The 254,273-nt window shown below is 33.6% G+C and overlaps 25 protein-coding genes, 1 long non-coding RNA gene, 4 other non-coding genes and 1 pseudogene across 48 annotated transcripts; 16 read left to right on the forward strand and 15 right to left on the reverse strand.

The window, feature by feature from the left end:
* The first annotated feature begins 4,222 nt into the window (after positions 1 to 4,222).
* On the forward strand, positions 4,223 to 13,027 carry LOC110814232 (protein LURP-one-related 4-like). Of its 6 annotated transcripts, none has more exons than XM_088209822.1 (6): positions 4,223 to 4,517; positions 4,643 to 4,837; positions 5,050 to 5,074; positions 10,201 to 10,340; positions 12,292 to 12,379; positions 12,473 to 13,027. In XM_088209822.1, the coding sequence occupies exons 1-5, from the start codon at positions 4,341 to 4,343 to the stop codon at positions 12,349 to 12,351; spliced, it is 597 nt and encodes a 198-aa protein (XP_088065948.1). In that variant the 5' UTR covers positions 4,223 to 4,340; the 3' UTR covers positions 12,352 to 12,379; positions 12,473 to 13,027. The 6 variants fall into 6 exon arrangements, 3 of the variants coding, with proteins under 3 accessions (XP_088065948.1, XP_088065947.1, XP_021897323.1); XR_015814081.1 differs by having other exon boundaries at positions 4,234 to 4,568; positions 10,201 to 12,177; XM_088209821.1 differs by having other exon boundaries at positions 4,234 to 4,568.
* Positions 13,028 to 33,438: 20,411 nt separating this feature from the next.
* On the forward strand, positions 33,439 to 37,530 carry LOC110814287 (O-fucosyltransferase 19-like). The gene is made up of 8 exons (XM_022041708.2): positions 33,439 to 34,426; positions 35,113 to 35,185; positions 35,268 to 35,338; positions 35,441 to 35,529; positions 35,634 to 35,766; positions 35,856 to 36,088; positions 36,171 to 36,647; positions 36,735 to 37,530. The coding sequence occupies exons 1-8, from the start codon at positions 33,779 to 33,781 to the stop codon at positions 36,976 to 36,978; spliced, it is 1,968 nt and encodes a 655-aa protein (XP_021897400.1). The 5' UTR covers positions 33,439 to 33,778; the 3' UTR covers positions 36,979 to 37,530.
* Positions 37,531 to 38,250: 720 nt separating this feature from the next.
* On the reverse strand, positions 38,251 to 40,585 carry FLN1 (fructokinase-like 1). Its single transcript, XM_022041657.2, has 2 exons — positions 39,671 to 40,585; positions 38,251 to 39,239 (listed from the first exon to the last, which is right to left on the reverse strand). The coding sequence occupies exons 1-2, from the start codon at positions 40,505 to 40,507 to the stop codon at positions 38,547 to 38,549; spliced, it is 1,530 nt and encodes a 509-aa protein (XP_021897349.1). The 5' UTR covers positions 40,508 to 40,585; the 3' UTR covers positions 38,251 to 38,546.
* Positions 40,586 to 42,102: 1,517 nt separating this feature from the next.
* SOUL-1 (SOUL heme-binding family protein) lies at positions 42,103 to 43,427 on the reverse strand. The gene has a single exon (XM_022041658.2). It carries the CDS (start codon positions 43,344 to 43,346, stop codon positions 42,675 to 42,677), a length of 672 nt encoding a protein of 223 aa, XP_021897350.1. The 5' UTR covers positions 43,347 to 43,427; the 3' UTR covers positions 42,103 to 42,674.
* On the forward strand, positions 42,189 to 42,563 carry LOC110814252 (uncharacterized). The gene has a single exon (XM_022041659.2). It carries the CDS (start codon positions 42,189 to 42,191, stop codon positions 42,420 to 42,422), a length of 234 nt encoding a protein of 77 aa, XP_021897351.1. The 3' UTR covers positions 42,423 to 42,563.
* Positions 43,428 to 43,959: 532 nt separating the features above from the next.
* LOC110814240 (tubulin beta-1 chain) lies at positions 43,960 to 47,783 on the forward strand. Its single transcript, XM_022041641.2, has 3 exons — positions 43,960 to 46,343; positions 46,466 to 46,735; positions 46,840 to 47,783. The coding sequence occupies exons 1-3, from the start codon at positions 45,950 to 45,952 to the stop codon at positions 47,505 to 47,507; spliced, it is 1,332 nt and encodes a 443-aa protein (XP_021897333.1). The 5' UTR covers positions 43,960 to 45,949; the 3' UTR covers positions 47,508 to 47,783.
* Positions 44,150 to 44,238, forward strand: LOC148240410 (small nucleolar RNA snoR26). The gene has a single exon (XR_015815655.1). It is a non-coding gene; the product is annotated as a small nucleolar RNA snoR26 (small nucleolar RNA).
* LOC148240411 (small nucleolar RNA snoR27) lies at positions 44,371 to 44,461 on the forward strand. Its single transcript, XR_015815653.1, has one exon. It is a non-coding gene; the product is annotated as a small nucleolar RNA snoR27 (small nucleolar RNA).
* LOC148240412 (small nucleolar RNA snoR27) lies at positions 44,623 to 44,712 on the forward strand. Its single transcript, XR_015815654.1, has one exon. It is a non-coding gene; the product is annotated as a small nucleolar RNA snoR27 (small nucleolar RNA).
* Positions 47,784 to 48,901: 1,118 nt separating the features above from the next.
* Positions 48,902 to 50,314, reverse strand: LOC110814206 (mannose/glucose-specific lectin-like). The gene has a single exon (XM_022041598.2). It carries the CDS (start codon positions 50,057 to 50,059, stop codon positions 49,046 to 49,048), a length of 1,014 nt encoding a protein of 337 aa, XP_021897290.1. The 5' UTR covers positions 50,060 to 50,314; the 3' UTR covers positions 48,902 to 49,045.
* A 5,128-nt stretch (positions 50,315 to 55,442) lies between these two features.
* Positions 55,443 to 66,382, reverse strand: LOC110814213 (RNA cyclase family protein). Of its 5 annotated transcripts, XM_088208814.1 has the most exons (3): positions 65,141 to 66,382; positions 60,310 to 61,108; positions 56,658 to 57,095 (listed from the first exon to the last, which is right to left on the reverse strand). In XM_088208814.1, the coding sequence occupies exon 1, from the start codon at positions 66,379 to 66,381 to the stop codon at positions 65,248 to 65,250; it is 1,134 nt and encodes a 377-aa protein (XP_088064940.1). In that variant the 5' UTR covers position 66,382; the 3' UTR covers positions 56,658 to 57,095; positions 60,310 to 61,108; positions 65,141 to 65,247. The 5 variants fall into 5 exon arrangements, with proteins under 5 accessions (XP_088064941.1, XP_088064940.1, XP_088064942.1 ...); XM_088208815.1 differs by lacking the exons at positions 56,658 to 57,095; positions 60,310 to 61,108 and adding an exon at positions 55,443 to 55,633; XM_088208816.1 differs by lacking the exon at positions 60,310 to 61,108.
* A 165-nt stretch (positions 66,383 to 66,547) lies between these two features.
* PTAC13 (plastid transcriptionally active 13) lies at positions 66,548 to 72,937 on the reverse strand. 4 transcript variants are annotated; one of them, XM_022041607.2, is made up of 5 exons: positions 72,414 to 72,937; positions 70,480 to 70,658; positions 67,841 to 68,204; positions 67,546 to 67,665; positions 66,548 to 66,673 (listed from the first exon to the last, which is right to left on the reverse strand). In XM_022041607.2, the coding sequence occupies exons 1-4, from the start codon at positions 72,840 to 72,842 to the stop codon at positions 67,582 to 67,584; spliced, it is 1,056 nt and encodes a 351-aa protein (XP_021897299.1). In that variant the 5' UTR covers positions 72,843 to 72,937; the 3' UTR covers positions 66,548 to 66,673; positions 67,546 to 67,581. The 4 variants fall into 4 exon arrangements, with proteins under 4 accessions (XP_021897299.1, XP_021897302.1, XP_021897301.1 ...); XM_022041610.2 differs by lacking the exon at positions 66,548 to 66,673 and adding an exon at positions 67,224 to 67,482 and having other exon boundaries at positions 67,581 to 67,665; XM_022041609.2 differs by lacking the exon at positions 66,548 to 66,673 and adding an exon at positions 67,224 to 67,482 and having other exon boundaries at positions 67,575 to 67,665.
* A 3,857-nt stretch (positions 72,938 to 76,794) lies between these two features.
* On the forward strand, positions 76,795 to 80,326 carry LOC110814279 (uncharacterized). Its single transcript, XM_022041693.2, has 7 exons — positions 76,795 to 77,230; positions 77,335 to 77,587; positions 78,680 to 78,871; positions 78,975 to 79,644; positions 79,751 to 79,857; positions 79,940 to 79,999; positions 80,097 to 80,326. Exons 1-7 carry the CDS (start codon positions 77,057 to 77,059, stop codon positions 80,138 to 80,140), a joined length of 1,500 nt encoding a protein of 499 aa, XP_021897385.1. The 5' UTR covers positions 76,795 to 77,056; the 3' UTR covers positions 80,141 to 80,326.
* Positions 80,327 to 84,925: 4,599 nt separating this feature from the next.
* HCEF1 (high cyclic electron flow 1) lies at positions 84,926 to 87,115 on the reverse strand. Its single transcript, XM_022041670.2, has 4 exons — positions 86,633 to 87,115; positions 85,943 to 86,167; positions 85,347 to 85,853; positions 84,926 to 85,260 (listed from the first exon to the last, which is right to left on the reverse strand). The coding sequence occupies exons 1-4, from the start codon at positions 87,065 to 87,067 to the stop codon at positions 85,189 to 85,191; spliced, it is 1,239 nt and encodes a 412-aa protein (XP_021897362.1). The 5' UTR covers positions 87,068 to 87,115; the 3' UTR covers positions 84,926 to 85,188.
* A 9,861-nt stretch (positions 87,116 to 96,976) lies between these two features.
* Positions 96,977 to 98,479, forward strand: LOC110814278 (PAR1 protein). Its single transcript, XM_022041692.2, has 3 exons — positions 96,977 to 97,135; positions 97,215 to 97,541; positions 98,084 to 98,479. The coding sequence occupies exons 1-3, from the start codon at positions 97,069 to 97,071 to the stop codon at positions 98,224 to 98,226; spliced, it is 537 nt and encodes a 178-aa protein (XP_021897384.1). The 5' UTR covers positions 96,977 to 97,068; the 3' UTR covers positions 98,227 to 98,479.
* Positions 98,480 to 99,995: 1,516 nt separating this feature from the next.
* On the reverse strand, positions 99,996 to 102,614 carry LAC7 (laccase 7). Its single transcript, XM_022041695.2, has 5 exons — positions 102,461 to 102,614; positions 101,957 to 102,108; positions 101,492 to 101,865; positions 100,447 to 101,397; positions 99,996 to 100,308 (listed from the first exon to the last, which is right to left on the reverse strand). The coding sequence occupies exons 1-5, from the start codon at positions 102,551 to 102,553 to the stop codon at positions 100,178 to 100,180; spliced, it is 1,701 nt and encodes a 566-aa protein (XP_021897387.1). The 5' UTR covers positions 102,554 to 102,614; the 3' UTR covers positions 99,996 to 100,177.
* A 6,069-nt stretch (positions 102,615 to 108,683) lies between these two features.
* Positions 108,684 to 114,813, forward strand: LOC148240413 (uncharacterized). 2 transcript variants are annotated; one of them, XR_015814009.1, is made up of 2 exons: positions 108,684 to 111,127; positions 111,392 to 114,813. It is a non-coding gene; the product is annotated as an uncharacterized LOC148240413 (long non-coding RNA). The 2 variants fall into 2 exon arrangements; XR_015814008.1 differs by having other exon boundaries at positions 111,457 to 114,813.
* Positions 114,814 to 116,927: 2,114 nt separating this feature from the next.
* Positions 116,928 to 120,336, forward strand: MYB1 (myb domain protein 1). Its single transcript, XM_022041711.2, has 2 exons — positions 116,928 to 117,383; positions 119,075 to 120,336. The coding sequence occupies exons 1-2, from the start codon at positions 117,032 to 117,034 to the stop codon at positions 119,944 to 119,946; spliced, it is 1,224 nt and encodes a 407-aa protein (XP_021897403.1). The 5' UTR covers positions 116,928 to 117,031; the 3' UTR covers positions 119,947 to 120,336.
* Positions 120,337 to 124,620: 4,284 nt separating this feature from the next.
* On the forward strand, positions 124,621 to 129,118 carry LOC110814292 (uncharacterized). The gene is made up of 2 exons (XM_022041713.2): positions 124,621 to 125,415; positions 128,693 to 129,118. Exons 1-2 carry the CDS (start codon positions 124,979 to 124,981, stop codon positions 128,937 to 128,939), a joined length of 684 nt encoding a protein of 227 aa, XP_021897405.1. The 5' UTR covers positions 124,621 to 124,978; the 3' UTR covers positions 128,940 to 129,118.
* Positions 129,119 to 130,298: 1,180 nt separating this feature from the next.
* Positions 130,299 to 136,024, reverse strand: BSK6 (kinase with tetratricopeptide repeat domain-containing protein). The gene is made up of 10 exons (XM_022041680.2): positions 135,734 to 136,024; positions 135,431 to 135,651; positions 135,185 to 135,320; positions 134,205 to 134,338; positions 134,021 to 134,126; positions 133,783 to 133,868; positions 132,919 to 133,107; positions 131,700 to 131,864; positions 131,252 to 131,365; positions 130,299 to 130,730 (listed from the first exon to the last, which is right to left on the reverse strand). The coding sequence occupies exons 1-10, from the start codon at positions 135,813 to 135,815 to the stop codon at positions 130,488 to 130,490; spliced, it is 1,476 nt and encodes a 491-aa protein (XP_021897372.1). The 5' UTR covers positions 135,816 to 136,024; the 3' UTR covers positions 130,299 to 130,487.
* A 5,834-nt stretch (positions 136,025 to 141,858) lies between these two features.
* ATIPCS1 (Inositol phosphorylceramide synthase 1) lies at positions 141,859 to 147,341 on the reverse strand. Of its 2 annotated transcripts, none has more exons than XM_022041685.2 (12): positions 146,863 to 147,341; positions 146,632 to 146,721; positions 145,699 to 145,785; positions 145,520 to 145,588; positions 144,418 to 144,498; positions 143,554 to 143,625; positions 143,312 to 143,372; positions 143,126 to 143,228; positions 142,668 to 142,763; positions 142,530 to 142,576; positions 142,311 to 142,438; positions 141,859 to 142,228 (listed from the first exon to the last, which is right to left on the reverse strand). In XM_022041685.2, exons 1-12 carry the CDS (start codon positions 146,893 to 146,895, stop codon positions 142,148 to 142,150), a joined length of 948 nt encoding a protein of 315 aa, XP_021897377.1. In that variant the 5' UTR covers positions 146,896 to 147,341; the 3' UTR covers positions 141,859 to 142,147. The 2 variants fall into 2 exon arrangements, with proteins under 2 accessions (XP_021897377.1, XP_088065642.1); XM_088209516.1 differs by having other exon boundaries at positions 145,699 to 145,805; positions 146,863 to 147,068.
* Positions 147,342 to 150,605: 3,264 nt separating this feature from the next.
* Positions 150,606 to 150,687, reverse strand: TRNAS-UGA (transfer RNA serine (anticodon UGA)). The gene has a single exon. It is a non-coding gene; the product is annotated as a tRNA-Ser (tRNA).
* A 1,037-nt stretch (positions 150,688 to 151,724) lies between these two features.
* Positions 151,725 to 153,299, forward strand: LOC110814211 (Nuclear transport factor 2 (NTF2) family protein). 3 transcript variants are annotated; one of them, XM_022041602.2, is made up of 3 exons: positions 151,725 to 151,882; positions 152,091 to 152,283; positions 152,692 to 153,299. In XM_022041602.2, exons 1-3 carry the CDS (start codon positions 151,850 to 151,852, stop codon positions 153,267 to 153,269), a joined length of 804 nt encoding a protein of 267 aa, XP_021897294.1. In that variant the 5' UTR covers positions 151,725 to 151,849; the 3' UTR covers positions 153,270 to 153,299. The 3 variants fall into 3 exon arrangements, with proteins under 3 accessions (XP_021897294.1, XP_021897295.1, XP_088066079.1); XM_022041603.2 differs by having other exon boundaries at positions 151,749 to 151,882; positions 152,222 to 152,283; positions 152,687 to 153,299; XM_088209953.1 differs by lacking the exons at positions 151,725 to 151,882; positions 152,091 to 152,283 and adding an exon at positions 152,298 to 152,581.
* Positions 153,300 to 157,466: 4,167 nt separating this feature from the next.
* On the forward strand, positions 157,467 to 157,925 carry LOC110814230 (17.7 kDa class I heat shock protein-like). The gene has a single exon (XM_022041630.2). The coding sequence runs from the start codon at positions 157,467 to 157,469 to the stop codon at positions 157,923 to 157,925; it is 459 nt and encodes a 152-aa protein (XP_021897322.2).
* Positions 157,926 to 170,320: 12,395 nt separating this feature from the next.
* Positions 170,321 to 171,093, forward strand: COPT4 (copper transporter 4). The gene has a single exon (XM_022041706.2). It carries the CDS (start codon positions 170,498 to 170,500, stop codon positions 170,957 to 170,959), a length of 462 nt encoding a protein of 153 aa, XP_021897398.1. The 5' UTR covers positions 170,321 to 170,497; the 3' UTR covers positions 170,960 to 171,093.
* An 11,156-nt stretch (positions 171,094 to 182,249) lies between these two features.
* On the reverse strand, positions 182,250 to 192,343 carry PAS1 (FKBP-type peptidyl-prolyl cis-trans isomerase family protein). 3 transcript variants are annotated; one of them, XM_088209128.1, is made up of 21 exons: positions 192,187 to 192,342; positions 191,964 to 192,069; positions 191,738 to 191,822; positions 191,571 to 191,640; positions 191,319 to 191,416; positions 190,857 to 190,979; positions 190,509 to 190,541; positions 189,988 to 190,046; positions 189,809 to 189,890; positions 189,332 to 189,490; positions 186,525 to 186,582; positions 186,033 to 186,181; positions 185,793 to 185,890; positions 185,642 to 185,711; positions 185,406 to 185,465; positions 185,110 to 185,166; positions 183,513 to 183,581; positions 183,262 to 183,339; positions 183,027 to 183,128; positions 182,863 to 182,934; positions 182,250 to 182,769 (listed from the first exon to the last, which is right to left on the reverse strand). In XM_088209128.1, the coding sequence occupies exons 2-21, from the start codon at positions 192,035 to 192,037 to the stop codon at positions 182,446 to 182,448; spliced, it is 1,920 nt and encodes a 639-aa protein (XP_088065254.1). In that variant the 5' UTR covers positions 192,038 to 192,069; positions 192,187 to 192,342; the 3' UTR covers positions 182,250 to 182,445. The 3 variants fall into 3 exon arrangements, 2 of the variants coding, with proteins under 2 accessions (XP_088065254.1, XP_088065255.1); XM_088209129.1 differs by having other exon boundaries at positions 192,163 to 192,317; XR_015813858.1 differs by having other exon boundaries at positions 182,657 to 182,769; positions 182,863 to 182,957; positions 192,187 to 192,343.
* Positions 192,344 to 194,206: 1,863 nt separating this feature from the next.
* Positions 194,207 to 197,135, reverse strand: LOC110814282 (TIP41-like protein). The gene is made up of 5 exons (XM_022041697.2): positions 196,390 to 197,135; positions 195,937 to 196,263; positions 195,499 to 195,808; positions 195,084 to 195,215; positions 194,207 to 194,961 (listed from the first exon to the last, which is right to left on the reverse strand). The coding sequence occupies exons 1-5, from the start codon at positions 196,741 to 196,743 to the stop codon at positions 194,849 to 194,851; spliced, it is 1,236 nt and encodes a 411-aa protein (XP_021897389.1). The 5' UTR covers positions 196,744 to 197,135; the 3' UTR covers positions 194,207 to 194,848.
* A 24,789-nt stretch (positions 197,136 to 221,924) lies between these two features.
* Positions 221,925 to 223,067, forward strand: LOC110814270 (Adenine nucleotide alpha hydrolases-like superfamily protein). The gene is made up of 4 exons (XM_022041684.2): positions 221,925 to 222,208; positions 222,346 to 222,455; positions 222,569 to 222,687; positions 222,776 to 223,067. Exons 1-4 carry the CDS (start codon positions 222,034 to 222,036, stop codon positions 222,861 to 222,863), a joined length of 492 nt encoding a protein of 163 aa, XP_021897376.1. The 5' UTR covers positions 221,925 to 222,033; the 3' UTR covers positions 222,864 to 223,067.
* Positions 223,068 to 223,887: 820 nt separating this feature from the next.
* Positions 223,888 to 225,314, reverse strand: LOC110814269 (putative glutathione S-transferase). The gene is made up of 2 exons (XM_022041682.1): positions 224,791 to 225,314; positions 223,888 to 224,625 (listed from the first exon to the last, which is right to left on the reverse strand). Exons 1-2 carry the CDS (start codon positions 225,100 to 225,102, stop codon positions 224,263 to 224,265), a joined length of 675 nt encoding a protein of 224 aa, XP_021897374.1. The 5' UTR covers positions 225,103 to 225,314; the 3' UTR covers positions 223,888 to 224,262.
* Positions 225,315 to 232,988: 7,674 nt separating this feature from the next.
* Positions 232,989 to 234,259, reverse strand: LOC148240414 (putative glutathione S-transferase pseudogene; annotated as a pseudogene).
* A 5,217-nt stretch (positions 234,260 to 239,476) lies between these two features.
* Positions 239,477 to 240,639, reverse strand: LOC110814205 (putative glutathione S-transferase). The gene is made up of 2 exons (XM_022041597.2): positions 240,286 to 240,639; positions 239,477 to 240,124 (listed from the first exon to the last, which is right to left on the reverse strand). Exons 1-2 carry the CDS (start codon positions 240,595 to 240,597, stop codon positions 239,744 to 239,746), a joined length of 693 nt encoding a protein of 230 aa, XP_021897289.1. The 5' UTR covers positions 240,598 to 240,639; the 3' UTR covers positions 239,477 to 239,743.
* Between the last annotated feature and the right edge of the window lie 13,634 nt (positions 240,640 to 254,273).

A 254,273-nucleotide genomic window follows, 5' to 3' on the forward strand; every position in this document is an offset into this window, starting at 1 on the left:
AAAACATTATACGTATATATTCTCAATTTCACTTCCATTTTACAACAGCTGGTAGTTGCTCTTGCAAATTTAAGATTTTTTTTGGGGTCAAAATATTCAAAATATATGATGTCTACAATAGTTGTGCATTAGATATATAAACTATTATAGAACAGAATATTATTACTTCATTTAAATTTGTATTCACCAAATACTTAATGTTTTTTTTTTGGGTTCAGTTCTATCTATTAATATTCTTTAATTTTTATTAATATTTTACACTTTAATGTATTTTAAATTTATGGGTTTCATATGTCAATCAGATTGCTGTCTCTAAGTTCTAGAATTGGTCTACAATTAAATTTATTGTTTTAGAAAATCACAACCTACTCTTTTACAGCTATCTCTTTTCTTACAAGATTTTTGACTTCTTTCAAGACGTACTGGTTTATGAAATTTTATAAGCTAATTAATATATTCTCGTATACAAATAATATATTATATTCTTTAACTTCCTACTTTGAAAAATTAATTAGTTTTAATTTATAGACATTTCCTATAATTTATTAGTTCATTTACAGTAATTTTTTTCCTTGAACATTTTAGATTTTAATTTTTAATAGGAAAAAAAAAATCCTAATTAGCTTTTAATTTGAAAATTGCAGATTGTATGATATGAAATAACACTATTCAAGTAACCTTAAATCAAAGAAACACTGAATATTAGTCTATTTTATGAGACGTATTTTTTATTTTTGTTTAAAGTTTTGAAAATTATGAGAATAATAAAATTAAAAAAATAAAACAACACAATACGATAAGTATGAGAAAAATAGAGGAAAGTGATCTTTAGTCTGGGTCCATTTAATATTAAGTTAATTTTAATTTTAGTTTTTAGAAGAAAGCATACTTAATTTCATTGTATTGTTTCTTTTAAAAAAATTAGTTTCAGTAGTATCTTAAAACCTAATATATTGACTAAACTATATGGCATTTTCGATTTAGGCATCATTCTTTCTCAAGAATGCAATCACTTCGTCAAATTGATCATTCCATCACTCATTGTTCATCTTTTGTATATGACATATGTCACTTTACTAAACAAAAAAGAATTTGTTTCCTAATTAGTAGCTCAACAAGTGAATAAATTTTTGATTTATTACACCCTGATGTCTGGGGTCTAATTTCTAGTGCTTCCCTGTGTAGCCATTATTATTTTCTAACTATTGTTGATGATAAAAATAAATATATATAGTAATTTCTTATAAAAGAGTAGAGCAAAGGTACATAGGCTCATTATGAACTTCTTTCCATATGTAGAAGCACAATTCAATAAGAAGATAAATTGTGTTCGTTCAGATAATTCTAGAGAATTCAACATGCCAGAATTCTTTGCTGGAAAAATAAACCATGTATCAAAATTTTTGCTCAAATACCCCACAACAAAATAATTTAATTGAAAGAAAGCATCAACACATCATGAATGTGGCTAGATCTTTAAAGTCTTAAGCTCATTTACCCATGAAGTTTGGACATATTGTGTATTGAATGATACGTACATAATCAATTACATACCTTCTCCTATCATCAACAATAAGCCACATTTAGAAGTCCTATTCAACCTTCTTCCAAAAATTAATCATTAAAAATCTTTGGTTGCCTATGTTATATCTCTGCAATTGACGTTCATAGGTCCAAATTTGATTCATGAGCCACCAAATATCTTTTCTTGGGGTACTCTTCTTATGTTAAAGGTTATAGAATATATTATTTCACAACTCAGAAAATTTTTATCTCTCGAGATATAGTTTTCATTGAAAATATTGTCTTTTGCTCATTCAAACAAATAAAAACTAGATGATTTGGTCTTACCTCATATTAATGAATTTTTTTACAACTTCTAATAATGATACATTCAGGTCCATAGATTCACTGGATGATGTAGGTCATGGGAACTCAATTTATCTAATCACTTCTGGTAATTCCCCTAACTCTTCTTTTATCTTCTTATAATAATCTCATATCCAAATATAAACATATTGATCTTGAAAATCATGTCTTTGTACCACTCACTTTGGTACCTAAAAGATTTAATAGGTCTATAAATTACAAGATTATTATTTATATGGTCTGAAGTTCCATATTAATTCAAAATCATCAACACCTTATTCTATTTCTAATGTCGTTTCTTACCAAAGTATAAATGATACCAACAAAATCCTTTATTTTGTTATATCCCAAGGTAAGGAACATACATCATATAATGAAGTCATTGAAAACTCTTGTTGGAAAAAGGTCATGCTTGTTGAAATCAAAGCATTGGAAGATAATAAAATATGGGAATTAACTACCATACCTTCTAAAAAAGAACCAATTAGGTGCAAATGTGTTTACAAAATTAAAAAAAAAAAGTAGATAGTTTTATTAAAAGATATAAAATAAGAGTAGTAATAAAAGGATATACTCAAGATTGTTAAACTGACTACCATTTGTGCACTACTTATTATTACTGCATCTAAAGGTTGGTTCCTTCATCAATTGAACAATAACAATGCTTTCTTGCATAGTGATCTTTCTGAGAAGTTTATATGACTTTTCCATCTAAATTTGAAGCCCCTCAAGACACCAGTAATGTAGGTCCAAAAAAAATTTATATGGTATAAAATAAGAAAATAGATAATGATACTTTAAACTTATAAATGTCTTAATAGATCAAGGTCTTACTTAGGCTTATTATGATTTCTCTTTATTTCTTAAATATGATGATTTATTTTTCATTGCTCTTATTATATATATTGATGATGTGATTCTTACAAGCAACAGTATGAATCAGATTCAACTTATGAAAGATTACCTACATAATATTTTTTAGATAAAAATTCTTGGTGAGTTAAAATTATTTCTGAGTTTGGAGGTAACTCATTCTTCCACTAGAATAAATATTTGTCAAAGAAAATATACTTTAGATCTATTACGTGACACCCATGGCTTCTTCCACAAATTATGTTGTAAAGATGGTTCATCATTAGTTGATTCTACTTAACAAGATCTTATATTTGTTATGTAGTTCAACAGCTTTCATAATTTTTGAATTCACTGATATAAAAATATTTATAAGTGGTTCATAAAATCTTATAATATTTTTTTAAGCACTCTTAGACAAAGATCTACCATTCGAAAAATTTATTACATTTAAAAATTTTTAATGATTCTGATTTAAATTATTATATTGATTCTCGTAAATCACTAATTGATTTTTATGTATTTCTAGATGAAATGCTCATTTTTTAGGAAATAAAGAAACAATTTTTCAATCATATTCATAAGTTGATTATCGTGTTTTTACTGTTATCACTTGTGAATTACAAGACCTTCATTATTTATTAGAAGACTTACATATCTATCATCATACTATGGCTCTCTATTATAATAATCTATCCACTATAAAGTTGTAAAAAATTTTGTATATTAAGAATGCACTAAACATATTGAAATTGATTGTTATTTTATACGACAAAAGATTGTTGATGAATTTATTTATTTTTTGTCAATAACTTCTTCATATCAATTAGCTAATTGCTTCACTAAACTCCTTGCTTTTGCCTTTTAATTTGGCAAAGTCAAGTTGGGTATACAAAATTTGTATCTTCCACCTTAAGGGGATCTAATAGAGTAGATAATCTAAATGCAACTAGATTAATTAATGTAACTAGATTAGCTAAAACAATTAAAGGTTTGTTTTAGTTAATCATGTAATTAGTGCTAGTCAATTGCAATTAGGGTAATTAATTATTTCTCTCTCTCTCTCTCTCTCTCTCTAGCATTCTTGATTCGAGTTGATTGTTTTTGATTTCTTGATTCAAGAAATTGATTAGATCATTGATGATCTTGAATTTTAACAGTCATAAACGACGTGAAAGTAGTCGATGAATTGATCTAAAAAACCGATTTTGTTTCCACATATATATATTATAGTTTACTAAAATTATTTTTATTGTAGCTCATTTTTCTTGTAATGGTACTTAATGGCATCAGTGTAGTTTTCAAAGTGCTGAAGCCATGAAATACAAATTAGAAGTCAACATAAGCTGTTGGTTTTATGAATGGAATTTAAGAAAAGTCAAATTAGAAACAGTAAGGCTCCTCTCCCAGCAGACTTCCACTGTTTGGAAACTATTTTGATTTCACCTGACGTCATATTCCATAATTTATAATTGACACGAAACCAAAACAAGAGAATTTATGTTGACAAACAAAAGAATCAAAATTATAACATGCATGAATGTGGATTCCAAATAAGATAATAAAACAAATTTATAAAATGGAATTGGAGTTCAAAGGAAGCATAGTTATCTCCTGAGATGGTGCCCAAAGTTTTTCCTCTTGATTCTTGCTCTTCTTGTCTGAGCGGAAAGAGAGAGACGTTCACTGTGTGGATGAAATCACTGTTGATGCAAGGAAATGGATGCACAGTTTTCAACTCAAATGGTGATATTGTGTATCGTATTGATAATTATGATGACAAGTGTAGCAGTGAGGTATGTCTTATGGATCTCCATGGAAGAGTTCTTGTCACTATTGTACAGAGGGTATGTATATAAGTTGATACTATAGATATATGTATACACAATGCTAATGGGTTTTTGTGGTGTTGCTGATACAGAAAGTGTGGCCGTTCAAGAGCTGGGAGATTTACAAACAAGTGAATAGAGAGAAGCCATGGCTTCGAGTCAAAACATATTCCAAAGCAAAATTTAGATTGGAAACTAATGATGAAGCAAATTGGTATCAAGTAGAAACGTCGGCTTGTAAATCACAAGTCAAAATTCTTGATGGAAATGGAAATATAGTTGCAGAGGTGAGAATCAATCTAGACAAGAGTTGTACATGAAAAATTTTCTTAGTTTTCATTTTTCTAATATATATATATTTTATTTATCCAATTATATGGTCTGTGTAAGACGGAAGATTTATTTCTTCTTTTATATATATGTTTTAAGCTTTTCAAATGATTTATGATGAATAATCAAGGGTATAGTGTATAATGACGGGGTATTTTGTGTTGTGCAGGCAGAAAGAAAGCGATCGTCTTCAGGTGTGGTATTAGGCAATGATGTGTTGGCATTAACAGTGGAGGCTGATGTAGATCATTCCTTCATCATCACTATTTTAACTGTTTATGGATTGATTAATAAAATACTGTGATTCATTTTATATCCTCACCATTTAAAACATTCTGATCAGTTACTTCTTTTATTCTTCAACTCATATGTCTCTTTATATATATATATATATGTATATACATGAATCAAAGTAAAATATTATTTAAAGATAAACTAGGTCTTGACAGAAATCATACCAATGGACTTACTAAATTGCTTAGGCAAAGAGCTACCGTTTTTCCTTTCTGCACATGCAAGAGATAACTCGGCCAATCTTAGATCTTAATAAGATTAAATTCAATCTAAATGAGATTGGAATCAAAAGGTTTAGATTAGCAGATATTGAAAGAATATACGAGGGAAGGATCTCTCCCCATTGCTGCAGAATTTATACAAAAAGAATACACATTATCACTAGGGATATATATATATATATATATCATGATCTGCAAAAATTTTTTATGTTTTTACAGAATAAATCCCTAGAGATCAGTACGTCATGAGAATGAATGACAAGCAGGTACATCATTAGCACTTAGCTTTCTATTCTATATTTTATTGAGCAGGTACCTTTCACAGTGTAGTTTCCTTCGGCGTTACGGATCCTAATGTATTTCTTTGTGTTTTTTAATGACTTATGACTTGATGCTACATATGTCATTGATTAGATCTAGATTGAAAATGGATTGAAGAATTGAATTATTCATTCATTAAGGCTTGTTGTAATTGGCTAGCTGACATATATAAATTCAAGATACACTCGGCATTGAGGATTAAATCCAGGATAGTTAGGGATTCAAGGATTATACCAAGTGTCAATAGTATACTGTCATCCCTAATTAACTTGCAAATGCTTTTAAGAGGGAAATTTTTAGTTTTAAGAAGGTCTTCAAGGAGTCTAATTGTTTTGGGGATGGCTCGAAGAAATTGAATACCTTATAAATATTTAGCTTTCACTAAGTTACCCTACAAACTTGAGAAGTTGGTAAACAGGACCCAATATGGTGAAATTATGCATGATTTCATGTATTGGAAGCATGCATAATTCTAAATCCTAAACTACCAACACTTTTGGGGCTTACATAAATTATCCTAGTTAATGAGGTATAACTTAGATTTTGTCCTTAAAAATATCCTGCACAAATTTCTTTGCCAAAAAATCTATTTTATGAAATCTTCTTAGACAATACATAATAAGATAGTATTAAGAAGATGATATACATATGCTTACCTTGTCAAGCCATTGCTGAAAACCCAAGATAAGGAAAATCTCTCTTTGTAAATTCCATATCTGTCAGTATCTTGATACTCTCTTTCACTTTGCCTTCATATTTGCACTGAAGTGGGTTGTTGATTTCTGAAGATTTAAAGATCCTTGAAATCAAATGCAACAAATGTTAAAGCGATTGAGGACCTCCGAAATTTCTTTCTCATTTGTTTTATAGAATATAAAAATATCGTTTATGAAAAGACAGTGCGAAATAACTTGAGAATGTAAATGTGAGAATATAAATTTTTAGGTGATTCTAGAGATTAAAATAATCTGAGCGTTGATAAGTTCGATGATTCATAAGCTAATAAAAAATTAGATATTAAAAAATAAAGATAAAGTACTTCATATGAAAAATTTGATGAAGTGATTAAATAAAGAGATCAAAATATAATTCAAATTTAGATATACATTGTATTGGAAAATACACATGATAGACAAAAAAGATTCTTTATCAGTGAGATATGTGCAAATATGCGGTCTAGTATTGATGAGAAATGATTATAAACTCTATATCATGAACTGTCTATTACTTCGTAACTATAACTGTAATTATAATTATGACTACAATTGTGCCAGTAGCTATGATAGTAATTGTGATTACGATTTTGACAGTAACTATGATTGTGATTATGATTGCAATTATGACAGTAATTATTATATGATTATGACTGCAATTGTGATAGTATTATGACTGTGTATGCGCCAATAATTATGATATTTGTGTAACTATGATATTTGTATAACTATGACTTTGTTTATATTGATAGTGAGATTATCATTTCCTTTTATGAATTTGACATGATTGATATCATGTGAAAATCAATAATAAATTCATGTGCAATGTGTATTCGTTGTATTTGGTTAATGGTAGGAGTTTTACTCTTATGTGAATATGTGTACAAGAAAAAGTACTATATATGTGAATATGTGTAATTAGTTGGTTATATATTTGTAATATAGAAAGTGAGAATAGATTCGGATTATATGTGAGAATTTAGACTATGTTGATATGAATTAATTGAGAATGAACCGGAGATATATATAAAGGAAGTACAATAATTTAGTAGATCGATATGACAACCGCATGAATATTGGAGTCTTATTTGTATGTTATACTCATTGCATTAAAGTAAGGTAAAAGAGCCGAATTAGTATATTATTTTCAGTTTTCATATTGGAGTTTTATATTATTCTTACTGAGTAAATAGTAGTTCACTCTTTTCTTATAATTTTCAGAGCAGGAAAGTCAAGAGCAGTTTTAAGATTAAAAGAGAAGGAGAAGAATCAATTTACGATTTTGAGAAATTGTTTGTAAAATAGATAAAAAATTTATTTTAGTATGTTATTAAAGATTTTATGAGTCTCAAGAATTATAACTCTGTACAACGAGTGTAAGATTAAATTCTAAATTTTAATGTATTATTGCATCATATATTAGATTTAATACGTGTGGTAGCATTCATTTCTTATCAGAGAAGGTGGGTCGTTACATTTATAATTTTTTCTTTATAGTAATTTGAATAATTAAAATAATTAATTTATAATTTAATTAATAAAATAAATATAATATATAAATTATTAGTAGTAGGTGTGAGATTAGTCTTGTCTTAGTGGCAATCTATACAAATAGATTAGTCATTTTTATATATCCCTATTGGCTAGTATACTAATATAGCTTTGAATATGAACCACATGTCGGTATAGAGAAACTTTTACTAAAAGAAAATTTTGTTAGGCCTAAACCTTTACAAACAAAATTTTCTATTTGTATAAACCCAAAGACATATTCCCCACGACTTGTGTCCATTAAAAAGTAAATAGAGGAACAGAAAAGGTTTCCATTAGAATAAGAATATATATATATATTGTAAAGAAACTTAGCCGGGTAGGGTAGGGAGCATTTAATGCTCCTTAATTTTTCTGTTGTGTATTTATTGAGTAGAATCTTGGAAACATATATATATACAGGGAAATGAAAAGAGGGGATGAATGCAGTTTTTGAAAACGTCAGAGACCACCAGCTGTCTCTAACTTTTAAACAGAAAAGAAAATCTGGACCCTTCATTTTGGGGTTTTGATCTAGGCAGTCCATCTGTCTATTTTGTCAGCCTTCTCATTTTCTCTTGATTCTTTTCACCTGCTCCTCAAGATGAAGTCAGTTTGCTTTCGGTTCTTCGAGTTCCTCCCATCTCTTCTTTGACTTTTTGAACTCTCTTGTTGCAGATGCTTCATCTTGAACAGAAGTCGATGGTGTGCCAAAGTCCCTAAGGGTTTTGTGAGCAAATCGGCGAGCTGTTCCCTCGAGGTGACATGCTTTGTTTCCATAAAGCCCTTTTGAACCTGGTTGTGTACTATGTGGCAGTCAATGTCAAGGTATTTCGTTCGTTCGTGAAAAATCGGATTTACTGTGATATGTTCGGCTGTTTTGTTGTCACAATTCAATGTTACGGGTAAATGGGGTGTTATTTGAAAATCATCAAATAGATAGGTTATCCACTAAACCTCACATACCTTGGATGACATACTTCTATATTCAGCCTCTACGGAAGACTTACTCACCGTAGCTTGTTTCTTTGTTTTTTAGGAGATCAGTGCAAGCCCAAGGAAGATGTAGAAGCCTGTGAATGATTTGCGGGTTATCAGACACAATGCCCAGTCCAAATCACAAAAAGCTTGAACTCTAAAGTCATTTTTTTCTCGAAAAGAAGATGTCTTGCTCCAAATATTGCTTAGGTACCTAACAACGTGTAGTGCGGCGTCGAGGTGCGGTCGTCTGGGTTGTTGCATGAACTAATTGAGGTATTGAATGGAGTACGTTATGTCGGGCCTGGTGAAGTTGAGATAAAGTAAACGACCGATTAGACGTCTATATCTCTCTGGATTAGGTAAGATCTCTCCCTACTATGTATTTAGTTTTAGTCTGGAAGGCAGGGGAAAGTGGCTTTCTTTTGCATCTTCCATCTTTTTATCTTGTAGAATATCTCTGGTGTATTTTTTTTGCTAATGTAGATTCCTTCTTTTGTGCTAACTATTTCGAATATGAGGAAATATCTTACTTGGCCGAGGTCTTTGACTGTGAAGACTTCATTTATAGCGCTTTTGACTCCGTAAATCTCTTCTTCATTAGGACCGGTTACAAGTAAGTCATCCACATATACCACAACTGTAACATAGTTTCCTTTTGTTCCTTTTGTAAATAGACAGTGGTCGGCTTCTGACTTGGTAAAACCGATAGATTGGAGCTTTGAGATAAGCTCCTTGTTCCACTGGCGACCCGCTTGCTTTGGGCTGTATAGGCTCTTGGTTAGTGGTAGACTTGCCATTTACTAGCCTTAAAGTATCCCTCTAGAGGTTTTAAGTATAACTTCTCTTCCACAAAATCATGTAGGCATACGTTGTTGATGTCTAACTGGTATACTGGTAAGTCACTTACGGCTGCCACAGCTAAAAATAGTCGAACCGTGACCATTTTGGCCACTGGTGAGAAGCCATCATGATAGTCTATGTCGAACTCCTGGTTGTAGCCTTTAGCTACAAGTCTTGCTTTGTATTTATCAATTGATCTATCGACATTGTATTTTATTTTATACACTCATTTTGAGTCGATTGCTTTCTTCCTTATTGGTAGTGCAGTTAGTTCCCATGTTCTATTTTCTTCTAGTGCGAACAGTTCGGCTTATATGGCCTCAACCCACTTGCTGTCCCCTTTAGTATTCCTGTATGACATTGATTCTTTGGTAATAGACACTTGTACAATAAAATTAACATAGTCGTGGTTGTATGTAGGTGAGGTGGACATGAAGAAAGGAAGTGGTGTGTTTACTGTGGGTTGTTTAGTGGTATGGGCGACAAAATCTTCCATCCAGGCAGGCCTGTTTCTCACCCTGATGTTCCTCCTCACTTCAGACTCATGGGGAATGCTGTTGGTAAGGGAATCTCTTCTCTTCTTTGTGGCTGGTTTTTAGGTGTGTTTACTGTGTCGTCACTTGGTATTAGCAGTGGTGTGTCATGGTAATCTAGTTTAGGGTGTTCTGTTTCATACGGAAACATATGTTCATGAAATATGACATCCCTTAACAAAACCATTTTTCTGTTTGTTGTATCATATAATTTGTATGCTTTTGCATCGGGTGCATACCCTAAGAAAACACATTTCAAAGTTCTAGGTTCAAACTTGTCTTTTTGAGGGGTGACATTTGTAGCAAAACATAAACAACCGAAGGTTTTTAGGTTTGAATAATCCGGTTGTTTTTTGTATAGAATTTCATAAGGAGTTTTCCATTTTAAAATAGAGCTTGATAAAACGTTTATTATGTGTGTGGCTGTGAGTATGGCTTTATCCCAAAAACTTTTGGGTAGTTTTGATTCAAACATCAATGCCCTAACAGTTTGTAATAAGTGATTCTATTTCCTCTCCACCACCCCATTCTGCTGTGGTGTGTATGTATAGGTTTTTTGATGCATGATACCCTTTTCTTGAAAAAACATTTTGCATGAAGTGTTTATGAAATTAGTGTCGTTGTCTGTCCTAACTGTTTTGATTGTTTTCTGAAATTGATTTTGTATTAGATTGTAAAAATATTTCAAGGTATTTGGTACACTCGTTTTTTCTTTTAATAAATAAGTCCAAGTAGCTCTTGAGAAATTATCAACTATGGTTAAAAAATAAAGTGCACCAGAGGTACAATTAACCGGGTATGGTCCCCAAAGGTCAACATGTATTAAACTAAAAATGTCACTGGTATTGATGAAACTTTTAAAAAAAGATAAGCGTTGTTATTTTGTCAATGGGCATATTTCACAATTATGTAGAGCTGCACTGCTTGATAACTTTAGACTGGGAATGTGGATCAATCTTTTTGTGGATGTGTGACTGAGTCTTTTGTGCCATAGTTGTAGGTTGTTTTCTTGGGTGCGGCTGATGTATGCTTTGTTAGGGTCAATGTCTTCACTCAGGGTGTATAGGCCCTTCATTATTGTTCTATTCCTCATTATTTTTTTACTTATCAAATCCTGCACAAAACAATGGTTAAGATAAAAAAAAATGTAGGTATTTGTAGCTTGGGTTAGTTTTTTGAAGAAATAAGGTTACAATTGAATTTCTAAAGAACATCCTGTAGAATTAAGTTGTCACACATCTTCATGGTTCCTTTGTGGGTTGAATGACTCGCCGTTCCATCTGGTAACGAGACAAGCACTACAGGTTCTAGTTTTATGGGTTTTGAAAGCATTTTAAAATCATGACATATGTGTGATGTGGCACCTGTGTCATTATCCAAGTTCCTATGTCATTAAAGGTATGTAAAAAACAACATTTAAGTTGCTTACCAAGGGAGCCAGAGTAGCCCACGCACCCTGCCGATTCTATCGTGTTTACTCCTTGGTTCTTCAAGTACTTGTTAATCTCTTGTTGTATGAGTTTGGTCATTTCTGTGCCCCAGTTTATATTGGATACTTCTGCTTTGGTGTTATCAGGGGCATTGTTTGCCACTGGATTAGCCTTTTCTTTGTTCCTTTTCCCTTTGAGTTCTGTAAACCATTCTGATTAGCCATAGAGCTTGAAGCATGTGTCCTTTGTGTGCCGTGTGTTTTTGTAGTAAGTGTATACCCTGCTGTCGTTTTCTTTTTTTCGGTTTGGGAATTTTGGATTGTCTTTCAGGTTGGTATAAAATGCAGCAGGCATCCCCTCAAATGAGTTATTATTGTGTACTTTCTTCTGTTTTTCAACACTAATCACCATAGAATAAGCTCTATTCACTTCGGGTAAGGGTTTCATTATCAATATTTGGTTTCTAACATAGTCGTATGAGTTATTAAAACCCATTAAAAATTGGATTAAGTTGTCGATATTATCTATTTCACTGTATTATGTTGCAGCATGGCAGGTGCAAGCAGGTGAGGGCCTTAGGTGTGTTAACTCATCCCACAGCCTTTTGAGTTTTGTGTAATAGGCTGTGACAGAAAGGTTAGGTTGCATGATGGAACTTATTTCGCATTTTAGCTTATACAACAGGGGTCTGTTACTTTCACCATACCTTTCTTTTATTTCATCCTACAGGTTTTTTGCTAATGTGGTGAACAAGAAGGCGCTGGCGAGCTCTTTGCTCATTGAGTTCAGAATCCAAGACACCATCATGCTGTCTGTTTTATGTCATTATTCATATTCTGCAGCATCGGATTCGGGTTTTTTGCATCTTCCGTCGACGAATGCGAGCTTATCCTTGGCTCTCAATGCGATCACCATGGCTCGGCTCCAAGACAAGTAGTTGGATCCATCAAGTGTGGTTGTGACGAGTTGCATTCCAGGCTAGTCTAAGCTTAAGAGTATCAACACATCTGTATTATGGTTTGCCATTGAGCAGTAGGGTAATATTATAATGTAGAAATAAAGAGAATCAGTGCTTATCACAAACACTACTCTGATACCATATAAAGAAACTTAGCCGGGTAAGGTAGGGAGCATTTAATGCTCATTAATTTTTTTGTTGTGTATTTATTGAGTAAAACCTTGGAAATATATATACATACAGAGAAATGAAAAGAAGGGATGAGAGCGGTCTCTGAAAACATCAGAGACCACCAGTTGTCTCCAACTTTTAAACAGAAAATAAAATCTAGACCCTTCATTTTAAGGTTTTGATCTGAGCAGTCTATCTGTCGATTTTATCAGTCTTCTCATTTTCTCTTGATTCTTTTCATATATATATATATCTGTTGCTACATCTCTTTTTCCTTGTAATAGTGCATACACACAGCTTTAACATTTATTTGCATTAAAAGTTTTATCATTGTCATCATAATCATTTTCTTTTTAGATATAGGATAGAAAACCAAACCAAATCAATCCTTTTACACCCCTATTTTCTAGACTTGGTCCTTAAGAGTAAAACAAATGGTGGTAGAGATTCATGGGATTAAAAATATTCAACATAAAGCTTCTTGTACTTATCCTCTCTATAATCCACATTTATGGCACAATTCCCATAATTCCCAACAACAGAATTTCCTAATTATTCCCCATTATTCATACTTCCCATGCTAATTTTCTTATGCTTTTCATCTGCAAGATTTATTTTACTTACTTAAATTCTCTTTAGCCCATTTGACTACCTTCATCATTCCCCAGCCCATTTCTTTTCCATTTCCCAGGTGGGTTGGGGTTCTATTATGAATCCTTTGGGCTATAAGCCCATTGCATTTTCTTAATTTATTCTATTGGGTGCAGATTTAACGCTCTTCGTCTGGACAACAAGCCCAATAAGGTTCAGCCCAAACTCCACCTTCCTAGCCCATTCTGGCAAGGACTCAGCCCATCAGAACTTAGATTTCAATTCTTACTTCATACTATGGACTCAGCCAACTATAGTTTTTTTTTATGCCCTTTTGAAACCCACTTCTCCTAAATCTGAAACCCACTGGTTTCAAGACCATTCATTCAGGTACTGTTTCCCACCTCTTTCTATTCTCATTTTATATTTATATAAGTAAGATACTATTGAGTCCATTATAATCCTTGTTGGCACATGCACAGCATTTTAATATTAAAACAAATTTATAACTAAAGATAAAATTAAAATTGAGGGTATCTTTTGTTACTAATTAAGTTTATTGGCAAAAGAAATAGTTCTAATAGACTACGTTAATTCACACACACACATATATATATATATATTGGAGAAGTGCATTGACAACTGTCATGGCAGTTGTAGTAGCTTATGGAAGCAGCAGACACCACGTGAGAGATCCCTGTGTTATGGCATGTTACAGGATTATAATTAACAAATAATCATGCATTATAATTTTATACACGCTTATTATGCTTTTAAGCCACCTGCTAGTGATTTTACTAATTCTCATTATTTCAAAAATATTCCTTTTATGAATATTTATATTGAATATATTTTATTAATGATAAATATTTTAAATATATATATATATTTTTGTTTTCGCATGTGAATGTAATAGAGCATCCTAATTTTGGAATCCATTTATTTTAATTCATTAACTCATTTTTTTTTATATTTCAAAATACAGATTTAATAAAATTCCATAGAAATTTTGGATTTACTTGTTCTATATATATGTGTATAGTATATACGCAGCTAAGAACACCCTAAGAATTAGCTTAAAGCAAGCAATCTTAAGATTAAGACGATTCTTAATAATTTGAAATAATATTTATTCCGATAATCTTAGTCTAATCGTTTTGAAAATTGTAAAAGATAATATACAGATAAAAAATAGTCGATTGGAAATTGTAATTTTTTTGGGTAGGGCAAAATTGGGAAACCTACGTCTAATACTATTATAAATAATTTATTTTTGATATTTTCAATAATCATAATTTTAATAATAAAATATTTGAAGACTTTGTAATATTTTATTAATAATAGCGAATATTTATACAAGAGTATCAAAGTAAAAATAGAAAAATATAGATTTACTATTTTACTAAAAGATAGAAATTATCATAATAGAATTTACATAAAATACTACAATTATCATAATAGTATTTTCTTATAATTATTATAATGAAATATTATTTCTTATCACTCCCTCGCAAGTTGAGCAGGGTTATCCAACACCCTCAACTTATCAAGCAACCAACGAAAATGGTCTTTAGCTAAGGGCTTGGTAAAAGCATCAGCTAGCTGATCATGAGAACTGATGTGTTTAACTTACAACAACTTATTCTTCACTTAATCACGAACAAAGTAAAAATCAATCTCCACATGCTTGGTGCGATGATGAAACACAGGATTAGCAGTCAGATACGTGGCACTCAGATTATCACACCATAGAGTAGGAGCAATGCGAAGTGGTAGGCCAATCTCACGCAATAACAAATGAAGCCATGTGATCTCAAATGTTTCCATTCTAAGAGCTCTATATTCAACTTCAGTAGAGGACCGAGATACAAAGCGTTGCTTGCAAGAGACCCAATATATTAAATTAGAACTCAAATAAATTGCAAAACCAATAGCAGACTTTTGATCATCAACTAAACTTCTCCAATCTGCATCACTATATCCATGTAATAGATAATTTGACTACGTACTCAAGAAAAGTCCATAATCTGCAGTGTGGTAAAGATATCGTAAAATTCTTTTAATCGCACTCCAATGAACATCAGATGGACAATGCATGCATAAATTGAGAGACTTTGTTAACAGTAAAAGCACTATCAAAATGAGTGAAAGTCAAATACTGTAGACCACCTACATTACTCTGAAATAGTGTTGCATCATGAAAAGTATTTCCATCTTGAGCATTAAGTTTATCTGAAATAGCCATTGGAGTACTAATAGGACTACAGGTAGACATCTTTGTCCGTGCAAGCAAATCTTCAATGTATTTATGTTAAGTAAGCATTAAGCCATTTGGCTTCTAATTTGCCTAAATACAAAAAAAATAGGAGAGTTAGCCAAGATTCCGTAGTGCAAATTGTTTATAAAGATAGACAATCAGCTGTTGAATAAAGAATATCATTCCAATCAATAACAAGAATGTCATCAACATATACCAAACAAAAAATAACATCAACTCCACGAGAGTAATAAAAAATAGATAGATTAGTCTTAGACCCAGAGAAGCCAAATTGACATAAAGTATCTGTAAGCCTTTTGTTCCACATCCTGGGTTCTTGTTTAAACCATAAAGAGACCATTTGAGCAAACAGACATGATTTTTTTATTGTTGATCTACAAAACCTAAAGTTTGATACATATAGACTTCTTCTTCTAAGAACCCATGCAAAAAAGCAATAGAAATATCAATCTGAGTAACTTTCCATCCTCGAGATACAGCAATGGAAAGAAAAAGCTGAATTGTAGCAGGTTTGACAACCAGACTGAAGGTGTCTGAACAATCAATACCAGGACATTGAGTGTACCCTTTAGCAACTAAACGAACTTTATATCGCTCAACAAAACCATCAAGTTTTTGTTTGGTTTTAAAAACTCATTTGCACCCAACAATATTCAGTTTTAGATCATGAGGAACTAACTGCCACATACCATTTTTCATGAGTGCATTATACTCATTTTGCATTGCTTCACGCCAATAAGGATACTTTATCCCATGAGTAAGAAGTAGGATCGGTTATAGAAATAGTTGTTGCATGAAAAGAATACGAAATTTTTGGCTTTAAATTCCTAGTTTGAGATCGAGTAACACATAATGGTGATGACTAGTATTATTATCAGAGATGGTCAATCGAATATGAGGTAGAAAACTAGGTTGCTCAACATTAATATCATTAAATATTTATAGAGAATCAGTGCGAGTAGAAGTGGCAATAGTATCACAACGTTGAAGAGTCTGCATAATATTAGTTGTGCCCACATCTTACTATACAGAGTTACACTCACCCACAACTTTGGGTGCAGAGATAATTGTGCCCACAGCTTGCACATGTGGGGAATGTTCAGTACTCAGGCTTTCATCTATGTGAACTAAACTCAACTAAGGCAAGGCAAAAACAGGAGGTAGATTAGTCATGGAGGATGTAGTGGTATCCACACCATTATGCTTGACAAAAGGAAAAACTTGTTCATCAAACAAAACATGATGTGAGACATAAAATTTGTTAGACTGGGGATCAAAATATTTATAACCTTTGTGGGTTCTACTATAACCTAGAAAAACACAAGGATGAAAGTGAGGGGATAATTTATTGGTGGAATAAAGGCGCAGCCATGGATAACATAAGCAACTAAAAATTCGAAGAGAATTATAATCTGGTTTGTGATTGAATAATTTGCGAAAAAGAGACATATGACTCAAAACTGGAGTTGGCAAACGATTAATAACATAAACGGCTGTATCAAATGCTTTTGTCCAAAATTTATATGGTACGTAAGCATGATAGAGGAGAGCCCTGCCAGTTTCTACAATATGTCTATGTTTGCGTTCAGTACACCCATTTTGTTTAGGGGTATATGGGCAAGAGACACGTTGAGATATTCTATTTTCACGGAGACATTAGGTTAAAGCTTAGAATTTACCACCACAATCAGCTTGAAAAACTTTAATTGATCTCCCAAAAAATTTCTCGACTAAAGTTCAAAATTGTATGAAAACATAGAAAACTTTAGATTTGTAATGCAAAAAATAAATATAATTATATTTAGAATAATGATTATAAAAAATAACATAATACTAAAATCCATCATTTGAAATGACCAGGGAAGGTCCCCAGAAATCTGAATAAATTAAATCCAAAGGCCCAACAACCGAATAAGACGACAAAGTAAAAAAAAGCTTATGATTTTTTGACTTTTAACAAGATTGACATAAAGAAGGAAAACTATAAGAACCCAAAATTGATTGATAATCAATTGCTCTTTACATAATTGGTGCATTAGCATGTCCTAATTGCACATGCCAGGTAGAAAGAGTGGTTGAATAGGCTTGAGTAGTATAACCCTCGGGTAAAGTAGAGAAAGAATACAGGCCACCATCATTCTTACCTTGGTGCAAGGTTTCCTTTGTGTCCAAATCCTTAATCAAAAAATGGTCAGTAAAAAATTCCACATAAACTGGATTAGAATGCGTAAAGGCATTGACAGACAATAAATTTTATTTAGCATTTGAAACTCATACAATATCATGAAGAGAAAACTTACGGTTGTTAAGAGTGACACAAGAATTTCCAACATGAGATATAAGTAATTTAGAACCATTACCTAGAGTAACCTCATCAAGTCTGGTGTATTTAGAATAAATTGCCAAGTTGTCAAAATCAATAGTTAGATGATGTGTGGTACCACTATCCATCAACCATTATTGGGTAGGTTGAGATGATGTGTTTGTCATATTCGCAGGTGGTTTCGTGGTCAGAGCACGAGTAATTGAATTATTCACCTTTAGAGAAGGGCATACCCGAAAAATATGACCATTGTTGATGTGGAACCCCAAGACCCTTACTTGAACCTTAGAATTCTTCAATCAGTCTAGAACAGAATTTAGATCACAAGTAAAAAGGAATCAGATTTATTTAATCACCCAAATGGTTGAAGTTAAATAGAACCCAAGAAAGATAAATGATATCCCTTGAACCCAATCCAAACAAGCACTAATAACAATTGAAATAGGAAATCAAAATTGAATACAAGTGATAATAATTATATTCTAAATCAAGACCTTGTGTATAAAGTGAAAAGAAAGCCAAAACGCTCTCAATTCTGAAATATTTGATTACAACTCTTGATGTCCACAAAGACGAGTTCCTTTGGTATTTATAGCCAAAGAAATCAATGATAAATTACAACATAATAACTACAATTATAGCTCCTACAATAACTAGACTAATTATGTGATAATTATAATTATAACTCAAACAATAACTTGGCTAATTATAGGCATGTAATTGTTATGTAACTCCAATCTTTTTAACTAACACCACTAATTGTTTGTGGCATCATATAGTTATTGGCTCATTTTTGTAATAACACTAAGACAAGACTTAAACTTAAATGAGTTACACTTGACTATATGGGCTTAATTAACTCAAATTAAAATGAAACAATCCAAAGTACTTAAAACAACTCAACTAATCCATTCCATACACAAAGCTTATTCACCCATTACCAATAAGACTCAAACAAGCCCAAATTATCCCAAATTATTTAAACTCAATTAAAGTTACGAATTTGAGCTGTTCAAAAAGTTTATATTTGAAATTTTCACAATTGGCCAGCCCACCATCCACATATTTTTGAGTGAAAACTTGGAGCAACTCTTTAAGCTTCTTTGCCTTTGATCTTGTTAATGGTCCGCTGAAACTTTTCAAGTTTGGAACTCTATTTGTGTTCACGTCATTTAAAATTTGTTCCAAGTCACCTTTTGATGCTCTTTTAGTATCTTAAGTGTTTTTAGCCTTGTTTGCATCATTCCCCCTCCCCTCAAAAGGATTCATCCTCAAATCAATTCCTGCATCAATTTCAAAAGGGGATAAATCAGATATGTTAAATGAAGCTGAAATACTATACTTAGCTAGTAGGTCCACTTTGTAGGCATTTTCATTTATTTTGGCTATGATTTAAAATGGATTATCCCCATGAGCATCCAACTTAGATTTTCGTTTTGATGGAAATCGTTCCTTGCGCAAATGAACCCGCACCCAATCTACGGGTTCAAATGAAATCTTGCATCTTCTTTTATTGACATGGGATACTACTTGTTCATTTTTCTTTTTAATGTTCTGCCTTGCTTTTTAATGAATTGCTTTAATAATTTTGGCTTTCTTATGTCCATCCAAATTAGAAATGTCACTTATAGGAATAACAACAAATCAAGTGGAGTTAAAAGATTAAAACCATACACAATTTTAAAAGGAGAAAACCCAGTAGAAGAATGTATACGCCGATTATAAGCAAATTCAACAAATGGTAACATATCTTCCCAAGTTTTAACATTCCTTCCAATTAAAGCACGTAATAATGTATCAAGTGTTCTATTTACTACTTCAGTTTGACCATCCGTTTGTGGATGTGAAGTAGTCGAAAATAAAAGTTTGGTCTCAAGTTTGGACTACAAAACTCGCCAAAAGTGGCTTAAAAACTTAACATCCCTATTGGACGCAATGGTTTTAAGAATGTCATGCATTCTAACAACTTTGCAGAAAAATAAATCTGTTATGTGTGTGGCATCATCTGTTTTGTGACATGGTATAAAGTGTGTCATTTTGGAAAAACGATCAACAACAACAAATATTGAGTCTCAGCCTTTTCTAGTACTAGGAAAACCTAACAAAAAGTCCATGTAAATATCAATCCAAGGATGTGTAGGAATGGGTAATAACATATATAATCCATGTGGTTGAACTCTAGGCTTAGCTTGCCTACACGAGATGCACTGCACATAAATTTTCTCAACATGTTTGCGCATATTAGACCAAAAGAAATGTTCGTATAAAATGCTCAAAGTTTTGTCAATCCCAAAATGTCCCATTAAACCACCACTATGTGCTTCACGAATAAGAAACTCCCTAATAGAACTATTAGGTACACATAATTTTTTCTTTTTAAATAGAAAACCATCATGCCTATAAAAGTCTTGAAATACCACATGTTCACAAGCCACATTAATATTTAAAAAATCATTATCATGCACATACAATTCTTTGAAATGCTCAAATCCCAACAACTTCGTAGAAAGAGTAAAGATAAGACTGTACATTCTTGAAAGCGCATCAGCTATCACATTTTCTTTTCCTTGCTTATATTGAATCACATATGGGAATGACTCTATGAATTCCACCCATTTTGCATGTCATTTATTAGTCTGGCCTTTCCCTTTTAAATGGCTCAAAGATTCATGATCGGTGTGAATCATAAATTCTTTTGGTAACAAATAATATTGTCGTATCTCTAATGCTCTTACCAAAGCATAAATTTTTTTGCCATAGGTGAAATAATACAATTGTGCACCGTTAAGCTTCTCACTGAAGTAAGTAATGGGTCTTTTATTCTGCATAAGAACAGCACATATCCCAATTCCAAAGGCATCACGTTCAATTTCAAAAATTGAATCAAAATTAGGCAATCTTAATAAAAGCGCATTACACAACTCTTCTTTCAATAAGAAAGTGCATGTTCTTGTTCTTTTTCCCAAACAAACCCCTTATCGTTTTTCATGATTTCAGTTAAAGGGGCAGCAACGATGCTAAAATCTTTTACAAATCTCCTATAGAAACTTGTCAAATCATGAAAACTACGTACCTCACTTACACTTTTAGGTGTCGGCCACTCTTGAATAGCCTTTACCTTTTCACTATCTACCTCGATTCCTTTTGCACTCACGACATATTCTAAGAAAATGATGCGATTAATGCAAAAGGTACATTTTTTCATGTTAGTATATAGTTGAAATTTGTGCAATGTGTCAAACACTTGCCTTAAGTGCGCGACATGCTCATCAATAGATTTGTTATACACAAGAATGTCATCGAAGTAGACAACTATAAATTTTCTAATAAATTCACGTAAAACATGGTTCATTAAGCGCATGAAAGTACTTGGCGCATTAGTTAAGTCAAATGGCATAACCAACCACTCATATAACCCTTGTTTTGTTTTAAAAGCAGTTTTTCATTCATCTCCTACTTTCATTCTTATTTGGTGATAATCGCTTTTAAGATCAATTTTAGAAAATATACAAGCATCATGCAACTCATCTAATATATCATCAAGTCGAGGTATTGAGTATCGATATTTTACCGTTATTTTATTGAAAGCTCTACAATCAACACACATACGCCAACTACCATCTTTTTTGGGTACTACTAAGACGAGCACTGCACATGGGCTTAAACTTTCTCGAATGTGCCCCTTTTGTAAGAGCTCTTCCACTTGCCTTTGAAGCTCTTTGGTCTCATCGAGATTGTTCCTATAGGTTGGTCTATTTGGTATGGCAGCCCTGGGAATGAAGTCAATTTGATGTCCAATCCCTCTCAAATGTGGTAAACCTTGAGGTAAATCATCGGGAAATACATCACTAAATTCCTGTAAAACTTCTACCACAACACTTGGCAAAGAAGGGTTAAGTTTGTTAGTTGAGAAACAAGATTCCTTGTACATGAGTACAATCTTTGGCTTATTATAAAATAAATCTTTTCTCACATATCTCATTTTAGCATAAAAGTTCATTTTCTTTCCCTCATCCTTTTCTATGGTCGAATGCACTTTTCTTTCTTTTTCCTTTTGATCTTCGTTCTTCCACTCTAATTTTCTCACACTCTATTTTCTTTTCTCTTTTTCTTTTTCTTTTCTTTTTATCTCGGCCTCTCTTTGTACGAATTCATCATGGGATTTTTCAAGTTGCATTTGGTCTTTAAAAACATGTCTAAGGGTTAAAGGAAGAAGAGTATACTTTTTACCCTCTTTTTCTACCATGTACCTATTGAGATACCCATCATGCATCACTCTCCTATCCCATTGCCATGGTTTACCCAATAAAATATGACTAGCTTGCATAGGAACTACATCACATGTCACCTCATCACTATATTTCCCATTATTAAAAGGCACCATCACTTGCTTATTAACTCTCACCTCCCCACTATTGTTAAGTCATTATAGTTTATAAGGTTTAGGATGTTTTGTAGTTTCCAACCCAGTTTGTCAACAAACAAGGTACTAGCCACATTTACACAACTACCTCCATCAATAATCATGCTAAACAATTTTCCATTCATTAGACATCTAGAATGAAAAATGTTCTCTCTTTGCAACTTAACCCCTTCATCATCATTCTTTATTTGCATATTCAAAGCACGCCTAGAAACTAACAATCTACCTTCCATAAGCATTTCTCCATCACTACAATCCTCCAAATGATGCATTTCATCCTCCATATCACTCTCGTCATCCATTTCAACACCAACACCATCACTACACATCACCATTACCCTTTTATTTGGCATTGAGATACAATATGACCAAAACTCAAGCATCTAAAACACTTGATACCTCTATTCTTAGGAGTTTGGGAGTTAGAAATACCTTTATTTTTATTATCATTAGCATCTTTTGGCTTGGTTTTGTCATCTCTTTTGAATTGGACAGCCTTGTTATCTCCCCTCCAATTTGGCCTCTAATTGGAATTTTGGGTTGAATAAGTGTTGGCTTGCCTTGTGCTCCCCTTTTGCTTTAATTATCTTTCAATCTTTATAGCTATGTGCACCATATCATCAATCTCCACATAATGTTGAAGTTCTACAATGTTAGTTATGTCTTTGTTAAGGCCATTTAAGAACCTTGCATGGTAGCTTCCCTATCGTCTTCAATATTAGCCGTTATCATGGCTATCTTCATCTCTTTATAGTAGTCTTCTACACTCTTATTCCCTTGTATAAAGCTTTACAATTTTTGATGTAAGTCCTTATAGTAGTTAGTAGAAACAAAGCGCCTTCTCATGATAGCCTTCATTTCGGCCCAAGTGGAAATATGTCTCTCTCCATTTCTCCTTTTACTTGTGATGAGTTGATCCCATCGCACAATGGCATACTCTCCAAACTCCACGGCCACAAGCTTTATCTTTTTCTCCTTCAAATAATTGTGGCCCTGAAAAATAAGCTCCACCTTGCGCTCCCATTTAAGATAAGCATTCGGATCATTCTTGCCAATAAATGATGGGATTTTTATTTTGATGCTCCCAATGTTTTTATCAAGATCATTTTGACCCTTACCATAATTTCGACCTTCATTAACCAAAGTAGCTTGGTCATCAAATTCTTCCTCCACTTCCTCATCAAAGGTGGTGTTGGAAGTCTTCTTGCCCTTGGATTGGTTTCGAAAGCTTCCCCTCTCATGGAATTTAACTCACTTTGTTGTTTCTTTAGTTTTTTATTCATGTTGTCAATAGCTAGTTGAATCTTCTCAAATTGTTGTTGCATTACTTTGAGGATGAATTCTTGATCTTTTATTGTTCTTTCACTCCCTTGTGGCTCCATCTTCAAATCTAAAATTTTAATGACAAACAAAATAGATTGCAACCTCACAAATCACTCCCTCACGTGTTTACTCTCGTAGTATGGGCACTCGTGTTTCACTCAATTTTGGCTTTTACCCTCCTTTGAGCTCACACTCTCTTGCTTTTTACCACTCAAGCAATCTTTTATAACTTTATACAAAAGAGTCAATTCAAACAACAATTGATTATCAATATGTACTCAATTTTAATTAGATATAATAAAGAATTCCTAAAGAAACAAGATATACGAATTCAACTCTATAAGCAAACTAGAATAATTTAAACAATGAAGAGCACACACTTGATATAGAAATAAGTGTATGATGATTTTTATGTTAGTTAGGCAACAACGAATCAATATTATTACCTCAAGATGTAATAAGAAGCAAATGGGCGGAAATATTAAATGAAAACTAAAGATGAAAGAAAAAAAATGGTGAATCTGAAATTTAATGCACGAAACTTGTAATTCTCTAATAGAACCATAAATTATCACCCAAAACACTCAAATTAAGTGAAACAAACAGTTTTGGATGAAAACAAACTCAATTAAGGTGAGTTGTTTCCAAACAGCCCCAAAAAAATTACACAAACAATTTTAACCAAACAAACAGCCTGGAAACGAGTTTTTCTTTTAAATTTTAAATGTATTTGAATGTGATATGAGATAAATAAAAGGAAAATAACAGCAGGTGTTTCAATTTTATAAGGTAAAATTGGTTGAAGTATGTTTTGCACAATTAAGCAAATTAGGTTAATCTGATTTTTTTTTTTTTTGCTGAATGCAAATTTATCTCTCTTTTTTTAGCAAGAAATAATGAAAATAAAAATAACAAAATAAGAATAGAATAATTTACTTGGTGAACTTGGCTCTGATATCAAATGATGCGGAACCCTAAGACCTTGCTTGATCCTTAGAACCCTTCAATCGGTCTAGAACAGAATTTAGATCGCAAGTAAAAAAGAATCAAATTTGGTCAATCACCTAAATAGTTGGAGTTAAATAGAACATAAGAAAGATAAATAATATCCCTTGAACCCAATCCAAACAAGCACCAAGAACAATTGAAATAGAAATTCAAAATTGGATACAAGTGATAACAATTGTATTCCAAATCAACACCTTATGCACAAAGTGAAAAGAAAGCCAAAACGCTCTCAATTCTGAAAAATTTGATTACAACTCTTGATGTCCACAAAGACGAGTTCCTTTGATATTTATAGCCAAAGAAATCAACGATAAGTTACAACATAATAACTACAATTATAACTCCTACAATAACTAGGCTAATTATGTGATAATTACGATTGTAACTCCAACAATAATTGCACTAATTATAGGCATGTAATTGTTATGTAACTCCTTTTAACTCTAATCTTTTTAACCAACACCACTAATTGTTTGTGGCACCATATAGTTATGGGCTCATTCTTATAATAACATTAAGATAAGACTTAATCCCAAATGAGTTACACTTAACTATATGGGTTTAATTAACTCAAACTAAAATAAAATAATCAAAAATACTTAAAATAACTCAACTAATCCAGCCTATAAACAATGCTTATTCACCCATTACCAATAAGACTCAAACAAACCCAAATTATCCCAAATCATTTAAATCCAATTAAAGTTACAAATTTGGGCTGTTCAGAAAGCTCACATTTGAACTTTTCACAATTGGCCAACCCATCATCCACATGTTTTTGAGTGAAAACTTGGAACAACTCTTTAAGCTTCTTTACATTTGATCTTGTTACTAGTCCGCTGAAATTTTTCAAGTTTAGAACTCTATTTGTATTCACGTCATTTAAAATTTGCTCCAAGTCACATTCTGATGCTATTTGAGTATCTTGAGTATTTTTAGCCTTATTTGCATCAATTGTTGTTACAATTGTGACATACAATTGTGGAAGCATCCAAAGGCACATGTTAAGAGTGAGCATCATTAAATTACTGATACTCACGATTTTGAGAATAAGAGATGAAGGATTGATAATTGTTTTGACCATAACTACGTCCTCTTCTCCCTCTGTCGCGCCTACTACTTGACTGATTGAGAGAAAATTGAGAGAATTGAGCAAAATGTGGGATTATGATTGTCTCTTCCTCACGTTGTATACATCTTTCTTCTGTCAAAAGCATGTCATAGAGATCATCAAAATCATAGTCATTAATACAAAATTCAAACATTCTAGAGAATAGTTTATAGGTTGGTTCAAGGCCAGCAACAATAAATTCAATCAGTTTTCCATCCAAAACAGGATGTTGAAGTGCTGTCAGTTTATCTACAATCCCTTTAACATCACTAAATAGGTCTCTATAGAAAAATTTTTCTCACTTCAAGTTGTGCAATTGTACACGTAACTGCTGAATTTAAGCCTCTGATTCGAAGGCATAGATGGACACAAGTTTATTCCATGCTGCTCAGCTGGTTGTTCTGCTAACCAATCGAGGCAGGACCCCTTCAAAAACTAAAGTGACGATCTAGCTAAGGACAATCTGATCCTGTCATTTTTGGAGTTGAAACATAGGATTTGGTGTACCATCTTCAAGCATTAGTGATAGAATCGTCTTACTTTGATCAAGATGACGTTCTAAACTGCAACCAGTTACCATGGGCAAAAACTACATTTTCCATGTTAAAAAATTTGTAGTGGTAAGTATAATATCCAGACCTGAAATCTAGTCTGGAATCAATTTTAGCATTTAAAAATAAATAAAAAATTATTTATAAATTAATTTAATTTAATTTTTTTTGAATTTATTGAAAAAAATTGGTTATAGATGTAATTGAAATTAATTTTAGAAAAAATAGGTGAAAATTTGAGTTTCTAATGTATTTTTTAAAGAAAAATTAGAAATATTGGGTCAAAGTACAAATAGAAAAAATGGTGCCATGTAGGACCACCCAATCAGTAGCCCCAACGAATCGGAGAACGCCGCGTGGCAAGGCACACTGACATCAGTGCCACGCGGGATGTCATGCAGACGATCCGCATGCCACGTGATCGGATGGCCCATGATCGATCCTGCGTACGTTGACGGCCCGAATTTGTTTACCCCTTAAGTGCGATCGGATAGTCGAGATCAAATCGCGATGGATAATCCATATCCATTTTTCCTTATACGCGATCAGACAGACGAGATCAATCACGATAGATAGCCCAGATCAATGCGGGATAAATATAAATATCTCGCATAACGTGAGAACCCAAACCCTAGCCGTCAACCTCTACTAGAGAAGAAAAGCCAGACGCTGAAGAAGTAGGCCGAACGCCGACCGCCACCACACTGGAGCCACCGTCGATCACTGAAAAAGGTAAAAATTCTCCTTATCCGCTCGAAATTCAATTCTGAGCACCCATGTGGCTAAATCAAAGCAAAAAAGACAGCGGGTGTGCAAAAAACTGCGGGCAAAGCCACCACGACCAAAACTACAAAACCCCTCCGATGAGCCCCTTCCTGATTCCCGTTTCATATGATTTTTTGATCATTGTATTCATTATCCTTTTCTATGCATGTTAACTGAAGAAAGAACCTCAGCCGCGAAGGAAGACCAGCAGAGCCGTCGCACCTAGGGGTCCCCCATGCCGGTAGGTTTGATTTTTTGTGATTTTTCGGACAACTGAAGCCTCTAATATATTTTTTTGCAGGGATACGACCAAAGTGGGCCAAAATCAGCCAGGCCGAGGTGAACCGCAGCTGTGGACGGTGGAGACAGCGCCGAAGCACGGCGACGATGCCATGCTGAACACCAAAATTGGTTAAAATGAGTTTTAGACACTGATTTTAAATTTTTGGGGTATTTTTAGGTATGTGACGAGTGTTTTGGATTCCGTAAAAAAAATTCAGAAAACTCGGTAATTGTTAGGAGACATAGTAGGCAGTGCAACATCTCGAAACACCGATTCAGGTAAGGATCCCTCATCCCATTCTCTCTTACAATAAATCGACGCTTAACGGTGTATAATTTTGTATTTTTATGAAAAATAAAAAAAAATCCTAAAAAAATAATTACATGTTACTAGTGGAGCCGGAACCGGTTAGTGCACATTTGTCATGATTCCTAGTTTATTTTCATGTACTGCCTAAATTGCTCACTATTGCATTGTGCATGCTTACATTGATAGTTTTTATAACTTTTTCGATTATCTGGATTAATTGGTTCCTTCCTGCATGATTTATCTAGTTATCTGATTATCAGTTATTAGTTATGATAAGTTTAATCGCTTGCTTAAATATCGTTTTATTGATTTGTGAATATAAAATGAGATATTAATATTACATGGTTGATTGTTATGTTGATGGAAATCATTATATAAAAGACTTACTGGATACTCGGAAAAGGATGGACGGGTCCGATATATAGAGAACCCTACCGTGAACGTTACCTCAGTCAGACGAAGTTGGGAAGTCCCTTACCAATAAGGTTTGGGAGATATGGTTCACCCTCATATCGAACGGGATATTGAGGTGGTGGAATATTTGGCGCCTATTACAGGACGGGATATGAGGACGGCCGATTAATTATTTAATTGGATATTGGGTTCACGAGTAGGGGGCATCCCTATGGACTCCCAAGGATACTGGTAAGTGGGTAAAAATAAAAAGTGATCATCTCTTGTTATCTTATATGTGAAGATAAAAAGTGTATGAATATAGGCCTTCATAGGTTATTTTTGAAAAAACTTGTTACATAAATACGGAATAAATAGTTTTCTTTATGTTAAATAAATGTATATTAAATTAAGGGCTCAATTAGTTATTTTTCTAATTTTTACCAATTTTTAATTTTTCATATCTATTATTAGTATGATATTCTTATTGGCTAGTGTAGCTCACCCCTTCATTAACTGTTTTAGATCAAGATGACCAGGATCCAGATCCCGATCAACAAGAGGGTTGTGAGTAGTTCACTACCCGAACTCCCTTCAAATGCTAGTAAATGTCATCTTAGGATATTTATTTATTTGCTTTTCTTTAATTACCATTTGTTTTTTAGAATGGACATTCTCGTATTCCTATTTGGCATTCTAAATTGTTGTGTAAGCAATGTAAACTCTGACTCTATTAATCGCTTCCGTATTTAATTTACGAGTTTATTTTCATTTAAGTTCCGAACCTTTACAATACGTTTAACTGTTAGCCGATGTGAAATATTAGGTGAAATTGAAAAAGGAGCAGAAAAGCTAGCGATGATACAACTGCAACAGCCATGGAGGCATCACTATTAACGGTGTGGCTTTGAGTGGAAGACATGGTGCAACTAAGGTTTTGGCTCTGATGCCATAGAAGATTTGAAGACTTAATAATATTCTATTAACAATAGTGAATATTTATACAAGAGTATTCTAGTAGAACTATGAAAATATAGATATATTGTTTTCCTAAAATACAAAAATTATTATAATAGAGTTTACCTAAAATAATGCAATTATTATAATAGTATTTTTCTAAAATACTGCAATTATTATAATAATATTTTCTTAAAATACTGCAATTATTATAACGGAATTATATTCCTTATCAAATAATAGTTAATAATTACGTTTGAACATATAAATAATTTGAATTCTACAAAATTTAACATGTAAATTATCTAAATTAGATTGCTTAAAGTTTTTTTTTTAAAAAGTATTATTTGTTTTAGTATATGCAACTTTCACAAAATTTCTTCTGTCTATAATTTTGTTATTTTATTTTAAAAAATTAAGCTTTATTTTAAAAAATTTTTATTTAAAATTTTTATTTTTATTATAAGATTTTAAACTGAGTTATTCACGTATTAAATATTTTAAAAGTATGACTATATACGCGTTTAAAATAATAAAATCAAGAGGACTAAAATTAAATTATACATATTGAATCTAAAAGATCACATAATGCAATATATATAAAACTATAATTTATCTTTATTCTCATTTTTCTTAAAAATTTAATTTGCTTTATTACGTTCTTATTTCATTATTAGTAAATACTATTATTTGTCTAACATATGTTAGTTGTTAGATTCAAAAGAGATTAAAGGTAAATTTATTTTACGTAATCTTCACAATTAAACTTGGTCTATCAATTATGCCGGACAAAATTAATTTATCAACTAGATATAAAAGACATATACATAGTTCATGATACGAACATTACGTATAATTTAATTTGTCCGTTACTTATCCGCTTTTTTCAATTTTTTAAATCATTAAAGTATTCTTTGAATAATTTTAAAAACAAACTCTCAACAAATTTTGTATTTATTTGTGGAATATGACATAGTCATTTAAGTCTAAATTTCGAAACATATATACATATATATATATATATGTAACTAGTTGCATGAAGGAAAGAAGAAAAAAATAAAGAGAGAGATATATATATATGAAAAAAGTTGGGGATTCTTGACTTGGGTTTAATGAACACGGGAAACAACTTAAAAAAGTTTAAAGCTTCTCTTTGCTCACGTTTCCTGGTATGCACATGGGAAAGCATTCCAAGAAATAAAAGAAAATAAAAGCTTTTGAATTTCACTTTTGTACTAAAGAATTTATTATCAACTCAATCTTTGTCAACCTGTTAAATTTATTTCTTTTATTATTATTATTATTATCTTTATAATTACTCTTTATATTTTGCTATCATAACAAATATAATCTTTGTTGAATTAATTTCTTTAGTTTTACATAAACTAAATACATATATATATATAATTTATGTTTTATTACTATATAATTTTTTCATCGTAGAATTAACAATTAAAGTTAAAATTTTACTATTGTCTCGTCTTAAAGAAAAAAAACAAACTAAAATTATTAATATTTTTTAATCACTTACAAAAAAAAAAACTAATGATAATATTTTATTTTTTTATTATTAATATTTAATAATAAGACGGTGAATATTATTTTTTATTTTTAATAATAATTTTATTATATTCTACTACATTGGATAACAATATTATATGAGTTATCATGTAAAATCATCTTTGATTTTTTTCTATTGTTCCCTATTTGTATATGTAATAGAATGGAATATTAGAGGTTTTTTTGGGAGTACATATACAATGAATTCTATTTCTTTTTTTGTACGACACAAAATAATTTTAACATATTTTTAATTAAAAAAAGAGAATATTAATAAAATAAAAATAAAAAATAACATTAAATAAGTCTCACCTCTCTTAGAGAGGGAAATGAATAAATTGTTGACGTTGAAAAATTAGTAAACTCTAAATAAAACAGTAAATTCGATAGAAAATTAGATTTTTTTTTATACTTTCTTTTTTTATTTTTCAAAAAAATTAGGTTATTAAAAAAATTAGAATTCAACATTTTATTTTACTTTTTTTATTATTTTGTTTCTATTATTTATAAACTATTTTTAATGAAAGTAAATAAATAATCAGATAATATTTCACAGATAATTTTACAAAGAATGATAAATAAGGCAAAGAATTTTTTTCACATTCTTTTACATATTTTTGTAAGAGTTTAATAATAATATTGTGATCTCAATCATAAAATTAAAAAATTTATATAATTTATAAAGATATATTCCCTTATCATATCATATCATATTTTCTCAATGTAATGTAACATATTTTTATATCATGAATTCCTCTGCTCTGAATATAAATTCTATATAATATATATGTGTATGCATCTGCCATTAGTTGTAAAGTGCCAAATGCATGAACAATTATCATAATTATAATCTACTCCATACTGCCAGAAAAAAAAAAAGAATAATAAAAATACAATGTAGTATACGAATACAGAGGTTGATTAATTATACAACGTAATAATATTATTATATACTATGAATCTCTCTTATTCTTAAACATAAAAATCATAATATAATATATTAATACAAAATATTTTATTGGAAAAAAAAAATAATAATAATAATAATAGTTATGGTCAAAAGGGAAGAATTATTAACCAAACAGGATCTAAAAGGTGGACGCCGACGCGCACAACTATACATCCGCGTTGAATTCTTGTCTGGTCTCTTCCAAATTGCCACCGCATTTTAAGCTTCAATCCCGTGCATAGCAGACTATGACATTATCATGCGACCGTATAGATAAATCATTCTCGTCCGTTCCATAACGACGATGAATATCCAAGGGTTGGGATATTTTCTGATATTATAATATACGGCGGTTTGTGACGCGAAAGTCCGTCAAAGGTGACATGTGTCACTTTGCTGGTTTTAGAGAAGCAGAATATCTTTGGCGGTGCCACGTGTCGAACCGGGAAAGGTCGAAGTTAAAACAAATATTTGAGAAGATCGAGGAACGTTCGCTTGTAATCATTTTTTTTTGGGATCAATAAATATTTTTAACTTCATTATATTTATTTTTATTTAATTAAAATTTAAAATTAAATCATAAAACCATCTTAGTTTATAATTTTCAAAACTTTATAAATTAAAATTTTTAAAAGACTTTTTTGGTATAATTGTTTTTTTTTTTTCCAAAAAATAAAAAAAAGGAAGCGTAAGTGGAATTTGTTAGTTGACATAGTAAGTATCAACTTCATTAATCACTTTCCTTAATGACAATAAGTTTGACGCCAAATGGTGGTTAATGGGAGATTATGGAAATACTAATCAATAATTAAAATTTAAAACATTTAAAATATGCTTTAATCAAAAGCTCCTAAGACTATCGCACTAAGAAATCAATTTGGCTTAAAATATAACTTGACTTTTCTTTATGCGTTATTTGAAGTTAATATTTTAAGAAGAAAAAAAAGTTTATTAAAAAAATTACATAAACACTAATAATAAAATAAATTTATAACAATTACAAATTTATAATCTTATAGAAAAAAGATGAAAAACACTCACAATTGGGAGATTAACTAAACAATTATTTTAATCTAGTATTTATGTAATATATATATATTGTAGTTACAATTCTTTTTATATATTTGTGACATACATAATGTAGTTCGGGGCATGCAACATGAATCATGTCATCTATATCCTGCCCGAGTTTACCATTGCAACAATATTGTTATTTAATTTTTAAGTGATTGATGGATATACACACAATATATTATATTATATATATATATATATGTAAAGCACATTACTTGGTCGGCCATTTTGATTAGCTTATTAAATTACTCAAACAACTTTAACAGACTTCTAATTTGGAATTCTTTCAAACACAACAAAACAAGAAGAAGAAAAAAAAGAACACATATAATATTCTGATTAACTTGTTACAATATTTAATTAAACCCACAAGATTCAACTTAGGGTTAATTGCGTTGGTATTTTGGATAAAATAAATAAGAAAAAGAATATTTTATTAATTATTTCCTTCGAATTTATGGGTAATTATATATACACATATATATCTAAAATACCAGAACTCAATTGACTTAAAATAAATTGTGAAGGGTAGTTTGGGAATTTCGGAAACACCTTTTTCTCAACTTACAGTGATTAAAACCAATTAAAAGTGTAATGCCAATTGGAAGTTGGAACTCCACCCAGTTTACGAAAAGAGAGAATTTTAGTTATTTTTCACAATAAGAAAATAAATCGGAAACAATAATTTGTTTCTACTGAGAGAAAGCCGTACACTATATATATATATATATAAATATAAAAGCAGTACCAAAAAATCAGTGGGGGAATTCACGTTCACACCTCTGCTCAGCCTAATATTACGGGACGGAGCAATCAGACATAGAGAGAGCGGGGGAGCGAATCACACCATTACAGAAAACAAAAGGAACCAACCAAACCATCCGACTCTCTCTCTTTCCCATTATTTTCTTTCAATATTTTCCGGGAAAATCTTTTGTATCTCACTTTTTCTTTTTCTTCTTTTTTTTAGTAAAATTTTGATAAATTTTGTGTTCGCCTCCCGGCCTTATGTCGTCGGGTGGTTCGAATAACCCCACCGGCGGGAGTCCCCTAGCGGCGGCGGGTCCTACCACCACAAGGCGACGAGTGGCGGATTCCCAGGACGTCTCCGAGAGACCTTCAAATTCCTCCGACTACCACAGTGTTAACACCGCCACCAACACCGTCGGTAATATTAACGGTAGCACCACGGCCAGTAACAGAAACAGCAACGTCAGCCTTTCCTTTGACTTGGACGAAGAGGACAACCCCAACGGCTCTTACTATTCTGCCCTAGGTGGTTCCCAACTCCACCATTACCAACACCATCCTGTAATCAGGTATCTGCAGTTTCGCCGGAAGACCTTGCTTTGCGTGCCTGAGGCTTGGCTTTTCAAGATCGAAGACTGCTGTCATTGGACGGCTGCCATGGCGCAGAGGTTGGGATCGGGGAGGAACGCTGGCCGGAGGATCCTTGCGTTACTCATGGTCCTTTTGGTTTTCTCTGTGTTTTTGAGGGTTTCGCTACTCACTAGCGGCGTCGAGGTCGAGAGGAAGAGGAAAGAGGTTATCAATATGTTCATATTGCAGGTTCAGCAGGATGGCTCATCCGTTCAACACGCTCTCGCCGAGAATCATGCCTCCTCTATGCCCAAACGTGTTTTGGAGAGATTGTCTGTAAGTGCACTTTAAATGGCATATAGCAATACAATCTCCATAAAAGAAAAACAATGAAACTTTTGTTACTCTTTTTTTTTTTTTTTTTTTTTGAACCTTTACGTTTTATCTGGTTGCCGAGAAAACTGAAAATAATAAAATTTTTGAATTCATCGTTGATCAACTTTTTTGCCTTCGTTAATTTTGCTGTTTATTTTTCTTTTGACCCTTTACATTGCTGACATCATTCTTTACAATGATTTGCTATATTCTTTTAATTTTCTAAACAAAAATTAAATAAAATAGCTTGTTTTTATACAATCACCATCTTCTTCTTCTTCTTCTTTTTCATCATCATCTTCTTCCATCTAGATTTCTATTGTTCTAAGGAATTTGAACGGTCAAGAACTGTTAGTGATATTTCTTTTGACTGAAATTAGTCGCTTTGGAAGTTTTTTCGCTGTGTCTTTGACCAACACAATTATCGTATATGGTGCCTCTTTTTTTGTGGGTATACTTTTCTAATAATTACTCGGCTGTTGCGTGTCCTTGCATGCCATTTGTCTGTAGATTCAAACATGAACAGTCATTGCACAGCGTAATTCCTTGACTTTCATCACTTGTAGGATTCTTTTATGAAATAGCTATTTTGAGGGTACAAATTATTCTACTTACACTAGTTTATGAATTTTGCGCACTGATTACAGACTCCAGAAATATGGATGAAACCCAACAGCGACAGTTATCATCAATGTATAGCTCGACCCAGAAAGCCACAAAGTATGTTCTGTTCGCTTCTATCTGCCTCCATCTTAAAAAATTACTTCTATGCTCTGATCTTCACAAAATATGAATGTTTTAGGAATGCGTTCCAAAACTAATGGGTATCTTGTTGTTCATGCAAACGGGGGATTGAATCAAATGAGAACTGGGGTAAGTTTTAATTCTTGATTACGGTTTGCCTACCCATAGGCTGTATGAGCTTTAGTTATTCTCAGGCTGATACATGAACGGTATTCTCAATTGGACATTCAGATATGTGATATGGTTGCTGTTGCCAAGATAATGAATGCTACCCTGGTTCTTCCGTTGCTCGATCATGAGTCATTTTGGACAGATCCGAGGTACAGTTCTCCCTGATTTTTGTTACCAAACCAATTCTATAATCCTGGTCCTGGATGCTATTTGATATTTTCTTATGGTAAGAAAGTTAACATTACTAATGCAGCAACTTCAAAGACATTTTTGACTGGAGACACTTTATGGAAGCATTAAAAGACGACATTGATATTATAGAATATTTACCTACCAAATATGCTGCGCTGAAACCTCTGGTGAAGGCCCCTGTTTCATGGTCAAAGGTCTGGGACTGATTTCTATTTGTACATAACTGTAGTTTTCTTTATTTGGCTGGTGAAATTGTATCTTAGAATCAGTTGTTTGTGTGCAGGCTAGTTACTACAGAAGTGAGATGCTCCCATTGTTAAAGCGGCATAAGGTGATAAAGTTTACACACACTGATTCACGTCTAGCTAACAATGGTCTGGCATCATCCATCCAAAGGCTGCGATGCCGTGCCAACTTCCAGGCTCTTCGGTACACTAAGGAGATTGAAGACCTTGGAAGGGTTTTGGTTGACAGACTAAGGAAAAATAGCGAGCCATATATTGCGCTGCACCTAAGGTACTGTTTCGTTGGCATTTACTACTATTAGCTTCTGTTGGTTGCAAAATTACCCTACTCAAGTCGAATAGTTCTGTTGCAGGTACGAGAAAGATATGCTTGCATTTACTGGCTGCAGCCACAACCTTACTGCAGAAGAGGCTGAAGATCTTAGAATCATGAGGTATAATGTTAAACATTGGAAGGAGAAAGAGATAGACAGCAAAGAACGGCGACTTCAAGGGGGATGCCCAATGTCCCCTAGAGAGGCAGCCTTGTTCCTTAAGGCTTTGGGTTACCCCTCGACTACAACTATCTACATAGTGGCAGGGGAGATATATGGCAGCAATAGCATGGCTGCCTTTCGTTCAGAGTTTCCGAATGTCTTCTCACATTCCACTCTTGCAACTGAGGAAGAATTAGAGCCCTTCAAGCCATATCAAAATCGTCTTGCTGCCTTGGATTACATTGTGGCAGTAGAAAGTGATGTATTTGTTTATACATATGATGGAAACATGGCCAAGGCAGTACAGGGGCACAGGAGGTTTGAAGGATTTCGCAAGACCATAAATCCTGACAGGTTTTTCTCCATATAATTTTGTTTTTGTTCCTACTTAAAACGTGGAATTTCAAGTTCGTGTAGTTACATGAAATTTTTATGTTTCAGACAAAATTTTGTTACACTGATTGATCAATTGGACGAGGGTGTGATGTCTTGGGAAGGATTCTCTTCAGCAGTTACGAGTCTACATTCAGACAGGCTAGGATCACCATATCTTAGACAGCCAGGCGAGTCACCCAGGCTGGAGGAGAACTTCTATGCAAATCCTTTTCCTGGTTGTATTTGCAACAGGTCTCAAGAGCAAACAAAGCTTCCAAGACCCACTCTGCTGGTTGGAACACAGAGATAGGCTAACGGTTGGTGAGAATATATGGTCTGGAAAAATCAGTGCCCATTAAAAAAGTTCTCAAAGTGAGTTTTTCACCTCTTCTGCTTTTTGCTCAGCCTGGTGATACTGTTACAGCAGCCAACAGTTCCAAGACATTTCAAGTTTTTCTCTGTTGATATAAAAATATACACGTTTCAGTTTTGGTGTACCATAGAGAAGGACGGACCAATTCAACAATTAGGGAAGTAGTGAAGTTGATGTACAATTCAGAGGCGTTAGTTATACTCAGGGCAGAGAAGTAGTTCATTTGTCCACTTCGAAGTTTAGTATTCATCTATTCTTTATTCTTTATTTGACTTATGTCATTGTCAAGTAAAATTCCCAATTAGACACCATTAACAAATTGGATGTACTTATTTTAGTTAATAGAAGATATTGCTACCACATGTTCTCATAATAAGATGTATTTTGTGGTCATATAAAAATTTAGTCTGCATCTTTTGTAGGGAGTTCTCTCCATGCGCGATCGATAACCTGAAAACAGGTTAATATAATATTATATATTTTTATTCATTTTCCTACTGGAATTAAAGTCGATTGCCCTTAGGGGCAGCATGATTGATTTGCTTAAATGTAAGGATGAAGAACATTAAGGTCAATCCATTTAAAGAAGAACCCAATTAAGAGAAATCTTGATTATGCAATTATGAAAGAGGGATGTGCTTGAACAGAGTGAGAATGCAAAACAAGCAGCTGAGCAAGTGGATGGGTTGAATGGGCAACTGCCCTTTGGACTATCTTTCTGCTTTGATAAGATTGAAGATTATAGGATAAATGCAGCAGATACGGGCAAAAGCATGCCAAAGACATTTTAATAAGGACCATCTACAGTACGTTAGTCACCCTAAGTGGTAAGACATTTTCAGAGTTGATGCCAGCGCTTGTTCCCCACACTGATGTAGCACAAGTGTTTTTAACTGGGTTCGGGCTAGATATTACAAATGCAAGTTTTCTTGTAGTCACTTCCACACTAGATACTATGCATGCCCGAGGGGTAATGGAGAAAGAAACGTGATAAAAATTTAGAGTAAATTTGGCGAAGCAGAGTGATAATTATCCTCGCATGTTTTGTTGGACTGAATATATCAAGTCTCTCATTCTGACAGTTAAACCTAAAATTCCACATCCAACTTGATTCTGTCCTGCAAGTCTCTCATTGGACAGGTAAACCTAAAATTCTACATGGAATTTGGTCTTGTCCTACAAGTCTCTAATCCACAACTAAACAAAAAATTTCATATGGAACTTGGTCTTGAATTTTAATATCCTTAATTAGAAACACTTTGATTACAAAGGCCAAATTCCACAATTAAAAAACATGTCATAACCAAATTTATCTTACCAAAGACTTTCCTCAAGATGGAATGAACAAATCTTGAGGCAACTAAAGTAGAGCGCACGTGACACATCGTTTTCTCAATATAAATTCTCACTACTATTCGCCAAAAGCAAAAGAATTTTGAACCTCAGGAGAAAATAATGCTGATAACAAAAATAAATTTGCACCTCGTTGTCTGCATGGCTTTTAATTACCACATTGATGGTACATAAACTTGTTCTTTCAGATTCTGTGTTGCACTTTCAGTAGGAAACCCTCTTACTGCGCCAATTGTCCACTGCGATATAATTCCTGCAGCAATGGCAAAGCGAAGCTGCCTCTCCAAAATATCTTGATCTTCAAACATTTCAGGGCAAGTGGCTAGTTTTCTAATTATGCCAGCAACCACAGCGTCACCAGAACCAGTCCGATCACAAGTAAAAGGGGTTATCAAAACATCTTCTGTTCCAACAACCACACCATCGAAAGAAGGAGCATAGTAATGAATCCGCAGTGTCCCATCCGTCACAAACAAGAACTTGAGTCCATCATGCCACAATGGTGATATTTCATCTCGGGTATAATGATAATAGTCTCGCCTGTTTTTAGTTTGCTCAAAAGTTTCAGCATAATATTGCGGCTGATAGTTTCTCTTTCTCTCATAGTACTCTTCATCAAGAAGAAATTCTAGTTCTTGCCTTGAAACTTCAATGATGTTTGCTTCATTCCAAGCTTTCTTGGTCAACTCCCTCGTCTCATTGCGTGATCTCCACAAAGGCAAAGGCAGATTCAGATCGAAAAATATGAGACCCCCAAATTTTTTAGACCATCTAATGGCCTTATAAAGAGTTGATTGCATGCAACGAGATGTCAAAACTTCTGAAGTGAAGTGAAAAATTTTAGCCTGAATCAAAGACATTCAGCCAATAAACAGATACCAGCAGTAAGAGTTAAATCATTGCAGTTGCTCAAGAATAAATTTATCTAACAAGAGAATAAATTTACTTCCAACATGTTCACTTGATTCTCAACCATGTGGACTCCATAAACAATCATGAAGTTACACCAAAGCAGAAGCCTATTTTGGTTCAAATCATGTTTCAATCCTAGTTAATTGCCACTATCAATTTTCATTAGTTTTGATATGTAAGATTAAAACTGACGTTTGAAACTATTTTATGTTTCAATACTATATTCCAAGTAAAAATTGAAAACTCCTTCAGAAGAACTTAAAGTTGGTTTTGAAAGTAAGACAAATATTTGTAATTCAGAGAAAAGCGAGTTCAATTCATAACTATGAATACATTAAATTAGGGTTTAGGGAACTTGAATTACCTCTTTGAGCACGGCGAGGTTCAATTCAGAACTAAGAAGCGAATCCTCTGCTGATTCCTTCACGGTCTCTGTTTTCATTTTCCCATCTTCGAATTTGATCTTCATGTAAGTGCATGAAGTCTTCACATTCTCATCGAATTTAACACCTCTGGTTTGCACCTTCTCTTTGTTCATCATCAACACTAACTCATTTCCCAAATCATCGTCCCCAACTTTCCCCATGAACGCTGCCCTTCCGCCAAGCCGCACGTGCGATATTGCCACATTCGAGGGTGGCCCACCTGGGGCCCTGCCAAACTCCGGCGGGTCCCATTGCAGCATCTTCCACTGCGAGTAGATGTCTGGGTGCATCTGATTGTCATGCACCCTCACCGTAGGAACAAACTCCTTCTGTACAGCACCAAAGCAGCAAATTAACGGAGGATATTCATACGGAAAATCCATGCCATCGTCGTAATCCCAGAGCTCCTCTTGTCCTTCTCGTCTTCCATCTTGGACGCTTGTTTCTTCTTTCGTGGCGTTTGCTTCAATCGAGCCATTGTTAACTTCGGTGTGTTTTGACCGCTTTGCTTTCTTCGCTTTAGTAGTAGTAGTTGAAGAAGAGGAGGAAGAGGTTTGCTTCTTTTTCCGGCCTCTCCGACTACGCTTTGGAGATTCAGTTGCTGCTCCATTCGTGTTTTCATCATTAATGGACGCTTTAGGTGGGTTTAATTTATAATGTGGAGTAAATCTCCGAGTCAATGTTTGTTGTATTTGCGGTTTTAGAGATTGGGTTTTTGTATTGATAAACAAAGAAGAGAAGTTGCTAAGCTGAGGAAGTTGAAGAAGTGACGCCATTGATTTGATGCAGAGTTAGGGTTTATCCATGTCGGTCATGGGTTTTTCGTCTGCTACATGAAGATTGCTAATCGGGTCGTCCAGGCCCATGTCATTTTTGGGTTGTTAAATTTTAATGTCCGTTGATATATCTTGATATTTTCTCAAGAGTAATATTAACCGTTAGATTGATGGAACTAAGAAGATGCTGACGTGGCCCAATAGTAAGAAAGCTAAGGAGGCAGAGATCCGCTACTTCCTGTTCCACTCACAAACCTTTCCCTCCTGCTCCAATGTGGAGGTTTTTCGTTTTTGTCAATTCGCTTTCTTTATCCTCCTTGTTCGTTTCTTTCAATTAGCAATCGACGAAAAAGTGTTTGATTTTAATCTCCTCTGGTATCGCGAAAGAAGCTATTTGAAGAAACAATCTCGTTGTTGTTTGCCCTTTCTTTCCAGGTAACAACTTCGGTCGTTTGTTCATCAATTAGCTTCCGTCTATTTGGGTTGAAGAATCACTTTGAATTGGTTAGGTTTCCTGTCTACTTTGACTGAAATACATGAAATTACTTCAATTGGATCACTTTATTTGTTGTAGAAATTGGTTTGCCCATTTGATATTTGCATTTATTCTGGTATTCTCTTTCTAGCTTGCATCAGATTCTGTTTCCATTCTATTTGAGGTTTGTTTCTTTATATGGTTTTTTTTTACAGTTTGGCAATTCTGGGTACTTTTTATTGTTCTTCTAATAAATTGCATTTTCGCTGTAACCGAGGTACTGGATTAAAGCATCTGATCTAGATATATTAGCCTCATCTGTTTGCTACATTAGTTATCTCACTGCAAACTGAGCAGCTTTATGTATTTTCTCCTGTGATGATCCTGAGTTGAAGTAGTGTGGTGGAAATCAGGAGTTTCAATCCTGCAACGGTGTGAGATTTGAGGCTGAGGAGTTAATAAAATTTCTTTTAGTGTTTGTCAACTCTTTCATCTCTATTAATGGACATAAATGCATGATTCAATTGGTAGTTAGGCCTTTTGTTTTAAAAATAAGTATTGAGTTTGAAATCCTCTTTGGGTTACCTTGTGATTAATCCATGTAGTTCTGATAATCTAGTATTATAATTTATACAGATATTGACATCTTAAGTTTTTGTTCTTGGATAAATATTCAACATTTGAATGTTTTAGTATTTAGCATCCCCGATCATTGGTGTGATGCAACAAGTACACAACGGACTGAAGTCATGAATGTCTAGTTTTTTAGAAATGGCTAACTGAAGCATATGAATTATATTTCCCCAATCCCTATTATTACCAGAGCCAACATATCTGCAATATGTACTGAGTTCTGGCCTTTGGTTCATTTCATGGACAAACTGAGGTGGAGCAATTATCAGCTAGAGTTCTGACTTGGACAGAACATAGGGGAGTTACCTTCTCATTATGTGGAGGTGGGATTTAGTAGATTAAATTGCATCCGGCGAAGTCATCGACCCCAACTGACAATCTATCACATTCTTATAGTGATGCAGAATCTCTGGATGCAAGTTTTAACAACTTTTCATGGTTCAGAAAAAGATTTTGCAACTGAGTCAGGAGAGCCAAGAATGATTCATCCAAAATAATAATGTAGAAGTTCTCGTATTTGAAGTACGATCAGTGTAATTCCTGTTTATCGCTTAATGTTGTGCTTTGCAGATTATGGGCTTCTGGACCCTGTTAGAAGGCTTTCTGCTTTTCGCAAATGCACTTGCCATATTGAATGAAGATCGGTTTCTTGCTCCAAGAGGTTGGACCTTGGCAGAAGTTTCAGGAGGTAGGAAGAATTCTCTCAAGGGACAGGTGATCGGACTGATACATGCATGTCAATACATGAGGTTGCCACTTATACTTTTGAATATTGTGACAATTGTAGTTAAACTATTTTCTGGCTGATAATGAACAGGTTAAGGGATGTCCATGGCTTTTGAGAACATTGATAACTTCTCATTTTGATCTAGAAGAGAACTTCTTTATAGTCCGGGGTTGTAAGTATCTACTATTGGGTTTTAAGGCAGGAAAAAAAAAGTTTGGAGATTCATGCTTGTTATGACTTTAAAACATTTATTTCCAGTAGATAATTTCTCTAATTTTACTTAGCTATATATATATATATATATATATATATATATATGCTTTTACACGGCGTCATTCAACTGGAATCATAACCTCATTAGTTCTCAATGTTGGCAAAGTCCAAGGGGGATTATATCTGGCCAATAAGAATTCCCCAATCACCTTATACCCATCTTTCTCCAGGCTCTTCCTCAGCTTGTTAACTTTCTCATTCACCACATCCTCTGTTGCCACTCCTGCAAACCTCACCACTCCATACTTCCTCTCCCCTTCCTCCCTTATCACCACTCGTTCATCCAGTGGCTTTGGCGCCTCCTCTGCTTTCTGGTACTTGGCAGGCAGTAAAAATTGCATTGTCACTGCCTTGTTCTCCCCCCCTCCACCGCCTTTTGTCACCACAGGCGCAGTCATGGCAATCTTCTCGCTGGTGGAAGATTGTGTTATGACAGGTGCTGTCATGGCAATCTTCTCGGGCTTGGCGTTCTGTGGATTCCCCAAGGCGCCTATATAGTTTGCCAACACCGAGAACCCACCATCTTTGTTGCCATTGAAATTTGATGGATGGTATGTGATCTCTGCTACGACGGAAGGTGAGTATTTGCGGATTTCATAATCGGGTGTGGATTGTATAAGTTCGTAGTGGGGTGTTTCAACGCTGATTTTCCCAAAAATCATGCCCATGTTGAAGAATCTGTGATTGGGTGGTTTAAGGTTGCTTAGCCTCGTAATGGTGGTGCAGTGCATATGCAGAGCACGTTCAAGGAAGGGGGGGATTTATGGAGGAATTGCATCTAGAAGTTTCTAGTGATAATGGAGTTTTCTTGCCGTTTTGCTTGGGCAGGAGGTTTTATGGTCGGAAGATGAAGACTGATTTATGGATGTTATTTATCCACGAGCTCTGTTTAAAGGTAGAGTTTTCTTCATGGTTCTTATTTATTCATATTTTATTTCTAAGAGAATTTAAAACTTAGAATAAAAAAAACTTTATTTAATAAACTTAATAAAATAATTAATTTATTTTTAATTTTCAACAATTTTTAGTTCTGAATATAATATTTTGTTTTTACTTTTTTTTAATATTCTCTAAGTAAGATACAAAAAGTTTTTTCATTTCTATAAAGAATTTATTTAATAATTATATTTTATAAATTTAAATATTAAATTATAAAAAAATAATAATTTGACTAATTGCAATATTAAAATAAATTATTATTATTATTTTTTTTTTTCGAACGATGATGACAAAGACGGGATTGTTACTTGTCCGGGGTAGGGTTATTAGTATTTTTAAATACCAAACAGTGGCTAGGGTTTTCTATAATCGGCTATATAAACTGTGCCGAGAAGCCGAATCAAAAAGGCCGCTAAAACATTTCTGAAGCGTCTAATGTCTGGAAAAGCCTCCCTCGATATGCAGGTTCAAGCATCTAAAATACGGTATTTTTAAATTTAAAACGTATTCTCTCCGCAGATTCACTCACTCATTCGCCCTCTCTCTTTTTCATTTGTGTGTGTGTGTGTGTGCGTTTACTTGACTTCTTATGACATGAGCATCTATGATGAGTTGTTAAAATTGTTATCCTTGCACTTTGATTTTGAATGAAGAAACTCATGGGGAAATATCTCTGAGATGCTTTTTTTGCTTCTTCTCGTTTTGATGGAAAAGCTTTAACAATTCATTTTTGAACCTTAAATTTATGAAAATTTCGGTTATGCCCGGCGACAAGCAGCCCCCCTTTTTTTGGTGTTTTCATGGCAGTGCATTATGTGGGGATCAATGATGTTACTTGTATTCTGCGTTATCTATCTGCAACTTCCAATAAGGAATTGAAGATAATCATGAAATGCTGAGATCCTTGACACCTGTATTTGTCCTATATTAACTTAATCTGGGAAATGGTTTTTGCTTGAATCCAATTAAGATCATAAAACGAGTTTCTTTTTTATGGATTTCGTTGAAACAAGTTGAAGCTTAGTTTTGACTTGCGATTGCAATTTAGGTTAACAAAATTGCTTGTGTTGGGATCAATGATGCTAGTTAGAAACTGCGTTATCTATCTGTAAACTTGGTGATAAGTTTGAAGATAATAGTACAATGCTGAGATCCATTGGCTTCCAAATAGTTTTATTTTCTCGATCCTCCTTATGTTCCTTACAGTGCCGACGACTGATAAATGATAACTGGTAGCAGTGTTTTCTTGATAATAGTATTTTCACATTCATTCTGTCAATATTAAGAGTATCGCAAAATATACATATATAAGAGATCAAATACTGCCACACGGACTTAGTTGAAAAAAATAAAATAAGCCCTCAAAGTGGAGCGTGGGGTGCTGGTGTTTGCTAGTTGCAGGTGTAGTAGTATGGTGTGGTGGCCGAACGACTGAGCCAAGGAGGAAGAAGAAGAGAAAATGTTGAATTGAAAAATTGGTTCAACCAAACTGATTCGCTCCGGTTCTGCTCCTCCTTATGTGCAAGACCCTCTAGATTTGGCTCCCAAAAAAAGAAAAAGGAAAAACTGATGAGCGGGTGAACAGAAGAATGATTGATTTTTTTTACTTTTATCAATCAGATGAAGGCCATTTCTATAATGAATGGGAATTTGTATGTTACCCAATTGATTTTTTCAAGTGATAAAATTTGAATTCAAGTAAAATAAGATAAAAAGAAAAGAAAGTAGAGAGAAGTGGTTGCATTAGAAGACATGTTGGTAGATGAAGGATAACCGTGTGAGTAGTAATGTTAGATACATTGTTAAATAATTCGAAATTACTCAGAAAAATATGAACTGAATCATATAGTTTTTTTATGTAGTAACCAATTCAAAGAGAGGAAGGGATTAAAATAAATTTGTAGGATTAAAAATAGAAGAACCCTTTTTATTGATTTCCACTTTCAAATTGTTGTTCAGAAAGTTTGTTTTCCCTAAATCTAATATTTTTTATTATTAACTTAGAAATTTGAAAAATCAAATAAAATAATAGTAAAAACCCAAAAAGGCTACATTTTTTTTTTAATTTTTAATAAAAGGCCAGATTTCAAATTATTAGCATGACAGCTACAACCTTATCTGTCACTTTCATTATTCACCAATAAATTTTTAAATTTCAAATTCAAAATTTATTTTGTAATTTAAAAAAAAAAACAAAAAATAAAAAATTTACAACTCATTCCTCCTCCTTTGCTTCTTAGCCATTCCCAATCCAACCGTTGCTCCGTAAACCTTTCTATAAAGTTCCTTTCGTCCCCACATCCCCTCTTACCCCAATTCTCTCTTCCTTCTTTTCCATCTTCTTTCTCTTCTCTTTCATAAAATCTCTCTCTTTTCTCGATTTCTTTCATCAAAAATGCGTGAGATTCTTCACATCCAAGGAGGCCAATGCGGCAACCAGATTGGTGCCAAGTTCTGGGAGGTCGTCTGTGCCGAGCACGGTATTGACTCCACCGGCAAGTATCAGGGTGATTCTGATATTCAGCTTGAGAGGATTAATGTCTATTACAATGAGGCTAGTGCCAGCAGGTATGTGCCCAGGGCTGTTCTCATGGATCTCGAGCCTGGTACCATGGACAGTGTCAGGTCTGGTCCTTATGGCCAGATCTTCCGGCCGGATAACTTCGTTTTCGGTCAGTCCGGTGCCGGAAACAACTGGGCTAAAGGTCATTACACCGAGGGTGCTGAGCTTATTGATTCTGTCCTCGATGTTGTTCGTAAAGAAGCTGAGAATTGTGATTGCTTGCAGGGTATGTTTCTGTTTCAGTCTCCCCAATTAATTGCTCCTCCCATCTACTTTTTTTCCTTTGCTGTTTCTTTGGGGTTCTTTAGGTTTTTTTATGTGGGTTTTGTTATTGTTTCTGGGTTGCAGGATTTCAGGTTTGTCATTCGCTTGGAGGAGGAACTGGGTCTGGTATGGGTACTCTCCTGATTTCAAAAATCAGAGAGGAATACCCAGATAGAATGATGCTTACTTTCTCTGTTTTTCCCTCGCCTAAGGTCTCAGATACTGTTGTAGAACCTTATAACGCTACTCTATCTGTTCACCAGCTTGTTGAAAATGCAGATGAGTGTATGGTTCTTGATAATGAGGCACTGTATGACATTTGTTTCCGTACCTTGAAGCTCACCACTCCAAGTTGTAAGACCTCCATTCATATTATGCTTTGTTGTATTGTTTTATCTATTCATTCCTTGATATAGATCTTTCGTCATCGTTGATTTACGAATCATCTGGTTATGCAGTTGGGGATTTGAATCATTTGATATCTGCTACGATGTCTGGAGTTACCTGCTGTTTGAGGTTCCCTGGTCAGCTTAACTCTGACCTTCGCAAGCTTGCTGTTAATCTCATTCCCTTCCCTCGTCTCCACTTCTTCATGGTGGGTTTTGCTCCTCTCACCTCCCGTGGCTCGCAGCAATACAGAGCCCTGACAGTGCCTGAGCTCACCCAGCAAATGTGGGATGCCAAGAACATGATGTGCGCAGCTGACCCACGTCACGGTCGTTACCTGACAGCATCCGCCATGTTCAGGGGCAAAATGAGCACCAAGGAAGTTGATGAGCAAATGATCAATGTCCAGAACAAGAACTCTTCCTACTTCGTTGAATGGATTCCCAACAATGTGAAGTCAACAGTCTGCGATATCCCTCCAACAGGGTTGAAAATGGCATCCACCTTCATTGGGAATTCAACATCAATTCAAGAGATGTTCAGGCGAGTAAGCGAGCAGTTCACAGCCATGTTCAGGAGAAAGGCTTTCTTGCATTGGTATACAGGAGAAGGCATGGATGAGATGGAATTTACAGAGGCAGAGAGCAACATGAATGACTTGGTTTCAGAATATCAGCAATACCAGGATGCGACAGCGGATGAAGATTATGAGGAAGAAGAAGAATACGAGCAAGAGTGATGGGCGTTAAGGGATTGAACTGTGGGGCAAATGAATTGATAAAATTTTTCTAGGAAAGCGGCAATTTCCGGCTGCCAATCTCTGCATAGAGAATAGTCAATCTGGGTATCTGCAGCCAATATGAAACTCAATAGCTATTTTTTTATAGTAATTAGGCGCCTTTCATTTCTGAAATTTCTTTTACCTACATATCATCAACCCATGTATGAGGGAACGAAGATCGTTAAAACAATGAGTTTATATGGATGGAATTATATAGTAAATTCTTTGCTCCAATTGCATTCAGCTTTCCCCTTTCTGATTTAACTATCAGTAACTTAATCAGTCATCTTAGAGTTTTTAAACAAAAACCAAAATTAAAACTAATTATATACGTAACAAGTTGCAATCTTTATTTCTGAAACACGGAAAAGAACTAATAACTCATTTGTGCTCCACCCACGATCAAATTTTCAAGCTTTAAGCCAAAAAGAGCTAATGAAAACATACACAAAGCACCAGAAGTTGGTTTCTACAAAATCCAATAACAGTGCAAAGAAGCCAAATTACTTCAGAAAGTCAATCATGCTTCTTGATGTATCTGGAATTGCCATGGGAATCATGAAGTATCAAACAGTTTTCTTCATCAGCCTCAAGTAGTAAGCAAAAAGCAAAAAAAGGAGTTCGGTCTTACATAATTTGGCGTATGAAATAGTATAACATCTCGTGAGGTGAGTGAAAAAGGCTTGTGAATATATCTAACGGGACTTTTTAGGTAAAATGTGAGTATCATATACCTGTTTATCACCTAATAAAATTCTGCATCAACATTGACTCATCTGTTGCAGCTTCTAAAATGAATAATATAACCCATGTATCTTTTTATAAAGCCAACCTGGCTATGAACTGTAAGCAAGATATTGCTTAAAGCATCAAACAACAAAACAAAGAGTCTCAATAAGCAAACTTAAAACATTAAGAAAGAAAAGGTGAGACTTGAGAGCCATTTGCAATTTCTCAATGCTGGTGACCTTTTCAAACTGTCTGTAACTCACTATAGACTCGGGGAACAAAGAGAAGATATGTATGCACGAGATATGTATGAACAAGATATCTAGCAACAAGAATGAAAAGGATTAAATAGAGGAACTCCTGAACATTTGACGGTCTCAATGTGTTGATAATAATGGTAACTCATTATTTTAATGAATCATTTACTCATTGATTATGTAAACATTTACTCAAATCTCAAAGAAAAAGTGATGAATCTAGACAGATAAGCTCATAAATATATATTTGACATTGATTGACGTGGGTATATAAGTCATGTTATTCTGTTCAACAGCATGCTCTCAATTATCTATTTCTAGAGAATTTGTGTGCTTGGAAGTCCCTGATGATTAAATAAACCAAGATTATGTAAGAAAAAAACAAGTAGAAATTTTTTTCACAATTGATAATCAGTTACAATCACACAACAAAACCAGCAACTACAAGTACAAAATGACCATGAATTTACAAAACACAGCAACCAAAAAAACCCCATCTTGCTTCTAAACCTACTTCTTTCCATCTTCAACACATTTCTTATTATTATCTACAACTACTTTCACTTCATTGTAGTTAAATTCCTCAGGCATCACCGGCCGCCTACTACCGAAGATGGTCCAGAGATACAGGACAACTAGTGCCCCCATTGCTCCGCAAGCTGCACCTAGAATTAGTGCTGCAAGCATTTTCAAAAGGCAATCACTCCTTTTCTGAACTTTCACAGGCTTTGTATTATTAGCAAAAGTTTTGGGATCCAATGGCTGTGAATGCATCCAATGAGGAAAATGCCTCAGCTTAAAGCTCCACGAGTACACATAACATGTTCCATTTGAACAGCTTAGACCCACAAAAGCTTCTTTATCATTCCACATCTGGGACAACTCAATTGGATAGGAGAGCAATGAATCAACAGGCTTTTTATCACCTTTACTCAATCTAACCTCTAATCTCTTTGAACTCGCTTCATAATCGATCCAGGAATGCAATTTCTCCCCACTATTCAACAAGTTTCGAACTTTAGCTGAGACAAGACTTCGAACATTGATTCCCACATGATTCTCGTTCAAATCACCATAATTAGTATCCTTGACTGCACCAAATTCAACAGCAAGAACACTAGCTTTCTTGTTTTTGGACCCAAATGAGCTGTTGCCAAACAGGCTAACGTTAAAACCACTGGGAAGCATGACGAACGCCAAACCATCATCATTATCACCCGAGAGAGAGAAGGAGAAGTACGTGGAGAAAGAAGCCAAATTCCTAGTTTTACCTTCAAGAAGCCTGATGGGTTTCTTGTACATGACTCGCCCTGCACTTGAACTCACCGAATTAGTCAGCTGAACCGAAGACCCGCCATCAAGGACTTTTGCATCCCCGTATAAAGCAATGTTAGCCTCGAAGCTTGGATCTCTACCAAAACTTTTGAAGGAAAAAGAAGAATCTGGCTCAGCAGCTAAGATTTTAAAGTTGAAAATGAGGACAGTTAAGAGCGTAAAGCAGCAGGAAGTGGAGAACGCAGCCATGGCTGAAGTGAGTAGAGAGGCAGGAAAGGAAGCTGGGTTTGGTCAAGGGAGGTCTAGTGGTATTGTAGGGTTCGTGGGGGTGAATCCATGTTGAAGAGGGTGAGTAGAATTTAGGGTTTGGTGGTTGATAAGCTGTAGAAATCAGAGAAGGAAAGTAAAGAATTAGAAGGTGGGTATGGAGTGTGTAGCTTGGAAGTTGTGAAAATTAAATACGTTTACTCGTTTCTGCAACTCTTTGGTTCACTTTCCCTCAGTGGTTGCTGACCGAGGGAATATTATAAAAGTATTTTTTTGCAGTCATGTACTTGAATTTTTCCTTAATTACTTTCTTTCCCTTCTCGTTTCTATATTCCCATTTCCGAATACTACTTTCCCAAGTTTCATGAATATATGTATCATAAAAATACAAAGATATAATCTTTTTATTTATTTATTTATTTACATCTATTGCAACTATAACAACATTCAATATTAATTGAAAACAACACCTATTAATAACTAAAAAATAATTATGTAGGAAAAAGAAAAAGAGGGAACACTAATACGACGACGTTTTTAATTTTTTGTTTCCTAAGATAATTTATGATAATTGTGGGGGGCCAAAAATAAATACTGGATTCCCTCGAAGGGACCATCTCTAACTTGCCTTCACTTGGGCATTGATAAAGCCACCCAAGGTTGCACAAACACAAAAGGTGAAAAATTAATCGTGCCCACTTTAGCCAACTTTTCATGCAAAAACTAATGTGCGCATGCTTTTGTTTTCTTGGTAAAAGGAGGGATTGGTGTGAGATTTTATTTGAAAAAGATAATAATTAGGATAAATTAAGATTGTCATAAATTGAAAAAACCATGTGGTCCGGTCGAAGGAACCTTCGACTGGCCAAAATTAAATGGGTTGATTTGTAATTTTCTGGTTGGGAGAGAAGCATTGGGTGTTGTTAGTGTGTACGTGTTGTTCCTTGTGAATCAAGTGATGAGGGGTTGAGGTAGGCCCCACAAAGGGAAAGATCATTCATCAATGCATTTAATTTATTTGAGTGTCACCTGCTTCCCGTGCCTTTTCATAAATCGAAATAAAGAGCATTAAATATCAATTTACAGTTTAATTAAATTAATTAAACTTTACTTTTTCGGGGAATGAATTACAAAAGGGTGTTAATTAAAAATTAAAAAGAAAAAGGAAGTGGATGCTTACCATTTGGTGGCTGACAGAGTTTAGTGCCGACCGGTCCAATAATAGTGTGCTCAATTAAATTCAGACATGGACCACCCAATTTCCTTTTTTTTTTTTTGGTTTTTGAAAAAGGGTCTGTTATTATCTTTTGTAACTTAAATTGATCCTCCATTTTTTTTTTTTTCAAATTTTGCAATTAGATCATGGGTTTTAAAAATAATAACATTTTAAATATTTGAATAAATTATAAACCATTTGAAAAAACTCTCTTAAGAACCTCCATTGTCTCCCTCCCTCCCTTCTTTGTCCCTTGTGAAAACCCATTCCTCCATTGTTTCAATTGTCCTTTTCTTGTTTTAGATTCATTGGCACTATAACTCTCAAAATTAGTTTTAATTTTGTTTTTATAAAATTGTTTCTCTCGTCTTTTGATCTAATTAAAATGTACAATAGAAATACGGAAATATCCTTAAAAAGACTTAAAACAACAGACACATAAATGAAACTAAAATTTTACAAAGTTAACCTCCGCTGATAACTTTGATGGGGTCTGCGAGGTAACTTTACTCGCAACTCTTCTATTGTTCAAGATCTGAATTTTGATCTTCTTAATCTGAAACGGTTAAATAGAGGAATAAATTACACTAAATTAGTAAGAATATCACACTAATCACTTATACAAAAAAATTAAAAGTTGATAAAAATTATAAAACAACTAATGGAGAATTAATTTTGGTAAATTTATTTAATATAAAACTATTTATTTCACACTTACCGTTACGAGTTTCCAAAATCAACATATAAAAATAATAACTCAAATAACATTATAATTTCATATACAAGTGAACAAAAATAACAACTTTCCTTTTTACTTATTTACTGTTACCTCTGGGAGTCCATAGGGATATTCCTTACGTGTGAACCTAATATCCAAATTTGTCAATTAACTAGTCGTCCCCATACCCCGTCCAGTAATGGGCGCTAAACACTATTGTCTCAATACTTCATCCGGTATGAAGGTGAATCATATCTTCCAAACTCTTCTTGTATAGGACTTCTCAGCCTGTCCGACTGAGGTAATATCTACCTTAGAGTTTTTTATGTACCGGGTCCGTCCATATTTTTTTAAGGTACCTAGTAAACCTTTCATACATAGATTCACACCATTAACCAATTACCAGTTACATATTAATATTTCATATTTATAGATCAACCGTAAGTCATGCAAATAGGCGATACGTATATTAACAAACATGATTGAAACATTTATTACAAAATAATTCAACAAATGAGGGGTATCCAACTAGGTAAACTAAATAATCGAGAAAGTAATTTAAACTGGCAATTTAATGCACACACTATAATAGTAAGCATTTTAAGCAGTACAAGAAAAAAAAATAGTAAACTATGACAAATGTGCACTGACAGTTTCAGCTCTACTAGTAACCTGTAATTATTTTTATAATTTTCTAATTTTCACAAAACACAGTATTATCAATTATTATCCTTTAATTTACCGTGACAGAGAAATGATGAGGGATTCTTACCTCGAATCAGTGTCCGAAATATTGTATTTTTTATTGCGCCTCTTGGCGATCCACGGGTTTCCTAAATTTTTCATGCAAAAATTAAAACATCCATCACATATTCAAAAAAATCCAAAAGTCTAAAATAGGCATTGAAGAAGCTCTTTGGCTAATTTTAGGATTTGGGCACAGCAGCACCGTAGTACTCTGACACTGGCTCCACCGCCCACAGCGATATTCACCTCAGTCTGGTCGGTTTTGCCCAGTTTTACATGTAAACCTGCAAAAAAAATCATGTTATGAAGCCTCAATTGGCCAAAAAATAAAATAAAAAACTAAAATTCTACTGGCGGAAGGTCTTAGGGTACAACAGCTCCATTGGTCCTCCTTCGCAGCTGAAGTTCTCCTTCGGCTAACTTGCACCAGAAAAGGACGGTGAACACGATGTTTAAAAAATTATACAAAACAGAAAACGAGAAGGGGGTCATTGGAGAATGTTTTAAGTTTTGGCCGCAGCGGCTTGGTCGAGCTTTACCTGCGATTTTCGACTCACCAAGTTGGAAGAAGAAAATTTTATCTTTTTTGCCAGTTGGCGGAAGCTCCTTGCAGCGGCGGTGGCGTCCATCCGATAGCTGGTTTTCCTTCCAGCCTCCTTCCTCTTCTTCTTCTCTGGTTGGGTGTTGGCTAGGGTTTCGGGGCCAATTGAAGAGAGGTTTAAATACCTCTCTTCTCTTTGATCCTAGTCGTTCATTCGAGTCGACGTAGAGCGAGGAGAGACATTTGATTGTTACCTATTTAGGCCAATTACGTAGACGAATCTAAATCGTCTATCGCAATCAATCTCGTTCGTCCGATCGCATCTAAAGAGGGAATGTATCTGGGTCGTTCGTGCGCGCGAAATGTGATCTAGACTGTCAGATCGCTCAGACACGCGAACCACCTACGTGATGCCAATGTCAGCGTGTCTGCCACGCAGTGTGCTCTGATTTGCCGTGGCTGGTGATCCCACGTGGCCAAACTTTCTATTTTTGCGATTTTACTCCCTATTTTTAGTTTTTTTTTTCAAAAACATCATTTTTATTCACGCTTTTATCTATTTTTTTCAAAATTATTTTTAATTTTGTCTCTAATTTATTTTTCTAAAAATTTAACGAAATTAAATAAAAATAATATATATTTTTAAATTAAAAAAATTATTATGGGCTAAATTTCTGGACCTAGTTATTAGAATCATTCAACAAATATTAATGGTTATAGAGTATTATTAAACAACAATAAGAATAAAAATAACAACTTTTACTCTCGTTAAAAAGTTTCTAAATCCTTCCCGCCAAGTTGTGATCCTTTGTGCTCGAAACTTCTTCTCAATTTAGAGAAATAATGTGTTTCAAAAGTGTTTTAAAAGTCTTGATTCATCTTTGATGTACCTAATTTTGTCCCCATTATTTTCTATACCATGTTATTTTTGGAGACTATCGATAAAAAGAGAGAATTATGGTACAATATGATAGAATAAATAAGAAGATGCACTAAGGAGACAATTTTTCTTATTTGTTGAGTAATAAAAAATTTCGATAAACAATTTTGAAAGAGCAAAATCTCTATTTTTTCCGTTATTTATTTATATATTTTTGAAATAAATAAATATGTGATATATACAGAATAAAAATAAAAGGAATAGTAAAATAGTAAATGCCGAATATTATTTATTTTAAAACATTATTAAATTCTTTTAAGAAATAGAAAATTATTTATTACAAATAAATTTTAAAAAATAGAATTATTACATATAAGTAGCCACGTTGTCATCACCATATCAATGCCACATATAATCATGTGACTGCCGTATTATGCAATAAGGAAGGATGAGTTTGTGTGTCACACCCAGAACTAATTACATAATTTTTCAAAAGTCAAAACTTTAATTGCATATAAAATTATTCTAGTAAAAAATTCATATATCTATTATTTAAGTAATACCCATATATCAGTAAAAATAGTATGATAATAATAAAAAAATAATTTTAAAATATGGCAAATATAAAAGTAAAAGTGGACCCAAAAAAAAAAAAAAACACTTATAACATCTTACAAAAGAATGAAAGTGTTTAGTATTTAATGGTTACTTCATAATTGTGTATAAAATTTCTTAATTGTTGTCTGCAAAACTTTATCCAATACAACAATAAAGAAGTAAAATAATAAAAATTCCGTCACTGATAAATAATTTTAAATTGTAAATTGTAAATAAATAGAATTCTGTTTGAAAAATTCAATTGAAAACTCAATAAGTATCATTTAGATTGGAAATCGCTGATCAAACTTATTCTCAAAGTAATTGTAACAATTTAATTAGATTAGAATTTTACATGGTATGGTTTAACTAATTATAATCTAATTCTTTTAAGTATCTTATGATAGTGTAATGTAATTATAATCCGATATTTACATTTTTTTTTGGATAATTTTAAAATTTTATCCAATTTTGAATTTTCGTTATCATACACAAACATTAATAAAAATCAATTAAAGACTCAAAGTACCCAAACCTGTTGAAGAGCCTTGCGAGACAGACTGCATAACAAAATACATTAATAGCATTTACCAAGTTAAGACGTTAAAATGAACATGATAAAAGAAATACAGTACTGATGGGGTGTCTAAAGAGAGGGTTGACGTGTCTAACGAATTTGATGGAGAAAGAACAAGAGGAAAAGAAAGCTACTTATCAGTAACAGAGAGGAAGCCTCACCTGAATCACAGCCGTAGTGAATAGACAAGAGAGGGTTTTTTTGTCAAATTTCTGCTGTCTGCTTCGGCTGCAGCCTTTTTATTCAATGAGCTGGCAAGTATTGATATTAAAATTTTCACCTATACAGCAACGAAGGAGCAAGGACCACCATCAGCCCCATTTTATTTTAAACAAAACAATTCATACTTCAGCCTCAACCAAACCCACAAACATTTCACTTTTTCTCCCCCCTCATCAGCTTTCTGAATAATTTCTCCCAGATCCAGAGTATATTAACAGTGGGGTATATCTATGCTCAAGTACATTCTAGTTGTACAAGAAATAGACTATACAAGATACAAGAGCATTAACATAGAAATGAGAATTAGAATAGCAGTTGTTTATCTTATTCTACTATGTGACTGCAAGCTGTACGCAGTCCCACGATTAGATTAGTTGGAAGATAAAGCAATCTGCATACCAAAAAGTCCTCCGGTTAAGATGTCTGCTAACTGGTCTCATCTTGGAAGGTATTGAGTAAGGAATCCCGACCAAATTCCTCTTTAGAGTTAGCATGCTGGACATGGTCTAATGCCTTACTAGTGGAATTAATGTTATCATAAGAGTATTGAGGGGGGGTAATTTTGTTAATAAATTACCAAGCTTAAAAAAACTTCTGCCTTGGACCTTGAGGCCTGTTTTCTTAGCACTCCATGAAATTAAATGTCTAAGAAAATGCAATACCACGAAGTAGATCGTCGTGTATCTTGACGACCAGCCCAATCATTGGAAGGACAATCTACAGGGTGCATAGAAGAGTCACTACAGAGTTGGATGACATATGAAATTGTGCCTAATAGATATCTGAGAACTCGCCTAATAGATATCCGAGAATTCGTTTAACAGTTTGAAAGTGATTATCGCGTGGAGCATTCATGCGTCAGGAAACAGAGATATCACAGGACCCTTACGGTGCTTCGATAAAGAATTATGTACTTAAATAATGACTCGCAGTGACACTTGGATGTCCACTTTGTAGAGATTGGTTTGCGTTGCTCCTACCACTAAGTAAATCACGGGCATACTTACTTTCATCAAGAAAGAGACCTCGCTTCGTTGCATGTGACAGAAATACCCAAGAAAGAATTTAAAGCACCAAGTAAATCATGGAAAAATCATTTCAAAGTTAGCGGAATATCAATCACTAGATGAAACATCAGTTTTTTTAAAAAAAATAAAAAGTGTGAAATATAAATATTAACAAAGTAACAATGAGGTACCGTCCATCTACAACAAATTTACAATTGTTTAGTGTTAATGTATCAATGACATTCTCAAAATCTTCATCCCCAATAATGTCATGATCCAAAATAATAAAACTATTTATCTCTAATTCTACAACCCGAAAGCCTACTATTTCTTTCCCTTCATAAAACTCAAAATATAGTTAAAGAAATCAAGTTTACAAATTCTCTTTTATTACAAACCTCATCCCATGCCCAAATCTCTTCCTTGACAGCACCAGATGAAACACCATCAGTATACAATAAGATCCCTGCCCCTTGTTTGGTTCAGTCTTAACACGAGCACACAACTGGAAGCCTTGCTTGAGGTAGAACCATGCAAGAGAAGAAAAGTGAATCATCGAAACCAGATCCTAGGCATATCTTCAAACCATAAATAGCCTTATATAGTTGATACAAATGATTCAGTCTGGTAGTGTCCTCAGACCCCAGGATGCTTCACATACACATATTTTTCAAGTAGCCATTTAAGAAGGTATTTTTAACATCTAGTTTGCATACAGCTCGGTGATTAGACACAGCTAGAGAGAAGATTGTTTGGAAATCACTAGTTTGACCACTGGCTTAGGTTCTATCTTAGTCACTTGGTTGGTGTTTAAACCTTGGGCGATTAACCTGGCCTTACATCTGCTGTATGTTTCACTTTTACTTCAGATGCCCATCTTAAACCAACAACATTAACCCCTGCTTGTGGTGGAATGAGTACAAGTATTGTTTACAACTAAAGCATCATATTCACCAGCGATTGCATCCCTTCAGAACTGATGCTTAATGGCCTCTTCATGAGTTTTGGGTTTTGGGCTCCACAGGTAATTCTAGTTTGAAGGACGGATTTGATGAGGAATTAAAAGGAGAAGAGCCAAAATCTGCAGAAAGCTTTCCTTGATTTCACGTCCCATTCCAAGATTACTTCTAAGTTAGAGGGACATGTTGGGTGGACAGGGCAGGTCTCTGTAAATAAGTATCTATCTTGCACCAAAACATTAGGATCATATTTTCCAGTCAGTAAGTCTTCATAGACAATGCCAAACCTTTGCAAGATAAATTTTTTTTTTTGAAATAAAAGTATGAATTTGTAATTTAAGTAAAAGTGTCAAAGGGGCACCACCTATTTACAAAAAATTTACAAATCGATTAAACAATCGACTATAGAGTCAAGATCATCAAAGCATTCGATATTATGTCCTAAAATAATGAATCCGAAATAATAGAACCAGTTGTCAGTGATGATTCTTAAATCGATCTATCATGCACCCAAAATATAGTGAGAGGCAAATCTAAAAGTTTTCTTGTGACAGCTCAATCCTTCCCATGCAAGTAGCTCATCCAAAATTGATTTATGCTTGACCCAAGATAATCCCATGAGGCCAAGAATAGTAAACCAGAGGCTATGAGAGACCAGACATCCCAGAAGAAGGTGATTACACGTTTTATTGCTGTTTTTACAGAGAAAGCATCTATTGACAATTGTAAAGCCTCTTTTCATTAAATTATCTAGTGTAAGGATGCGGCTATTTGCTGCTTCCCATGCAAAAAAGGAAATTCTTAGAGTGGCACCCAATTTCTAAATAATATTAGGTGAAAATCTTGTCTATTCTTGTGGAATATTGCCGACCAAATTCTTATACAGGGACTTAATTTAGAAATTACCAAATTTGATGTGTTGCCAGATGAGTTTGTCATTGTTGTCAGTTATGTGGGTGTGAGATAGAGTTTGGAGCAAATGTTCATATTTCTCAATTTCTCAATCTTGCAAGCTTCTATACAACATCACTTGTCATTGATTGAGTTCGACAACATCTTTTACTAAAATGTTTTTGTATCTAGCAATTGCATAAATCATTAAAAATCTTGATTGGAACGCTTCTCTGTCAAACCAAATATCTTTCCAGAAATGAATTTTGGTGTCATTGCCGATGCTCCACCTATAATTATGAAGAACAAGGTTGCTTAGGTTCCAAATACCTCTCCATAAGATAGAACCATAACTACTGTTTTTTATTTTAGAGTTATCATTGCGGTCACCATTGAACCGTTCATTTACTCATAATGATTAATTTTCAAAGGCTGTTGTTGTCATTCCAGAATCTCCATATCCATTTTCCAAGTAGAGCTTTATTCAATTTGTCAATTGATCTCAAACCCAGTCCACCTTCTTTGAATGATTTCTTGATTTCTTTCCAATTCACAAGATGAAGTTTTTTATTGTTGTTATCACTATCACCCCAAAGAAAATTGCATTATATGGCATCTAGTTTGTTGGCAACATTGGTCGAAATATTAAGTACAGATAATAGATAGATGGGAAAATTTGAAGGTGTGCTTTTGATGAGTGTAATTCTGCCTCCCTTGAATAAGAACCTCATCTTCCAGTTTGCAAGATAATTATGAAACATGTCAATTATCGGATCCCAACAGCTTTTATATTTGAATTTAGCACCAAGAGGAGCACCAATATGAGTAATGGGGAGATGAGATAATTTACAACCTAAAAAACAGACAAATATGTCACCCGAGAAGATGCCCAAACCACTAACTCATTTGTGTAGGTTTACTTTCAGTCATGATACTGCCTAGAAGCAGAGTAAGACACATCATAGAAAAATTAAGGAGCAAATATCAGGTTAACAGAAAATGAATGTATCATCAATAAAAAATAGATGGGTAGTCTCTATTTGATTCTCTTGTTGGCCAACAGTGATAACTTTTAATACTTGCAATTCTTTAGCCTTTCCAATAATTTATTTAAAGCTTCCATAACGATGATGATAAGGAGAGGAGAAAGGGGATCACCTTGTCTCAAACCTTTGGAAGCAATGAAAAAATTTGATAGACCGCCATTAACCATGACCGCAAAACTAGATGTAGAAATGCATGTTTTAGTCTAACCTCTCCATTTGTACCAAAACCAAGTCTCTCCAACATGAAATCAATAAAGTCCCAACTGATGTGATCAAAAACTTTCTCCATATCCAGTCCTTTTTTTGGTTATTCCTGATGGTTTCATCCATCCACTATTTCATTTGCAATAAGAATAACATCTGTAATCTGTCTACCAAAAACAAAAGCATTTTCTGATTTCCCAATAACTTCATGTAAAACAGTAGCAAGTCTTTTAGCTAACACTTTTGAGAGAAACTTTTATATGCAGCCAATGAGACTTATAGGCCGGAAGTCTTTGATGTTCTTCGGGTTGGGTAATTTAGGTATCATGACAAGAAAAGTAGAGTTAAGAGCTCTTACAAACGAGCCATGATTATGAAAATCATTGAAGAAATCAATAATGTCTCTTTTGACAACCTTCCAAAAAGTCTATATGAATCTGAGATAAAACCATCCGGCTTTGGGCCTTTGTTCCCATTACAATCCCTCAGGCAATCAAAGATTTGAGCTTCAGAAAAACCTTTTTCCAATGATAAGCAATCATCCATATCAGTTTTGTTAAAATATTAAATCATCATGTCTAGGGCAAGAGCCAATGCTTTTAGTGTAGAGTTTTTGGAAATACTTACAAGCACCATTTCTTGGATCATTGTTGTTTTTAAGCAATTGACCTTCAATAGTGAATTCGTCAATAAAATTGACCATTCTGCAGTGGTTTGCAAGCATATGGAAGTATTTAGAGTTTCTGTCCCCATCCTTATGCCAGTTCTCTCTACATTTTTGCTTCCAAGAACTAGCTTCCGTTTGGAGTTTGTGAGCCATATCAACTTTCAATTTGTTCCTTCTATCAATATCATCATAAGTGAGATTGCTTAGTTCTTCTAATCTGTCAATACTGTCAATTTCATCAATTATATCTGAAATGCCTTCTTCCTCTTGTCTGCCAGTAGTTTTAGTCCGATTCTTAATATCTGTTTTGAGTTTTTGAGCAATTCTATAACTAGTAGTGCCATTGACTTGAGTGTTTTTCCAAGTGTCATTCACAAGTGCTTTGAGACTATCCAATGTGATCCACTTGTTGTCCAGGCAGAAAGGAATGGGGCCCCATTGGATTCCATCCGAGACCAACATGATGGAAAAATGTTCTGAAGTGAGCCTGGGCATGAGTTTTTTGTAAATGTTTGGAAGTGAAATCATTAGGTCGGCGGTGATAAGGAACCTATCAATCCTTGAGAAAGAAGGTTGATCGCGCATATTACTCCACATCCATTTTCTGCCATTAATTGGGAGATCAGTCAAGTCAAGATTATTAATGAGGGAATGAAAGTCCTCAATGCTAGAATCACCGTAGCTTCCGCTCGATCACCAATGATAACTTGATCATCTCGAGTTCAGTCGCCAATAATGTTGTTGCCTCTGCAATAAACACTAGAGAAGTACCAAGTCTCGCTGTTAGATAAATTTGAGAATAGACAAGATAAATAACTTATTTTAATAGATCTCAATACTTTGATAGCCATGGAGGTGATTATTATTGTCATGACTTAACACATCTCACGCTCCATTCTCTACTCACTTCTTATGTTTGATTATAAACAAGTATTTTTGCAAGAAAGTCACCTTCCTTATGATGGCTTCTTTGTCGAATGTTGTCTACCTCTGTTCTATATCATTAAGCTTTTCAATAAAGTAACCAATTGATATCCTTTCTACTTAAGTACAACACTGATACCTATTTAAGATGTATTAGAACCAACTTCAAACACCTTGGAGAAGTCTAGAAGATGCAGAACTAGTGCTTTTTATCAATTTCTTCTTGATGTTTTCAAAAGCTCTAAGTGTTGCTTCAATCTAGGGAAAACTTTTCATTGTTCATGCAATTAGTAATGAGTGTCATTACAGTGCTAAAGCCTACAATAAACCTCTCATCTAAAGATGTCAAGACGTTGAAGCTTCTCACCTCATTTAGAGTTTTTGGAATTTAACCACTCTTGGATAACTTTAACCTTTTCTGGACCAACTATTATTCTTCATTTGACTTACTAAAGATAAGAATATCATCCAAGTAGACAACAAGAAATCAAATTAAACGCTTGGAACACTTGATTTATGATGCACATCAAAGTACTTTAGGAATTAGATAATCCAAATGAAATGACTAACCATTCATATAGGTCATCCTGTGTTTTGAATGTTGTCTTCCGCTCATCTCCTAGCCTCATACGGTTTTGGTAATAATCGCTCTTCAAAATCTATCTAGGAAAAGTATGGGGAGCCTATCGTAAGGTCTACCATCTCGTCAAGACAAGGTATGGAAAACCTATACTTGATAGCAATCTTGTTGATTTGTGTCACTATCTAGACACGTTCTTCAAGTCCCATCTTTCTTGGATGCAAGTAATGCAGAGACAAGACATAGGCTTAAATTTCCTCGCAAAGATCCCCTAGAAAATAGCTCATCAATTTATCAATTAAACTAAATGTATTCACTTAGATCTACATAGAAGGTTACTACGCTTGGTAATCGAGATTCATGAACTAGGTCAATTGTATATTGAATAATGTACAACAGAGGGACTTCGTTTGGCAAATCTATAAGAGCAACATCAAAAAACCCAGAGAGTAACCTAGTCACTTCTACGTGTTGTATCTTTTTGAATATGCTAGTGGTGCCTTGACCTACCTACTTAGTACAACAAGAACAACCTTTGATTCCTTACTTTGTTCTATCACCTTTCTTGACAAAAGATGCAATTGTTTCTTTTCAACTTGTCACTAGTTGCAAGCTTCACAGTCTTCCTGACCTCAAAAGACGCAGTTGTACTCATGGGTTGCAAGAGAATGTCTCTTGTTCCCGTAAAAAAGGAATGCATTTTCTCGCTCAGTATGATGTACATCTCGATCTATTGCCAAGGTCGATCAAGAAGAATACAAGTCACTTGCATGGGAAAGACATAACACAAGATGGTGTCTCTACACTTACCACAATGGAAAGAGACAAGACACTTTTAGTTACTTGGATTGATGTCTCATTATCCATGCTACCATGTATGGTTGCCGATGTGGTTCTATGGGAAGTTTGTGATGCTCTACGGTTGAAGAGAACACTATATTCATGTAACTTCCACCATCAATTACAAGCTTTTTGGCTTTAGGTCCACAAATTACAAGAGTTTGAAATATTGTAGTACGACACCAATCATCTTCCTCAACCTTAGTTGTTGCAAAAATAGCCTTGACTAAGGACATAAGGAAGTGTTCACATGGCCTTCATCATCAACTAAGTTATAATCATCAAAGGAAGCATCACTATCCCTATTTGTTGTGTTCCATTATTCTCCTTCGTCTATCCCACTATGAAGTTATTTTTCTTAGGGCATTCATAACCCATATCGCTTGGTTTCCCATGCCTGAAGCAGACTATTCCTTATTTTTAGTGTCAGGTCTGTTGGAAGTTGAGTTTGCAAAAATAGCTCTAGTTTAAGCTTGTTGTGCAGAACCTACTCATATCTCATCATTTGCTCTGGAGTTTCTCCTAGAGGTTGGTTCTCCATGGGAAGATTCAAATTTTCTTGAAGATGGGCACTTAAAATATGCTTCCATGTCTAAGGTAACTAGGTAAGTTTATGTTGTAGTTGCAAGAGGATGTTGAATTAACTCTCTTTTAATCTAAATTTACTTTGAATTTAATTCTTCAAACTTTTGTATACTTAGTTATCTACATGTTGCCTTGATTTAAAATGTAAACTTGGTTATGAAGTTTGTCAAAGCAGTTGGGAGGTAAATACTTTTCACAAAGAATGACTTCCATCTCATCCTATGCTTCAACTGTCAATTGTCTCCTTCTCGTCATATTCTCATCAATACTATACCACCATATTTCAGCAAATCCAAGCAACTTTGTCGTGGCAAATCAAACTCTTTGTGCACCATGACATGTCATACAAGTTAAAGTATTCTTCTATTGAGTTAGGTTAATCGATTAAAAAAACTGAAATCTCTTCTTCCTTCAAAATTAGGAGCTTCCACTTTTACCTTCTTGGTAACATCTCGAACATTGTCTTCAACATGTCTTCGATCATGAGCAATGACCAATGCAGCCTACAGAGTATTTGAACCCGCGGGGCTATCTACTTCGCTACTCAACACCTTTAGGTGAGGACTATTAGGAGCCAAGTGACTGCTGATACGGAATTGCCGTATTGTGAAATTGAGGTTATTTTAATTTTTCAAGTTAAGCAGCTAACTACATAAGCTGTGAGAATATTGTCATTTCTGTTAAACAGAAAAATGAACAAACTCTATATCCCCTTCTCCGCAACTTATGCAAATTCCTCCTCCTACAAATTTCTCATTTCCTAATTTCAAAAAAATAAATCATTTCCTCTATTTATTCCTTATTTAGGATCTTCATATCCAAGATCTCTCTCTTTTTTCTTCCGGGGGATGATCCTAAAACACAGTAAGAGGCTGGTTTTGACATAAGGACCTAAAGGTTATGGACCCTCACCTTCCAATCAAAGATTCAAAATGAAAAACCATGATCATAAAACAAGATTTAATCTAGTTAGCTGTTCAATCATATATGTATACCTATGCTCTAGTCAGAACCCTCCACCAAAACGATGGTGTTCGCGGGATTGCCAGTTAAAGGAAAAATGTAGATGGACATTAATTGGAAGTATATAGCATGGAACATAAATACAGACTCGAGTAATGCAGTAAGCAAATAAAAGAAAAAATAAATAAAATGAATTGAAGCAAAAATAGAGGAACCAACAGATTAAGATCTCTCTTAGGGCAATAAAAAACAGTATATTGTCAGATAGGTTGCTGGGAGTTTAGAGACTATAACTTTGGAGCTGAGATGGCACTAAAGCTTGGAAGAGTTGCTTCATCTTCTTTCCAGCATAGAGCCTTTACTACCAGCTTTTTGTATTTTGTTTCTCTTATTAAAGGGAAGATTTGGGAGACCTAAATATATTTTTATTAACGTTTTCTTGTGAATCATCATTATATATATAGGTGACACCATATTGGTGCTTGGAAGAGTTGCGCTAAAGCTTGGAAGAGTTGCAAATGAATCATCCTCTTCATCTCCTTTCCACAGCATAGAGGCTTTTACCACCAACTTTTTGTATTTTGTTTCTCTTATCAAAGGGAAGATTTGGGAGACCTAATATATTTTAGTACTGTTTTCTTGTGAATAATTATGATATATATAGGTGACACCATACTGATGCCTTGCAAACCGAACTAAAAGAAGTAATATAACGGTGTACAAAGGATAAAACTGAAGAAGTTTTAATCAAACAAAACTCTAATGCTTTCTGCTGCATCGATTTAAAATGCTAGATTTATTAACCAAATAGTAATTGTATTAAGCCTAATGTCGAAACCTAAACAACATAAAGCTTTCAATTTGACAGGGAAAAATGAGATTTGCTAACTACTTCTCACCACTGGCTCATCTCTGGCTGAGATATCCTCATCAAGGCCCCTTGACAAGGCTACACGCCTCTGCAAAACTGGAGCCATCAATGCGTACAGTTACATAGCCCTAGTAATCACGAGACCTTTCTGGATAGGTTCTTCAACCCGCATCCAACACATTTAAGAATAACTGTCTCAGTTGAAGGATCTGGCTTTATTACAAATTTAACACCCAAGAAATCTCCAATGTTTCTGAGTGTTTCTATTCCGTAAGGTGAGAGCTTCCCAACACGAACCTTCGAGATATCCTGCGGGCATAATGCACAAAGAAGAAACAACAAACCCTGGTGCGTCGAATCTACCACTCCACCCTGGGCAATCTCTTCCAGAAGAAAAGAAGCAATTTGCACGCCAGTATCCTCCGGAGGGATCACCTCCTTCCTTTCCACATCTTCCATTTCACCAGTTTCTTCTCCCTGGTCATAACAGACTGCAGTATCAGCAGAGATGAAGCAACCAGAAGTAGTTTCCGCGACAACTGAAATTCCATAACCAGGTGAGTTTCCAGCTTGTGGACCAGCTTTATGATCACTAAAGAGATGAACATCAGGAAGCAAGTTATTAAAGATTCCACGAGCAGCATATCTCATAGAATGTTCAAAGTCAGAAGACACTTTTGCAGAAAAAGTAACCCCTCTAATCCTCTTAACCATTCCCTCATCTATCCAAGTAACTGCCGTTAAACATTGAACAACAGGAACCGAGAAGAAAACTTCCCCACCACCTCGAGGTGGAGCTCCACGACTCACTATCTTCAACTCTAATCCTTCTGAAGGAACCCCGAAACGCTTCAAGAGTGGTAGGGTAGTAGAACGAAATGTATCAACACATGGATCCTTTGAATCGTTTGTAATGCCTTTAAGCCTGATGGAAAGAGGTTTTTTGCCAAACAACCCAAGCACAAGCAGAGGCTCCAAGAAATAACCAATGGATCGACTAACACCACAGTCGTGCACCAGATTCTTCCCTCCCATCAAGATCCCAGGCTCATACTTCAATTTCGTCCCCGTTTCGTTTATTTCGATGGTGCAATCATCGGAGACTTTCTCGAGCAGGCGGAGAAGGGAGATTTCGTGAGGCTGAAGTCCGGGGAAAGTGTCGTCGGCGCGGATGTCTTCAATGAGAATGGAAGTTGAGGAAAGCGTAGCCAATAAGAGCCTCTGCCTCATGTTCCGGCTTCCTTTGAGTCTCTTGTAAGTCTTCGCCATTCTCCTTCTTTGCCTCTCTAATCGTCCTTAGGAGACCCGCCCTTGCTTTACCTTATAATTGGTAAACCCACCTTAAGACCGTTGTTCTTTCTCCGGTCCTTCCTCACTTTCTAGCTTTCTTCCCCTTTAGCACTCTGTCTCTCGGGCTATCTTCAATGAGAAACAAGAAAGCTCACAAATTTCTTTCAATTCCCTCTGCTCTGTTTGCTGCTCCTTTGACCTCTTCTTTCCCCGAGCGAAACCCTAAGGACAACCTCCTCTGCCTCTTCTTCTTTTTTATTACGCAAAAACCCTAAATATCATTAATTGAACAACTTAAAAATTTATATTCTTAATGAATTGTTGAAGGTAATAATTTTAAACCGGTTATAATTTGAAAAAAGAAGTTAAAAAAAAAAAAAAAAAAAAATTTGTCACCCATGTATGTATATACACATGCGTGCTTTTGTATACAAATATATATATATATATTTATACTTGCTCTTTTTTAGGAGATATTAATTTATAAGAGCACAATGATCTAAAAAATTTCATTCTTTTTTTAAGTTATAATTATTGCAAATATCAAAATTTACAATTTTCAAAATTATTATTTGATTAATTAATAAGGCAAATTTAATTGATTAGTAAATAATAAAATAAAATTATTGTTTAATTAACTCGTGCCTCAAATTTGCTTAGACTACTCAATTATTTTAATAAATCTAGTTTTTTCAACGGATCATTTTCACCCATAACCAATCATGTTATTGAAATGTATGAATTTTTCTTTTAAAAAAATAAAACATAATTATCGTTCCTGTCTCATCCCTTCAACCTTCATGCCCAAGCTAGTTAGTGGGTCCTGTTAAAATGTGCATCTTTTCTCTCATTAGAACTTTATTCAACTAGTCTTTAAGAAAAAAGTTATTCAACTATTACAACCACAGGCACAGGCACAGGCCTAGCTATCTTGTTCCACAATCTCTCTCTCTCTCTCTCTCTCTCCCTCTTTAAATTCACCCTTTTTCTTTGACCTGCCTAGCAATTTTGCAATACCAGATAAAAACTCTTGTTTGGCAAATATTTTAACTGCATGACATGGCTTTTAAAGGCAGGATTCTACAAAAAAAAGGGAAGACCATTATAAAGAATGATATGCAAATAATCAAACTGATAACTTACCAATAAATAATGATTAGAAGGAAAGATACATTTACATCAATTTGTCTCTAAAAGAGAAAGTTCATTGACTTCCAGATCTACTAAGCTCTCCTTCCCAAACAATGTGAATCCTACTGTTGCCTGCAAGAATATATGTTTTTCCTCAATAATTAACTCTACCTTATGGGTGAACAAATTTTTAAAGTGTCTATATCACTGTCTAAGAAAAGATAAAAAGGTCAATAAGTCGTCTAGCAAAACTTGCAGGGTCATATTAGTTTTGATATATCAAATTATGTTGATAGAAATAACATACCTTTCCTGTTCTGCGGTTTAGCTTTTTTAGGCTGCCAACAAATTCTGCAAACGTCCCAGATACGACCCGAACAGTTGAACCTGGAGAAAGGCGTTTCTTATCCTTTGTAGACGATGACTCATTCACAAGTGAGTCAGAGGTTTTTCTTGCTCGCCTTTTCGGTTTAGAATCTGAAAGAGAATTTATAACTTCATTGGAAACTACATTAGAGTCTACACTGAGCTTCTCAGAATTTAAGGTTCCTTCTCCCCGCTGCTCTTCTTTGAAAGCTTGATCAGTTTTCTCTTGCTCCTCTTTTGCCTGTCGGAATATTGCTTCCATGTCATCTGCAGCTACTGGCCTGGGTTTGTTTATTTGTCTTTTTCTACAAATGTTGAAAGAAGAGTATCAAATTTGACAACTAGGAAGTAGGAAGTAAACTTGACTGAAATCCTTCACACATAAACCAGGTGTCAATTCAACGGAGTAACTATTTTCCAGGTTGAACCTTTTAACCGGAGACTAAATTAGCTTTAGTTAAGAAATGACAATGATATTTTCAAGTATTAAAGGTTAAGGAGTGTAAATGCTATAAAAACCAAGATGAAAAACAGGATTGAGAGGACCATCAACAAACATCACTTGACGAGAACCGTGATAAGAGGAAAAAGATAGAAAATTGCCGGCTGAACATACTGGTGTTGTTTTGGAAGGAACATGGATTATTTTATTTCCAAAAAAAAAAAAAGAAAAAGGAACGTGGAACCTAGACCACACCTATGATCTTGGCAAGTGTTGTTGACCATGAATGGAGTGAGATCCATATTCGTAATTGTAGAATTCTAGAATAAAAAAATAATAATGTTGTGTGCTTTGTTTAAATGTACTATTGATGTAATTTGATTATGGGGATATCTTATCCATATCTTAGGGAATATTTTATATTTATCTTAAGAGATAATTTATATCTATCATGTGAGATATTTTAAGTATATTCTGAAGAATTTTTTGAGAGAAAACCTCTCATAATTTTTCTATATAAACAACATACAACCTATTGGTAATGTACTCTCAAATTATCGTAGTGGAAAATTTTTTTCTAAATCTTACCCGTGAATGTAGACATACTTACCAAACTGCGTTAAATTTTATATTTTTTTCTTATTTATGCTCTAATTTGTTGTGATTGTATGCGTTGCGAGAATTAATTTTTCCAGCATATAGATTGCGTTGTCTCCTTAAATAAAGGAGAGACAGTTATTCATTAATCAGATCCTCCAATATCTCATCCTAAAATCTATCATTATCTTTCCGAATTAAGGACAGAAAACTAAGGTTTCTTGGTATAATTCTACCTCTATACATTGATGTATCTTCTTCATCATACTAATAAGAACAATTTTGAGAAAACCTTTCAGAAAGTTACAAGGCATCAAATAATGGCACCTCTGCAAATTGCCTTATCTGAAATCCGAACCCAATTTCATGACCAAGTATGGCATGGACATCTCATCATCCAAGGTAACCTCCAATACTGAAGGAGATACGATTGCGAATACTCATTGAGGACCAGAAGGACCATCTATCCTCGTCACAAGTCATAAACTTAACAGCTATAACTACCTTCAATGATCTCAATCAGTGATGATAACTAATTTGCCATCTTTTTAGCATGTATATAGTGCTACAACATCCAATAGAATACACATCAAACCATTTTCAACACTCTCGTCTTAGATCAACAATGATGGACGAGGTTTGTGAGAGTTTAAACTAATTACAATGTTCTCGTAATCAGAAGGTAAGCCTTCAAGAATTTGCAGCACAGAATCCTCCTCAGGAGATCATGTTCAATGGAGGCCAAGAAATCACAAAGGATTTTTAATTTCTGCAAGTAGGCATTAACCCTGGAGATTTTTTTTTAGGGTGTTACAGAACTTAGATTTTAGGTGAAGAAGGCAGAAATTAGCTTGGGCATGGAAGAGATTTTCAACTTCTTTCCCAGTTTGGCAAGTAGTGAGGTTTTTGTTTGGTTTGAGAAGATTACAGAGGCTGTCAAATGAGAAAGTGGCTCATACCAGGAAGGAACTAGGAAATTAACTTGCTGTCTCTCTCTTGGTTTGGTTGACTAAATCATCTGTGATTGCGTGAGGAGGAAAAATGCTAGAGCCATCTATATGATCTGCAATTCCATAGCCAACAAAAATGGGAAGAAGTACGGCTTTCCAGATAAGGAATTTGGTGATAAAGTCTCATTAACTTAGTTCTTTATGTTGGAGACACCAAAGGAAGGATTGTACTTTTGGAGGCCACGGACAAGAGAGAAAGACTGGAAATAAGAGAGGAAGTGACTGGAAAAAAAATATATCATTAGGAGCGGCCTGGTACCATACTTATCTGCCAATGGTATATATAAAGAAGAGTCTTTGGGAGGTTGACAAGAAAGGAAATAAAATAAATACAATAAATACACTCCAAATCTATATTTGAACAAGAGAAGATACATTCAGGATATGTAGATTCTAGGCCTAGTGAGTGCTTCATATTGTGCAACAATGGTATCCAACTGTACATGTTAATTTGAAGCAAAGAGTGCATGCTAATTTAACCTAAAATCACAAGCAAGTTGAATTTAGAAAACACAAAAAATAAATACTCACGTGTTTCCGACCTTCGAACCAATGAAACCTCCAACTCCATCGCATTCTCTTACGAAGTCATGAATCTCTTTGTTTAATACACACCTTAGAAAAATGCATCCTGGAAATAGGGGCTTCGGTTTAACTGAGTAGGAACCATTTTTTAATTTCTTTTTCACCTGGATAGCGGGAGCATAAACCTGACAACAAGCAACGCATGTTGAATTATTTTCCCATAATCAGTCATTATCTCTTTCTCACGTCAAACTTCCAATTGAAAGCAATAGCACCTGCTTAAATGAAAAAGTTAACAAATTCTGAGTGACTTGTAATCAGACAACGGTAAATATACCACACTCAACGCAGTACTAATATAGTCAACAGATTTATAGAATTAAACAATAAGATGATCACCATTATATGATAACTTACAGCATCCATTGTAAGATATCAAATGAAAGAATAAGACTGAAACCTTATATATCTATTGCCTCCCTACTCTCAAGCACCTCCACGCAGCCCCTACCCAGCTGTCACATAAAGAGGGTACAATAATGCTGTACTAGACACTGGAGAGCATGCAAGATTTTGGAATTGAGACAAAATGATTGAACCTGAGGGACAGAGACATGATAAGCAATATGTGGGATGTGGAATGCTTTTTGCCGAAGGATGCACAGCGCTTATCATGAGAATGTGAAGAGTGGCAGAATCAGCAGCAAATGACCATGGTGTTGGCTTTTCCCTAGTCCAATTTGCATGATATTTTGGCAATTGAATAACCACTTACTGCTTCTAGCTTCAATAATTTTTTTCTTTTTGATAAAATGATTAATATATTCTAATTCCAGGTAAAACCAAATATATGAGTTTGAAAGATAATCAAATAAAGCAGTGACTAAAGAAGGTGAAGGAGGAGGAAGAAAAACGTTCCTAGTCAAGTAAGTGTCAATGCAGTTATCGTCCAAGACTTCACTGCAACTTATGGTACCGGTGTTTACCTTATTGGCACAATTCTATAAGTCTGCTGACCGTGCACATTCAGAACCTTTCTAGTAAAGTGACTAAATTGAAATTGCCATAATCTTCACCCAAGTATACATGTACTAACCCTATTAGTTATGTATTTAACTTTTTACATGTGATCTTGCCTTCTGAATATGAATCAACTGATTTCTAACAGAAATGACGTAAAATTTTCAATAATAAATGCTTGGTTTAACAAGCATCTGAAAGTGCAAAAACAGAGCTCCATGTTTTGCACAATAACAAGAAAAACACCTTTCCTGAGTAGTTGTAACAAGGCATGTAAATTATTAAAAAGTACAATCCACCAATTCCTTTACAACTCCTGCAAGTAGAAACATATTCAAGACTTTTGAATGCCAACAATTTGTGGGTTTTCAAGCCTAGTAGAGCATAACAATTTACTTAACAAAAACTAAACGCAACATAATACCTTAGACTGCTTACTTACAAACTCCGATTCTCTTCTAGCATTTATTCACTCTATGTTCACTTATTGCAATTTTTTTTGAGTGAATATACTGTAACAAGGATACTAAAAAACGCACAACTCAGACTGAAACCCACGTAGTGTTACAGAGGAAGGAAAGTATCAAGCATCTAGCGAACGGTTAATACTCAGTGCAAATTTCAGAACAAAATGCTATATCAACCATTATATGCATCTAATTACGGAAGGAGTTTGATAGGAAATAATAACTTGCAGCACATTATCATAATTTACTTCCACATCGTTATTGTCAGTTATTTTGACGTATAAGCAAAGTGATGACGGCATCACTTTGCCATAGATTTCTGTATAGGTGATCATATACAGCAAACCATTAGCCTAAATGCATAAACGTAGCATCTTTAAAACCAAAAAACAAAAATTTAAGGCAAACTCGAAAGCCACAAATAAAAAATAGAAAATTAGAAAGCTAAAGTACCTTGAACTCGATATCAGGAAAGTTCCTAGCCAAGGTGCGAGCGAGTACTTCTGCTGTCTCCTGACCCCTGACCCGGGAAACCCGAACCACCCACCACTGAGGACCCAATAGAGCCAAATTGTCGAGGTTAAGCTCTTCGGTCCAGGAAGCATATCTCTTTTTGGGTTTCTTCAAGAGCCTTTCTTCCACTTCTTCTCTCCAATTGTAAGCTGCTTTGTTCTCTCTCCTCTCTTTCCTCAGCTGCCTCCTCTCTCTCGCTGTGAACTGCTGCGGCTGCTGCTGCCGTTGCTGTTGGGTATTGGTGGAATCGATACTTGAAGAGACTGCTAATGGAATGTGTTTGGTTATACTTATAGAGAAGGTAGGAGAGGGGATGAAGAGTGTAGAGAGGGTGTTGCAGGGCCTCCATTGAAGAAGCCCATGCTTCATCTTCGTTTTGGTGCGATAAAAAGGGGAGGTCTGTGTTTTTCGCGATTTCCTTTTTTCCTGAATTTATGAGCAGTGGACTTTTTAAATTTTGGTTATGCGATTATGGAGTCTTACTTTGAAATAAAAATTTAAGTTATCAAAAATTAAGATATGTTACGATATATTTAAAAAAACATATATTAAAAAGTAATTTTAAATTTTAAAACTATTTAATTTTTAAAAAGAATTTAAATGTATTTTTTGTTTTTATATTAATTGTTTTTATTCGATTTAATCTCTATATTAACTTTGAGGTGGATATATAAAAATTTTTGTTATCATTTTCATAGTTGGAGAGGAAAAAAGAAAAGTAAACAAAGACGAGAGAAAATATTGGGAGAAAGGAAATATAAATATTATGTAAAATATTTATCATATCAAGTGTTATAATAAAAGACATGTGAATATATAGCATGAAAATTTAATTAATATCGCATATTTAAACTTGTGACATGTAATATGATTATTAACATTTAATATTTATTGATGGAGATTGATTAATTCAATTTTTTTCTAAAATTAAAAACTAATTTAATGTAAAATGAGGCATGAACTAAATCAAACAAAAAGAAATAATATAGGAACAAAAGTATACTTCAATTTTTTAAAATTAAAAATTTATGATAATTACATTAAGTTTTAATAAAAGATCAAATAAAGAAGAAAATCTCATAATATTTAATGGTTATAGTCACACAATATCTCTATAACAAGGCTTATATCCATATTTAACTTATAAATTTATGTGATATATATTTTATCGTATCAGAGTTCAAAATTATATTTAACTTATGTAGAGCAGGTGATACATATATTTTTATATAATACTATAGAAGAAACATGTTTTTTAATATTACATGCCAATATTTGTATTGGATTTATATTTTGTCTTATGCTCAAGTTTCTATATTATGGGACTTGATTTAAGTGTCATCCATAGTATATTTCTACCTTATAAAAAAACTACATAATTTGATATGGTATTTTTGTTATATTTATCTATTTACATTGATTAACGAGGAAAATACTAAAGAGTATACGCATTCTATTTAATAAATGAGATAATAATGATCACCACCCTTATATTTTTATAATAAATCACCTTATTGTGATAGAACAAACTGTGTAACCGAAACTACTAATTATTATTTCTTACTTCAATGTCATTTATAACTTTTTTTAATTACTATAGTAGTTATGAAATAATAGATATAGTTGTTGTGCAATGTTAATTGATACAATATTAATATAATAAATATATTATTAGTAACTGAATAAATGAATGACTGTTATATGCAGTGTAATAATTTGTTATTATTTATTTATGTTAATATTTCATTATTTTCTATTTAAACTTAAAATCACACTAGTCTTGAAATAGTTAATATATAACGTAATATATGGTTATCATTTTATTTGTTTATACATAATCCATAACTACCAAATTAGTTCATGACTTCTTCTTTTGTTACTTAGTATGCCTACATCTTAAGTATGAGTTCATTAGTTTTATAAATCATAAGGAATTTTTAAAAAGAATGTGACTTAGGTTTTTAAGCTACACATGAAAAATGATAATCATTTTTAAAATTAAAAATTTAAGTTGTTAAATTAATCATGTCATAACTAATTTTGAGATCTATGGTTGATCATTTATGAAATTTATAACAACCACAACATATATCAAAAAAAAAAATTGAATACTTATGATCCTCTAAGGCTATCTGTTACTCTGAGTATGTTACTTTTGACGTTGATATATAAGATTCATCATCAAAAGAAGTGTATATTTAGTAATTTATTATATATAAAACTAAAGAATATTTATTCAATTAAGAAAAAATTGTGGCTTATTTTTTTAATAAATAAAATTATATATTAAATTGGTCTATCATGAATATTGAATGTCTCCAACATAGTTAATATATAAACTTCAATAGAATATCTATGAGTTATATCTTATTCATGAACTTTAGGGCAGCCATAGTGATTATGATAGCCAATACTACTGTCATGCTTACATCTTGGGTTCCACCACTAAATAATATCTTCAAACTAAATTGTGATACCTCTTTAAGTGATTATAGATGGATGGGGCCCCAGTATGATATGCCAAAACATGTTGGGTGCTATGATATTTACAAAAATGTGACGACCACCTTATTGAGATTGATTAATGTGGCATAAGCTTTAACATTATGCTACAGTATGCAATTGACTTTTAAAATGGGTATTTTCAATATTATGGTGTATGATGATTATCAAAGAGTTATCTCTTTACTTAATTAATCTATTATATTATGTTTGGAGATTAGATTACTTGTTGATGACTTTTTAGCTTTAGCTTAGTTATGTAATGTTGTTACTAGTTCTTATATTTATAAAAAATTATAATTTGGTTGTTCATATTCCTACAAACGAAGTAATTTACAGTCAGGATGAGCATTATTTTATTCAGGAATCACCTGATTTCGTAGCTTCTTTATTGCAAGAGAATATGATATATCTGCTTAGTTGAATGATGATTTTAATTTTTCTCGAAAAAAAAAGTTTCGACACCGTAAGGTTTATTTGGTTATAAAACTAAGGCTCGTAATTACAATGCATGCACTTATTGTTTCTTCAAATGGTATTATGGCATGCACGTGTTGTTTCTCTAAATGGCATTATGGGATGTAACAGGCTAATTTTTTGTCTCATTAAATATAATTTAACGTATATTAGATAATATTGTATAATATAAATTATACTATCTAGGCAACTATTATTTGTAACAAGTTGTGTGCAATTCATTATATTAATTATCAAGATAAATATTATTTCATTTGGCTTAGATTGTAATGAACAAACATATGTTTAGTCATGTAAATTAAAATTTATTTTTAGTTTGTATATGATTAATTATTAAATAAATAATTATGCAATCGTATATTATGGATAACCAGTGACATACTACAATTATTCAGATGATAACAAATTATAATGTAAAGAGATATAATATATTATAATATTAAGAATCAACTAAAACACTTGCATTAACTATAATCTTAAATAAGTTGAGAGAAAACTATTACAAAAGTTTATTGTGAATTATCTTGTATCTAAGTTGGTTAAAAATTTTTGCTCGTGATAATGATATGCGTTGTTAATACGATAACAACACTTTTTTTTTATGAAGAATTCATAAACTTGTTATCATTAAATTATTATATTTATACGCCGTAAATATTTTATTTGGCTTACGATTATTTTTGTGAGTAAACTTCTTAATATATTTTTACTTAAATAAAAGTATTTTAATTAGCTCTTCATAATGCAATATTAATAAAAATGTATAACACTATTAAAATCTTAAATAAAAGATGTTATAGATTAAATGTTTAGTTACTATTTCATATTTGAAATATGAATTATATATTATTTGATGATTTATAATTAATGATTTAGACATGTGATTTTTTATAAATTAATATAGATCGTGATACGTAGATATGTATAACACATTTATATTTTATCGTAACATAGTAATATTATATGGTAATTAACTAATATTGGAATAGATTATTAATTTTTGTATTATTTATAATTTATTAGTTACATTTTATTCTAAATTTGAACAAAACAAAATATGAATACTATACCAACATTTTACTTTTAAGTTAGTTATATATTAAATTTAGGCTACAATTATTTAATTTACAAATGAAAATACAAATTAATTATGTGGAAGATATGAATTAAATTATTTTGGGTACGTATTAAATATATAACTTAGCATAGGATAAAATGAAATCAAATCTAAATTGGTAAAAGAATTAATTTTACCCACCTTATTTTAGACATGGATGACAACCATGCGCGGGATATATATGTACACCTTTATAATTAAAGAATTGACTGTAAGTTTTCATTTCCTCCTTACCTCCAAATATTTTAAAACTTCCCGCGCCATTGCCAAACGCCCTCCATTTTTCTTACTCCCGCCTTCTTTCTCTTCTTCTTCTTCTTCTTCTTCTTCTTCTTCTTCTATCTCCCTCTCAAAATCTCTCCTTCATAATCCAATTCTCTCTCGCGCTAGCTCATTTGATTTTTCTCTTCGTCTCTTTTACCCCTCTTGATTTTTATCTGGTCTTCTACTCCTTCAACCCTCTCTCTCGTTTTGGTCTCAAGAGAAAATGGGGAAGCAGACCAAACCTAAAAGATCGCCCAATATCGGGAAAGGGAAGGTGACTCCAGTGCAGATTGCATTCATAGTGGATCGGTATCTTTCGGATAACAAGTTTTCCGAAACACGATCTGCCTTCCGATCTGAAGCGTCTTCCTTCATCTCCAAATCTTCAGTTCGCGAGGTACCCATCACCGATCATTTTGTTTTTCTTTTATTTATTTATTTATGTTCTTCGGGTTTTTCTTTTTTCGTTTACGAAACCTTGTGCTAATATTCCACGGGCAGGCACCGAAGGGTTTACTGAGTTTGGAGGCAATCCTGAACGAGTATATAGGCTTGAAGGAGCTTAAGGTGATTCTCGAGCAGGAAAGGGCTTGTTTAGATCAAGAGAAATTCAGGGTCCAGAGCCTTTTGCAAGGCATGCAAGATGCGATGAACTCCTACAATGCAAGTGCAAATGTACCTGCTCCTGTGATTCATGCACCTGCTTCTGCTGCAACTCAATCAATGGCCGTGGTTCCTCAATCCAACCCTTCTGGTGGGTATCCTCTTGGTACATAAAATCCCATTGTCTTTTGCATGTTGAAGTTATCTTGATAACTTAGATTGTTTTAGCTTTAGGTAAATGGATCCATCAAGGTTATGATAAAGCATGTTATCCTCCATTCTCTTGCCTACTGATCATTTAAGATTTCAGCTTTGGATCTCTTTTACTTCTAAAGATATTGTTCCTTAAAAGCCTAAGAACATAGGGAGATTAAACCCAAGTATTTGCTGTGCCATTTAGTAGGGGATTACATACTAGATTAGATATGAGAGCGAAGGAAAAATAAATAATTGGATTTTTCTTTCGTCCATAAAATATAATGGCGAAAGACAAACATCATTGACAAACAGATTAAAGTCATTTTTGGATTGTTGTAATATTTGTAATGATTAATAAAAGAAGATTATGCCAGCAAATTATAAAATTTATTTAGTAGATTGATTCATTTATAATAAAATAGGCTTTTGAAAAATGTAAAGTTATTTTTATACATCATGAAAGCAGTGATAATATCTATACACACACACAGCATGTGTGCTCTGCAATAGTATTAATAATTGATGAAAATACAAAATCATAAGTTTTCCTAAATTCACCGAACTGGGTTTAATCACAAGTATCGTTTGTTTGGTATTTAGAGGCATATAACTTGTTTTGATAGTTGAAGTTCATTATTAACTTTTCTTTGTTTTTTTTTTCCTTTGGATTTGGAGATACAAAAGCCAGAAAATATGAAGCGTAGTATGTTTCATTGGACTTTTTTATTCTGTTATTGGAATATAAAACCTGAGCTATTATTTTAATGATTGCAGTAATTCTGTTATCAACTTGAGTTTTTTCTAAAGATAAATTTCGTTCAAGAATTTAAAAATGCAGTGAAATTTGTCAACACCTAAATGAAGGTTGAATTCTACAATTGAATCAAAATGAAGTGTTAAAGATGGTTCTTATTAAATTTCTAAATGGAAAGAAGGGGGATTTTGGCCTGTCTTTTGTTTTTCTCTCATTTTTTCATGTTGATAGTCTTGAATAAAAATTAATAGATGACAATCAGAATAATCTTGTGTGGCTCTTTTTTGTCAGGCCCTCCTGTTTACAACGCCCGAGCTGTGATGCCTGTTTCTGTTCCCTCTAATATCAGAATGGAGTCTGCCAATCTATCCTCAGTAGGACAGTCAGTACCAAGAAAAAGAAAGAGTTCTGAGGCTTGTCCTCCAGTTCCTCCAGCTACTAGACAGACTCGAAGCAAGGTGCCAACCAAATCTGCAAGCATAGGTAGTTCGTTTTTCCTTTTCTTCAAAGCATTTCATCACCCTAATTTATGTACTCATTTTTATTAAATTCAATAGATACTCACCTGCATTTTCTTTTCTGGTAGCTGATAAAGCCTCAAACTCTTGCAATGCATTCAACGCAGCTCAGCCCTCCGTTGTCATTCAATCATTGACTAACAATTATGCAACTGATGGATCACAAGTTGAAGTATTCAGTGTCACTAAGCCCAATCAGCCTTCACTCTCTCCTGCAGCCAATGCATCTTATCCTCAGACTCCACCACAGGCAGTTTCCTCCCAGAATGACAAATCCATCTCTCCCCTGGGCGTCTCTTTGACTGCTAACTGCAGTAACAACAATACTCCTCAGGAGATCACTCCTACAAATTGTACAGTGATTTCAACAGAGAGAATTAGAGTTAGTCCTTTGAAAGGAATGGGATGCTACACCATGGAGAGGACCCATTGTATATCCTCATCACCAGCCAAGGCAAATTCAAAAAGACTGAGTAAAAGAGATCATGTGAAAGGAAGGCTAGATTTTGATGGTTCTGGTGCTATAGTGAGCTCGGACAGACCAATCACTAATGAGATTCTGAAATCAGAATCTGAGAAGGAAATGGATAATATATTTGACATGGATTTACTAAACTTAGATGCATTTGGGGAGAATTTCTCTTTCTCGGACCTGTTAACTGATTTGGATCTTGGCTGTGAAGGAATGGGCTGCCCATGCCAGCCAATTCCAGATGCTTCAGTTAACAATGTTTCAGGGTAATGTTCCTTATCTTGCATATTTAATGGCTAATGATTCTTCCACTGCCTCACAAACATTACTGCTATCCTCAATCTTATGCTTTGTTATATGTATCATTGACAGGTCATCTCCTGAGCCAAGGGATGAAAATCTAGCATCTGATCAGTTTGTGTCAGAATATTCATCAATTGTGACGAAATTGATTTCAGGCAAAGACATGAATATTGAAGGTGATATAATGAGATTTAGTCAATGATGTGGTTTGATCCAGTCCATTTACATGTACTGACCTTGTAAATTCTATTAATGCAGGCTCTGATTCTGTGACTGCAATGAAGTCCGTAACTAAATGCATTAGAATTTTAAGCCCTGGTAAATTCACCATTCTTTTCACCCTTATCCTTTTTGTGGAATTTGGTTAAGATATAATTTTTAATTATTTTTTCTCATTTGTGTTCTTAAACTGCAGCAAAAGGTCGCAAGCAGGAGAAAGTTAGACATGCAGTTGATTAATTGAAGTTTAAGATGGCAAGTAGATTGACATGGTAGTACCTTGGAGGAGATTGCTCGAGACTTTGAGCCTTAAATTTCTGAAGAAAACTGAATTGTGATAGACATTGATTTATAGCAGAGTTAAACAATGGTCTAACTATTGAAAAATAAGTATTTATTCTTCAATACAGAATTTTTTTTCATTTAGCTCCATTCTTGTTTTGTCTCATTTGTATATTCCAACGAATGTTACTGGTGGAAATTGAATAACAGAATGAACTCCAGCATATTATTCATTCAAACTCCGAAGTTTGCTTACAGCTTGGACCAGAATCACATGATGCCCCTTTATGAACCTATATCTGTTCATTCGAGATGTCAATTCGGATTAAGTAGAGTGTGCATCTTGGATTTGAATCTTGAATCAATGCAGGAACTGTAATAGCTTTTCAACTTCATCTGAGCTGCCAATAAAATTTGGTGTGCTTGGTGCATCTGGAAAAGAAGACATAAATTTAAGTGCCAGTATTCATTTTTGGTGGCTGAAAAATGCAATATTTCTACTATTTTCTGCTGTTAAATCAGAGCTCTTGAATCTTTATCATTGTTCAGGGCACAATAGTCATTTTTTCAAGGTTGGATAAATCAATGTCCATCAGAATTCAGTTTTTCAGACATGTTTACCAAATGCCTTGAACAATTTATCAATGTCCATAAAAAACATTGAACAATTTGTTCAAGGCATTTGAATCTTTATCAAAGATAAATTGTTCAAAGGCACAATAGTCAACTCTGCATCGATGTTACTCGCTTAGTCTTGCTTAAACAACCATGTTGTCGAATTCTCAATTTCTAATTGCTTCAACATAAAATGTGGATCCAATTCATTGTTTAATTTTAACCTTTGCATAGTCATTCTACACATTATCTTTGTACCATTAATCAAATGAAAATTTCAAGAACACTTGAAAAAGAATATTTTAAAGTATATTTCCAAAGTTTCTTTTGCTCCATATTAATTTCTGCATTCAAAACTTTCTTGATAAAATGTAATCTATAAATAGATTATAATAAAACTGTAACTTGAGAAAATGATGTCAACTTGGCTGTGTAATTTATTTGTAAATTTACACTTACTTAGTTAGAATAAAAAAAAATCAGTATATATGAAATTGCATGTAGGATTAGAGCAATGCGTTCTAAACTACATTTTATAAAATTTAGAATTTACTGTTTTATTTCCGTATTAGATTAATATACATAATTTTAATCATCTTAAATATTTTTAAAATCATTTTTTGTTTATAACATATCTACATTTGTAAATGAATTTTAGATACATTTTGCATTTGGTTCGTAATATTAATTATTTCGATGATATTCTTTGTTGTACGTATATTTCGAGAGCGAAAAATAATTTCTTCTTAAAATATTAAGAGTAAAGGTCCTAAATAATAATTTTATTATTTAAATTAATAAGATCAGTAAAACGTAATAAAATAAGTCAAACGTACATAAGATAATGAATATGTTGATGATTGCTTATTTTTAGCTAGGTGACAAAGATGGTTAAGTTGTTTGTCATAACTTCACACACTGCCTTTTTTACTTCCCAATAGCTATTAAGAATTAGGTCATAAGAACATTGTGATGGGTGGTTGGTTGAGTAGGCTTGTTCCAAACTTATGTTATAAATGTCAGTTATGATAAAGAGCAACTTCCTTAAATATTGTTATTTGCTTATTTTTAGAATTGATTTTCTTTGTAAGATCTAAATAGTGTTTGACGACCATTTTGAGATCAAAGTCGCATTGGGCCGAAAATTGTAGTACTAAAAATATAGGCAAATGTCACTTGCAGAGACCTTGTCCAGTGAATAATGGACTATTGTAATACTCGAAATTAATTTTAATATACTTAAAATTAATGTATAAATATAATTTTTAAATTTTTATTTAATGTAAAAATGAAGAAAAATAGGTGGATGATGAAATTGAAAATAATTTTAAAAAAAATGGGTGAAAATTTGAATTATAGGAGTGTTTTTGAAAGAAAAATCGAAAACCGAGGGTCAAAATATAATTTTAAAAAAATATGTCACCTATGATGCCCAGTCAGCAGTCCCGACGAACTGGAGCGCGCTGCATAGCAAGGCACGCTGGTGTGGTGCTATGCGGAAAACCATGCTGGCAATCTACGTGACCGCGATCGGATGGTTCAGATTTGTTTCCGCGGGTGTGGATGGTCCTGATCTGTTCCCCCTTTAAACGTGATCATACAGTCTAGATTCACTTCCTATTTAAACACGATCGGATGACTTAGATTAAATCACGATAAATAGTATAGATTAACTTCTTATTTAAATGCGATCGGACGGTTCAGATCAAATGCGATGAACGGCTCAGATTAAAAGAAAACGAATATAAATACCTCACTTCACACCAAATCCTAACCCTAGCCGCCATACTCCCCCGCTGGAGAAGAAGAATCAGTCGCCGAAAAGGGTTCTAACACCGATTTTGGATTTTTTTTTTGGTATTTGTAGGTACTTGGAGCGTGTTTTAATCCCTGAAGAAAAATTCAAGAAACTTGGAGATTGTCAGTAGACGTAGCAAAAAAAAAAAAAGGTGGAAGATGAAATTAAAAATAATTTTGAAAAAAAGAAGTGAAAATTTGGATTCTTAGGGTATTTTTGAAAGAAAAATCAGAAATTAGAGGTCAAAACGTAATTTAAAAAAATATTTGTAAGAGGCCCAGTCAGCAGCTCTGACGAACCGGAGCATGCCGCATGACAAGGCACGCTGGTGCGGTGCCACGCGGAAGGCCACACTGGCAATCCGCATGACCGCGATCGGATGATCCAGATTTGTTCCCGTGCGTGTGGACGGTCCGGATCCTTTCCTCCTTTAAACACGATCGTATGATCCAGATCAAATTGCGATGAACGGTCCAGATTCACTTCATATTTAAACGCGATCGGACGGTCCATATCAAATCGCGATGAGCGGTCTAGATTCACTTCTTATTTAAATACAATCGGACGGTTCAGATCAAACGTGATGGACGTTTCATATTAAAAGGAGACAGATATAAATACCACATTTCACACCAAATCTCTGGAGAAGAAAAACCAGTCATCGGGAAGGGAGTCGACCGCCACCCGCAGCCGTACCAGAGTCACCTACGACCGTCAAAAGAGGTCAACAAATTTTCATTCGTTCGAAATTCGATTTTGAACACCCCTATGGCAAAATTGGAATAAAAAGACTGGCGGATAAGTCAAAAACTGCGGGTAAAAATTAAAGTTTAGTGTTCGGATATCGATTCGAGTAAAAATCCCTCACCATATTCTTTGTTATGGAATTGAAGTTTAATTATAAATAATATGGTATTTTGTACAATTTAAAAAATCTCGATAATTAATCACAGGTTACTAATGGAGTCAGAACCGGTTATTATTCATTGTTTATCATGTTTGATCGATTTTATAGTTTTTAATACATGATAATACGCTGGAGTTGGTAAGATGATTTAGTTGTATTTTCTTGATGAATGTATTGCTTGTTTTGCGTGATTTACAGTTAAATGGTGAAATTAGAACTTGAATTTAAATAGAAAATTGTTTGATTAAGTGAATAAATGAATGGTAGCCTTATTGGATATTCTGAGAGATGATGAACGGACCAAGTACATAGGGAACTCTACCGTGAACGTTGCCTCATAACGGACGGAGTATGGAGGATTGATACTTTTGCACTCATACCGGACGAGGTATAGAGACGACTGGTTAATTGAAAATGTTGAATAAATGTTCACGCATAATGGAGATATCCCTACGAACCCTCATGGATATTAGTAGGCAGATAAAAAGAAAAGATTTTTGTTTAGATTAATTGTACATGAGATTATAAAATTGTTTATACCATTACTTCTGTAGGTCAGTTTTGCAAATTTCACTACGATAAACGTACAATAAATAATTTTACTTATGATAAATGAATTTACTTAAAATAAGAGCTCTATTAGTTGTTTTCATGATTTTTACCGACTTTCATTTCTGTATCGGTGAGTAATATGATATTCTTACTAGGGTAGTGTAGCTCACTCTTTCATTAATCATTTTAACTCAAGAGGATCAAGATTCAGATTCCGATCCATAAGAAGGTTGCGAATAGGATATTCAATTTGTTTATTTTTCATTTATTTCTTTGATTATTAGTTGTTTTTTTAAAAATGTTATTCTTGTAGTCCTATTGGGTATTCTAAATTATTATGTAAGAAATGTAAACCCTAACGATATTATTTTACTTCCGCACTTAATTTATTTACTTCATTTCAAGTTTCGGACCCTTACAACTATACTATACATAAAGTAGTTGTGGAAGCTACGAGAGGAAAGTATATCAGGTCTACTGGATCGAAGCATATATTGGCTGTTAAGTACTAAAGATCATCTAAAAGTTGAAGGTGTGGATTTTTTGTTGGTCTCATACACGTTCCTTGTATTTTAGGTGAGTAACAAGTAAGAGTTGAAGTTTACTTATGTCATTAAAAGAGAATTTTTTTTATTGTCCACTCATTATTGGTAAAAGTATACTCATTACAATAAATGTATACTTTACACTAGAGTTTGATCTCATTGGGACAATATTAGAAATTTATATTTTTCGCATTTAATGTAAACAATTTCTTTCAAATTGATTATTTACTTTTAGGGTTTTTATTTAATACGAGTAGGTATGAGATGATAATAGTTAGTTGAAGTAGATTAAACTAAATATAATATATTTTATCATATATTTAGAATGACAGATAACTAAAAAATTTATTACCGTTTTTGAAATATTGATAATGATTATGGAGATGATAGAAATGAAGGGTAGAGGATAGTAGCTTCAACATCGATTAGGGTGAGCTAATGAGAGTTGTAAGGCAATGGCAAGGCAATAAAAATTTTCATGCAAATAAGAAAAGCAATGTTCTCTTCCTTCTCAATTGCAATTGAGACATTTTATCTCAATAAAAAATATTAACTAATTAAGCTTTTCTCTTTTCCATCACAATACCATTCAAGCCAAATACTTCTCTAATTTCTCCACCTCCTCCTGGCTTCCAATATACAGAGGAACACGTTGATGAATCTGTAGCAGACCAAAAACAGTTCATAAGTTCACCAAATTCAACACAAAAAAACTTCCAAATCATTCATTTGATTAATTAAACTCACCTCAACAGGTGTAATGTCAAGTATTCTCTGATGTCCATCAGACCCTTTTCCTCCAGCTTGCTCCACTATAAAGCTCATGGGTGCACATTCGTACAAGAGCCTCAGCTTCCCATTTTTGCTTTTCTTATCTCTTGGGTAGCCATAGATGCCGCCGTACAGCAGAGTCCGATGGAAGTCACCGACCAGGCTACCGATGTAACGAGCCGAGTAGGGCTTGCCACTAGGACCTGGGTCCTTAAGATCATCGATGTACTTCTTTAATTTATCATCCCACAATTGGTAATTCCCTTCATTAAATGCATAAATTTTTCCTGCTTTTGGTATCTGGATATTTTCTTGGGTCAAAACGAATTCTCCATACATGGGATCTAGAGTAAAAGCAAACACTCCTTGTCCTAATGTAAGCACAAAGATGACAGAGCTTGAGTACATGCAATACCCAGCAGCTAGTAGGTTGCTTCCTGGCTGGCATACGCTCACTACGCACCTCTGTTCCGTTTGGCCCAGCTGCGTTCATGTCTCATATATATCAAACTCTTATGTTATGGGTTTCTTATATATATGTATATATATATATGTTGTGGAAAGGAGTTTACAGTAGAGTCATCACTGATATCGGCGAGGCACTCGTCATTGGGACTGTATATGCCGAAGATGGATCCAGTTGAGACTGCAGCATCGATGTTGGATGATCCATCAAGTGGGTCAAACACTACAATATAGTTCCCGGAATAGCTCTCTTCTACTGCAACTGGTACGTCTTCTTCCTCTGATGCTATAATCCCTGTTCTTCCACTTGATCTCAGGCAGTTTGAGAATACCTGAAAATACAAAAAAGTCACTCTCTTTTACTATTGAGTTAAGTTGTGGCGAGCAAAGTTAAGTTCTGACGAGATTTACATCTTCAACAAGGTTCTCTTTTGTTTACACTCCCTTTTACTATTGAGTTAAGTTATGGCGAGTTAAATTAAATTGTGACGAGCTTTACGTCTTTATTGAGGTTCAAACATGTAATTTTCAAATAGAATACAGAAGTTTTAATTACCAAACCACCGTCTATTGTTGGTAATAAAGTTAATCCGAATTACTATCTATTCACATAAGCCAAATAATTTTATTTCCTTCCCTTCTCTCTTCTTCATTTTCCATCTCAAGAAACAGACTTAAGGAAACTTAAGCTTGGCCTACTATTTCTATTACTGATTGGTTGGATGATAATTATCCTGAGTTTGTTCGTATTGGGTATATGTTGCTTGTTAGTGGAAGTGAGAGTAATAATGACTAACCTCATTGGAAACAACATCAAGCTTCTTCTGATCCTCTCCTTGAACATTGACAGCTCCTTGAACACCAGTCAAGTTAGAGATGCCAGCCCTTTGAACCAAAGAAGCAATCTGCTTGCACGCCATTGAAATGCTTGAAATCACAATGGTTAATTCTGCATCAATCACCCCCGCCTGCTCCTGCTTCAACAACCAATTCGTGAGCGTCTGAATCTCAAACTTACTCTTCTTCTTGGTCTCGGTCTCAGATGCCGTCTCAAGAGCCATGCACTGTACACTCCCACCAACATGTCTTCTCTTGATGGGACAAGAAACCAGAGCTTTGGAGTGAAATAGTCGGAGTTGAAAGGGAGAGAGGCGCGAGAGCGAGCGGGAACTTGAGATGAGGAGGAGATTCGATGATGAAGATGATGCGGTTGCTGCTGCTGTAGCAGCCATGGTTGTTTCCTTTTTAATTTAATTTGTTTTTGAAAAAAGATTTGTTGATTATAATTTGTTCTGGTTTTTTATTTATTGTTTGGATTGTGTTGTGTAGAGTGAAGGAGGGAATGTGAGGTTCGCGACGATTTCTGTTTTAATGGGCCCCACTTATCTTTCTCAGAGAATCCATTTCCTAACCATGCTTGCTTGCTTGCTGGCTATCCGGCTTCAAATGGGCTGGGCTGGGCTTATCTGACCACGGTCGTAAACACTTATTAAAAGGTTGTTTCTTAATTTTTCTTCTAAAATTAGAATTATTGATGATAACTCAATTTTGAAAATATTAATGGGAACAAGAGAAAAAGGATTAGTGGGGTCCAGCTTGTCGTGCGGGTGTGCGTGTGGGTCTAGATATATGTCCCGTGTGTATGTATATATGTATAAATGCGAATACTTATTTTTATTTTTCTAAAAATGATAATATTATCATTCATTAATAACCCATTACAATCATCTCAAGGGCGAAGGCCTCCGAGACATGGAAGTCTGAATAGGAACGAGCCTCCCTCGTAAGTCTGTGTGCATGTACATTGGAATTCCTATTGACCAGACTAATAGATATATCAGGTATATTGGTTAAAAGATCCCGACAATTTGCTGTGATGAAAGTATTCGGAGCAGTCTTCCTCACTAGCCCCTAATGCTCGTACAACTTTTTAGGCATCAATTTCAAAAATATTAGGACCCTTGCAGTTTACACAAATGAATTGGAGCACAGAGTGACACCCCAATAGTTTCGTCAAATAGGCAGAACGACATCTCGGGATCCGTCTTGAGAAAGCCTTAATGATGATACCTTCAGAATTTTGAATAATCCCTAAAAAACTGCCCTATGCAAGATCACTGAAAACGGCTCCATCCATATTACATTTCCAAATACTAGAGGGAAGGGGCCGCTAATGGGTGTGTGCGGTCATCGTGCCTTGACCCAGGGCCAGTCCACCATTTCTCATATCATGTGCCTATTTCCACTTCTGAAGGTATTTGCGTGACAAACTAACCATTGTATGATCTGCAAAAATTCTTCTGGACCACTAAGCCTCGTTTCACTCATACCATAGATGCCACGACATATAGACTCTTCACCATAACTTGCCGATTGGGAAGTAAGCAAAAATTCCATCCAATCCCGTATATTATCCGAAACTGTTTGTAATTGAGCCTGCCCCAGTGCCTACCAATAGCCCTTGGCCTTAACACAGTGAAACAATACATGACTCGGGGTCTTCACTTGCCTACAACGACAACAATCGACTGGAAGATCAATGTCTTTCGTTTGTAGCCTAGATTTCACTGGGAGAATATCATTCATGAGATGCCATGTAAAGTTTCTCACTTTCGGGGGTAGTTATAAGCTCCATGTTATATTCTAAGCTCTCCTTGTTTCTTACCCCGGAGGTGTATAAGTTCCCATAAAAATCTGATACGCAAATTTAATTAAGAATTTCCCATTCTCTGTAAGACTCCATATGACCTTATCTTCCCTACAGTTAACATCCAATGGTATACTTAATATAATGTCAGCCTCTTCATCCAATAAACCGTTAACAAGCTCCTCATTCCATCCCTGACCATTCTCATGTAGGGGCCCATTAATTGTTAAATCCTCCCATCCTTTTAAACATGGACTATGTACATAAAAATCATTTTTACCCGGTAACCAGGGATCATCCCATATCTTCACTCTGTTTCCTGTACCTATAATCCACCACAAGTCATTTTGCACCACATCGATTGCGGCAAACAAACTCTGTTATGTGAAACTTAGTCTAGATCCTAGTTCCTTATGTATGAGATCACATTGCAGAAAATAATTGGCCTTAAGAACTTGGGAAACCAAAGCACCTCTAGATGTTGGTAAATCTGCCAGCATTGCTTGGCAAGTAGAGCTAGGTTGAACTCATATAACTGCTTAAAGCCCATTCCCCCCTCGACCTTACTTCTGCATAATGCATCCCATGACATCTACTGAACAGGTCCTACCACCATTTGCTTTCTTCCCTCACCAGAAACTATTCATCATTTATTGGAGCTTGTTACAAAACAAAACAGGGATATGAAATATTTCCATACAAAAAGTCGACAGTGCTTATGCGATCGAGCGAAGCAAAACTTCCTTACCTGCCCTAGAGAGAAACTTATTACCCCACCCATTCAAACGAGCACTAAGAGTGGTTTTAAATAAACCAAATATGCTTCTCTTACTCCATCCCACCAAAGAAGGAAGATCCAGGTACTTACCATGATCCATACATTTATGCACCCCAAACATTGTGTTCAGGATGTTGCGGAGGTATTGACGAGTATCCGAACTATAGAAAGTGGCAAACTTTAGATAGTTTACAGCTTGCCCCAAGGCCGAAAGACAGGAGATCTATCACAACCATGCATTCCTTAATACTTTCCCTGAAGAAAAACATGGAATCATGATAGATGCCCAAAAAACACAAGAAGGATTGCAAACAAAAACTTCTATTTTTGGGATAGAAAACCACAATTTTCTTGTTAATTAATACTTGCCTCATCCATAGTCTGATGGAGCATTAAATAGGAAGGGAAACAACAACTTCTCCCTGCTATACAGGGAGCACAACGACTAGTAGCAACCAAATAATCTCAATAACTCAAAAGATAAGATAATCCTGAAAATAAATTAAAAAAACAGAAGATAAATTGATGCTGAATAGTTGACCAGGTCTTGATGAAGTTCTTCTTGCTTCAACGATACCAGAATTAGAGATACTTGGGATTCTTGACTAGGATCCTTGTTGATCTTCTGGTTGTATCATTGCTTCCCTCTTTTGCATGAACCTTATCCTCAAGGTTCAAGTGGCCGAATTTATTTATTAGTTCGGTTCTATTTTTCTAGATAGCTTCTTCTGGGGGTAAATTTTTCTATTAGACAAGACTTTTTTCAACAAATTTTGCTCCCCTTTTGATCCATCGGGGTTCTAAAATGGTTTGGGGTTGTAGTAGTAGGTCCCCATCTTCAGATATTTCAGGTAGATTTTCAATAGGGGTAATTGCTTTGCCAATATATTTTTTTAACATGGAGACGTAAAAAACGGGATGGATACGCGACCCTTGTGGAAGTAGAAGCTTGTAAGCAACGGGGCCAATACAACGAAGGATCTAATAAGGCCCATAGTATCGACATACGAGCTTTTGGAAGGCTCTCTTGAAAATCATTTGCTGCTGATATGGTCGGAGCTTAAAAAAGACCCAATCGCTCTCCTAAAATTCGACTTCACGCCGATGGGCATTGGCGGTGGCTTGCATTCGACTGTTGGCTGCTTGTAAATTAGTTCAAAGTTGTTTGAAGAGGGCATCTCAGTTACAAAGCTGTTGGTCAACTTTATTGACAAGGGTTGAGCCGTCTTGGTAACGTGGAATGGGCGGCAACGGTCTCCCATATAAGGCCTGAAAAGGCATCATCTTGATAGAGGAGTAATAGGTTGTGTCATACCAAATTCGGCCCAAAGAAGGAGAGAACTCCACTTGTATGGTTGTTGGTTGCTTAAGCATCATAGATATTGTTTCACACTGCAGTTCATAACTTCTGACTATCCATCTGTTTGCAGATGGTAGGAGGAGATCATTCGGAGCTGGGTGCCAGACAACTTAAAAAACTCTTGTCAGAAGCGGCTAGTAAAGTCTGGATTCCTGTCACTAATTATGGAGCGAGGCATACCATGTAATTTTACCACATTGTCCATAAATTTTTCTACCACGGTCTTAACGGTGTAAGGGTTAGCTAAAACAATAAAGTGCGCACTCTTGCTAAGACGATCAACCATAACAAAGATAGTATTCTTTCCATTTGAGATAGGTAGTCCTTCAATAAAATCCATGGAAATATCATCCCATATTTGGTAAGGGATTGACAACAGTTGGAGAAGGCCGACTGGTGAGAGTGTCTCGGTTTGACTCGTTGGCAGGTGTCACATACTACTACATATTCTTTAATATCTTGGTATATGGCTGGCCAATAAAATTATTGGGCCAATCTTTTGTAAGTTCATTGGAAACCTGAGTGGCCACCTGTCAAAGATGAGTGGAATTCCTACAATAATTATTGTGTAATTTCTGATTTAGGAGGGACAACAATTCGATGCTTAAAATAAATTAACCCGTTCTTGAGTGAAAAGGAACCACCTACTGAGTCAGTGGCTAACTTGCGAGCTGTTTACAAGAATGATCTGCAGCTTCTCAAATGGTGTTCGACAAATTATTTTTGGGTATAGAGATAGTGTGTAGAGTGGGGCTATCTTCCCTAAGAGATAGAGCATCGGCGGTCGAGTTTGTTTTTCCTGGTTTGTACACGATCTCATATTCATAGCCAAATAACTTAGAGAGCCACTTTTGCTATTCTGGAGTTGTAATTTGTTGGTCTAGCAAATACTTTAAAATTTTCTGATCTGTGTGCACATAGAACTTTCTGCCCATCAAATACAGACTCCATAATTTTATGGCAATAACAATGGCAAACATCTCTTTGGCGTATATCGACCATGATTGCTTGACAACGCCTAATGCTCGACTCATATAAGCTATAAGCTGCCCATGCTGAGTGAGGACGACCCCAATGCCGCAGCCAGAAGCATTAGTTTCTATGATAAATGGCTCTTCAAAATTCAGGAGTGCCAAGGTAGGAGTTGTGGTCATAGCAACCTTGAGGTTTTGAAAAGCTGATTCTGCTTCCTTGAACCACCCAAATTGTCCATTTTTTCGGAGATTAGTCAAGGGCCAAGCAAGAATTCCGTACTGCCGAACAAAATTCCGGTAATAGCCTGTCAAACCTAAAAATCCTTTTAGTTCAATGATGTTGTTTGGTTGAGGCCAATCTAATATGGCCTTAATTTTGGTTTGATCCACTTTGACCCCTTGTGATGTGACTATGTGCCCCAAGTATTCAAGTTTCTTTTACCTAAAGACACATTTTTCACCTTGATGAAAAATTAATGTTATCGAAGGATGTCAAAAACCTCCTTAACCTACTCAAGATGCAATTCCCAGCTGAGACTGTATATTAAGATGTCATAAAAAAAATTAGAACAAACTTACTGAGATGTTGACGGAAGATGTTGTTAATGACTGTTTGAAAGGTGGAAGGGGCATTACAAAGCACAACTGGCATGACGAGATATTCATAATAACCGTTATAAGTGCGAAAGGCCATCTTGTGCATATCCGATGGATGTACTCTTACTTGGTGGTAACCCACGATGAGATCGAGTTTAATAAAGAAAGCAGCTCCATGGAGTTCATCTAGCATGTCATCAACGTTAGGGATGAGAAACCTGTCTTTGATGGTGACTGAATTGTGGGCTCGGTAGTATGTACAAAACCTCCAAGTTTCATCTTTGTTGTGTACCAATAGCACCGGTGAGGAGAACGGACTGGTGCTTGGCTGAATTAGCCCTGAATCAAGCATTGTATTCACTTGTTTTTCAATTTCACTTTTATGGAAATAAGCATACCTATATGGCCTGACATTGACGGGTTCAACCCCTTCCTTCAAACTGATGTGGTGATCAACATCTTGGCAGGTAGGAATTGATTGTGGATCTTTGAAAAGATCCTGGTACTGATCCAAAAGAGCTTGCATATCTAGATGGAGCTGATCAGAGAGGTGCTATTTTCTGTCTGCAGATACACCACAAACAAAGAGGAGTGTCGAAGCATGCTTTTGGCGACTTCTTCAGCTAAAGCAATCTGGAGAGGTGGAGCGTCAAGGCCTCGTAACTGTCGCAATCGACCACCCCACTGGAATTCCATGGTCATCCGACCCCAATCACATATAACAGCTCCTAATGCTTCAAGCCACTGAACTCAAAGAACAAGATCGAGACTAGTTAATGGTAAAGTAAAAAGAGTCAAATGGAAAACAATACCTTAGATGTTAACCGACACATTTTTAAATCATCCGTGACATTTCATTGGACTACCATTCACAACTTTAACCGAAAAGGCTTGAGTCGGGAGTATTTATAATTTCAGCAAGCTTGCGACCTGCTCACTGATAAAATTGTGAGTCGAGCCGCTGTCGAGGAGGATGACGATGCGTGGACTGTGGATGGTTGCATCAACATGCATCATTTTTGTGGTGGACCAACCAGTGAAAGCATGAAGGGAAATTTGGGATTCCTCTTCTTTCGGTTCTTTTTCTTCTTATTCGGTCCCTTTTAAGAGCAGGACTTGAGCTCGGCGATAGTGTTAGCCTGCAGTAAATTTCTCGTTGTAATTGAAGCAGAGGCCCTGCATTCGACGGTGTTGCATCTCTTCCCACGAGAGGCCCTTCGGGGCAGAATCTACAGCTAGGGTTGGGGGTGGGTTGATCGGGTTACGTTCGACCCTATTGAACCTTCTCTGTTGACCCACTTGCTCCTCCTTCATACGGGCCAAGCTGATGGCCTCTTTCAATGATTTGGTCTTGAACATCCAAATACCTTCAGCAATTTCAGGCTTTAGTTCACCAATAAATGTACCCATCAGGGACTTTTGAGTCCAACCTCTCACTTTATTGCTCAACCTTTCAATTTTTTTTTTTGATAATCTCATAAGGGCCCAATCTGCCTCACTCTGGATAGAGCTTCGTCGAAATCTTCACATTCGGGTGGACCAAAGCGAGCCCAAACCTCTTTTTTAAATCCTGTCCATGTCATCATTCTTCTTTTTTCTTGATAAGTCCAATGAAGCCATTACCACCACTGGTTGGCTTCGCCCTCCAGGTGAAAAGAATATGGTTGGATTTTCTGCTCTTTGGGAATTCCTTGATACTCAAAGAATTGTGCAACGCGGTTGAGCCATTCGATCGGATCATCTCCAAAAAGATAAAAAATTCCAACTTGACGAGTTTGGAGAAGAATGGCTGTCGACCACTGTCATTTCACTCAGATCCTTCGTCACAGTTTTGTCGCGTTTCTCTATTTCAGTTTGGAGTATTGTAGCTGAAGCCTTCACGATTGATTAATAGAGTCTCTGTTAATCGTTTGAGGGTATCCTCCATTTGGCGAAGTTTATCGGCGACTCCAAACTCCATCCGGTTGAAGCTGTCCTGCAGTCCTCTGACACTTTCTTTCAAATTCTTAATCCTTTCCTTGTGAGACATGGCTCTGATACCAAAATGACAGATACCCAGAAAATACAAGAATGATTACAAATGAAAGCTTCTATTTTTGGGATAGAAAACCACAATTTTCTTGTTAAGTAATACTTGCCTCATCCATAATCCGACGGGGCTTTAAATAGGAAGGGAAACAATAACTTCTCCCTGCTATCCAGGGAGCACAACGGCTAATAGTAACTAAATAATCTCAACAACTCAAAAGATAAAATAATGTTGGAAGTAAATTAAAAAAACAGAGGATAAATTGATGCTGAATAGTTGACCGGGTCTTGAGGAAGTTCTGCTTGCTTCAACGATACCAGAATCAGAGATACTTGGGATTCTTGACTGGGATCCTTGCTGATCTTCTGGTTGTATCAAATCATCTGTGAAAAAAAAGTGGGAAATGCTAGGGATTTATCAGCACAGCTGCACCCCATGTAGGTCACCCACAGCCTCCACCCGCCGGAAGAGCTCTCAGATGCCCTCTGTACATAAAATAAAAAAAAAATAGGGAGAAAGGGGATCCCCTTGACAGAGTTCTCGTTAGGGAGTAATTAGGCCTAAAGATGCACTATTCAAACATATTCGGTATGTAACCGACGACACACACTGTATAAGGAGCTGAACCCAGCACTCTATAAACCCCAGTCTTAACAATATTACCTCCAAGTAATCCCATCGAACGCGATAATACGCCTTGCTAATATCAATTTTCAGTACCATGTCAACTTGTTTTCGTGGGCCAGCCGTCTTCATACTATGAATCAATTTAAAAGACAATAAAAGATTATCCGTCATCATCCTTCTAGGAATAAAAGCAGACTACGATTAAGAGATAGTGGTCGGGAGGATACCACACAGTCGATTTGCCAACACTTTTACATAAATCTTATAGACAACATTACATAGGGAGATTGACCGGAGGTTTCGAATCATTTTCTAGTTATCTGACTTTGGAATAAGGACTACATTCGTCTCATTAGCCTGCTCAGGAAAACATCTCCAGAAAACCAATTCTGACAATAGGAGATGACCTCAGGACCCACAATATGCCAATTTTTTTTTATAGAAACAAGGATTCATACCATCAGGCCTCGGAGGCAAATAGTGATGTTTGTATTTAGTATTAGATGCAGATTTGTTTTTGTGTGGGTAAAGAGATGATGGTGCATACATTTTTCACCTTCATATAAGTGCTAATTTAATTCATTTGAGAAAATAAGAAGAAAAGTGGAGATTCTTCAAGACAACCTCATAGGGTTTTATTTCTCTTAAACCCTTGTTCTTTTTTTTTTTTTTTTTTTTTTTTTTTTTTTTTTCAGTATAAGTAAACGATTTCTATACTTTCTCTTTAAATTTTTATAAGTTTTTAACATCCAAAATCTATTCATGTCATTTTTAGTCATCTTTTTCATGATAATGATTAGTAATTTTAACAGATCAAGTATTGCTTGTAATATTTTCTTTAATATCTCTGTTAACTTAGAATAATTTAGTATATTTTATTTTCAAGTATCCTATATTTTCAATCATCACAATATTTTTTTTTTTATTATGCAGTATCTATTATGTATTAACAACTACAGCTAAGATAATGGGATTCGATAAGTTTCGTATCATGATTGTACTATTTGAAAAACAGTATTAGAATTATAGATTTTGATGCAAAAATTCAATTACTATAACATAGTTTCCATAACTAGGGAACTTAATGGACTGCTAATAACTTTTTTTTGGGCTCAATCTTTGTAGATGTAATTAAAACTTTTGCTTTCATCCATTGCTTCTTGCTAGGGAAAAAAAATTGTAGTGATTAAAACTTTTTTGAATAGAGAATTGTGAGTTGAAATGTAAAATCTAGAACATATTAACTAAAATTATCGTGTATTATATAAGTCAAAGTTAACTAGTACAATTTTGTTATTGAACTGAATTAAATAGTACAATTCTAATAATATTAAATTTCTAAATATGTTTCGATTAAGATTCAAGTAATCCATTAATACTATTAAATACAAAAATTTCATTGTAAAGCGATTGTCAAATAGAAAAAAACAAAAGAATTAGAATATGCAAGTAATAAAAAAAAAAGGCATTATTGGGAGGGCTATGAAAAAAGAAATTAAAATCGGGGGTTTTGCGGAAATAAGAGAAAATTGATGGTTAGTTATGTAAATTGAGCGGAGACTCTGTCGATCTTGCAATCGGGCTTAACGGAGCCGGCCGCCTAAACCGTCAACACCATGATCCTTCCTATGGTTGAATACTTGACAAATGTCCTCCCTCGACGTGAACGAGAATGACCCAACCACGAAGGCAGGAATATCTGAAATTTTAAGTTGCTTCTTAAACACAAAAATTCTTCTGAGTAAAATTTTTTTTTTTTTAAAAAAAAAAAATTAAACGTGCAAGCAATAAGTAGTAAGAGAACGAACACGAACCAAAACTGGAATCAGTAATAAACAGAAGAAAACAAAAGATGACCCAAGTAGTAAAATTAATTTTGATGTGTTAATACTGAATTAAAAATAAAATTAACTCGTGAAAAAAAATAGAAAACAAAAAAGGGTGGAGAAATCCAAGAGAGTGGTAATCCGCCAAACGCGTCCCAATTTTATTTTATTTTATTTATTACAACATTAAAATTAAGAGGAAACACAACACATTCACTCAAACCCAATTAATAAATAGGAGTTAGGGCAGTCTATATATAGACCCTTCATATCATTTCTGGATTCTCCCATCCACCCACCTCCATACATCTATATATATATATATATATATAAAACACCTTCTCAATTCAAACCCAATAAACCATTTTCACAAACTCTTAACCTTCTCTCCCTTCATGGCTCCTTCACTAAAATTTCCATTCCTTCTCTTCCTCTCATCTCTCTTCCTCAATGCAGCTCTAGGTAAATCAAAATCACAGACTACGTCATACCCTGTTTTTCTTTTCTTCAGAAATTTGATGAGGTTGGTGCATTTTTGCAGGGGAAATTGTGTGCGAGGAGTTGCCGAAAGATAAGTGCGCCTATGCGATATCATCGACGGGGAAAAGATGTTTGCTGGAGACGTATATAAGGAGAAATGGAGGGGTGGAGCTGGTCTGCCGAACATCGGAGGTGGTGGTCGATAGGATGGCGAAATATGTAGAGACCGATGAATGCGTCTCTGCTTGCGGCGTTGATCGTAACTCTGTCGGAATCTCCTCTGATTCTTTGCTCGATTCTTCCTTCACCTCCAAGCTCTGTTCTTCTGATTGTTTCCACAACTGCCCCAACATTGTTGACCTTTACTTCAATTTGGCTGCTGGTGAAGGTACTTGCTTAATTTACAACGATCATGATTATGAATTTCTCACGTCCTTAGATTAGAACATAATGAACTACAAATTGGGGTTTTATACTTGAAATAAGAGAAATAAGAGGAAGATGATGAGACTAATTGAAAGATTTAATTTTTAAATTATGATTGTTCTCATAAATCTTCAAATATATATATAGGCATTAATATAATTTTTTAAAATTTCAAATACATGAATCATAATTTAATTTAATACATGAATCTTTAATTTCTTAATAAAACAAAATATCTATAAATTATTATTTTCAACAAGCAAGGCATCTATACTGCTTTTCTTGTTTCTGAAACTAAGTAATGTCCAACTATGATGTTGACAAAGTTTCTTATTTTGATTTTCAAAACATGAATGGTATGTGATGTGTTTCTGCTTCTGCTGCAATCAAAGAATAATTATATATACATATATATATATATATATTATTATATTATATTTGATATATAAAGCAAAATGTAAGAATTTGTCTGTTGACTAATAATAAAAGTTACAAATTGAACAGGTGCATTTTTGCCTGACCTGTGCGAGGCTCAACGCAGCAATCCCCACCGTTCAATGATCGAGATATTGAGCTCCGGTGCAGCCCCTGGTCCGATATCTAGTGAATCATCTGAATCTGCTGCGCCTGCACCGGCTCTCCTGTAATCAACAATGCTTTAGTGAATATATAATATATATATATATATATATTATTATTTCATTAAAAAAGCTTACTAGTTTAGATGGCTTATACATTTTACAGAGGAATAATTAGCACAAAAATATTATAGGGAGAGAAATAAAAAAATGGAATGGGAAGAGTTAATATTGGCAGAATATTATTATTATTATTATTATTGTTATTATTATTATTATTAAAAATATGAAGAGAGACATTACATATTTCCCATTTATACACTGTCGGGTTTTTTTTTTTTTAAATTAAACATATACATACACAATTTCATCCTATAATATATTCTTTTTAATTTAGTTTCTTTTTTTTTTTGGGATCGTTTTGTACAACGATTATCATCGTTAAACACAGCTAGCATGTTGCATATTCTGTTTGAAGAAAAAAATATAAATTTTTTTTTATCTAATTAAAAAGAAATACATATATATATAATAATCAACAATTTATATATAGACAGTGATAAATTTATCTATTTATATTATCTAATCGTTCATTTGTCGCTATTTAATTAATTATTATTTTATTTTATTTTTTTATAATTATTAATTTAAAATTTTTATTCCTAACTAACAATTTATAATTTTGAATTATTTTTTCACGTATTCAATGCTTATTTTTGTCAAAAATTTGTTGCTTCAAGAGAGGAGAAATATAAATCATATAGAAACGATTTTTCTGTTAAATGATTATTACTTTATCATCTCTTTTTTAAAGTAATTCGATATCTAAAATCATACATATAAATATACTATAGAAATTATATATTATATTTACACCGAATTAAAAATAATATATTTATTTATAATTAAAATTTATATTATATAACTACATAAATTTGAACAATTTTTTTACATCTAAACACAAATTTTACCTGATTAAAATTTGATTAAAAATTAATCTGATTGAATTCAACTTTTTTTTTTATTTTAAAAAAATAATTAGAATCGTAACGTATCAAATTAAATTTTTATTTTTTACATTACTAATTCGATCTTCTTATATGATTTCATTTCTATACGCAAACCCTTCAAGAATTAAGGTTTATTAGATTAATTTTAACTCTAACTTTTAGTTAATTACTTGGATTAAAGTACCTAAAGCATAACATAATATTTTCATTTATCCAACTCACAACTGGTCGTTCAACACGTCTATTCGGGAACCTCACTGGGCTTATGAGAAAATATTAGATTTTAAAAATGAGTGGTTTTAATTTATACAATAACTGAGTATTATTATTTAATACATATTTCCTGTTAAAATAAATGAATAAATAAAAGAAAAACATTAATTTTCAAAAGTGGATATCATCGGTTACTTCCATATCGTGCCATAATCTGTCCCTTTTTAACTGATCACCTGAAATTTTAAGGTCAAATAATATTTTTGTTTGACTTTGAAAATTACACTCCTAATTTTGCTTTTCCTCATATATTTGTGGGTGTGTGTATATATATGTATATATATTTTTGGGAAGAGTGTATATATGTAATGTCCATACCATTTTTTTTTTAAATTCTGAAAATTAATATTAACTCAATTTGGAACAAAAAAGACGTATGGTTCTTCTTGTACACCAACATGCAGTAGTTTATGCATATGTCTATATATATATATATATATATATAGATAAAATCTTAAATTTGTGTTGATATAATTCATCATGATAATAAATGGGTTTATTGGTGATCAAACAATCAAAATATAAATACGTGAGAATTAAATTAATTTGAAGATATATCAATGAATATTCAAGTTTTATTGTTATTATTATATTACATCCAAAAATATGAATGTGATACAATAGAATGGCTATTTGAATTTCCTGTATGCATTACAACTTTAATCGGTATAAATCAAACAATTAATTGCAATCGTGTGAAAGGGAAAGCCAAACTTATTCAAAACAATATAAATTAATTAACACTTGGGTAGATCACGTGGAGGTGGAGGAAGCCTAGTCCATGGCGTCGGCCCATTCTCGACCACGAAAGCGGCCGCCAAGCCCCACGGCAAGTGAACGTCCAGATGACAGTGCATGAACCATACACCTGCATATACATATATATATATATACGTGCATAGATACGCAGTTAAAATCAAAGTAAACCCGGATGATTCTTTTTATTTATTAAATATTAAATGTGGGAAGTTCAACGTTATAAATAAAATAAAAAATGAGAAATAACCTGGATTGTTTGCAATGAATCTGATGACAGCCCAACCTCCGACTGGTACAGCAATGGTGTTACGTGCTTGTGGGTTAACAAGATTTAGCTTCTTTCTATCTCTTACAGGGTCATAGTTCCCAAAGCCCTGGGCCAACACGTGGAAGTTGAATCCATGAAGATGCATGGGATGATTCTCTATCGTCAGCAACGCCGTGTTCTGCAGCACCATCTCCACCCTTGAGTTAAACTTGAGTTTCTTAACACTCGTCGTCTTCGGTGCAAACAACAAGCTCATGTTGTTGCTGTTGTTGGTGTTCGTAAAGTCAAACTTCACCGGCGGCTTGTCGGGGAAATCATCGGTGAAGATCCCATCAACGTTGAAGAAAAAAGCTTGTAGCATGGACAGCGTTGTCGGAGATTGAAACGAGTGGTTGTTCATGCTCGCCGAAAATCGCTGCCCATTGGGGCCTTGACACGTGGCATTCTCCTGGCATGGCTCGAGATTCAACCCTATTGTGACGAACATCCTTTCGTCCACCTCCGTTGGTACGGGGACCCAATGGGGCCCGCCTACCAGTCCGGTTATGTTTGTGTAGAAGTGGTGAGCAGTGGGGGTATCGTGTGGGGCAGGCATTGGTGGCATCAGCGGAGCCAATGTCGTGGCGCCGTCGTAAACCACGACGCCCCTTGTGGTGGTGTTAGGAAAGGGTACGCTGGGTGCGCTGGCGTACGGACTGGCGGCCATGAAGTAAGAACCGATGGGCTGGTCGGCGTGGAGGAGTGCGTCGACGGTCTGACCAGGGGCAACGACGACGACGTCGGTGAGAAATGGGTTGGTATAGGCAGCGTCCAAAGCAACAACAGTCATTTTATGATTAGCAATCTTGAAGAATAGCTGGTTATTGAGTGCAGCGTTGATTATCCTTAGCAGATAGGTCTTTCCTTTCACCACATTAAGCTTGAAAGTATCTGACAATTATAACAAAATATTTAAATAATTGATTAAATTCAAAAGGATATATATATATATATATATAGCTGGGATAAGATGATATGTATTTACGATTTTGGGAGCAAGGATAGAGATCGCCGGGTAAGCCATTGATGGTGTAAGCATCAGAATTGTTGGGACCTCCGCCGACTGCAAGTGCTTCATTTTCAAGTTGAATGATATCGGCGTTCCACCATTCGCCGAGTAGAATCGGAACTTGGTGGTCGGGTTTCGGGAAAGGGAAGGATTTAGGGGATCTGGGTTGGATAATGAGTGCACCGTAGACGGTGGCTCGGAGCACGGAGACATGAGCGTGCCACCAAAGGGTTCCTTCTTGTTTAATCACTTTGAATTTGTAGGTGAAGGTTTTTCCAGGTGGTATGGGACATTGAGTTATCATGTTTGGTCCGTCTGCCCACCCACTTAGTAATTGAAATATTCCATGCCTACATTTCCACGTTATATTATTTCATCAATATAGTCATGTAAATATATATATATATTTTTATTCGTCCAAATAAAAGGGTAAAATATTACCAGTGAATAGTAAGGTTATGGGGAGACTTGTTAAGGACACGAACAAGGAGGGTGTCACCCTCTTGAACTTCTATTGTTGGGCCTGGAAATTTTCCGTTCACTGCGTTTATAACTTGCTTCTTGCATAGTCGCGTAACAGTCAAGTTTTCCACCTGATCCAAAAAAAAAAAAACACCAAACTTCTGTTATATACATACACATATGTATATATATATCTGCAATTTAAAACAGGAGTTTGCATGCATGGAAGTCAAGTAACAAATATAATTGATAAAGGATACTGTTACTATTAGCCTATATATACATATTTGGCTTTACTATGTAATTTTTTATATAAAGATAACTAAACAACTATATTAATAAACTAATCTTCCATAAATATCACATGAAGATGATAATTCAAGAAGTGCTCGTAAAAATAAAAAGGAAGAAAGAATAATTTAAATGAATTGAGTTACATATATATATATATATCTATATATACACATATATGTAGGTAATTACATGAAATGAGTGTTCTACGACAGCAGCAGAAGCCATTGATGAAGAGATCAGAAAAACTAAAGCACAAGCTATCGATATCCAATGATGTGCCATGTTGAAGACGAGAGGTTGGTATTGTTATGGAGGAATTATAAGATGGATACACACACACATATATATATATACACGACGAGTTATGAGGTGGGCTTCTTCTGTGAAGTTACATTTTTTTTATTATAAATTTTTTATTATTTATTTGAAACTCTCTTTCATCATTTTCTTTATTTGATTTCTTGATTCTGAAGTCTCTGCAAAATCCACAAAAAAAGGTATTTAAAAAAAAAAGAAAAAAGGGAGGCGGAGACCCAAATTTAATTTAGAATTTATCTAATGGTTGCGTGACGATCTTGTTATTAATTAAAACCTTATAATTAGTTTTTTTCTGGTCAATAATAATAAATATTTCTTTGAATAGTCAATTAATTAAATCTTAATAAGTGAGTCACTATTCAATGCGGTAGTAGAAGCTTCCTTGTGGAGAGCAGATTAAGTTTGGTTTATGAACAAAACCTAAACATACTAAGCCCATAGACTTTTGATGATAACTGTAGTTGAATTTATAGTTAGCTGTTTTGATTTTTCAACTTTTCCAAGGATTAGTTAAAAAGTCAGGGTTAAGTTCTTTTACCAAATCTACAATTATCCCTCAACAAACAATCTGAATTCAATCACCAAATTAATGAGGAAAAGGAAATCACAATAAAAGACAAACAATTCTTGTCTAATATTGTAGCACCCAACATTTTCTTTTATTTTTATTTTTATTAAATACAATTATTTATTTATTTTATTTTATTTTAATGAAAAAATGGGGTAAAAATTTATTAAGAATTAAATTAAAAATAATTTTGAGAAAAAAGGGTGAAAATTTAAGTTCTGAGAGTATTTTTGAAAGAAAAATTAGAAACCAGAGATCAAAACGTAATTTAGAAAAATTGCGCCACGTCAGATGTCCGGTCAGCAGTCCCGACCAACCAGGACGCGCCAGATAGCAGATGTGCTGATGTGGGAGGCCACGCCGAGGGGGGGGGGGCACGTGAGCGATCCTTGTGCGCGCGATCGAACGGGTGAGATTCGTTCCCGCGCACACAGACGGTATCATACATGGACGATCTAGATTGAATCGCGCACGGACAACTTAAATTAAATTACGATGAATAGTTCAGAGTTACTCCTTATTTAATCACGATCAGACGGTCCGGATCAAAAACTATATACGGTCCAGATCAAAAGCGGATGAATATAAATAACCAAATCTGCACCTAAACACTAACCTTAGCCGCCAAAACCCCTCTCCGGAGAAGACAACCCAACCACCACCACCCGCCGTCGCATCGGAGCAATTTTCGACCGACAAACGAGATAAAAATTGTACCCTTTGCTTAGAATTTAATATTAAACTAACTTATGACCAAATTAGAGCAAAAGGACTGACTGATTGGCCAAAAAATGCTGGCAAAGCCCGACAGTGCCGTCGCGGGGTATTTCAGAAAACGCCTCCGATGAAGCCCTTTTTGATTCCCGTTTGATGTGATTTTTTTATCGTTGTGATTACCGTTTCCTTCTATACAGGTTGACCGGAGTAAAACACTTAACCGTAATGTGAGCCGGAGGAGCCGCCACACCGGAGAGACCCGCCGCCGGTGAGTTTCGATTTTCTATATTTTTTTGGCCAATCGAGGGCTCTAAGTTTATTTTCTCGCAGGAACTAATGCAAGTTTGGCTGAATTCGGTCGAAAACAGCCAACCCGAGGTGGATCGCCGCTGCAAGCGACGACGCCATCGCCGGAGCACGGCGGAGCTGCCATGTCGAATTTTTGAAATTGGCCAAGTAGTTCCTAGGACTAATTTTTGGGTTTATTTAGGACATTTGTAGGTAACGTAAGTGCGTTTCAGTTTTCGAAAAAAAATTCAGGGAACCCAGGGACTACCCGTAAGTGCAGTAAATCATTTAGTTTTTCGGTGTCAAATCAAGTAAGAACCCTTCATTCTATTTCCTATCATAGAATTGAAATTTGAATAAATTAAAATACGGTATTTTGTACAAATTAAATAGATGTGCATAATTAATTACGGATTGCTAATGAAGTCCGAACATGATATTATTCTCTGATGATTTATTTTACAGTCTAAAAGTATAATGGTATCTGGTTTAATATATTTTAATGTTTAAATGCATGTGTTACTGTCTTACTTGACTACTGTTTGATTTTGAGATTTGAGACATGATTGCATTACCTGATGCATGCTTATTTATTTATGTGATTATATTTGATTTGGTAACGAAAACTAAAGAAAAACAAGAAAGGGACGTGATCAAATAAATAGATAAGACGACAGTCTCACTAGATATCCTTAGAGATATATTCTATATTGATGATCGTGTATAAAGTTATGATCTATATGATATTATTGTTTATATAATTTGTTTTCATAAATTTTCCAATAGTAAGAAAAATGGTAAATGGTTTTATTTTTAATAAATGTATTAGTTTAAATTGTGTGCTCCATTGGTTGTTTTTTATTTTCTACCAATTTTTATTTCTGTGCCGGTGATATATTGTGATGTTCTTACTGGGTTACTATAGTTCACCCATTATTTAACCATTTCAGATCAAAAGAACCTGGTTCTCGAGCCCGATCCGTAAGAAGATTGCGAGTAGATGCTAGATATTTTATATATTTTCTTTACTTTTATCATTTATCGTGTTTCTTTCAAATAATTCATTCTGTGATATTTATTTAGTATTTTTAACTTATTGTGTAAGAGAATAAATCTTAACCTTTTATTTCACTTCCGCACTTAAATTATTGTATACTATCTTTTGAATTTCCAGGTTCGTTACAAATATTCATATATTTTTTTTGTATACACTGAAATTATATATATATATATGTATGTATATGTATAGGTGGTATATTTATCCAGAAGAAAAAAATACTTACCCAACCTGTATTACCATTTTTGGGTAATTTTTATTTTTTTGTAAATAAGAAGAATTGGTCATTAAGAATGTCAAGGTAATTAAATAGCCTACATGTAGTGACAACAGTATGTATCATGTGCTTAACCTAAAAATGAAAAACAAATAATAGATAGATTGGTAATCTGTCTTTGAGCTACCGAAACATATATACATATGCATATATATATATATATATATATATTATTAGGGAGTTAGATGCAAGAAGATATCAACCGAATAATTGACAAAGTACTTACTTATATACAAGTCCTGAGTGAGCAGTAAATAAATTAGTAATCCTTAATTTAACTACCTGATTTGATACTCTTCCTAAAGATAGGACTGTGAATATCAATCATAAACATCTTGGATAATAATGTTAAGAACAAAATTTGATGAAAAAGACTTGGTAAATAAATCTATTAATTAGTGTGCATATTTAACTGCAAGCAACTTGATAATTCCAGAGAGTCAAAAAATGTGTACTAAAACCACGTAACAATTGTTGTGCCTAGGTTAACTCACTGGTAGTGACAACTAGTGAGCAACAATGGATTTCAACAGAGAATCGATAAACTGTTGATTGCTTCTTAATATTTCAAGAAATCATATTATTATCCAAAGTGTTTGGAAATTTATACAAATTGCCAGATCTGCGTATGAAAAAGCTTGCGATTTATAGGAGGAAGACAATCAATATTTGAATAGGTTTATTTTTGAACTATCGAAGCAGATGATACACTGTCTAGAGATTTGACATTGTTGTCCAGAAAACATATTGATTTAGTTTATGAACTGTAAAGCTAATATTCGACGAGCGAATTGCCTGAGTATAAAGTCAACCAACCAGCCTAGGGTATATGAAAGCATCTGGTAATAAACCTACATCTCCTGCTGATAAAGTCAATTTATAAATTGGTAGGAATTGGGACTGCACAAAATCATGACTTAAAAAAGAACTTGAGAGAACCTTGGATTCTTCTACCCTGGAGAAGATTGTCTCAAGCTATAGATTTGATTTGTGGAGGCTTAGGCACCACCTTAGCTTCAAAAAATGCTAAGTGATATCAATACAAGTCCACTTATTAAAAAAATTTCATGATAAAATTATATATTGTGGAAAGGTTTAACACACTTATGCTGTAATGTAAATTAATTAATTTAGTGTGATTTACAAGTATAATAATTTTAGTGAACCCAATAATTTTACAATTGTGCAACTTCATCATTCATGGATAACTAAAAATTTATTAATTATTTCTTACAAATCCTCTAGCGAAGAGGGATATTTAAACACAATTTTAAAAATAATGAAAGAAGATTAAAAAAAAAAAGAAATAAAATTGAGACCTTTGATTTGAGTTCACCGTATTGGATTTTTAATCGATCGTGTGAGTTTAATGTGAGTTTTATTGTACATAAAAAAAAAAAAGTAACGATTTTATCGGACTTGTTTAAAAGTGATTAGTTGTGGATATCGAAGTTTAATGTATTTGGTGAAGTATGAGTCTTTTTTATGTCCAGAGATCAAAAAACGTTATTTTTTATTTTATGATTGAATTTTTAATCGTTCGTGTGAGCTTAATATGAATTTTATTGTCTATAAAAAACTATTAATTTTATCGGACCCATTTAAAAGTGATTGATTATGGATATTGGGGTTTAATATATTTGGTAAAACATGTGTTTTTTTTTTTATGTGACTAAAAATTTATTTTTAATTTTAGGATGAGTTAAATGACAAATAACAAAACTTGAAGTTATGGTCATTAAAATCGCATGTAAGATTTATTTATTTTTATTATCCCATTAGTAGAAAAAAAAAAGAGTTTGAAAGACTACATGTCGATTTAGAAGATACATTTTACTACGTGCAGATTTCTTACATTATGGATTCAAATATGCTTCCGATTACAAATATAATTTTTTTGATTCAATATGATCAATGATTATTTAATTTTAGATTTACGTTGTTTTGAAATTCTACACACCAATTTAAATTGTTGATGCTGTTTTGCATTTAGAAAAGTCTCAAAAGAGATGTTTATCAACAAAAAGACATGATTACAAAGTTATAAGTTGATTACAACAATAAACATATTTTACAATCTTATATTAAAGATAACTTCTATATTAATTATCCTAAAATTATGAGGAAATGGTTCCATTACCAATTACAAAAATAAAATTGTACTTTAGACCCATATAAACATTAAACTACTCAGATTATCCAATTAATGATATATCATTAACTAGCCTAATGATATAATCATAGAGCTTTTTTTAACAAAAAAAGGAGGAAGCAAATACTATTTTAAAAGAAAATTAAAGAAATATTGGTATCATATCAAACTTAAAAATAATTTTAAATTTGTTCCAAGTTTTTATTGATTAAGTGGGGAATTTTAAATTTGTCTTGTTGTATTAGGATGTTGACTATAATAGTATATACCCAAAAAAAAAAAAAATTCAATTAATCTAGTATATTGAATATATTTTACGTGCTTAATAGGAAGCCTAAATCTTACATGGTTATATTTTCCTTGTTAAATATATGGTCTTTCATTATTTTTGAGTAATTAATAATTGTTCGTTATTAATATGATTGATTAATTTGAATATTATAATTATTAATTTGAATTACAATCACGTGTTAAATTGAAAATTAACTTTTATCAAATCGTATTTTCCTTGTGCTAATAGTGTTTTTTTTTTTTTCCATTTGAAATTTTTCTTTCCTCCTAAATTTGGACGACTTCCAACAATTTGACTTCAACATAAAACTCTTTTTTTTTTTTTGCATCATTAATTTTGATTAGGAATATAATGCCTTCACTCTTTGAAACACTTATAAAGTCTTCTGTAGAGAACATAACTGTAATCCATTTATATTACTTCTTCTTCAAGTTATTCTTAGGGATTCTATTTAGAATTCTATTTAATCTTTCCTAAATTCTAATGTTGTTATAATTATTGTCATTAGTATTATTATTATTATTATTATTATTAATTCAAATTCAACTACTAAATCTGGGTAAGGTAAGACCATAGATATTTTTTTGGGGGTTGAAAAGTTTCATATTATGAAATAGTAAAAAAATTTCTTGTTTATCAGCCATCTAAAAAAATTCTTATTTCAATAAAGATCTAGAAATACAACTTTTTGAAGGATGAAGTATAATTATTTAATATTACGTGCGAGGTTTTTTTTCTTTCGAGTTAATATTTATCCAAATTTAAATTTTAAAAGCCCAATTCCTTCAAAACATATCAATTGCGAAGAGCGGCCGAATTTCCATATTAAAACCCAGCTCGTCCAGCCCTTTCGCGAAGTAATGCCCAAAGCCATCTGGCTTCCCAAGTGATACCATTTTGGGGAAGCCCTATATAACCCATTTCCCTTCATCCTCCGACAGAGAGGACGCTGGGTTTCCTTTCTTGTGTTTATTCACCTGCAACGAGAAATGAAGGGTGAAAACGGCCGCTGCGGCAGAGGAGGGTAGAGGTTCATCGCTCGAGGATGATGACATCGAAATGAAAAGAAAGAAACAGGGAAGAAAGCGTCTTCTGCATGGCCAGTCTACGCCGAATGGGAAAGAGAGAAAATGGCGAAGCGTGAAGACAGAGTATCAGTGATGGGGTTCTGCTCGTGGAAGACAGATAACCTGGGTTCAACAAGAAAGCTTCTGGAGCAATGGAATCAAGAAAGAAGGCAGATTTTCGAGTTCTCTTTCCGCTATAAGAAGGTGAAAACAGTGAGGAGTTGGGGGAAGGAAAAAAGAAAAGAGAGGCGAGCTTTCGGGGAGAGAGGGAGGAAAACGGACTCGGGTCTGTATTGGGGGAGGAAGGGGATCGTCCTCCCCACACATGGACCAAATCATGCCAGCATGAACTCCCTTATGCATATTAACCTACACTTTGTTATTACATATTCCACAAACCATGCGTTTTACTCTAGGAAATAATTTGGTGGATCGTAGCCTCTTTTGTACCTGTATATATATCCTTGTAAAGCTGGCTCAACATTTTTTTCTGCATTGTAATTTAAAGTAGAAATCTGCACAACTTAATAATAAAACAAATACAAGGTATAAAAATACTATAATTAATCAGTTACTAATATCCAATTTTGAGAGTTGCTGATAATCTCATTTGGTAGGGCTATCACTCGAGTTTGACTGCTGTTAAGCCACAGGTTCCTCAAATACGTTTTTGAAATGTTAATATCACAGTCATTCAGTCACGATTAATTAATTTTTCTTTAGTTAATACCTTATTTTAGTGATAATAAGAGTTATTGTTATTTGTTTGGGATTTGTCTTTCTTCCTCTCGGTGGTCTGTGTTTCATTAAACCAGCGTGTTCTGGTTCTCTACTGCTGGGTGTACGTGCATCCCTTTGGCCCTGATATGTATTGATCTTTTTCTCCAGCGCCGAATACAATTTTTCAGCCTCTTCTCATTCAAAACCCTACAAAAAGGTTTCAGTTCTCTCACGCACACAAGGTATTTACTACTTCTTTTTGTCTCAAAGATTGCTCCTTTATGTTGAATGTACTACTTGCCAGAAGAAATAAGTAGATTAATAAGTGAAATTATTGTTATTTTCATTATATGGTATCAGAGTAACGGATTTAGAAATGGAAAGTGAAAACTCGAGTCAAACTGGCGTAAACCAAAACCCTTGCTTATTGAATAGAACAAACTTAGACCCCGATAGCCCATATTACATACAAAAGGGTCTGAACTCTAGTACTATTTTAGTTCCTCAACCACTTGAAGGGAACAACTACTATACGTGGGCTCGGTCCATGAACAATGGATACGTTGTAATGATACAAAGTACTCTCTCACCAGAGATCAAAGTCAGTACCTTTTATGCCGACACAGCTCACCAGCTGTGGTTGGACCTTGAATATTTGAAATAAAACAGTCAATTGTTAACCTTCTGCAAAGTCAAGACCCAGTTAGGGTTTATTTTGCTAAGCTGAAGAATCTGATGGATCAGCCAGTAAATTATGAGCCTATGCTTAATTGCACTTGTGGTGCACTGGAAACTGTTGTGGAGTATCAAGATAAGGATTACCTGATAAAATTTCTTATGGGGTTGGATGACTCCTATAAAGGGATGATAGGCCAAATACTGATGATGAGGCCTTTTTCTAGCATGAATAAGGTCTTCTCTATAATCCAGCAGGAAGAGAAGCAGAGGCAGATATCCATAAAATTCTCGGCCAACAGGGCCATGGCCTTTAGCATCAAGGATGCAGGTAAATCGGCCGAAACCACCAACCCTAATAGGGAGAAATATTTTTGCACCCACCGCAAGGCATCTGGGCACTCCTTGGAGAGATGCTATAAGGCCAATCCAAACATACCCTTGTATACCCATTGTAATAAACTTGGACACACTATTGAAACTTGTTATAAGTTGAAAGGGTTATCCTAAAAGTCAGAAGCCACAAGGAAAGGGCAAGCAGACACATGTTAATCAGGTGTCCACCACCGAACCAATGGATTAAACCAGAAATGATGAGCACCACTTATTGATAAAGGAGCAATATGATCAGCTGATGTCTCTGATGTAGCAAAACAGGCCCACTGTTAGCATGGTTCGTTCCACTTGTTAGTCATCACGGAATCCAGAACTAGAAGGCTTCACTGGTAAGCATTTATGTTTTAGTGCAAGTTCAGTTAATGTTGATGAGAACACACATGTTCCTTGGATAATAGATACAGAGGCTTCAGATCATATAATTCATGCATCACAATTGTATACTGGGATAACTTCATGCAATGCATCTGAGATAGTATTACCAAATGGAGAGAAAGTAGAGGTCTCACATATTGGAACAATTAAGTTGAATGATAGATTAGTTCTGGCCAGTGTATTGTGTGCTCATTCCTTTAATTTTAATCTGATATCAGCAAGAAGGCTTGCATAAGATGCCAAGTGCTGTTTAATTTTTTCACAAGAACACTGCATTATTCAGGACCTTATGACGTGGAAGACTCTTGGAGTGGGGGATGTTAGAGATGGGCTGTACCAGCTTAGGGATTTTGAAGGCTTGAAGGATTCAAGTCAACAATTTTTTGTGGGGGCAGCAAGCTCAGGACCCAATAAGGAAGAAGAACAGTTTGACATTTGGCACTATAAGCTTGGACATCCCTCACCTTCCAAGAGGATTGCTGATATAAATATAAGAAAGTCATAATGTTATAAACTGTGCAATATATGTCCATTAGCAAAGATGCATAAGTTGCCTTTTTGTGACAGTACTAGTAGAGCCAAAGATATTTTTGATTTGATGCATTGTGATGTTTGGGAACCATACAGTAAAATTTTTCATGATGGGTACAAGTATTTTTTAACAATTATAGATGATTACAACAGGTGTACTTGGATATATATGATGAAAACTAAGGCTGAAACAAGCCTTAATTTACAGCATTTCTGTATTTTTCTTGAGAGACAATTTGACAGAGAAGTGAAGATAATCAGAAGCGATAATGGAAGAGAATTCGAAATGGGAAGATTCTATGATTATAGCGGGATAATTCATCAACGAAGTTGTGTAGAAATCCCTCAACAGAAGGGGAGAGTGGAGTGTAAACATCAATAGATATTGAACACTGTTAGAGCTTTGAAATTTCAAAGTGGTCTTGATGACATGTATTTGAGTGATTTTGTTTTAACTGCAGTGTACTTAATTAACAACATTCCTTACCATTGGAAACAAGACTCCTTTTGAACTGTTGACAGAAAGAAACCCAGGTATGAAAATTTGAAGGTTTTTGACTATTTAGCTTTCGCTTCTACATTGACAAATGGTAGACTTAAGCTTGATGCTAGAGCCAGAAAGTGTATCTTTATTGGATACCCATTTGTAATGAAAGGGTATCAGCTGCTTGATGAAGAGACAGGTAAGATATTTATTTCTAGAAATATGGTTTTTTATGAAACTGTTTTTCCATGTAGAGAAAAAAAAAAACAGGGGGACAACACTCATCGTGGCTGACTCTTGATAATCCTACTGGTGTTGTGCCATGGATACCTGCACATGTGCCTCAAGACACCAGAACAGTTGCTGTAGAGGAATGCAGTGAAGGGACTGAAATAGAACATGAATTTGCAGAATAGGAACCAAGTGCCAGTGTTGAAGAAAGGGGTTCGGTCACTACCAGTGAGACACCGAGAAGAAGGTTTACAAGGATTAAAAGGAGACCAGAACATATAAGGGATAATGTCTGTGAATAAATTCTGGATAATTGTCCAGATCATGAAGATGAAAATAACAATTCAAGAGCTAATGCTGCTGTGCCTATCTCTATGACCGTTGGGTACCACAAGATTAAGGGGGACACAGAAAATACCTGCAGAATATCTCGGGCCAAAAGGAACTTGAGTCATATGAATCTGCCAGTCAAGAAGTCAATTGGAAAAATGCCATGATCCATGAGCTAAAAGCCTTGGAAGAAAACAAAACATGGGAGATTATGGATCTGCCCCTTAGAAAGAAAGTTGTTGGCTGTAAGTGGGTTTACAAAATCAAATATAAAGCATATGGGTCCATGAATAGATACAAAGCAAGATTGGTGGCAAAGGGGTATACTCAGAAGGAAGGGTTTGACTACCATGAACCCTTTTCACTGGTGGCTAAAATGGTCACTGTCAGAATCCTCATTGCCCTTGCAGTTGTGAAGAATTCGCATTTACACTAATTCGATGTTAACAACACATTTCTACATAGAGATCTAGAAGAAGAAATGTACATAAAGTTGCCCCCTGGACACTCAAAAGGGAAAGATGATAAAGTTTGCAAGCTGTTAAAGAGTTTGTATGGTCTAAAACAAGCTTCAAGACAATGGTATGCTAAGTTTTGAGATTTTATACTCAAACAAGGATTTTTCCAATCCAAGGCTAATTACAGTCTCTCTATAAAAAGCAACGATGAGAGTTTCACTGCTCTTCTCATTTATGTCGATGATATTGTTATTGTTGGGAATGATAGATATGCTATTAATGAGCTTAAGAGTAAAATAGACGGTGAATTTAAAATTAAAGACTTAGGATGTTTAAAATATTTTCTTGGGATAGAGGTGGCCAGATCAAAGCGAGGAATACATCTATGTTAGAGAAAATATGCACTGGATCTGCTCAAAGATGCTGGAATGCTTGGAGGAAAATTCTCCACTTTGCCATTAGATCAAAACACAAAGTTATCTAAGGATCAAGGGGAGCTAATTCCTGATCCTAAAGTTTATATGAGATTGATAGGTAGACTCATGTTTCTTACATTAACCAGACCCGATTTAGCCTACTCAATTTAGGTATTAAGCCAATTTATGGAGAGCCCTAGAGATGAACATCTCAAGGCAGCATACAAAGTTCTGAAATACCTCAAAGGGACACCAGGCCAGGGATTACTCTCCTCCAGCACAGGTGCTTAAAGTTGAAGGCCTATTCTGACAGTGATTGGGTTGGCTATCCCGATACTAGAAGATCTGTGATTGGATACTGCGTTCTGCTTGGAGACTCTTTAATTTCTTGGAAATCCAAGAAGCAGCATACGGTGTTGAAGCTGAGTACAGGGCCATGGCTAGTGTTTGCTGTGAGCTTAGATGGATTATGTATTTGTTGAATGATCTGAAGATAAAACATAAAGAAAGGGCAGAGCTATTTTGTGATAACAAAGCTGTCATGCACATAGCCGCTAATTCTGTCTTTCATGAAAGGACAAAGCACATAGAGCTGGATTATCATCTTGTTAGAGAAAAGATACAAGAAATAAGCATAGTGACCAAGCATGTCAATAGTAGGAGCCAAGTCGCAGATATATTCACGAAGGCCTTATCTAGTTGGTTGTTAAAGGAACATATGGTCAAGATGGGAGCAAAAAACATCTATTCTCCATCTTGAGGGGGGATGTTGTTTGTTTGGGATTTGTCTTTCTCCCTTTCGGTGGGCTGTGTGGCTTGGTCTGTGGTTTCCAAACCCAGTACGTTGCATTTCATTAAACCAGTGTGTTATGTTTCTCTGCCACTGGGTGTACGTGCATCCCTTTGGCCCTGGTATATATTGATCTTTTTCTCCTGCATCGAATACAATCTTTCAGCCTCGTTCGAAATCCTGAAAATGGTTTTCTCATTTTCTGCTCTGCTACGGTTTCAGTTCTCTCACGCACGCAAGATATTTACTACATTTTCTCTCAAAGATTGCTCCTTTATGTTGAATATACTGATTGCCAGAAGAAATGAGTAGATTATTAAGTGAAATTGTTGTTATTTTCATTATAGTTATCACAACTTATAGCTCTCATTTATTGAAGATGTTAGAATTCTTTTTGTCATCTCTTGTCTTTCTTAAGATTCTTGTATAATACTATCATGATCATAAGTAACAAGCTATTAACCTAGTATGAAATAATTAACATTATCTATCAAATTCTATTATATATATATTTTTTTTAAAAAATAGATTTTCTAAGTTCTTTCCTTCAAAAAGTAAAACATTTAATAAGTCTACTATAAATTAAAAATCTCGGTCAAATTATCCAATAAAGTTAGCACTAATGATATATACAATAAGTACATCAACTAACCTTTCAGTACTGATAATCAATACAAATAACTAATAATATATAAATTTATTTATCATATTTAATTATTAATGTTACCATGTTATGAGTAAATTATAGCAATAAACTCATCAAGTAAGTCGATTGATATGGAGAGAGTGAGGAAGATAGAGAGACTAAGAGTAAAATATAACTCGATAAGAAAAGATATGATCATATGATTTTAGAGGTGATAAATAAAAAAAAAATTGTCAGTTAATAACTCTAAATAAAAGATATCAGATCCCAAAAATATTAGAAATATATATTTATATAATATATACATATATATGACTAAAAGTATGGGTACACGACTCTTTAGAACCGTTTCTCCATTGAGCCGACTATTCATCTTTTTCTTCCATGCAATGCAACTTAGGGGATGAAAAGACTCATTCGAATGACAACTTCTGGTGCATGTGCATGGCAACGAGTGATAATTTTAAACAATGATTTATGTACTGTTTTATATTTATAAATAAGAAATTGTAAATCAAAATCATCATGTAATCTTTTAGAAATGAATGTCAAATAAATTTATCATTTATCTATCTCGATCTCTATCTCTTTCTTCTCTGCTATCTTTCTCTTTTTTCCCTTTTTTCTCTCTCTACAATTTATTTATCTCTCTAAAATAATCTCTCTTTTTCTCTCACTATAAAATACTCTCTCTTTCTCATCTATGTATTCTCTCTCTAAAGACTGCTTTCTCTCTCTCAAACTCTCTTCTTTTCTCTTCTTGTTCTTCATCTCTCTCTCAAACTGTTCTTCTCTCTTTCCCCAACACTCTCTCTTCTCTCTTTCCAAAAATCTTTTTTTTCTTTTCTGAAATTTTCATTATGCCCATATACTATTTCTTTAATTTTAAATTCTTTCCCACTCTTTTTAATTATTTCAAAATTACCTTAAATATTTAAACTTTCATTTTATGTACTGACCATTTCTTTAATTTTTTAGATTATCTTAAATCATTTAAATTTAATATTTTTTTTTAAAATTCGAATTAGTTAAACTAAATATCAAAGCCCAATTGTAACAGAAGATACATCGGTAATTCTACTCTTTTTCCTATAAACTTGGAAATGTCAAAGCCAACATTTAAAACAACACATCGATCCTCAAATTGTAGAACTTTCTCATCAATTCTCCAAGGAGTAGCTACCACAATATTACTCTCTTCATTCTTCCATGCACTTACAAAAATTACATTAAATTGTTTTGTTATATTTTGTAACCAAAATAATAATAATAATGACATCACTTTTTCGAATCAAATAAAAACAACGTAAAAAGATTAAATCAATTATTTTTCCACTAAATTACTAAAATAAAACAGTTTCAGTCGTAATAACCATTTGGAGGAAGGAAGAAAAAAAAAAAAAAAAAAACAATTTTTGAACTTGATGATATTTGTAAATTATGATTAAAAAAACATTTTCAAAATAAATCTAAGAATTATAAAATGATGAATATTATTAAAGCTTTTGAATTTTCATTTAGTTTTGATTCCTGATGGCAACCACAATTATTAAAATTGAATGATGCTTTGTAAATTTATGAAGAAATTTTATCCTCTATATTTTACACGATAGGAGAAATTCAATTTGGGATTCGGATTACCATATTTTATTATTGTGCGGCCTTAATCCTTACTCTTAATTACTAATTAATCTAATAATTTTTTCTCCCATTACGGATTATTTTCATTTGCGATTTTGTTAGCAAATCTATTATATATATATATATATATTTATATTTTTTTAAAAAAAAAAAAATTCAGAACTAACATTTTTTATAAAGTTCAAATTATTAAATGATAATTCAGGTTTTTATAGGCCATTAGTGGCCGAAAATCAAAAGGGATCCCGAGACAATTGCCCTATAAATCTATTCTGTTGTCTTTTCATGTCAAACATACTTGCAGTTAAGTCTGGTAAGTAAGTACACCACCATGGAAGACAGAGAAGAAGAGGAGATGACTGGCGTGGAAGCCGAAACGGAGGAGACAATGGCTGCCGAAGTTGGACAGGGATGCGCTGAGGGTGGAGACGGAGCTGGCGGGAGTGGGGACGATTCTACGGCGGTTGCGGGAGAAGAAGGGGACGGCGGGAAACTGGACAAGGACAGAGTGAAGGGCCCATGGTCTCCCGAGGAAGATGCGATCCTCGGCCGACTCGTCAGCAAGTTCGGGCCGAGGAATTGGAGCTTGATCGCCCGCGGAATTTCTGGCCGCTCCGGGAAGTCCTGCCGCCTCAGGTGGTGTAATCAGCTCGACCCGGCCGTTAAGCGCAAGCCTTTTACTGGTATTTTACTAATCCCGATCGTTTGATTAGATATTTCTCTCCTTTTGATCTTCAGTTTTAGGTCCATTGAGTTGCTGATTTGTGCTTCTTTCTTTTCAAAATTTGAAAATTTTCAATTAACGCTCTCAACTCTGCATGTATGAGAAGATTATTTTTCGTCTGTATGTGTATGCGGGGTGACTTTTGTGCTTGCTTAGCATAAACCATAAACCATAAACGCGATTGAGATAAAAACGATTGAAGTTTCATATTTGACATGTAGATTAAAAATTCTCTTGTCTGATTCTTGTAAGGATATTCAAATTTTGTCATTTTCGTATCTATGTGGCAAAATTGGTGAAGGAAGAGAAAGGAAACATCAGAAAAGGAGGAAAAAATGCAAGGTTCTTCTGTAACAATTTTCTTTGTAGGAATTCTTCATTATTTATTCATTTTACTATAGTATCGATATGAGAATGTTATGATTGGATTTTAGAGCTGCATTTAATTAGATAACCATGAGATTCTGGGGGAAAGTGGAAACATGTGATTGTTTATGAAGTTTCTTGAGGAAATTATGCCGGTTGGTTAAATTCAACTTCCTTCCTTAGCACTTCCAGAATGAATTACTAATTGAATAATAAAGGAACGAGGATTGAATAAAATGGAATGTATTTGATTGAATTGTTTATGTCCAAACATGTAAATAAGGTATTTTTACGATAAATAGCAGTGTACTAGGTTTTGGAAGGGTAGGCATGACTGCCTGGATCTGTTGCAGATAGCCATCAAGTCCAAAAACAAACAACTTGGCTGCGTCAACTGAAATGTTAGTGTCATGAGCTTAGAGTTGAAACAGAGATTTTATAGTTTTGCGATTTCGTGCGACTAATCATAGATTAAACTACACTTCGTAGCTGGTTTGCTTGGTATTTAGTGTCATAGATAGTGGACTTACGTAGGTAGTTTGTAACGTATAGCTTATACCTATCCTACTTGGACGAAAACACTAGGCATAAGTTACTTCTTAAGTGGTTTATAACGCATAGCTTCTAACTATCAGCCTTATGCTTTCCTGAAAAGACAGGAAATGCTAGGAACTTATTTATCATGCCTCCGATGCATGGTGCCGCCACAGGTATCGTGAGATATAGCTCATTATTTTTTTCTTATTGATTTAGATTTCATTGTCTTGTCATCTGAGTGTTGGAAATGCGGAGGCGTCATGCTTAAAAGGCAAGGTAGTAGCACTTTCCATACTAATGTGCTATAATTTTCGCATAATTGGAAAGGAGATTTTTCTGTATCCTCTCAGCCTCTCAAAGTACTTCTTAAGTTACTTCTTAAGGCATAAGTTACTTCTTAAGTAGTTTATAACGCATAGCTTCTAATTATCAGCCTTATGCTTTTCTAAAAAGACAGGAAATACTAGGAACTTATTTACCATGCCTGCCTCCGATGCATGGTGCCGCACAGGTTTGTGAGATATAATTTGTTAATTATGTTATTTTGATTGATTTAGATTTCATTGTCTTGTCATTTGAGGTTGGAAATGTGGAGAAGTCATGCTCAAAAGCTAGGTAGCAGCACTTTCATGCTAATGCGTGTAATCTTCACATAATTGCCAAGTAGATTTTTCAGTACCTCTCAGCATCTCAGATTTTTTTTACTGCTTTATGATAAATGAGACAGTTGAAACAATTTTATTGCAGATGAAGAGGATCATATTATAGTTGCAGCACATGCAATCCATGGAAACAAATGGGCTGCAATTGCAAGGCTTCTACCAGGGAGAACTGATAATGCTATTAAAAATCACTGGAATTCCACCCTAAGGCGTCGTTGCATGGATCTTGACATGATGAAGACAAATTCTGGAAATATGTTGGAAGATGCTAGCTTAGACAAAAACAAAGCGTCATCTGAAGAAACCCTATCTTGTGGTGATATCAGTTCATTAAGATCTCTGGAAGGAAAAGATGCAAGTTCAGCGGAAGTTTTCGATGAGGAATACGAAAACCAGGAATTAACGGATGGTCCATCATTGCAGGAGGTGAAAGAACCTACTACACTTTTCCATCCAGTAGCACGTGTCAGTGCTTTTAATGTATATAATTCTATTGAAGGCTCAGAAGCTGCATCACCAGATCCAAGACCAGTTCCGATGCGAGGACCTATAGTTCAATCATCAAACCCAGCTGTTGGGATTTGCAAATTGCTTGAAGGAGCTTATGGGGACCAACTGGTGCCTCAGCACTGTAGCCATGGGTGCTGTGTGGCCCAAAGTGGTATGTACCGTCAAGATTCTTTGTTAGGGCCAGAGTTCGTGGACTACTTGGATTCCCCATCCTTTCCAAATGAATTGGCTGCAATAGCCACAGATATAAGTAAGCATGCTTGGCTAAAAAGTGGATTGAATAGCTGTACTACTGGGGTGGTGGATGATGCTACTGGTAATACAATGCCACATGATTCTCAAGTGCATTTACGCCATTTGAAAGAGAACAAAGTGAATGGCCTTTTTCATGCAGACCAGGGGAAGAACAATCTAACTGGAACGATAGACAATGCGTTCTCCACATAGATTTGCTGGCAACTGTAGCTTAAGGTTAGGCCTTTCTAGGTGAATGGTTGTAACACCAGGTTTCACTAGAATGGAGAAGTTTTGCTGTTTTGACATTAATTCCCAATTATCAACTTGTTTATGATACTGAAAAGCCGAGGAGAAAAGGAAGAATAACCAAGAATCAACAGGAAGCAAAGAAGAAGCTTTTCAATAATCATTCAGTTGTTCCATGAGTGCCTTAGATGTGTTGCTGGACTTACCATGTTAAAAATTGATTATGTACAGAAAATCAAGGTAGTCAATATGAGTTATTGGTTAAGTGAGGAGTGGTTCTTTCCATTGTTCTAGTAACTGATATGCTGGGATGATTTTCTCTTCAATTGACAAATATGACCAGTTATTGCCAAATCGTAATTGTTTCAGCATTATGGTATTGCAATTACTATTTGTATACTTATGTTTGTGAGTGAAAGAGAGAGATGTATAGCCAGGCAAGATAACATGCCACAAGCAAAACAGGAATTTTGCAGGTGATGGAGAAAATATCGATTTTGACTCCCACAGTATGAAAATTTTCCTTTAGCTTTTGGGGCTTCAAAGTACAGAGGGAAGCTAGCCTCTTAAGAGTACATATGAAGAATAAGGTAGTGTGTTTGAGGTTGCCCGTCAGGTTGCAAGTGCACTTAGTTTCCCCCAAGCACCGTCAACTTCCTGCATATATAGCAGGCAGCCAGGTATTGTGTTGGACGGTACTCTTCCCACAATTCAGTTAAGCTATGGTCAGTTTTGCAAGTTGACTTTCGTTAGGCTGAGATTGAACAATCGTACTCTGTTATAGCTAAAGCTTTTTTTAGTTGAATATATGCTGATTTTTGAATTCTATGCTAGAAACATGTTAACGATAATTATTTGTTGATGAAGACATCCCTTTGACTTACCCGCACAAAAGGATTTATCTAGTCTACTGCATTGTATATAGAAAAGAATGGTAAGTAGTCAATTATTTGTCTTCCCATTATGGTAAATAAGAAAAGGATTTTTCCCTTGCTTTGTATGTCAGAGGATTAAATAGTCCATAACTTGTCAAGATGGAATTTGCAGATCTCCATAGATTTGCTTTGGTGGGGTCATCTAAGACAATTTAGAATTAGAGCGAAAGTTGAGGATGATCATAGAAAGTGGTCGTAATTTTCCTTCTATTACTACGAGAAAACAAAACATTGAGGACGAAATTTTGCCGGTTTTTTTTATTAGTAAGAGAAAACAAAAACCTTGAATGCTATTGACGGCAAACTTGACTTAGTTGAGGAGTATTTTTCCTTTTATAATACCTTTGATTTTTCTTTTCTTATTCTAGATGAACTAGGTAATATACTTAATTAAATGGTTAAATCATGTTCTCACACGCTGATATTGTATTTAGGCTCAAATTCTTGTCTATTCCTAGTAGGGAAGTAACATTGACGTTAGATTCGTTCATTGAGGGATAACAGATTGATTGATCAATCATAATGCATAAGAGAGTCGTAGAGGGAGAGACATACAAACCTTTTGATATGTAGTCTGAGTATGTTTTTTTAATATGCAGTATACTTCTTCCTATTTAGATGAGAACAATGTATTTTCTTTTCTAAATAACCATGTATAGCTTTCCTTTTCCTTTCAAAGTTTTGAACTGAGTTTCTTGTCTCTTCTGTCCTTGTGGTTTGGTCTAGAATCAGATGAATGACAACATTGCTTGATAATTTTGGATTTTTTACCTTTATATACTGGGATTCTCAATGAAGCTTTAATCTTGAAGCTGTTTGGTGGAAATTGTTGATGGGTTCTTAATCTCTTTGCATATGGTTATGAGGGTGATTAGGAGGTTACAAAGTCCTTTAATTCTTCGGTAGGCATGGTTAAGGAAAGGCTTCCATGGTTTTAAGGTAGTAGACTTGGCCGAAATGAGATATTAGCCCTTTTGACTTCTCTTGGACCGGGGCTAAGGGTCTAAATTCTGTTCCATGTCATTTTAGTCTCATCGCTTCTGCCTTTGAATTTGAAGACAATCTCTCAGGCTGAGAAAAACTTTGCATGCCTTCATTACCCCTTGGGAGGCTTACACCTCATAGAAACTATCTACCTGACCTGTAGGTTTTGAAATGAGGTTAGAATTGTAACTCTCTTAGAGTAGTATCATATTGATGACTTGGTTCCTCAAAAAGGAAGCTTTTTTTTTTTTATCTTCCACCTGAAACAACAAAGTTCTATAGGGTCTTTCTTTCCAGGTACCAGGTAGTTTGCATCTTTTCAAACATGTCTATTTTCAAGACAGTGTCTAGATTGTTACGCATTTCGTGCACGTTAGAAATTATTTGATAAAAAATTTTGCTACACTAAGACTGTTATAGCTCATTCACTGGATCTTGGATCATCAGGTCACTAATTGATTTTTTCATAACTGATTATAAATTGTAACAGAAGGAAAAGTAAAGGCAGATAAAAATTGAAGACATGATTAATTGGTGAACATGACTTGAATCTAATTTAAAATTGTATTTGGGTTCGTTGGTTTCTGGTGTGAGCAGGCAACCATACAACTATATGAAAAATGGAATCAGTGCAACTTACACACGTTGTCTTTAATAATTTAGTATCTCCACTTTCACCAAATTTTTTTTTGGTTTTAAGATGGTAAATTATGGATAAGATTCAAGTTCACAAATTGGGGTTTAGAACACGATCTATGCCATTTTCGACCCATAAAAACTGCTTAATTTTTGCACCTTCTTTTATTTTAAGAAAATTATGACAACTTTCGTTTCAATAAATATTTATAAATATGGTATAAATAAATAAATAATTACCAACTTCATAAAAAAATATATATATATTTTGTAAGTTCTGGTAATGGGTAATACTAGTTTTTAACTCTAAAAATTGCTAGAAAACATTTGGCACTAAAAGCAACCAACTTTAATTATAATAAAATAATAATTTTTAAGTATCGCAAAAGATCTTTATATGTCACATCCACAGACTACACATTTTAAAACAAAAAAAAAGGGAGTTTAATGAAAGGTGTTCAAAAACTGAGTCATCAAATATATATACACGTACGTACGTACGTACGTATGAGCACTGTGATAAAGTCGAAGCCTGCCATGTTAAGCAATATACGTCTTTTTTTTTTTGGAATAAGCAAGTAAATATAAAATACATTTATCAAAAGTGTAAAAGTTATTTATAGCTAACTTATGTCTGAAAATAAGAATAAAATTATAAAAAAAAAAAAAAAAAAAAAAAAATTCTTTTTTACAAATTGCATAATTTTATAATCTCTTGGCTTTGATATTGAGCTGCCACAAATGCAAGAAAGATGGAGAGGGATTAGATTGATAACAATTTTCATTTTTCTTTTCAAATTATAAAAAATATATATATATATAATAATAATAACAACTAACATTATTAATTTATTTATCAAAATATCAAATAACTTGGTAAAAGCTATAATTACTTAATCACATTTGCTCTCTTTTTTTTTCATTTATTTTTATTTATTTATTAATTAATTAATCATATTATATGCCACACTATAATATGTGTGGCTCAAATGAAACAATTCTGTTAAATGGATTAATTCCTTACTTCTAATCCAAATTCTCACAATTGTATAATAATAAAAAAAATTATCAATTAAAAAAATATTTTGTAAGTGTAAAAATCAAATTATAAAAAATGATTTATTAATTTTTTTTTCAAAAAATTAGCATTATTTTCATGCAGTAAATTAGATGCGGGTGGGTTCAGGAATTGAATTCATTCTTTAATCCTTTTGAAAAAAAATTTCCTTTTTCTTTCTTTTTTATTTAAATTAAAAAATAAATAATTTTATAAGAATTCCTTTTGTGTTCTTCACGCAACAACTCTCACCATAGATAATTACATAGGCGTCCCCGTCCCCGACTTTGCCCCCTGGTTCACCCAGTCTAACAACTTCACCCCTCAGTCAACACACCTCCAAATTCCACTCACATGCTCCGCCGGCGTATCAACCTCCATCCATACTACCCTATCATTACATGACACGTCGCTCGTCACGCATGAGATCAACCGACAAACGTCGCTAATCGCCGGAAGCTTAATATTTGTTGATCTACAGTCGGCTGCATACCATTATAGCCTGAAATTCCATGCAGTTAATTTAGAAAAAATAAATTGGTTCTTTAATTTGAACATCATTAATCGAGTTAACACACAAATTAATAATTCGATTTACCAATTTAATTAGTGTATCGATTAACTGAAAGCTCTTAAACCATTTTTTTAAAACTAATATAGGGGAGAAGAGAAATTAACTGTTGTGTAATTACGAAATTACCCTTCACGAATTGGGGACCAATTGTTTTTGGCAACAAAGCGTGGCGTTTTATGAACGAGAGAGGACCAAAACGACAAAAAAACCTGCCCAACTTACATCAACTTTGCAAATTAACCATGACTGAGAGTGATCTTACAAACGACTACGTGGCCCTATAATATACGCCGCTTGATCATACGAAAATATTCACCCATCGCGCCACGTGTACCATCACACGTACAGAATCCATTTCGGACAAACATCCCCGTACACCTCCGAATCCTACGAACAAACTTTTTTTTATAATTATTTTTATCGGATTTCTTTTTTTCTGCTTTATCAATGTAATCTGCTGGGTCAGTTCCCAGTGCAGACGCACACACTGCACGTTTCTGTTGTTGTAGGCAGTGCATGTCTTATAGTTGTATTCCTCTATTAAGCATGTAGTCCCTGTCTAAAACCACCATTGTCGACCTTCTTGCTACACCTCTCCCTGTCTCGCTCTGTCTTTTTCTCTTCTCCTTCTTCTTCTTCAATTTCAACAAATCACCATGCCACTTCTTTCTTTTTATTTTTATTTTTTTTGTAGAAACATCATTAATGGAGTTGAGATTCAACTAATCCAATACCCACTTCTTTAAATCCTCGCATTTCCCTCTCATAACTTTGTAGCAACTAAAATTACTACTTTTTGTTTCTAACAAAATGTCCCACATCGATTTAGAACACGGCACGCATCATCGCCGGAGTGACGTAAGCGTCGGCGACGGCAGCCTTTGCTTCTCGGACGCTGAAGAGGGCTCCTGCTACTCCCAGTTCTACTCAACTACCGGGGGCTCCTATGATGAATACAGCTTCGCTTGCGTCTCTGATGGGAAAATTGGTGGCCGTGGTGACTCTGATTCGAGGAGGGTGTCTTCGGCGTCTGACACGTCGGTGGTTGTGGAGATAGAACGTGGCCCGCCTGAAATTAAGGTGCATTTGGCCAAAGTAGAGAGAGATTGCAGGATTTGTCATCTGGGGTTGGAGAGTAACAGCCATGAATCTGGAGCTCCCATTCAGTTGGGATGTTCTTGCAAGGATGATTTGGCTGCTGCTCACAAGCAGTGTGCTGAGGCATGGTTCAAGATCAAGGGAAATAAGTGAGTAACAGATACTCTTTTTCTTCTTATTTTAATGCTTTTGTTTATTCTTCCGTATGCATTAATTTTTTTGCTTGGAAATTCCAAATCTTCATCTGATAATTGTCACGACATTCATCTGTTTGTTTGATGTGTTTGTTAGGTTTTGCTACAACTCTAAACATAGAATTTACCTTTACTGATTGAGAATTTCCCTTACTTCTCCAAGAAACTTTAGCAATGATCTTGCCCCGAACCGAAAGGAGTTCATTTTGTGGGCGTTAAATTCTTGAAAATTATAGTTTATTTAATTTATGAAATGCAAGAAGCTGAGTGTATATGAACATTGATATAAAGAAATACAAGGGAAAGTTGGAAGAAACAATACCTTAACAAATAAGTGGATGGGAAAAAGTAAAGCAAAAAGTTAAAGCTAAATTATTAGGAAATCCCACTGATTTGTCTAAATAAGTCCACAATTCCTGCTTGTTCCGTTTCTTTTCCAAGTTAAAGTACCTCTAATCTCTACTTTGTGATTCTTTTGCTTTATCAGAGTGGAGACTTGACCCTCTATTGATGTTTTTCTTGGTGGAAGATTGCAACACCAAAGTAATAATTTTCCATTAGTTAAATGCAGATTCCGGAATCATTTTTTCCCCTGTGTTTAGTGGCAATTGACTTTTCATTTATCATTATATACTCAACTCTCATAAAAAAAATTTCCTGATGCTTAATTATTATGCTCAGCATATCATTAGATATTATTTAGATCCTCAATTCATCATAAAATTGATCGAAAGTGCATTTATTTTTCCACTCTTCGTATGTGTGAATCCTATTTTCGCTTGCTGCGTGTTTCATGTTGTCTCTTCACTCTAGAAACCTCAATATGATAACGTATCAGGAACCTGGTTGTCTAACAGCAGCTAGTAAACAGATTGTGATTTAGTTTCTGAGGAGATTCTATGGTTGGAGTAGGCAGAGAAGAGAGATCAGCAGAGGAAGAAAAGATAGGAAAAAGAGGAGAGTTGAGAGAATAGGAGAAGAAAAATATTAGAGAGGAAAAGACAGGTTTTCTTGGATATTTTCTTGATGATTCTTCTACAAATCTGGATGCTATGTATAGCAGTACTAGAGAGAATCAAACAAAAAATAACAAACTATGTACCAGGTACAGATAGCTGGCATTCCTTTTGTCCTTGTACTGGATATTCGTCTACAATTACATTAATTACATAAAATCGAAGCAGAATAACAGAAATTACATTCATTGCATTCCCAGGTTCTGACATTTCCCCCCTTCTGACCTTGTCCTCAGGGTTTAGCTGCGTAGCAATAATGGGAGAATGAGAGAATGTAGGAGAGTTAGATAAAACTTTTCATAGATTTCAGTATCATTCCAAGGGCATTTGAGGGAAAAATAAGATGCATGGCTTGTTGGTTTTCCCCATCCAATTTTCCACTCATGTTCGCGAACATCCTCAAGATAATGCTCGAGGGCTGGGAGGCTGAAAACAATAGGTTTTTTCGGCTTTAAGGAGCTCTTATGCATGAAGGTCACTTGCTTAAGCGGTTCCTTAGTTTTCATAGTGCCCTTGGTGATCATCTCGTGGATCTATTCTAGTATAGGTTCTTAAATCTATCTTCATGGAATTAGACCAACGGGTTCTGGGGCCTCGGTGGGGTCAGCTCCTCTTTGTCTTCCACTTCCTCTTCTTCTTCATCAATTTCTCCTTCGTCAATTTCTCCTTCTTTGACGTCATTCTGGTTGTCATCTTCGTCTTCTCCTTTACTGGTGAAATTGATTGTTGCTGAGCTTGTGCATACGGTTTGGAGAATCAAATATTGAGGTTTGTTTCATTTCTGGGTTTGCCATGAGAGGGAGGGGCGATTGAGGAGTGGAGAGTAGAAAGATGCTAAAGGGTTTAGGGAGAGTTGGTTCCTGCTTAGAGGAACAGTAGCTTTCATGGTTGGTTAAGTCAACAGCATGGACCTTAACAGACCTATTGTCATCTTCTCTAGCTGCAGAATAATAAATCTTTGGCAGCTATTTTTGTCACAAAGTATTGGATATGCTGATCCAGCCTCCAGACAGACTCTTTGATCTGCGCACCACTCCATGAATCAGGATTTGCAGCTTCTCTCTTGTTTTTTCCCAACTTGGCAAGGGAGGATAATGGTTTGCTCAGATCGTTTGGTTCTGATACCATTTATGGGGAACCTGATTGTCTAACAGAGCTGCAAACAGATTTTGCTTTAGTTTTTAAGGAGATTTTAAGGTCGGAGGAGGCAGAAAAGAGAGATCAGCAGAGGAATAGATAAGAGAAAGAGAAGAGCTGAAAGGATAGAAGAAGAATAATATTAGAGAGGAAAGATGGGTTTTTTTAGATATTTTTCTTGATGATTCTTCTAAAAATTTGGTACAACATACAGCAGTACTACTATAGAGAATAAAACAAAAAATACAAATATTTTCTGTACCAGGTACAGTGACAACTGACGTTCCATTTGTCTTTGTACTGGATATTCTTCTACAATTATATTAATTACAGAAAACTCGAGGAGAGTAATAGAAATTATATCCATTGCATTCCCTAGTCTTGACAACATGATGTATCACCAACCTCATCTCTATACAATTATATTTTAATGCATAGGTCATTTAACCTTAAATAATTGTAAGATTCTCTTAGCAGAAAACTCACACCAAAGAATGGAATGCTTATATCTTGAATAATAAACTTGATTTTATTTACTTTATAAAAAATTTAGCTATTGCATCTACTTACGATAGCCACCATTGTCTTTGTCACTCCGGCCAACTTTTGATACAAATCTTCTCCAGTTGGCTTATAGTCTGGTCTTGGCTCTCATATCATAATTGCAGGATCACAGAGGAACATTTTGATTGATCATTTTACTTGTTGGATGTTATACGAAATACTACGTGTATCTGTTTGTGCATGTGCAACAATTTGCATACTCGAATCCGATAGCTCTTACTGTTAAAAGAGAGCAGCTTGTACATGTGGGAGGCATGGTTATCTCATGGCAATTTGCAAAGTTTCTATCTATAACTCATTTCATTTGGCTTATATCCATGCTACTCTAGCAAGTCTTATTCCATCTTCAAAAACTCATGCTCTCAACTGGACCGAGCATTTACCTTCAACTAGTTGAGATCAATGAGAATCTTACTGGAGCTCATCATTTGAAGTAGTTCCACCTAAATGTTAGACTGCATATTTTATTTCTGCCACCTGTCTTTTATGTTTATGGAACCTTGTTAATTTTACAGGACATGCGAGATTTGTAATTCAGTTGCTCGCAATGTTGCTGGGGCAAATGAGGTTGAATTGGCCGAGCAATCAAACGAGAGTGGTAATGCTATAGCTACAGCAACAGCTGCTGTTTCAGCATCAGTACCGCAGGGAGAGACAAGGAGCTTCTGGCATGGTCATCGTTTCCTGAATTTCCTGCTCGCTTGTATGATATTTGCATTTGTTATATCATGGCTCTTTCACTTCAATGTGCCATCGTCGTGAACTTCCACTGAACACAGCCTGTGCAAAAGAGAAAAATAAAGAGGAAACAGAAAAAAGAAAATGACAATTGTGTGAAAGGACCTGCAAAATTTCTTAGGTACTTACAGGTTGATATCTTCTCCATAATACATGTAGAAAGTTTGTTTATCTATATACATGCATATCCCAAATATTTATCAGAGCTTTGTCTGGCTTATTGTACTCCAGTATCACACACGCACGCACACACAGATGCAAACTTTTAAGAAGGCCCCCATAATTTTATATAATTGCTGTTGCCCTTCTAATTTAGCAAGATGAATGCTTTGTGACCTTAATAAAACAAGTATACACAACCCTTGTCGCTTGATATCAGTCTCGATATCATAAATACTCAGTTCATGATTAAAATTCTGAAATATATTATGGTTCTTCAACTATTTATATTTTTATGGGAATGTAAAACATCACCAAATTATCCCAAGAAGAACGATTCTTTAAGCATCCAACATTTCTACCAGAATAATGATGCTGAAGACAATTAACTAAAACTTGAGATTTTTTTAAGCAAGAATGTGATATAAATGAAAGGACCAAAGGAATGCAGTGCTGAATTGATCCGAGAATTTGACATGCAAAAGATGAAAGAATAAAAAACAATCAAGGAATACTCCGACAAATTCCTTGGCATTGTGAAACAAAGTAGGACTCCTTGTTACTGATTTTTCTGATTCTAGAATTATTTGGAAAATCTTATTTACAATTCTTGAAAATGTTCGAAGCTACAATTTTATCCACGTAAAACTCTGAAGATCTGTCAAGCATCACCTTTGGCAAAATGATTGAATGCACTGCAAGGACAAGAACAAAGGAGGCTTGTGAGGCAAGGAAATGTGGAGGATGCTTTTCAAGTTAAAGCACAGAACAAAATTGGTGGAAAAATATAAGAAAAAGAAGCAGAATAACAATTACATGCTTGGAGGTGTTCGAAACAACAACTACTAAACTAACAAACAACGGTCAACTCTTTCCTCCTTGCGCATAGTGCAAAAAATCAATCATCCACGAAGAGTATTGGTGAAGGCCAGATGCAAGATGCCCAGATAAATTCCATAAGAAATCAAATTTATTTCAAACTTATCATTAACATCAAATATTAAACAATATCGCATTTTAAATTTTTTAGGAGAAAAAAGTAAATTAATTTAAGTGTCAATTGATATTGCTATCTACGAGAATACTTGTCCAACATAAGTCGTATATTAAATCCTTCTTCCAATGCTATGGCAGTTTGCTAAGAAGCAAGAAAGATGAGATACAACCTTTCCTCAAAAGGAAAGGTGATATATCCTCTAGATTTTTAGGTTTGTAAAACATGCGTCACCCGAATCTTGAGATTAAAATATTAAAAGCCAAACCAAATACCCAAGGATCGTGTGAACTCTGATGGTGAGAGCTCAAATATGAAAACCAGATAAAGCTGAGAAATGAGGAATAAATACAAGAGCCTGAACAAAGCAATGTGGGGAAAGGAGAAATATATATAAAAACAAAAGAACCTATACATATTTAATTCTTGTTCCTTTTCGCCTCCAAGTTAGTGCCATCTTTAAGTGTTTCTTGTGCATCTGCTTCCATGCCAAGACTGAAAAGGCAGGTCGCTTGAAGATATAATGCAGTTGGCCACTCGGGAGACACAACCTGCGCTTGCATGGCATCTCCGAGGGCTTCTTGTGCCATGTCATTCATCAAGTACGATAAGCAGCGCCTGGCATACACAGTTGGTGAAACCATTGTCCCGCCATCAATGAACTACACAAGAAAATGAAATCTATATCACCTTCACTAATTCACATGAGTTTCCAAAAATCCTAAACCAACAAGAACCAATTATTAAAATTCACCCTAGCACAGCCATCTTTGGGTAGGTCTGCTGAAAAAACCTTATCATTTGCATACTTGATTTTTCAAAAAACTTTTCACTCAAGGTGATGATCAGAATGTCCTTTCCAAGAAAAATGCTTTCCAAGAAAAATGTGGACCAAAAGTCTCTTCAACTGTTTCTGAAATACTGCACTTTCATCTATTTACTGCCAACTAAATGCGTTACCTTTTTTCTTCACTATCTCAACATGAGATTGTAGATAATTTATTATCAACAGTTAAAAAGACTTTTTAACAAGCCAAAAAAAAAAAGCTAAGAACAGGCTGTTTAGAAGAATTTATCGCTCTTTTTGCAGAATTTTTCCTGAGGAAGCTGGAAGAATGTATCTGAAAATAAATCCAATACCTGAATCACAAGAAAAAAAAATTCTCCAAGTGTAATGACTTACTTGTGTATAGCAATCAATGGCAGTAGAAAAATCCTTTGCTCGAAAAGCAGTATCCCCGTGCTTTTTAGAATTCAATGTCTCCTGCATTTGGCTGGTCCACATTTGAAAGGATAGCTGCAATGCCATAGAATTATTAGCATCAAGGCCAGACAAATTAAAGTAGAGTTGAAGCATTGTTAAGCAGACCATCCAAATGGCTTTCTTGTCTCCCTTTTTTATTCTCAATTCTTTTTACGATGGTTTAAAAAATTCATGCCTAGCAAGAATTTATCATTTATAATGGTCCACATCCTTTTATCCAGCCACATTTTGTATAGCAGCTTTTCCAAGAACAATTCTCAACCTACCTGGCAAGACCTATTAGATTCTACAAAATGTCAAAAGCAAAATTCTAACTTCTGACAATCAGCAGTTTGCCATATGACAAAGATAGGTATCAACAGCATACCTCATTGGCAATCCCCTCATCATCCTTGTATCCGGTCTTCTCTAATATTTCATGTATGGCAGTAAGATCTATTCTCAAGCAAGCCTCACCAAAAGGTGTCAATGACAATGGCTGTGTTGCAGATGCCGCTTCATTTGGGATACCCATCAAAACATAAGATGGGACCTACAATAACTTTAATTATTAGTAAGATCTTCTACAACAAAAAGCAAAAAGAGAAAATCTCTGAATTGATATTCAAATTAGTATCACACAAGCTGGAGACCGTAATCTCTTTTTTTTTTTTCTTTTGAGATAACCGGGGACCAGAATATAAACTCATAGGCAAAATCAACACAAAAAAAACTAGCACAAGTGAACACCACACAAGTGAGCACCATGAAACCATTGCTAACGCCAACTAACTACACAAAAATAAATAAGATATAAATAATGATGAATTTAACTTCACAACCTCCTCCAAAGACACAACAAATTGCATTCATTACTGCAAATCTGCAACTGAGAACCTTGACATTTCTCAAGTTTACTTGCCAATTACAGAAATCTTTAAATGAAATCAGCTATAACTGAACATAATTAATTCCTCAACAACCCAAGAGAAAGACAACTTTTTATTTGACTAATGTGCTCAGGATCACAGTCTGTGATATTGGAAGAAAATTTGGAGAGAACTAACAAAGCAAGCAAACAAAAGCAAAATACATGGTATGACCTAGAAGCTGACATTCGTTGGTCAGAAACAACAAAACATCATGAATCCTACCAGCTTCTCTGCTAGTAAAACTTCATTTTACCCCATGTTCTCACTACATACACTCTCCAATATACCAGCTTTCCTCTCCGACTCTCCCAGGATACCACTCTTAGATACCCTTTCCCATTTGCCTAACATCATGAATCATCCAAGTACAGTAGGCTTAACCTGTAATAGCACAAAACACATAGGTTGCAGTATAATAGATGTCTATAACTACCATTTTTCACTTGGCAAACAGTACAGACACAATATTCACTGTTACTGATTGAAATATAAGAGTGTAAACTCAGTGCAGCTACTTGCATTTTGAGCTGCATTACGTTAATTTGGCATCTACAACTGGATACTACGAGACTTAATATATAAAAACAGTGTTCAAATGAATCTTTGAACTAAGAAAAAAAGACAACATGAGATACATGGTCAGAACTTTCTTTAAAAACTCAAAATGATACTTACCTCTGATTCTTTCTGAAGTGACATCAAAGCAGTGACAAGGGACTTTGCATTTGGCCTCTCACGAGCTTCATACTGTAAACAACGGGTAGCTAGTCGCACTAGTTCAGTTCCATCATCATTGGAAAAATGACCCTCCAAAGCAGAGTCCATTAGCATCAGAAAATTCTTTCCACGAATCAAGTCAAGTGCCTGGGAACAAGTTGAACAGGTTGTTAATCGTTAAAAGAAACACACACACACTAATTAACTCGAGACAGAATAAATGACACCCAACAAAATGAGTATGGCATCAGATAATTGCCCAGGAACTTCCACGCAATTAAAGAAAAAGCTCTAAAGCTAACTCAGCGTGATGTAATATAGAAACAGTGCAGAATTCTGCTCCAGCATGGCATATTACAAACTCTGTTTCGACATCAATATATAAAATGGACATACTAATGCATTTCATCTTTTCCATCATATAAACAGAAATCTAAATTTTAATGCTGAGTTCTCAAGTGTAAGATAATCAAAAGGAACTAACATCATTCTTATGGTAGAGAAAACATAATATGAAGTTTGTTAATATTCCAATCTCGTGCCCCAGAAAGAATCAAAAAATGCTGAGGATCGTACGTTATCACAACTGGCAACAAAACCCTACTTTTTTCTTTAAATATGATCTGCCATATGCAGATTTTCTACAAACATATTATCCTCCTGCTCCTTTCCATAACAACCAGCATTTATCACTCAGAATTCCTAGCAAAATTCACTCAGGACTTATTATTAACTTGGAGACAATGTCATTATTATCAATCAGAATTAGTTACCCAGTTACATTCCAGTTTAGGGCGATATCATCATTAAGAGGAAAATTACATGACTTGGAGGGATATGTTTGCCACTCATAAGATCCAGCAACAGGGTACCGAAGCTGTACACAACACTTTCTGGTGTCACTCGACCTGCCAAGATGGGAATGCAAAAACGTCTCAGCTTTAGTGTAAATCTTGATGCAAAATGTCCAGCACGCACATTGATGTTTTAAACAGTTTACAAACTCTGTCGTAAACTACCTGAAAGTACCACAAATCTAATTCCTGTTTATAATAATTACCTGTTCTCAAGTATTCAGGAGGAGTAAAAGCCAAGTTCGTACTGTAACTTTTACCATCTCTACTATTCTTCATAAGGCCAAAACAAGACAGCCTGGGATTACCATCCTGTCAACCAACAAACTAAAAGTTATGAGGGAGACAAAAGAATCAATGGCCCGGGAAAAGCAGTGTGGATGACTTCACCTTATCAAACAAAATCCTGTAAGCATTGAGATCATGATATAAAGCTCTTCCCTTACTACTACAGTACTCCAAGGCTTGTGCCAAATATAGTGCCACCCTTAACCTCATTGCCCATTTCATGGGCTGGTTCTCCCCTACACCAATTCAATAACTTAAAAATCATTAAATGAGCAGACATCATGCATAAACACACACAAACACACCCACACACACACCCTCACACATTCACAAAAACCTATGTTAGAAGAAGCAAAAAACAGAGGTGATATTTGCTAGAGTTCTACATGTCGCGTAAGGATTTCCTAGGATAAAATTAAAATCCTTCATCCTTGACCCTGGAGTTCTATATGTCATAAGACAGACCAATCAAATTTGGTCATACCACCATTTAGCAGTGCTATTTGGTTCGTTTCTCACTCTCTCTAGTCAGAAGAGCAAAAAAAGAAAAAAAAAAAAGAATTGCATTAATCACATTATTGTTTGGTTAGTAACTTCATTTACCTAATTAGTATTTTTATTATCTCAAGCGTCTGTGATTACTGAAGCAAATTTAGAACCCGAAATTTTTCAATTTTATTTTCATGAAAGAAAGAAGGGCATATGATGAAGAGTCCATAAAGGCCAACCAGATATTGTTGTCTTCTTTATCTTTTGAAAAAGGAAAAAAAAAAAAGTACTACCACGAAGCCAACCACCACCTCCTTTTGAGCACTTTAAGATAACCGATCCTTTGAAGAGACAACATTGAAGTCTTAACAAATATAATGATCTTAACACTATTTCAGCAATAATAATAAGAACAATGACATTAACACTGCTATTGCGTGATTAGTAATGCAAATAAATAACAGAACCCACATCATGTTCAAATTTTCTAAACTACAACGTCATTGCTTACATGTATATACATTTAAGTTGAATATAGTGAAATTAAATTCAAAAAAGAAGGAAATGGCTTGGCTTAGAAACGGAGAACTCACAGTGGAAAAGATGTTTGGCAAGTGTTTCATTGGGCATAAACTCGGCAACAAGCAACCTCTCATCGCCTTCGCAGCAACACCCAATTAGATTCGCCAACCTTTCACTTCTCAGATTTCCCACCGATTTCGCCTCCTCCTAATCAATCACATTTAGCCACTTGATTCAATATTTGGTAACAGTAAAGAAAAGTTGATATCCGGAAAGAAATAAAACAAAAAAAGGATATTAGGAATGTAAAGACAGACGAGAAATTGGCGTGGATCAGGCCACGCGAGTCTGTTAAATCGCTTAACGGCGATATAACGGTCCTTATCGAGCTTCCCTTTATATACAACATTGGGAGCTTTTTCACCGTGCTCCGAGACTATGTTATCCGGGGAGAAACCAGACGTGGCTGCTTTCAGTTGCTCCAAGCTGAACTCACCGAAACTCGGCCATGTATTTCGGTCGTTTTTGCCCCCATTTTCTGCATTAAACGACAAGAAAGTTTATTTCCCGTACTCAAAATCGGAAAAAAAAAATAGTAATGGTGAAGAAAAAAAGAGTACCGAGATCAGATGATTCGAGGACGGAGGCTTTTAGGTGAGAGTGGAACCAGCAGAAGGAGAACTTAGAACAACGGGCTCCCATCACGGTAATGGATGAGATAGGAAAGAGTTAACCGGAGGTCAAAGGATCAAATGGCGAACATTGCAGCCCTGCGATTCCAGTTCAGCGAAAGGCGTTTCAGGTTTGAGATTGAGAGGAAGAGAGAAATGGTGTATGTGGATCCGAGAGAAGTCGTTTCAGCTTTTTAGCTACCTATCCTAAGCCTGCTCTCTCTCTCTCTCTCTCTCTCTCTCTGTGAGAAAAGGGAAATGGTTAGAATTAGATTTTGTTTTTATGTTTATGAAAATGGCGAATATGTGTGTAAGCCACGTTTTCATGAAATTGCAAAAGTGACTTTTTCTCTGCTTTTTTCTGCTGCATCTCATCACACTCATAATTTCCTTCCTCTGTGATTTTTTGTTATTGTAAATTTCATATCACTGAAGGGGCAATTCTGGGATTTCAATTAAATTTTTTAATTTTAATTTTTGGCGGATAATGCAATTCTACGCGCAAACGTGGCACACTCTGTGGATTAAAATGTCAATTAAGTGTGAAGTCGTTAGCGGATTATCCTTAATAAATCTCAATTAGTTATGTTAATGCTTACACTAATCACTAACCAGCGTTATCATTGCAAATTTTATTATTTGGATATAAGTTGTTGTTGGTTGCCATTTTAATTATATTATAAATTCTTTAACATTTTAATTTTTTTGGTTCAACCATTTATGTTAAGTTTAGTACTTCAAGTAAGCTTTTATTTTTGAATTTATATGTATTTCACTCAAAAAAAATTACATAAATTAATTAACAATCAATAAAAAATATGAAAAATAATATGATTGTAAAATTTTAATATCTTATATTTACTATTTTTTTTTAGATAGTTATTTAGTAAAAATAATGGAGTTATACTTTTATTGTGAAAATGTAAAATTTGTACAAAAACTTTAAACAAATTAATTTTTCTCACAAAAATAATTTAGTTAAATTTTTTGATATCACTCAAATTTACACATGTGTTTTATTATCATCTTAGTTAAAGTATATTTTATAATTTGTGAATTTCATACCAGTAATATGATAGTAGAATTTCACACAATAAAATATTTTCTATTTATTTATACTAAAAAAATAATGAATCATATATATTAGTAATAATATGCATGTATTTACTACATATATTATAAGGTGGGTGTCTCAATGTATACGATCATGATATTTATTCGTAAATAAAAATTTAGTTAGTTATATTTAGAAAGTGCAAATCAACTAATTTACAATCAAACAACATACTTTGAAATTGTTGAAGGCAACTATCACTCTTCTATTTAACCTCACACTTCTCATCATATACTACTATTTTATTTAAATCTCTACTAATTATCCCATAAAATTGGCAATTATAATGTAACGTTCAAATTAAATCTCATATTATGATATTTGACCATGCATCACGCCACCCATATATATTTATAAATCTTTAGCTAACTTTTCCAATTTCATTTAACTTACTGGTGATTTCTTTTTCAAAATATATTCAGAACAACAAAAGAGTTGAGATGAGGAGTCTGTTTGGCTTTATCTGGTAGATGAACATAATAGGTATCTGCATTAGTGATCAAATAAATATCTAGAACTTTTGTGGATTTGGCCACAACTAAATATGGAATACACAATAAGATTAGGTTACTATTGTGCGTGGTGTAAAAGAAATAAAAATCTAAGTAATTCCTTCTCATGAGACACCACTTTTGCATGAAATAGAATTTGGCATAATCCTACTCTACTTAAGGTGAAACATCTTGTGTCATATAAGGATATGTTGCATGTAAGAAGCATATTGAATGAAAAATGCATTCAGGTACAAAGTCAATATCCAACATGTAGAAGATAATAGTACATCCCTTTAAGGAATGTGAATACGCCAACAAATAATACAGCTTAGGCCCTATTTAAGGTAATCATAATCGCACATCTTCTTTCAGTTGATGGTTAGTATTTGGTTTAAATATATTGAATGAGAACTATAGAACCTAGATTATATTAATTTTCGTGGAGAATCTTGTGAAATAAAAATTCATGGGTCTTTCAAGATAAAAATGTGGAACTTTTCTTACTATTTCAAAAACTATATAATATATTCCTTGAAGTTCACAATGTACATGATAATACATATAGTCATAGTGTTAAGCAAGCAAGTAACAAAAGTAATATTTGGCTTCCATCATGGGAAAGGTTTAGTAGATGGGGGGATTGGTTTTGTAAGTAGGATTAGAATGGATATATAAATTTTACAAAAATGAGAAGAACACCAAATTAAATAAGGTTGAACTTGTTGAGATCTTTGTATTATTATATGAGTTAGAGATGGCAATGAATATGGACATCAAGCACTTGCATGTCAAAGGAAATTTGCAAATTGTTCACATGTTATTTCTTCACCAAAGAACATTATATGTAAGTTTAGAGTGTTTGGAAACTATGTTCTTTCTTATATGAATTTCTTTAAATAACTTTCTTTTATTTTTTGGATTCCAAGATTGTGTAATTATGTTGTAAATGCTTTAACAAAAAAAAAGAAGATAAGTTTATTACTTGAAGAGCATTCAGTTGTTTTTTATCCATATAAAGCAGAAGAACAAAACATATGACAAATCAAATATGGAAGGTAACATTTGATGCTAAAACAAACTAGTATTTGTTAGAATAATTTTATGTATATCAAAATAATAATTCTACTACAAATTTAAAAAAAAAAATTACTTCATAATATGTGGCGTATAAAAGTCATTAAAACTGTTCAAATATTAAATTATTAACTAATTAAATATTAAATTTTCTTTAAGAACTCATTCAATTACTGATGTAATCTCACGCTTTGACGATTTTTATTAAAGTACGTATACAAAAAAAAATGATTTTATGGTAAGAATGATGCGTAAAATCAAGAACTTGAAGTTAAAAATAATTGAAATGCTTAGAAAACTTAAGGACAAAGAAAAAAAAGAATATTATAAAATACTAAAACTACAACAAACTCAATTATCCAAAGTCATAATCATGTTTGAATGAAACGAAATCAAATTTCATTCAGCTTCTAATCTCCTGACTCTCTTTGTTTCCACTCTGTCTTTTATCTCTCAGTCTTTTGGTCCGCTCTTGATCTCATTCTCGACCTCTCTATCCTTCTCTACTTGGTTTGAACTCCCTTTGCTTCTCTGTTTTAAATCTCTTCACATAGTTAGAGTATCTAAATTGTTTGTTAATTTTGAAAAAGTAATAGAATAATCAAAGTAGAAAGAATACAAAAAATAGAAGTCTCATTATTTATTTTTAAATATTAGAGACTAAATTTAAAAAGTAACAAATAATTAAAAAAAAAAAACTGAAAGATGGAGGACCAAATTTAAAGTTGGTTTTATCATTCAAATTTTGAATTTTGAATGATAAATTATATATATATATATATATATATATATATATGTTTAGGTGATTGGATGGCAAAGTAGAGTTGGCAGGCTATACAACTAAGTTTGAAGCAAATTGACTCTGAAATTGCTTGGAATTCATAGTCAAAATTATCATATGAAAAGTGATTAAGAGAATAATTATAAATTGTTTTATAAGTCTCTGAATTGGAATTCCATCAATAGAGGTGGCTTACAAATTGGCTTTGAATGAAAGTTGTCAAAGCTTTTATGCTATGTAAAACCTATACATATTTCTGGTCTCAATTATGGGTTATTATAATATAAAGACTTGGTAACTCATTACATACATTAATTAGAAATTAAGTCATACTTAATTATTACATCTTTATAAAAATAAAAATAAAAAATGTTATATCAAATTTTTTTATTCTATGGTGAATATCTCAATTAAAATAATTAAATGTCATGAAATATTTTTTATATATATTCTTCACATACTTTGTATTATATTAGTACACAAATTTTGTATATATCTTTATACCTGATATTTTATAACGTTTATTAAAATTATGGTGTGAGATTTAATTTATTTTAATTAATATATAACTAATTTATATAATTGAAGAAAAACTATATATATAAATGAACTTCAGGTTCTTTTTGTATAATTTATAAACCCAAACTTTTGGTATTATAAACCAAAATTTCCAAAAAGTACCAACTTTTCCTCTACCAAACCCCCAAGTTTTCTCTCTTTCTACGGCAGAAGCCCCGCCGCCTATCTTATCGCCATACCTTCACCATTACAAGAATCCACAGGTGGGGCTGGTCTTCACAATTTATTAGATCTTATACTAGTGTACCTTTTTGCTTAAATTAATTTAGCAAAGCATTTTTTTTTTTATATATGAAAACTGAATGAGATAGTGAATGAAGTATCGGCGAACTTGTTTTGACAAAATTTTTTAAAAAAACACTGTACTAATCATATGTATATCCGAGTTACCCTGCAAACGAAAGATATTGGCAAATGTAAAAATCTAATATTTGAAATGGGGAAAGAAGAGAGGATGGAAAGAAAGAGGAAAAAGTGGTGGGTTAGTAAGAGTTGAGAAGAATGATTAGTAGTAATGTTGCAGCATTTTCATGGCTTCTCTTTATTGCCTTTTGCAGCTTAAATTGCGCCACAAATTAATATTTGCTTTTGTAGACAACCATATGTGGTCTCCTCCATTGTCAACACAACCCCACATCCACCCTTCACATAGAGGACTTCGAAACAATCCTGCTTTCATTTCATAATGATGTCTTGTCTTGGCATATGCATTTTTAAATTTACCTCACTCCCAATCTTCGTTGCTTTATTCTATTTGTCATATGTATGTTTTTCTAAGCTCAATATACTTGTCCATCACATGCAACAATTTTAAATCTTTTACGCTTCATTTTACATCTAGCATTTGGGACCCAAATGCAGCATTTGTTCTTTCAACTAAATTCTGCTCGATACTAAGAGATTGATTAGGCTAACCATTAGGTGTAGCATTTAAGGATCTTCACTCTCACAACAAAATAGATTTTATCCCATATTTCTGGCATTTTGAGTAAGCATAAGACAAGTGAATTTTTTACTGAATCATACTACATTTTTTAGGATATAATAAATAAATAGTATAAACTTAAATAAAATCTATTGAAGAGAAATATTTTTCTCTTAAATTATCATTTCAATGTCTATTAAAATTGAAAATTTCAATCATGGTTATGAAATTTAATAAAATTGAAAATTTTATTCAAGTTCCCAACATTTCTCGCGGACAAAAAGAAACAAGATTAAAGTTTGATTAGGGCGATATTGGGCTTTTGCTTTTGTATCACCTTTATCTATATATATATTGAAATAAAATAATTAACGAATGTTGAATCTGAAGCATGCCCGTCAATGCACATGGGTTGCATACCAAAATAACAGGCAACGCCAAAAAGACACGATTCGATTGTGCATTGAAAATGAAATAATTGTCCTTTTTTTTTTTTTTTTTTTTTTCCTGGTTCCAATTTCTGTCGTTGATTGAACTGGAAGATTTTATAATGTTATATGATGATACCAGAAGAATGGGCATGATCTGTCCTCATGATAAAAACACAAACCACCATCCATGTGATAGGTTTGAGTTTCATCATAAAAGGAAATCCCCAGTACAGTATATTCATAAGTATCAACATGGTTGATAAATAATAAACAAAGAAACCAGAATCATTTTCTAGTTCTCCCGTCCACACAACCACATGCTCTTGGTCAAATAAAAATCAAATACCATGTGCCAAGTCCACTCTCACGTCTATATCATCTATCCATTTGCAATTTGCATATATATTAAATCTAGCAATTGACCGTAGTTTTATATTCTACAAATTTTTCACCCACCCACCCCTAAATGGATTGAACCCATAGCATCAACCCCACAAGCCATAGCTTATATAGCTTATAGGCTAATCTACCTAAATCTATCAATGCCACAGTTGACCATTTAAGGCATCAACCATTTTGTCCCCTCTCAATAATTTTGTCCCCTAAAGTAAAAGGATAAACCATTTTCATGAGCTGCAAAATAAAGCGAATTGCACATTTTGTACACCCTATGAAATGGTAAAAGGGACACTATCAGCATTAAATTAAAGAAGAAACAAAAAGCAACAGGAACTCGGGAAAGTCCATTATACACGCTGGTGCTGATGATAGATGATTGATGGGTTTTTAACATGAGAAACAGTGGGGCAGAACTGCAATTTAACTCTCTACAACACAAGCCAAGCCAAATATGTTATCGGCAAAGAAGCCAATCACTCCAATTAAACCCTTTAATCCCAAAGGCCTTCAACATTTAAGCATTGTTCTAGCAGTTGCGTCCCTATTCCAGCAGCAGCTTCTACAATCTATGCACCGTTCATTGCAGAATCATTGTGCATGACATTCCCATCCTCATAAATCTTGCCGTTGACTTGAGTTCTTGGCCTCTATACAAGTAGCAGTTATATTTAAATGTAAAAACAAGTCTTAATATCCATCTTACAACCTTTGAAAATCAAATCATCATACCCATTCTGAAGGGTCGACAGAGTTCCCATTCAAGAGCTTGTGATTTTCTTCTTTTGTTTTGCTATCCTTGTCTTTGCTGCTCAAAGGTAGCGACAGAGGAGGGGTTCCATTTCCCCGATCAGGTAGTTCTGAATAGCAATAACTGAAAGTCAGTCGCTGCTAGTAGATGAATTACAGCAAAGATGAAAGATAAAAACCAAGCAGTCAAACAACTCTCACCTGGCAATTTCTTGTCTAAAAAGAAGACCACTAAATTTACGGTGTACCTGCAGAAAAACCATATTGTTGCTAAATTATGGAGCTGCAAACGAATCATTATAATAAAAATAAAAATTGAATATCGCAAACAGTTCATACCAAGCAACAACTACATCAACTGTATAATGTTTACGGGAAGCCACAATTAAAAGGCTCTGAATTGCAGCAATCAACCAAGCAAATTGCTTTATGAACCTATAATTTAAAATAGTTAGAAAAGAATCAATATAATACATGTACAGTTTCAGCAAAAAAAAAAAACATCATATAGAACACATTAACTTATATCTGAGGAGAAAAAACAGGAACCAGAAACTAGACAAATAGGCCTTCTAGGGAAAGGGGGAAGCCCCACCTAGCACATAACCAATTGACAAGTGAACATATACTCCAGCAGAATACAGACCAACCTGAGCTAATCCTCCAATGATTAAAAGCAACTAAATTTGCATAGTATGCATGAAAATCACATTTAAAACTTTCTTCTGACATTTACCGAACTGGCAAATAATATTAGTTCCCAGGGATTTGCATAATGTTAGCTGGCCAAAATTTACCTTACTGTGCCATATTTCTGATATGTGAGAACAAACACTAGAGTGAAGATCATGTGCGATGAAAAAATCAAATCACCACAACCATATATCACACCCCGAGGAACTGCACATTTTAGAAAACAAATAAGTACAGAGTACGACCTTAAAGAAATTAAGCAAGCATTTCAGGAAAAGATGAGGACTCACAATTAATTAGGAGGACTTCAAGTACACTCTCTGGACGTGGCAACCTTGCAAGTTCTGACCCCTGCAAGGTAAAGAAAGTTAATATCATATACCAAAAAAGACAGAAATTATGCCAAAAGGGTGCAAAGAAATGTCTCACTGAACAAAATCATAAAAAGATAACACCTAGAACATAAATAGACAAAAAGCCAAGAAGCAGTAAATATCACCACCAAGAAGTTACAGAAACATATCAGGACTACCTCACGGCAATGGTAGTTTGGACCAGGAAGCTGAGTAGAATAGAATGTAACAATACGGAGTATCTGGGATGCCTGTGACAAATAAAATGAACTGAATCACTTTGACAGCACAATATGCTTTGCAGCAGTTAACAAAGAACAACGAAATCTTCACCATTTGATTAAAGAAATAAGTTACACCCCATGATCCTCTTCTTACAAAAACAATTTGGTGGAAGAGAAGGGGATTAGGGAATTAAAAGGATGAAACCACAAATTTACAAGCCTATTATAGTATTTTCCATACTTCACTCTCTTGCCACTAATTTGAATTGAACTACAAGTGTAAACATGAACATTCATGAACACCAATTTCAAGTTTCATTTGGACTTTGAGTGAAGTTAATACTCCAAGGTGAAAACCAACCCTCACATACAAACTTCAAAATATACAAGAACATATTAAGGGTACGTTTAGAAAAAATGAACTATTTCCGTGGAATTCGTTTGAATATGTACTTGGGATAAGCGAACATGAAAACTCAATTTCCAATAAATTGTATACAGTCCAGATTCCATTAAAAATTGTGGAAACTGGAAATAAATATGATGGTCAAAAAAATCTGTTCATTTGTTTGGTTCATATTCACAAAACTATTAAGGGTATACCAAATGAAGATGACTTCACAAAACTAAAATTTTCAAACGAGTTCTAAAAAAGTAATTAATTTTTGAAAAATATACTCTCAAGTCTAGCATACATGATAATTATCCTTGATATAATTCACCTATCAACAGTTGGAACTTCATCTAGAGCTTAATAGAGAGATCAATCAGCAGAATTACAATTCAGGGATTATTGTAATCAATGAAATCAACACTTACAACTAAAAATGCTAGAATCCTGCACCACACCAATACTGTGTAGATCTTTTTGCTTTTCAAGATGAAAGGATGGAAAGTCCACTGCAAAAAGTACATCATGGATTAATATATGAAGGAACACCTTCCTCCATTACCATTAATCATAAAAATCAAACAAAAAAGAACGTTAAAAGGAAGATTTGTCATTCATTACATGAACATCAGTTGACAAGGTATTAATAAAACAATCAAACCTCCCAAACACCAGTAACAATGATGGATAAACAGTACACCACATTTTATATAAAGGATCTCTTGCCTGAGAATTTTCTATGTAACTGCAATGTATTAATTAAAACAATTGATTTTGGTTTTAAGAATAGATAAAAATCTATGGCGGATTGGCAAATTCCACAGTCAATCATGTTATCTGCAAGCAATATAAATTTACTAGCAGATTAAATTCCGAGAAAACTGACAATCACACAACTCAATCCGTGAAATAGCATAAAACTGTGATCTTTGTTTTATTCCAAAATTAACAGACATGTTCTGGACTATCTCTGTCGGCTAAGCTTCTATCAGTCAGATAATAAGATTTAACCAAGTGGCTAAATTTGGCACATTATACCCACTTCAGTTCAGTACCCAGCATTTTTGTAAAGAGAATTAATAAATACAGTATGTTATTTCATAAGGGTCCAGATAGATATCAATATTGAAAACCAGTTTAAATGCCAGTTGTTCAGACTCATTTATCATTCAGAAAAAAACTCAAATCTTTGTATGTGCACAGAAGCCAAATGTCTTAGGAACCATTAATTTCTGAAAACTGCGTGATCAACAGATAAAACTAAATCTCGCAGCAATACCAGTAAATGCATCATAATGCAATTTTGAAGAGTTAAATGTTCCAACCAAACTTCTAGGGATCATATGCATAGTTTTTTTGTTAGCCATTTTATCTAAAAGCATACAAAAACCTGTTTAAGCGGCAACAATTTCAAAATGCAAAGAAAGTGCTGCAACCCATACCAAATAGAAGAAAACAATGGTAACATACAAAACATGATAAGCTTGGAAGCGAATAACAAAAAGATTACTGCAATGCAGGTAAACTTACCAAGACAAATGACAAAAATACACAGGTAAATAGAGTCTCGCTTATGTAACCTTTATCTTGCCCAAGTTCCTATAAATCAAAAGTAAAAATTAAGTGTTTGAAACAAAGTAGTTTATAAATTTTCTTTTCTAAGAAAATTATAGAATATCACATCTTAAGGGAGAATGATTGATACAGACCGGAAGAAGAAAAAACCCAAGATCCTGTAGTGTTGGGCCTGGTCGATGCAGATAATGAACTCCTCGTGCTGCTAACCCGTGTATGTACTGTGGAAAATGTTCACATACTTCACAATGTCAAAAATAAACATGAAAAAAAGGGGCATACCACAGGAGGCAAAAAGTCAACCTGTTAAACATAATTCCTCACAACTAATGACAAACACAACCAAGAAAGTGGTGTACCAAGCATAGAGAAGTTAGTTAACAAGTTCTATGCAAAAGTATCATTTAAGGACTTTCCATTTTTCTATGCACATAAGCATTAAAAAAAAAAAAAACCATTTCAAAGATATTTGCATAAATAATATGGCCACAGAGGCATATGAAGGCTTACCAGAATTTTGAAAATACAATTAAAAACATAGTGACACAGAAATCTTCCAAATAACATCTGAGAATGTCACGTTCTCATTAAATGTTATTACAAAAGCAAAGAAGGCAGATCATCATCTTCTTATTGGGCAGAAAAGGTTCAAAACAGCAGGCATTGAACTAATCTCGACGTTCATGTAAAAAAGAAATTGATAAAAAATGAAGCCAACTTTGTGGGCCGAAAGACAGATTTAATCTTATACAAAAAGCATAAGTTTCTCCTCAAGAAGTTACCAGATGCAACAAACCATGATCATAACCCTCTACCAGCTTGTACACTTTCCAATCCAAATGCAGAAAAGAAGAAAATAAAGATTGCAAATTGTGCCTTTAATTGAAAAAATTGAATCCAAACAACCGTAACTTCAAGCAGCCTCAAAACAGTATCGAATGCTCAACAGCCAGGTGTCTGAAACCTTTCTTCTCAAAAGAAGAAAATTGAAATTCTCAACTACGTTTAACAGGAAAACGTTCAGAGCTTCATATTGTTGGTATTTTTGTTTAGAATAAAATAGAAACCTGAAAAATGAGACCAGCAAGAAGGTACTTCCAGTTCTCGGTGAGGAGGTTGATCTCTGTGGTGATCTCTGCGCATATTCTCTTCCATAACTTCAAACACAACCAAAATAGGAAACAGAAAAATCATATCAAACCAAAAGGCCTCAATTTCTACCAAAGAACTAAACACAGATGATCACCAATGAAGAAGCATATAAAGAAGGAGAAATTGTGGAGGAGGAGGAGAAGAACCTTTGAAGCCTCGCGTCCTATATAAAGCGTCATCTTCTTGTCGTGTAACAACCAGTTCCATAGTACTTCAAAGCCCAGCAGTTAAGGTTAACATCATTCACAATGTCTCCCTGACACAGAATAATCTCGTAAAAAATTCCCTAATAAATAATCTCAAGTTCCACAACACAAATCTGGTTCGGAAACTTAATATCGAAATCCCCCGAACGAATTCAAATCGGAAAAAAAAAACGTCGTTGTTCCAACGGTTATCAGAATAAGGCGATCTATGATTCAACGACGAAGAAATTGAATTGGATCAGCGACGAAGCTTTCTGTAAAGGAAGCAAGGGAAGAAGCAGAGTCCCGGGATTAGGAGTAATGCAGCGTTTTTTATGAAAATTGAAGAAGGAAAAGCCCTGAGATTCCTCTCTCTCTCTATCTCTATCTTTCTCTCTCTCTCTGTTGCCTTTCTCGCGTTTCTGTCTGCAATAAAACGCGAGTTGAACACGGAGAGACAGTTGAAATAAAAAGAGGGCTTTTCTTTCTTTTTATTCAAACAAAAAAAAAAAAAAGTTAAGTACTAGTCTACATTATATACGGAAAATTAAATCCCCAAAAAATTAGATTGTGAGATTAAGGGTTTCAAAAACTTAGGAGAAGCCTTTACCAAAGGGGAGTTAATTAAATTAATCAACTTTTAATTAATTAATTAATACTAATAATAATAAAAGGGCGGCGATTTTTTAATTTAATTACAGTTATTTAGAGGCTGTAAATCCCTTCATATCCTCCGGCCTCGGCCTGCGATTACGGGTAAATTCTTTTTAATTTTTAATTAAATATTTAAGAAAGTCTTGATTATTAAATTATTTTTTATTAAATCGAGGTTCAGTTTGTGGACCATCAAATCAAGTTTATATTTTGTAGATTTGAAAAGTAGTTGAAATTACAAAAATACCCAAACCCAAATAAGTGTTGGCTGGCTGCCAAACGAGAATAACTAACGGACTCCCTCCTCCCCATTTTCAATTACTTTGAAAACTCTTTTGGTCAATTCAAATTAAATCCGGCTCACGTGAATTTTCAAATTTTGATGATTAATTATTGTAATTATCCTTAATTATTTTATTATTATCATAATAAATTAATAATTTAGTGGAGAGAATGAACAATTGTACAAATGGTTGATAAGTTGAATTTTGAATATTTGGTATATGCATTTTCACTTATAACAAAATTATTTGTTTGGTACAAAAGTTACAAAGTATGTCTGTCACAATTTTGTCATCACTCTGTTAATAATTTATGGACCATGTGACATTACACTTCAAGTGTGGTTTAGTTATTATTAGTATTTCCATTTTTAAAATTTTTGGTTGTAAAAACATGTTTTAATTAACAATAAATCACCCTAATAATTGAACTGAATTAAATGCAAATTTAGTTTTTGGTCTTTTTAAGAATTTCATTCATTAGAAACATAGTGATGTCTCCCTTATAAGTAAAAATATTTATATCAATAATATTTGTGTGGATGGACAAGTAGGAGATAATTCAATTAATAAAAACTAAATTTAAATATAAATTAAACTAAATACTATTCAAATAAGTGCAGGATTTGAAACGTACCAACAAAATTAAAATATGTCTGATTTCGTGGTGCCAACTTTATTTCTGTGGTAGTGAGAAATATAAGACAGGATTTTTAAGAGAAGTAGTTTGGTGAATTTATTCAAAAAAAAAATTGAAGAATGATAGAATGTTTCCTTTTCAACTTAAATGTCAAATTAAACTAAATTGTAGTTTTTTTTAATAAAAAAAATATTCATGTTTCGAGTCTCCCTTCTTTTCAAAAAGAGCAAGGATTTAAGCTTTACACTTACACTGTTTGGCAAATCAAAAGTAAATTTTTATTATAAAAATTTCAAAATATTTTTTTTAATGATTTTTAAATTAAAATAACTTCTTAAATAAATTATATGCAATTAAAATATCTTATTTGTTGACGTAAATAAACATATTAATATCCATTATAAAAAAATTCTAATAGATGTTATTATTACGAAAATTGTAAGCTAATCTAGTAAAAATTACAAGACAATCTACATTTTTTCTATGTAAATATGAGAGATATAAATATCGTAATTATAAATGATAAATTCTTTTGATTTAATTATTAGTATAATCATTAATACGTAGATAATTAACTTTCACAACAAACTTTTTTTATTTTAAACAAATGTCAAACCTTCAAGGATATCCCAACATTGGATTATGAGTTGAAGAATCAACCTTAGTTAGAAAAATTCACTCTCCAGTTACTTTGATAGAAAGTTTTTTTAACATTTCATAACAGTCTTTATTATATTATTTTTAAAAAAAAAAAATTTACGAACTGCCTCTACCGTTATGAATGTATTCATTAATTTTTCTCTATAAGAGTCAAGCTCCTCATCGCATTCTATCTTATAATTTTATAGTGTTCATATTCTTTGTTAACTTCTATAGGAACCATTTGATCAAATAAGTAGATGGAAATTTATTAATAAACTTGTTACCGATAAAATTAATTTATATTTGTTTAGAATTCTAATATTAACACAACATTGAAGATATTTATATACTCAATATTGCATCGAGAACATATATCTTCATAGATCATAAAGTCCACTTTACTCTTTTTTATTGAAAACTAAATATAGTAATAATATTAAATGCATACCAACACAGTACACAAAAATAAATATATATCAAAATATATGCGAGAGAATTCAAACAAAATAAATACAAAATTATGTAACATTAAGGATTAAGAGTTATGAGTATATATATATATATGAAATAAAGAATATTAGTATTAGTTTATAATTTTAATATGTATTCATAAAAATATAATATAATATATATATATATACTAGCAATAACGAATTAGTGGGATTAACTTTTTTTATTATTCTTTCCAAACTTAAACCTAACTAAACTTAGAAGCATACAAAATTAGTAACATAACCCAACTTGACTTTCGAGTCAAATTCAAAATTGACATTAACAAAAGCGAAGTACTTTGGCCAACAAACTTATGTTAGTTGATTGTATATTTATTTAGTAACATAAATTTTTTGTTTTAAAAAGTTTTAGGAAAAGAAGAAATAAAAAAAGAAAATGGGGAAAAGGGATGGGTACATGACAGGTGAGGTGAGGTGCTGTTGGCAGTGATGCAGTGCACGACACAGATGATAAAAAAGAAAAAAGAGAAAAAGGCATGTTAAGTAACATGCTCAAATTAATGACCAAACCAAAAGGGGAAAGGATTCAAATAATGCAGCAACCAATGGCCCTCTTACAACTTTCAGACCCAGTCAACAACCACAAACTCTCCCGACCACTCCATTTCTTAGGGCCCAATAATGCACTCACACACATATATCATGTATATATATATATATATATAGAACAATCTTAACAATTTTATAAATATTTTTGTTGTAATGCTTGTGATATTGTTTATGCTGTATATATAATTTACAAATTTTTTTTTTATGTTTAGTTAGGCTTTAAGTATATTAGTAGTTTAATAATAATATGTTAAAATCCCTTACTTTTAACAAAATTACTACTTAAACGTCTTTTCTATAAATTTATTATTTTATAACATTTTCCCAACGCCGTCGGCAACCGCTTGGTCAACGAAACAATTGTTGACGAGGAGACACGGAAGCTTCTCGAGATACGAGCGTCATATTTGCGCAAATTGAAAAATTCGTCGACAGCAGGGTTCGAACCTGCGCGGGCGAAGCCCAACAGATTTCAAGTCTGTCTCCTTAACCACTCGGACATATCGACTTCTGCGGGTGGTTTTTATTTATATAACATTTGATAAATTATTATACAAATTAGGACAAAGAGAGGATTAAATATGTTTGAAGGGTTAATATCAGGCAACTAATTTATATTTTCGTTATTATATGAAATATATTATGTTTTTTAATTGAATAAAAAATTAAGTCATTATTTTTAATTTTAGTTAAAATGCTAACCATTATGGATGCAATTAAAATTCATGCAATCATCGTGACTCATTTCAAGTTGTAAGATTGATTTGATTTATTAAATCAAAATCATGAGAATAAATGAAAGAAAAATTGAGGCTAATAATTTTACTTGAATTGGACATGGACTCAATCTAAAGTGTTTGATAGGGAAAGATCAACATTGTGGTTGATCTCAAACATATGATACTGAATGAAATTTATCCATTAAAAGATTTGTTTATGTTATTTTATTTTAAAATAGCTATTAGGGTATATTATTCAATTAATTTTTACCCATTAAAAGATTTACAAAAAAAATATAAATATTCCATTAATTGATGATTTTGTCTTTTCTTTTTATAAGTGTATTACGACAAAGTTTGATAGTGTTTATTGGTTTTGTGATTAGAAAAACTAGAAGCCCCCCAATAATTTTTGTTACTAATAATTCAACCGAAAACAACTCAAATGATTTTGTAAGCTTACTAAAAGATTTAAAGAAGGGGTAAAAAACAAAGAGACTATTTGTCGGCAAGCCTCTTTTTCTATTGCCCATAAGGTTTTTCTTCGGAACTATTAATGTTTTGTTTCCTAAATTGTCTGCAACTGCGAAATTTCTTCAAATGCTTGTCTACCAATTTTCATCTGTTTTTTAATTTAATATAAAAAATATAATTTACTATTATTATTATTATTATTTTGGCTTCAAATTAAATTTTTACTCAAAAATTTAGTTAAATTCTACATTTATTTGGGCTGACTGACGAGCCCATTATCCAAATAAACAGCCCAAGAGGCCCTTAACTCGAACCATTCAAGTTTTCAAAGTTTGAACCAACGTGTATTTACACAAATGCCCTTACCCGTCCAATCTTCTCGTGATCGACGAGGCTTCACTAAACCCCTTTTGTATCGTTTCCTCGCAAAGCCCTAATCCTCAACTTGCTCAACTACAGTGAATCATCTATTCAGAAATGGCGATTCGTGAATCGGGCTTCCTCTACAATGTGAGTTCAACACCTATTAGCATTCTATGTTGATTCGAATGAAAACCAATCATATACGATTAAATTTCGCTGAACAAAAATCTCTAAGGGAGGATATAATTTCTTCGAATTTTCGGATACAGATTTTTATCTGTGACATTACTTTCTTAGTGTATCTGCTGTAGTTTGTTTCGTCCGAGTTAATTTGAGTTTAAATCGAATGTATTAGGGAAATGTTATGAATTTGGGGGAGCTTAATTGTACGCCGTGTTCTTGCATAAATAGCGTCAGCAGGCTGCATATCTTTTCCCAATTTAATGCTAAACAATGCTTCCCAATTTTTGCTGGTAATTCCGCCAGAGGAAATCGAAACCGAATTTATCCGGGCAGAGTTCATCTCAAGCTGGCAAATGGAAGACCCCGTGAGTTAACTTGCTTTTCCTTTTTTCTTTATATTCTTATCGAGGAATGCGTCAATAGCATGGCTCTATTTATTTACTGGCGAGTATGTGAGGTTTTGTTCTTATTAAGATTTATTTGACTTCGTCTTCATCGAGTTCCGATGTGGTTAAATCAGCAATGTTGATTCAAGTGCTCAAAATTAAGTTACTCTCTTAAAATTTGTGTTGTATCAGAATTGAGGAACGTAGCTTTATGTATTAGGTGGAAATGAGGTCTGAAGGAAGGTCCATGTTTTGCTATAGACCTGAATGAATGCAGGTGCCTGGGAATTCTCTTAGGAGAAAAACACATTTGATATGGTAGTTTCCTTGTTCCTGGTTTAAATCCTTTGCAAGTTTTTCTTATAATTTCTATTTAATTTAGTGCAGCACCCGTTAGACAAGCTCGGAAGCTGTTGCCACTGAAGCCATGCTGGGTAAAAAGCGATGATGCTGCTGAGGAACTTATGAGTGGTGAAAGTATCTTATTAAATGAGCAAGCCTTAAAGCAGGATCTAGAAATTGCAATTGAGGAGGAGAACTACGCGGAAGCAGCGAAAATCAGGGATAGTCTTCGAGCACTCCATGATGACAGCAAAGCTTCAGTACTTGCGGCAAATGCTCGCTTTTACAAATCATTCAGGAATGGGGATCTGGCTGCAATGCAAGCCCTATGGACAAAAGGGGATAATGCATGTTGTGTTCATCCGGGTGCAAATGGTATAACTGGATATGAATTTGTGATGGAAAGCTGGGAGATTGTATGGGTGAATTATGAATTTCCATTGGAGATTGAACTGAAAGATGTTGAGGTTCATGTTAGAGGAAATGTAGGGTATGTTACTTGCACAGAATTTGTGAAGACAAAAGGTGGGAGTTGGGGAGCCCAATTTGCCACAAATGTGTTTGAGAGGATTCATGGTGAGTGGTTTATGTGTGTTCACCATGCTTCACCTGTTGACTTGTGAAAATACAAATGAGTTTTGATGTTTGGAGAATTATGGGCTAAGATTAGAGACTTATGATTGTCTTTTCAAATGGTGAAGCCAGCTTGGGTTGACACTTGGCCTTGGCCTTGGCCTTGCGTAGTTTCAGTAATAATTCATAACTTCACCTTAAAGAATAATCTTACCTTAGTATTATAAGTTAACCCGAGTAAATAAATTCTTTTTCCACCCACCATATGGATAGGGAAACACTTTTGTGAGTTTAGACAATAAGGGATGGAGTAGATGGAAGAAATGACATTTCATTGCCCAAGAGCTTTTATGAAATACACATTCCATTGCCATGTACTAATTAAATATTGATGAAATACACTAGCTATTTCGTCATTTATAGAACAAAACCAGCCACCCTCCACATGATAAATTAAATGTTTTATTTTTTATCAAAAAAAGTAATTTTCTTTCTTCTTTTCTTTTTCTTTTCCCAATTGCATGCAATTAAATTTTAGTAATCAATCTTTTGTTCAATCATGTGTCTGAATTAAATTTTTATTTGCATAACATGTCATGCAGTTAATTATATTGTTAATATTCTTTATTGATTATTATACTTTTTCTTTTTTCGAAATGTAGTTGAAAAGTCTTGAACTTGAGCGATCAGCTCCATTATAAAAGGCAATACAAAATACAATTTAAAAATAGTAATAATATAAAACAATATAGTCAACTATTCTATAAAACATATTAGATAATAAAATTCACCTTAGTAAGAGTTCGATAGAGAGAGAGAGTGTATACATGTACCGAGAGTTTTAGGAGGAATAGAAACAAAGGAAATTTTACTAATTGTTTTTTAAAGAATTTAACATGTTGTAATAGGATGCTATTGGGAAAACATGTATAAATCTAGACTTAATTTTCTTAAATTGTTCTTTAATATTTTATTTTAAAACAACCAACAATAACATATAATATAAACATCAAAGAATACAAGCCACTAAAGATGAAGAAAATCATGTTATTTGCTAAAGATAAGTTAGTACAAAGTAGTGTCTTTTTGTTTTTTGTTTTCTTTTAGATCTAATTGAAAAACATGCAGATATGCTGAAAAAACATACTCTAATAGCACTAAGAACTAAAAAAGAGGGTGGTTCCTGCAAAATATATCTACCATCTTGGTTACAAAAAATTATTATTATTTTTTAAAAAAATGAGTCGATATCATTTGATTTTTTTTACCATGTTCATGTCATTTATATTGATATGTAACTTCTTAACTAACAAGGTAAGAAACACCTAATTTTAATTATGGACCCATTGATTTCTCTTATACCAAATGCCCCATAAAACATAAAGGTCCCATGTCCATGACTAAGGATAGGGTATAGAAGAGACAGATATGAACCATGGATGAAAAGCATCATAGGAACTTGGATTAAGTTGCATTGGATAGAACTTCACATTTTTTATGCCTACACATATTTCTAAATAGATGGTTAATATTTTTACCTACCTCCCTACACATATGACACATCAAATTTACTTGAATACGTTTATGTTTTAATCGACATTGAACATGCTATCTTGCACCAATCGTCATACGCAATGCTTCATCCTTGGTATTGTATTCACATACCAAACCTTCTTTCAATCTATTAGAGAGCTTATTGTGGTTAAGTTTACTTGACCCAATGTGTTTAGTTGCCATATCAAGTGATAATCCAACTGGACTAAAATTTTTCCATGATTATCAAAGTACCAAAAAAACTTGTCTAGGGGACCATTGTAGCTTAATGGTATCCTTAAGATTTCTCCAGTATCATTCGTGTTGAACGCCTTTTGTATTAGCTTTATATTCCATGTTTGTATCCCAGGGTGTATAAAATCAGAGAGTATCTCAATGGTTGTATCTTGTAGCTGAGGGTGTATAAAATATAAACAAATAAAACTCTATTAATTGTTGTTTTTGTGAAGAATTTAACGAGTTGCAAAGAGATACTACTATGATAACATGAAAGTACAAGGTAAAAATTGGTCAAATTAAAAGTAAAACGTATAAATTTAGATTTAATTTTCTTAAATTATTGCTCTAATATTTTGTTTTAAAAAACCAAATGTAACATATATTGTAAATGTCAAATAGTATAAGCAACCAAAGATGAAAAAAGTCATGTTGCTCGCCAAAGATAAGTTATAGAAATGTGGTATTTTTTTTTTTGAGATAAAAACTAAAAAACATCAACTATACTAGAGAAATACACTCTCACAGCACTAAAGGAACCAACAAGTGGTGATTCCTGCCAAATGTAGCTACTATCTCAATTACAAAGAACTCTTTTAACTCATGCATGAACTATCAAATTGAAATCTCTATCAATCCAAGTAATGAATATAATATTACATAGTTGAGATAGATATCAAAAATCATCTAACGCTAAACATAGTTATGAGTTTACCGCTATTGTTGAGTTTAATAGCTAGATAATCTGTTTATAATCTCCTTCCATCACAACTCTTGATACACCCACCTGATATGCCAACTATAGACCAAAACACATAGCCATTACTTCAATAATTTCTATCACTATGTAGCTGGTAATTATCTCATCTCGGTAATACAATCATCTACAATATATCTCTATAAATCACACTAAGGCATTATTTCTCTGTGAAGTATCATAATTCAATTTATACATAACTTGAGATGGAGGACACAATCTCCTAAAAATATTAGATGATGTGGGGGAGACCCCAGTTGAAATGACTTCATTTTTTTTTCCATGTCCAATTCATTTATATGGATTTATAATTTTTGAACTAAAAAAGATAAGGAACACCCAATTTTCTTCTCCACCAAATATCCCAAAAAACATAAAAGACCAATGACCATGAATGAAGACATGATGTAGAAGAGAGAATATTAACTAGGGATAAAAATCTTCATGTGAACTTGGATTAAGTCTTAATGGATAAAGCTTTCATACCTCTAATGCATATGCGTATTTTCGAAATATATAGTCAATGTCTTCATCCACCTCCCCACGCATAGGATACATCAAATTCACTTGAATTCTTTTATGTCTTAATCGACATTAAACAAATAATATATCTTGCAGCATTGCTATACATAATGCTTTGCGCTTGGTATTACATTCGCATGCCATACTTTCTTCTTATCTATTAGAGAGTTTATTGTGGTTGAGTTTGTTTCACTTGTATTTTTTGTTGCATGTCAAGTGATAACTTGAGTTCACTGAGAATTCTTCATAATTATCAAAATATCAAATCAACTTGTCTGGAGGAGTATTGCAACTTAATTGTATCCTTAGGATTTTTTAAGCATCATTTTGTGTTGAACACCTTCTTACATTGACCAAAATAATTGAGAACTTCATCTACAAACCATTAGAGACATACAAAAATGATAACAATATCTGGAGAGCCAAACTTACAACTTTATAGAAAAGTACTGATGCCTAATCAATTGTAACCTTTATTGTTTTGATGTATATTTATTACATCAAATTTTATGCGTAAAATTATATTTAAAAAAATTAACTAATCAAATAATATCATATGACTAAATTGATGATATGTTACATGATCATTAATAGTAATAGTGATCACTGACCAAAAAAAAATATGAATTTAGATATTTTTAAAAGATATAGAGATTAATTTAATATAAAAAAATATTTTTTTTATAAAAAATGTAGAGATTAATTTAATGCAAACTCACAATATGAGTGAAATCTAAAAAAATAAAAAAAAAATAGAAGAAGAAAGAAAAATTAAAAAAAGCAAAATTTTATTAGTCATTTAAATCTTGCATTTTATTATATTATTAATGCATATAATTCAGTTAATTAATAAAATTTATAAATTTTGTTGAAGTAGAAGACAAGTATTAATCTAAACTGACACGTTTTCTGACTTTTCTTGCGATGAGCAACGCATTAGTTACTAGTAAATTATGCCATATTATCTACACTTTTCGTAAAGAGGATTCGTTTCTGGAATCATATACACCGTCAAACATACGCAACACAAGTCGAATCATTCCCCACTCTATTCACTATGATAATCTCTAATATATATTCACCCATAAGTGTGTGTATATATATACATATATAACATAGCATCACCATTTACGTAGCTAGCTCGAGTTTTAATTAAAACCTCACCAAGAAGTTCAACCTGCAGGTAAATTTTTATTCAATGTCATCCTTCAACCTCTTCTTTTGTCGTAGCCGCAAATTTGATGATCCATTCATCGCCGACATCTGCAAACCGTTTCGGGAATTCAGGTATTACGGAACCCGGGACGAAGAAGCATCGTTTGGTGAGTTATCAAAGATGGATTGGAAGGAAACGCCGGAAGCTCACGTGTTGAAAAGTTACCTGCCGGGAGTGAAGAAGGAAGAAGTGAAAGTGGAGGTGGAAAACGATAACGTGGTGCGTGTGAGCGGCCAGAAGAGTATGGAGAAAGAGGAGACATTCGGTGACTGGCAACGCCTGGAATGCAGCAATGAGAATTACTTAAGAAGGTTCAGGTTGCCGGATAATTCTAGAACCGACATGGTTAAAGCTCGTTTCGAGGACGGAGTGCTTACTCTCACTGTTCCTAAGCGACAGACCAAAAACTCTCCCAGTTTCAAGCGTGTTCCGATCCAGTGAAATTAATTAAAACCCTCATCTCAAAACTAGTATATTTACCGTATGTATACGTGAGGGAATGTTTGTGTATGCATGTCTTATGTTTAAGTATATGTGTACGTATATACGTGTATGAATGTGCTGCTGCCTTCTCCTCTCTTTTGTGTTAGAGAGATGATTTAGCGCACGGGATAAATAAGAGATTTGTATGAATGTCAAGATGATTTTAATCTATGTTCATTTTCTAATAGTTTCTATATAAATTTTTGTGTTTTTCCGTAAAATTAATTTAACATGTTTACAGTATAAAGATTTTATTGACGAGGAACAAAATTTGGAGGACAAAAAAGAACTTCTTCATCTACCTTTTTTTTTTCTTGTTTAAATTTATATCGAATGGGGTAAGATTGAAGTTTATATTTTTTACAGAATTAATTTAAAGTATTTAGAGGAATAAAATTAATTAATTCTTCAGTATATATTCTCTTCGTACCAAATACAATTATCGACATATGAGATTGATTCTTAGATATGATGAAGTAAAGTAAATTAATTTTGTAGTATTAAAAAACTTTATAGAAAGGTGATGCTCTCTCTTCTAATATAATGTCAGCGTAATTGATAGACAACAAATTGCCATTGAAGAAATAAAATTTTGAAATTTGTTTTATAATTTGGTTAATATATATATATTGATGCGGAACTCCAGGACCCTTGTTTGAATTTTAGAACTTTTCAATCGGTTTAGAACATAATTTAGATTACAAATAAAAAGGAATTAAGTTTGTTCAATCAACCAAATGTTAAAAGTTAAATAGAACCCAAGAAAAATAAATGATATTCATTGAATCCAATCCAAATAAACACTAGGAACAATTGAAATAGGAAATCAAAATTGAATACAAGTGATAGCAATTGTATTCCAAATCAACACCTTGTGCATAAAGTGAAAAAAAAGCCAAAACACTCTTAACTCAATTCTGAAATATTTGATTACCATTCTTGATGTCCACAAAGAAGAGTTCCTTTGGTATTTATAGCCAAAAAAATCAATGATAAGTTACAACATAATAACTACAATTATAACTCCCACAATAACTAGGTTAATTATGTGATAATTACAGTTGTAACTCTAACAATAAGTAGGCTAATTATAGATATGTAATTATTATGTAACTTCTTGTAACTCTACTCTTCTTAACCAATACCACTAATTGTTTGTGGCACTATATAGTTATGAGCTCATTCTTGTAATAACACTAAGACAAGACTTAAGCCCAAATGAGTTATACTTGACTATATAGGCTTAATTAACTCAAATTAAAATAAAACAATCCAAAATACTTAAAACAACTCAATTAATCTAGCCCATACACAAGACTTATTCACCCATTACCAATAAGACTCAAACAAGCCCAAATTATCCCAAATCATTTAAACCCAATTAAAGTTACAAATTTGGTCTGTTCAAAAAGCTCATATTTAAACTTTTCACAATTAACCAGCCCATCATCCACATGTTTTTGAGTAAAAACTTGGAGCAACTCTTTAAACTTCTTTGTCTTTGATCTTGTTACTGGTCTGCTGAAACTTTCCAAGTTTGGAACCTTATTTATGTTCACGTCATTTGAAATTTGCTACAAGTCACTTTTTGATGCTCTTTGAGTATCTTGAGTGTTTTTAGCATTGTTTGCATCATTCCCCCTCCCCTCAAAAGATTCATCTTCGAATCAATTCTTGCATCAATTTCAAAAGGGGATAAATTAGATATGTTAAATGTAACCGAAACACTATACTCACTTGGTAGGTCCACTTTATAAGCATTTTCATTGATTTTGGCTATGATTTGAAATGGACCATCCCCACGAGCATCCAACTTAGATTTCCGTTTTGATGGAAATCATTCCTTGCACAAATAAACCCACACCCAATCTTTGGGTTCAAATAAAATCTTGCGACTTTCTTTATTGACATGGGATGCTACTTGTTCATTTTTCTTTTTAATGTTTTGCCTTGCTTTTTTTATGAATTGCTTTAACCATTTTGGCTTTCTTATGTTCATCCAACTTAGAAATGTCACTTATAGAAATAAGTAACAAATCAAGTGGAGTTAAGGGATTAAAACCATACACAATTTCAAAAGGAAAAAATCCAGTAGAAGAATGCATACTCGGATTATAAGCAAATTCAACAAATGTTAGCATATCTTCCCAAGTTTTAACATTCCTTCCAATTAAAGCACGTAATAATGTACCAAGTGTTCTATTTACTACTTCAGTTTGACCATCCGTTTATGGATGTGAAGTAGTAGAAAATAAAAGTTTGATCCTACGTTTAGATTACAAAACTTGTCAAAAGTGGCTTAAAAACTTAACATCCTTATCGAATACAATGGTTTTAGGAATGCCATGCATTCTAACAACTTCGCAGAAAAATAAATTCGCTATGTGTGTGACATAATTTGTTTTGTGACATGGTATAAAGTGTGTCATTTTGGAAAAATGATCAACAACAACAAATATTGAGTCTCAGCTTTTTCTAGTCCTAGGCAAATCCAATAAAAAATTCATAAAAATATCAACCCAAGAATGTGTAGGAATGAGTAATGACATATATAATTCATGTGGTTGAACTCTAGACTTAGCTTGCCCACATGAGATGCACTGCGTATAAATTTTTTCAACATATTTGCATATATTAGGCCAAAAAGAATGTTTATGTAAAATGCTCAAAGTTTTGTCAATCCCAAAATGTCTCATTAAACCACCACTATGTGCTTCACGAACAAGCAGCTCCCTAATAGAACTATTAAGCACACGTATTTTTTTTTAAAATAGAAAACCATCATACCTATAAAAGTTTTGAAATGTCGCATGTTCACAAGCCACATAAACATTTGAAAAATCACTATCGTGCACATACAATTCTTTGAAATGGTCAAATCCCAATAACTTTGTAGAAAGAGTAGATATAAGACTGTACCTTCTTGAAAGCACATCAACTACCATAATTTCTTTTCCTTACTTATATTGGATCACATATAGGAAGGAATCTATGAATTCCACCCATTTTTCATGTCGTTTATTAAGCTTGCTTTGCCATTTCAAATGCCTCAAAGATTCATGATCGGTGTGAATCACAAATTCATTTGGTAACAAATAATGATGTCATGTCTCTAATGCTCTTACCAAAGCATAAAACATTGTCATAAGTAGAACAATTCAATTGTGCACCATTGAGCTTCTCACTGAAGTAAGCAATGGATCTTTTATCCTGCATAAGAATAGCACATATCCCAAGCCCAGAGGCATCACATTCAATTTTAAAAGTTGAATCAAAATTAGGCAATCTTAATAAAAACGTATTACATAACTTTTCTTTCAATAAGGAAAACGTATGTTCTTGTTTTTTCCCCAAACAAATCCCTTATCTTTTTTCATGATTTCAGTTAAAGGGGCAGCAACGGTGCTAAAATCTTTTATAAATCTCCTATAGAAAGTTGCCAAATCATGAAAACTACGCACCTCACTTACACTTTTAGGTGTCAGCCACTCTTGAATAGCCTTTACCTTTTCACTATCTACCTCGATTCCTTTTGCACTCATGACATATCCTAAGAAAATGATGCAATTAATGCAAAAAGTACATTTCTTCATGTTAGCATATAGTTGAAATTTGCGTAATGTGTCAAACACTTGCCTCAAATGCATGACATGCTCATCGATAAATTTGCTACACACAAGAATATCATCGAAGTAGACAACTACAAACTTTTCAATAAATTCACGTAAAACATGGTTCATTAAATGCATGAAAGTACTTGACGCATTACTTAAGCCAAATGGCATAACCAACCACTCATATAACCCTTGTTTTGTTTTAAAGCAGTTTTTCATTCATCTCATGGTTTCATTCTTATTTGATCATAACCACTTTTAAGATCGATTTTAGAAAATACACAAGTACTATGCAACTCATCTAACATATCATCAAGTCGAGGTATTGGGTGTTGATATTTTACCATTATTTTATTGACGGCTCTACAATTAACACAAATACGCCAACTACCATTTTTTTGGGTACTAATAAGACGGGCACTGCGCATGGGCTTAAACTTTCTCGAATGTGCCCCTTTTGTAAAAGCTCATCCATTTTCCTTTAAAGCTCTTTGGTCTCCTTGAGATTGTTCCTATAAACTGGTCTATTTGGAATGGCAGCCCCAGGCATGAAGTCAATTTGATGCTCAATCCCTTTCAAAAGTGGTAAACCTTGAGGTAGATCATCGGGAAAGACATCGCTAAATTCTTGTAAAACTTCAACCACAACACTTGGCAAAGAAGGGTCAAGTTCGTTAGTTGAGAAACATGATTCCTTGTACATGAGTATAATCATTGGTTTGTTAAAAAATAAAGCTTTTTTCACGTCTCTTATTTAGTATAAAATCTCATTTTCTTTCCCTCATTCTTTTCTATGGTCGAATGCACCTCTCTTTTTTTTCCTTTTGATCTTCATTCTTCTACTCTAATTTTCTCACTCTTTTTTTTTCTCTTTTTCTTTTTCTTTTCTTTTTCTCTCGGCCTCTCTTTGTACAAATTCATCATGGGACTTTTCAAGTTACATTTGGTTTTTAAAAACTTATTTAGGAGTTAAAGAAAGAAGAGTATACTTTTTGCCATCTTTTCCTGCCATGTACCTATTAAGATACCCATCATGCATCATTCTCCTATCCCATTGTCATGGTCTACCCAACAAAATATGACTAGGAGTTAAAGAAAGAAGAGTATACTTTTTACCATCTTTTCCTGCCATGTACCTATTAAGATACCCATCATGCATCATTCTCCTATCCCATTGTCATGGTCTACCCAACAAAGTATGACTAGCTTGCATAGGAATTACATCACAGGTCATCTCATCACTATACTTTTCAATAGTAAAAGGCACCCTCACTTACTTATTAACTCTCACCTCTCCACTATTGTTAAGCCATTGCAGTTTATAAAGTTTAAGATATTTTGTAGTTTCCAAACCCAGTTTATCAACAAACAAGGTGCTAGCCACATTTACACAATTATCCCCATCAATAATCATGCTACACAATTTTCCATTCACTAGACATCTAAAATGAAAAATATTCTCTCTTTGCAATTTAACCACCTCATCATCATTCCTTACTTGCGTATTCAAAGCACGCCTAGAAACCAACAATCTACTTTCTATAGGTATTTTTCCATCACTACAATCCTCCAAAGGAGGTATTTCATCCTCCACATCACTCTTATCGTCCGTTTCAACACCTTCACCATGCATCATCATTACCTTTTTATTTGGGCATTGAGATGCAATATGACCAAAATCCAAGCATCTAAAACACTTGTATCTCTATTCCTAGGAGTTTGGGAGTTAGAAATACCTTTGTTTTTATTATTATTAGCATCTTTTGGCTTAGTTTTGTCATCTCTTTTAAATTAGACAGCCTTATTATCTCCCCTCCAATTCGGTCTCCAATTAGAATTTTGGGCCGAATAAGTGTTGGCTTGCCTTGTGTTCCCCTTTCACTTTAATTGTCTTTCAATCTCTATAACCATGTGCACCATATCATCAATCTCCACATAATGTTGAAACTCTACAATGTTGGTTATGTCTTTCTTAAGGCCATTTAAGAACCTTGCCATAGTAACTTCTCTATCCTCTTCAATATTAGCCCTTATCATGGCTATCTCCATCTCTTTATAGTAGTCTTCTATATGTATGAACAAAGTGCCTTCCCATGATAGCCTTTATTTCGGCCTAAGTGGAAATAGGTCTCTCTCAATTTCTCTTTTTACTTGTGATGAGTTGATCCCACCACACAATGACATACTCTCTAAACTGCACGGCTGCAAGCTTTATCTTTTTCTCCTCCGAATAATTGTGGCACTCAAAAATAAGCTCCACCTTGCGCTCCCATTCAAGATAAGCATTCAGATCATTCTTTCCTAGAAACGATGAGATTTTCATTTTGATACTCCCAATATTTTAATCAAGATCATTTCGACCCCTAACATAATTTCGACCTTCATTGACCAAAGTAGCTTGGTCATTAAATTCTTCCTCCACTTCCTCATCAAAAGGTGGTGTTGGAAGTCTTCTTACCCTTGGATTAGTTTATGAAGCTTCCCCTCTCATGGAATTTAACTCACTTTATTGTTTTTCTAGTTTCTCATTCATGTTGCCAATAGCTAGTTGAATCCTCTCAAATTGTTATTACATTGCTTTGAGGATGAATTCTTGATCTTTTGATATTTTTTCACTTCCTTGTGGCTCCATCTTCAAATCTGAAATTTTAATCACAAACAAAATAGATTGCAACCTCACAAATCACTCCCTCACGTGTTTATTCTCATAGTATGGGTACTCGTGTTTCACTCAATTTTGGCTTTTACCCTCTTTTGAGCTCACACTCTCTTGCTTTTTACCACTCAAGCCATCTTTTATAACTTTATACAAAATGGTCAATTCAAACGACAATTAATTATTACTATATACTCAATTTTAATTAGAGATAACAAAGAATTCATAAAAAAAGATACACGGATTCAAATCTACAAGCAAATTAGAATAATCTAAATAATGAAGAGTACACACTTGATATAGAAATAAGTGTATGATAATTTTTATGTTAATTAGGCAACAACGAATCAATATTATTACCTCAAGATGTAATAGTAAGCAAATGAGCAAAAATATTAAATGAAAACTAAGAATGCAAAAAAATGGTGAATCTGAAATTTAATGCACAAAACTTATAATTCTCTAATAGAGTCACAAATTATCACCCAAAACACTCAAATTAAGTGAAACAAACAGTTTTGGATGAAAACAAACTCAATTGAGGTGAGTTGTTTTCAAACAACCCTAAAAATTACACAAATAATCTCAACCAAACAAACAGCCTTAAAACGAGTTTTCCTTTTAAATTTTAAATGTATTTGAATGTTATATGAGATAAATAAAAGAGAAATAACAGCAGGTGTTTCAATTACACAAAGTAGAATTGGTTGCAATGTGTTTTGCATAATTAAGCAAATTAGGCTAATCTGATTTTTTTTTGTTTTTTTTTGCTGAATACAAATTTGTCTCTTTTTTTTAGCAAGAAATAATGAAAATAAAGACAATAAAATAAGGATATAATAATTTATTTGGTGAACTGGCTCTGATACCAAATGATTCAGAACCCCAAGACCCTTGTTTGAACCTTAGAACTCTTCAATCGGTCTAGAACAGAATTTAGATCACAAGTAAAAAAGAATCAAATTTGTTCAATAACCTAAATAGTAGAAGTTAAATAAAACCCAAGAAAAATAAATGATATCCCTTGAACCCAATCCAAACAAGCACTAAGAACAATTGAAATAGGAAATCAAAATTGCATATAAGTGATAACAATTATATTCCAAATCAACACCTTGTGCATAAAGTGAAAAGAAAACCAAAACACTCTTAACTCAATTCTGAAATATTTGATTACCACTCTTGATGTCCACAAAGAATAGTTCATTTGGTATTTATATCCAAAGAAATCAATGATAAGTTACAACACAATAACTACAATTGTAACTCCCACAATAACTAGGCTAATTATGTGATAATTACAATTGTAAGTCTAACAATAGATAGGCTAATTATAGGCATGTAATTGTTATATAACTCCTTGTAACTCTAATATTCTTAACCAATACCACTAATTGTTTCTAACACCATATAGTTATGGGCTCATTCTTGTAATAACACTAAGACAAGACTTAAGCCCAAATGAGTTACACTTGATTATATGGGCTTAATTAACTCAAACTAAAATAAAACAATCCAAAATACTTAAAACCACTCAACTAATCCAGCTCATACACAAGGCTTATTCACCCATTACCAATAAGACTCAAACAAGCCCAAATTATCCCAAATCATTTAAACCCAATTAAAGTTACGAATTTGGACTATTCAAAAAGCTCATATTTAAACTTTCCACAATTAGCCAGCCCATCATCCATATGTTTTTGAGTGAAAACTTAGAGTAACTCTTTAAGTTTCTTTGCCTTTGATCTTGTTACTAGCCCGCTGAAACTTTCCAAGTTTGAAACTCTATTTGTGTTCACGTCATTTAAAATTTGCTTCAAGTCACCTTTTGATACTCTTTGAGTATCTTGAGTGTTTTTAGCCTTATTTGCATCATATATGTATATATATATAGTTAACTAGACCAAAATTCATTCTTTTATTTGCAACTGGCGTTGAGTCTACATCACTTTGATTAACTGGTTAAGTGTTTATAGTGTTGTTATTATTATTATTATTATTTTGTAGTTTCATGATAATATGCTTTTAAAACATATCGAGCTTTTTATTTATTATGGATTCAAGCTAGTAGGTTGTGATTCATAAAAGATTTTCTGAACTAGATCTTGGCAAGAAACTGTAGAAAATACAAGCAATTATCACAGAAAATGGTTAACAAATAAGGAAGAAGACGAGGGGTTGAGAAAGAGTAAAACTTTAGATCTATCGTCTTGAAAGTTTTCCTTTTTTTTTTCTTATTTTAAAAACAAAGAAAAAAAGTATTTATATGAGGGTGAAAACATGTGTACCTACATTTCATTTATACAAAATCAAACATGTATATTAATCTTAAACACAAACAACACTGTTTGCATTAACAGATATATACATACACACCACACACACATATTTACACACGCATGACCATATGCCCAGCAACTTCACTCATTTTATTTCCTGTGCTCTTTGTGTCATATTCTTTAAGACCCTCCTGCAATATGGATAATAGATGTTCCTCACTCCCATCTTGGGCATATATAAGTATAACAAACAATTTTATTTGTAAGGCCTTAATTAAGGTGTCGTTAACTTGGTCAACACTCATGATATATTTAGAATTTCCTCTTGTATTTTCTCTAGAATCAAATAGCGGTCTAATTTAATATGTTTTATTATTTCATGATATACTAAATTAGCCGATGCAATGCAACTTTGTTATCACAATGCAAAACTATTGCCTGTATATGGTCAATAACCATATCAATCAATAGATACTTCAACTAAACTACCTCACAGTTTATTGCTAACATAACTTGATATTCAGCTTCTGCAAATGAGTGTGCTATAGTGGGTCGTTTCTTCGATTTTAATGAAATTAATGAGTCCTCAAGAAAAACACAATATCATGTGACTGATCTTTACGTGTTAGAGTATATTCTCTAGTTGCCGTCATAGTATGCCTTAATCTACAAATCCAAAACAGATGAGTAGAACAACTCCGTTATGCAGTCCCTTTTATATATCCAAGAACTTTATAGGCAACCTTTAGGTACTAATCACGAGGCTATTTGATGAATTGACTGAGGAGCTGAATGGAGTATGACAGATTTGATCTTGTGAAAGTTAAGTACATTAATTTTTCCATAAGTCTTTTATACATGATATGGTCTGTAAGTAACTTAACTTCATCTTTTGATAACTTCATATCTAATTCAAAGATAGTTTTGGAGGCTTGTGCACCAACATTCCAGTTTTGATCAATAGATCTATTATATACTTCTTATGATATATATATATATATATATATATATTTCATCCTTAGTTCTAGCAATTTCTATTCCCAAGAAATATTTAAGATTTCCAAGTCTTTAATTTTGAATTTCTCGTCCATTGCAAATCTCAAAGCCTCAATTATATTTAGATAATTTCCTATCACAATTATATTGTCTACATAAATAAAAATAACGACAAAATCTTGTATATTGTTCCTTAAAAATAAATTGTAGTCAACCTTTGGTTGTTCAAAACCCTTTTGCAAGACAAATATTGAGAATTTTGCACCAAATTAGCATGAATTCTGCTCATACTCATATATTTTTCTTTAGTCTGAAGACATTTGTTCCTCCTTTATTTAGGTATCCCAGTGGCAATTCGTTGTACAACCCTTTATTCAAATCCCATGCAAAAAAATATTGTTGATATCAAATTTTCTAGGATACCACACCTTAATAGCAGATAAGGAAAAATTAGCCACATAGTAGTGATTTTTTGCCACTATTAAAAATGTTTCATGATAATTTAACATTTTTTTTACGTGAATCGTTTAACTATTAATTTGGATTTGAATCTCCCTATTGTGTCATCTGCATTAAATTTAATTTTGTACACTCACTTACACCTTATTACCTCCTTGGTGGATAATAGATCTGTGACTGCCCAAGTTCTTCTCCTTTCTAGGGTATTAATCTCATCTTTCATAGCATTGACCCAATTCATATCTCTGTAGGCTTCTTTATAATTATTGGGTTCCCGTTGGGAACTAACATCAAGCACAAAGTTTTGATATCCACAATTGAATTTATCATAACTGACATAGGAGGTTATAGGGATTGCCCTTTTTTTAGTGTTTTTCTGTCTATTCAGTAGCTCTGAATGTTCACTTGTTGCCACTATTTATTCATAAATATACTTTCAAATAAGACTATGGTCTTTCTACTCTATTAGACTTCTTTATTCCTCGGATTATCTTGCTTCTTCCTTATGTGGTTCAAGTACTCCATCAATTCTGTTCTTTTCTAATAAGGGAGTCATAGATAATGATGTCTCTTGCACTACATGACTTCTATCTACTTCATTCTCTGTGTCCTCCTTCTCTTTCACTGTTCACATCATTAACTTGACTTCTCTCGCGATGGCCTCATATCTCTAGACTTTGTTGACTCAAGTCCTCAAGATCTCTCTCTTTGGTCTTTTGTATTTTATATCATTTTTCTCTTGATTTATATGATTCGTTCAACCCCATTAAAAATTTCATCATCCAATCTCTCTATTGATATTCTATTACAGATTTTAACCCGCTGCATGTACAATTAGGAAGTTAATGATAATTAAGTAAATACTTGTAGTATCTTAGTTTTGTACAAAGTTAGTTATTGGCTGCTTCACCTCATGGATCTTAGGAATGTTGTGCTGTACATGCCTTTGCTCCAGTTTATTCTAAAGTTGATAGGCTATATCTGCATAAAATATGTTGGCTTAATATCGACTTATACTGCGTTTTATATCCAGGTGATAATAATATCACTACATTGTAACTAGTGTTCTATGAGTAGGCACTCAGATATGTAGGTTCTCTAAAGTTCTCATCAATGAATATGAATTTGTTATTAATTTTGAGGGTGCGCATCATAAATCTTACCCAAGTGTGATAGTTATTGGAGTTTAGTAATTGTATGACTAGTAAGTTTTATAGTTTTTACTCGCTCAAGTGTAATATAGACCATTTAAATGCAAAGAATCGTGGCCCACTCTACTCAACAAACATGGATTTTGAATTATATTTGAGTTGAAATTTTCATCCTCTATCGTTAGCTTTGATACCATAAAAAAATTTTATGTATCAGACCTTGGTGAGAAACTATAGAAAATGCAAGCTAAGAAAATGGGGGTTTGAAAGAGAGCAAAATCCTAAATCTGTTCTCTCAAATGTTCTTATTTCGAAAACAAAGAATACAAGATTTTACACCAAATCAAACATGTATAATAATCCTAAATGCAAACGACACCATGTACATTGACACATGTACATATATATATATATATATATACACACCACATACACATATTTTACGCACACCTGGGCAACATCACTCATCTTAACATTTTTAACACTCACTTTAATTAAGAATATATATATATATATATGATAATTTAAATTATAAAATATTTATATAACTGTTTATTTTTAAACTTAAACTCTATCTTACACTTTTATTTTATTTTATACAACTTTGCAAATTTTTTAATGGAAATTGTTAAATTTTTGGAACTTATTCTATGTTTTAATCATGATTCTAAATATCATTTTCATTACATTCTTTCTTACTTTCTTAAGGATATACAAAAATATTTCAATTGAAAATAAAAATAAATGTAGTTGTAAAATTTTTTTATTTGGTTTGGAGTAATAATCATCATACACGTGTCCTTCAAAGGACATAATGTATTCACACAATTTATTATAAATAAATAATTAAGAAATTTAAGTACTAATTTAAAAATAATTAAAATTTAATGCTTTTTATTCTTTGATGTGGGGTTTGGTTCTTTTCAGAGATTGCTTGTAAAGGAATTATAGCACATCTCAACCCACTCAACATTGTAGCGCGTAGTACCACTTCCCTTCTTTAGTTTTATCTTCCGTCCAATCCCCTGCTTCTAACCCTATCAAATCCATTTGACTTTCCATTTTGATCACATTATTAACGGCCGAGATTTAAATTCTATTGTTGACTATATGCTTACTATTTATTTTCCTATTAGATTTATTAAAATATTTTCTTAAAATCTTGGGGTTGGTTTCCCTGAGGAGGAGCGTGAGTTGAGAATAGAAAGCCCAAATATTATATGATAAAAGAAAGAATATTTTCTCTTCTCTGCTCTGTATTTTCTCTTTTCCATTTTCTGTTCCCCCTTTCAGCTTCTTCTTCAGCATATTAAAAGGAACTAAACCCTTCACTACCTCTCTCCATGTCACATCACTGCATACCCCAACCCAGATGTTGACATTAGACGACGCCGTTCTGGCGGCAATGACCTCTGCTTGGAACACAACTGGTGGTAGTGTTACCCACGTCGCACACAGGCCACTCTGGATGCATTTGACCTTCTACTGGGGCCACACATGCCAGGTCCTCTTCTCCGGCTGGCCGGGTTCCAGCAAGCCCATGTACGCTCTGGCTCTCATCTTCGTCTTTGCACTGGCGGTCCTCGCCGAGGGCCTCTCTCGCTGCACCGATACAAAGCCGTCCGGAGCCAACAAGGTGGCATCTTGCATGTATGGGGCAGGGCTGCATGCCGTCTCGTCTGGCTTCCGTTACTTGGTGATGCTCTCTGTCATGTCTTTTAATGGCGGCGTTTTCCTGGCCGCTGTGTTCGGACATGCTTTTGGGTTTTCGCTCTTCAGGGGTCGGGCATGCGGCTCTCGTAACGCACCCTCGGATCTTCCAACCAGGAAATGATTTTCTTTAGAAAAAAATTGAAGTGTCGTTTTTTCAATAAACATCATTTATTGTATACTGGCCAAATATATGTTTGCATCTTCACAAGTTTAAATATGATTTCGATAATTATAAGCGTTTAATATGAAAATTCACGTATGATTCTTAGTATATATATATATATATATATATATTATACTGCCCATCTAAAAATAATATATTGGTCTATTTATTACCTTTTAACAAGCCATTTCAATCTGTAATTAAGTTTGCTCAAAACTCATTTCCATTTCAATTTTCAATAAACAAGTGCAAGACTTGATTTATTAAACCCATTTCCACAACCTCATGCACAAGCCAACCCATTTTTGCTCCATTTAATTTGTCTAAGATCGTTTACGTTGATTGTTGGCTCAAATTCATTGCAAAACATTTAAACTCAATTCTTAAAGCCTTGCCCTACCCCGTTACCATTAATCCCAAACTTGGCAAGCCTAACTAGGAGCCCAATCCAAATAACAGCTCTCCTCAACTCTTCCCAATCTTCAAAGTATTTTGTGATGTGACTTTAGATACGCACCTTCATGTTTTTAGGGTATAAGATTCTAAGGCCAGAGAAGATTTGAGGGAATAATATGGAGAATTAGATGTGCATTTTCCACCTAGAAAGTTTAACAAAAATCAATAATTAGAGTTTTCTGCCATAACTAAGGTCATTTTCCAAAATAAACTTGATTATCTTTATTCTAATAACAAATTTGTGGAGCTAGGTACTTTTGTAGTAAAGTGTTAAACACTAAAGACTATTCAATCAAGAAGTCAATTTCTTCTTTTTAGGTATTTGGATTTTGTTACATTTATCTTTAGGTTTAACGGCTCTATAATTTTAGTTAGTTCAAATTTTAAATATTATTTATCAAATACAACTAAGAGTATAAATAAAGTATAAAAAATTAAATTAAAAAAATCATAAAAAGTATGAAAATAGGGTATTGAAATAAATTGCACAGAGTGTAAGGACAAAATGTAGAAGGCATGATACCCAAAGCTACAAGCATGTGTAGAAAATATGTTGTACAAAAAAAATGCAGGTAGGAAATGTAGTGTAGGAAATAAAAAAAATGTAGAAAACAAAATGAGGGAAAATAAGAGGAAAGAAGGGGATCTAACATTAGTGTCAATCATATTTAAACATTCAAGGTATTAATCTGTCAATTTTGGCTATCACGTTATAAAGGAGAGAGAATCTAACAGTTGAAATAAGAAGAAAAAGTATATAAATAGAAGGCGAAAAAAACATAAGAATTGGACACTTATTCATGATCTTATTTAAAATAAGAATTTAACTAATCCTTAAATTTTTTAAATTAACTTTTAGTTTTTCATTCGGTATTTTATAATATCTTTTGGAATTAGAAAAACAAGTAAGAAGGGGGCGAAGTTTAGAGAGTTTTACCAATAGAGTTGGTAGTAAGTAAAAAAAATTTTACCCACTCTAATAGAACATGTATAAGTTTATGTTTTTACTATTAGACGAGTATAAGAATAAACAAACATGCCACATACTCACATTATGCTCAACTTTATAGATAGGATACAGGAACTAATCATTATCGAAAGTGATGATCCCACAAACTTTTTTAAATGAGTAGAAAGAAAAGGTAAGATAAAAGGAAAATTATATATGCTCCTTGTTATTGGTCCTTCCAAGATTTACCTTGCTTCTTATTATTGGTGAACAATACTTTTCTTTTAGAAAGCTTAAGGTTTATTTAAATTGCCTTGCATGCACGCAGGCCTAACAGGTGGCTCACTTGGCATGTAGGTGAGGCATCAAACATGATTTGGTCTTATGTTCCTAGCCTTTCTAAGTTTGAAAATGGGTTTTTGATCGTACTAGGATGTTCTACCCTAGGTCTATCTACGTATATGTCTTTTTAAACTCTTCAATTCTTTTGAATATAATATTTATTAAATGACCATTACAAATATTTCATCATGAGTGATTTTTTATGTGTGTTATATATGTGTTAAACTCAATACTTATAGTTTACCCTAAATTTAACGAAGTTTATACGTTTGACTACTAATCATTTCATGAAACACGTTGAAGTAGATAAATGACCACATATGTTAATAACTTGGAGCTTAAACCAAGTTAATTAGCTCCTTGTTTTAATAATTCTGTTTTTGCTAATGTACTTATTGATCTCCTTAATAAGATCTTTTTATTTTGATGTTGACTTTCTTTTATGTTTACATGTCAAACCAATATGACACACAACCTTTAACATTAGCAATTGGAATAAGTAATATAAAATATTCTCATGCACTCAATGATGTAGACATGAGTTCAAAAGGCATTAAAGAGAAACATGAAGAAGATATTACAATGTCAGCTGATCCAATCACAAGATTTAATACCATGTTTCCCTAAGTCATTTAATATTATGTTATCCTAGGTCATTTAAATTATGTCTATGTTCTTTAGGTCATCTAATTATGATCATTTGGCAGAATCTATGTGTTTTAGCCTATATATATCTCTTTTTTGCAATGTAATATGACACTTCGATTATTGAATGAATTTTATTACCTCTGGTAGAACTTTGACAAGTGAGAATTCTTATTTTTCTTGTTGCATCAAGAATTGAATTAACTTGTCAAGTTATCTTGTAGCGTTTATTCATCTTTGCTTCTTTCATCCTAATCACCCAAGTTCTCAATTACAGGTTAGTTGTAAGTTTGGTAGGGAGTATCTATTTAGGGTTCTAAGTTATCTATGCTAAATATATATGTGGGGTTCTGGATGTAATCTTTGATCCTTAAGTTTCGCATCAATTTGGTATCAAAGCTTTGGCCATGGATAAATCTCTAAGTATCATTTGTATTTGATTTATCTAAGTTTATCTTCTTGTTCTTATTTATTTAAGATTATTTAACTTTTATTTTTATTACTCTTGATTTTGGTTGCATCTTGTTCTTATTCTTCAATTATGTGTTCTTTATTATTTTTTTGCTAGCAGAATTAAAAAAAAAATCAAAAGAAAAGTAAAAAAAAAAAGTGAAAAGGAATCGGCTTCAATTGCAAAAGAAAAAAGGTATGTTCATTGAACTTTCAATTCTGTCCATCTTAGTCAAAGTACATCCACTTCACATATATTGTTTCACAATAGCATAATTTTTATTGTCTAGAGCGTAGCTTACATTGGGAATAAATTATAGGTTTACATATTCAGATTTCTCATTAGGAGTGATCTGAATTATATTATCATTAGTCAAAAATTATTTTCTTGCATTCTTAGTTTCGTTTCTTCATATACCTCTTATTTTTATTACACTAAAAGTAGCTAATTGCATCCTAATTACTTTAATTAATTTAAAAAAAAACACTAACCTTAATCCGTATGTTTATATTATGTTCTTATTTATCTTATTTGAATCTAGTTAATTGTTTACCTTCTCATTCATTAGGATTCCTTGAAGTGTCATATAAACAACTATTTGTTTATCTTGATTAAGTTACTTTTGATTCTGAATTACAACTTGAAGAAGAATAGAGTGGTAAAAGACTTGAGGGTGTATGCCAAAATCCTGAGTGAAAACACGAGAAAAGTGATAAATCTATTTAAAAGTGAAACACGTAAGGGAGTGTTGTGAGAAATTTTCTTTATTAATATTTTTTGCAGGTTTTACACCATGTCAAATTCTAAAAGTAAGAAGTGTGAAATAACCATGAATGACATAGCATTTATGTTAGAAGCAATGCGCAGTTTGAGAAGCATAATAGGAACATAAACCACATGAAAGGTGATATAGATAGCTTTCGAGGCCGACAAGGTGGTCCTAATCAAAGGAGGCAAAATAGGGAAAGAAAAAATATATTGAATGATGACGAGGTAGAAAGGAAAGTAAATGAAGATAGTGAAGAGTCAACAGTATAAAGATGACCCGAAAGAAGGGACAGTAACATTAATTCTATCAAGATGAAGATTCCTTCTTTTCAAGGTAGAAATGATGCTGAAACTTATCTAGAATGGGAACAAAAAGTTGAGTTGATATTTGAATGTCATAACTACTCTAAAGAGAAGAAGGTGAAGTTTGCAGCCGTTGAATTTACTGAGTATGCTTTGGTTTAGTGGGATTAACTACTCATATCTAGGAGACATAATGGAGAGGCACCCATCACCACCTGGACTTAAATGAAAGCTATCATGAGAAAAAAGTTTATTCCATCATTTTACTATAAAGAGCTTTATTAGAAATTGCTAAGGCTCACTCAATGGTCTAAATTAGTTGAAAATTATCAACAAAAAATAGAGATAGACATGATTCAAGTAAATATCGAGAAAGATAGAGAATGTACCATGGCACGATTTCTAAGTAGCTTGAATAGAGAAATTGTCAATATAGTTGAATTCACAATGTTGAGTTGGAAGAGATGGTTAATATGGCCATGAAAGTAGAAACACAATTGAAAATTAAGGGGACAACAAAGTCATATTTTGGTTCTAATAGCAATTAGAATTCAAAGTGGCCTAAGAAAGAGGAGAAGATCAAGGAGAAGAATTTTGGTTCCAAGGAAAAGGCTACAGATTTCAACAAAAGCAAAGATAAAGGTACCCCATCATCTATTAAAGATACTTCTGACCTCATATCTACTAATACACATAGAAATATTAAATGTTTCAAATGTTTAGGAGTGGAACATATTGCTTCACAATGTCCAAATAAGAAGGTCATGTTTATTATGGACAATAGGGATGTTGAGTCTGAATCTAATTCTGATTGTGATAATATACCACCTTTAAAAGATTGTGATGATGATATTGAGTATGTTGCCTGTGGAGAATCATTGGTTATTAGGCGAGCTCTTAATATGCAAGTTAAGGAGGAAAGTTTATAACAAAAGAAAAATTTGTTTCATACGAAATGCCTTGTAAGTGAAAAAGTTTATGTTGTGATCATTGACGGAGGGAGTTGTGTAAATGTGGCTAGTACTACTTTGGCGAAGAAAATAGGTTTAAAATGTGAAAAACACCCAAGATCCTACAAGCTGCAATAGTTAAATGATTGTGGAGAAGTGAAGGTGATTAAGTAAGTTATAATTTCATTCTCCATTGGGAGATATGTTGATAAAATGTTATGTGATGTAGTAGCCATACAAGCTGGTCATTTGTTGTTAGGGCGATCTTGGAAATTTGATAGAAGAGTCATACATGATGGGTACACAAATAAGTACTCTCTTACTTTGAATGACAGAGATTTCATACTTGCACTATTATCACCTTTAGAAGTGTATAAGGATCAAATAAAAATGATACAAGCTTCTAATGAGAATTCGGGAAGTGAGAAAAGTAAAAGAAATGAGGAAAAAGAGGCTGGAAAAAAAAATAGCCCATTGGTGAGTGATTGCACTAGTGAGAAAAAGAAAGAGAGAAGCACAAGAGAGAAAAGTATAATTAGAGAAAACAAGAGTGAAAATAAACTAGGTTTGTATTCAAAAGAAAGAGAATTAAGGAGTGCTTATGCAAGTAAGAGAGCTTTAATAGTGCTTAGGTTTAGAGAAGTTTATTTTTCTAAAACTAACATTAATCCAAATCTGCGTAGTATGTTTGTTTCTTTGTTGCAGGAATTTGAAGATGTGTTTCTAGACGATATGCCAAATAGATTACCACCTCTAAGGGGTATTGAACATTAAATTGATTTCATCCCTGGTTTTGCAATTTCTAATAAAACAGCATATATGAGTAATCTAGATAAAACAAAAGAACTTTAAAGGCAAGTAGATGAACTCTTAGCAAAAGGGTATGTAAGGGAGAGCATGAGTCCATGTGCAATTCTTGTGTTGCTAGTTCCTAAGAAAGATGGATTATGGAGGATGTGTGTTGACTATCGTGCAGTGAATAAAATCACTGTAAAGTATCATCATCCTATTCCTAGATTAAATGACATGTTATATGAATTGCATGGTGCATGTATTTTTATAAAGATTGATTTGAAAAGTGGATATCACCAAATTCGCATGAAACCAGGTGATAAATGAAAGACTACATTCAAAACTAAATATGCTTTATATGAGTGGATAGTTATGTTATTTGGTTTAATTAATACACCTAGTATATTCATGAGGTTAATGAATCATGTCTTGCGTGAATTTTTTGAAATATTTATTATGGTTTATTTTGATGATATTCTGATTTGTAGCAAGTCTTTGGATGATCATCTTGTTCATGTTAGAATTGTTCTAGAAGTTTTAAGAAAGGAACAATTGTTTGCTAATTTACAGAAGTGTACTTTTTTCGTTGATCAAGTTATGTTTTTAGGATTTATTATTGGTGCAAAGGGAGTTGAGGTTGATAGTGGCAAAGTGAAAGCTATACAAGAATGGCCAACACCTAGGAGTGTATCTGATGTGAAGAGTTTTCACAGGCTAGCTAGTTTTTACAGATGATTTGTGAAAGATTTTTCAACTATTGTTGCTCATTTAACTGCAGTGGTTAAAAATGAGGTTGGATTCAAACGGGGAGAGGAGCAAGAGCATACATTCAAAACTTTGAAGGATAAATTGTGTTCTACATCTGTTCTTTATTTACCTGATTTTTCTAAAAATTTTGAAATTGAATGTGACGCTTCTGGAATAGGTATTGGAGCTATTTTGATGCAAGATAAACATTTAATTGCATACTTCAGCGAAAAGTTAAATGGAGCACCATTGAACTATTCTACTTATGACAAGGAGTTATATGTTTTAGTTCGTGCACTACAAGAGTGGCAACATTAGCTACTTTTAAAAGAATCAATGATTCATATTGATTATGAGTCCCTCAAGCATTTAAAGGGACAAAGAAAACTAAATAAAAGACACGCAAAATGGATAGAGTTCATTGAGACTTTTCCATATGTGATTCGTTACAAGTAAGGTAAAAACAATATAATGGCAAATGCATTATCTAGAAGGTACGCTTTAATTTCTATACTTAGTTCTAAGATATTAGGATTTGACCAACTCAAAGATATGTATGCTACTGATTCTGATTTTTGTAATATTTATGCTGCTTATGAACATGCTGTATTTGATAAGTTTTATAGGCATGAGGAATTTTTATTTCATGAAAGACAATTATGTGTGCCTACATGTTTATTGCGTGAATTGCTTGTTCATGAGTTTCATAGTGGGGGATTAATGGGTCATTTTGGTGTGCATAAAACTTTAGATATTCTGATGGAGCATTTTTATTGGTCAAACATGAGTAGTGATGTTAAGAACTTTGTTCATCTTGTATTGTATGTATACATGCTAAATCTAAGTCCAAACTGTATGGTTTATACACTCAATTACCAGTTTCTACTTAACCTTGGACTAGCATTTCTATGAATTTTATGTTAGGTTTGCCTAAAACTAGAAGAGGTAAAGATAGCATATTTATGGTAGTTGACAGGTTTAATAAAATGACACATTTCATTGCATGTCACAAAATCGATGACGCAATAAATATTGCTGATTTGTTCTTTAGAGAAGTAGTAAGGTTACATGGTGTACCTAAGACTATTGTTTCTTATCGTTATGTTAAATTCTTGATTTTTTTGAAAAATTTTATGGAGTAAGTTAGGAACTAAACTTTTGTATTCTACTACTTGTCATTCACAAATTAATGGTCAAACTGAAGTTGTCAATCGAACTTTATGAACTTTGTTGCGTGCTGTTATTTGTAAAAATTTAAAAACTTGAGAAGATTATTTGTCATTCTTCTACAGGTTCTTCACCTTTTGAAATTGTATATGGTTTTAATCCATTAACTGTTTTGGATTTAATGCCATTACCTTTCAATGAAATTTCTAGTTTAGATGGTAAGAAGAAGGCTGAAATGGTTAAAGCTATTCATGAAAAAATGTGTCAACAAATTAAAAAGAAGAACCAAGTTTATGCTCAACAAGTTATACTTGAACCTAGCGATTGGGTTCAGGTACATATGTGCAAGAAAAGGTTTCCAAAACAGAGGAAGTCAAAGTTGGATTTGAAAGGCGATGGACCATTTCAAGTGTTGAAGAAAATCAATGATAATGCTTATCGGTTGATCTCCCTGATGAGTATTCTAAGTCTGCTACTTTTAATATTTCTGATCTTTCTTCATTTGATATGAATGCAGATTCAAGAACGAATTCTTTTGAAGGAGGGAATGATGCAAACATGGGTTCAAAAGACATTAAAGAGAAGCATGAAGAAGATATTATAATGTCAGCTGGTCCAATCACAAGATTTCAAGTCAATAAGCTAAAACATACATTTCAAGACTTTATATAAAGATGGATACAACAAGAACTTAGCACATGAGAACTATTTAAAAAATCAAAGAAGCCAAAAAAGATCATTAAATTTGTCTAAGTGTGTGGTCAGAATTTAAAATGAATGTTTAGGATCATTTTGGTCATTTCCTAGATAATTAAATTATGTTCATGTTTTTCCAAGTCATTTAATATTATATTTCTTTAGGTCATTTAATACCATATTTTCTTAAGTCATTTAATGCTATGTTTTCCTAAGTTATTTAAATTATGTTCATATTTTCTAGATCATCTAATTATGATTCTTTGACAAAATCTAGGTATTTTAGCCTATAAATATCTTTTTTTTTTTGCAATGTAATATGACACTTCTATTATTGAATAAATTTTATTATCTCTAGTAGAATTTTGACAAGTGAGAATTCTTATTCTTCTTGTTGCATCAAGAATTGAACTAATTTATCAAATTATCTTATGGCGTTTATTCATTATTGCTTCTTTCATCCCAATCACTTAAGTTCTCAATTATAGGTTAGTTGTGGGTTTGGTAGGGAGGATTTGTTTAGGGTTCTAAGTTATCTATGCTAAATATATATGTGAAGTTCTGAATATAATCTTTGATCATCGGGTTCCGCATCACTCAATGTTGATGAGCATATCTTGCATTTAGTCTTCAATACTTTCCTCTAGTCTATGTTAGACTTCTTTCACATGCTTAATACTATAGTATTATTTTTTGCACTTAAAACATTAGTATGTAAATTGAAATCATGTATCCTAGATGCTTAACATTGTTGAACATCTTATATGCTTGACTTTTAATACACTTTCTTAAACTATGTTGGACTTCTATCATGTGCTCAATATTGGAACTTCATTGATTTAATACCTCTCATTAGTTTAAATAACTACATGGTCTTTACTCTCCTACATAATCTCCTAATTTTGTTCTTAGGGTTATGATTTCTTCACTATAATGATGTTATCTTGCATTGGTAATATTCAATTTTATCATTAATGTTCGAATATCTTTTAGACTTCGAGTAATTCTCTAACATGAGCATTATGTCATGTGTTTACGAGGGGTAGGTGTCCCCTTTTTCTCATTTTCTAACTTTCTTTTCTTGTTTGATGTTCTCCTCTCTTAGGGTTTTTTTCTTCACTTGTAATGATGGGATCATCAATTTATTTAAGGGGGGGTAATATCAATGATGATCGCCAAATGGATGTAAGATGAACATTCACACCCTATATTCATCATGTTTAATAAAACTTGTATTTGTATTAGCCGTGTGTTTGGAGTGAGTATTTTCTTTTACGTATCTCTATTTTGTATATAATTTTTTATATTCGTTAATTACCATGTTTTACTTGAACTATTTAAAGATATTAAAAACAAATTATCTAATATTTAATAAATATGGTAAATAAGCTAAATTAATAGGAACAATATAAACTGACATAAATTCAGAATTGTAAACTTAATAGTAACGTTTAAATTGACTTTTAAATCCTAACATATAGATACACAAAATTAACTTTTAAAACAATGTATAGATGGGGCGTCTTAAAGCAGAAGCTTTATCTACATCTACTCCAAGCTTATTACAGATATGAACTTTTCACATCCTTACCCGTTCTAAAACACTTCAAAATTACTGGCTTTGAAGAGGATGGATGGAGGCAGGTTATTCACTGGTCATCCCTAAGCAATATAACTATTGTTATTGAAAATGGACTTGGAGCAAATGATCTTCTGACATTGGTAGACTCCAATTGTATACATCTTTTTTATTTTTAATTTTTATATAAATTCCTCGTATAAAATAAGGATGACTCCAACATCTTAATTCGTTTTAGTAGTCGACATTAGCGTACCGTTTGTGCCGAGTAGATGTGGGAGAGTCAATACAACTGTTGTTGCTGAATCAATAAGTTAATTGCTATTTATAGTTTTAAACTTTCAGGCTTTGATCACTGTGGAGTACAAAAAGATAAATGAAAACAGACAGAAAAAGCTGGCAACTTTGTTTCATCCTTCGCATTTTCCAACGCCTTAACTTTAATTCGTCTGTCGTTTCCTAGTCATCTATTTTATAAATTCGATACACTTGAGGCAAAAGATCAGTTTACACATTCTATTTTGTCATCATCATCATTTCCTTCTCTTTCTGAAATATGTCCATGATGAAACCAGGGTCGATGAATGGTGATGAGATGAAGTCAGTGGAGGGGATGAGCATGCACATGAGCTTCTACTGGGGCAAAGAAGTGACCATCTTTTTCTCTGGCTGGCCAGACACCCATCTGGGCATGTACATTTTGGCTCTCTTTGTTGTTTTCGTCCTCAGCTTCGGTGTAGAGATATTGTCTCTATTGCCTCTGCTCAAAACTGGCACCAGTCCAATACTTGCTGCTTTTGTTCAGGCTATTGTTTATGCTATTCGTATGGCCTTTGCCTATCTTGTTATGCTTTCTGTCATGTCTTACAATCTGGGCATTTTCATTGTCGCCGTCGCTGGCCATGCCATTGCCTATTTTCTGATCAGATACAGGGACCTCGCAGCCAAGGCCAACCAGATCTCTAAACTTTGATTTATAAGTAAAAGAAAACGTCTGTGTTCTTTCTCTGTGTCTGATTCTGTTCTGAGATGTAGCTCTTTTGTTTTATTTACAAGTCTGGGATTCTTGTATACATATGAATAGGGAGTTTTTACTTTAGTAGTGTTTCTCTTTCCTCGGTTAAGAAGTCAGATTGCTAGATAATCTTTTCTTGCTACTCCAGGAAACTAATATAAAACACTTGCTTTTAGAGAAAAACTTGTTTTGCCAGCTAAATGCAGAATAGTTAAATCTTTCTGTGCTCCCCAGGATACTAAAAAGAATACATTTATTGGAAGGATCTGATACAAGTCATGTTTCAAGGAAAAGTATCATCCACGATGTTGTGATTATATATATATATATATATAAATACTCCATTGGTTAAAATTACAAAGAGCTCCAAAACATCTCTCTACCATAGTGATTCAAATTCTGAACTCTTCATTAATAGATACAGTTTTCCATGTCAATACATTTCATCATTCATCAATTATACAGTTATATCTCCGAAGGACAACAAAATCATCTTCCAGTCACAAACAATTGTTTCCTAATTTCATTATTTTCTCAAGACAAAAAATTGTCTACCCTTCATTATTTCATCAGTCCACCATAATTTAATCACGCTTGTTGATAAAGAGACGGAAAATCAAAGCTGAGACCATAACAAACCCAATCTGAAGCCCCATACTGACAAATATTCTTCGAATTGCAGGCCACATGCGGGACAGCCAGCCCTTTCTAGGAGCAACAACTGCACCTTCAAGCAGTTCTTCTACTACCTTATCTTCACATGGGTCTTCCGCCTCACCGTTGTTATTCTTCAGATTTCCTTCCACGATCTCGTCTTCTTTTCCATCATCTGTCACAATATCAGCAATTTCCCCAGGTTTCTTGTCAAATAATCCCTTAAATTGTTTCCGAGCCCTCCTCTCAACTTCCTGCACACAAAATGGTGAGCTACAGGATGATATAAAGGCTAAAATGTTTCCATTCCTGTGATCAGTAAATTGTCAATTAGCTGCTCAACTCACCTGCTCCTTCTGCTTTAATTTCAGAAGAGCAGCTTTAGCATCAGATTCAGTTGACTTATCGGCTTTGATCATCTAATAACACATCCGGAGGTGATCTTGTAAATAAAATTTGAGGATCAAATGTAAAAACATTCAGCAAATCAAGATTGACGACTCGTGCTTACCATGTTGAAATCATTTTTTGCTTCTTCAAAATCTCCAGCCGCCATGTAGGCCATTCCACGGCGATAAAGAGCTTTGCCATGGGCAGGGTTTGCATCTAAAACCTGCATATTCCCACATGAATTCTCAGTATGCAAACTCCAAACTGTAACTGGATCCAGGGATATCTACCTGGGACATCTGAATGCAACAGCAATCATAATAAACTTTTTGGACAAAATACTCGATATAGAATACCTTGTTGCATGCTTCAATGGACTTCCTGCATTCTCCCAGTTTAAGAAAGCAAGCCGCCACATTTAGATTCAAAAGATTCTTGAACAATTCAAAAGCGAGAAGAGAATCAACCAAAATAGAACACATACTTCCAGCTCACTTATTTTTATGCTTCAACATTTATATCGTAGAGAAAAAAAAAACACTGATCCAGCTGCAAGTGGATTTAGTTACCCTCTAGAAAGGAGAGAACTGAGAGAAGTAACACTTACTCTAGTGTTTACAAACACTTTGCCTTCCTCATCATCTTGTGGATTAACATGATTAAATTCCCGAAGAACCTGTTACAGTCAACAAAGTGCACTTTATGAGAATATTTAAAACTTAATAGACGACTTTTTTCTAAATAAAATCACAGAATCATGTTGCACCAAATTCTAATGGTAAAAAAAGTTGGAAGCTTAATCAAGGCCATAATGAAATAAGATTTCAAATTAAGGAAAGACCAAAGAAACTAAATTTGAAGGATAATAGTATTAAGTTATATCTAGCAATTAATTTGTGCAACCTAAAAATCTCTTTTACATCTTTTTATAGATTATATATATATATATATATGTAATTAAACAAAGAAAGAGAAATGCAGCATTGGAAGACTTGATATCCTCCCAAAAGGAAAAGAGAGAAAAACACAAAAGACATAAATACGGTGAGAACCAACATCACTCAATCAAGGATAGACGAAGAATCTCTAAGCAAGATAGGCAAAGGATAGTCTTTAAAATGCCCATGTGTGTTAGCCCAGAAAGAAGCAAAAAGAATAGAAAAAAAAAAACTCTTTGTTTATTATTATCCATACTATTTTAAGTTGTGGTGCCAACTAGGTTAATTCATAAAAGCATTTGTGATCGACAGGGACTGAGAAGTCGATCTGCTCGTACTTGACATTGGGAGGGATAAGTGATGATAAAGGCTTACCTGTCATTGCATAACTCGTACCCCCAGTAGATATCATTTTGCAGAGGGAGAAAAAAAAAACCCTGAGATCAAAGTTTTTATTATATCCTATTCTAATTAGAATTTAACTTCCTTTCTACTTGTTACTAAGCTGAATCCTTTTTCCTGACTTTTGGTTTGGAAATTAAGGTTGTTTTTTATTCAGGAAGACAATTTTTAGATTCCCTTTCGATACACATATTTATACATGAAAATATATACAGTAGTGTGTCACGACCTAGCTGGAGAAACAAAGAAAAATAGAAAGAGGGTATCAATAGGGATTCTTTTTTAATTTCCGTTCCAAGAAATAGTATCGTCAGCATAAGTAATCTTCCTGCTAGGGTGCACAGTACTGTCGGAATCCTGTATTGCTGCTAGGGTGCACACTAGCTGCCAATTTTGGTGAGTATTTAACTGGTAGGCTGTAAGAACCACGCTTGCAGATTAATGAAATCATTTTCTACCCCCAACATTCTCTCTGTCCATTCCTTCTGCCTAATTCTCTCTTCCCTCCTGTTTCCTATTTCCCTCCTAAAATTCTCCCAACCTCACCGAAACCGTAATTAAACTTGCTGCCCAAGGTTCCTTGCGTTGTGAATGACCAAGAAACCTGACATAGTGGAAAGTGAAAACAATATAGCGAAAAATGGAAGTACAAATATGACATAAGTTCGAGAAATAAAAATCTGTTTTATTATTTCTTAGAAAATTTTCTACATTCTGAATGTAGCTAAGAGCTTCAATATTATATTGGTAGAGATCACTGCACTGTCACCTTCAGAAAGTACAGAAACTAAACACAGCAGAATAGCCAAATACTTCTAAGTACACCCAGAACAAGGTGAATTTATTGAAGCCTGCATTTATTACCTTCTCATACTTTGCCTTTGCAAGTTCAAATTTTCCTTCTTTGAAAAGTCTGTTACCCTGAAGAAAGACAGTAGCACCATAAAATTTAAATGTGCCCAACCTGTTAAGACATAATGCTACACAGATCCAGAAGGTGAAGATAAACCAGCCAATTCAAAAGAACCAAATTGATTCTCACAGAAACAACGCACATGCTAACATAAACTTTCTATGGAATAAGAACAAATAGGAAAAAATTTTATACTTAAGAAAATTTTCAGAAGAGCACAGTTGAAAATATATTCTCAAAAGCATACCGTCCCTCGGATCTGCTCTGCTTCATGCATTATATTCTCGAAGTTCAAACCAGTCCAATCCTGGAATTAGGACTTACATCATTCATTACCATTACTGATGCAATCATATTCATATAATAGAAATACTGTCAATAAATCGATATAAAGGAGACCTACAGACAAACTTTCCGATAGATTTGTTGTGTACAAGGACGTCAAAATAATAGTATTCTTGCAAAAAGGTATCTACTAGTTACCTTGGGCATTTCAAAACCAAGAAGCTCAATTTCCCATTGTATATGAGCACCTTCAGGAACATTAGATGGCCTAAAGTTACATGGAAAAAATTTCAACAACTACGGTTTGAAGGAAAATAAGCTAAAGGATTATTAAATTTCAAATTATTACCTTGAAAATTTATCGTATGCATAATCAGGGGGGCATGTAACAAGAGATATCTCTCCCGGAAGCATTAAACGAACACACATCTCAAATCCCTCAGGCACCTGCATGACAAGAAAAATTCCACTTAATTAACGGTTAAACATATCAAAATCAAAATAGATGTTATTTAAGTTTTCAGGGAATGAGCATTTGGTGTATAAGTTATTGAATTAGACTAGTAAAAAGGTTTGCTCCAGAACTGACCATTCCTTCTCCAGAACTGAACTCTACAGGCTGACCATTATTATCAATTCTGGTATCATAGAATACTCCCTTTTCTTCATCAAGAAGCATGCCCTTGTAATGTACGCGTAGTAGACTATCATGGAGTGGGCAATCCATAGGAAACTCCCCTAATTTACAAAAAACAATAACATAATAATATTAGTAATAATAATAATAATGAATACAACTATAGCTTCATTCCAAATAATGGAACTAGAGTCTTTTTCTTTTCTTTGAGGAACATAACTAGAGACAGTAGGTCATGCACATTTTAGAACATTGACAACACAACTGACAGGAAAGCAGTAAGAACATAGTATCAAGTTCAGAAAAATAATAGAACTAGAGTCTTTTTCTTTTCTTTGAGGAGCATAACTAGAGACAGTAGGTCATGCACATTTTAGGACATTGACAACGCAACTAACAGGAAAGCAGTAAGAACATAGTATCAAGTTCAGAAAAATCATGAACCTTTTCCATCACGTAGTCGGCGTTTCATTAAGCGTCCATCTCCAAGCATGTCACGTACCTTCAAGGCAAAACTTCAGAGTTAGTTCACACCGACAAAAACTTGGCCACATAAACAGGAGATCCTTTTCTTTGGGTAGGGGGGTTTGGGTCTGAGGTGAGGATAGATTAAATAAGAGATTTTAGTTGCAAACATTACACAAAAGGAAAGAAAGAGACGAATCAGTGGCCTTCCTCACAGTATAAAAGAATTAGGGTCTATTTGGTACATGAAAACGTTTTTCCGTTTTCATTTTCTGAATTTATATGATCTTATTATAAAACAAATAAGTTAGTTAGCAATGAATAATATAATATTAAAATGATGATAGAATTTGAAAATTTTAAAGTGATATTTTTAGTGCTTTTAGAAACCTTTTTTATTTGTGCTGATTATTCTATGAACTCATAATAGGTCCCAGTCAAAGCCGTTAAGATTTTTCAAAAAAACTTTTCTCTTTCGGGTGAGAATGACCACAGGTAATTTTGCAGAAATGTTCTCCTCCTTTTACTCGTGCTTCTGATAGGTTAAATAGCAAAAAGAAATTAAACATGTGAAAGGATAAGTGACTGGGCTAGTGTGTTGTGGGGATCATGCGGAATGCAGAAGCGGGGCAGAGATCGTGGGATCATGCGGAGTGCAGAAGTTGGCCAGAGATCGTGGAGGTTGGGAGAGCAGAAGTTGAGCGGGAATCGTGGGGGTTGATCCTAGGGTGTTGACTGTTTTCTAGGGATTCCTTTTTTGGGTTGCCATTGAGATCTTATAATCCTATCATTGCCTCCCCCTTTTTTAGAACCTTGTCCTCAAGGTTCAGGTACCTTTGGTCTCTCCGTTTAGCCAGGCTTCACAGGATCAACATTCTCTTCCTCTTCATTGCCTTCTATAAGTAATAGTTGGGATCAACGGCATCTGTGGCCAAAGGTAAACTTTTCGTTACAGTGGAAGCACAGACCTTGTGTTCGCCAACGCTGTGCCTCTTCCCAAGATAACTGCTTGGGAACTGCGACTATTTCTACTAGAGCTCGCGGAGTTTGGTCGGATAGGGAGCGTGATTGTGGGTCGAGTTGATTCCGCCTGCCCCAGTCTAGCCTGCCCAAGTCTAGCCTGCCCCTTAACGGCCCAACTGTTCCTCGCGCATGTGGGCCAGACTTATTACATCCTTCAAGGTCTTGGGCTTGAACATCCTTATTCCATCTGCTATCTCGAGCTAAAGCCCGCCCATGAAGGTGCCAATTAAAACCTTTTGGGTCCACCCGTGGACCCGGTTGTCAAGCCGTTCAAACTCCTTTTGGTACTTTCTCAACGGGCCGACTTGTTTAATTTTAGACAATGTCTCATCAAAGTCTTCAGCCTCTGTTGGTCCAAAGCGGGCCCAAAGTTCTTCTACAAATCTGGTCCATGTCACCAACTTCCCCTCTTCTTGATAAGTTCGGCGAAGCCATTGCCACCACTGGTTGGTTTCACCTTCCAAGTGAAAAGAAGCCAGTTGCACTTTCTGTTCGTCGGCAGTGGCTTGGTAATCAAAGAATTGTTCCACCCGACTGATCTATTCAGTCGGATCATTCCCTACAAAAATTGAAAATTCTAGTTTGGCAAGTCGGGAGTGGAAGGGGGAACGGTTACCTTCATTTCTTCCGTGTCCTTCGTCACGGGCAAGCTATGTCGGCCCTGCTCGGACTGGGGTGTTGCTGCTATAATCCTCTTGATTGGCTAGCAACGTCTCGATCAACCGTTTGAGGGTGTCCTCCATCTGGTTCAACTTATCCGCGACTCCCAGCTCCAATCTGCTGAAGCTATCTTGCAAAACCCCCACACTTGCTTCGAGTTGTTCAATCCTCTCTTTATTAGACATGACTTTGATACCAATTGATAGATTATAGTCAAAGCCGTTAATATTTTTCATAAACTTTTCTCTTTCGGGCGAGAATGACCACAGGTAATTTTGCATAAATGTTCTCCTCTTTTTAGTCGTTCTTCTAGTAGTTTAAATAGCAGAAAGAAATTAAACATGTGAAAGGATAAGTGACTGGGCTGGTGTATTGCGGGGATCATGCGGAGTGCAGAAGCTGGGCAGAGATCGTGGGATTATGCAGAGTGCAGAAGTTGGCCAGAGATCGTGGAGGTGGGAAGTGCAGAAGTTGAGTGGGAATCGTGGGGGTTGATCCTGAAGTGTTGACTGTTTTCTGGGGATTCTTTTTTTGGGTTGCCGTTGAGATCTTATGATCCTATCAACCCACACTTCCTAAGTAGTTCCATGACATGAATTTAAGAAATGAAAATTCTTATACCTAACAGAGCCTTAATGCAATGAACCTGTTCCTTGTAAGTTTAAAATTTTGATGTTGAATACAATTAACTATATCCAACAAATTTGTAATAAATGTGATTTTTGCTTATTCAGCACCTTAATCACCTCCAGGCTCCAGGAACAAGGAAGTTCGCTGACGAGAGTGCTCCTCACTGACATCATAAAATAGCATGACAGAGAATTACAGGCAAACAAAGTATTAATGAATAAGTGCATACAACTATATGCTGTAACTCAATAGGCATGAAAAAAAAAAAAGATAAAGCAGAGAATCAAAGTTAAAACATGCACTGTAACTTTGAGAAAAATAATACCAAGATACATGGCAAGACGATAAACAATACTCTAGCACTGAAAATGTGAGTAATTTTCAATTAATATACAACGTTTTCACAACTCTGTATCAGCATTCTACTAGAAAAACAAACAACCATAACCTCCAAGGTGAAGAAGTTGCTGCACCTGAATAAAATGGACAAGTTCCACCTCGAAATGAACTTCCGCAAAATCTTCTACCATCGGCATGAAAGGAGACTGAGTCAAGTACTGATTAGATACGTATATTACAGCCTTTTCTTCCCGGTTCATTGTTCCTATTCCCATTTCAAGGCCTTTAGGCACCTATTCTAGGCATGAACAAAGATAAGCACCATGATTTTAAGATACAATTCAAGATTAAAGCAATTAACAATAGCATTTCCTACAGCACCCTCACATAACTCAAACAATGATGAGTTTTATTTCAACTTACACAGGCTATGTTTAAAGAGTCTGAAAAGCAGTCATTGAAAAAGGAAGGATAAAACGAGCCATAAATTATTAAATCAACAATGTAATTGGCAGATAACCAAGGAAGTCTGAAAAGGCATGCCATTTGGTGAAGAAAACTGAGCACAGAAAAAAGAAAAAAGATGGAAAAAGTGAGAATGTGTTGCTGACCTCACATTTTCCAAATGTAAAGAAATAGGGCTCTTCAGTGCGTGACATAATCGACTTTCCATCCCCTGTCATTGCTGATATCCTGAAAAAAAACCGTATTATCAGACCTCAGAGCATTCCAATTTGCAGCAGAAAGCAAACATGATTAAAGAGGTAAAGGATCGAGGACAACTTCCTACCATGCTTTTACTTCATAAGGCTCTCTAGGACATTCCCAACCCTTCCCTTCATTTATTATCTGTAGTTGAGGACTATTAATAAATGTTACTTCAAGAAAGCTGCACAGAAATATTCCATAAATAGACAACAACTCCATCTAAATAGCAATACCATTTGTTTTAGAAACTAATTGCTCGTTACAAAACGTATTGCCTCTGAAACATTGTCCCTCTCCCAACTTTCTAAACACATAATAGCATTTCCCACCATTATGATTGATCTACCATCATTGCACTTATCATCTAATAAATGTCGAAAAATGGCACGCATATTTATTCTTTCCAACTTTGGTTAAACTGATCTCCTACTCAGCCGCTGTATGCCTCTTGTTCTTAAAGCAAACAGAAGGGATGAAAATAAACTAAACATTCAAGGGAATGCAAGAATTTCAAACTTCATCAGGCAACAAAAAACATGAAAATTTACTATCGTCTTTAAATTTACTATAAATATTATCTAGCACACCTTCTAGTTCAAGTACCTTCTTTAGAACTCCCAAATCATCGCTAACAACCTGGAAATCATCACAAATAAAATCCAAATCACTAAATGGGACTAACTGAATCATAGTGCCAATACTTTTTCAGTTTTCAATAAGAAAACCTTAGCTAAAGAAAATAGCAGCAACATTAACCAAAGTGAAAGCATAATCCAAAAGGAACACAAAAGCAATCCAAATTCAAAATATTTATAAATTTTACAAGATATAAACACAGAACTAAGATCTATTAAAGAAAAACAAGAGTATTTGAATTTGCATCACAGACAGGGAAGCAAATTATATCATGCAAACAAAAAAGATAAAATGCTTCAAATGTAGCATTCTTGCCTTGACTTTAGAAAAATCAATCAGTTCAATTTCAAAATGAAGCTCATCATCTTTAGGAAAACTATTTGGTGCTTGAACTGGACAATCATCCTCCCCATAGTGCATTTGAGGTTTCATCTTGAACTGAAACAAGAGAAATCAACTGTTAAGAATTAAACCAAAAAGTGAAACGAATTAAGTAAAGAATTATCTCTCTTTTTTCAGAAGTTAACTGATATATAACTCCAATCTGCATGTTTCTGGCGCGCACATTTTACCACAAGATGCAAAAGAAGCAAATGTGTGTCAATTAAAATGCAGACGCATAAATGGAAGTTTATAATGTAACATACCTCCGTCGAAATTTAACGAAATACATTGAATTCATAGTACTCCCTACATTGTTCCACTCGGATCTCAATTTTCTTTTTTCTTTATGCAAGTATGCACATTAAGAGTTTCTGAAAGTTTAGATGAGAATACCATTGCCACTTCACCCTTCAACATTGTGGGAATACATTCTAGCAATCCCAGTATCAGTTTGCTCTTGCCCAGAACATGTCTTATCGGTATACCCTTGCCTGTAACGTGAAGTAAATTTTTATATCAATTGCATGACCAAATAACGCAAACCCAACACATCTTGTTCCAGATCCCTTTATTACCTAATAAGGGCAAGTAATAATATTTCTACTGCAATTTACAATTTTTTTTTTTGAAAAAAAGAACCATTACCACCATATTCTGATCTTGTGGACTCAACAACTACACCATCCAGTGTTCGTACTGTGCAGTGATATATTACCTGTAGAAATAAGAAGCACCAAAGTTTACAATTTTTCACTGATTTCTCTACTTTGGAAAACCCTCTTCCTTCTGTCCTTTCTCAGAAAATATATTACCTGATCACCATCCGAAGGTTTTGATTCCCCTCCACCAGGTCTCATCAATGCTTTCATCAAACTCCCAGGCACAATTTTCTTTCTCCTATTCATGAAATTATTACTTTTAGAAAATCAACTACACTATGAAATTCATTTATTTCTTCACGTACTATATTCTAATAATACGAAGAAAATAAATTGAACTTTTTTATTTAATTTTTACGGGGAAAAGGGAAGTACACACCTCTTCTCTTCATCGGATTTTTCTTTCTTCTTCTGCGGCACGTATTCCTGCTCAGCATCTCCTTCAACAGCCATCTTCGATTAGCTTCAACTCTCACAATGACGACCTAATAAAGAATCGAGAGAAATCAAAAGAGGATCACAGTGAACTAAAACATAGCTAGAGTTAAGTTGAAAATATAATTAACACATAGACTAACTCTGCAATGACGTAAAAACCCTACTGTGAATTGAGTCAAAATTAGCTATTCGAAGTTCATTTCCATAACAGACACATTCGTCTTCAAGTGTTTGTCCTTCTTTGCTTGTTTGTTCAACTACCAAACAAACAAGCAAATTCGAGGAACCCAATAGAAATCCAGCGATCAAACCGGAGCTAAATAAATTTTTGGAAGGAGGACCGGACCGAAATGAGGAAATCGATCCGGTTCGGTCCGATGAAAATCGGTCTGTGTAGCATTTAAAGTTTACACATTCCACGGCAGGACCGAACCGGTGGTTGACTTGGTTAGGATTGGACGAAAGGGCCCAGATCTATAGAGAAGAAGACGGGCCGTGGCCCAGGTTTCAATGGACTGTGAGTTGTACTTGGGCCATGAGACCGATTTTTTGATTAAAAGAAAAAGTCTTACCGAACTAAATTTATTTTTATTAAAAATTCAAATTAATATTGTTTGTACTATTTTATTATATTATTTAAGTTTTAATATATAATAATTTATGTTTTAAATTAAATAGGGCGGGTCATGAGTTTTAAAAGAGTGTCCCTAAAAGTAATGATGGGTTTTATATTTGCTTCCAAAAATAAGTAGGTATACATATATATATATATATAATACATAAATGAAAGCATATGATTTTCACTAGTAATGGGCAGCACGACCTAAAAGCCTAAAACTTTTAAAACCCACCAAATATAGTATTTCCAGGTCGTGTCACCAATAATCCTAGTTTTCAGCTCAGGATCATTAAGACTGTTTTAATTAATCAATAATTAAGCTTAAGATGAATTAAGTATATTAAATATGGAGGATGAGATTGTAAATTGCATAATGATGGGAGCTTGTTGAACAAACACGATTAATGTTTTATGGGTTTGGTTGGTTAGTTGAGCAACCGTTGAAATCATAGCAACCTTTTATTCGGACAATTGAATTTTTGAGTATGAAGTTAGAACCATTTAATTTGGAACAAAATCAGTCAAACCCATCACCCAAAAAATAAAAATTAAATCAGTACAATTTCTGAATCTTCACCAATTGATATTTGTCTCTCTATATTTGCCTAAAGAACAGAAGCTGACAAAAGTGGGTTCTTGTTCTATCAAAATTCGCAAATGGACGTTTTTAAGCACCGTTTCGAGACATCATTAAAAACGAGTTTAGGAGACATAATGAGAATTTTGAAAAAATTAATAGTAAAACTTTGGGTAATCGGCCATAATTAAGAAAAAAAAAAAAAAAAAAAAAAAAAAAAAGGAAGGGCTTTTTGGAGAGACAAAATTAAAATGTGAAAGAAACAAAAAAGGGAAAAACACGTAAAGGAGAAGACACGAGCCGCACGCGAAAATCAACACATGATAAAGAAACGGAAGGTTGACCAGGTCAAACCCCGCCTGTACATACATACATACATAACGACGGACACGTCAACCCACGTCGGTGCAAGCAAAACTTCCTCAACCTCTCAAGTAGGCGCGTGGGAATAAAGGCGGTGGTAACGCAAAGGCACCGCCAAAACGCTTCGTGGTGGCCATCTACTCTCGCGACACGCGCATACGGCAACCGTCCCGCTGCCCGACGAGTTCCGAGAAAAGTTACAAAAATATATATATATATATTTATTTAATAACATTTTAATTTTCTTTTTCTTAAATTATTATTCTTCCCTACTAAGGAATTATAATTACATACACCCTTTTATTTCTTTTTTTGGGTATTATCTACTTTTAGCCTTGATTAATTCTTTTTCCAATTTTAAATTATAATTTGTTAATTGTTATACCCAAAACCGAAGTACACATTAAAAAATATGGAGAGCCAGTAGTAGGCCTGGGAGAGAGCAAAAGTCACATCTAGAATAATAATGCCTTCATTCTGTCTCCCCTCCATTCCCTTCTTATTCAATCTTTTGTCTTTTAATTAAAAACTTTAATCAAAACCCTAATTACTACTTTACCAAACTAATTGAAAATTCGTCCTTCCAAAATCACCCAGTTGGTTTTCTTTAAGGAATAAATAATAATTAAGTGAAACCATTTGATTTTATTAAAAAGTTCGAGGGGCGGACAGGTTGGGAGGAGGAGATTCATTCTACACAAAACACCATGTCATGTTATGTTAACTGGAGAATGAAAGTCATTTTCCAGGAAAACAAACATACAAAATAGAAACCCTAATTCCTATTCTCAATTTCCCCAAATCTTATTTCCCCAACAACAAAATACAAAACACCAAATCCCCCCCCCCCCCATCGACCACTCTGTTTCAATACATTGAGCCCAACCCAGATGCACAAAAACAAACAACAAAAAAACAAAAAAGCTGAAGCTGCTGCTGCTGCTGCCGCCGCCGCCGCTGCCGGATGCGCCCATATATCATTTGCCACTACAAAGTTCTATTTATTATTATTATTATTATCATTATATTATTATTATTCCCTAAACCTACCAGAAAAAACGAACCATTTTCTTCTTCTTCTTCTTCCTTTTGACTCTCCTTTCCTATTAATACCTATTTTTAACCTTTTAATACTTACTACTGCAACTCCTACTGTTTCTATATCATCTCTGTAATTTCCACCATTTCTTTTTTTTTTCCCTTCTCCTTTTTGACCCCTTTCTTCCTATAAACTCCTAAAGCACCCAACACCCACTGCTATATGAAATCAGTAAGTCCATTCTTGCGGTAACCGGATCTCGTAGTTGACTGCTGGCTGCGCTCTGATTCCACGTTTCTGATGAGAAATGCCGTTGTTGTTTCCAACCCTTAACGAGGCGTCTGCCGAGAAGAATAAAACAAACAAATTTGAGTTCTTATCAACTTTAACAATATTAACCAAGAACAGGAACAGGGTAAAACAGGAACAAGGTAGAACAGGAACAGGGTAGAAAAGATCTTACCAATTTCGGTGTTAAAGTTGCCATTGAAATTCAAACGAGGTTGAGGCTGAAGCTGAGGATGCACACCCATTTCTTCCACATTCAAGTTCAGCGCCTGCACCACTCTCGCCGGGAGTAAAACAGTCGAGCAGGCTGTGATATTACATGCACAAACGTTAGCTCGCTCTATAAATAACATTAACCGAGGGAAGAAAAGAACAGCTATTAACTGATTGATATTCACCAAAAATAAAAATATTCATCCTAAACAGTGACTAGATCTGCCTACAAAACAAGCATATGATCAACAAATTTCATACCCATCGAGGAAAGAAATCACTAAAAAATCCCCCTAATCTCTTCAAAAAGAAAACGCATTCTGCAAAACGATGCAGTGTTTAAGAACCTGGGAAATGAGATTGGGAAGTTTAAGAACCTGGTTTCTTCCGCGTTTCGGTAGATGTGCCTACTCGGCGGGGCAAGAAGACACCAGTGCCAGTACACTCTCGTTTGGCCGCAGGGTTTCCAAGAAAAACAGCCCGCATGCCTGACCCGTTTTGCTGCTGAGGTGCCTGTTGCAATGGAGGCCATGCAGATGGTGACAAACCCAGAGGACGGCCACTTGCCCTGTTTGCAATGAACTCAATGTTTCTTCCTCTGTTAGGGACCATTTGATATTGTCCAGTTCCTTTAGACCACGCAGGTGGGCGTAGCTTCATCATCTGCTGCTGTTTCAGTTGATGAAACTGTACCAAAAGAAAACAAATATTCAATTAGTATTAAACATAAAAAGATGCACATGCACAGAGCTCAAATAAGCCTAATCTACTGGTAAAGTGAACAGAGGACTCTGTTTTGAGTGGAGGGTCTTTACTTGAGTAGCCTGCATCTTCTGATGAGAAAGCGACTGGTAGGCATAGTAACCAACATCAATATTTGGGTTCTTTGCAGGAACGGAGACAGGCGAAGGTTTTCCTGGGGGGCCCAGAAGACCTCTGCCATGGTTGTATCCGTAAGATTTCTCGTTCATTCTCATCCTGGCAACTTCTCCTGCAGCTGCGTAAAGCAGATCCCACGCTCCTGGCGGTGAGGAGACCCTAGACTGACAATTTGGGCTTCCTTGGTTCGACCCCTGCTTGCAGCCACAACCACTCCCAACCGTGCACAGAGTCGATTGCGGGGAACCGGACATAACACGGCCCTGTAAAAAATAAATAAACAAACACAAACAAATCAAAATAGACAAATGAAAAATAGAAGACGAAAGGAAAACCAAACATGAAGAGATCGATAGGTGTAAACAAACAGAAAGAATTGTTGAGTTTACCTTGGCGTTCTCAGATTGGTAAATGCGTTCATAGGTGGCAAAATCATCGTCGAGAGTTGAGTGAGCCATTTTCCGTGTTAAACCAGCGATGTAATCGTCCTCGTCGCTCTCTGACTCGGTGGAACCGACCACCGATTCAACCGGAGAAGTGAGATCAGAGGAAAACCCAAAAGAACCGAAGCCATAAGGAAAATCATAGGGAAACAAAGACTTGGGGGCTTCAGTATCCAAACCAAACCCATTCTTCTTCTGGGTTTTGTTGCTGCTTCTAAGACCATCAGAGCCGATATCATCTTGATCAGTGAGAAAATCCGGAGGCAGCCAAAACTCGCCGTCTTCTATACTCTGCGCCATGTGATGACGATGATGATGGGCGTGAGCGAGGGAGAGAGTAAGAGGTTTGAACGTAAATACAGGAAGAGAGAACACGAGAAATATGATGGACGTCGTGGGGGAAGGGGGTTTTGAGGAGCTGAGTAATGGGTTGTTTGCTGCTCGGTTAAGATTTAATAATAAGCAGCACAGTTGGATTTGCTGGATTGTGCAGGCTCCGGGGCCCAGTCAAGGCTAAAAAGAAATGAGAGAGAGAAAGATAAAGAGAGAGAGAGAGAGAGAGAGAGAGAGAGAGAGGAGAAGAAGAAGAAGACGAGGGTATGAAGTAATATCCAACCAGGCCCTTTCAGTACAGTCTGAAATCGACTAACTACTGTGAAGAAGAGAAAGGGAGTTGGGTTTATGGAGAGTGAAGAAGAAAGAGGGGGGGGGGGGGGGGGGACAGAGAAATTGGTATCTATAGAGAGAGAAAAAGAAACGGGCCAGTAAAATCCGCAGTCAAATTCCACTCGCTTAGGAGGGAGGTGATGCACGCGCCCAGTTAAAAAAAAGCATAGTGGAGGGGGAAGGTGGCCCCACGCCATGCAGAGAGAGGAGTTGCAAGCCAGGAAGGCAAAAGTGGGGCCCAGTTAAGTGTGAATTGGCATAGCATGTGAGAAAGCAAGCAAGGCCAAATTAGGGTTTTTATTAATTTTTTTTAAAAAAAAAAAAAAACGTTTGCGTTACAGTTACTCGGGAGCCTTGTAAGGTGTGACATGTTAGTGGGGCTGGGCGTGGCTAAAAAACCGGCGCGCGTAACAAAACGACGTGGCTGCATTATGCAGCCACTACAAACTAGGATTTTAATTTCCCCTCCATTTAATTATATAATTACTTTCTCATTTTAAATTTTTGTAATTAATACAATATATTTTCAATTAATTATAAACTAATTATCTCTATCACAAATCTTAATTTTAAATCTTATGAACCCCAAATTCCTTTCAAGTTAGAAATCTAACAAAAAAACCAACATGACCCAAAACGGTGCCCAAAATTAAAGACAAAAGCATAAAATGGATAAATGGGAATTGCAAAACGGTGCGCACAATCCGCTGTTCTCATTCTCCTTTGTCTTAGGGAGGAACAGAAGCATAATTGATTGATTTAGGGTCAGCATCAGTGGTAATTGGGTGTGTTTACTGATTTACCCTCCCTAATTTGTCAAATTTACAGAGCTCACGGTTCTTACAGTCTCTTGTCAATTAGATCCTCTAAATGGAAATGAAAACAAGGACGTGTACAAATCCCTTTTCAGCACAGAGGCTGTGCCCCAAAATCAATCCTCACTGCATAAAATCTTCCCCTACCAGACAATTATGGGGTAAAAAATTATTCACCCCTGTTAAGAAACCACATCTATTTTTTACTTTTTACATGCGTCTGTGAAAAGTAATAGTAACCATTGGGTGGTTTAGCAGCTCCATTTTGGAAAGTTTCGGCAGGAAAGGAGAGATTAAAACTAAGAAAGTTGTGGAGGCAGAGCTGAATTTGCAGTCCTCTTTAACTTTTCATGAAAATATTTTCAAGGACCAGACATTTGTCAATTTGCCAACACTACTAATTAAAAATCTCTTTGCTCATCTCAACGACCCATTTGTCATTATTCACAAGGGATTTCAATTACAAATTCAAATTTTAAGAGCAGCCAAAATTATGTCACACCCACAAATTAATTAATAAAATCCACAATTCAACATCCCATAATATATACATACATATATATATATGTACGTATCATATTGTTGTAGTTACTTGAAACCACGTAAAAGTTTTGGTTAATAGACTTTGATTAATTTGTTTCCTAATTTGAATTAGAATTCAAATCTAAATTTTAAATATAATGCTAATTAATTGAAATTTTGAGAATACTTTAGCATGTAGATTATGGAGTTAAATTAAAGAGGGAAGAATATAGAAACGAGATAACTTGGTTAAGGAATCTAATAGCGTCTACTTGAAACAATCTTTTACCAACAAATCTAATTATTTCAATGCAAATTATCCAAATCTTTTGAAAATATATAATAATAACAAAATTAAAAGTTGGATTCGTTGAATATATGTTACCAAACACCATGTTGAAATTGGATTTGGAAGCAAGAATATTTCAATTGCATCAATTTAATGATGTGGGAATCTTGACCATACCTCCACATTTAAAAAATAAAAAAAAAATAATATTTGTAGACTATACGATAATCAAATTTGAATGTAATAATCAATTTAACTTAAGTTACTCAATATTAACATTGATACAAGAAAATGTATTTGTTACTGAGTGTTTATAATTCAAGACAAACTGAAAAATGTTTGATTAGATTGAGCATAATTTTATTCTAAAATTTTAATTAGATTCAGTTTAATTTTTATTATAAAATGAGAAAATAAATTTTATTTAAAAATAAAAAATATTTATATATAAATTAAAAATATACTATTACTTATTTTCACGGTTCAATAATTGTTATATTTATATTTTTTTTTTATTTTACAGTAATATAAATTAGATATCACTGAATAGATAATTGATTAAACTGAAATGTGAGCAAATATTTATTTTGAATATAGAGAACATAAATAAATAGATAAAATAATTAAACTCAAATTTAAAGAAGGATGTACTATGATTATATGGATGACAAATATCTCAATATTAATTTCAATAAAATGATGCTGGCTTTAACATAGGAGTATGTGATTCTGGATGATGTATGTAAAGAGGATATGGTTAATACAAAAAAAAACCAATACAACAGACTGATGGAGTTTAGAGGAAGATAATGATATTGAGAGCACAAATAAAGAGATAGAATAATCAAACTCAAATTTAAAAATGAATACATTATTATTATCTAGATTATAGATATCTTAATATTAAGGTGGTATATGAAAAACAACGATTATAAACAACTCGAATGATAACACTTTTTATTAAATTGTTGGGAAATAGTTTGAATTTTTTTACTTAGAGCAATGATAAGATAATTGTTAGCTATTAAAGACTCATATTAACTTATTGATATGTTACATTACCAAGTTTTTGCACAAGGATGATTATACATTTTACTCTTTCAGGGGAACCCGTGGTCTATACATGGTCATTATTTAGCCAATAGACCATGGAGTCCGAACTTTCAATTTTAATATTGCATCAATTAACAAAATTATGTCTTAGATTAACTTTCAAGGACACAGTATTAAGTATTTCAATCAAATATTTATAAATAGTAAGTTACGTGTGATATTTGAAAAAAAAAAAAAATTCCTATGATTTGCTCTCACAACCAGACCATGGTCGATATGTGGTTATTATTTGGCAATCAAGCAAATACTATTTCCATTGATAAACTACCTAGAATGATGACATACTTGCAATTAGTTCAACTTATACTTAGTTATTCAACCATCAATATGCCAATTGATTATACCTATAAATTTATTTAGAAAATCAATGCTTCTCAAAAAATACAAGAGTTTTTTTTTGCAATTATATCATAATAAGATTCTCACAAATGAAGAATTGTATGTCATAACTAGATTCTAAAAAAAATATATGTAGAATTATATAATGGCTAAACAACATATGTAAATATTATTTCAAACAAATTATCAATCTTGCATTTGTTTGAACTTAGAAGAAGAATTAAGTAATTAGAGTATGACATATTAGGCTCCATATTTATGTGATTATCTAGTTACTTTTGGAAGAGGCACAATAAGAGGGTATTGAGGTAACCATAAAGTTTGACAATGTTTTGTCATATAGAGCAGGGGATATATTGAGAGACTAAACAAATCAATTTTTTTTACTTTACAAATGTTAATGGATATGTTTGAAGCTTTAGGTATTTGGTTTCGTTAAGAAACACTTCAAGAAGAATGGGTGAAAATGGTGAGGTGATTTTGTTATTAGTATGGGTATGACTTTTTCTATGTTTATGAGAATGTTAAGACTAATGATGAGCTTATGTTAATACGGACTAAAGGGTACAAATAAGTTATTATTTATGTAAAATCAATATAAACTTTGAGTCACTTGAAGTATATGAAGTAATTAAACGATTGATATTAGAACATTGTGGTAGAACTAAAAGTTTAATAGCTATTATTGACATATATATGTTCAATGCACATTATGAGAAAATGAAATATGTGATATTATTTTATGGCGAGATTTTTTATACGTAATAGTTAGGATTATCGATGTTTACTAATATTGTCTCGATGATCTCTTGTTGATTTAATTCTTAGACCTGATTAATTTGACATAATATCTCGGTCCTTCTTGTACATTTATGAAAAAAAAAAGTTTATTTTTTTACAATATAACAATCTTGATATTTATAATTAAATATATGTAATTTGACTTAATATTTTTTATTTAAATTTTATAATATCAATTTGTTATTAAATAAGAAAAACAATTTCGTATTTAATAGTGCCACATGAATTTCACATGAAAACTCTGACCATATTTCAAAATGTGAGAAATTTTTTTACGTGTTGAAGTCAAAATGAATTATGCAACTCATCAATCTAATCTAAAGCAAAGGAAAATAATATAAATGATGACGTGGCAACAGTGGAAAGTCTCTGATTCGGCAGCTTTTAACCGTCAGATCTATTTTTATTGGTCAAACCTTTCGTTTGTTTTTAGCCTTACCACCATCATCACACCCTTGTCCTCTTACAGCCGCCCATTTGCCGGCGTTGGGCGGCGTTTTTAACCGCACGTAAAAAACTCATTTACCACTCTCATCTCCATTAAACATGTATCTACTTATTATATATATATATATATATATAGCCCCATCAATTATTTATTACACGTGATTATCAACTTGTTGTAAATTTTTTGTTCAGCATGTAAATACACTCTTGCCAACTGCTTATATTAAAAAGTTATGATACAAACATTAATGATCGGAATCTCAATAATCAAATTAATTATCTCTTGTTTTATTAATAAAATATATTTTTATATATTACGGTAAGATGTTATATTAATTTTTTTTTATTATTGTTTCTACTTATATTTCTCAAAAAATAAATTATATTTTAATAGAGCTAAATAAATTAAGTAGGCACATTAAGATATGAACACTTCTTATTTTATAGACAAATTTTTTTTTTTTTTACTCTTTTATATATTAAGATATTTCATTTAAAAATAAAATATTTTATACTAAATTCAAATCAATAACTTATAATTTTAACAAAATAAATTATAATAATTTTTTTTTTTTTTTAAAATGATCTATTAACTTATCAAGCAACAAGCTTTCAAAGTATACGATATGATTTAATTATAGCTTTCCTTATGTGGTCGCTTACTTGGTCGTAAGGTAATTAGTATATCAATCTTGTGGCTGAATTTTCTCTCTTTTAACAAAGTGGTACACTTGTCATCTTCTTCCTCGTGTCGATGCTTGTGATCATCATGAGTAATTGTATTTACAACCCACCATCATTCTATCATCTTCATCCTCCTCTTAATCTATTTTCTCATTGCCATTCTTATACCCTTCTTCATTTTTTTTCTCGTTCACTTTCTCTTGCTTCTCATTATTTGTATTTTCATTCTCATCATAACTTTCGTGGCTGTTTTTTCCCTTATCATATTTACTTCTAATTTTAATTTACTTAGGCTATTTATTTTCATGTTTGTAATATTTTTAGCTCATCTTAGATAAAGAGACATGATTGTGCTATCATCAATAAAAAACTACAATACTCTAATAACATTAAGATGTTAAGACTATGATAAATTTTCATAATCTTTATGATAACGATATAGTAGATATCGTTTATTAAAAATTTATAGTCATTTCATAATAAATATAATAAAAAGTTAAATATTTTATTTTATTTAAAAGCATATGTGCGATGGAGGGAACCAATGAGAGTTATGGATACTAGAACTCAAAGATATCTAATATTTAAATAAAGTTAACATACCTATTATTTAGAGAGTACTCCATAGTTAAATGTTATACATTATTTGGTAAATTATTAAATTAATTTTTGATGTTAATACTTATTATACTTTAATATTTAATTTTAAACATCTACTTTAGTACTTAATTTTCGTTTCATGCTGTCTTCTATTTATTTTAAACATCTAGTTTCACTATATTTTTTTTATGAAAATAGTTAGGTTTTGTTTGGATGCTTAGACAAATAACACAAAAAATTAACTAATTAATTAAATTAATGATTAATAAAGTAATAATAATATTAGATATTTTATTATTAATTTAATTAATTAGTTAAAATTATTTTTTAAAAAACATTCAAATATTGACTTAATCGTTTTATCTTCATATGTTCCAAAATGGAAGAAAACTAGCATTTGAAGTAAATAAAAAAACATCAAAGATTACATTGTAACGGGAACTGGCATTTAATTAATTAATTTTAGTAATAATTAATGAATTAATAATAATATTAGATGTATTATTATTAATATTATTAATTTATTAATTTAATTAAATTACAAGAAGTGTTATAACACCCGAGTTCAAGAATTAAGCTCGGAATGTTGAATTTTCATGTTTTCCTAATAACAAAGATAATAGAATTTTTAATTTCTAATTATATTTATTATTATTTTTTTGAGAAATATGCATTTTGAATATTTTTTAAACAAATTTCAGAAGTTAGGACCAAACTGTAAATAAAAAAGGTGTATTTTAAAGAAAAATTTGAAAGAAAATGTTAAATTACAAAAAGAAAAAATACAAGCCACGTAGGACTACCACATCAACAGCACGACGAGTCAGAACGCGCCACGTGGCAGACCCGCTGGCACAGGCTACACACAAGAGCCACGTGGACTATCTGCATGCCAGGGCAATTCAATGGGTCATGTTAACTCTCGTGTGCGGACGAATGGTCCGGATTGATTTTCTGGATAAGCGCGATCGCACAACCCACACATCTTTGATCGAAGGATCCGGATCTATTTTCTAAATAAACTCGATCGAACGGTTAAGGATGATCCACGCGGGCCCAGATGAACAACCCAAATCGAGGAAAGGGGGGTATTTAAATGTCTTTTCCAATGAAATCCTAACCCTAGCCGCACGCAACTCGTTGTAGAAGAAGAAGAAGGGTAGCCAAAAGAGAAGCCCAATTACCAACACGGCCTCACCGGAGACCCAAAATGCACCGATGAGTGCAATTTTTCTTCCAGTTATTTCTGTTTCTCTGCCCTTTTGCCGACTAACACATTTTTTATCAGAATAACCGAAAACAACAACGACTTACGAGAAAGAATAGCGGAGCTCGGCTGAGCCACCGCACCAGAAGGCCGAAATCGCTAGTAAGCTTCGATTTTTCTCATTTTTTCACTAATAAACACCTCCTAACCATGATTTAAATAGATTTTTACTAAGAATCGACCGAAAACGACCTGACTAAGAGGAGGAGCCGCCGGAGAAGGAGAACTAGACTACAGAGCACGACAGCGCTGCGACGCCGGAACCCCAACCCAACCTCTTGGTGAGATTTTGGCTTTTTTGGTTGTTTCTTGCGCATTTTCACGCTATTTTGACATATGTTTCGATCTTACCAGAAAAATTCAAGAAATTAAAGAACCGAAAACTGTCGTGAAAAAGACTGTGTTCTGGATACTGACCCAAAATAAGAATGAAAATTTTAGTTAATTAAAGCTAAACTGATAACGAATGAAAATTTTAGTTAATTCACAGTCCCTTAATTAGTTAAGTAAAGGTTGCCAATGAAGCAAGTAACCAATTATTCTATGCGTATTTTAAGTTTTATTTGCAGTAATAATTTTTTCAGTAGTTTATTATGTTTATCTATTCACTGTTATGCTTACTTTAATTTATTCACTTTAAATCTACAGCTAACGTAATATAACTTCTTAATCTATATGGTCCGGTCATTCTATTATGTGTATAATATATTTCTGTTAGTATAATGCATAGTTATTTCACTTACATACTTGAAAATATGAATTATGTACTCATGTATTATTTAGGATACATATACGCGTCTTTTAAGGGTAAATAATAAATAAAAGAAAAGATATATGTGAATTAATGATATTGAATGGAAGGGACCTACCGAGTGTCTTGGAAAAAAGTGTATGGACTTGGTGCATGAGGTAAACCCTACTATGGACGTTACCTTTAGTCATATGAGACTGAGAAGTCCTATATCAGAAGAGGTTGAGAATTATTTTAATTACACTTATACCGGAGGAGTAATAAAGTGGTTGTATGTTTTTAGCGCTCATTATCGGATGAGATATGAGGACGACCATTTGATTATAGAGATAGTATTCGTGCCCATATGTAGTGGGGGTCCCTATGGACCCCCAACAATACTGGTAAGAAAGGTAAAATGATAGGGATGAATATTGTAAGAAATCTAATTTTGGAAAATAGCGTAAGGGCTTTATTTTTTTTGGAACGTGTATTATACATTGCTATTATGATTCTTACCTTAATAAATGACATTTAAAATTTACAGGTAAATTGAAAAAATATTGATGTTTTCAGTGAAACGAGTAATGAATACACTATCATTCGAGTTTTATTAAGAATGAGTTTTATTGGTTGTTTTATATTTTTTACAACTCTTTAATTTTTCGTATAACTACTAAGGCGTTTATATTTTTATTGAGGTAATGTAGTTTACTCTTTTATTATTAACAATTTCAAATCAGAACGACCAATACCTGAACCTTGAACAACAAGAAATGAGTTAAGAAATTGTCTTTTCCGTTTCGTCAGTTTCAAGTAGAGATTAATTATATTTATTTTTTCTTATATTTTCTTCATTAAAGTTTCAAGAGCATTCTCGTAATCCTATTGGTCATGTTAAATAAACTGTACATAGAATGTAACCCTAAACTCTAATCACTTTCGCTAAATTATAAATTTTAGTATTGTTTATTTTGTTATTTTTGAGTTACATGCTCAAAATCTCTAATAAGGGGTTTAGACTTTTACAAATGTCAAATATCGAGAATTAATTTAATAATTTATTCTAAATTTAATATAATTTATTATCACAAATTTGTTGGTCATATAATTGATATAAGAGTAATTTATTAAAACAAAAATTAATAAAGGGTATAATAAAAGTAATTGTAGCGTTGGATATTACATTAATTAAAAAAAAAAGTCAAATCAAAATGTGCAATTTTTAATGTTAACGTTTAATACTGTACAATTATTTATGACGTGAAGTTTTCAGTGAAAATGTATTATTTATAATTTTTAAAATATGATGGTAAAATTAAAATATATTTTTGCAACTTCCTAACACATGTCTGTTTTTATTTTTTTTAAAAAAATAAATAATAATAATAATTTAATGATACCAAACATATTTATTCTACATTGTTTTTAAAATTTTAAAATAAAATTGTAATAAAAATTAATTTACACTAAAAATTAGTAATATTTTTTATATAAACGTAGATGTTAATTTTTTTATATATATTTTGTTAGCATTAACTTGAAATTTCTTTGTGTCACGTGAATTAAAATAACTAATTATAATATATAGTAAACAAAAATATCATATATAATGTATATATTAATAATCATAATTTTGAATTTCCCATGTTTTATAGAAATAAATAAGATAAACATGTTTATATATTATAGTATTATTGATTATAAGAATTTATTATAATAATTATTAAAAAAATTTATAATTAAATATATTATACTAATTCAAAATCGCCTTCCCTCATATAACTAAAACATAATTATAAAAATTTATTTTAATTATTCTTAAGTACCTTAATTAAATATATACAGTCTACGCATTAATAATCATAATTAGGGTATGCGTTATCTTACATAATTAAAATATTATTAGTTACAAAGAAAAATTAATCTAATGTTATTAAAATATTATAATTAAATATATTATGTAGAATATATGTACTAAATGAGAAAGACATAAATGTTAAATTTTTCCATAGGACTAATTTATTCATAATTTATACATATTACTATATTTATTTATTTATTATCGGACTAATTATAATTTGACACTTCGAGTGAGTAATCCTCTACCTTGAAAGAATATAAGACAATGAGTTGTTAATAACCGATCAAATGTACCCAACAGAGATATAACATCTCATCTATGATTTACCCATAAACTATATGAGAGAGACAGTGGGTGCCAGTTGTGCAGGCAAACTGGGGGACACTCGTGATAGGTAGAGGTGGAAGTCCAAAACCTTTTTAAGTCGAGGTACCTTGTTGCAACTACGGGGAGAGAGGGGTATAATGGATACCTTTGAAATAGAAGGACTTCCTCTTTTTTGCTATGGGTGTGGGAGGATGGTCATTCTATACGTATATACGAGCTAAGGAAGAATTAGATTATCTAGGTCCAAATTATCCGTATAAAAAAAAAGATTTATGTTGTGTTTGGATCATAAACTATTAATATGCGGTATGATAATTTATTATGTTTGTCTTATTTAGATCACTTTCAAATAGATGGCATATAACGACCCGCTTTCTCTATTAAGAAAATAAACATAATATAATAAATTTACGCAATAATAAGCAAAAACTTAAAATTCAATCATCGTTTATATGGAATTACAAGTTATAACACTTACAAAATTCTTTACATTACATCGCTATAATATAATCAAACTAACTTTATAAGACGAACTCTCATTGTCACTAAGGATTTTTCAAAGTCGTTCTTCGACTTTGAACTTACTTTTGATTTGAACTAATCTTTATTGGGCAAATGGGAATTGAGGAGAGCTTTACGGACTCAGTAAAAAAAAAGGGCAGAGCCCATAACAAATACATGCACACACTCAATCACCAAATTAGTTTATTTAGTAAACATTCAGATTTCTTTATTTCAGTATTATAACTTAGAGTATAAACAGTTCCATAAATTGTATAATTTAATATTCAGTATCACAATTTAAACAGTAAGCAGTTCAATAGATATTAATTCAGTATTTTAGTATCGTAAACTTTACTCATGACTTTCTATTCCTTCATATCAGTTTATATCTTATTAAAAATAGTATTACCGGGCGATGCCATTTCTGCTGGCATTAACAAGAGCAGTAAGGATTCCCTCTACCACGTTAATATATTATAATTCAGTTTACAATTCACAGTTTGCAGTACACAATATACAGTTTACAGTTCTTACCGCTTCGTCATGTCTAGCTAAAGTCGTATTCACAGGTAGGGTTTATCACAGTCACATGTTAAAAGGCTACACACACACCTACCATTCGGTGATACTGGTTAAACGGATTTTCTTGTCTTTTAAAATTCTTATGCTATTCTTTTACTAATCAGGTTCATCACTAGATGACCTACTCAGACATGCACTTACTTACATATCATATATGTTATAGATCAACACATAATATATATATTTTATATGGACAATTATCAACTCAAATAAATATATATATACACATAACACATACAACATGAATATATTTGTATATTCACATAAGGTATATGTGTATTTTATAAGGAGGCATATAGAAGTTGTTCACTCATACATACACACGTTCCATAACCTACGATTATATATATACGTCACACACACCTATAATTCAATAACTAACATACATAAAATCTGCATATACATACAAGTAATAATATCAATACACAATTATACGTCATACTCATCATTATATAGGTCTGTAATCATATATAATTACACACACGTACATATGATGAGTCCTCAAAACTCGTGGTAGAAAACTTAAACAATTTTTAAAGTTTGTAAATAATTCATTTTAACATAAAACAAGGTTTCATGAAAACGTAGAGACCTCTAAATGAGACTAACCCAATCCCTTAACTAAAGTCTGATCGAGAATAATATGTCAAGATTCCTACTGGTTTGAGTCTACAGCCTCCTTTAAATCTTCACTGCCACTTGGTTAATTTTCTCGTTCTCAAATATATAATAAGTGTATTAGATGACGAGAGATTTTTGGAAATGAATCCAACAAAAAATAGTTTTACCTTGGGCATGCAATCCCACTCGCTAGAGTCGCCACGTGCCACTACACGTGTGCTCTTAGTTTACCACATGGCGCCGTCAGAGTGCCACCAACCTGACACGCATCACTAGAACCACCCACGCGCTGCCATGCTTTTACCCAAAATCATCACAGAACGAGCCGCACACGTAGATCTGGCTTGGATATGGCAAAATCGCATAAGAGAAAGGTTTGAATGCGTGGAACCGCGCCTGGCCACCATCGCAATTCACTTTCTTCTCTACACTCCATCATGCGTTATCTCTCTCTGGCCTTCTGGTTATGGGCCACCTGTCATATCGCACGTCGCACGCACCAAACCGGCCTCGTTGTCGATATGATCTGTTTTTTCCCTCACACACTCTCTCTACTTTCTCTCTCTTTGTAACTCACTATCTCTCTACTTGTTTGACTCTATTTCTCTTCCTTCTTCTCGATTTATTCATTTTTCCTTTAATAGGCAGGAGGACAAAGAGCCCTGCACACTTTTTATTCTTTCTTATTCGGCATGCATATCCAGTTTTCTTCTTTATCTTCTTCAGCAGCTAAAGGCGTTCATGACTCTGGTTGTATTTTTTTTTCTTTCATCAAAATGACATCGCTTTAGAGTTTTCCAAAATGATATTGTTTTGGCCCTTCTTACTCCTGATGCCCATGCTGTAAAATAATGTCGTTTTAAAGCATGGGTGATCCATATTTCAAGGCCTGGGTGTTACAATCTTCCCCTAGAAAAATTTAGTCCTCTAAATTTACAATGACCGGGGATTTTGAACATCTTTACTTGTTTTCTCTTTAACCTATTAGTTTCATTATAATGTTATCATTGGTGGGATTTTTTTAGTTCGTAATTAGATCATTTCTAACTCTCATACTTGAGGTATACTTGCTAAGAGTGCATTTCTCAATTCCAAATGTTATTTATGAATTTGGTAAGATATTAGGTTTTTTTTAAGAGCTTTTTCCTTCCATATTTGATAACTTGATGTCTACTTAGATTATCCTTTAACTAACTAGTATAGTTCCTTTAATTTCGTCAAAGACTGAAAAATTCCTTATATACCTCTCATTCTATATTATTCACAAGGATGAGTTCGTAATTACCTAAATACCCCAACACTATGGAATGTTCACCTTCCCTTAAATTTCATGTCGTAAGTGAAAATTATTTGTTATCTGATTTTCAAAAATTAGCTTTTGAAATTTTAAAAATGTTTTAGTACCGAAACTTCCTCATCTTTACTCAATGGGTTTGGTGCCTAACTAAGATACTCTTAGTTGAGTCAAATTATACTTCTACTCCATCAAGGTTTGAATTATTTTTAATCAGTACTTGATTAGATTCTTCTTAAAGTTCTTTTAAGTAAGTAATTATGAAATTCGTACTCTTACTAAAATTTATTAGGAGTCTTTGATAAATGGGTCATATAATGGTCTAGCTAAAATTGATAATATTCTCTACCTATTCCATTCCTTTTATTATGGTTAAGTATTACACCTTTCATTTCCTAATGTTGCAAGTGATTATTCTTAGGTATGATACTAAGATATGATTCGTGGGTTTGTCAGATTCTAATTTAGTCTTTGTTGACTTGAAAAGTATTTCTTCGTGTGTTTAATTTTTAATTTGAGAGTGTCTAGTCTAAAGACCCATATTAATATATTTGTACAATATATAAATTTTACATTCCAATTTACGAATAAGCAAACAATATAGGAGGGTTATCTATACTAACAATTTTTTATTAGAAATTATCGTCAATACTAATGGCTAATGAAGGCTTGGTTGGGTTAATTCTAGTCATCTGAATTTACTATTAGTAGTATTATGTTTAGAAATTTTACTTTTAGGAAGGTTGGTTGTAGCATCCTGATCAAATGTCGATCTTGTAGGATACCAAATTTATAGTTGTCTTATCTCCTTTTGTTTTCCCATGATTAGTCATCTTCACCGAGCATACCTTTATTAATGGTTGAGAAAATATAAGATCTTTTCTATATGAGAGAGTAGGGAGGTCGTATACTCTCATATTGGAGCCAGTCTATAGCAGTAGTAAGGTTGATCATAGGGTTCCTATTATGCCTAGTTCACTTATAGTGATTCTTAGATGGTTTAAAGAGAAATTTTTCATGTGTGGTGGTTTATGTGTCCATACTACACTTTCGTTGTGCCACTCTAAATAGTGTTTACTTTGAAGGTTTATTCGAGTGTATTGCATCATTTTTGTGTTACCTTTTGACATAAAGGAATTATATTTGAAGTTATTATTATATTATTAATGATTTGTGGTTAAAACTTGTTATTAGGATATTCTCTTTTCCCATGAAAATTTTTTAGGAGGATAAGGACTCTAAGAAAGAAGAGTTTTAATTAGGCATACACTAATCATCTAATACAAAAGTTTTTTGTCCATTAAGGATATGATGATTTAATGCCTAAGGGTTTCTGAAGCAGCATTATAACTCCTATATGACATTTCAATAAGAATTTGAAATAATTAGGGTATTCGTTCTTTCTAAAGAAGATTCACAAGAAATTCTATAATCAAAGTATCAAATAATTATTTGGTCTCCCAAAAAACTTTCTTTTGAGTCTACTTGTTTTAAGATTTCTTTTTTTATTGGTCTCTAGCGAATTTAGGAAAAACTCTTCCATCTCATAAGGAATCAATTGGAGGTAAATTACCAATTGACCAAAATATCCTCAATAGTATTTATTGCTGAAGATAGCAATATTGGAGCATTAAGAACCTAAGTATTTGTACAAACACTGGTAGAGAAGTAAGAAGCTAAAAGCTGTCTCAATTCAGAAAAATATTATCGATGATAAAAACTTGAATAATATCCACGTGATAAGTAAATCAAGTAAATATATTACATTAATGCTCTCTAAAATGAAAGAATGGTCCATACCTCTAAACTTCCTATTATTTCATGATTTTGATGCAGACCATGATGTTATCATCAATAACAAACTCCTTGGTCATTTAGTTCGCAACATAACAAGTTTATAACTTGTAGTACTAATCGCAATCTCACATTCAATTTTTCTATACAAACCGGGGATTGGTTGAGTGATTGGATATGGTTTGTTGAAAAAGATAAGAATCATTATAAATAACTATGAAGAAAAATAGGTGTATCAGTAAATATTAATGAACAAAACTTCAAAGACATGATTCAATAATGGATTAAATAACATAATTGTCATAAACAAATGTAATGGTAGTAAATGCTTAAGCCCAAATGTCTTGTATTGGTTCGAAAGTGCATCTAAACAAGTCCTCAAACTATAACTCGAACTAACTTTTTAAACACATTGTCACATTGTTAAAAAGTATTGGTTGGGAACACATCGACATTGTCCAAGAGCTAGACATTTCCTAAGGTTAAGGTGTTGGCCTCATGGATGAGAGAAGGTTCTTATCCTTTCAACCCTTTAGAATGTTATAATAATTATCTGATTACATAAAAGGATGCTTCCAAAACTCATTTACTTTAGGAGATTTTCCTCAACTTAGGAGAATTTTCTCTCACCAAAGGTTGTTCTCCCATTCGTGGGTTTTTCTTATTGCTTTAAGGAATCTTCCTCTTTTAAAATTCACTTCCCAACTCGAGAGAAATTCATGGTCTTTCTAAAAAACTTATTCACTTACTCCTAGTGGGTAATTCCTCCGGTAGTATTTAAGCTTTTCATGATTTCATGTAATATGATAGATTATGGTTATTATTTATTCACCATCTCTAGTTGGATTCGGAGTGAACCCCTAATTCTTTGATCTCTAGATTTATCACATTCCAACCATTATAATTTCTACATTTTCAGGCTTTTGGAACTATAATCCTACTTCTTCAAATCTGTAGATCTTTTAGAGAAAGTTCTAAAACATCTCCTAAGGTGTGTATTACGTAATTTTTTTAGATTCTAAATCTCATAAGAGTCCTAAACCTTATGATATAAGGGATGATTATGAGAAACGTGGGCTCTGATACTAATTGTAATGGTCCTCTTTCTCTATTGTGAAATGAGCGCTATTCTACACACGTAACCTAATAAATTTACGCAACAATAAGTAAAAACGTAAGATCTAATCATCCCCTATACAGAATTACAAGTCATGAGGCTTATAAAATTTTTTACATTACATCGCTATAATATAATTAAACTGACTTTATACGACGAACTTTCACTGTCACTAAAGGTTCTTCAAAAACTTCCTTCGACCCTGATCTTACTCTTGATCTGGATTAATTTACATTAGGGGATGTGAATTGGGGTGAGTTTCATGGACTCAGTAAGAAAAAAGGGCAGTGCCCATAATAAAGACATACACACACTCAATCACCAAATCAGTTCATTCAGTAAATATTCATAATTCTTTAGTTCAATATTATAACTTATGACGTAAACAGTTCTATAAATAACATAATTCAGTATTCAATATCACAATTTAAGGAGTAACCAGTTAAATAATTATTAATTTAATATTTTAGTATTGTAAACTTTACTTATGACTTCTTATTCCTTTTTATAAGCTTATATCTTATTAAAAAAAAATTTCATTGTGTAATGTTATTTCTGCAGGTATCAGCGAGAGCAGTAAAGATCCCTTCTACCATGTGAATACATTACAATTCAGTTTGCAGTTTGCAGTACACAGTATACAGTTCGCAGTTCTTATTATTTTGCCATGTTTGGCTAAAAGCATATCCATGAGTAGAGTTCACCACAATTATACGCTAACAGGCTACACACACACCCATCCATCGGTGATACCAGTTAAACAAATTTTATCGTGTTTTAAAGAATCTTATGTTATTCTTTTACTAATCAGGCTCATCATTAGATGATCTACTCAGAAGTGCACCTATTTATATATCATATATGTTATACATCAATATGCCTACACAATAAACACAATAGATACACTTTATATGCACGCTTATCAACTCAAATAAATATATATGTAGATATAACACTTACAACATGAATATACTCATATATTCACACAAGGCATATGTGTATTCTATAAGGAGACACATACAAGTTGTTCAGTCATATATACACACATTACACAACTTACAATTATACATATATATATGCATCACACACACCTATAATTCGATAACTAGCATTCATAAAATCTATATATACATATGAATAATAATATGAATACACAATCATACGTCATACGCAATATCATGTAGATCTCTAATCATATGCAGTTACACACACGCACATATGATGATTTCGCAGAACTCATGGTAGAAAACTTAAACAGTTTTTAAAGTCTGTAAACAATTTATTTTAACGAAAAATGAAGTTTTATAAAAATATTAGGGCATCTGAATGAGACTAACCCAACCCCTAACCTAAAATTTGATCAGAAAAAATGTGTCAAGATTCCTACTGGTCCGGGTCTATGGCTTCCTTTAAATCTTCATTGCCACTTGGTTAATTTTTTCATTCACAAATACATAACATGCGTATTAAACGATGAGAGATTTTTAGAAATAAACCCAACAAAAAATAGTTTTACCTTGGGCACGCGATCCTGCTCGTCGAAATCGCCACACGCCACCACCCGTGTGCTCCCGGTTCACCATGTGGTGCCACCAGTCGCCTCACGCGCGACCATCGGAACTGGCACACACCACTAGAACCACCCATGTGCCGCCATGCTTCTGCCGAAAATCATCACAGAACGAGCTGCACACGTAGATCTGGTTTAGATATGGCAAAATAACATTAGAGAAAGGTGTGGATGCGTGGAACCGCGCCTGGCCACTCTCACGGTTTACTTTCTTCTTTGCACTCTTTCGCGCGTTATCTCTCTCCGGCCTTCTAGTTATGGGCCTCCTACCTTACCACATATTGCACGCACCAAACTCGTCGCGTCGTCAGTTTAATTTGATCCTTCCTGCTCTCTCTCTCTCTCTGTTTCTCTCTCTTCGCTACTCACACACACACACACTCTCTCTCTCTCTACTCGTTTGACTCTATTTTTCTTCCTTCTTCCTGATTTCTTCTTTTTTTCCTTTAATAGGTGGGAGGACAGAGAGCCCTGCATGCAGGTCCAAGCTTCTTCTTCATCTTCTTCGGCAGCTATATGCCTCTGGTTGCCCTTTTTTTTTTTTCTTTCATCAAAACAACGTCGTTTGACCCTTCTTACTCCTGATGCCCATGCTTTAAAATGACGTAGTTGTGAAGTATGGGTGATCCCTGTTTCTAGATCTGGGTGTTATATGGCATAATTGGTTGGGTAGTTTTTAGTGGTAGATTATTTTCTAATTTTTTTTCCAAATTTTTCAAGCTACCGAGACAGTGGTTTTTAATGGTTGAATATTTTTCTTCCTATTTTACCTTGATAATTATTTTTTAATTCCCGTTTTACCATTAAAACCAAATTTTGTTTTTCGTATATTAAGTATTTAAAAAATTAAATTTTTATTCTTTAGAGCAAATTTTTTTTTTGATATTTTGTGAAAAAAATTATAGTATAGATAATTTTACAAGTTAAATAAATTAATTACAAGTTAAATGAATTGTTTTTTTCTTATACTTTTTTATTTAATATTAAATACAATAAGATAGAGACAAATTGATAATTTAACTGAATATACAATTATACTATTCTATCAATTTAAACAAAATAGCTGTCATTATTATACATTAATACATAATCTTCCCAAATATGATATAACTTTGTAATTGTCATCCTGTGCAATTATCAAACCTTACCGTATATTAATTACTCATAAAAAAAATCAATCAAATACAACATTAAGGGTATCCATTATGAGCCAAAACATAATATGCTATGGTGAGATGGTGACGATAATGGCAGGGTAGGAGAGTAGTTGGTGGTTAAAACCAATAATAGACAGTAGATAAAAGAGGGAGGAATCACATATAACGATTATACATGGCAATCTCGAAAGTTTATGAGTTATGGTTTAAAAAATAAAGGGAATTATCCTCTTAATATCGACTATTCTCCTAAATGTGCTTATTAATACGTAAAAATATGGAATAACCCAAGAATCAATAGGACAGTTAGTTGTCACAAAATCCATACAAGCTACCAATCTCAAAATTAGTGTGACATAATGTGACACATCGTTGTTAGGTTTCACCTTTTAAAATTTGTGACACCTTGTGGCTAGGTATCATATTCTGGAGTGTTATTGAGCTGCGTCAGAACCCCAAAAAGAGATATAAATAGTCAAGACATATTTTTGAAGGGTGTTGGTGAAAGAATTTGAGGTTTTGAAAAGTTTTTCTATGTTTTTGTTGTTTTTCTATCCATTTAAAGGTAATGTAGCATGGGACACTTTACATAATTATAATGCTTTGGCAACCCGCACAACTATGTTAAGGAAGTTGGGAATGTTGATTGGTGATATTTATTGTTTGAGTTGTTATCTTGAGTTCTTTATTCCTATACAAATCTACATAATATGTAATTAAGTGACTCATGCCTTAGTTAGGAGGGCTAAACTCAATTCTTGATTTTTTTTCTATGCTCTCAGGAGTTATCACTTTTCTTGCTTTTATTTATGAGAAGGATGACATTCATCCAGCTTAAGTTTTGAATGGAGGATAGTTTATCAAAAGAAAAGAATAGAAGAAATAATCTTCCATATAACATAAATCGTTAATAATATATCTTAAAGATGTAAGGTGTTGGTTTCTATATGTTTGTTGGTCTTAAATTGACTCAAAAGCGGATAAAATTTTCATATATGTAATATTTTCGTAATTATATATGTATACGGTATGATCAAAATTCAATAAAATTAAAACCGTAAATCATGATTCACATACCATATATATATATATATATATATATATATATTTCTTATTTTTAGGAAAAGCATACTTATAGATAAAAAGAGAAATATCAAATACTTAAATTAATTTATACCACTATACTATCGAAAATGTCAACGTGCATGGCTTAGTAAAAAATTTGTTTAAACCAAGATATAGTATAATAATTATTTTTTATAGCAATTTAATTATAAAAAAGCAATACATATATTATATACAAATAAAACTTAGAAATTAAATATATCAACCGGGGGATAACGTATATAAATCTAGAGAATTTTACTGTAATTAGCGAAAATTCCATGTCTACATTTTTTCTTCTGTTATCAACCTACTTCCAAATCAAGCATATACATTAAATTAAGCAACGGAATTAATATTTCATATTTATTTTCCAAAAATCAATCATATCTAACATATGATTTTATTAACAAACTTCTACGTGACTGACTATCATTCACACACACACACGCACATAGCTATGTATATTATCATTCATTCTCAAGAGTCTTTGTTATTGGATTCTCTCTGTCCTCTTCCCCTCAGTGTCGAGGTTTCTTCTTTCTCCTCTCTTTGTCTCTTTCTCACTTGCTCTTTCTTCATCACCTCCATTATCATTTCCTATATATAAAAACTTTTTTTATATATAATTATGAAAATCAAGAATGTGGAATTTGTTGACCCAAGTAATATTTTCAAGGATAGAAAATATTGAATATTTAATGTAATTTGTGGATGAATTGTGGATTGACACTTCTTAAATATTTTGATATTGGTTTATATATAATTTCTAGTAGATTATTGTTTACATTTATGCAACCAAATCTCATGATAAGCAATTAAAAGTATTAGCCGAAATGTGATGGGCATAACATGATTACACTAATGCCGTAATGTTGGAAGATAATTGATTGTTAAGACCAATATTTAGTAATAATTAATAATAATAATAATAATTGTGAAAATATAATATTTTAGATGGCATGTGTATGTACATGTACATGTCATAATGGAAACACATACTTTTAGCATGTGGAGAGATGATGGATCACCCTCCGATCCAGATTAGGTGGGCCCATTGTGTTAGTCTTTTTACCATATCAATATATATATATAAAAGAATCGCAGGAAATATGCATGTTTGTCCACGTGAAATTAAGAAGAAAAATTTCTCCTCTCATGACAAGTACATGAACCTATTACCGAAAACGACAACGCTTTGCAATTAAGTCTCTCCCTCTCCCATTTTTAACATGTCCCATCCAAATTCATTCTCTCCTTGCTCAACCTCGTGCCCTCCTTTTTTTTTTTTTTTTTTTTTTTTTTTTTTTCTTCAAAATTATTTCACAATTTGGTAATAAATAAAATAATTTTAAATACCCATTAATTATTAATTTAGAAATTAATGAATAAATAAATAAATAAAAAGAGAAAAGAAAAGCAGGAGTCATTTTCATAAAGATGTTGTTGTTAATAATTTTGTGTGTTTTTATAATTGAAGCCGTGAGTGGTGGAAATTAAAATGTGAGTGGAGTCCAGGTGGGAGCCAGCTACAGAGAAATCCTTACACACACACATATATATATATATAAATAAATAGCTTAATCCTAATTAAGTAAGTAATTAATTAATTAATTATTCGTTTATTTATTTTTTGTTGAGTGAGACTTAAGACTGCTTCGCATTATTTCCTCTCTTAACTTTTGCTTTTAGCTTTTCAAGGCTGGCAATTTAAAGCATAATTAATTAGCTTCTTTCCCACCCTTTTTCTTTATATTTATGCATAATACACACTAAAAATATGACGGTTTATATTAATTTTATTTTATCAATAATTTTTCTTATTACCGTATAGTTTTAGATTGTAGTTTAATATTTGTATTATTTATATAATTTTGAATTAAATTTAATAAAATAAACATTGGGGGATCTATTTCCCAATATGCAGTGTGAGTAAAAAGGGAAAAGGGAGGCACGTGTGTAGGCTCCACCTGATCACATGTATTAAGATTGATGGAATATTTAGAGTATGGTAAAAAACAATCTAGGCATGATCTTATCACCGTTAAAATTGTATCACTTTACTCCATCAAACTCATGATTAACATTTCCATAATCCCAATTATATATATTAAAATGACATCAGGCTGCATTTCACTATTTGCAATCAACAGGTAATTATGGCTTACTGGGTGACTACGAAGAACAGTCAAACCCTTAATATATATATATATATGTATGTTGAGTAAAATCAACAACAATATTTAATTACCAAAAATTTTATTTCTTTAACGATACGCTAAGTAAGGTATTTGATTTTATATATTTATAAAATATATATATATATATATATATACATCACGTCGCACATTCTATAGACTGAATGGCACGTAGATTCAAAGTGTCTCGTAGTTATTAAGGTTAATTGTAAGGTATTGTTTGGCAATTTTAGGAGAGATGCACCCATTTGGATCTCAATCTTTGTTTCTATAATCTCCTTTTTTCAGCCACACAAATGGGTCTCATCTAATTTTTGTTGATTAATTAATTTATAGTTATTATTAATTAATTAATTAATTAACTAATTATTGGATGGAGAGGCATATGACAGGCACCGCCTTCTTTTTTCAAAAGAGAGAAGAAGCACGTGGCAGGTGAGGAGTATGTGTACATACCTTCCAACTCAGTAGATTAACTTGCAAATTAAACTCTAAAACTCATTTTTTATTAACTCTAATTTGCCGCACATATATATATATATATATAATATTTGCTTATTCAGTAAGAAGGAAAAAAAAAAAAAAAAAGAAGAGATTAAGGACACCAACAAGAGGGTTTGAAAATCATTAACAGATAGTGATGTGTGAGGTTTTAATGATTAGTTGATGTTAATTTTTGCTTGGCGTTTTAACATTTTGATTAAGCTACTAATTAGGAAGCATTTAAATAGTCTCCCCCTCCAAAAAAAAAAAAAAAAAACAAAAAAGCAGTAGCTGAAGTTGGAGCCCATGATTTGACTCGTTAAGATTCTCCTATTGCTTTAAATCTTTTATTTATTTTATAAAGTAAACATATTCAAGTTATAAATTAAGATTATGATTTTGTTAAACAGAGAATTATGGGTTGTAATTAATTAAATAGGGATGGTATGATGGCGCGTGGGTGTACGACTAAAAGAAATTTAAAGGAAAAGATATATCAAGTTATGGAGAAGGAAGGACATGTCGCCATAATTAGCGGGGAAGAGTGCGTTTTGTTGTCTGAAGATTGTCGTTTCTTGTAAATTTAAAGAAGAAGAAGGAGAAGAAGAAGGAGGAGGAGGAGGAGGAGGAGAAGAAGAAAGAGTTTCGTGAGAGTCTTTTGACCATCTGTCCTTTTCCTCTTTTCTTCAGCTAACACTTTGACTTAAAACTCCCTCTGAAAAGTGCAATGCCAACCCACCTAATTAAATTGGTGGGTGAATATATAAATAAGTTAATAATTTTAGTGGAAGCCAGAGGAAGATATTTAAGGCAAAAATCAAGGGATAAGGAATCAACATACCCACTCCTTTAATTATAAAACAACAGAGGAAAATGCCTCCCTGTTGGGTAATATGTCTTCTTAACACATTTTTAATTTCATGGGAGACACGAAACTATTTTGTAGTTACAACGTAATAGTTTTATTTCTTCTTAATTGTATATTATTTTTATGCCTAAATTAGAGGCCAAACTTAAAAAACGTTTTCAAAGTCAATCCCTTACTCTGGTCTTATTTTGTTTTTTTTTTTTTTTTTATGATTTACACCGGTGTCTCTAATTTTTATTTTCTTTGATTTTCGAACTCCCTCCATTATTCTTCTACTTTTTATTTGGGAGTTCAATTTTTACATTTATATAATGCTATAAAATCTAAAATTGAATAAAATTCATAAACTTAATCACATTTAAGATTGTGATTATGTTTGGTTTATGTTATCTCAATCCCACATTAACGTTAAGATTAAAGTTTTATATAACTAAAATGAATTTATTATCATGTAGGTTTAATAAAAATTAAAATTTCTAAGTCGTTTGTAAATTAAATAAATTTAAATTATTCTTGATTGTAACCAAATAATGTTTACAATAATTTATCTAAAATTAATTACTTAAAATCAAAATATACAAAATATTTGTCTTTTTCTGTAATGAACCCTTTCTTCTCTTTAGATTAGAAATATGTTTAGTGACAGAATACCTTTTGCTCTTTTTACATGGTATAAATATCATCCTCTTTGTTTCTTACAAAGAGACGATTGCTACACTTTTTTTGTTTCTTTCAAATTGTAGACTCTTGGATGTCCAACTCCAATTTTATTTTTGGCCTAAAATAACGTTTTCTCGAAAACTAACTAAGAGTAGGAGCAGGTTAAAGAAAATTGAAGACAGACAAATGGATCGTCATTGGATTCATTATTTAATGGGCCGAGTATAAGTTGAAGCTCAATCTTGTTCATCAGCGACCCAATTTCCTGTAAAACCCAGATTACAAATTAACCCAGTTTTCCCTACACTTAATTCATCTGCCCTTCAACCCAGAATCTACACAGGAAGTTTAAACAAGACCACATAAAAATCACTTCAATCTTTATGTTTTCAATTAAAATTTTCATATAATTAAATGGGTTTGAAATATATATATATATATATATAAAGACAATCCCAAATATATAATTTTTTTAGTTTTCAAACAAAATTTATTTATATTCCCAAAAAATGAATTGTTTTAGAACTACAAATTAAGGAAATAATTTTGATTTGCATCCTTAAGGCTTGGACCCTACCATGCATAAAGATAAAAATAAACATCAAGAGAAATTGCAAGGAAGCTTCCCTCTCTTTCCTTCTACCGTTTTTGGCCTTTCGAAGTTTCCATATTCAATTCAATGAAATTCCTATACACATTATCTTAATTAGCTAACCTGCCTTTAATTAATCACTCCATTTAATTAAATAATATCGTAAAGAAAATTCATATAAAATTAAAATATTTATTTCAAAATGAAATAAACTGCATTTGTTCCGTAAGATCAAACTCCTCAACTTACTTGATCCACCGCTGGTGATTATCGATCAAGAAAAGGATTTTCAAAGTCAAACCCGAACCACCGTCTGATTAAGTCTTGACGGTGTTGATGCCGTGGGCTAAGTGGGATCACTTACCGTACAAGCAATTTTCTTTTTAATTAATTTTTTAAATATTAAAAAATAAAAGAAAGCAAGGCGTCTATTTTTTGCGTGGTGCTTTTGTTTTCTTCCTCCTTTTTTAAGGGCATGGACCCTGCGTGAAGATAGACCCAAGCCTTATTTCCTCGACTTTCTGTTTCGTTCTCGTCTCTCTCTTTTACCCTTGTTCGCAGCACAGAGCTCCACTAAGAAAAATGCCAGGAGATAGGAGGATTGGAGTGGCCATGGACTTTTCCCAGAGCAGCAAGAGAGCTCTGGCATGGGCCATCAATAACTTGCTTGATAGAGGAGATACTTTTCACGTCATATACGTCAATCCAAGCTCACTCGATGAATCTCACAGCACTCTCTGGTCCAAATCTGGCGCTCGTATGCATTTTCCTCTTTAATTCATTATACGACAGATTCTTATTAATATCTCATCATGATCTTGTCTCTTTTACTTAGCTTATGATCGGATCTTAATTTTCCTGTTTTTCATTTTTTGTATTTTGATCATTTTGCAGCTCTTATTCCCTTGAGTGAGTTCAGAGAACCGGAGATTATGAAGAAGTATGATGTGAAAATAGACATCGAAGTGCTTGATTTGCTTGATACTGCTTCCAGACAAAAAGAGGTTTCCTCATTTTATTTTCTTCCCGATCGTGTATTGGTTTCAATTAGAATCTCATGGATCAGCTATATGTATGTATGTGGATTATAGAAAGATACCTTTAAACATGATTGCAGGTGAAAATCGTTACAAAACTCTACTGGGGAGATGCGAGGGAGAAGCTTATCGACGCGATTGAAGATCTTAAACTGGACTGTATAGTCATGGGTAGCAGAGGACTGGGCACTGTTCAAAGGTGAGTAAATTTAGATCTGATAAACTTACATTAATTGTCCTTTTCTGGAAACGTGAAAAAAAATTAATGAGAAATGATGATGTTACAGGATATTGCTTGGAAGTGTAAGCAACTATGTGATGACACATGCGCCTTGCCCTGTTACCATTGTTAAGGAATCAAGTTTCAACAAGTAGTGAAATATGTCTTATAAAATGGAGGGTGCTTTGAATTTCGAATTGGGGATGTAAGGTATCATTTGAGCCGATAAGTTGTTGATGGGTCATGTTTTGATGGATGGTTTTCCGTATGTTCTGTGGTTATCTGCCATAGCCAACTTTGAGAAAAGTGTATGCGCCCTGATCTTGAATAAATTAAGTAGTCTATTTTATTTTATTTTATTCCTTTTTCGCATACAGACACAAATGAGGGACTTGAAAATGCTTCCATGTCACACCCTGATGAATCAGGATTGTCTGGTAGACATGCTCATTTTCTTGTCATTTATCAGTTTCATCATTCCTTATTTATCTGCTGCTCTCGTATATGAAGTTACACTTGTCAAATCCTAAATCATCATAACCAAGAAAGATATGCAATTAGCTTGCCTTGTAAGTCAGAGGTAGCTAAGAACATTAAAGATATATCGAAGTGAGTGGTAGTGTGAAGATAATGTTAATGTGAATCTCAAGGTAGCCAGCCAGCCAGGAATACATAATGCATGCAGCAGGTTTATGGTGGTCAGATTTGATGGTATTAAACAAGTGAAAAAAAAAAAAAAAAAAAAACTATGTGAACTTTAAACACATGGATGTTGCTGGTATTATAAAATTACAAATTCAGTAATACAATATATTTTAAATAAAATCATACACTAATCTCAAAGTCAATTTTTATTATTTTATATAATTCTGGTATAGTCTATTACAACAGGCTCAATATTTTGGTGTCCAGGGCCAGCACGTGTAATCTAATAATTATCACATAATATATTTTACTTTTTGCTCAATATATATATATATATATATATTCATTTGTAAATACAATATCTGCATTGCCCGGGAGTATATAGAATGTTGGAAGCCCATTGGGCTACGTTTTGGGCCAGCTTAATACTGTCCCTCCTCCTAATCCATTCAATAAAACATCAATCACGGCAATAAATATTATTGGTTATTTATTGATGGGATAATTAATTAAAAAAAAAAAAAATAGAACATGTACACATATCTCAATCCATTGATATAATTTTAACTTTGTTATACAATAATTTTATATCAAACTTCAAAATAAACAAGAAAAGTCGATCTTCTACTCCCATACCTTTCAACACACACTTCATTAAATTTCTGGTTCTGCCAGTGTGTGTATATATAATCCGTACACAGTTGTACTTGCACAATATATTTTATATACTGCATATATATGCTGTATACAACAACTTTCGAGTATGTATTTAATTCTCTTCAAATTCAAGCACACCGATCAGAAGTACATGGAAATTGAAACTGACAAATCTGGGGAAAAGCATATATAAACATACTGGTTGATTGTGTTTGTAAGTTCTGGGTTATTCAATCCTGAGTTTAAAAAGGCTTATGTAGAAGCAGCGGGACTGGTTCGTGATTCATAGCGAACCTTGATACGTGCGGCGAGATTTTCTCTCTCAGGCAGACATTGTTTAATCAAATCGCAATTGACGAACTCTTGAGTCCACTCAAATAATTTGGGAAATTTCTCAGCCGTCAGCAATTCCAACCCAAATATTTGTTGAATAATTCCAACCCAAAACCCTAAAAAACAAGCCGCTATATCCACCATTCCTATCCTTTCTCCTCCGAAGAATCTCTTCCCCTTTATCTCATTCTCGAGTGTCCTCAGACACTCGTTTGCTTCTTCCACCGCCTTCTCTCGCTCATTCTCTTCGCTCCAGAAAGCATAATGCATACTCATCATACACTTAACAAAAAAACCCAATTGTCAGATCCAACTTTCATTTTTTAAATTTCACCAATTCAACAAACAAGGTTGATGTGTGTGTGTCCGTCCGTCTATATATATATATATGTATGTATGTATGAATGCAGAGAAATAGAAAGAGAGAAATTAGTTTCTTGTTTTTACCTTTTCGTCGATGTACTTGGCCCAGAAACGAGCCATGGCTCTGTCATGAGGATCTTGAGGCAGGATTGGATTTTGTTTCCATGTTTCATCAATGTATTCAACGATGACAAGAGACTCTGCAATTGGTTTCCCGTTGTGGATGAGAACAGGGATTTTCTTGTGGACCGGATTAGATTGTAGGAGCAAAGGACTCTTGTTAGAGAGATCTTCTTCTATAAATTCATAAGGAATACTCTTCATTTTTAGGGCAATCATTACCCTACAGCTGAAAGGACTACCACTAATTCCCAACAATTTCACTTCTTCAGTCATCTTTTCTTTCTTCCTTCTAACTGCTAACGGAATGAATTTGGGTTGGTCTTGCTGGGGATAATTACAGTATTTATAGACCAGCTATCAATTGCCTTTTCTGCAACTTGACTATCCAAATTAGTTCAATATTCAATGGTCAATAGCCAATAATTCAAAAAAGTTGGAAACACCAGTTGAAAGAAATTGAATTTTCAACATGCACAAAAACAGAGAAGACAGTACAAATGGGTATCCGGAGAAAAAAGAAAAACTCCCAAAATTAATATTCCTGTAATTTCGTTTTTCAATTAAACCGTACATATTACTATTTCTCTGTATAATATCTGAACCCGCGAAAGATGATTTTTACTTTGGATTTTTCTAACGTTGTCAATTTCATGGAAGCAAAGTTTTCCACCCACCTCATCTCATTTTCAGCTGAAAGGTAAAAAATTAATAATAACAAACCTAAAAGAAAATTCTTTCACCATGTAAAGAAAATCCTTAAGGTATAAGATGTACAAACACGACTTTGAAATTTCAACATGTAAAGTCGAGAGACATTGTGAAAAGGAAAAATAATACCAAATTAGTTCTGTGGGCAATTACGACATCATGCAGGCTGAAGCTAATGAAACGTTTTTCTTCGCATCTTCTCTCAGATTTTACAAAGAGATTCAGATTCAAATTAAGTGGCAAGTGTGTCAGGCCATAAATCCATCATCAATGGCCCAAAATATATTTTCTCAGGTCCAATTTTTTGGTTAATAAATTACACAATCTTCACTTTACAAAATATAATAGAATACAACCTCCAAAAAAAAGACACACAAGAATATAAATCAGCTCGAACTTAAAAAGATGTAGAAATATCAACCATTTAATTAATTAGTAGTTGGTTAAGATTATGCAAGTTAATTGTTGAAATAAAGAGAACTGTATGCTACCACCTAAATTAATTAATGAAATTAGCTATCGTTGCGAGTCTAATTTTTCTAGTCCTCCAAAAAAATAATTTTGTAGGTGCTTAATTTTTTAGTTCACTCATTCAAATATATCAGGAAAATTCTTATATGAACATTCAAGTTTAAGAACTTTTAAATAAATTTAGCATTTATCTTTTATTAAAATTGTTAATTAATTTAAATCATCTATTACTTAGAAAACTGAAGGTGATGAACTTTATGTGTAAGGATTTCACTTATTATTTAGGAAAACAATAAGTAATGAACTCCATTTATAAAAATTGTATCTATCATCTAAGATGACAATAAGTATTGAACATAATCTATAAGGAATTTGTATCTATCTTTTTATTATAATTTGTGTACTTAAAGGCTGACCTATTGAAAGAAAATTCAGATAAAGAAATTCTTATCAATACCTATTTTCTCATTCTCTCCTCTGAGAAGAAGGAAATAAGATGTGGATTCATGATAATTGCAAATAAGATGTGGATTCATACTCGAGGAAGAGGAATAGATAATGACAACTACTATGCAACTTATGCAAAACCAAAACAGCAGATTAATATAAAACTGAATGGTACATATGTCATAGGTATGACCATTATAAATAAGAGTGTCGAACTAACTTAAATAAAAGTGGTGGAAGATAATGTAATTTTGCAGAAAAAGAAAAAGAAATCTCTTTATTACCTACCAAGTGAAGGAGCATGAAAATGAAGAAACTCACTAGAATTTGTGGTACTTAAATACTGGATGCAACAACCATATGTTTGGGAACAAGTTGGCATTCTCCAATCTAGATGAATTATATCAAGATTTAGAAAAGTTTGAATAAAACTCTAAAGTCTCAGTAATGGGAAAAGAGTAGGTGATCATTCAAAAAAAAAAAAAAATATTGCTCAGACAATTTTTAGTGTAATTTATGTCCCATATTTGAAGACCAATCTTTTAAAACTTGGTCAATTACAAAAGAAAGGATATGAGATTCTCATTAAAAATAGAGTATGTTGAAATAAGACGACAATTTTGGCTTAAATGCTCAAGTTAAAATGAGTACTAACTGAATATTTCATCTCTATCTCAATAACATACAACAATCATGTTTCTCACTAAAGTAAGGAGATGAAGCTTGGTTATGGCATTTTTATTATAGATATCTTAATTTTGGTGGCTTAAAGACTCTACAACAAAGAATATAGCAATGTGTCTTCCTCAAATTTCACCTCCATCACAAATATGTGAAGAGTGTTGTTAGCAAATTGCTGTTAGGGCACAAGTAAACTTTTTTTATGTGATTCGATTGGCTGTTAAGGCGATGGGGTGGGGGCGGTCAACGTCGGGCTGGCCACGCATGTCTAGCCAAGTCACCCACCCGCTCGGGAACCGAGGAGCCTTCCTCAGGTATGGGAAATTGACCCACCAGTCGAAGCCGAGGGGTCTTCCTTGGGTTTGGGAACACGATTCATCACTCGAGAAGCCGAAGAGTCTTCCTCGGGTACAGGAATTCGATTCACCACTCAAAAAGCCGAAGAGTCTTTCTCAGGTACAGGAATCCGATTCACCACAAGGGAAGTCGAAGAGTCTTCCTTGAGTATGAAACTTGATATTTTTGGTTTTAAGAACCAGGACAGTAAGGGAGCAAATTGCTCACCCTTACGCGGTGAGCCAAGCATCCCATCGAGTAATCATTGAAACCGTGATTTCGATTGAATTTAACTTCAGTTTAGTATTTAAATTACATTAATTAATATGTGTCGTTTGTGTACGTGAATTAGGACGTTCAGGTAGATCCGAGAAGATTGTTGCACAAAGGAGTTGTAGGTATTTTCGATTCTGAATCTAGATTAGGAATTTTGGAATTATGCATGTATTTTATTAATTTTATGGATACTAACTCAATTTTTGATGAAGAACAGAACCCAGATCTATGACAAGTGAACCCTAAGCTATTGGAATTTATGAGGAGATGGAACTAGAAAACAAACCCAAGGACTGAGGAATACTTAAACTGTGATAAGAAATAAATTTAAACCTAAAAGAAATCATTAATTAAACTAAAAGAAAATAACGTAAGGAAATAAATAAAAATAGAAATGAATAATTATGGTTGTGAAACGAAAAATTAAAATAAAATTTAAAAGGAAATAAAATTAGAGGAAAATAAATAAGAAATTGGAAATGAGGGGATGCGAGTAATTAGATTATGGACCCTAAATGCCTTCTTGTTTAATTTGAATATAGAAGGGGAGTGTGTGTGTGTGTGTGGCTGAAGTTCAGCGGGCATGGTGAACTTGCATATGGATAAAATTGAAACCTAGTCCAGACGTGGATAAGTGTTTATAAATGTGGGTCACCTAACAAACGTAATTATTATGACCATTGTGAGATTTTATGTGTGTGCTATCCATGTGATGGGAGGATCCATTTGCCTCTCCTCGACGATGAGATAAATAGCATCGTGCGATAAAACTTTAGAGATGACCATTCAAGTGTATATATGATCTTTCATGTGTATGTGGTTATATTTTGATGTTATGATTGATATTCGAGTGTATGTATGTTCTTTCGAGAGTATGTGGTTATGCTTCGAGGTTATAAATGATGTTCGAGTGAAATTAAGAAATCCGATCAGAAACATGTAAAAAGAGAGAAAATAATAAATAAATTTTCTATAGAAAATAGTACTACTGTATTTGTCTCATATTGTGTGTTTTTGCATGAAATTTTATCTGAGTTAAAAGAATGAAAATACTATTGAGTTGGTAAAACTCATTAAATTTCACCCTGATATTTTTCAGAGGAAAAAAAAAATTAGAACTGTTGCTGGACGAATAGAACCTGTAAAAGGATTTCTATTCATGTATATTTTATGCATATTCAAAAAAATTTATTTTATTTTGTTAAACTCTAAATTTTGACATCATATTCTGTATATATAACTACTGTATATATCATATGGGATATTAGGTTGTATGATAAATTTTGAGCTATGCATATGCATATTTTATGAGCCCATTGCATGAAAATGGCATATGTAGGAATTGCGCCTCATATCGAGTTTAGGGCGCTACATCCAAGTTCCTTCAACGCAGTGTTCCCCTGATGGAACACCACTCACACTAGACTCTCATGCTGTAAACCAACTTCCCTTCATTCCTTTGCTAGGTGTTGGCCAATAGGCCTTCTTTTACGGGCTTATCAGCCACCCACAGCCATAAACAACATGTGATTCGAGGGCCGTGATTAAAGCTGAAAAAGGAAATTTAAATATGCCTTGCCTCCCGTTTCTTCTTCATTTATTTCATTCGAAGAAAGAACACCATTTGTGAGAGAGAGAGAGAGAGAAAGGGGAGAGAAAGGGGGGAGAGAGAGAGAGAGAGAGAGAGAGAGAGAGAGAGAGAGAGAGAGAGAGAGAGAGAGAGAGAGAGAGAGAGAGAGAGAGAGAAATGAGAGCTTGAAAGAACCAAAAAGCTTGAGTGTTGTGGAGTGAAACCAATAGTAGAAATATAGAGCATGTGTCTGTCCAAGAGGGACAACTTCTTCCTTTTTGAGGTAAATCTTTTCTCTTTTGTCAAGTGTGAGTTTAGTTTCTCTTTTTGACTATTTAAACTTTCCCTTTCACCTAGCACAATCAAACTTCTTCTAACTTCAATAGAAGCACCTTGTGCAATCAAAATAGTGCTGAGAGGAACTATTTTTAGGTAATAGTTCTTCCTTTTTTGATTCTTGATTTTCATTTCGATTTCCTATTGATTCCAACTTAAGATCAGTTCATTTAGACCTTAGGTTGCTTCTAAAATGAATTCCCACAGTTAAAACAACCAAGAACTTGCGGATTCAACTTAAAAACCCAACTAACACAACAACTGCTGCACATGCGCGTTGCTAGTTGTTCTTCGTGCTTTTAAGGCCTTTCTATTGCATTTAGACTAATAGAGTGTTTATAGTGAAGTAAGATTGGTGGTAATTAGTTTTTACGAGCATTTGTTTTTTTAGATGCATTTAGACCAGTTAATCTTTGGAAATTACATGAATGGTGAATGTTTTAACTGAAATAGTGTGTGCTTGTGTTCATGTAGGATTTTTTTATGTTTAAATGTCTTTTATTTGACGATTTTGATGGAATAATATCTCTAAAATGTTTGACAATGATTTAGAATGAATAACATACCGATTTAAATGCAAGATAATGGAAAATGAATGACAGTAGAGGCCTGTTTCCTCTGTTTATACTGCTTAGGCATTGAAGTGACAACATATGTGGCAAACATGGTGAAATCGTGCGTGAAGGTGCGAGTAAGAAAAGTCCTGGGGTAGGTCTCCTGACAGATTGAGCATGCGTAGCACGCTGCGCACAGGTGAAAGGCCTCTACTAGGAGGCATTGCGTGTGCCGAGTGAGACGAGTGCGCATGCACACAGGAATGTACGCCTAGGCACCCACAATGCCGAGACATATGCCCCACTAACATGTTGTTGCGTGTAGCAAGTCTAGAGGGCCATGAGGCACTGTCGGGCGTACATACACTGACAGTGTTCGGCGAGCTAGGCATGCTATGTCGAAGGCAGGCATGCGAGAAAATTTCCCCTGCCTCGAGTCGAAGGGCAAAATGGCCAAAAATGAAAAGAAATGGAAAAATTGAAAATAAAGGAAAAGGATTAGAAATAAAAATTAAAGGAATAAGAAATTGGAAATAAATAAAGGAAAAAAGGATTTGAAATAAAAATTAAAGGAAAGGGAAAATGGAAATAAAAATAAAGTAAGTTTGTAAATGCAAACTTAAGAGAAAAATTTGAGAAATGTTTTAAGAAATTAGTAAATGGATTTTTGGGAAACCAAATAATAAGAAAAGTAAAGTAAAAAGAATGGGAAAATGAGGAAATTAAGAAAGTGGAAATTGGCTAAGTAAAATGGACAGTAAGAATATGCTTTGATTTGGAAGTAAAAAGGGATGAAGGGAATAAAGGGAAGTTAGGTTTAACCTAGGTCTTGGTTTTAGGTCTAAGTTAGTCTAAATTAAATAAACAAATAAGTGTTGGGTCTAAATAAGATGTAGTAAATAAAGTTGTCCAGTTAAATCCGTTTACCATGTTATCTAGGAGGGGTCATGTATGTTTATGTATGTTTGTCGAAACCACTTAGCACGTGAATGGGTTATGGTCCACTTATGGACTGTGGCCTGGCTTAAGCTGGACCTATGTTGTTCATTGCCCTGAGCGAAAGGGATGAACTAGGTGACCAGAGTGACTGAGTGTTTTGTTTATATGTAATATTGTGTAAATGCATGTCTATTTGCATGCCCATTCACGGTTTTATTTGGTGTTCCTTTAGCCCTCCTAGGTACAGGTTTAGACGGCTACGCATATAGGTACGTGAATAATGTAACCCTAATTAAGACTAATAATTCAATACTAAAACTGTTTAAAAAAAAAGTCAGAGTCGTGTGCAAAAGTCATTGATTGATTTGATTTTAGAATCTGATATGATATGATACATATGGCTATGTACGACCTGTTTTAAAAATATATAGTATGCTAACATTTATGAAATGTGGAGAAATAAATTAGGCTATTGAATCTGGTAAGTTATATGCTTTTTCACTGTCGCTTAATTACATGTTTTAAAAACGGTAATTGTATGACTTTATTATTGTCTATCTTACTGAGTTTATTGGAACTCACTCCAATCCACCTCCCAGATGATTTATTGATATCTCCCTAATGATGCCTGTCTGGACCCATTCTAGGATGTTTAAAGGAAGTGATGAAGACTCTTTTTATATTTTGTTTTTAGAGGTTAAATTTTTGTAAGCAAGTGTATTCCTAACATTTGTACATAGGAGTTGATAGCTATGTGCCTTAGTATGCTATTGATGTATTTTTGTAAGGGATTATTATTTTGCATTTTGTTAATGAATGCATTTTTAGTCATTACTCAGTTGGACGTGGGTGCCTAGTTGGCATCGAGACGTCACACTTTAATACTTGAAGGATACTGCTAATTTTGAATTGTTCTACAAGAAGGGAAAAAAATTCAAATTTGACTAGGTTTTTGGATAGTGATTATACTAGAGACTTGGATGATTGAAAAAATAGTACGGGATATATTTTTATGCTAAGTTTAAGAGTTATTTCATGGTCTTCTAAAAAAGCAACTAATTGTCATTTTATCAACTGTTGAAGCTGAATTCATCACTGTAACAATTTATGCTTGTCAAGCTATGCAGTTAAGAAGAATTTTTAAAGATTTGAATTTCAAGTGAAAATGAGCTATTACAATATTTTGTGACAACAATGCACCATCAAATTGTTCAATAATCCTATGCTACATGAAAGAATCAAATATATTGGTGTTAAATATTATTTTTTTAAGAAATCTCAACAATGATGTAGTAATTGATTTGAAGTATTGCAGTAATGAAGGTTAATTGACTGATATATTTATAAACTTCTCATATATTTTCCTTTCAAAATATGAGAAAGTCGTTGAATTTTTGGACATTGAAATTTTTTTTACTAGGAAAAGGAAACATATTAAAAGTTGCTGAATTTTTAGTTAATTTGAATTTTATATTATCTAAAAAACTCGTAAGTATTGAATATCATCTATAGGAATTTTACATATGGTATAGAAAGACAATAAGTGTTAAATCTCATATACGAGGATCGTAAGTGTTGAATGTTATTTATAAGAAATTTGTGACTATATTTTTCTATAATTTTTCTATTTAAAAACTAGTTAATTAGCTGAAAAATTAAAATTAATTTTTATTTTTCTTCTCATATCTTCTGAATTTGTTCTTGTCTTCCTCTCCTTTTAAGTTAAAACAACTTTTTGTTGATTGTTTACTAAATTTACATGAATATCTTTTCCTAAAGAGTACATAAATCTCAAAGTTATCTTTATTCGTTTGGTATAAAGAGGTACGTATATACATATATATATATATATATATATATGCACACAAGTAACAGAATTATTTTAGGGTCTAAAGTAATATATATGAATCCTAAATAGGACATTTTGGGCTAGATTTCTGGATCCGGCCCATTTTATTTATTTGACTTAAATCCAAACACACTAATATGTTCTTTGAAGTTTAAACAGAAATCCGCTGAAGAAGATCATACTACTGACTTCCGATAATTTCTGGGTCATTATCAAACTTCATTCAGCATATTCAGAAGCAGTGGAGGTGGTTCTTGATCCATATCGAGCCTTGAGATATGCAGCGATTTTTTCTCTCTCAGGCAGACATGGTTTTATCATATCGCAATGGACACACTCATGAGTCCACTCAAATAATTTCGGAAATTTCTCAGCCGTCGGCAAAATTCCAACACACAAACTTCTTGAATAATCCAAAGAAACAAGCCGCTATATCCATCATTCGTATCTTTTCTCCTCCGAAGAATCTCTTCCCTTTCACCTCATTCTCAAGTGTTCTCAGACACTAGTTCGCTTCCTCCAGCGCCTTCTCTCCCCCATCCTCTTCGCTCCAGAAAGCATTCCACAAACTCAATTATACACTTCACAACAAAACTCAATTGTCTGATCCCACTTTGCCTGTTCAATTTCTACCAATTCAAGAAACTGGGTTGATGTGTCTAATATGTATATATATATATAGAGAAAGAGAAATCAGTTGCTTGTTTCTCGATGTACTTGGCCCAGAAACGAGCCATGGCTCTGTCATGAGGATCTTGAGGCAGGATTGGGTTTTGTTTCCGTGTTTCGTCAATAAATTCAACGATGACAAGAGACTCTGCAATTGGTTTGCCGTTGTGAATAAGGACACGGATTTTCTTGTGGACCGGATTAGATTTTAGGAGCAACGGACTCTTGTTAGAGATATCTTCTTCTATATATTCATAAGGGATACCTTTCATTTTTAGGGCAATAATTACCCTACAGCAGGAGAGAGGGGGGACTGGCCTTATGTCCCAACAACTTCACTTCTTCACTCATCTTTTCTTTTCTTCCTTGTAAACTGCTAATGAATGATTTGGGTTGGTTTTGCTGGGGATTATTACAGTATTTATAGAACAATTATCAATTGCCTTTTCTTGCCAACCAAGTTTCCAACTATCAATTGTTCAATGGTCAACAGCCAATAATTCAAAAACTTGGAAACACCAGTGGCAATAAATTGAATTTTTAAGATGAACAAAAACAGAGACGATAAGACAAATGGGTTTCCGGAGAAAAAAGAAAAGAACCCCTCCCCCCCCCCCCCCCCCCCCCACCCAAAATTAATATTCCTATTCTCTGTATAATATCAGAACCCATGAAAGATGATTATACTTTGGATTTTTCCAACGTTGTCAGTTTCATGGTAGCAAAATTTTCCACCCACCCTTTTTCTCATTTTCAACTGAAAAGGAAAAAGAATTAATAATAAGAAACAATAAAAGAATTATCTTTTGATCCTTGACGTATAAAATTAATTTAAACACGACTTTTCAGACATGGAGCAGTAACATTAGAGTCTTTCAAAAGTAAAATACAGGAGCTTTATACATCTAATAACATATTTTTTGTGAAAATTTTGTGCAGTCAACAATTTCACGGTTTCATAGTCATTATGACTATTGGAGTATCCTGAAGGAGAAATTTTTAAGATATAGAGAATTTTGGACTGTAGTTGTTTTTGAAGTAGCAGAACCGGTAGGTGCTACGTTGTTGGATCCCTAGAAGATGGAACTTGAAGCATATAAGTTAAAAGATCTTAAAGTCAAAAAAAAAAATATATATTTTTTTTTGGCTATTTGGGTCGCTTAATTTTGAAAACTATTCTTTGTAAAGATACTTTAAAGCAAATTTGAGACTTGATGAAGAGAAAATATCAGGGGACAACAAAAACAAAACTTGCACAACTTCACACTCCTCATAATGATTTTGAGACTTTATACATGAAGATAAGAGAATCACTTTCAAATTATTTCTCAATAGTTATAACAATTGTAAATAAGATGTGGATTCATGATGAAAAACTAGAAGATGTTACTATTATTGAGAAGATATAACACCCAAACCTTTTATTATTATTATTATTTTTTAATTGAAATTATTTTAGTTTTATTTTATTTTAATAATTAATTTATTTTGTAATAATTATATGTTTTAATTTAATTTAATTTAATTTAATAGAAATAAAAATAATAATAATGATAAAATAGGATAAAATTATTTTTGAAAATTAATTGAAAATGATTTTAGGAAAAATGGGTAAAAATTTAGATTCTGTGAGTGCTTTTAAAAAAAAAATTAAAAATCGGGGGTCAAAACGCAATTTTAAAAAATAACGCCACGTCAGCAGCTCCGGCCAACCAAGACACACCGCGTGGCAGGGACACTGACGCGAGAAGCCACACAGGACGGAGACACGTGGGCGATCCGCGTGCGCGCGATCGAACGGCCCAGATCCGTTCTCGCGCGCACGGACGACCCAAATCAAAAGCGCGCATGGATGACCCAGATCTCACGCGTGCAGACGGCCCAGATTTGATCACGCACGGACAGCCCAGATCGTATCGCGATGGACGACCCAAATTTATTTCCAATTTAATCGCGATCGGACGACCCAAATTAAATCGTGATGGATGGCTCAGATTAAAAGGGAACCCTATCGGGAACGTGGTTTCTCATATCGGACGAGGTATAGAGACTTTATGTGTTTTGGCGCCCATATCAGACGGAGTATGGGGACGGTCCGTTTCACCCTCATACCGGACGAGGTATTGAGGTTTATGGTTTTGGCGCTCATACCGAACGGGATATGGGGACGACCATGGAATTAAGTTATTAATGTGAATGGTTCATGTGTAGCGGAGACCCCCTATGGATCCCCATGGATACTTGTAGGCTGATAAAAGAGAAAATTTGTTGACTGATGATTGAAATACAAAAGTATGATATGTGTTATGTTACAGAGTGTGCATGATCTTATGATGTTTACGATGTTATTGTTTCTCATAAGTTGTTTTCATAAATCTCACCAAGGTAAGTGGACAGTAAAGGTTTTTATTATTGATAAATGAGTTTGTTATAAATTATGCTCCATTGGTCGTTTTTGTTTTCTACCAACTTTTACTTTTGTGACAGTGAGATAGTGTGATGTCTTTACTGGGCTACTATACCTCATTCCTTACTTAACAATTTCAGATCAGGAAGACTTGATTCCCGAGCCTGTCCCGCAGGAAGACAGCGAGTAGATATCTAAAGATTTCATAGTTTTATTTATAACATTCATCTATAATATTTACTTTATTTAGTTTATTCTTTCACATGTTTAGTACGTTTGGATTATTGTGTAAGAGATATTAATCAAAATTTTTATTCTGCTTCCGCACTTAGAATTTTTCTTATATATACATTTCCATTTAAAATTCCGGGGCCGTTACAGAAGATACTTCATTTTATCACAACAAATTCAATTATATTTTTTATTCAATTGAAAAATTCAAAGAAATTAATAAACATTTGATCAATAAATTACAAAATTTTTAGTAATTTATGAATAGAAAATGAAACAAAAGGACAAATAGGAGAAAATTCTACAAGTATTATATGATAATCAGTTTACAACACCAAAAAAGAGATGGTCCAGGAAGATGAAAGGGCAAAACCAACAATTATGATAAAAACTTACACCAGAAATATGAAAATAATTAGTATTTTCATACTAAAAAAAAAGGAATAGATCATGACAACTACCATTCAACTCATTCAAAGCCAAAATCAGCAGACAAATATAAAATCGAATGCTACAGATGTCATGGTTATGACCATTATAAATCAGAGTGTCTAACTAAGTAAAGATAGTGAAAGATAATATAATTTTGCAGAAAAAAAAGAAATCTCTTTATTATTGGCCTATCAAGTGAAGGAGTAGGAAAGGAGGAAACTCACTAGAATTTGTGATACTTAGATACTAGATGCAACAACAATATATGTGGGAACAAATTAGCCATCTTTACTCTAGTTGAATCATCTCAAGATTTATTAAAGTTTGAGTGCAACTCTAAAGTATCAATCATGAGAAAATGACATATGATCATTTAAACAAAAAAGGATGTTGCTAAAATAATTTCTGATATACTTTATGTTCCATATTTGATGACCAATCTTTTAAGTCTTTGTCAATTACAAGAGAATGGGTATGAAATTCTCATAAAAAATGGAGTACGTCAGATTCAAAATGATGATTTAAGCTTTAATGCTCAAGCTAAAATGAGTACTAACAAAATTTTCTCTCTTTATCTCAATAACATACAACAATCATATTTATCACTAAAGTAAGGAGATGAAGCCTGGTTGTGACATTTTCGTTTGGCATATATTAATTTTAGAAAATTAAATACTCTACAACAAAAAGAATATGGTAAAAGGGTCTTCCTCAAATTTCTTCTCCCTCACAAATATACAAAAAGTGTGTTGTTCGCAAAAAATATCGCAATTTATTTCTAATAAAAGAATCATAGAGAGCAAAAAAGGTGTGTTGAATTTATCCATTTTGACATTTATGGACCCATAATACCATCTTCAAATGGAGGTAAAAGCTATATTATTACCTTCATTAATGATTATACTAAAAAATCCAAATGTACTTCTAGGAGAAACTTGAAGCCTTTGAGTTTTAAAGCACATGCTGAAAAAGAGGTTGATAATTCAATAAAACCTCTTTGTTTGAATCATGGTAGAGAATATAACTCAGAAAAATTTACAAATTTTTGTGAGTTTCATAAATTAAAAAGGCAACTTACAGCAACCTACTCGCTCTAACAAAATAGAGTTTGTGAGAGAAAAACTCATTATTATGAAGATGGTGCAGAATTTGTTGAGAAGCATCGACATTCCAAAAACTCTTTTGTCTGACTCCAGAGTATTTACATTCTGAATAGAAGTCCCATATTTGGAGTTCAAAATATGACTCCAGAGGAAGTATGGAGTGGACAATAGCTAATTGTAGAACATTTTAAAGTTTTTAAATGTATAACATGTGCCCATATTCCTAATCAAATGAGGAAAAAACTAGACAATAAGGGAGAAAAATGTATTTTTCCTAATATTAGTGATAAAAAATGCCATTGAAAAATAAATTCATATCAGTCACAACTTGGTATTTATGAAAATTGGTTCTAATCATGGAACAAAAATGCTATTGAAAAACAAATTCCAACAAGTTTTGATGGAAAGAATGGTGAAGAACAAATCAGTCCCGACAGTGGCATATTCCAATAGTTGTAGCCTTTGAAAATGCTGAAAATGACACCTTTTTAAATTCTCAAACTACACCAACAATGGATGAACAAGTTGAAATAATAGATTATTCACATTTTCAACGTATTTCGAAGAAGGCTAGCATGGATGTTAAATTACGAGCTAATTAGAATTGATTACTTTGAGGATCCTCTTACTCAATTTATTATATTTCTAGATTGTGATCCAATAATTCTCAAATGTGCAAAATGACAGAAGGAAATTAATGATGAAATTAAAGGTATTGAAAGCAATGATATATAAGAGTTGGATTGGTCTATGAGAAGGGAGAAATATCATATTTGATTAGGTTCTCGTATGGTGATTATGCTAGTGTCTTAGATGATCAAAAAAGTACTACCAGATTTTTTTTATGTATAAAGTTCAGGAGTTGTTTCATGGTTTTCTAAAATGTAACATATTATCACTTTGTCAACCATAAAAGCTGAATTTGTCACTGCAACAACTTAAGCCTGTCAAACTATGTAGTTAAGAAAAAATTTTAAAAAGATCTAAATTCTAAGAAAAAATGAACTACTATAATTTGTTTTTGTGACAACAAGTATTATTAACTTGTTCAATAATCCTCCACTACATAAAAGAAGCAAACATAATGATGTTAAATATCATTTTTTAGTATATCTCAACAATGGAGTAATTTGTTTGAAGTATTGAAGGAGTGAAGATTGATTGATCGATAAATTTATAAAACCTCTCAAACATTTTCCTCTTAAAATATGTGGAAGTTGTTGATTCTTTGCACCATGAAAAATTTTGATTGAAGAAACAAACATATTGAGAGAAGACCGTGTTTTTTTAGTTAATTTGAATTGTATATTATCTAGGAAGCTCATAAATGTTGAATATTATTTATACATTATTTGTAAAGATTTTACATATCATAGAAGAATATGATAAATTTTGAACCTTATCTATAGGAATTATACTTATCGTTCGAGAATAAGATAAGTGTTGAACTAAATTTATAAAGAATACGTGACTATTTTTTGTTGTAATTTGTCTATTTAAAAATTAATTAGTTGGTTGAAAAATTCATATTAATTTCTATTTTTCTTCTCATTCTTATTTTACTGTTCTTAAGTTCAAACAATTTTTTGTTGATTATTTACTAAATTTACGTAAGTATCTCTTCCTAAGAAGAGTGTATAAATCTCAAAGCTGTCTTTATTCCTTTGGCATACTGAGAAACACACACACACACATATATATATATATATATGCACACAAGTTCCAAAATTATTTTAGGATCTGAAGTAAGATATATGGATCCTAAATTGGACATTTTGGGCTAGATTTCTAGATCCAGCCCATTTTATTTATTCTGATTTAAATCCAAACAGACGAATATGTACTTGTAAATTTAAATAGAAATCAAACAAACATGTTGCTGACTCTTGATAATTTCTGGTTACTTTATTGAGCTTCTTGAGTTGAAGAGGGTGCAGTGGAGGTGGTTCTTGATCCATATCGAGCTTTGAATATTGCGGCGAGATTTTCTCTCTCAGGCAGACATTGTTTGATCAAATCACAATTGACAAACCCTTGACTCCACTCAAATAATCTGGGAAATTTCTCAGCCGTCAGCAATTCCAACCCACGAATTTCTTGAATAACCTCAACCCATAACCCAAAGAAACAAGCCGCTATATCCACCATTCCGATTTTTTCTCCTCCGAAGAATCTCTTCCCCTTCACCTCATTCTCCATTGTTCTCAGACATTCGTTGGCTTCTTCCACCGCCTTCTCTCGCCCATTCTCTTCGCTCCAGTAAGCAGTCCACAAAGTCATCATACACTTCACAACAAAACCCAATTGTCAGATCCCGCTTTCCTTTTTTTAATATCCACCAATTCAAGAAACAGGGTTGATGTGTGTGAACATATATGTATATGTATGAATGCAGAGAGAGAGAGAGAGAGAGAGAGAGAGAAGAGAAATTAGTTTCTTGTTTTTACCTTTTCGTCGATGTACTTGGCCCAAAAACGAGCCATGGCTCTGTCATAAGGATCTTGATGCAGGATTGGGTTTTGTTTCCATGTTTCATCGATGTATTCAACGATGACAAGAGACTCTGCAATTGGTTTCCCGTTGTGAATGAGGACAGGGATTTTCTTGTGGACCGGATTTGATTTCAGAAGCAAAGGACTCTTGTTAGAGGTATCCTCTTCGATATAGTCATACGGGATACCTTTCATTTTTAGGGCAATAATTACCCTACAGGTGAAAGGACTGGCCTTATGTCCCAACAACTTCACTTCTTCACTCATCTTTTCTTTTCTTCCTTCTACTGAATGATTTGGGTTTGGTTCACTGGGGTTTACAGTACTTATAGAACAATTATCAGTTGCCTTTTCTTGCCAACCAAGTTTTCAGCTCCTCAGTCTTGTTCAATTTGAGTAATTATCAAATTAATTAATATTCAGTGATCAAAAGTCAATGATTCAAAAAGTTGAGAACACCAGTAGAAAGAAATTGAATTTTCAAGATGCACAAAAACAGAGAAGATAAATCAAATGGGTTACAGAAGAAGAAAGAAATAATCAAAAAATTAATGTTCCTATATATATATATATATGTATATATATTCAATTTCGTGGAAGCAAAATTTTCCACGCACCTCATCTCATTTTCAACTGAAAAGAAAAAAATTAATGATAACAAACAAAAACGATGGTCCTTTCATACCTGACGTATAAAATTTACAAACATGCCTTTGAAACTTCAACATGTGAAGTCAAGAGAAATTGTGAAAGGAAATTTAATAAGAGGTTAGTTCTGAAAGCAATTACGACATCATGCAGGCTGCAGCTAACGAAACGTTTCTTTCCTCATATCCTCTCAGAATTTGCAGAGAGATTCAGACCCAAATTAAGTGGCAAGTGGGTCGGGCCATAGATCCATCATCAATGGCCCCAAAATACTTTAAATTTTCCAGGCCCAATTGTTTTGGTTAATAAATTTCTCCATCTAGGAATAAATTACAATTTCTTCCTCAAATTGTGCTATCATTCAAAAATATTTACTAAACAAAGAATTCTTTATTTTGAAAAATTACAATACAATTTCTTTATTATTTTTTAAATTTTCTTAATTTTTCACAGCTTCATAATATATTCGTTTCCACCATCTTTTGCAATGTCGATCATAGAATTTGCATATATTAACCCACATTTTTGGTTAATTTTCTTTAATAAAAAAAAAAAAAAAGAGAAACTATAAAATAATTTTTGTAAGATATATAAATGATCTTCTATCAAAGTCCATAAGTAAGATTATGTATGCTGCAATGAACTTCAAAGGAGAAACCTAATGTTTCTTTCATCTCTCCACCTCACTACAAAAAAAAAAAAAAAAATATATATATATATATATATGTATGCTGCAATGAACTTCAAAGGAGAAACCTAATGTTTCTTTCATCTCTCCACCTCACTACAAAATATATATATATATATATATATATATATAGTCCAGTGTCATCTAACTTTCTTTCTTTAGTAAGAACTTTTACATTTATCAATTAAACGGTACATAAATACTGCTAACAATATAATAAAATATAACATTTAAAATGGAACACATAAAAATACAATTTAATTCAAATCTATAATTTTTTACAGAAGAAGAGACATTTTATAATGTTAATTAATTAGTAATTAATTAAAATTATGCGAGATAACGATTCAAAATGAAACATATATATATATATATATATGTAGAGATCACCTAAATTAATTAATGGAATTAGTTATTGGTGCAGACATATTTTTTTTTGTCCTCCAATAAAATAATTTTGTACCCAGTTAATTTATCAGAGAACTTCTTACATGAATGCTCTAAGTTTAAGAATAATCCACTACTATTGTCTTCAAACTCAATCTTTAAAAACTATTTTGATTTTAACAAAATCTAGTTCCAAAAGTATTGGACTACCTTAGAAAAACCATGTATTTGTGTATGTAACTATCATAAAAAAAAAATTAATGACTTAGATATCTCATCACATCGACTGACATCCTTAAAATTCTAATATGTCATGATGTCTAACTACCATATTAAAACAAACCTCTCATGAATTATATAATATGTAACCGATCACAAGTTACTTGAATCAAGAAGAATCACTCTCAGAGTTGTCATATGTCTAAGCAATTAAGCTCTTAGAAATATTTTATTCGATCAAATCAGATATAACATCTATTCGACCAATAAATTTTGATGGTTAATGTTTCTGATATTTCTCCATAGTATTTACACTAGTCATGTTGTCAAAAAAACGTTAATTAGTTTTATCATATAATATTTTTAAACGGTCCAGATGTCTTCCCCGCGCGTGGACGGTCCGGATTCGTTACCTCCTCAAGCGCGATCGAACAGTCGCGATTAAACACGATAAACGGTGCATATTTGTTTCCTCATCAGGGACGATCGGACGGTCGCGATCAAATGCAATGAACAATCCAGATTTATTTCTCCTTATGCACGATTGGATGGTTGAGATCAAATGCGATCAACGGTGCAGATTCGTGCGAGATTGGTATAAATTTTCTCACCCATTCAGAATTTGATTCCAAGCACCCATGTGGCCATATCGGAGTAAAACAAACAGCAGGTCAGCCGAAAACCGCGGGCAAAACCCGATGGCACTGACGCAGACAAAACCTACAACCGCCTCCGATGAGGCCCTTTCCGATTCCCGTTTTGTGTGATTTTTCTACTGTTGTGTTTACCGTTATGTTTTTTACAGGTTGACCGAAGGAACACACCTAGCCAAGAAGGTGAGCCGGCAAAGCCGCCGTATCAAAAAATTCCACCGCTGGTAGGTTTCTGTTTTTTTTTTTGCCAATCGAGGTCCCCTAATATGTTTTCTCGCAGGGATTGGTATAAAATCGGCCAAAACTAGCCGAAAATGGCCAGGCCAAGACAAACTGCCGTCGCGGGCAGTGGTGTCATCGCCGAAGCACGACAGTGCCGCTGTGCTGAAACTCCAAAATTGGCTGGAAAAGAGTTTTTAACATCGATTTTGGGTATTTTTAGGTACGTAAAGTATGTTTTAATCTCCGTAGAAAAATTTAGGAAACTTGGAGACCCTAGTAACTACAGTAAAAGTTTGGTATTTCGAACACCGATTCGGATAAGAATCTCGCACCTTATTCTCTGTTATGGAATTAAAGTTTAATTATAAATAATACAGTATTTTGTGTAATTTAAAAAACTTCGAGAATTAATTATAAGTTACTAATGGACGCGGGACCGATTATTTATTATTATTTGTTCTGTTTTAACTAATTATTTAATTTTACATTTTTAAATGCATGATAATGCACTTGAGTTAATAAGCTGATTCAGTTGGATTTTTTCGATGCATGCATTGCTTGTCTTGCATGATTTATGTTTAATTTGTAAAACTAAAAATTAAAATATAAACAAAAAATTGATTAGCTAAGTGAATGAGTGAATGGTTGTCTTACTGGATATCCTGAGAGATGGTGGACTGACCAAGTACATAGGGAACCCTACCGTGAACGTCGCCTCATACTAGATGGGGTATCGAGAAATGGTATCTTTGGTGCTCATACCGGACGAGGTATTGAGGGATGGTATTTTTGGCGCTCATACCGGACATAGCATGGGGATGACCCAATTCACCCTCATACCAGACGGAGTATTGAGGGATGATACTTTTGGCGCTCATACAAGACGGGGTATGGGGACGACCGGTTAGTTGACAATGTTTGATATGGGTTCACGCGTAGTGGGACATTCCTATGGACCCCCATGGATACCGATAAGCAAATAAAAAGTGAAAGTTGTTATTCTGGCTACTTGAATGTGAGATTATGATGTTGTTTATCTTATTGCCTCTACAGGTCGATTTCTAAAATCTCACAACAGTAAGTATGCAATAAATGGTTTTATTTACGATAAATAAATTTACTTAATTTAAGAGTTTTATTGGTTATTTTTATGATTTTTACCAACATTCATTTCTGTATCGGTGAGTAGTGTGATATTCTTACTGAGTTAGTGTAGTTCACCATTTCATTAATTTTTTCAGATCAAGATGACCAAGATTCAGATCCCGATCCACAAGGGGGTTGTAAATAGGATACCTAGTTGTTTACTTTTCATTAATTTCTTTGATTTTTCGTTTGTTCTTTTAGAATAATCATTTTCTAGCCCTATTGGATATTCTAAATTATTGTGTAAGGAATGTAAACTCTAACTCTATTATTTCATTTCCACATTCAATTTATGATTTATTTCCTTTTAGGTTCTGAGCCTTTACAGTTGATATCAGAACTGCGTTCATCGGAACCATTCCTTACACAAAACTTAAGGAAACACCAAAAAATGAATTATTGCTCAACAATTCCTTGTGAAATGTAGGCACAAATAGATGATGAGAGGAAAACCCCCATTAAACCGAAGAGCTCGAGAGGGTTCACTTCGAGAAGATATTGACTGAATCTTTGAAATGATAGAGAGACTCATTACTGCCCAGTAGGTCCGAGAAGAAAGGAGAGAGCTACCTGACCCTCTCTCGCTGCCACAGTTTGAGCCACCCTTGCAGTGGGAGGATCCTGAGCCACCCTAGTACAACTTTGCTCTTCCACATTATCATCCGACATCACCACAGTATAGTTCGGTGCCCCAACCATCACCCGACACCACCACAGTACCGTCTAGTGCCTCCACCGTATCATCTAGTACTACCACAAGGCTATCTGGTCCTCCTCAGTACAATCCAGTCCCTCTTCCATGGGACCCAGTTCCACCCATGATGGACCTAAACTATATTAAGAGGTACAAAAGACTAAACTTATCTACTTTTGTAAGAGTATCCTCATTTGAAGAGGCTGAGTACTAGTTAGATAAGATAGAGAAGGCTTTCACAACTCTTGAGGTGGTTCCCAAACAAAGAGTTATACTTGTCACTTACATGCTGGTGGGAGAGGCAGATCGCTAGTGGCAGCTCAAGCAGGCCACCATGCCTATTCTAGTCACTTGGGAACAATTTCTGATGGCCTTTAATATAGAGTATCTCCCAGAGCATCTCTGACATTTGAAGAAAATAGAGTTTGCACATATAGTCAAGGGTGATATGACTATGCCCGAAAGTTTCTAGAGTTGGACTGGTATTCCACTGAGAGCATGATGGATGAAGGCAGAAAGGCAATAAAGTTTAAGTGGGGCCTTTGTCCTAAGATTAGACAGCAGCTGTATGTGTTCGAGCTCAACACTTACTTACCCGTTCTGGCCAAGGCACAGCTAGTAGAGAGGAACTTTCGCATTTTTCCTCTAGTAGTTGGGAATCTCAGGCCCCCGGTTTCACACCGCAGAGCATCACCCACTGCACCTGTTCAGCAGAACAAGAGACCTAGGCCAATGGCTCAGGCTCCTCCTTAGATTCCGGTAACAGGACGCGGTAGGACTTATCAGCACTGTGGCAATGATCATGGGGACCGACCCTGTTATCGCCTCAACAATACTTCTCATATATGTGGGAGTGTTCAGCACTACGCGAGAGAGTGCCCAAGGAATCAGAACTAGGCCAGATCTTCTATCCATGGCAGAGCTTACAATATGACTTAGTAAGACACAGAAGCCAACCCAAACGTGATACAGGGTACATACACTATCTGTAATCATCTTGCACATATTTTGATTGATACTAGTATTTCACATTCATTTGTCTCACATATTTTTGCACCAAACTTAAATGTATCATCTGAAAGACTTGATTTTGTGTTATTTATGTCTACTCCTAGGAGTAGGACACTAATAGAAGAGGTTAATATAGAGCTTGTATCATAAATATAGCAGATAGAAAGTTGAGTGTGGACCCAATAAAGATTGACACATGGGGACTTTGATATAATCGTAGAAATAAACTGAGCAGCAACGTATCACGCTACCGTAAATTATTTTTATAAGAAATTTATATTCAACCTTCCTAATGAAGAGTCATTCATAAATTAATAAAATTTTTAAACATTATTCCCTCATAGAATTTTTTTTTCGATTGCAAAATAATTTAACTCAGTTGTTTTCTCCAATTAGGCAAATCTAAGAAAGAAATTTGCATCCAATAGATTCTGGTAGTCCGAGATTTCCTGGATGTATTTCCTGATGAACTATTTAGATTGCCAGTGGACAGAGAAGTTGAATTCACCATAGATCTTTAGCCAGACACCCAGCCTATCTCGGTTGCCTTTTACCACATAAGCCGTGTTAAGATGGAAGAGTTGAGAAAACAGATCAATGAACTGCAAGATAGTAGGTTCATCTGACATAGTGTGTCCCATTGGGGTACCAGAGTCACATTTGTAAGGAAGGAAAATGGAACATTAAGGTTATGTATTGACTACAGGGGACTGAACAGGGTCACGATCAAGAACAAGTACCCCCTCCCTAGGATCAATGACATTTTTGATGAGTTGTAGGGTGCCTAAATCTTCTCCAAAATAGACTTGTGTTCAGGTTATCATTAGGTAAAGATCAACACAGAGGACATTCCCAAAACAGCTTTTCGAACTAGGTACGAATACTATGAGTTCCTGGTCATGCTATTTAGACTAATCAACGCACCAGCCATCTTTATGGATTCGATGAACAGGATTTTTAGACAATTCATGGATCAGTTTGTCATTGTATTTATCGATGATATCCTAGTCTATTCAAAAAGTAAAGAAAAACACGCTCACCTCAGGTTTTGCAAGTTGTTGATAAGGATTTTATATTAAGTAGAATACTATATTATTTAGAGTTCTAATAGTATAATTATATCATATAATTAGAGTTCAAATAGAATAAGGATAACTAGTCTATATATATTTTCTAAATGTAAACAAAATAAGGAATAAAAAATTTAGAAGTTTATTTTCTCTAAAAACTTCGTGGTATCAGAGCACTGGTAAAAAGTTGTAGCCGCACATTCGCAGGCACTGATAAAAACTAAAATTGCACATTCGCAGGCGCCGGTAAAAACTGAAGCTGCACATTTGTAGACATTAGTAAAAATTGAAGTCGCGCATTCACAGGCGTCAGTAAAAAGTGCAGTCGCACCTCCGAGAGGGCCGATAATAATAAATAACTGCACAACCATAAACGCTAGTAAAAAGTTGTAGTTGCACATCCTCAAGCACCAGTAAAAAGGTGCAGCTGCACATCCGGAGATGCTAGTAAAAATTTAAGCCAAGACACACTAGGAAAACTTTTTGAAAGTTGCATGGAAGACCAATTAGATGTATGGGAGGAAGAAGAGATAGAATCACAAGAGCTCAAGTAAATTTTGTTGAAGATAGGGAATCACCTGGTCCACCATCAATTGTAGCCTTTTTCATATAAGAAATTCAAAATTTGAAGCGCTTTCTGAGTCAAGTTAACTCTCCATCAATTATTGGCACATCAAATATGGTAAAATTAGGTATTATTCATTCTATTTCCACTCATGGTAATTTGATCATAGACTCTGGAGCTAACAGACACATGACAAGTTCTTCTAAAGAATTCTTAACCTATTCTTCTTGTATTGAAGGGGATAATGTCCGTATAGCAGATAGGCCATACACCCTTGTGTCGGGAACATGTTCTATTAATTGTACTCCTACTATTACATTATCTTCAGTTTTACATATGCTTAGTTTTTCTGATAATCTTTTATCTATTAGTGGCATAATTAGAGATCTCAACTGTAAAATTGAATTTTTTCCTGATCACTGCATCTTTCTGGATCTTCAAACCGGGAAGAGGATTGACACTGGTAGACTGCAAGATGGCTTATATGTCTTGGATAGACATATGAACTTAATTGGAAATCAAGCAACCATTGGGAATAAATAAGTCAATATGAAGATACTACAATGGCACCGACGATTAGGACATCCTTCCTTTTTTGTTTTAGAAAAATTACATCCTAAATTATTTATAAAAAAAACTTGTATGTTGTCTTTATTTTGTGATGCATGCGAACTTGCTAAACATAAGAGGAGCTCTTATCATTTAAGCAATAATAGAAGTATTGATTCTTTTAAAACTATTCACTCTGATGTATGGGGACCTACTCAGAATACCTCTCTTTCTGGTCATAGATGATTTATTACTTTTATTAATTATTGTACTAAAGTAACATGGATTTATCTGTTAAAAGCAAAAAGTGATGTATTTTTATGTTTTCAATCTTTCCAAAAAATGATAAAATGATATATACATAGTTTGGTGCTAAAGTTAAGATTTTGCGAACTGACAATGGTACAGAATATATAGATAGTGGATTACGTGCATACTTAGAGTCAAATGGGATAATTCATCAAACAAGTTGTGCCTACACCAGTGAATAAAATGGGGTTGTTAAAAGAAAAAACAGACACATACTAGAGGTAGTTCAGTCACTAATGTTCACCATGAATCTACCAAAGAGTTACTGGGGAGATGCAGTTCTCTCAGCTATCTATCTTATCAATAGAATGTCTTTGCAGATCCTGAATTTTAAAAGTCTTATGGATGTTTTGCAAGAAAAAAATTTCTACATTGTTTCCCCAAAAGTTTTTGGATGTGTGTACTTTGTTCATGCTAGAAATGTGGGTAAACTAGAACCTAGAACTTTTAAGTGTGTATTTGTTGGATATTCTTCTATCCAAAAAGGTTATAAGTATTATCATCTACCATCTAGAAAATACTTTGTAACTATAGATGTTACCTTTAGGGAGAATGAACCTTACTTCAGCTCAAACCCAACACCTCTTCAAGGGGAGAATGAGAAGGAATAAATGATACCTAATTGGGTAACAATTAAAAATCATATTTAGGGAGAGAATTCCATTACAAACAGCCTTAATCAAGAAAATAATATTGGACGTCTAGATAAATCAGACTTGAAAATGTATTCAAGAAGAGAGAAGTCTAAAAAAGTCATTATGCAGTATGTCCTAAGTCAAAAATCTTCTTTAGTTCCAGAAGACACTGGTGAGTTATCTTTCTCTTGTGATTTATCAGATAAGCCTGTTACTATTAGAAAGGGAACGAGAATTTACACTAAGCATCCTATATCTAACTTTGTTTTTTATGACTCTCTACCTCCCTCCTATAGAGCCTTTGTCTTGTCTGTTTCCTCTGTATTTATTCCACAGGATTTGATAGAAGCTCTAGGAGATCCCAAATGGAAGAAAGTCATGATTGAAGAAATAAGAGTATTGACAAAGAACGAAACATGGGAACTTATTTCACCTCCACAGGGAAAGAAGATGGTTGGTTGCAAATAGGTGTTCACTGTAAAACACAAAGCAGACGGATCGATCGAAAGGTAGAAAGCTAGATTGGTGGCTAAAGGATATACTCAGACCTATGGGATTGATTATTAGGAGATATTTGCCCTTGTTGTGAAGATGAACACAATTAGGGTACTTTTGTCTTACGCAGCTAACTTTGATTGGAATTTACAATAGTTTGATGTGAAAAATGCATTCCTCCATGGAGACTTAGAGAAAGAGGTGTACATGAAAATTCCACCTGGATTTGAAGATGAGTGGATGTAAGGAAAAGTTTATCAATTAAAAAAAGTTTTATATGGATTGAAGCAGTCTTCAAGAGCATGGTTTAAATGGTTTAGAACAGTTATGATCTCTTTTGGATATTAATAGAGCAACGCAGATCATACATTGTTTATTAAACATTATGAGGGTAAAGTTACTCTTCTCATTATTTATGTGGGTGATATTGTGGTGACTAAAGATGATACAAAGTAGATGGCTCGGTTGAAGGAACTTCTTACTCAAGAGTTTGAAATAAAAGATTTAGGAACATTGCAATACCTCTTGGGAATTGAAGTTGTCAGATCCAGTAAAAGAATCTTCATTTCTCAAAGGAAGTATATCTTAAACTTACTATAAAAGACCAGTATGATGGGTTGCAAGCCGGTAGAATCACCTATTGAGAGCAACCATAAATTGTAAGCAAATAGTGGTACATTAGTTAACTTGTGAAGATACCATAGACTAGTTAAAAAACTCATTTATCTCTCACATACCAGACCCGATATAGCATATGCCGTTATTCTTGTGACCTAGAACATGCATGATCCTCGTGAGACTCATTTACATGTTTTCTTCCACTTATTACGATACCTGAAGTCTGCACCAGAAAAAAATCTGCTCTTTTCTAAGCATGATCACCTTAAAATAGAAACATTTACAGATGTCGATTGGGTTGGTTCCCTAGATGATAGAAGATCAACTACAAGTTACTGCACACTTGTAGGAGGCAACTTAGTCACATAGAAAAGTAAAAAACAAAGTGTGGTTGCTCGCTCCAGTAATGAGGCAGAATATAGAGCAATGGCCCAAGGAGTATGTGAAGTCTATAGTTACAAAAGCTAATGAGGGAGTTAAAACTGCTTAAAAATGAGAAACTATCCCTGTTTTGTGATAATAAAGTAGCCATTAACATTGCTCATAATCCAGTTTAACATGACATGACAAAACGCATTGAGATTGATCGATACTTCATAAAAGAGAAGGTGGTTGGTGGCTCTCTATGTCTATATCATGTATCTTCTGGCGACCAAACGGCTGACATTTTTACTAAAGGACTATGTAACAAATCTCTTCAGAACCTGATTTGCAAGTTAATATCTTTGCATGTGTGATATCTTTGTACCAACTTGAGGAGAAGTGTTGATAAAAATTTTATGTTAAGTAGAATACTATATTATTTAGAGTTCTAATAGTATAATTATATCCTATAATTAGAGTTCAAATAGCATAAAGATAACTAGTTTATATATATCTTCTAAATGTAAATAAAATAAGGAATAAAAAATGTAGAAGTTTATTTTCTTTAAAAACTTCATAGGTTCTTAAAAAAAAGAAGTTGTATATAAAGTTGAGTAAGTGTGGGTTCTGGCTGGAGCAGACTACCTTCTTAGGGCACATCATATCAAGGGATGGAGTGTCGGTGAACCCCGAAAAAGTTGAGGCAGTGCTTAGTTGGGAGAAAGGAGATTCATAGTTTTCTGGGAATGACAGGTTATTACCACAGGTTTGTATAAGGATTTTCAAGCCTAGTTGCTCATTTAACTCAGCTCACAAAGAAGAACGTCAAGTTTGAGTGGAACGAGAACTATGAAAGGAACTTTTCAGAACTAAAGAAGCGGTTGACTACTGCACCTGTATTGGCCTTATCGAGTGGGACATGTGAATACATAGTTTACAGTGATGCCTACTACCTGGGGTTGGGTTGTGTTTTGATGCAGTATAGAAAGGTTATAGCCTATGGGTCCAGACAATTGAAGAGTTATGAGAAAAATTAACACATCTACGACTTGAAACTTATCGCGATTATCCACACCTTGAAGACTTGACATCATTACTTGTATGAGAAGACTTTTCAAATCTATACCACCATAAGAGCCTAAAACACATATTCACTCAAAAAGATCTCAACATGCATTAGAGACTATGGATATAACTCCTAAAGAATTACGATTACAACATTTTGTATCACCCGGGCAAGAGCAATATAGTAGCCGACGCACTCAGCAAAAAAAGTGCAGGTATGTTAGCTCAACTAATGGTTTCAGAATGTAGAGTAATAGGGGTTACACAACAGATACAACTTCAAGACCTGAAGAAGGTTACATGTTTGGCCCACTTGACCGTTCAACCTGAGTTGATCCAGAGAATAAAAGAAGCTCAATTCGCCGATTCCACCCTAGCAGTCCTCAGGAAAGATGCAGAACATGGGGTAAATTCATAATTTTGAGTTTCTGCTGATGGGTTACTCAGATTTTAGGACAGGGTGTGTGTTCCATGTGATAATGAGTTCAAAAAGAGACATCATGACACAGGCTCATAGCTCAAAATTTTTCCTGCATCCCGAAAGCACTAAAATATATCAAAGTATGCGACCCTGATTTTGGTGGAATGAGATGAAAAGAGAGATAGCCGACTTTATTTTCAAGTGTCTTGTGTGTCAGTAGGTCAAGGGAGAGCATCAGCGCCCAGATGGCCTGCTTTAACCATTGCCAATTTTGGAGTGGAAGTGAGAACACATCACAATAAATTTCGTGACAGGATTGCTTAGAGCACATTCGTGACATGATGTCATTTGGGTAATTATTAACCGGCTCACCAAGTTTTCTCATTTCTTAGCCATCAAGGTAACCGACCCCTTGGACAAGATAACAAAAATGTATATCCGGGAGATAATTAGGTTACATGGAGTGTCGGTGACAATAGTATTTTACAGGGACTCCAGGTTCACTTCTTGGTTGTGTTCTAGTTTTCAGCAAGCTATAAAAACAAAATTGTCTCTTAATACTGCATTCCACCCTCAGACTGATAGACAATCAGAGAGGACGATCCATACACTGAAGGATATGTTCCAAGCTTGTGTTCTTGACTTCAGGGTCCATTTGAGATCTTAGACAGAATTGGTACCGCTACCTACAGACTGACACTACCTCTATAACTATTCATAATCCATAATGTGTTCTATGTGTCCATGTTACGCAAGTACAACTCGCCCCTCTTACATCTTGGCCCATGAGCCTCTTTCACTCCTGGAAGATCTGTCATATGAGGAGGTACCAGTGAGCATTGTAAACCAAAATAGCAGAGTACTCTGCAATAAAAAAATTTCATTCGTTAAGGTCATATAGCAGAATCACACACACAGAGAGGTCACATAGGAGCTAGAATCAGACTTCAGAGCTCAGTATCTCCAACTGTTTGATTTAGTATGAGAGAGACAAATTTGAGGAACCAAATTTCTTTTAAGTGGGGGAGAGTTGTAACACCCGGGCTAGAATTTGGCATGGGATTAATTTTAACGTTCTAAAATATATAAAAATCTATTTTTTAAAATTAATAAATTTGAATTTAATGTAAAATTATGAAAACAAATAGGTTAGGGATGAAATTAAAAATAATTTTAGAAAAAATGGGTGAAAATTTGTGTTCGGATGGTATTTTGGAAAGAAAAATTAAAAACTGGAGGTCAGAATATAATTTTAAAAAATTACGCCGCGTGAGACCGACTAATCAGTAGCCTCGACGAATCGAAGCGCACCGCGTGGCAAAGTGCGCTGACTCGGTGCCACGTGGGAGACTAAGCTGACGATCCGCATGCCCTGTGATCGGACAGCTCAGATGTCTTCCCGCGTATGTAGACGGTCCAGATCTATTCTCTCCTCAGACGCGATCGGACAGTTGCGATCAAACATGATGAAAGATCTAGATTTGTTTCCTCTTCAGGCGTGATTGGATGGTCGCAATCAAACGTGATAAATGATTTAAATTTATTTCTTCCTTAGGCATGATCGAACGGTCGAGATCAAACGCGATGAACGGTTCAGATTCATTCGAGATGGGTATAAATATTTTGCTTCACACAGAACCCAAACCTTAGCCGTCAGTCCCCCGCCAGAGAAGAAGAACCAACCACCAGAGAATGAGCCAACTGCCGCTCGCCACCGCACCGATTCGAGTAAGAATCCATCACCTTATTTTATGTTATGGAATTGAAGTTTAATTATAAATAATACGGTATTTTTTGTAATTAAAAAAATTCAAGAATTAATTACATGTTACTAATGGAAATGGAACCGGAACCGGTTATTTATTACTGTTTGTCATGTTTTAACTAATTATTTGATTTTACGATTTTAAATGCATGATAATACACTGGAATTGGTAAGATGATTCAGTTGGATTTTCCTAATACATGCATTGCTTTTCTCGCATGATTTACTGTTAATTTGTGAAACTGAAAATTAAAATGTAAACGAAAAATTGATTGGTTAAATGAATGAGTGAATGATTGTTTTACTGGATATCCTGGGAGATAGTGGATGGACCGAGTATATAGAAAACTCTACCATGAACGTTGTCTCATACCGAACGGGGTATCAAGGAATGGTATCTTTGGCGCTCATACCAGACAT

Source organism: Carica papaya, chromosome 8 (assembly GCF_054855325.1).
Source record: "Carica papaya isolate Zhongbai chromosome 8, ASM5485532v1, whole genome shotgun sequence".
NCBI lineage: Eukaryota > Viridiplantae > Streptophyta > Magnoliopsida > Brassicales > Caricaceae > Carica > Carica papaya.

Bases quoted from the DNA above. Each gene is read 5' to 3' on its own strand.
- LOC110814232 (XM_088209821.1), top strand. From the start codon at position 4,341: ATGGTGCCCAAAGTTTTTCCTCTTGATTCTTGCTCTTCTTGTCTGAGC. The intron at 5,075-10,200 runs GTGTGGTATTAG...GGTTGTATGTAG, and splicing joins AAGAAAGCGATCGTCTTCAG to GTGAGGTGGACATGAAGAAA. The intron at 10,341-12,291 runs GTAAGGGAATCT...ATTATGTTGCAG, and splicing joins ACTCATGGGGAATGCTGTTG to CATGGCAGGTGCAAGCAGGT.
- LOC110814287 (XM_022041708.2), top strand. From the start codon at position 33,779: ATGTCGTCGGGTGGTTCGAATAACCCCACCGGCGGGAGTCCCCTAGCG. The intron at 35,186-35,267 runs GTATGTTCTGTT...TGAATGTTTTAG, and splicing joins TCGACCCAGAAAGCCACAAA to GAATGCGTTCCAAAACTAAT. The intron at 35,767-35,855 runs GTCTGGGACTGA...GTTTGTGTGCAG, and splicing joins CCCCTGTTTCATGGTCAAAG to GCTAGTTACTACAGAAGTGA.
- FLN1 (XM_022041657.2), bottom strand. From the start codon at position 40,507: ATGGCGTCACTTCTTCAACTTCCTCAGCTTAGCAACTTCTCTTCTTTG. The intron at 39,240-39,670 runs GTAATTCAAGTT...TCTTTGATTCAG, and splicing joins ACCTCGCCGTGCTCAAAGAG to GCTAAAATTTTTCACTTCAC.
- LOC110814252 (XM_022041659.2), top strand. From the start codon at position 42,189: ATGGGCTTCTGGACCCTGTTAGAAGGCTTTCTGCTTTTCGCAAATGCA.
- SOUL-1 (XM_022041658.2), bottom strand. From the start codon at position 43,346: ATGCACTGCACCACCATTACGAGGCTAAGCAACCTTAAACCACCCAAT.
- LOC110814240 (XM_022041641.2), top strand. From the start codon at position 45,950: ATGCGTGAGATTCTTCACATCCAAGGAGGCCAATGCGGCAACCAGATT. The intron at 46,344-46,465 runs GTATGTTTCTGT...TCTGGGTTGCAG, and splicing joins GAATTGTGATTGCTTGCAGG to GATTTCAGGTTTGTCATTCG. The intron at 46,736-46,839 runs GTAAGACCTCCA...CTGGTTATGCAG, and splicing joins GAAGCTCACCACTCCAAGTT to TTGGGGATTTGAATCATTTG.
- LOC110814206 (XM_022041598.2), bottom strand. From the start codon at position 50,059: ATGGCTGCGTTCTCCACTTCCTGCTGCTTTACGCTCTTAACTGTCCTC.
- LOC110814213 (XM_088208815.1), bottom strand. From the start codon at position 66,381: ATGGCGAAGACTTACAAGAGACTCAAAGGAAGCCGGAACATGAGGCAG.
- PTAC13 (XM_022041607.2), bottom strand. From the start codon at position 72,842: ATGAAGCATGGGCTTCTTCAATGGAGGCCCTGCAACACCCTCTCTACA. The intron at 70,659-72,413 runs GTACTTTAGCTT...GCTTGTTGTCAG, and splicing joins TTCCTGATATCGAGTTCAAG to GTTTATGCTCCCGCTATCCA. The intron at 67,666-67,840 runs GTATGTTATTTC...ATATTCTTGCAG, and splicing joins TAAACCGCAGAACAGGAAAG to GCAACAGTAGGATTCACATT.
- LOC110814279 (XM_022041693.2), top strand. From the start codon at position 77,057: ATGGGGAAGCAGACCAAACCTAAAAGATCGCCCAATATCGGGAAAGGG. The intron at 78,872-78,974 runs GTAGTTCGTTTT...CTTTTCTGGTAG, and splicing joins AACCAAATCTGCAAGCATAG to CTGATAAAGCCTCAAACTCT. The intron at 80,000-80,096 runs GTAAATTCACCA...CTTAAACTGCAG, and splicing joins CATTAGAATTTTAAGCCCTG to CAAAAGGTCGCAAGCAGGAG.
- HCEF1 (XM_022041670.2), bottom strand. From the start codon at position 87,067: ATGGCTGCTACAGCAGCAGCAACCGCATCATCTTCATCATCGAATCTC. The intron at 86,168-86,632 runs GTTAGTCATTAT...TTGTATTTTCAG, and splicing joins TTGATGTTGTTTCCAATGAG to GTATTCTCAAACTGCCTGAG. The intron at 85,261-85,346 runs GTGAGTTTAATT...GGTCTGCTACAG, and splicing joins TTGACATTACACCTGTTGAG to ATTCATCAACGTGTTCCTCT.
- LOC110814278 (XM_022041692.2), top strand. From the start codon at position 97,069: ATGGCTCCTTCACTAAAATTTCCATTCCTTCTCTTCCTCTCATCTCTC. The intron at 97,136-97,214 runs GTAAATCAAAAT...GCATTTTTGCAG, and splicing joins CTTCCTCAATGCAGCTCTAG to GGGAAATTGTGTGCGAGGAG. The intron at 97,542-98,083 runs GTACTTGCTTAA...CAAATTGAACAG, and splicing joins CAATTTGGCTGCTGGTGAAG to GTGCATTTTTGCCTGACCTG.
- LAC7 (XM_022041695.2), bottom strand. From the start codon at position 102,553: ATGGCACATCATTGGATATCGATAGCTTGTGCTTTAGTTTTTCTGATC. The intron at 102,109-102,460 runs GTAATTACCTAC...TTTTTGGATCAG, and splicing joins TCGTAGAACACTCATTTCAT to GTGGAAAACTTGACTGTTAC. The intron at 101,398-101,491 runs GTAAATACATAT...TATAATTGTCAG, and splicing joins CTATCCTTGCTCCCAAAATC to ATACTTTCAAGCTTAATGTG.
- MYB1 (XM_022041711.2), top strand. From the start codon at position 117,032: ATGGAAGACAGAGAAGAAGAGGAGATGACTGGCGTGGAAGCCGAAACG. The intron at 117,384-119,074 runs GTATTTTACTAA...ATTTTATTGCAG, and splicing joins TAAGCGCAAGCCTTTTACTG to ATGAAGAGGATCATATTATA.
- LOC110814292 (XM_022041713.2), top strand. From the start codon at position 124,979: ATGTCCCACATCGATTTAGAACACGGCACGCATCATCGCCGGAGTGAC. The intron at 125,416-128,692 runs GTGAGTAACAGA...TTAATTTTACAG, and splicing joins TTCAAGATCAAGGGAAATAA to GACATGCGAGATTTGTAATT.
- BSK6 (XM_022041680.2), bottom strand. From the start codon at position 135,815: ATGGGAGCCCGTTGTTCTAAGTTCTCCTTCTGCTGGTTCCACTCTCAC. The intron at 134,127-134,204 runs GTGAAGTCATCC...GTTGGTTGACAG, and splicing joins ACAGGATTTTGTTTGATAAG to GATGGTAATCCCAGGCTGTC. The intron at 131,865-132,918 runs GTAAGTATCATT...AAGTTATTGTAG, and splicing joins CACTTCAGAAAGAATCAGAG to GTCCCATCTTATGTTTTGAT.
- ATIPCS1 (XM_088209516.1), bottom strand. From the start codon at position 146,923: ATGGAACTGGTTGTTACACGACAAGAAGATGACGCTTTATATAGGACG. The intron at 145,806-146,631 runs GTTTCTATTTTA...GACATTGTGAAG, and splicing joins TTGCTGGTCTCATTTTTCAG to TATGTGAACATTTTCCACAG. The intron at 145,589-145,698 runs GTCTGTATCAAT...TTTGATTTATAG, and splicing joins TTGGGTTTTTTCTTCTTCCG to GAACTTGGGCAAGATAAAGG.
- LOC110814211 (XM_022041602.2), top strand. From the start codon at position 151,850: ATGGCGATTCGTGAATCGGGCTTCCTCTACAAT. The intron at 151,883-152,090 runs GTGAGTTCAACA...CGAATGTATTAG, and splicing joins AATCGGGCTTCCTCTACAAT to GGAAATGTTATGAATTTGGG. The intron at 152,284-152,691 runs GTGAGTTAACTT...AATTTAGTGCAG, and splicing joins GCTGGCAAATGGAAGACCCC to CACCCGTTAGACAAGCTCGG.
- LOC110814230 (XM_022041630.2), top strand. From the start codon at position 157,467: ATGTCATCCTTCAACCTCTTCTTTTGTCGTAGCCGCAAATTTGATGAT.
- COPT4 (XM_022041706.2), top strand. From the start codon at position 170,498: ATGTTGACATTAGACGACGCCGTTCTGGCGGCAATGACCTCTGCTTGG.
- PAS1 (XM_088209128.1), bottom strand. From the start codon at position 192,037: ATGGCTGTTGAAGGAGATGCTGAGCAGGAATACGTGCCGCAGAAGAAG. The intron at 191,823-191,963 runs GTGTGTACTTCC...TTTCATGAATAG, and splicing joins AAATCCGATGAAGAGAAGAG to GAGAAAGAAAATTGTGCCTG. The intron at 185,891-186,032 runs GTCAGTTCTGGA...CTTGTCATGCAG, and splicing joins TCAGTTCTGGAGAAGGAATG to GTGCCTGAGGGATTTGAGAT.
- LOC110814282 (XM_022041697.2), bottom strand. From the start codon at position 196,743: ATGGCGCAGAGTATAGAAGACGGCGAGTTTTGGCTGCCTCCGGATTTT. The intron at 196,264-196,389 runs GTAAACTCAACA...TATTTTTTACAG, and splicing joins ACCAATCTGAGAACGCCAAG to GGCCGTGTTATGTCCGGTTC. The intron at 194,962-195,083 runs GTAAGATCTTTT...TCTTCTCGGCAG, and splicing joins CAACTTTAACACCGAAATTG to ACGCCTCGTTAAGGGTTGGA.
- LOC110814270 (XM_022041684.2), top strand. From the start codon at position 222,034: ATGCCAGGAGATAGGAGGATTGGAGTGGCCATGGACTTTTCCCAGAGC. The intron at 222,456-222,568 runs GTTTCCTCATTT...ACATGATTGCAG, and splicing joins CTGCTTCCAGACAAAAAGAG to GTGAAAATCGTTACAAAACT. The intron at 222,688-222,775 runs GTGAGTAAATTT...ATGATGTTACAG, and splicing joins GGACTGGGCACTGTTCAAAG to GATATTGCTTGGAAGTGTAA.
- LOC110814269 (XM_022041682.1), bottom strand. From the start codon at position 225,102: ATGACTGAAGAAGTGAAATTGTTGGGAATTAGTGGTAGTCCTTTCAGC. The intron at 224,626-224,790 runs GTAAAAACAAGA...TTTTTTGTTAAG, and splicing joins CCAAGTACATCGACGAAAAG to TGTATGATGAGTATGCATTA.
- LOC110814205 (XM_022041597.2), bottom strand. From the start codon at position 240,597: ATGAGTGAAGAAGTGAAGTTGTTGGGACATAAGGCCAGTCCTTTCACC. The intron at 240,125-240,285 runs GTAAAAACAAGA...TTTGTTGTGAAG, and splicing joins CCAAGTACATCGACGAAAAG to TGTATGATGACTTTGTGGAC.